Source organism: Cnephaeus nilssonii (assembly GCF_951640355.1).
Source record: "Cnephaeus nilssonii genome assembly, chromosome: 12".
NCBI classification, from domain to species: Eukaryota; Metazoa; Chordata; class Mammalia; order Chiroptera; family Vespertilionidae; genus Cnephaeus; species Cnephaeus nilssonii.
In genome coordinates this window covers 54,414,396-54,702,753 of record NC_137083.1, presented here as the reverse complement: position 1 = coordinate 54,702,753, position 288,358 = coordinate 54,414,396, and the positions used below count along the sequence as shown (strand labels likewise).

Genomic DNA, 288,358 nt, shown 5'->3' with positions numbered 1-288,358 from the left:
AGGAATTTGCAGCTATTAAAGTCAAAAGCACACTTTCTTTTTTAAATTATACATTGATCTTATGGAATGTATTTAATAGTAATCAAATGTCTTTAAGTAATCATTCCCCGTAATTAAAGTATACTGTTCTAAATCTTAACTGTCCTTGGTAAAACCCACCACATATGAAAAAAATTAACTTTCAGCCTGTCTTCACACTCTGATGATTTGGTGAGATGAAGGGTACACGTGTGGTAATCCTACACCCTCTACCACTAGGCTGAATAGAAAGACTAACTTTTACAGGTTTCCTATAAACTATAATATCCAGCTACGGTGGAATGTTTTTGATCAGCCCTTTTCTCAGTTTCCTCCTTACTTTCCTTTTTGCCCGCCCCTCCCCCACCCCCACTTATCTGCCTACATCCATTTCTTCTTTCAAACTATTAGGAGATCAAGAGTTAACCATACAACTTCCCCGTATAAAGGTTTTTAATGGATTATTAATGCTGTTGTAATAACCTGGTGTGGGAACCATACCAGAGTCGCCAGACAGCCAAGGCCACTTAGAGTGTGAAGGCCTCGTTGTTAGTATGTCGGAATGGCCAAGGCCGCTCTGAACATGGGAATCATAATCAGAATGTCTGAGAACTACACAGCTGCCAGGCCGCAGCGAGCTCATGGTACGCTGTGCCCTTCTATAGACAAATGACTGGTGTCATTGTTGGCCACTAGCCTTCTTTGTCTAAGGAGTATAATACATGGCACTGACCAGCTAGAATGTGCTGGAGAAGCGAGAGACAGAAGAGACAGAGCCGAGAACTGGTACTGCTATGATGTAAGGCTAAGCGCATATATAGCTACCATGTTAACCAGCCAGTGTGCTGAGAGGGAAGCTCAGAAGTAGTTACTACGTGAGGTTACAGAGCCCAGCCAGTGTGCCGGGCAGGGGAGACAGGAGAAGCTGCTGAGCCAGAGAGGCAGGAGAGGCTACTGAGGCTGTCGCTCTAAGGGAAAGCTCAGGTACTGTTGCTATGTAAAGCTATAGGTCTAGGGGCAGCGTGCGGCTGCTCTGAGAATAACTGTGGGCACAGAGACTGCTACTACTGTGTGGGAACGATACGTATTTACCAGCCAGTGTGCGGCTGCCTATATGGGATTGCTGTGAAGGACTGTTTTGTCTGATGGCTATATGGCCACTGGCTTCTGCAATACTCATTCTTACATACCCACAACTTCTCATGGCTTCTCTGCCTAAGACCTGGCATCCAAGAAGGTCCAATCCCTAGGCAGAGGGGCTCAGACCCAGCAGTTAGTGCAATGAGTAGGGTTTGAGAAGGAACCTACTCTGGCATAGTCAAGAAGAATTTAGAAGAATATAGGGACTCAGAGCAACACAGAGCAGCAGTGCTGAGCAGTGCTCTTGCTGTCTCTGACACCTGATTATCATTTAACTGCAAAAGAGAAAAGGAAAAACAAGATAGATGCATGCCCAGTAAGATCTGAGTGGCGTGGGAAAATGCTTGCCCATCAATCACACCTGGAAACAAGTAATTGGCCAAGATGGATAGGGTCACTGTAAGCTTGCAAAATTGAAACATATAAACTTCTAGACAAAAGAGCCATTCTTCCTGTGACTCCAGTTGCAGGGGCACGCTCTCTTGTGCCCACATGGCGCACGGCTTTAGACTAATAAACTTTAACCTGGTCTGAAAGCTGAACTACACCCAGCTACGACATGGAATAGAAACTCTGGACACTGGCCTTGTTTCTGGCTTTGCTAAACTTCCAGCAGCAACTTTTTCAGGACTGGCTTAAGGGGCAGGGTACTTTGGAACCCAAGAAATGTAAGGCCATGCCAATAAAATCTTCCATACCCAATCCTCTAATGCGAATCTTGGAAAATTCATTTTCTGAAAATATCGCAAGAACCTCTTTCCCACTTGTGTCTAGGAAGTTTGGCTCATTAATTCCTCTAACATCATTATCACTGCCTAGATAAAGCCTGATGTGAAAACTAAACGAAGCCATGTAATGAAGAAGAGGATATTGACTAATGGCTGATTTGTGACATTGCCTTGTTGAAGACATCATTTTTAAAATACATTTTTATTCATTTCAGAGAGGAGGGAAGAGGGAGAAATAGAAACATCCCTGATAAGAGAGAATCATTAATTGGCTGCCTCCTGCACGCTCCCCACTGGGGATCGAGCCCACAACCCAGGTATGTGTCCTTGACCAGAATTGAACCTGGGACCCTTTAGTCCGCAGGTCAACGCTCTAGCCACTGAGCCAAACCAGCTAAGGTGAAGATATCATTTTTTAAACTTTATTTTTATGGTTGACCCTATTACAGATGTCCCCATTTACCCCTCCTTTGTCCACCTTCACCTACCCCTCATCCCTGAAGTCATCATTTTTGTGGTGGGTCTTTATTTGAATTTTATCAATTTGCCCAGAGCATGGGCTCACTAAAGTAACAAAAGATTAATATGTAAACAACAATGCTGTTGGAATTAACTGCAATGAGAAATTTAACTGGCAAAAGGACTGGCTATTCTGACCAGCTCATTGTTGAATTCTTACAGAGAAATGTGTAAGAAACGATAAGTAAAATTATGGTACTTAGACTCAGGGCCAGATGTGATGCATTTTAGATACCTGTTGACATTGGGTTTGATATTTCAGCAACAGATTCTCACTGCACATTAAATCCTTAACCACAGTTCTTAACTGTAGTCCATAATACTGCTAATGGATCATTAAGTAGCCATTCCTCAGACAGACTCATCCTTTCTTTATACATGCCAATATTATTGATAAGATAAAAGCCAGGTTCTTCTTTTTTTACTTCTAGATCAGAAAACATTTTATCTCTAAGGTACTCCTGTCTCTTATCTGATCTCTTACATCTAACCTTATTTCATAGTTTTATCCTCTGAATCTCAGATTGATTTGGTTTGTTTATGCCTGCCGCAATATAATAGCAAAAAGATTACATATAACCTGGACTGGCTCCATAGTAATGTGGGGCCCAGGGCAAAAGGAAAATGTGGAGACTCTTGTTTAAAATTAAGAACTTGAAGACCTTGACAGTAGAGCATCAAACCAAGTAGAGGGCTCGTCTGAGTTCAGGGCCTTAAGTGATTGCTCAGGTCACACACTAATGAAGTCACCCTAATATAACAACATTTTAGTGCAAGATTCAACAAACTTCCACCCATCGTTCAAATCTAGCTGCTCCCTATTTCAGTAAATAAAATTGTATGGGAATGTAGCCATGCCCATTTGTATTGTCAATGCCTGCTTTGCTCCATAATAGCAGAGTTTTATACATGCTACAGAGATCATATGGCCCACAAGACTGAAATATTTAACATCTGATCTTTTCAGAAAAAGTTTTCAGACTTCTGCTCTAGTATCTGACCTGTGTGGCTGCTTGCCTCATCCTTGCTATTCAAAAAGGGAACCCAGCAATCTACAGCTTAGTCCACTCTCTACCCAAGAAACCAAGGAGGGCTCAGAGCATGCAGCTATAAACAGAAGAATCTGGAGATTATTGACCCACTCCGAGGCCACAAACTGAAATGCCAAGAATTTCTATGACACTGTAGGACAGCAACACCCATGAATTCTCCACGCAGAAGCCTACAAAGCTATCTGATCTCTTCTACATATATTTATTGGGTACCTGGGATTTCTAACCACCACTACCACAAGGCCACATACCCTGCCAACTCCAGTCAGAGGACTGGCATTGCCTGGAGTCTTGTGTGTCCATTTCATGAGAGATTGAGCTCCAAGAACAGTTCTTCTTAGACTGCATTGAAATAAAAACTTTGAAATCCTTTAGCTCTGCATTTGGCAGTTCCACACACAACCACAATTCCCCTGAATCAGGGGCCCACATAATCTTAATATCTGGGCTTGAGCCCCTATCAAGAACTTTAGAGGATTCTGAGATTTTCTTCTACATGTTGTAACCATAATTTAATATCTCAATTATTTTACACTAGGGGCCTGGTGCACAAAGATTCGTGCATGGGGGTGGGGGGTGGGGGGGTCCCTTAGCCCGACCTGCACCCCCTCCAATCTGGGAGCCCTCTCCAATCCGGGAGTTTCTGTCTGTCTTTGCAATCATATGAGCGAATTGTCTGAGACCCCAACCCACTTTGGTTTGTTGTTCACAGAATAATAGAGGCTTTTTTTTTTTTCTTTGCTTCATTGGTAGAGATTTCCTGGAAGTTTTAGGATATCTTCCCTTTAATTTTTCCTAGACACTCTGATTTTACTTATGTCTCTCACCTTTGCTTTCACTCCATCTCCCAATGCAACAGTAACTTGCTCCAGGCTCACTTTGCTCTAGTGTCTAGGAGATCCATCTGCCACCAGAACTACGATTCCCAGCATTCCTGGTGCTCCCCGCACTCTGGGCTTCTGCTTCCAGTCCTGGGGCTGCCACCAGAACTACTACTCCCAGAATTCTTGGTGCTCCCTGTGCTCTTGGTTTTCCCTTCCTGCTCTGTCTCCATCCCACGGCCTCCCGCTCTGCCAAGTTCTCCAAGCCACCAACTCTCCCTCTTTGCTCTCTGTCTGGCGGCTTGGGGAGCCAAGTCCCCCAAGCTGCTCCACTCTCCACCGGCTCTCCCGCTCTGTTCTCTGCCCGGCGCCTGTGTATGCAAATTAACCCGACAATTTTGTCAGATTAATTTGCATACACACGCCTGATTGGCTGGTGAGCATAGCGGAGGTACGGTCAATTTTACATGTTTCTCTTTTATTATATAGGACTAGAGGCCCGGTGCATGAAATTCGTGCACGGGGTGTGTGTGTCCCTCAGCCCAGCCTGCACCCTCTCCAATCTGGGACCCCTCGAGGGATGTCCGACTGCCCGATCCCTGTAGGATGTCCTACAGGGATCGGGCCTAAACGGGCAGTCGGACATCCCTCTCACAATCAAGGACTGCTGGCTCCCAACTGCTCACCTGCCTGCCTGCCTGATTGCCCCTAACCGCTTCTGCCTGCCAGCCTAATCACCCCCTAACCACTCCCCTGCCAGCCTGATTGATGCCTAAATGCTCCCCTGCCAGCCTGTTTGCCCCCAACTTCCCTCCTCTGCCAGTCTGGTCCCTCCCAACTGCCCTCCCCTGCTGGCCTGATCTCCCACTACAGCCCTCCCTTGCAGGCCTGGTCCCTCCCAACTTCCCTCCCCTGTTGGCCATCTTGTAGTGGCCATCTTGTGTCTACATGGGGGCACCCATCTTTGACCACATGGGGGCAGCCATCTTGTGTGTTGGAGTGATGGTCAATTTGCATACTACTCTTTTACTAGATAGGATTCTATCAAGGCTATAGCCAACTCTCTTAGAGTGTGTAAATAAAAATCCTATGTTTTCACTTCTAATCTAGCTTTTTTTTTCTTCAATAGATTAGAACAGTGGTCGGCAAACTGCGGGTGGCTCGTGAGCCATGGTTTGCCGCTCTGTTGACTAATGAGTTTGCCAACCACTGTCATATACTACCCTTTACCTCTTTGCACACAATATGCCACAATTGCCTAATCCTCACAGCTTCCAACTACATGGTAACATTTAGTCTAGCAGTGGTTGGCAAACTCATTAGTCAACAGAGCGGCAAACCGTGGCTTGCAAGCCACATGTGGTTCGCGAGCCGCAGTTTGCCGACCACTGGATTAGAACAACCTGCTCTCGGGGAGAGGGCTACTGGCATCAGCCATGAAAACCCTCAAGTATCAGCCATAAATTTACAAATTCCTGTTTGAAGAGAGATAGCACCAGTCCCTTCCCTTCCATATATTCCCCCTTCTCTTTCTCGGGAGAAGCAGCATGTTCAAATTCCTCTTCATTTCCCCCTCCCTTTACCTCTGGGAAAGACAACGCATCCACAGCCCTCTCCCTGATCCCTTTGTTCTGCTTTCCCTCTCCATCCTTATAAAAATATTTGCCTGCACTGAGATATTAAAATGAGTTTTTGAGGACAAGAGTTCTCCCATCTTTCCGAGATGCCAGCACACAAATAAACCTCTTTCCTTTCCACCAGCACTCGTCTCACAAGTATGGCTTTTGTTGCAGCATGCAGCTGAACCTGAGTTTGGTTACAATGCTAGTTTCATGGATTCTATAGAAGACATGACACTGGTAAAAGATAGCGAATGGTTTGTAAGAAATGAAGGATAGTTTATTACTCACAGCAAGAGCAGTAGCTAGAGTAACGGCATTTTTGCACCATTTTCCCAAAGGTGATACAAGGGCCAATTTACACCTGTACTTGTAGTAGGTTGATTTATAAGAAAGGCATTTTTAGCTTAGGGGATGGACAAGGATTTTTTAATTAATGCATGACAATACTACAGTATCCTCTCCTTATTCACTGGGAATACATTCCAAGACCCCTAGTGGATGCCTGAAACCATGGATAGTTCCAAAACCTATATGTACTATGTATTTACTTATATATACCTACCTATGATAAAGATTAATGCCTTTTCCAGCTTAATACATACTTATCACACACTGTAGCCTTAACTTTTGCAATTTGATATGTGACAACAAAACTAGCATGAATTCCTTTTTCCTTCACAATTTCATGGGCAGAAGATTTGTTTTTACCATATACCTTAGCAAATTCAGCATATGATTTTTCTCTCTCTCCTTTTTAAATCAAGAACTTTCACCTTTTCACTTAGAGGAAGCATTTTTGGGCTTCTCTTTGGCATATCCGAATTGCCAGTATCACTAGGGCTTGTGTTCAGACCATGTGATAATCAAGATGGCTGCTAAGTGACTAATGGGTGGGGAGCATATACAGCATGACTGTGTTGAACAAAGGGATGATTCATATCCCAAGTGAGATGAAGCAGAAAGGCATGATTTCATCAGGCTACTCAGAATGTTGTGCAACTTAACACTTACGAATTGGCCCTAGCTGGTTTGCTCAGTGGTTAGAGCATTGGCCTGCAGACTGAAGGGCCACAGGTTCAATTATGGTCAAGGGCACTTACCTCAGTTGCAGGATCAATCCCCAGTTGGGGCGTGTGCCAAAGGCAACCAGGCAATGTGTCTCTCTCACATTGATGTTTCTCTCTCTGTCTCGCCCCCTCCCTCCCATTCTCTCTAAGAAAAAAAAAAAAATCAATGGAAAAAGTATTCTTGGGTGAGAATTAACAAATTTATGAATTGTGAATTTGGCTAATTTTCCATTTAATATTTTCAGACCAACGCAGACTGCATGTAGTTGAAATCATGATAAATGAAAATGGATAAGGGAACACAACTGCATAAGCACATGTGGCCTGTGCTCTAGAAGGAAACGTTATTTTTACTACACCCAACAGTAAGCAAATTTGTCCTTTGCTCTGAAGGAAGACACTATCTCTGTCTTCCAAGGCAGATTGCTACACAAACATCCTTGAAAGCACAGTTCAGAACAGAAGACAATCAATGCCTTGGCTGCAATTTGTTTGAAAGCACTTGACATCCTAAATCCTCATCGAAACATGAATTTTTAAGCTTTAAACTCCTTGGTATATGCTAAGTAAGATTTCCCAAACTAGACTGACTGATTTAGTACCAAAGTAGTTTATTTTTTTAAGTATCTTTTAAAATATATTTTTATTGATTTCCAAGAGGAAGGAAGAGGGAGTGAGAGATAGAAACATCTATGATGAGAGAGAATCATTGATCAGCTGCCTCCTGCATACCCCACACTGGGAATTGAGCCAACCCTGGGTATGTGTCCTGACCAGGAATCGAACTGTTACCTCTTGGTTAATAGGTCCATGCTCAACCACTGAACCATGCCAGCTAGGTGTAGTTTCTTTTTAAAAAAAGATTTATTGATGTTTTTTTAGAGAAAGAGGAAGGGAGAGGGAAAGAAACATCTATATGAGAGGGAAACATTGATCAGCTGCTTCCTGCATACCCCCTACCAGGGACTGAGCTGCACCCCAGGGATGGATCCTAACCCGAAAATGAACCGGCAACCTTTCGGTGCACAGGATGACGCTCAGCCAACTGAGCCACACCAGCTAGGGCAGGCAACTTGTCTTTCAATGGCCCCTATATGGACTTGGTCTTTTACCGAGACTCCTCCCTTCCATCCCCAGAGCTATAGACGAGTCACCTTTTTCCTGAGAGTGAGTTGAAATTTTGCTAATTTCTTTCCTGTTTTGTGACTTTTCAGGTAAAATTGTATCAATTGTTATTGCTGTAGATAGGTAAACAACTTGGGTCCCATGATATATTTAAAGCACTTAGTCAGTCACTCCCCTATCCACTGAGTTCTCAATTTCCTGAAATTGTGTGTGTGTGTGTGTGTGTGTGTGTGTGTGTGTGTGATAATACAAAAATTATGTAGTGCAAATGAGAAGCCAAATAAGAGTAAATGAAAGGGAACAGGAAGAGGAATCAGGAACTGACTCCAAACAAAACACCATCCGGAGGAAACAGGATAAGCCTGTCCAGATACTGGCAATTATGAGGAAGGAAAAGCAATTACCAGAACAGATGGACGGAAACAGAGTAACTAACAGAGGTAGAACCATGCCTATTTGAGAAAGTGTGTCCGGATATTTGGGGAGGCTGAATAGAATTTGTGCTCATTTTCTGTAGCTCCTAGATCTATAACAGTATTATATGTGGGCACTTAATAGGCAGGCATGAGTTCCTGTAAACTATCAAGTTGTTTCCTAAACCTGTAACTGTCACTTCTGACTTCTTGTCTTTTTATGTATATGTATGCTTTTATTTTAATGGATACTAACTTGGTTTGTTCATTTCCCACTTGTCAGGATATTGGTTCTACCTCTGTTAGTTACTCTGTTTCCTAAAGAATTATACAAGTTTATGGAGATGACTGGTAAGTATATTAAAACCAGGTCTGTCCTAGAAAATATGGGACAGATGGTTGTGGGGCATTAAAAAAGAGAACTGTTAATCCTGCAGTAAAGTGTCTTATTGTCTGCTGTATTTTTCAAAAGCTTGTAGAGCAAGGCATATGTTATTGTTTCATCTTTTATGATATAACTAAATTCCTTCAAACACATACAATTTAAAAATAATCCACTCTTGAGTAAATTACATGTACAAGAATAAAAATGCAATCTCTTTTAGATTTCCCAGCTGTCCAAAAGATTATGTATATTAAATTATATACTCTGTATTCTGCATTCCATCAGAGCTACAAAGGAAGAGATTTATCAATTTTTAAATTTCTTACTGAAGTAAAGCCCTCACTTACTATTCATCAGCTATAAAAACTTTATAATTGTTCAATGTTTTGAGGCATTTGGGTGCATGAACAAACTCCAATTTTAGTAGTTTATCTGCTTTGATAAAGATAGAGCACCTCTTTCTTGCATACTCTAAATTAAGCATCAAATGCAATATTTTTAAAATGACTAGAATCATTGACATTTAGAGTTGGAAAATATTTTGGTTTCTCAAGGTAAATAAGAAAACGGAAACTCAGTGATTCTCCAGGAATCATATTCCCAAAAGATATTGATACCGAATTTTTGGACTGGAACCTGGATTCTTTGTCCGCCGGAATCGAAGAATGAATCCACGGACAGAAAGTGGTATAGCAAAGGTGGAGATTTATTGAAAAACAAGTACAGACTCCCACGTGCTGAGAGGGAAGAGTCCCACAGAATGACTCCCAAGTAGGGAGCGGGAAAAGGTCCCACTGAGTTCCTTTTCCCTACGACTTATAAAGGCTGCAGATCCTGGTGCCTTGATATCCCTTCTGATTGGTCACTATTCCCTTAGCCTGGTTACTATAGTAACTCCTGGACTCAAAGGTCGAACCTCACATGGGACAGGTGAAGTTCTACCGCCCCCCCCCCCCCCTTCCTTATGGTTTTCCTATTCCCTTTGGGCTTTCTTCTTCTCCTTCTGAGTGAAGGGCTTCCTTCTCTTTATTTTGTAAATAGAGACCTTTCTTGGCTACTTCCAGTTCCCTTGTCTTATGGAAATATACCTGTTGCTGCCTCCTTGTCTTATGGAGATGTAACTGCACCTGGCTTCCTTGTGTTATGGAAATGTACTTTCTCCCAGTCTGTGGCCCTGTGTTTTTTCCATGGACCCCAATTCTAAAAATCCCTAAGCCTGCCTATATTACCCTAAAATTCCTGCTTCAATATGCCCAGCTAGAAGTGCATTAAAACCATTTTTTCAGACTCTTAAGGTGCATACTCTTTCCATAACACGAAAACGTTTCTATTTGTGATTCTCACAGAGAGTTGATTCTAAATTTATTGAATTAAGTAGTGCCTGGACAGATTTATGTATATCTCTTGTCACCTGACCAATGGACATTTCTTTTTTAATCCATTTTTATTTGATACTAGAAGCCCGGTGCATGAAATTCGTGCACAGCGGGGAGTTGTCCCTCAGCCCAGCCTGTACCCTCTCCAATCTGGGACTCCTGGAGGGATGTCCGACTGCCCGTTTAGGCCCGATCCTGGTGGGATCAGGCCTAAACGGGCAGTCGGACATCCCTCTCACAATCCAGGACTGCTGGCTCCCAACTGCTTGCCTGCCTGCCTTCCTGATTGCCCCTAACCGCTTCTGCCTGCCAGCCTGATCACCCCCTAACCACTCCGCTGCCAGCCTGGTTGATGCTTAACTGCTCCCCTGCCAGCCTGTTTGCCCCCAACTTCCCTCCTCTGCCAGCCTGGTCACCCCTAACTGCCCTCTCCTTCAGGGTTGATCACCTCCAACTGCCCTCCCTTGCAGGCCTGGTCCCTCACAACTGCCCTCCCTTGCAGGCTGGGTGCCTCCCAACTGCCCTCTCCTGATGGCCATCTTGTGGTGGCCATCTTGTGTCCACATGGGGGCAGGATTTTTGACCACATGGGGGCAGACATATTTTGTGTTGCAGTGATGATCAATCTGTATATTACTCTTTTATTAGATAGGATAGAGGCCTGGTGCACGGGTGGGGACCAGCTGGTTTGCCCTGAAGGGTGTCCCAGATCAGGGTGGGGTTCCCTTGGGGCGTGGGGTGGCCTGAGCGAGGGGCCTGTGGTGGTTTGCAGGCCTGCCAAGCCCCCTGGCAACCCAAGCAGAGGACCTGGTATCTGGAATTTATTTTCCTTCTACAATTGAAACTTTGTAGCCTGGAGCGGAGCCAAGCCTGCTGCTCCCTCCGGGGCGGCAGCCATTTCTGTGTCAGTTAATTCACCTTCTACAATTGAAACTTTGTAGCCTTAAGCGGGTGAGCCCGGCCAGGGTGTGCGGAAAGCTTTGCTTCCCCTGTTGCCGCCGGCAACCCTGGCCTGCTCTCTCAAGCTCCATTCTGCCACCATTTGTTTGAATTTGTTTACCTTCTATAATTGAAACTTTGTAGATTGAGTGGAGGCTTAGGCCTGCAACAGCTATGGAAAGCTTGGCTTGCTCTGTTACCTGGGAAACCTTGCTCTCTGTAGCCATCTTGGATGGGGTTAATTTGCATACTCACCCTAATTGGCTGGCAGGCGTGGCTTATGTAGCACAGTGATGGTTAATTTGCATATTACCATTTTATTAGAGAGGATTTGTATATATTTCAAAATGAAAACAATAAGTCTAGTTAACATCACCACCATAGATAGTTACACATTTTTTTCTTGTAATGAGAACTTTTAAGATCTACTCTCTTAGCATTTTTCAAATATGCAATGCAATATTAACTATAGTCCTATGCTGTACATTACATGCCCGTGACTTATTTATTTTATAACTGGAAATTCATACCTTTTGCTCATTTTGCCCACGCTGCATTCCGCCATCCAATCTCTGGCAACCTCCATCCAATCTGTTCTCTGAATCTATTGCCTTGGTTTCCGTTGTTTTTTTGGTGTGTTTTTTTTTTTTTGGGGGGGGGGGGGCGGGGTGTCGGGAGAGTAGATCCCACATAAAAGTGAGATCGTATGGTTGAAAAGGCTAAAAGGGGCTAATTCCAATGTAATCCTGATATTTGGAGGCTAGTGATCTGAACCCATGCCAGATAACCTATAATTAAGTCACTGCCTCCTTCCCAGATACTGGTCTTGCAGAACCAGTTTCAGAGGCCATGGGGCTGTGGATCATGCACTGCCCCAGAGGGAGGGTTATTAACGGCTGGCACCAGGCCAGACCATCAGATATGGCCTGGAGACCCCCAACACCTGGGGGCTTTCTTGCAAGGCCCTCGAAAAGGACCAGAAGCATAATCCATATTTGCAGGACAAAGACCACAGGGAGGGAGATATAAAGGAAAGCCCCATGCATGTTCCTTCACTCAGATTTGGACGGCTCTTCCCTGAGTCCGCCAGTGTATTAAACAGTGTCCCTCCTCTTCTTTGAAGCATCCTTGGTTTTCTTTGGTCTTCTACAACATGGTATGTGGACGAAAGGGGCTACATGCTAACCTGACAAATCAGGAAGGCCTGCATAGCAGTTTTGCAGACTCAAACCTAAAGTAACCACAAAGGATGGTCTGAAATTAAACTTTAACTAAAAGTAGTTATGGTGAGCAGTTACGTCCTAGGCCTGTATCTTCCCTGACAAGGTCAACTTTTACCTTAACTGAGCCTGTCTTTTTGCATCTATAATAACATACCCTTGAAATGTCTGGGTAACTTGTAACTTCCCTTTTTCTGGACCCCCTGGGCACAACCAAAAGTGGTGGGCACCAGTACAGATACCACAAATTCCTTCATTATCATGTTAATTGTTCCTGCATCCACCTAAGTATGTGTCCATCATTTTACTTTTTATCCAATCCCAGGGGTTCTCTCCCTGCGCTGCCCCCCCTCCCCCCTCCAACTTTGCTTCATCCCACCTCTCTAGTCTGTCACCAATGGATTTCATGTAACCCACCTACGTCCCTTTCCTTTGATGGCAATGTATAAATACAGATGTAACCCGCCATTCTCTGGAGCATTATTTCAATTCGTTGAAGTTCTGCTTCCCGGCATATGTTGACAGTTTGGCTCAAATAAACTCACAAAAACTCTTTACAGGTTTCAATGGTTTTTACGTTAACAGATATTTGTCTTTCTCTGCCTTACTTGTTTTAGTTAGGAGAATGCTCTCAAGGTCCATCCATGCTTTCACAAATAGCAAGATTTTTTTTTTTATGGTTGTTATTGTAGGATTTTCTGTTGTATTACTATTTCAGATGAATATTTCAATTCCTTCAATCCTTCTTATAATAAAAGATAGGCTTTTTCTTTGGGGGCAAATATATATTAATACTCACTGGAGGATATGTTTCTATTTTTATTGATTTTTAGAAAGAGAGGAAAGAAGAGAGAGAAAAACATTGATCAGAGAGAGAAACATCAATTGGTTATCTTCCATAGGCACCGGACAAGGGATTGAAACGGCAACCTAGTTATATGCCCTGACCAGGAATCGAACCTGCAACCTGTTTTTGGTGTATGGGATGATGCTCCAACCAACTGAGCCACCCATCCAGGGCAAGTTTATATTTTTAAGTAAAAATATAGGAAGCTGAACTCCAAACGGAACATAAGTTAAAACAAATTTTACTATGTTCTAGGGCCAATGAATCCCTGATGGCTTTTCAAAGTCTTCATAGAGTTTGGTGAAAAAAACATCACTGTGAATAGATTTCATTATTTATGATTATACTTTCTTTACTTAGGGTGTTTCTGGAAAGTGCATGAGCCTGGAATACTTAGAAATATCCATTAAGATACCTGTGATCATATTTTCCTTTTTTCATTATTCTTATTAAAGTAAGTGCCCTAGATACTGTAATCTTTCTTGTGATCACAAATCCTTTGAAATCTTTTGCAAATAAAACTTTTCCTTAAAGTAGAAGGAACTCTTTTGGTGGAAAGTCTCTGCTCTCAGTGTTGGTGGCTCCCAGGCTTTACTGCCACTTTCAATGTGCAGGCTTACCCTACAGATTCTGCTATATGTACCTGCAAATGCTACCATGTGCTCTTATTGCCATTATAAGGTGCAACGGTGTGTCTGTCTTCCATTAGTACTTTTTTTTTTTTTTTTTGTCAGGAATCACCATAGTTTTCCATAGTGGCTGCACCAAGTCCTACCAATAGTGTGCAAGGGTTCCCTGTGCATCACATCCTCCACAATATTTTGATTTCAGAGAGAAGGGAGAGGGGAGGGAGAGAGAGAGAGAAACATCAATGATGAGAGAAAATCATTGTTTGGCTGCCTCCTGCACGCCCCACACTGGGGATTGAGCCCACAACCTGGGCTTGTGCCCTGACCGGGAATTGAACCGCAACCTTCTGATTCATAGGTAAATGATCAACCACTGAGCTATGCTGGCCGGGCAGTTTTGTTTTGTTTTTGATAACAGCCGTTCCAACATGTGTGAGGTGATATCTCACTGTGGTTTTGATTTGCATTTCCCTGACGTTTAGTAAAGTTGATCACCTTTCATATTTGTATGTTGGACATTTGTATGTCTCCTTTGGAAAAATGTCTGTTCAGTTCCTGTGTCCTTTTTTTTAATCAAATAATTTGTGTGGGTTTTTTTCTATTGAATTGTAGGGATCCCTTATAAATTTTTGATGTTAATACTTTATCAGATATATGGTTTGCAAATATTTTTCTCCCAGTCTGTAGGTTACCTTATCCTTGCGACTATTTGTTTCCTTGGTACGCAGAATCTGTCTAGTTTGGTGCAATCCCACTTTCCTATTTTCACTTTTGTTACCTGTGTTTTTTCTGTCACATCCAGAAATTATTGCAAAAGCCAATGTCAAAGAGTTTTTCTCCTATGTTTTCTTTGTTTTTATTATTATTGCTATTATTTTTCTTCTTTATTGTTGAGAGTATGATGTCATTTCCTCCCCCACCCCCCCCCCCACCCCACCATTGCCCTCATCCACCCAGATCCCACCCACCCAAGGCCTTCACCACCTATTGTTGGTGTCCATGCATATAAATTCTTTGGTTAATCTATACCTATAAATTCTTTGGTTAATCTCTTCCCACCCTTCTCCCCCTTCCCTTTGAGATTTGTCAGCCTGTTCCATGTTCCCATGCCTTTGGTTCTATTTTATTCATCAATTTATTTTTAAAATATATTTTTATTATTTTCAATCCCTGAGCCATGATGGCTGGGCTCATCAGTTTATTTTGTTCATTGGATTTCTTATTTATTTATTTTGATTTTTAGATTCTATTATTGATAGATATGCATTTATTGCCACTTTATTGTTCATATTTTTATCAGTTTTTTTTCTTCCTCTTCTTAAAGAAGACCCTTCAACATTTCATATGATACTGGCTTGGTGGTGATGAACTCCTTTAGCTTTTTCTTGTTTTACCTTCAATTCTAAATTATAGCTTTGCTGGGTAGACTAATCTTGGTTGTATGTCTTTGTTTTTCATCACTTTGAATATTTCTTGTCACTTCCTTCTGATCTACAAAGTTTCTGTTAAGAAATCAGCTTCATCACTTTGAATATTTCTTGTCACTCCCTTCTGATCTGCAAAGTTTCTGTTGAGAAAACAGCTGACAGTCATATGGGTGCTCCCTTGTAGGTAACTGTTTTCTTTTGCTGCTTTTAAGATTCTTTCTTTGTCTTTAACCTTTGGCATTTTAAGTATGATGTGTCTTGGAATCAAACTGTGACCTCCTCGTTCATAGGTCAACGCTCAACCACTGAACCACGACAGCCAGGCTATCCTTCATTTCTGACTTGCCCTTTTTCATGTCTTTGGTGGCCTCACTAAGTTCCCTGAAATTCTTAGTAAGATCCTTGACATTCTAAGTTCCTTGAAGCTCTCATTAAGTTCCTTGAGTGTGACTGGTGTGGTTCCGCAGTTGCGCCTAGATCTATGAACCAGGAGGTCAGGAGGTCAGGAGATCAGGAGGTGACTGTTGATTTCTGGGTGGGGCACATTCCTGGGTTGAGGGCTCTATCCTCAGTGTGGGGCATGCAGGAGGTAGCCTATCAGTGGTTCTCTCTCATCTTTGATGTTTTTATCTCTCTCTCCCTCTCTCTTCCTCTCTGAGATCAATAAAAAAATATATTTTTAAAAAGTTCCTTGACCATCCTTATAATCATTGTTTTGAACTCTGTATCTATTAGTTTGCTTGCTTCCATTTAATTTAGTTTATTTTCATGGAGATTTGTTCTGTTCTTTCATTTGTGACATGTTTCTTTGTCTTTGCATTTGGGCTGCTTCCCTGAGTTTGTTTATATGTATGATAGTGTTCTCTGTGTGTTTCTACATATGACATACTAATTTTTTATGGGTTGAATTACAACCCCCTCATAAAATATGTTGAAGCCCTAGTCCCCAGTACCTCAAATGTGACCTTATTTAGAAATGGGGTGCAACTTAATCTAATATGACTGGTGTCCTTATAAAGAGGGAAATTTGGGCCCTGCCAGTGTGGTTCAGTGTCAGCCCATGAACCAGGAGGTCACGGTTGGATTTCTGGTCAGGGCACATGCCTGGATTGCAGGCTCCATTTCTAGTAGTGGGATTAATAAAAAAAATTTTTTTAAAAAGAGGGAAATGTGGAAACAGAGACATACACATACATACAGGGAAGATGGTGTGAAGAAACAGGGAGACTGCCATGTGAAGATAGAGGATTGGAGTTAGGCTGCCATAAGCCAAATAATACCAGGAGACACAAAAAAACTAGGAAGAGTATTCTCCTAGAAAGAGGAAGGATTTAACCTAGTGGTTGGCAAACTGCGGCTCGCGAGCCACATGCAGCTCTTTGGCCCCTTGAGTGTGGCTCTTCCACAAAATACCATGGCCTGGGCGAGTCTATTTTGAAGAAGTGGCGTTAGAAGAAGTTTTTAAAATTTGGCTCTCAAAAGAAATTTCAATCGTTGTACTGTTGATATTTGGCTCTGTTGACTAATGAGTTTGCCGACCACTGATTTAACCTATAGTTTTGAGAAAGAACAGAAATGATGACCTTCTTGAATCCACTCTTCAAGTGAGCCACAGCCATCTCCATGGTTGTGAAAACACCAGTGGACTCCACAACATACTCAGCACCAGCAGCATTCCATTTGATGTTGGAGGGATCTCACTCCTGGAAGATGGAGATGGACTTTCCAGTGAGACAAGCTTCCTGTTCTCAGTCTTGACTGTTGCAGACCATGTAGATGAGGTCAATGAAGGGGTCATTGATAGCAACAATATCCACTTTGCCAGTGTTAAAAGCAGCTCTGATGACCAGGTGCCCAATATGGTCAAATTTGACCACCATTGTGTCTCAAGGTGGCAGGTGGTACTGAAGCATCCATCTTATATAAAAACTGCTGTTTGAAATTTTAACCCTGCTATTTGGCTTCTGTAAATTCTTGCTTGCTAAGACTACTCCTACTTCAGAGAGGCTATTAAACCTTCCCCAGACAAGGTTATCAGTGCTGGCGCCAGGCCAGGCCTCTGGTTGAGGTCTCAAGGCCCAGCACATACGGGCTCTTTAAGAACTTGCAAAAGGGGCTGGAAACATACCATATTTGGGAGACAAAGAAGGTAAAAACATATAAGTAGGGAAAATTCCTTCGTGTTGGGGCCCAGAATTTGAGAGACATTTTCCTCTGGACCCACATGTAATAAATGTAACTCCATCTCTCTAAGTATTGCTTTGTTCTTCTTCAGTTTTCTGTAACAGTACTGTGCAGGAAGACACAGCTATCTGATGAACATGGGGAGCAGGGAGCAAAAAAAAATTTTTTAATGCATTTGAGAGAGAGAGAGAAACATCAATTTCTTGTTCCACTCATTTATGCATTCATTGGTTGATTCTTGTATGTGCCCTGACCAGGATCAAACCACAACCTTGGCATATTGGGAAGATGCTCTAACCAACTGAGGTACTCATTCAGAGCTGCAATGTTCATATATATATATGAAGTAATTTTTAAAAATCAAATAGTATAACCCAGTCAGTGTGGCTCAGTGATTGAGTGTCAAACTATGAACCGGGTTGCTGGCTCAGTCCCAGTAGGGAGCATGCAGGAGGCAGCCGATCAATGATTCTCTCTCATCATTAATGTTTATATATCTCTCTCCCTCTCCTTTCCTCTCTGAAATCAATAAAAATATTTTTTTTAAAAAATCAAATACTACAGAAAAGTTTGAATGAGAAACAATGGAACCCTTCCCCATTCTTCTCTACATTTTAGTTCCATTTCCAGAGGAAATGACTTTTCAACTCTTAGCTCTTTGTGTTAGTAGTTACCTTTATTGATTTAAATAGTGTGCTTAAAGACATATAATAATATCTACCTCATAGGATAATTGACAAGAGTAAATGAATTATTACATGTCAAGAACTTAGAACTATACTTGGCACATTAATACTTAATTTAATATAGGTTGGCTATTTTCATAATACCATGTTTTGATCATTTATCCATTTTAGATGTTACTTAGTGACTTCAGTAATGATAAATGAGGATTTAGAGCTATTAACTTACTCTTCTCCCTCTCTAATCATCTCCACTGCTTAATCTTTTCAATCACTGATTAACTCAGTTTGAAGTTCTTCCAAGTACTAATTCTCCCATTGCTTCAGCTTCAAACTCAACAGTCGCTTGTCAGAATTATTGCACTAAAATTTGGAAGATAATCTGTTTGCCTTGGTTGTGGAGAAGTGGCTTTTACATTTTTGCTGAAGCTCTCCCTTTCTTGGCCTCATCTTTTGTAAATTGAACAAGGTTTTTACTGTACTTTTATTCTAATATGTTTCCTTCCAGCTTCTAGAGATCTAATTTGAGAATATTGACCTGATACTGTCAACAAAAAATATTTGTTGATGGATTGAAAGTCCCATTATTGTTCTTTCTACAGAAATGGCATGTTTTAGTCTTCTTAAGTTAAAAAGAGCTCACTGAGAAAGCCTATTAACAATCCAGGTCATCTCATTCTCCATGTCCTACCTAATGAATTTGGTGTTGCCAAATTAAGTGGTGTGTTAGCCTCCCTTTGGGTTATGACTTTCCTTATGGTTCCAGTTATAGTTACCATCATCCTGACCCACAGGGTTACACTGCTTCCACATTAACTATCTGTGGGATCACAGGTTCTTCTCTGCTAGGGGCTATACCCCCATGGACGCTGGGTATTAGACGGAGAAGACATGAGAAGTCATACTGGTAGGTATGTAGGAGAAACTTTATTGCTGACCAAGTAGCCATTGCTAACAAGGAGCCATCAGACAAAGCAATTTTTCAAAGTATCTTACAAAGGCAGCTGTACAAAGTAGCCTCACAAAGTATCTGCAGCAAATACAGGAGCCATTGTACACACAGCAGCCCTCTACCAGCTGGTTAGTAACACTTATTTACACCAACTTAGACAAAAGAGGCTTCTTGCCAAATAATGACATCAATATTTGGGTTATAGAAATGTACACCTATACAGTAAGATTACTGTGTCCTTGCTGTTATACCTGCATATGACAACTTGGCCTTGACCATCCGGTGTACTCTGATTAGGGTTCCCACACTCTCTGTTGCAAAAATGGACAAAAACCTTTCCTGATATTCCTGAGATAGAGTTAAAAAAGACTAAAATTTATAAAATGACTTACAGGATGGGAACAAGCAAAGTTCATGGAATATCAGTGATCTGGCTGACAAAGAAGAGATGTCATATTTTACAAGCCGGAACTTCATGTTCCTTTTACATCCAGTCTGAGAGATTTATTTTCATCTAAATGAATAGCATTAAGTGGCCTTAAAATAAATACTAGTAGTCTCTCATACATGAAGTGATCTTTCCCATAATAAAGCTCTAGTAGTGTGATATTATAATACAATAATCATATATCAGAATTATCTACAAAGAGTAGGAGGAAGATTGTGCTTTCACTGTGTACACCTCAAATCAAATGAATAGAATCAAGGTAAGAAAGAAAATGCCTAATACACACAGCATAGAGACCTTGTTTTCCATGGGCTTGAAATCTTGGACATCTCCATCCACCTTTCAGAAGGTAATAGAAAAGCAATTGGTGCAAAAGAACTAGCACTCAGCTACCCATTGCATTACCTGGATTCTGTTAATCATTCTTCTAATTATTCAAGTAGAGTTCTCTTTCCTTGGGAAAGTCAACTTTTCTGAATCTCAGTTTCCTCATCTAAAAAATACTAATACTTATACTACTGACCTCTCAGGGTTATTCTAATAATTGTCAAGGCAACAATTTATTGTAAGCATTGTCAAAGTTTCCTTCCATCCTGCTCAAAGGAATCTAAAGCAAGTCAGTTCATAGACTTCTTTCACAGGCATGTTTTTTAAAAACAAGACTAGGTAGCTAGATAACATTTGTAGACTAAGTATAAGGAAAAATATCTGAATACAGGTTATCAGGTCCCTAATGTACAAGTTAGTCTTCACAAAAGTATGTGGAGAACTTTTAAAAATTATTATTATTTTTTATTTATGAGAGAGAGATATTTGTTGTTTCACTTATTTATGCATTCATTGATATGTGCCCTGACTGGGGATTGAACCCACAACCTGTGGCTATAGAGACAGTGCTCTAACCAACTCAGCAACCCAGGCAGGACTATGTGGGGAAATCTAATACCTATAAAGGCTCTTTATTTTAAAACATTTAAAAAATATATTTTTTTATTGATTTCAGAGAGGAAGGGAGAGGGAGAGAGATAGAAACATCAGTGATTGGCTGCCTCCTGCACGCCCCCTACTGGGGATCAAGCCCACAACCCAGGCATGTGCCCTTGACCAGAATCGAACCCAAATCCCTTCAGTCCGCAGGCCGACGCTCTATCCACTGAGCCAAACCAGCTAGGGCTTAAACATTTTTTAATTTATAAAAAATAGAAAAGTATTTCTCGCCAAAACCGGTTTGGCTCAGTGGATAGAGCGTCGGTCTGCGGACTGAAGGGTCCCAGGTTCGATTCCGGTCAAGGGCATGTACCTTGGTTGCGGGCACATCCCCGGTGGGGGGTGTGCAGGAGGCAGCTGATCGATGTTTCTCTCTCATCAATGTTTCTAGCTCTCTATCCCTCTCTCTTCCTCTCTGTAAAAATCAATAAAATATATTTTTTTTAAAAAAGAAAAGTATTTCTCACGGTCTGAAGGGTGTAAATCCTAAATCATTACTCTGGCATGGTTTGGGAGAGGCTCTCTTCCAAATTGCAAACTTCTAGTTGCACCCTCACATGGCAGAAAAGCTAAAAGATTTTTATTGTGGTTCAAATACATACAATTTAAAGAGAATAGTATAATGGCCCAGTACCTTGCTTCAACACATAATCACTCTTACTTGTGTGTACTTCTATCTACTCCCCCTACAAAACTGGATTATTTTAAAGCGAATTCCAGATTTCACCTATAGATATGTAGATCAGACTATGCCACCTCCAAATATGCCACTGGGGCATAAAGATTATTTTGAACTGAAGGCAACTGAGAAAAAGCAGAGACAGGGTGAGCTGCTATCCCCCTATCTTCCAGAAAATACCATAAATTCCCCCTTTGAAGCAAGAGAATAACAACCTTATCACCCAAAACAAGATGCCACTGAAAGAGTCTGCACAAACAAACCTTACTAACTAGCTCTAACCTACCACTAGTTTCCCACATATTTGCCTTCCCTTAATAGGCCACCTCTTGAAGCTCAAAGTCCCTTTTCTTTGTCTTGTTGCTTCTCTTTAAATGTATCCACTTTGTACAGAATGGTATAAATGCCTCCAAGCCTTGCCATTTTGGGGCAGGGGTGGGGTGGGCGGGGGAGGTTCCTTCTCTCTATGAAGTCTCCTTATTCTACTTAAAACTTTTAAACATCAAATGAATTTATATGCCTTTTCTCCTTTTAATCTGTCAGTTCATTTTGCAAACCAGATGGAGAATTTATGAGAATAAAGGAAATTTTTCATCCCTTATAGAAACTTCATATCCCTTCTAAGATATCCCTTAAGATGAACTTCTAACACATCTTCTCGCTCAAAGTATTCTTCCTTAATATTATTAACTCATATAATATCTAATCAGTGTCCAAACTTCCTCAATCACCTCATAAATTTTTGTTTTTTACAATTGTTTTGTTCTATAGGATACAAACAAGGTCTTTTCATTATATTTGTTTGGTATATTTCTTAAGTCTGCTTTAACCTATAGTTTCTCTCTCGCTCCTTTTCTCTCTCCCTCTCTCTTTCCCTTATTTTGTTGTTGATATTGGAACACCCCATTTATTTGTATTTGTATAGAATTTCCCATTTTCTGGATTTTGCCAATTACATTTTCATGTTCTCTCCCTGCCTCCATGTTCTTCACTTTTCTGAATTTCAAATAAACTGGTAGTGAGATCTAGGGGCTTAATCAGATTCAAGTCTGATCCCCCCGCCCAAAATACTTTATTGGTGGTATTGTATATGTCTCTAAGCAACAAGACAAAGGAAAGGGACTTTGAGCATCAAGAGGCTTATAATAACTAATGCTCTTTTTTTGATGGTAAGATTGATCTTTGGTTTCTGTGCCATTGGCTTCATCCATTCATTATAAAGTTTCCTGCCAACTTTTCACCTAATGGTTTTAGCAGCCATTGCTGATCATTTTTCTTCTTTCCTTTTTTAAAAATATATTTTTATTTATTTCAGAGAGGAAGGGAGAGGGAATAAGATAGAAATATCAAAGATGAGAGAGAATCATTGATCGGCTGCCTCCTGCGCGCCCCACACTGGGGATTGAGCATGAAACCCAGGCATGTGCCTTGACCAGGAATTGAACCATGACCTCCTGGTTCATAGGTCGATGCTCAACCACTGAGCCATGCCAACCAGGCATTTCTTAAATTTTATTATTTTAGTAAGGGATGTGTGGTGATGTTGCAATTTTATCAATTCTTTTATATTTATAACCTAGAATTCTTTTGTAAAGAAGAATTTTCCCACCTGATTTTCCCGAGGTACAGTTCTTATGTGAGAGGCAGAATAACTTTTTGTTAGTGGGCAAATAAGTTGGTTCTCTGGCATCCTTCAGTGACAATCAATGTAGTTTTGTGTTGACTATATATGGACACTTGAATTTTCACACATGTGATATGTTTAATTCATTATGGTTATCATTCTTCTTCTTGATGTCCAAATTATCACTTTGGTCAATGAAAGTCCCTTCAAGTTGGTTACTGATGTTGCAGAAGACTGGAGAAAAACCAAGCAATGCTTTAGAGAAATGGAGTTACACAGTTTATTACACCAGTGGATTCAGCAGAATAACTTCCCAAGTCTGAGCCAAGTAACATGAAGGGAGCTTCTCCTTTATATCTTTCTGGTGTCTTTGTCCCTCAAATATGGATTATGCTTTTGGTCCTTTCGCGGGCTTTGCAAAAAAGGCCCCAGGTGTTGGGGATCTTGAGACCATATCTTATGATCTGGCCTGGTGCCAGCACTAATAACCCCCTCCCGTCTCCCAACTCCCCCCCACCCCACCCCCGGTCCAGGGCTGTGCACTTGTCCATAGATTATAACCTCTTTATTTAGGTAACAGATCTTGCAAGACCAGTTTCTGGGAAAGAGGCAGTGACTTAATTATAAGTTATCAAGAATGTACACTGGGGCCGAAACTGGTTTGGCTCAGTGGATAGAGCGTCGGTCTGCGGACTGGAAGGTCCCAGGTTCGATTCCGGTCAAGGGCATGTACATTGGTTGCAGGCACATCCCCCGGTTGGGGGTGTGCAGGAGGCAGCTGATCGATGTCTCTCTCTCATCGATGTTTCTAGCTCTCTATCCCTCTCCCTTCCTCTCTGTAAAAAATCAATAAAATATATTTAAAAAGAAAAGAAAAGAATGTACACTGGGCTTGCTAGCACAGATTCAGATTGCTAGCCCCCCAAATATCAGGGTTACATTGGGAATTAGCCTTTTAAGCCTTCTCACTGAATCCTTTCAATGTGACCACAGTCGTCTTTCATAATATTGTTTCTTTCTAAGACAAGATATTTCAGAATCATTTTATATATTTCCTGCCTCAAATATGAGATAGTCATTTCTTCAAGGAGTCATGGCCTAAAGAGGCTCTTAGTCTCATCCAAGTCTACCAGAAAATTGCTCAAAACATTTTCTCAGAAATGCTAGATCCTTCACAGAAAGTGATTTAATTATTAAAACAAAAGAAACTTCTAGATGGAACCGAGATGGCAGTGTAAGTAAATACAGGTACTCACAAGCCCATTAAAATTACAACTAAAACATAGAATAACCAACATTCAAAACTGCCTGCAATCCAGCTGAATGGAAACCCTGTAACTAGAGAATTAAAGAAGAAACCACATTGAGATTGGTGGGAGGGGAGGAGGCACGGAATGGGCTCATCCAATACCCATGTGTGGCGTATTTTTTATCATGAGAGATATCTTGACTGAGTAGGCCTCCCATGAGGAGCAAGGGCTCCCAGACCCACACCAGACCCCAATCCCAGGGTTTTAGTGCTTGGAAGAAAAGTCCCCATAACTTTGGGCTGTAAAAACCAGTGAGGATTGTGGCTGAGTGGCACATAGTCTGCTGGAGTCCCAGGCAGTTCCTCTTAAAGGGCCCACACATGAACTTACTTGAACTCACTCCTTCTGAGCTCCAGCTCTAGGGCAGCAGCCTGAAAGATCCAGGGATATACAGGAAGGAACGAAATTGTCTGGCATTTGGACAAGAACTCGGGGGCAGCTTTCTCCCAGACAAAAGTGCTGGGACCTTCCCCCCCACAGAGCTTACTGGCAGGCACTATATCTGAGTCTCCATCAACCTGGCCCACATTGTTCACCCCACCCTGGTGATTCCCAGAGGTCCTGCCCCATCCAATTTCCAGCCCCACCAAAGCTATTTGCTATAGCTTTTCCATATGAATGGCCTGTTCTGGCTCAGGCTTCAGATTTTCATAATATCTCTCAAACAAGCAGAAGCTGAACTCAATGTGTCCCATACTTCTCAATAAGTGGTCCCAGGACTGGAAGTAGCAGCAGCTTGCTAAGGTTTAGAGCTTGGCCTCTCTTGGGCACCTCCAAGCCCAACAAAAGTAGCAACCATCTGCAGATTGTTATGTAGCTCATGCCATGTGGCTCTAGGCAGGGCACAGGCATTGGCTGACTTTGCCCCTCCCAGGAGGCCCCAGAGCACCCAGTGGACAGCTTCAAACCACACTAGATTACAACTCTACCACATCCACAAGTGACACACTCAAGGGGCAGATTCGGTGAACACCAAAGCCCCACTGAAGCAAGTCCTGCTCCATAGGGTTAGCTTCTGCATAGCAGCTCTTCCACTGTAGTCACAGCTGATCCTCACAGCTAATTGGCCTGGGAGTTAATTCCTCCCAGTGAGGCTCCACTACAACAGGACAATGCACACAGCCCACACAGGGGTGCACCTAGAGTGCCCAGCTTAAGTGAATAGGAATGCTGAGCTATTAGGCCCTACAGCACACCTACTACACAAAGCCACTCTACCAATTCTGGGAGACTTAGCAGCTCTACCTAATAAATAGAAACAGACACAGGGAAGCAGCCTTAATGCAGAGACAAAGAAACATGTCACACATTAAAGAACAGAAGAAATCTCCAGAAAAAGAACTAAATGAAATGAAAGCAAGCAAACTAATAGATGCAGAGTTCAAAACAATGATAATAAGGATGCTCAAGGAACTTAATGAAAGCTTTAAGAAACTTAGTGAGAATGTCAAGAAAGTTAGTGAGAATTTCATGGAACTTAGTGAGACCATTAAAGACATTAAAAAGGACCAGTTAGAAATGAAGGATACACTAACTGCAACGAAGAATAATTTACAGGGAATCAACAGTAGAGTAGAGGACACTGAGAATCAAATCAGCGATTTGGAATATGAGGAAGCAAAACACTCCCAATCAGAAGATCAAAAAGAAAAAAGAATCCAAAATTATGCAGATAGTTTAAGGAGCCTTTGGAACAACTTCAAATGTACCAACATTCGCATCATGGGAGTGCCAGAAGGAGAAGAGAAGGAGCAAGAAATTGAAAACCTATTTGAAGAAATAATGACAGAAAACTTCCTCTCCCTGGTGATAGAAATAGACATACAAGTCCAGGAAGCACAGAGAGTCCCAAACAAGATGAACCCAAAGAAGTCCACACCAAGACACATCTTAACTAAAATGCCAAAGGTTAAAGACAAAGAAAGAATCTTAAAAGCAGTTAGTTACCTACAAGGGAATGCCCATACAACTGTCAGCTGATTCCTCGACAGCAACTTTCAGGCCAGAAGGGAGTGGCAAGAAATATTCAAAGTGATGAAAAGCAAGGACCTACAACCAAGATTACTCTACCCAGCAAAGCTATCATTTAGAAATAAAGATCAGGTAAAGAGCCTCCCAGAAAAAGCTAAAGGAGTTCATTGTCAGGAGCCAAGAGTTGGTCAAAGGATTAACTCTGACCTTACTTCAGTAAGTTACTGAAACAGAAACTCACGGAAACTAGATCCCAACCGTAGGCCCACTTCCTCTTGCCTGAGGACAAAGCATTCCTTCTGTAGCCGCCCTTCAACCGCCACATACCCTATCTATAGTCACCACCTTTACCTGATATACCTTAGCCTATCACATAAGCCCACATAGCCCGTCCAGCCCCCACCCCTACTAGGAACCACATATAAGGAACGCTGTAAAAAATAAAATTGGAGGCTTGATCAGAAACCCTTTTGTCTTGCCTCCATTCTTCTGTGTCCCTTGTCTGTCTCTCATTCTCTTAGATGCGCCGCCTTGGTACCCTCATTAGAAGACCCCGCTGGCCGGGGCAGTTCATCATCACCACGCCAGTATTATATGAAATGTTGAAGGGTCTTCTTTAAGAAGAAGAAGAAAAAAAAGAAAAAAGAAGCCCTGTTTAAAAATATGAACAAGGCATGTGCATAAGGCAACCAAGTGATGTGTTTCTCTCACATCGATGTTTCTCTCTGTCTCTCCCCCTCCCTCCACTCTCTAAAAATCAGTGGGGAAAAAATACCCTCAGGTGAGGACTAACAAAAAGAAAAAAATATGAACAACAAAAGCATTTATCAACAATTGAGTATAAACGTCAAAATAAAGAAACCAGGAATCTAATGCACAAAATAAGCTGATGAGTAAAATGGAACTTGAGGCATGGAAACATGGAACAGACTGATGAATCTCAGGGTCAGGAAGAGATTAACCAAAGAACTTATATACATATATGCATTACCCATGGACACAGACAATAAGGTGGTGAAAGCCTGAGAGGTGGGGTGGGATCCAGGTGGATGAGGGTAATGGGGAGAGGGAAGAGAGAGGGGAATTTCTGTAATACTCTCAACAACAAAAAAGATTTTAAAAATTTCTACTCTAAACCACTTTTTCTTTCTTAAATTTGAGAGAATTGTATTGCTCTTAAATAGTAAAATGTTTTATAAATTAATGAGCTATATAAATGTGAACTACTTATATAGTTCTAATATTATAATGAAGATTTAGAGAGTGAAAGAGTAAGAAGAAAGAAGCAGGATAAAGTTGATTAACAAAATCTGGAGATTAGTTACTGAACCTATTACTTTGCCCAACACCAGTACTAATGCTTTGAATTCCATCTCCCTCCTTTCTTTCTTATCTATCTATCTATCTATCTATCTGTCTGTCTATCTATGTTTATTTTAATAGAGTTTGTTTTTTTTTGAGCAGTTTTAGGTTAATGGCAAAATTGAACAGAAAGAACAGAGATTTCCTTTACACCCCCTACTCCCACATGCATAGCTTCCCTTATTATCAACATCCCCACCAGAGGGATGCATTTGTTACAAATGATGAACCTACATTGACACATCATTATTACCTAAAGTCCATAGTTTATATTAGGATTGACTCTGAGTTGCTTTGACTTTTTATTAAAATCTGTTGCCTGATTTAATAAAACAAAAACTTGTTAAATCCTGGAAAAGCAGAAAGACACATGAAAAATAAAAATCACCTGCACTACCACTCAGGAAAGGACCACTGAAACCTTTTGGTATATAGACTTCCAGGTCCTTCCTTCTGTTAGAGTAGATAGCTAGACAGACATGAGTCAGATTGATGGCTAAGTTCAAGGGGGAAGATGTGGGAGACATGACAAATAAGAGTTAACCAAAAGTTAGCAGACCCGAGTGAAAACAGGGGAGACTTGAAACCTCCTCCAGGATGTGGTCTAACATAGCTTAACATCTGAGTGGGGCAGCCTTGAAACCTGAGAAGGTATTTTTGCACCACCCAACTCCAGGGAATAAAATTTCAAATGCCAAAACAAGCAGGGCACTTGGTTCACCTTCGGCCAGCTAGGCTACTTGCTCACTCGATCTATATCTGAGTGTATTTCCTTTCTTTTTTTTTCTTTTTTTTAATATATATTTTATTGATTTTTTACAGAGAGGAAGAGAGAGGGATAAAGAGTTAGAAACATCGATGAGAGAGAAACATCGATCAGCTGCCTCCTGCACACTCCCTACTGGGTATGTGCCTGCAACCAAGGTACATGCCCTTGACTGGAATCAAACCTGGGACCTTTCAGTCCGCAGGCAGATGCTCTATCCACTGAGCAAACGGTTAGGGCTGTATTTCCTTTCTTGCAACTAAACTCTTGCATGCTTTGCTGCTACTTGGTACTGTCTCTTGTTTGAATTCATTCCTATAAGCGAGACAAAAACCCAGGAAGCATAGACCATCTCTAACACTTCCTCTTCCATTCTTTCATTCTTTTGTAATTTGGTTTTTTACCTACTTATATGAAACATTTTCCTTTTTTTTTTTTTCCTGACAAGAGAATTTTTAATGGCTACATAGCATTTCAATGCATAGTTATAACACTATTTAAGCAAATTCATTACTGGCTTATGGGTTGTTTCTACATTTTTGGCTATTATAACTATTGCTATGATTTTAAAAAACTGTACATATGCAATTATTTAAATTCATGCATGCTAGTTTTCATTAAATAAAATCCTAGAAGTAGAATTTTTGGGTCAAATGCACAAATGTAATTAAGGTTTTGCTACATATTTCAAATTGAACTGATTTATACTCCTGCCAATCAGTGTACTAATAATTTTATAATATTATGCTTCTATAAAAATAAATAGGAGCAGACTCTTTCTCTCTCTTGAGTGTGCCAGTGCCTCTTCCTACTCCATTCTTTCCCAGTTCTCTCTCTCTCTCTCTCTCTCTCTCTCTCTCTCAGGCCAGCACCTTTTCCATCTCTTTTCCCGCAGGTGTATTTTCTTTGCCTTTCTTTTTCCTAAGCTCCAAGGCCCTTCTTTTATCTCTGTAACTTGTTTCCTGAGCCCACACAGCCCAGCTGGCTCACTTCTTCCAAAGCTCACTTCTATCTCTGTGACTTTCTAAATAAACTTTGCTTGTATTTGAGGGAGTGGGGGGAGGGGGAGTGGAAGAAAGAAATAGGAGGCAGCAACTACGGGTTTTTAGAGGAGCTAAATGTATATTGCTTTCCATTTCCAAGGAATGGATATTCACCAGTGTAAGGGAAAAACTGAATTCATTCATTGTACAATTTGGGCGGAGGTGGGGTTGGGGAGAAGTACCATACTTGATGTTTTAAAATATTCTGAATTCAACTGTTTCAATAGGAAGCAAAACTTCAAATTTCATATTTTGTTACCAAATCTCATCTGAAGTGATTCAATTCAAATATTTATGAGCAATGAATAATGAATTCAGTGTAATAAACAGTTATTTATCTTAATGATTGATACTTAAATGAAAAAGGGAATATTCTTGGGATTGAAGTGTAATTGGACCTCATGATTTCAACATGAAATTTTTTTCCTATGCAACAAATTATAGAAAATCATGGTTTTGAAACAACTTTTCCTCCTTTCGCTTTGAATTAGGAGTGGTGTTGGGGAGGCAATCTGAAATAATGGAAAAGTTTTTAGAAAGATTTTCAAAGATGTAAGATTACTCAAGATGTAGCGACATTGAACATATAGCTATTGAGCACCTACCATGTTCAAGGTCCTGTGCGGGCAAGCGGGTGTAATAAGATGTTTAAACTGAGCTTCTGATCCTCAGAAGCTAATGAGGAGACAACCCATAATACAAAGTAAGTGACACTGGAGTTATGCAAGGAAGAATAAATTATTCTTGGGGAGCAGGTATGAGAGGGACAGGGCTAGTCAAGAAAGGCCTCAACTTTCTAAGCATCAAGGCATTAAAGTATGTACACTTTGCTATGATTATAACATTAAAAATAAGGAAGAAACAGTGTTCCTAAGAGATTACTTTTTAGACTGGAGAGGAGTCAAGAATACTTATAATCATAAAGCCATAAACCAATGTTATATTTTCCTTTAATTCTATAGCAGCTTTAAACTTTAAAAAAAATGTTCAATTACAGTTTATATTCAATATTATTTTGTATTAGTATCAGGTGTGCAGCATAATGGGAATGTTATCTTTTAAAAATTCAAATGAATAATAAAGAAACATTTTGACTATTGGTAATAATTTTTCCCCGTAATTCTGAAGGCTTTTCCCCATTGTAGCTTTGGAGAAATTTGATTCTGTTCTGACACTTAGTCCATTATATATGACTGTTCGTTGGTTTTCTCTTTAGAAGTTTTTAGGATGTCTCATTACCTTCTAATCTAAGAGGTTATAAGTAATCTCCCCTTCTGTCCTGTTGCTTGATTCCCAAGCATGGGCATGCACACTTCATTCCATTCCCAATGGTGCTAGCTAAGATTTGGTTGGAACATTTAACAGACTTTATTACCAGTAAATTGTTGGAGATTTTATAATGAACTTTCAACACATCAGGCTAAATCTTTTTGTATTTATCATTCTTAACCCATAGTTAAAATTTACAACTTTTTAACACAATACCATTTTTCTGACAACTCAAATCAATATGATTTTATTGATTTCAGAGAGGAAGGGAGAGAAAGAGAGAGATAGAAACATCAATGATTAGACAGAATCATTGATTGGCTGCCTCCTGCACGCCTCACACTGGGGATCCAGCAGCAACCTGGGTAGATGCCCTGACCAAGAATCAAACCATCACCTCTTGGTTTATAGGTCGATGCTCAACCACTGAGCTATGCTGGCCAGGCCTGAAACTTATTTTTTAGTATAATGTGTGTGTTTTTTCACTTGAAAGCATACTTGAATAAATATTCTATAAGTGGCAATATTTTGACATGATGGTTTTAGAAAAAGACCCACTCACCAATTCACTTGAATTCTCTTTTAGGAAAAATATCATGTAGAACAAATCTGAATTGTGTGCTATGTTTGACATTTGTATTGTGTGTGTTTTCATGTTTTGAAGTACTTTTCTGTTTAGCTTTCATTTAGTGATAAAGGTTGATTGTGTGTGTGTGTAACTTTATTTTTAAGAGGATATTGAGTACAAAGTAATACTGTATGAGCATACACAATCTATGAAACAAACATTTCACTCAGTGAGAGTATTAAGGAAACACAAAATTCAGATACACAATACTTCTCAGCATCAAAACAAATGTTTTAGAATTACCAAGAGCACTTTAGCTTGTGGACCTCAACTCCATTCTAAAAAGTTCTTACCTTTGCATTTGCATGACTAAAGCAAAATTGCATTAGATTTCCTGGAATGCAGGGATGACTGGCCTCAGTATAAATTAAGTCTCTCCTAGGAGGCTGACGATTGTTTATATAATTTAAGTGACAAAAATATACAAAATAAATACTTCTTCTGGCGTCCAGTCATTTTTTTTAACAGTACAGAGGTCTTTGATTTTTGTCAAATTTTTATTTATTGATTTTAGTGAGAGAGGCAGGGAGAGAGTGAGAAAAACATCAATTTTTGTTCCACTTATTTATGCATTCATTGGTTGATTTTTATATGTGCCCTGACTATCAAACTCACAACCTTGGTGTATCAGGACAATCCAACTGAGCTACCCTGCCAGGGCTAGAGGGCTTTCGTGTTTTTTGTTTTTGTTTTTACACTTAGCATGCCATGAATTCTAGGGAATTGGTTCCAGCAGCTCAGGCTCCTTTCCATTGGTTCTCACAAAGTGTGTTTCTCTGAGTGGAGGAGGCAGTTGCTTCAGTTGAACCCAGGTGATTTCTCTTTGGTTTCCTTCTTTTTGTGATCATTTTCCTTCACAGGTTTCAGGAAACTATCTGGGCTCTTAGAGTGCTTAATATGCTCAGTCTGTACATCAATTCTCTTGGGAAGAAGCTTGCCCGTAACTTGTTTGTTTACCACAATGCCTACCCCATACTGGGTGACACTGTAGACTCCTCCAGTTTTGCCCTGGTAACATTGTGGAGCATTCCTTTTTGAACAGGGCCCATTCCCTTGATGTCCACAATATCACCTTTCTTGTAGATTCGCATGTGTGTGGCCAAAGGAACAACTCCATGTTTTCTAAAAGGCCTAGAAAACATATGGCGGGTGCCTCTCCTCTTTCCCTTTTGTTGGTTATTTTGATGAATTATTGGCAGATAGTGCTTCCAGCTAAAAAGTGGAGCCCTGTCTTAATCTAGCTCACCTTCTCTCTCATCAAAATCAACTCTTTCTCTCCCCTTCATGTCGTCCCAAGGCTCTGGGCTGTATTCTTGGCACCAGATGACAAGGAGAAGTGAACACAAACACTGTCCCTGGCAAACCCACACTTCACTGGGGAAAGAAATACAATTATTATACAATTAACTCTGATAAGAATAAGACAGAAAAATAGAGGTATAAACAAAAAATAGAATTAATGGTCATGACACAGACTAAGGACATAAGGGTCATAAATTAATTTTCTGCTAGTGATTGGCATCTACATGCCATCTGCCAGTACTGCTTTCTAGAATGCACATATACCATTTAAAAACTATTTTTTATATTGATTTTAGAGAGGAAGAAAGATGGAAACATCAATGATGAGCGAGAATCATTGATTGGCTGCCTCCTGCATACCCCACACAAGGGATGGAGCCCCCAACCGGGGCATGTACTCTGACTGGGAATCGAACCATGACCTCCTGGTTCATGGGTTGACGCTTAACCACTGAGTCACTCTGGCAGGGCTGCACATATACACTTTTGAGATTTGCATCAGGCCTATGTGTTTCCTGTCCAAAAATACATAATTTCATTTTTTAAATAATAGAATTTGATAAACTGATTATAAAATATAGATGCATAATGGTGTGACACCTTTTTAAAGTTGCTTTCTGATTATTTAAAGTTTAAATTATATGTTTAACTTTGGTGTATGGGATGATGTTCTAACCAACTGAGCCACACCGGCCAGAGCTCTTTTTATTTTTAAACAACATGAATGTGTTACTTATTAAAAAGTATACCTTCAAAGATAATATGGGTGAATACTTCTATCATCTTTGGATGGAAGCCATTTCTGAATATGCCACAAAATCAAAAGCCATAAGAAAAAATGATAAAATTTGACTACATAATAAATGAATACTTTTGTCTAGCAGAAAAAATAAATCCCCAGTATTAAAAGACAAATGACACGTAGGAAAAAATCTTTGCAACATATGCTGTGTGATAAACAATGGTCCTTTTCAAATCAGTAAGAAAAAAGATGAATACCCAACAGAAAAGTAGGCCAAGACTATGATCAGGCCATCACAAATGAAAAAGATGCAAATGCTTCTAAATATATGAAGATATGTACTTTCGAAGCATTAATCAAGGAAATAAAAATAAAGTAAATAATGAGTTACCGTTTTTAGAACATTCAGATTAGCAAAGATTAACCAGAATAATGGCAAAGATGTAGGGAAATTGCCATTCACATACAACATTGGTGGGAGTGTAATAGAATTTATTTCTAAAGGGCAGTCTAGCAATAAATATGAAGATATTAATTGTGCAATCCTTGCTCTAAGAAGTCCAATTCTAGGAATTTAATCTAGGGTTTCAAAGAAAAATGCTAAAAACAATCATATGTCAGATTACTAATTTCCACCCCCACTGCCCATCCAATCTCCCCTTATCCTTTTTCTAATAGAATCTCCAGTCCTGAGGAGTTTTAGAAGGTTACATCACTGCTTCACTAAAGAGAACATTTCCCGGCTTCCCTGAAAACTAGGTATGGCCCTGTAACAACATATTGCCAATGGAAATGAGTGTTCAACTTTTGCATTACTTGATGAAAATTTCCAGTTTCTCTTTTTTCCTAAGTGAAAACATGGTGTTTGTGGGCCAGATCTGGCCATGTAGAAAAAAACCAACATTAAAAAAATAATAATTTTAAATCCTTACTGGAGGAGTTGAGGCTATTTTTTCCATGTGGAAGGGGGTGGGTGGGAGGAACGGAGGAAGAGAGGGAAGAGAGAGAAAGAGAGAGAGAGAAACATTGATGTCCCAAGTAGATCCTGGGAAAGGGTGTATGTATAGAGTGTGTTTACACAGATAGAATATAAGGCGTCCCTTGAGACAAACTTTAACCGTGCAGGTGTGGGACATTCAAGTAGTTGCTAGCGAAGAGACTACTCTAGGAAAGCAAGACCAAGTGGCAGGCTTAGGACCAGAGGGACCAGAAGCTTTAATTTAAATTTTAAGCATACACAAAATAATTCAATTAACTGCCGGAGGAATTACACTACATGAAACATATGCAGTTGCAAATCACACAGCTTTTTTATTATTCGCACAAATTCCTGAGCTGCGGGTACAAGCTTAGTTAGGGATCCCCGTGGTGCTGTCTTCTGGGGTCCGGTAGCTGGGCTGGTCTGGTCCGGGTGCAGGGGCCCGGTGTTCCTCTCCCGAGAGCTCGGTCGCGTCTCAATCAGGGTTAATGGCCGTTCTTCTATCATCTGGCAGGAAGAGGAGCGTGGAGCGGCGTTGCTTGTCAGACCGACAAAGGGACGGGCCTTTGTGATGTCTTGACAGGTGAGCATCGTTAGCTGGCCGGGGTCCACATTTAAAGCTTGTTGGTAGCAGTAGCAGCTCAGGTGGCTATCAATGATTTACGTCAATGCACATATGTTAATCTCAAACAAGGTGAAGAGGCCAGGGAGTGTACGTCACTCACACAAGTGTTTATCTTGACAAGTCACTCTGCGTCAGTTCAAATCCTTATCTCTGGGGTACACACGCTTCAGGGCAGTGGGGAATGTGTCCTTAATATTACACTTTAAGTTTTAAGGAAAGCTAACTCAAACATTTTAAAACTTCTCTAACGTTCTTTAAGCATTTTAAAACATTTCTATATTTTACTGCAACGATTGACTTGGGCCTGGGGATGGGATCTGCAACCCAGGTATGAGGCCTTGACCAGGAATGGAACCGAGACCCTCTGGTGCTCAGGCCAATGCTGTAACCGCTGAGTCACACCAGCCAGTGTGAAAAAAAACGCAACATTTCTAAGGTATGGCAGAGTAATATGCTAGAAGGAGCCTGTTACCTTGAATGACTGAGAAGCAGAGCTGCAGACCACACTCATTTCTAGAAAAGAGAAATAAATTTGATCTTGTTTGAGTCATGGGAATTGTCATAGCAGGTTAGCTCATAGCTTGACTAATATAAATTTAAATGTCTGTCAATATACTCCCCCCCCCCCCAATAAATTTTGTTATAATGGAATCATAGGCAATCATTAAAAGTGATTTTATAAATCTGTAAATGTCTACATATATTGTTGGGTTTCATAGTGTGCCTGAGTTGCTATAATGAAATTATACAGCATGGCTTAACAGAAATTTATTTCTCACAGTTCAAAAAGAGGCTGGGAAGTCCAAGGTCAAGATTCCAGCCAATTCAGTTTCTGGTGAGAGCTCTCTATTCCTGGCTTGCAGATGGCCACTTTGATAGCTGTTCACATGGCCTTTCCTTGATGTATAAATTTGGGGAGGTGGAGTGGTGAGGTGGTGGAGAAAAAGGGATTGAGAATGTGCTCGGGTCTCTCTTTCTATTTTTATAAGGTCACCCATCCTGTCCAACTAGGGCTCCATCCTTATGACCTTATTTAACCTTAATTAACTCCTGAAGACCCTATCTCCAAATACAGTCGCATGTTCATTTGAAGGGGGACACAATTCAGTCCATAGCATTGTTAAAAGAACTACTAAAATCATGTATGTGATTCCAATTATTTTAAACTAGTAGCCCGTTTGCACGAAGATTCGTGCAATAGACCTTCATTCACCTGGCTGCCTGCACCAGTTTTCTGCCGGCACCAGGGACCCAGGCCTTGGCTGTGGCCACCGCCTTCTGCCTTTTTCAGGGTCGGGGCTTGGCCCCGGGCGGTGGCCTTGGGCTCGGCGGCACCCAACATCCCTGCTAAGCATAGCAGGAGCCGACCCCCAGTGGTTTCCTGTGATCCGTGCAGGCTGCCCGCTGGTGCCCAAGGCCGGGAAAGCCTCGGGCGGCTTTCCCGGCCTTGGGCTAGGCCGCACCCAGCGTCCCTGCTATGGATCGTAGGAGCCGACCCCCTGGTCGTTGCCTGCGATCCATGCAGGCTCCCTGCTGGTGCCCAAGGCCGGGAAAGCCTCCGCCCCAGGCTTTCCTGGCCTTGGGCTCGCCGCACCCAGCGTCCCTGCTACTGATCGCAGGAGCCGACCCCCAGTGTTTTCCTGCGATCGGTGCAGGCTCCCCTCTGGTGCCTTGGGCTCCGCCACACCCCAATGTCCCTGCAACGGTTTCCTGGTGGGCGTGGTTGGTGGGCGTGGCTTGGTTGGTGGGCGTGGCTTGGGCGTAGCGAAGGTGCGGTCAATTTGCATATTTGTCTATTATAAGGTAAGATGTGATACGTATGTGGGTGCGTATGTATAGAGTGTGTTTACACAGATAGAATCTGAAAAGATGCTCTCTGCAGCAATGAACTCTGTGTAGGTGGGACTTAAGTAGGTAATGACAGGCATCCTTGGCTACATTCAGAACAAAATATAGCACAGAAAAGCAGGTATCACTAAAAATAGCAGTTGACCTAAGAGTAGCCAAAAGCTATATAACAAATTAAGATGTTTCATATAAACCAAATTAAGTGTAAAAAAAGATAATAACCCCAAAGAATGACACTTTTCAAAAGCACAAATGTGTACAATGAATTCTACCATAAAGTGAAACATTTCTTGAAAAGCACAAATTTCTTCTTGCTGTTTCTGTGCTTTATGTTGGATTGGGTTAGCATACATATTTTAGAGGCTATTTCTCAGGAATAAATCATGCCTTCATTTCCTGAGTCCTTTCAAATTTCTACTTTGGTTCACTCTGTCATCTCTCACTTATTTGCCCCTTTCTCAGAGTGTTATGTATGGATCTCCTTATTCGCCTTCTAGCTCTCAATTGCTACACTTTTCTTCTTCTTCTCTTGTTAGTTACGTGTTACATATCTGTGTGACTGTTGCTTTTTTCCTTTTATTCTGTTTTCCTTCCTTTGTTCCCTCACTATCTTCCTTGTTCTCATGCTTTTTACTTTTTCTCAGTCCTCTTATTGACTCAATCTTGATTTATTGAGTTTTTCATTGCTTTTTCCCCCTTCGGAAATCTTAATCTCATAAGAAAATGAAACAAAAGTGCCCCCACAGAACAAGCAGAAAATCAAAATGTGGGGCTTTTCTCTGCCCCTAGATATTCCTAGAACAGTCTGCAAAGGTATTACAGTCCTTAAATTGATTCTGTCCATAAAGGTGGTAAGTTGAACTGAGCCTCATGGTCAATATTTAGTTTACAGCCCACTTCATTATTCCTGTCCTTTAAACAGGAAAAAAATATGTCTTTTCTCTTGTCACTCCCCAGCCGTTATTTGACTTATTTGCCTCTGCATGTATTGTTCAGAAAACATTATTTACCTAAAAGAAAAAAAAAAATGATTGGGGAGGAGAGGTGGTGAGGGAAAAGAAAAGTCACCTGCAAATATCTGTCTTGGACCTTCCTCTTTTGAAGATGGCTCATAAGAACCAAATATTTGAGGGGGGAAAAACTATAATTGAGGCAAATACTTGGAATGGAGCAGAGGGTGAGAAGACTAAAGCATCAGGAAACAAGCTCTAGATTTATGGCTTCCATAAAATTTGGGAGATATTAAGGTAATACAGAGTAGAAGAGTCCTTTATTCCCCTAAGGAATTACAACCTAGTAGGAGAAATGATATGCCCTCTGTGTTGAGTGTCCCCAAGACCACCCTTAGTTTCAATGATTTGCTAGAAGGATGCACAAGATTCAGAAATTTTCTCCACTCGCAGTTATCATTTACTAGCGGCCCAGTGCATGATTTAATCATGCACCTGGTGCACCAGTGGGCTGGCTGTCCGCCGGTGCACCAGGCCTTCCGAAAGCCTCCGGCGCGGCGAAGGCTTTCGAAAGGCCTTGTGCCGGAGCAGACAGCCGGCCAGCTCCCCGGCTTTGGCTTTTGATCGCGGGGGAGCTGGCCAGCTGTCCACCAGTGCACCAGGCCTTCCGAAAGCCTCCGGCGCGGCGGAGGCTTTCGAAAGGCCTTGTGCCGGAGCAGACAGCCGGCCAGCTCCCCCACTTTGGCTTTTGATCGCGGGGGAGCTGGCCGGCTGTCCCCCGGTGCACCAGGCCTTCCGAAAGCCTCTGGTGCAGCCATGGCACAGACGCTGAGCTCAGCGTCCTGCTGGCCCAATCAGCTACCCCGGCCACCCTGAGTCCCGCCCCCTGCGCCTCCTGCTGGCCCAATCGTGGGCGTAGCGGAGTGATGGTAATTTACATATTACCATTTTATTATGTAGGATTATAGCAAAAGGATCAGCAGTGGGGAAAGGTGCACAGAGAAACCAGGAGCAAAGCTCCTCTCCCAGTGGAGTCCCACAAACAACACTTAATTCACCCAGCCACAATGTGTAACAACAGTGCAAAGTGCTCCCAGTGAAGGAAATTCACCTAAGCCTTAGTATCCAGCATTTTAAATGATGGTCAGTTACATAGGCATGCAGCACCCATGTGACTGACCTTAGCTAATCAGTCCCCAGCCCCCGAAAGGTAAAGCTGACACAGCATGGCCCAGGGCCTCAAGTACACAAAAAACTCCTATTAGTCCTAATTCATGCTGTTGTTAACATAAACTATCTGGTCAAACTGATGGAGTGTGGCCCAAAGCCCCAAGCATACAAAAACATTCTTGTCAGGTAGGATAAAGGTTCAGAGGTCATCTCCCATGAGTTAGTCAAGGGCCAGTTCTTTCTTTGGAATGTGCAGGGTTTGAGAATTCTAAGCTCACTAAGTTAACCCTTTAGTGCACCCCCAAGTAGTATGTACAGTAGACTATAAACATTTGTTGTTGTTAATAAGGATTTTTTCCAATATATATATATTAGAGAGAGAGAGTGGAAGGGAGGGAGGGAGGAGGAAAGAGAGAGAAACATCGATTGGTTGCCACCTACACTCATCTGAATGGGGCCAGGTATCTAACCCGAAACCCAGGTACATGCCTTGACTAGGAATCAAACCCATGACCCTTTGGTGCTGCCCTGGCCAGGGCTAGGCTATAAACATTTTTTTAGAATAACTATGTATGGTGCCAGTTGGGTACTGGATATATCAGGGGAACACTTAGTAAACTATATGATTGTCTAACCACTATGCTATACACCTAAAACTAATACTAAATAATATTAAATGTAAATTGTAATTGAAAAAAATTAATGTAAAAATTGTAAATAAAAAGTATCATAAAAGTAAAAAGAAATGAATTTTATAAAAAAATAAAAAATAAATAACTGAACTTTTTATGTTCCTGATGGCAGAAAACTTAATCTAGTCATATTCTTAACTAGAGGCCCGGTGCACGAAATTCATGCATGGGGGTGTGTGTGTCCCTCAGCCCAGCCTGCACCCTCTCCAATCTGGGACCCCTCGAGGGATGTCCGACTGCCCATTAACCCTTTGCACTCACTTGCTTTTTTCGATTCCTTTATTCTACTGCTAACCATGTCGAGTCACTCTCAACATCTGAGTTCAAAGGGTTAAGCAGGCAGTCAGACATCCCTCTCACAATCCAGGACAGCTGGCACCCAACAGCTTGCTTGCCTGCCTGATTGCCCCTAACTGCTTCTGCCTGCCAGCCTGATCACCCCCTAACAACTCCCCTGCCAGCCTGATAGACGCCTAACTGCTCCCCTGCCAGCCCAATTGCCCCTAACTGCCCTCCTCTGACGGCCTGGTCACCTTTAACTGCCCTCACCTGCCAGCCTGGTCTCCCCTAACTGTCCTCCCCTGACAGCCTGGTTGCCCCCAACTGCCTTCCCCTGCAGGCCTGGTCCCCCCCAACTGCCCTCCCCTGCAGGCCTGATCACCCACAACTGCCCTCCCCTGCTGGCCATCTTGTGGCAGCCATCTTGTGTCCACATGAGGGCAGCATCTTTGATCACATGGGGGAGGCCATCTTGTGTGTTGCAGTTTTGGTCAATTTGCATATTACCTCTTTATTATATAGTATTATTTTAGGTTTTCTTTCCATTTTGGTTTTCATCATCATTTCAGGTTTTTGTTTTTTTTTAAATATTTTATTGATTTTTCACAGAGAGGAAGGGAGAGGGATAGAGAGCTAGAAACATCAATGAGAGAGAAACATCGACCAGCTGCCTCCTGCACACCCCCTACCAGGGATGTGCCTGCAACCAATGTACATGTCCTTGACTGGAATCGAACCTGGGACCTTTCAGTCCACAGACCGACGCTCTATCCACTGAGCCAAACCGGTTTTGGCCATTTCAGGTTTTAAATCAGTCAATTCAATATTCATTCTCCCTTCTATTTAGGGCTGATTTGCAGATCCAAGGGATTAATAGTGCCATGGCATACGGGGGAGCCTTGGGCATCCTTGGTCATGGCAGCATACACAGATGTGCCTTGCCTTCATTGGTTCTTGACTGCTGGCATCTCTGTGGAAGCCCCTGAGATAACGTAAGACAAACTTTGGTTCCTGAACATGCATCCTTCTTGTCCTAACAATGAGGACTCTAGTCATCCAGGCCTCTCAGCTACTAGTGAAGGTACAAGGAACTTTTCCTTATTTCTCTAAAACTATAGGAGATTGGGTTGTTACCTGACCATTTCTGTGCCAGAGACTGGCCCTGCCCTTGCACATCTGGGGACCTTTCTTGTGTCAGGTGACCTCCAGGTTCTTGACTCACCCAAGAAAAATTTCAAGAATGGGTATGTAGGAGTGAGAACAAAGCAAGTTTTATTCAGTTAGAGAAAAAGAGAGTCCAGGGTGCAGGCACCACTGTGAAAGAACCAAAAAGTATGCAGATGAGTGAATTCAGGGCAACTCCCAAGTGAATTGGGTACCTGGTTAGTTAGTTCTTGGGATTTTATATGTTTCCAAGGTGGGGTTGTCTCCAAGTTTTGTGACACCCAATTCTGACTCTGCCTTTTGGTTGGGAGGGGGAGGGTTTTGTTTCTAATATGGTCAGCTGCCTAAGTGTCACCACATTAGTCCCCCTTGGGCCCCCTACCTTTCTACTTGTGGCGTCAATTTTCATTATAATGATGGTATAATGAGCTTTGGGGTCATTTTCTGGTCAGTTTTTCCTCCACCTTGGATTAGTCTGGAACTAACTGTTTTTTTTGTTTTGTTATCTACCTCCCTCACTACGGTCATTTAAACCATCTGCTCTTAGGCAACTTCAGTTAGGGAGGATAGGGTCTCTTGCTCAGCTGTCCTGGCTGTTTGTTCAAACATTTGTCTGGGTTTCCTCATTCCACTTGCCAGGGAATTTTCCTAGTTTTGTACTGTCCTGTGTCAGGGTAAAGGGGTTATCTCAAACCCTCCTTACCTAGTCATGTATCATAACGTCTGAGAGGTCTGCTCAAAGACGATTTTGTTAAACTTCCCTGGAAACTCTAGAATTTCTACCCATTACTACCTCTTGAGGGGTGGGCATGAGAAATTTTCAGTAGCATCTAATGCTCTTGCTATCCTTGCAGACTCCCTTCTCTTCCAGCACAAACAACTTTTGTTTAATGGTTAACAGTATTCCAGATTTTGCCTGTTTTCCCTTTTTTGTCTACCTCTCTCCCCCACCATCCAGCCTTCACCCTACCCAGGCCTTCACCACATTATTGTCTGTATCCATGGGCTATGCATATATGCATATATGTTCTTTGGTTAATCTCTTCCCAGCACAGACAACTCTTATCTCCACTCTCAGAGGTGATGGTAAATGTGATGGTGGTACAGTTTAGACAAAGGCAAGTCATCCAATTAGACTGAAACTTAAAATGGGTATGGAAAAGCAGTAATATTCAGGCAGAAAGATCAGATAGGAATGAAATTGTAGAAAGCCTTGCATGCAGTAGGGAGCCATAGAAATAAACAGAACAAGAGAGGGGGATAGAATAAGAGCTATAATTAAGGAAGAATACTCTATTAGTAGTGTGGATCTCTGAAATATTTTGTGGAGGACAAGAATATCTAGATTTTTTAAAATCACATGAGTAAAAGACCTATAACAGTAAATTCATTTTTTTAATTTTCAAGAAAAACAATTTTAAGTATAAAATGTTACATGCAATAAACATTAATATTTTAAGAAAAACTATTTTAGCCCTAGCCAGTTTGGCTCAGTGGATAAAGTGTCAGCCTGAAGACTGAAGGGTCCCAGGTTTAATTCCAGTCAAGGGCACATGCCTGGGTTGCAGGCATGATCCCCAGTGGGGGCGGGCAGGAGGCAGCTGATCAATGATTCTCTCTCATCATTGATGTTTCTATCTCTCTCTCTCTTTCTCTTCCTCTCTGAAATCAATAAAAAGAAAAAAAAAAAGAAAAACTATTTTAAATATAATAATATTACATGCAATAAAAATTAATATTTCAAGAAAAAAGATTTTAAATATAATAATATTACCAAAACTGTTCTATAGTATAATATCAAAAAAGTTGTAGGAAATATTAAAAATATGCAAATAACAGGATTACTTCTATTATATTCTACAATATATTTTTTCCTCTGGCTCTATTTTTGTTCATCAGTTTATGTTGTTCATTACATTCCACAAATGAGTGAGATCATGTGATATTTATCTTTCTCTGACTGACTTATTTTGCTTAGCATAATGCTCTCCATGTCCATCCATGCTGTTGCAAATGGTTCCTTTCTTTTTATAGCAGCATAGTATTCAATTATGTAGATGTATCACCATTTTTTAATCCACTCATCTGCTGATGGGCACTTAGGCTGTTTCCAAATCTTAGCTATTGTAAATTGTGCTGCTATGAACATAGGGGTGCATATATCCTTTCTGATTGGTGTTTCTGGTTTCTTGGGATATATTCCTAGAAGTGGGATTACTGGGTCAAATGGGAGCTCCATTTTTAATTTTTTGAGGAAACTCCATACTCTTTTCCACAGTGGCTGCACCAGTCTGCATTCCCACCAGCAGTGAAATAGGGTTCCTTTTTCTCCACATCATCACCAGCACTTGTCGTTTGTTGATTTGTTGATGATAACTATTCTGATAGATGTGAGATGATACCTCATTGTTGTTTTGATTTGCATCTCTCGGATGATTAGTGACTTTGAGCATGTTTTCATATGTCTCTTGGCCTTCTGTATGTCCTCTTTTAAAAAAAAATAATATATATATATATATATATATATATATATATATATATATATATATATATATATATAATTGATTTTAGAGAGGGAGATAGAAACATCAATGATGAGAGAGAATCATTGATTGGCTGCCTCCTGCACACCCCCTACTGGGGATCAAGCCCACAACCCAGGCATATGCCCTTGGCTGGAATCGAACCTGGGACCCTTCAGTCTGCAGGCCTACACTCTATCCATTGAACCAAACCAGCTAGGACTGTAGGTCCTCTTTTGAAAAGTGTCTATTGGGTCCTTTGCCCATTTTTTTTATTGGATTGTTTATGTTCTTTTTGTTAAGTTGTATGAGTTCTCTATAAATTTTGGAGATTAAACCCTTATTGGAGATAATATTGGCAAATATATTCTTCCATGCAGTGGGCTTTCTTGCTGTTTTGTTGATAGTTTCTTTTGCTGTACAAAAGCTTTTTATTTTGATGTAGTCCCATTTGTTTACTTTCTCTTTAGTTTCCATTGCCCTAGGAGCTGTATGAGTGAAGAAATTGCTTTGGCATATGTCTGAGATTTTGTTGACTGTGGATTCTTCTAAGATTTTTATGGTTTCCCATCTTACATTTAAGTCCTTTATCCATTTTGAGTTTATGTTTGTATATGGTGTAAGTTGGTGATCTAGTTTAATTTTTTTGCATGTATTAGGTGTTAATAATGCGGATTTTGTAATCAAATAAAACATGATAATTTCAAGAGAAACATCAAAAGTGCTTTATTCAAAGTAATGTCCATCGCTAGCTACACATTTTCCCCATCTTTAGGTAATGTGTGGATCTCGTCCCAATAGAGCTTTTCTTGTTTTGAGGCAAACCATTCAGAGACCCAATTTTCCACTTCTTCAGACGTTTTGAAGTACTGCTCAGAAAGTGCGTGTGCCATTCATCCGAACAAGTGGTAATCTGAAGGAGCAAGGTCTGGTGAATATGGCAGGTGGGTTAATACTTCCCAGGCAAGATCTTTTAACGTGTCTTTAACTGGTTTTGAAGTGTGTGATGGTACATCATCATGAAGCAAAATTACTTTGCCGTGTCTTCTGGAACATTCAGGTCGTTTCAAGATCAAAGCGTGGTTCAAATTGATTATTTGTTGTCGGTAGCAATCAGTATTAACAGTTTCACCTGGTTTTAGAAGCTCATACTACACCACACCTTCCTGATCCCACCAATCTCAGAGCATTGTCTTCTTTCTGAATCGATTTGGCCTTGCAGTTGATGTTGATGGTTGACCTGGATCAACCCATGATTTTGTGCATTTGGAATTCTCAGAATAAAGCCACTTTTCATCACCAGACACAATTTGATGCTAAAAAGACTTTCTTTCGTGCCGTTGAAGCAACATTTTACTGACAACTTTTTGGTTTTCCATTTGTCTTTGGTTCAGTTGATGTGGCACCCATTTTCCTTCCTTTAAAATCTTTCTGATTGCTTGTAAACAATAAGAAATTGTTTGCTGAGCAATGTTTAATCTTTCTGCAAGTTGTTTTTGAGTTTGACATGCATCTTCATCCAATAATGTTTGTAATTGTTGGTCTTCAAACTTTTTTGGTTGACCTGGACATTCTTTGTCTTTCACATTGAAATCATCACTTTTAAAGCGTTTAAACCAACGTTCGCAAGTATCTTGAGATGGAGCATGTTCACCATAAGCTTCCAGAAGTATACGATAACTTTTTCTTCAAAATAATGAATTAAAACTTCCCGCAAATGCTCTTTTTTGGCACGAAATTCGACATTTTTAAGCATAAAAATATCTATGAAGTTAACACCTTCAGAATTTGACATATGAAATTTTGAAGCTTGTTGTCAATACAGCAAAATAGCATACATATTAAGTCGCATATATATCAACATATGTGTAACTCCATCTATTGAAAAAGATCCACATTATTAACTGGTACACCTAGTATCTGTCCAATTTTCCCAACACCATTTATTGAAGAGAGTATCTTGACTCCATTGTATGTTCTTGCCTACTTTGTCAAATATTAATTGAGCATAATCTCTTGGGTCGATTCTGGGTTCTCTGTTCTGTTCCATTAATCTGTATGTCTGTTCTTGTGCCAGTACCAGGCAGTTTTGAGGACAGTGGCTTTGTAATACAGCCTGCTATCTGGTATTGTGATCCCTCCAACTTTCTTTTTCTCAGGATTGCTGTGGCTATTTGGGGTCTTTTTTTATTCCATATGAATTTTTGGAGTGTTTGTTCTAGGTTTGTGAAATATGCTGTTGGTATCTTAATGGGGATTGCATTGAACCTATAGATTTCTTTGGGTAGTATGGACATTTTAATGATGTTAATTCTACCAATCCATGAACATGGTATATTCTTCCATTTGTTTATGTCTTACTCTATCTCTTTTATCAATGTCCTGCAGTTTTCTGAGTACAGGTCTTTTACTTCCTTAGTTAAGTTTATTCCTAGGTATCTTAATGTTTTTGTTGCAATAGTAAATGGGATTGTTTTTTTAGTTTCTTTTTCTGTGAGTTCATTATTGGTGTATAAAAAAGCCATAGATTTCTGGGTATTAATTTAGTGCCAAATTCATTTATTAAGTCTAGCAGTTTTTTGATGGAGTCTTTGGGGGTTTCCATGTATACTATCATGTCATCTGTGAATAATGACAGTTTTACTTCTTCTTTTCCAATTTGGATACCTTTTATTTCTTCTTCTTGTCTGATCCCTGTCTAGCACTTTCAGTACTATGTCAAATAGGCATGGTGAAAGTGGGCATCCCTGTCTTGTTCCTGTTCTTGTAGGGGAAATGGTTTTAGTTTTTGCCCATTGAGTATAATGTTGACTGTAGGTTTGTCATATATGGCCTTTATCATGTTGAGATCCGTTCCCTCTATTCCCACTTTGCTGAAAGTTTTTATCAAAAATGGGTGTTGGATTTTGTTGAATGCTTTTTCTGCATCTATCGATATGATCATGTGATTTTTGTCTTTCAATTTGTTTATGTGATGTATCACGTTTATTGATTTGTGAATATTGTACCAACCTTTCATCCCTGAAATAAATCCCATTTGATTATGGTGTATGATCTTTTTAATATATTGCTGGATGCAATTTGTTAATATTTTGTTGTAAATTTTAGCATCTATGCTCATTAGGATATTGGCCTGTGATTCTCTTTCTTTGTCGTGTCTTTATCTGGTTTTGGAATTAGGATAATGCTGGCCTCATAAAAAGAGTTTGGAAGTGTTCCTTCCTCTTAGATTTTGTGAAATACTTTGAGGAGTATAGGTGTTAGTTCTTCCTTGAATGTTTGGTACAATTCCTCTGTGAAGCCCTCTGGGCCTGGGCTTTTGTTTGGTGGGAGTTTTTTTGACTACTGCTTCTATTTCATCAGTTGTTATTGGCCTATTCAGGTTTTTTTATTCTTCCTGATTCAGTTTTGTGAGTTTGTACTTTTCTAGGAATTTGTCTCTTTCATCCACATTGCCCAGCTTGTTGGCATATAGTTGTTCATAGGATTTTTATAATCTTTTGTATTTCTGTGGTGTCAGTGGTTACTCCTCCACTTTCATTTCTGATTATATTTATTTGGGTCCTTTCTCTTTGTTTCTTGATGAGTCTGGCTAATAGTTTATCAATTTTGTTTACCCTTTCACAAAACCAGTTCTTTTTTTTTAAATTTCTTTATTGATTAAGGTATCACATATTTGTCCTCATCCCCCCATTCCCATCCCACACCCCTCCCCACGCATGCCCCCACTCCTCTGTTGTCCTTAACCACTGGTTAGGCTCATATGCATGCACACAAGTCCTTTGGTTGATCTCTCCCGTTTACCCCCACCCTCCCCTACCCTCCCTCTGGGGCCCGACAGTCTGATGCATGCCTCCTTGTTTCTGGGTCTGTTCTTGTTCATCCGTCTATGTTATTCATTATTTCCCCTAAATGAGTGAGATCATGTGCTAATAGAAATACACTTTTAAGAACCGAAAATGAGACAAGCAATAATGGTTATGCTGACAGGCAAATGAGTACAGAACCAGCTCTTGATTTCATTGATTTTTTGGTACTTTTTTTTAGTCTCTATGTTATTTATTTCTGCTCTAATCTTTACTATTTCCTTCCTTCTACTTACTCTGGGCTTTTCTTGTTTTTCTTTTTCTAGTTCTTTAAGATGTAGAATTAAATACTTTATTGCTGATTTTTTTTTGTTTTTTGAGGTATGCCTGTAGTGCTATGAACTTCCTTCTCAGGACTACTTTTGCTGTGTCCCAGAGATTTGGGGTTGTTGTGTGTTCATTTTCATTTGTTTCCATGAAGTTTTTGATTTCTTTCTTGATCTCATTGGCAACCCATTCATCATTTAATATCATGCTATTTAGCCTCAAGGTGTTTGAATGTTTTTGGGTATTTTTACTGTAGTTGATTTCTAACTTCATTCCACTGTGATATGAAAAGATGCTTGATATGATTTCAATCTTCTTGAACTTGCAGAGACTTGTTTTGTGTCCTAACATGTGGTCTATCTTTGTAAATGATCCATTTGCACTTGAGAAGAATGTATATTCTGCTGCATTGGGGTGAAATGTTCTATAAATGTCAATTAAATCCATCTGATCCAGTGTGTCTTTTAGAGTCTCTTTTTCCTTCTTGAGTTTTTGTCTGGAAGATCTATCCAATGAAGTCAGAGGGGTCCCCTACTATTACTGTATTGTTGTCAATCTCTCCAATGAAGTCCTCTAGAAGTTTTTTTTTTCTATATTGAGGTGCTCCATTGTTGGGTGCATATATGTTTACTAGGGTATATTCTCTTATTGGATTGATCCCTTTAGTATCTATAGTGACCTTTGTTGTCTCTTGTGATGTCCTTCATTTTAAAGTTTATTTTGTTGGATATGAGTATTGCTACTCCAACTTTTTTTTCTTTTCCATTTGCATGGAAAAATTTTTTCCATCCCTTCACTTTCATCCTGTGTGTGTCTTTTGTATTGAGGTGGGTCTCTTGTGGACAGCATATAGTTGGGTTATGTTTTTGTATCCATTCTGCTACCCTATGCCTTTTGATTGAAGCATTTAATCCCTTTACATTTAGGGTTATTATTGACTAAAGGCCCAATGCATGAAATTTGTGCAAGGGGCTCCAAGAGCCGAGGTGGCAGCCCTGGCTGCTATGTTAACCCCCGCAGCAGCAGCCTCAGCTGCCGCCTCGGCCCTCGCAGCCCTGGTTCATCCAGAAGGTTGTCCGGAATGTCATGCAGAAGACTGTCCAGTCTAATTAGCATATTAACCTCTTATTATTATAGATAGGTACTTATTTATTGCTATTATATTTCTGTATGGCTGGGTTTCTCTCTGTTTCTTCTTCTCATTACAGCAATCCCTTTAGCATTTCTTTTTTTAAAATATATTTTTATTGATTTCAGAGAGGAAGGGAGAGGGAGAGATAGATAGAAACATCAATGATGAGAGAGAATCATTGATTGGCTGCCTCCTGCACGCCCCACACTGAGGATCAAGGCCACAACCTGGGCATATGCCCTGACCGGGAATTGAACTGGTGACCTCTTGGTTCCTGAGTTGACACTCAACTGCTGAGTCACACCCAGCTGGGCTCTTTAGCATTTCTTGTAATGCTGGCTTGGTGGTGATATACTCCTTTAACCTTTTTTTGTCTGGGAAGCTGTTTATTTGATCATCTATTTTGAATGATAGCCTTGCTGGATATAGTAATTTTGGTCTCAGATCCTTGCTTTCCATTACCTTGAGTACTTCATGCCATCCCCTTCTGGCCTGTAGGGTTTCTGATAAGAAATCAGCCTTATGGGAACTCCTTTGTAGGTAACACTTTTCTTTTCTCTTGCTGCCTTTAAGATTCTCTCTTTGTCTTTCATTTTTGGCATTTTAATTATGAAGTGTCTGGGCATGGGCCTATTTGGGTTCTCCTTGCTTGGGGTTCTCTGTGCTGCCTGAACTTGTGTGACTTTTTCCTTTACCAGGTTAGGGAAGTTTTCTGCCAATATTTCTTCAAACATGTTCTCTATTCCTCTCTCCCTTTCTATCTCCTCTGGCACACCTGCTATTCTAATATTGTTACATTTCAAGTTGTCCCACAGTTCCATTAATCTGTCCTCCTGTGTTTTAATTGTTTTTTTCTTCCTGGTTTTCTGATTGAGTGATATTTTCAACTCTGTCTTCTAATTCACTGATTTGTTCCTCAGCTTCCCCTAATCTGTTATGTATTCCTTCCAATGTATTCTTTATTTGTGTTATGTCATATTTTATTTCACTCTGTTCTTTTTTCATAGTTACTATATCTTTTTTCATGCTGTTGAGATGTTTACCATCATTACTCTGAACTCTATTTCAGATAAATTTCTTATTTCTGCCTCATTTATCCCTTCTTCTGGAGAATTCTCTAATCCTTTCATTTGGTGGTTGTTTCTTTATCTCCTCATTTTGGCTCTCTGTTTGGGTTTGTGACTATGTATTAGTAGATCCTCTACACCATGGTGTCAAACTCGTGGCCCACAGGCTGCATGCAGCCCTCAATTAATATATTTTTTTAAAATTTTCTTTACTGATTAAGGTATTACATATGTGTCCTTATTCCCCCCCCTCTTACCCCCATAATGAATATTTTTGCTGCTTAGCCAATATAACGGTATGTAAGAAACATTTTAATAAAAATTTCATACTTAATTTTTATAATATCCTGTTATAAATAACTAATAATAACTAAGTACAATGTTCACTAATGACTGATTACTGTAATTGTGTTGCATTCATTTCCCTTATGTGCCTTATGTGCAGGCGCACCATTTCTCTCCACTAATACTAGCAGCGAGTATTTTAGCTGCCGATTGCCACATCATTAGTCTTGGACTAACTTGTTTGGTGTGCACAATAGGAAATATTTTGTTTTTGGAAAACAAGAAAAATCGGTTCGTGTTACACCTATTAATTTGTGCAGTTATTCAGTGTCTGGTAAGTTAATTTTCAAGAAAAATACTAATTTTTATTAAAATGTTCTATTATTTTATGTTAACAATTACTAATTTATTTCAGCCCTTTTTATTCAGTATGTCTCTATCAAAATAACCTACGTTTCTATGAAAATTGAAGCTTTTATTTTTTGGGGGCCCACATAAATATAAACCTTGTTTATTTGGCCCATGTTAGCCTTTGTGTTTGACATGCTTGCTCTATACCAGTGGTTCTCAACCTTTCTAATGCCTCGACCCTTTAATACAGTTCCTCATGTTGTGGTGACCCCAACCATAAAATTATTTTCATTGCTACTTCATAACTGTAATTTTGCTACTGTTATGAATCGTAATGTAAATATCTGTGTTTTCCGATGGTCTTAGGCGACCTGCTAGCGGTTCTCAACCTGTGGGTCATGACCCACAGGTTGAGAACCGCTGCTGTAGAGCCTAAGACCATCGGAAAACACAGATATTTACATTACGATTCATAACAGTAGCAAAAATTACAGTTATGAAGTAGCAACGAAAGGTTAAGAACCACTGCTCTATACCTTTCAATCTTTCATGCAGGACAGTGTTAAACCCTGTTTCTGACTAATTAGATCAGGCAAAGACTCAAAGCCTCCAGAGGATGCCTCTGCTTACAGACTTATAGGATTCTGACTTGAATTGCTCCCCAGACAATAGTCCTCAGGTGTGGTGAGAGGTTTTTTTCCAATATGGTGGGGTAGTTGCTACTGCCTGGAAGCTAATTGTTAATTTTAGTCTCTTAAGTGGCCTCAGGGCAATGTGTTTTCCAATAGGGTGTGTCAGCTGTCTTCCCTCAAGGCAAGGCAGATGTGTATGTGGGAAAGATGTCCTTGGCTTTGTAAGGGAATGACTCAGCCTGGGAAACTTAGGGTGTTTGCCTTCTGAACTATATCCCCGAGAGTCTCCAGTCCTGGCTTCTGCTCTCACAGTTCCAGTCCACTTCATCCTCCCTCTACTGGAGCACATGGTGGATGGCTCCACATGGAATTTTGAACATTGGCCCTTTAAGACAGTGCTAAACTTCCAGCCATCTCTCCGTGGCAGACAGCACCCCTCTGCTTTTCACAGCCAGATGTTATTTGGGTACCCTCCTCAGTTTTGGTGCTCTCTGATGGGGGGGGGGCACTTTGGGGATTAGATCCCAGAGTTCTCGGTGGCAACCCCCCACAGCTGAGATATCTCTCCGGACTTCAGTTGCTGTCTGTGGGTGCTTCCACCACTCCTATCAGTCTCTATGAGGTCTCCACTTTTAGTCCTCAGGTGTCAGGGTTCTCTCCTGCCAGTTTTCTATTGATTATTCAGGAAGTTTTTCTGTATTTTAGTTGTAATACCAGTTTGTTCCTGGGAGCATCTACTTACTCTGCCCAGGATCTAGGATTTGAATAAATTCACTTTTTGGATTTTAAAAAATTCAGAGCCATCCCTATTTGAACTAAGTAAAACATGATTGTTTTATTACACGAGACTACAAAGTTTAGGAATATAGAAGATAATTAACACTGGTTATCCATTATGATTGAGAAACTAAACTATTGGGGTATAGCAAATTTCATGGAATTCTCTCAAAACAAGCCTTCCCAATTCATCTCTCATTCTTTTTTATGTGCCCTGACCAGGAAGAATCGGACCTGCAACCATTTGGTGGAATAAGAAGGACTTGTCTTTATGAATTATCATATTAAAATCATTAACTTGTAACAGATTTTTATTTTCTAGCATATAAAGATTTTCCAGGTACAGCTACAAAAAGATAGGGTATAGAATAAGTACTGGGGAAGAAGTGATGAGTTTTGAGGTGTTTTAGGAGGACAACAGGTAAGTCTGAATTTTGAAGTAAGGGCATTCCAAAACAAAGGGAAATGTACTAGTATGTGCTCAGCAGGAGGCATTAAAATTAAAGCATGGGAATAGTGGGAGCGTCAGCTTGAGAGGTGAATGGGAGTGAAATCATGGGCAGGACAGTAAAAAAAATTCAGACTGTTTCTTCATAGAGCACCCAGATAACATCATGAAATGCTGCTTGCTGCTACAAGTAAATATGGGGATGGACCCAAAGAACCAGCTTTATTTATTTATTTATTTATTTATTTGCAGTTTATTTATGTATTAATTATTTTAATGCTCACCCTAGGGTATGTTCTTACTGATTTTTAGAGAGAGAGGGAGAGAAAGAGGGAGAGAAACATTGACTTGAGAGAAACATCTATTGGTTGCCTCCTATAGGCGCCCTGATCTGTAATGGAACCGGAAACCTCGTTAGGTGTCCTGACCAGAAGGAATTGGACCTGCATCCATTTGCTGTGTGGGAGGATGCTCTAACAATTGTCCCACCTGGCCAGGCAAAGAACCAGCTTTTAAACTAGCTGCCAGTGATTCTTATGCAAACTAAGATTTAACAAACTACTAGCATACAAAATAAATAGCACTTGAGTTCATTAAAGAACTTGGCTCAACCGTGGGCACCAGGAAGGTATAAGAGGGGCATATGTAATACTTTCAACAATAAAGATTTGAAAGAAGAAAAGAAAAGAAAAAAGGAAAGGAAAGGCAAGGAAAGGCAAGGAAAGGCAAGGAAAGAAGACAAAAGAAAAAAGAAAAGAAATGACTTCACTCAAGAGGCTTATGGAAATTGGATTTAATGACCTGTTTGGAAAAGAGGCTGGTAGGAGAGGAATCTTTTGTGAAAGTAAGGTCTTGAGGGTATGCTAAGATGCCTAGAGTTTATCTGCCATTTCTTTTTCCAAAATCATTACAATTTTAACAAAACCTTTTCTGACCCCACCCCACTCATCTCAAAAGTTCCAGCACTACTTTATTTGTACTTAAACATGGCACCGCCATACAAACTTTTAAAGTCTTGTGTACTAGTATATAAGAAAGCTTTGTTTGGCCCACCTCGATTCTTCAAGCTCCTTAAAAGTTTGTCTATTTTTTTGAGTGAAAATGTGTGTGTAAAAGGAGGGGGAGGGAATGAAAAAGAATACTGAATTTATGACTTATTGGGATATCTCTATTAATATTTACTTTTATTTCTTGCAATAATGCATATATACAATAACGACATTTGCAAACAATCTTTATATGTTTTTTTTTTTAAAGAATGAATGCCTTTTGTTTTTTCATACTTTATTGAATTTTTTACAGAGAGGAAGGGAGAGGGACAGAGAGCTAGAAACATCCATGAGAGAGAAACATCGACCAGTTGCCTCCTGCACACCCCCTACCGGGGATGTGCCCGCAACCATTGTACATGCCCTTGACCAGAATCGAACCCGGGACCCCTCAGTCCGCAGACCGAAGCTCTATCCACTGAGCCAAACCGGTTTCGGCACAATCTTTATATCTTAATTCCTTGGAAAATGATCCATTTTTACTCACTTAAAAAGCAAATCATTGACTTGAAAAATTAATTTCTTTTTCAGTGGCGAAATTCTTCAAAAATTTCTTACTTGTAAGAGAAGCTTCCCCTTATTCATGTTCCATCACTCATCATATAGATTAGTGCATTCAGGTGGCAAAACCCATGCTGCTTCCACATGTTTTTCCCACATTTTCCATGTTTAAAATCCATTCCTTATTCGCTCTTCACTATCTCCACTTGGTCATCCTTGGACCTGACCCTCCCACCATACTCACTCTTCCTACAGGACCCCGTCTCCAGTAATAAAACCAGTTTTGAAAGCAGTCAATTAACTCCTAGACGCGGTTGAAGCTCCACCCTGTAGGAGGACCCAACACAGGCGGGTTGGATTAGGCGGCGGCCGCGAACAAATAAACCCTTAATCTTTTCAGAGGAGCTGCACGCACACGAAGGCCCAATCACAGGCCGCGGCTCCAGAGTCCTGAGGGGCGGGGCTGGACGGGCGCCCGCCCACCGCCCAGCCTCCCGCTGCGCCGTCGGAGCCTCGCGGGCTAAGGGAGGCCCCGCCCTCTGGCCAGGCGCGGCGGCTATTGGACGAGGCGCTGCCAGCCGTTGTTTCAGTTGCTGGGAGAGAGGGCGGGGGCGGGGGCGGGACCGAAGTGGGCTTGGGCCCCAGAGAAAAGCGGGGAGGCTCGGCCGGGCTGGGCGGGCTTGTTGAGCTCCCCGGCCATTGGCGAAGCGGATGGAGCGCAGCCTCCCTGGTGCGAGGAACCGTCCCCGCTGACAGAACCCCCTTTCCAGGCCGCGCTACCCGGGAGGCGGATCCCCGGTTCCCGAGAAGGCTTCCTCCGCCCTCCTTCCCTCCCTCCTTCTCCCGCGGGCCACCCGAGCGGCCTGTGAGGAGGAGGAGGAGGTCGTCGGCAGCCGCGGCGGCGGCGGCGGGCGGAGACCGCGCTCCCCCTTCCCCGGCGGCGGCGGCGGCGGCGGGGGGCAGGACAATGGAGGTGGCTGTGGAGAAGGCGGCGACGGCGGCCGCGGCGGCTTCGGCGGCCGCCGCCGGGGGACCCTCGGCGGCGCCGAGCGGAGAGAACGAGGCCGAGAGTCGGCAGGGCCCGGACTCGGAGCGCGGAGGCGAGGCGGCCCGGCTCAACCTGTTGGACACTTGCGCCGTGTGCCACCAGAACATCCAGAGCCGGGCGCCCAAGCTGCTGCCCTGCCTGCACTCCTTCTGCCAGCGCTGCCTGCCCGCGCCGCAGCGCTACCTCATGCTGCCGGCGCCCATGCTGGGCTCGGCCGAGACCCCGCCGCTGCTCCCGGGCCCCGGCTCGCCGGTCGGCGGCTCCTCGCCGTTCGCCACCCAAGGTGAGAGGCGGGCGCCCCTGCGCGGCGGGACCCGCTGTCATGTCGCCGAGCGGGGTGCGCGGCGGGGGAAGGGCGGGGAAGCGGGTCTGTGTTGGCGGCGGTGACACGGAGGGCCCGCACGCCCCGCGAGCAACTTCCACGGGCGGGCGCCGGGGACTTGGCGGCGCTCCTGCCGCTGCTCGGCCCCTCGGCAGCCTCCTCCGGGAGAGCCGCACTTTTGGAAAATCTCTGTCGGAGTCGGCTGTTGTCTGGGTCTCGGAGTCTTTGCCAACTGCATCTCGTTAACGGCTACCCTCTGCTCCCCAAAGCTTTGTCCAGGTGCATGTGATCCTAATCACCTCGCCTAGACCCACTCGTGTGTGTGTGTGTGTGTGTGTGTGTGTGTGTGTGTTGGAGGAGGGAAGGAGGGATGAGGATCAAGTGATGGTGACTTTCTTTGATGGTTGATTACAGATCAGATGTTGTCTGTTCTCTGTCTTGCATGTTTCGAGTTCTTTACCTTAATGAGAACCCAGTTCTCTCTCTGCGGTGGACAAAGGAACTATGAGACAGTGTTTTCTTGTCTTTTATCTTTCCAAGATTTTATTTTGAGTCGGTAAAGGGTAAAGAGAAATACAACAAAGTGATTCGGGGGTGCAGGATTTTCTTGTATTTTGTAGACAACAGCTGGAAATGTTGACGCTTCTGTTCTCTTTGTGGTGGTTGTTACTGTCTAGTTGAGAGTTTTGACAGGTGGCTCCCATTGCTAGCTTGAAAAGGTTGGAAACATTTAAAGTTAAAGTGAGTACAGTCATTATTTGTTTCTAGTAGGATACTTGAGATTTTTCAATTTTAATATTGCAAATACTTGAGCGCCTTATTTAAAAAAATACAAAGTAACTGAAAAGGGGGAATTCATTTTTAATTTGAGGTGAAATGCTAATTAAGTAATTGAGCTAGGTCAAGGAATATATAAAATTAATGTTTTAAATAGATCATAGTGTTAGACTCCTCATTTAATTATATGCTAGAAACAGTATCTGGTTGAGGGAGACAATTTTCTGTTTCTGCAGATCCTGCCCGCAGAGTGACTGCCCTTTGTTTCTATTTTAAAAGGATGTTTGTATAAGGAACAGCCTTAGAAGATGGTGTCTTCCATCAGAGCAAAGCGCAGGCATGCATATGGTCCAGTATAATAAAGATAAATGTGTCTCCCTTTGGAGTAAAAGGCTTGCTTACTGGTCCTCATAAAGATTAGGGTTCCCAGAGAGAAAAAAAGAAAAGAGAAAAAAAAAAAAGATTTGGGTTCCCACAGCATAGATTTTTCTCATGTAACACAACCCCATTGCCTGTGTCTACTGGTCCTCTTCATTTTGCTTGGTGGGAACTGGGATTCAGAACCAGTGCAAAATGTTGGTGCTTTGTCTTATATAATTATTGTAAGTAAAATACTGCCTTTTGCCTGTGACCTGAATCTCATGTCTTCTACCAGTATCCACGGTAAGCTACTTTGTTAGCTTGTAAGTAGAGTAAAATATCAGTCTTCACACTAGTTTGCTCAGATGTGGCCCACCTGTTGGAAAGTTAGTACAGGTGAAACTGAAATCTTAGTTATTAAATTTTTTCTTTTTTCTTTTTTTTAATATATATTATATTGATTTTTTTTTTACAGAGAGGAAGGGAGAGGGATAGAGAGTTAGAAACATTGATGAGAGGGAAACATCCCATCAGCTGCCTCCTGCACATCCCCCACTGGGGATGCGCCCGCAACCAAGGTACATGGCCCTGACCGGAACCGAACCCGGGACCCTTCAGTCCGCAGGCCCATGCTCAATCCACTGAGCCAAACCGGTCAGGGCAGTTCTTAAATTTTTTAAGACACATTTTAAGGTTTCTTTCATTTTTTAAATGGTTAAACAGGCCAGTAGTCAATTAAGACCTGAATTTTGCATAATTCTAGGATTAAGATGTATTACGTGCCTGGCCATGACATTCAGACCTGAATGAATGAGAACATGGGTAATAAAAGTACTGATTCTCAATTCTGAGACAAGTTTGAATTTCATTTCTCAGAATTCTCTATGTAATTCCAGTCTCCAAGTATTTTTTACCTTTGTGCTTGTATTATATGCAAGTGTTCAAGGAAGGCATTTAAATTTAAAGATAAATGTTTTTGGTTTTATACTAAGCAAAGGCTTTAACAAATGATACTTTTGAGGTGTATACCTCTAAAAAAAAGTTAGGGTTATCTTCAATAAATTAAAAATATTATCCTGAATCTTACTGACTTGAATGCTTTCCTTTTTACTTCCTTTAAAACTTATTTTAATACAATACATTTTAGAACTAAATAAATAGGGTTCATTTGATGAACTTTAAAAAAAATTTCTTGATTTCAGAGAGGAAGGGAGAGGGAGAGAGAGAAACATCAATGATGAGATAATTATTGATTGGCTGCCTCCTGCACATCCCCTCCTGGGGATTGAGCCCGCAACCCGGACATGTGCCCCCACCTGGAATCAAACTGACCTTCTGGTTCATGCTTTGACGCTCAACCGGCTGGACCATTTGATGAACTCTTAATGAACCTTCATATACACACACACACACACACACACACACACTAGAGGCCCGGTGCACAAAATTCGTGTAGGGGAGGGTCCCCCTCAACTGCCTTCCCCTGCAGGCCTGGTCCCTCCCAACTGCCCTCCCCTGCTGGTCTGATCACCCACAACTGCTCTCCCCTGCCAGCCATCTTGTGTCCACATGGGGGTGGTCGTCTTTGTGTGTTGGAGTGATGGTCAATTTGCATATTACTCTTATTAGATAGGAGACATATTGATTTCAAAGAGTAAGGGAGAGGGAGAGAAAGCTAGAAACATCAATGATGAGAGAGAATCACCGACAGGCTGCCTACTGCATGCCCCCCTCCCCACACTGGGGATCAAGCCTGCAACCTGGGCAAATGCCCTGACCGGCAATCAAACCGGTGACCTCCTGGTTCCTGGGTCGCCACTCAATCGCTGAGCCACACCCGGCCGGGATTAATGAACCTTCTTAATGAAGATTCTTTTAATTAAGTTGTGGGTACAGGCACCATGGATCAAACTACAATACATGGAGGAGCTAAGCAGGTAATTGAGATGGAGAATTGTGAGCCAGCAAATAGGGAATGGTGGGGGAGTGGGAGGTGGCAAATTCTACTTAGCTCCAGCAGATTGTCATGTGAGAATGCAGGGCCAGTGTTGAAGGATCTTTTTTTTTTTCTTTAACAAGAAGTCTGAGGTCTGAATTTTGTGTAAAGTTTCTCTAGTATTATATATTGGCAGGTAATTAAGAAAAAAATGGCATACCCACACAGGCCCTTTCTGTAGGCCGCATAACATGTTCCAGTTACACTCTTAGCTTTTAGATTTAGATAGGGGTTTTCAAATATTAGCTACTAGAATCACCTGGTACACTTGTTAAAATTTGGATTTCAAGGCCCCTCTCCCCAGGGAGTCCAATTTGGCATAGTTTTAGAATTCCAGAGTATAATATAAAACCCTAGAGTTTCCTTAGATCAAAATATAATTGATCATAAGGATTCTATAGAAAATTATGACCAAAATTTAGGTGTAGAGTAGTAATTCTCAATACTATCAGGCCTACTTTCCTTTTCTTTTTTAAAGTTCCTTTGTTTTTCCTCACCTGAGGATATTTTTCCATTGATTTTTAGGGAGAGTGGAAGAGAGAGGGAAAGACAGAAACATCGATGTACTAGTAAGTGAAACATTGTTTGGTTGCCTCCTGCAAGCACTCTGACCAGGGCAGGGACCAGGGAGGAGTCTGCAACTGAGGTACTTGCCCTTGACCGGAATCGAACCCGGGACGTTTTGATCCGCAGGCCAATGCTCTATCCATTGAGCCAAACCGGCTAGGGCTACTTTCCTTTTCTGTTAACTTTTTGGTGCTCCCAATGTTATCCTAAATGAAATTTATAGAAAATAAGTTCTTCCTAACACATTTTTCATAGTCAAAACATAATACTTTACCTTTTAAAAAAGAAATGTTATAATTTAAAAAGTATTGCAGCCCAGCCTGTGTTGCTCACTGGTTGAGCATTGACCTATGAACCAGGATATCACCATCTGATTCCCTTCAGTCAGGGTACATGCTGGTGCTGGATCCCCAGTAGGGTCCATGCAAGAAGCAGCCAATCAGTGATTCTCATTGATGTTTCTCTCTCCCTCTCTGAAATCAATAAAAACACTTTTTAAAGTATAATTTATAAGTGCTCAGAAGTGCTTGAAAGGGGTCACATTATTTGTCCAGGGAGTGTGAAATATAAGAATCCATCAGTTTCCTTAGACTACTTTACTAACTGGCTGTAAGATATATAACTCAATTCTGGGAGCTGATTTCTTTTGGTTCTTGGCAAAAAGTATAAATCATTTTTGAGTATAAAATATGAGGAAGGATTAAATAGTATTTAAGGTCGATTCATATTGTATCAGTTTTTATACACAGCAGTTCTATATACAGTATATACACTATTCACCTGTTGATGGAAATTACTACTTTTTTTCAGTTTGGGGCTTCTGTGAATATAACTTTTATAAATATTTGTGGACAGTTCTTTATGTGGATATGTTTTGTTTCCTTGGGCAAATACTTAGAGTTGGAATTTACCCTGGTTGTACCATTTTGCATTTCCTCCAGCAATGTATGAGAGTTCCAGTTGGTTCACATCCTTGGCAATTTGGATATTATTCTTTAATTTTCGCCTTCTAGTTTATGTGACGGAGTATATCAAGGTTTCAATTTTTATTTCCTTGACGAATAATGATGAGCATCTTTTCTGTGCTTATTGGCCATTCATATATCTCTTTTGGTAAAATTTAAGTCTTTTGCAGATTAAAAAAATTAGGTGGTTTGTCTTACTGAAAAGGAAAACTTGTTTACACTGCATCTTGGTCCTGTTAGATACCTTTATTGCAAGTATTTTTTCTCCCACTCCTTTTTACTTTTGAAATGGTATCTTTTGAGGAGCTGAAGTTAAATTTGGACTGGTTTATCAGGGTTTTTTTTTTTCTTTTATGTTTAGTGGTTTTCTAAAAATTCTGTGCCTACTCCAAGCTTACTAAGATTTTCTCCTATTTTTTCTTTCATTTTTATTATTTTAAAATATATTTTTATTGATTTCAGAAAGGAAGGGAGAGAGAAATAGAAACATCAGTGATGAGAGAGAATCACTGATCTGCTGCCTCCTTCACACCTCCTACTGGGGATGGAGCCTGCAACTCAGGCATGTGCCCTTGGCCAGAATCGAACCCTGGACCTTTCAGTCTGTAGGCCGATGCTTTACCCATTGAGCCATACTAGCTAGGGCTCTTTCATTATTTTTATAATTAAGCTTTTATACTTATATCTAAAATCCATTTTGAGTAACTTTTTTGTGAGGTTGTAGTGTTGAGGTTCATGTTTTTAACTGTATGTTAAAGCACCATTTACTGAAGAGTTCTTTCCCATTATATTACTTTGGCATTCTTTATGAAAAGTCATTTGAACAAATATGTATAGTTCTATTTCTGTACTCGATTCTTTTCTATTGATCTGTTCTTTCAGTACTATCTGTACATTTACGTTTTAAGTAAAATTTGAAACTGGACAGTTTTGTTCTCCTTCAAAATTGCTTTGGCTCATCAAAGTCATTTGCATTTCTTTGTAAGTTTTAGAATCAGCTTGTCAGTTTCTACACAAAAGACTGATTTTGATTGGAATTGCATTGAATTAGGGATAACAATTTGGGGAGGATGATCTTAATGTTGACTATTCTTATCCATGAACATGTTTTATCTCCCATTTATTTAGATCACTAATTTTTCTCAGCATGCTTTAGTTGTAGTAGTAGTATACAATTTTTCAGAAGTTTATTCTAAGGCATTTTATGATAATGTTTAATGTTATTGTAAATGGTGTTTTTAAATTTTCATTTCTAATTGTTGCTAGTATATTGAAATATAATCGACTTTTGTATATTGCTTGTATCCTTTATATTGCTGAATTTAATGATTAAATCTAGTAGTTTTTTGTGGATTATTTTCGTATAGTTATACTACTTTCTTGCCCTTTATAATTTTATTCCATTATTGCATTAGCTACAACCTCCCATACAATGTTGAATAGGAGTTTAATTTTAGTGCTAAATGAAAGATGATGTTATTGTCTTATTCCTGATTTTAGGAGAATATTCAGGTTGTTCACTATTAATATGTTGGCTCTGTTAGTTTTTTAATAGATGCCCAATACCAGAATTAAGAAGTTTCCTTCTAGTCCCAGTGTGCTGATGGTTTTTATCATGAATGGATAATGAATTTGGTTAAATGCATTTTCTATACAGTATCTGTTAAAATGATTGATTTTTTTTTTTTCTGTTAATGTGGAGAATTACATAGATTTCCAGATGTTAAACCATCTTGCATTCTTGGGATACACCCCTAGGCTATATAATATAGAGGTAATATGCAAATTGACTGTCATGCCCTCGCACAAGATGGCCGCCCCCATGTGGTCAAAGATGGCCACCACAAGATGGCTGGCAGGGGAGAGTAGTTGTGGGCGATCAGGCCAGCAGGGGAGGGCAGTTAGGGGTGACCAGGCAAGCAAGGGAGGGCAGATGAGGGGACCAGGCCGGCAGGGGAGGGCAGTAAAGGGCTACCAGTCCTGCAGGGGAGGGCAGTTGGGGGGGGGGGCAGGCCTGCAGGGGAGGGCAGTTGGGGGGAACCAGGCCTGCAGGGGAGGGCAGTTGGGGGCGACCATGCCTGCAGGGGAGGGCAGTTGAGGGCAATCTGGCCAGCAGGGGAAGGCAGTTGGGGGCAATCGGGCTGGCAGGGGAGCAGTTAGGTGTCGATCAGGCTGGCACGGGAGTGGTTAGGGGTGATCAGGCTGGCAGGCAGAAGCGCTTAGGGGCAGTTAGGCAGGCAGGTAGATGAGCGGTTGGGAGCCAGCAGTCTGGATTGTGAGAGGGATGTCCAACTACTGGTTTAGGGATCGGGCCTAAACTGGCAGTCAGACATCCCCCGAGGTGTCCCAGATTGGAGAGGGTGCAGGCTGGGCTGAAGGACAGCCCCGCACCTCCCCACCCCCCAGTGCACGAATTACGTGCACTGGGCCTCTAGTTTGGTCATAATGTATTATCCTTTTTGCATATGTCTGATTTGTTGATATTTTGAAAATTTTTAATGTTCATGAGGAATATTGGTGATAGAGTTTTCTTATATCTTTGTCTGATTTTGATACCCAGGTAATACTGGTCTCAAAATGTGTGAGGTGTTCTCTTTATCTCTATTTTCTGAAAGGATTTTTGTAAAATGAGTATTCTTCCTTAAATATTTGACAGGATTCAATAAGTCCATTTTAGGTTGGAGTTTTCTTTTTGGAAAGGTTTTTTATTAGGAATTCAATGTCTTTAATAGACACACAGCTATTCAGATTTTCTGTTTCTCCTTGAATTCTACTTTGGTAAATTTAAGAAATTTGTCAGATTTGTCTTAATTGTTATACTTTTTGGCATAAATTTGTTCACAATAGTTTCTTTTTTTAAATTTATTTTTATTTTTTAATTACTTTATTGATTAAGGTATCACATATTTGTCCTCAAACCCCCCTCCCCCCCATTCCCATCCCAAACCCCTCCACACACATGCCCCTACCCCCCTGTTGTCCGTGATCACTGGTTAGGCTCATATGCAAGCACACAAGTCCTTTGGTTGATCTATCTCCCTTATCCCCACCCTTCCCTCTGAGGTCTGACAGTCTGATCGATGCTGTTCTTGTTCAGTCTATGTTGTTCATCTTTTCCTCTAGATGAGTGAGCTCATGTGATACTAGGAGTACACTTATAGGAACCGAAACTGAGACAAGCAATAATGGTTATGCTGAGAGGCAAATGAATCAGTCTATAGTGAGTTTCTTTCTGGGCCAACAGTTCTTTTGGGTCCCAATTTCTATGTCCAACAGTTCTTTATGTGTACATGTCATCAATGATATTTCAGTTTTGGATGGTGGACAACACAATAGTTTCTTATCCTTTTAAGGTTTTCAGGAGCTGAATGATGCCCCCTTTATTGTTTCTATTAATTGTAATTCATGTTTACTCTTTCTTTTTGCTGCTATTATTAAGAGCTTATCAGCAGACTTTTGGCTTTTTGTTCTATTTATTGTTTGTCGCTGCTTTAAAGGTATAGTTTTTTCTTTAGCCACCTCAAATTTTGTGTTGCGTTTTTATTAATATTCCACTAAAATATTTAAAAATTTGTCATGATTTTTTTCTTTGAGCAATGGATTGCTTAGAAGTGTGTTAATTTATAGGTTAATACTAGAGGCCTGGTGCACGAAATTTGTGCACGGGGGCAGGGGGGTGTTGTGACCCTCAGCCCAGCCTGCGGCCTCTTGCAGTCCTGGACCCCTTGGGGGATGTCTGACTGCTGGCTTAAGCCTGCTCCCTGCATTGAGTGTCTGCCCCCTGGTGGTTAGTGTGCATCATAGAGACTGGTCATTCTGGTTGTTCTGCCATAACTGTTGCTTAGGCTTTTATTATATAGACTAGAGGCCCGTTGCAGGAAGATTTCCTGCAAGAATAGGGCTTCCTGCGGCCTGAGCGAAGCAGAGAAGGGAGCGAAGCCCACCGAGGCGGGCTTCCCTCCTGCTGCCGCCACCCCGCGCTTTCCCTCCCGCTGTCGCCGCCCCATGCTTTCCCTCCTACCGCCACCGCCTTGCTTTCCACTTTCCCTTCCTCTTCTACGCTGCCTTCAGTCTTCGCTCCGCACCTGCATATGCAAATTAACCAACATCTTTGTTGGGTTAATTTGCATACTTGCTCTGATTGGCTGGTGGGCTTAGCGGAGTGATGGTCAATTTGCATGTTTCTCTTTTATTAGTGTAGATTTTCTAAATAGCTTGTTCTATTACTATAAAAAATAGTGTAAGATTTAAATGGAGGGTATTTTTCCATTTTCAGATTTTTTTAGGCTAACATTGATACAGTGATTTTTATTTTTTCTTTATTGATTAAGGTATTACATATGTGTCCTGATCCCTCCATTGTCCCCCTTACCCCCGCTCATGCCCTCAACCCCCTGGTGTCTGTGTCCATTGGTTATGCTTATATGCCTGCATACAACTTCTTTGGTTGATCTCTTCCCTTTACCCCCACCCTCCCCTACCTTCCCTCTGAGGTTTGAGCATCTGATCCATGCTTCTCTGTCTCTGGATCTGTTTTTGTTCATCAGTTTATGTTGTTCATTATATTCCACAAATGAGTGAGATCATGTGATATTTATCTTTCTCTGACTGACTTATTTCGCTTAGCATAATGCTCTCCAGCTCCATCCATGCTGTTGCAAATGGTAGGAGTTCCTTTCTTTTTACAGCAGCGTAGTATTCCATTGTGTAGATGTACCACGATTTTCAGATTTTTTTTTTTAAAGAGAGTGGTAGGGAGGGGGGAGACAGAAACATCAATTGTTTGCCTCCTGCAAGTGCCCTGACCAGGGCCAAGCCTGCACACTGCAACTGTGGTTCATGCCCTTGACCAGAATTGAACCCTGGACCCTTAAGTCCACATCGTGATAATCTATCCACTGAGCCAAATCAGCTAGGGCTTTCCACCCCCCTATTAGTAATGGAGAAGAATGTTAAAATCTTCAGTCATGATTATTGATTTACCCCTATTTAACCTGGTTAGTTTTTGCTGCAGGTATTTTAAACGTTTGTCTTACTGCTTCATAACCTCCCCTTTTGAACCCTCAAATGCTCTTTATCTCATACTACTTTTTCATGAAATCTGACTACATTCTATTATTAATATAGCTACATCATTTTCTCTCTTTGTGTTTGAATAATATATTTTTCCATCCTTTTACTTTTAACCTTTATATTTGTGTCTGTTGTAAATAGTGTATAGTTGTCTAACTTTTTTGTCCAAACTGAATTTTTGCTTTTAATTGTTTAATTCATTTACATTTAAAGTAATTATTAGTATGGTTAAGTTTAATATGCATGAGTTTATTTCTTCCTGTAATCATGACCCCTTTCTCAAATTTTATTCCTTCATTTTCAAGAACATACTGTACCAGTAGTCTGCAAAACAGGTGTGTGCCACATTCTGAAGTAAAATATACTCCATTGATGTGTTGGAAAACATTAGAACTTATTTGCATAAATTAGGTTTTAAAGTACTTGGTATGTAGATTATCATGGTCATGGTCACATGAATAAGCATGTCAGATGGCTACTCTTGAGGGAGGAGTCCAAATATCTTTCTGTGAGTTAGAAATATACTCTTTTTGGCATATGCAGCACTAAGGGATACATTTGCCCTCTTAAATTAGACAATCCCTTTTGCTATACAACCTATCATCTACATTAATAAAAGAGTAAGATGCAAATTGACCATACCTTCACGATGCCTACCAGCCAATCAGGAGTGAGCATGCAAATTAACCCAACAAAGATGGTGGGTTAATTTGCATACACAGGCACCGAGCAGCCAGGGGTGGGGCGGGACGCAGGCATTCTGCACCGCCCCAGCCGTTCTGGGCCTCTGGGCAGCATGGGAAGGTGAAAAGGCAGCTCCGGCCGGAGCAAAGGCTTTGCCAGCAGCCAGGGGAAGGGAGGCCCATTCTTGCATGAATCTTCGTGCATTGGGCCTCTAGTAGTATGCATCACTGCCCTGGAGGTAATGGTATTTCTGTATTGCAGACCTCATTGTTTCACCCCCACCCCTTACCTCCAATATTGTACTAATTTCCATGTACTTATTTTTATGGATTTTAACATGTTTTTATCTAAAAGTGACAAAATATTGAAGATTATAGTATGCCATTACCAGGACCCTGGCATAAAACTCTAATCTCACTTCCTAGGGAAGTCCCATATAGAGGTCACTCAAAAAAGCCCCTCAATTTCAGTAGTATGGAAAGTCCCTAAGTTGTAGGACACATGTGCAATAAATATAGTGTTCCCAATACCAATTAATAGCATAGAGATAGTTCCATTTAAGTGTATAATCAAGGTTAGTTGCTGATGACTTGGCTTTTCCCCAGTTTAGGAATATACAGAAGGCTGAGTCAGAAAAATCAGGGCTGCTCAAATTTGATGACATCTTCATTGTTGTAGAGGAATAGATACTTGTCATTCCTGGCACCTGACGATGCAGCCAGTGGTAGATTAGCTGGCAAGGAGATCCATGTTCTGTAGAAAGCTGTAACCATTGTTGCCCATTTTGTGTTTTATTTGATCAGGTGTATGGAGTTGATATTTTCCACCAGTCTTAGTAAAAATGTGAATCTTTCAAGTCTCATTTTCTGCTAAGATAAAGATAATGCTACATAATTTTACAAGTATAACAACAGAGTGCAGAACTGATACTTTAGATTTATAGGCTTTGTCATTCTTATTGTGAGGTTAACAGCAATGATTATCTAACCATATCTAACAAGAACTGGCCCTAAAAGTTTTAAAATTAGCAAAACATTTTGTAATTGATTGACATTTATTAATGATGAACTATGCCTTAACTATATATTACATCTTGGACCATTAGCTGATAGTAGTATGAAGCTATCATCATTAGCAAGACATTTAAAAATTCTTATTATCTAAATTTCATTACTTAACAATGTCTTATTTTTAGATGGTTTATGTACAAGATACACACTAGTATTGTAGTATATATACATAAGTATGTATGGTACATGTTCAAATATTTGTGTTTAAAATAACACGCTAACATGTAACTATCAGCTGAGTTTCCTCAGTGTTTTTGCATGTTCATCTAGTTTTTCAAATCTTTCAGTCTGGTTGGGAGTCCGTGGATGCAAAGGGCCAACTGTATGCTTTGTTCTGTGCCATTTTATGTAGATAACTTGAGCATCTGCAGATTTTGGTATCTGCAGGGATCCTGGAACCAATTTTCCGCAGATATGTAGGGACAACTTAAGTTTTTTGGGAGTCAAGTTATATGAGGATTTCCAACTGTGCCGGGGGCAGGTGTTAGTGTTATTGTTCCAAACCCCCCCCATACTGTTCAGAGGTCAACTGTATAGTCCAAAGGTCCTCATCTCATTGTACATACAATACATTTAAAAGAAACATGTCTTAAATAGTTATTAGGAGTCATAACTACCAGAAGAACTTTATTTTACTTTGCTTATGAAGGAAGACTCTCCCTGGGATCACTTGATTGTCTATATTCAACATTAAGCATAATCAGGAAGGGAGCCCAAAGCACATGAGACTTAGTGTTTGTCTCTCTATATACTGCTACATGTTGATTTATGTTTCTTCCTGTCCTTATCAATCTTCTAGACTTGGCTTGTTTGTCATGTGCCTTGCTTTTACTAATCTTCTCAGCTCAGCTTTCCCAACCATCTTTTGGTATAAGATTCTCTTCCCACTTCTGTGACCTTTCTTTTTTGGTCTCCTTTTTTTACTTCTTTCCTTCTTTTACTCTGAAGAGTAAAGTGAGATCACCTAGGACAAACCTTCAGGAATTCTGATATGTAATGATCTACACTAATAAAAGAGAAACATGCAAATTAACCATCACTCTGCTACACCCACAAGCCATGCCCACCAGCCAATCAGGAGTGAGTATGCAAATTAACCCAACCAAGATGGCGGCCAGCCATGGAGCTGGATTAAGCAATGGAAGAAGCCAAGCTTCCCATCCGCCCTGGCCTCCGCTCAAGGCTACAAAGTTTCAATTATAGAAGATAAATAAATCCTAGATACTTGGCTTCCAGCCGGCCCTGGCCTCTGCTCAAGGAGGCGCTGAGAAAAAAAAAAAAAGAAAGGAGGGGCTGGGACCTTGGGTCACCAGGGGAAGGGGGGTGATCAGCCCAGGATGGGACGGCAGGGGCTGTTGGGGGTAAGCAAACCAGCCGGGGGGCCAGTTGGGGGTGAAAGGCCGTCAGTGGAGATCAGTTGGAGGTGATCAGGACAGTTGGGGGTGAGCAGGCTGGCAGGCAGAGTGGTTAGGGGCAATCAGGCAGGCAGGCAGGCAGGTGAGCAGCTGGAGCCAGCAGTCCTGGATTGTGAGAGGGATGTCCGACTGCCTGTTTAGGCTCAATCCCTGTAAACCGGCAGTAGGACATCCTTCGAGGGGTCCCAGATTGCCGGGCTGAGGACCCTTCCCCCCTCCCTCCCGTGCATGAATTTCGTGCACCGGGCCACTAGTTACTAGATAAGGATGAACCTTCAAAGGAGACTGAGAAAAGAGGTAGGAGAAAACCAGGAAAAAGAAGGAAGGTATTAACAAAGGCAGCAGTGCTGTTAAAACATTGAAATGTGAGCTATGGCTATGCCTTCTCCAACATGGACTGATAAAAGACCTGGCGGGAAAATTCTTCTTTGTGCATTCTGTCTCAGCCTTAGTGGTATTATAATCATACATTTTATCAGGTCTGCTATCTACCTGTGTTCTTTAGAATTCTTTCTATTTACTAGCCAGTCCTTGTTAACCCAATTGCTTGATGTAGTTAACCTTTTGCACTCAGATGTCTAGTGTGACTCAACACGGTTAGCATCGGTAGCAGCTCTTTTTATACTCTTTGAATGTATCAATAATTTGAAATATAAAAAAATCCAAATAAATAAGTTTGTATGAAAAGAAACTCCAGTTTTTTATTCTACTGCCGCGCTTTGTAAAATCTGGGGTATTTAAGAAATTAAATCCCGAGTAGAATAAAGGAATCGAGAAAAAAGCAAGCGAGTGCAAAGGGTTAATATTACTTGTGTTAGCCCTAACCAGTTTGACTCAGTGGATGGAGCATCGGCCTGCAGACTCAAGGGTCCCAGGTTCGATTCCGGTCAAGGGCATGTACCTTGGTTGCGGGCACATGCCCAGTAGGGAGTGTGCAGGAGGCAGCTGATCGATGTTTCTCTCTCATGATGTTTCTAACTCTCTATCCCTCTCCCTTCCTCTCTGTAAAAAATCAATAAAATATATATTTTTAAAATATTACTTGTGTTAAACTTTCTTTTTTCAAACTTAATGTGTGATTTCTTTCTCCTTATTGTATTCTGCTGTGCATCATTTTTGGCAAAAGTGATGTCCTTTTCAGTGCTTTACATTAAGAAACATGATCTCATTCTGTCCCATTATTGTTAGTTTTGGTTTGAATCACTTGTTTAAGGTGGTAAACTGCCAGGTTTCTCCATTCTAAAGATATTTTTTCCTCTTTGTAATTATTAGGTAACCTTCTGGGAGATTCTTTGGGGTCTGTATGAATATTCTGTTCCCAAAAACTTTAGATTGGCATCCACTGATGATTCTTGCCTTCATCAGTTATTATTGTAATGTTGCAAAATGGTGACTTTTAAAAAATTTATTCAGATTTATTCAGGAGAGCATACTGCAAAATGGTGACTTTTCTATGCTAATTATTAGTTGTTAGTCTACTGTATGGGTGACATTTTTCTTTTCCATTTGTCTATCATTACAGATTCATTAAATTTTTAAGTTTAATGTTGTAATCCATTTCTTGTATTATTTTGTTAATCAAATTCTTCCCATTTGGGCAGTATGAACCCTTTCAAGTTGATATCTTGTTCGTTGACACCCCCCTACTGTTTTTGAGCACTTCTTATTTTTTGAAAAAATGGAGTTTCTAGTTTCATCTTGTATTTGTTCTGCACAGCTTGATCATTTCTTCAAGGAACCCAATTCCTTATTTTAATGAAGTCCAGTTTACAAAATTTTATTTTGTGCTGTGTCTGAGAAATCTTTACACAATACAGATATTTTTCCCCTTATAGTTTCACAGTTTTAATTTTTATTTTTAGGTCTATGACCCATTTTGAGTTAATTTTTTATGTGGTATGAGGTATGGATTCAAGTTTATTTTACATACAGATATTTAATTTTCCCATCCTATTGTTAGATAGCCTATTGCATTGCCTTTGTGAAATGATCAGTTATCCATGTTCATTGGGAGGTTTGTTTCTGGGCTCTCTGGTTGTTTTTTTGTTTGTTTGTTTTTTAAATACCACTCTGAGTCTGTATATCAATGTCAAAAGGTCTTATGCCAGGAAAACAACAGGAAAGATGTTCTGCAGAGAATTCTTATGTTTAACTGTAGAACTGAATTTAATGATGGGGATAAGGGGTGACAGAGTAGTATGTACTTGTTATATGCTCTGACAATGTAGGTATAATACAATTATTCAGGAACTTAAGGAATATAGTTCAAATGAATCTTTCCTGAGGAAGCTATGAAAGAATAAATTTCAGACAACCAAGAAGAAATGTTTTAATAGAATTATTGATTGCCTTATAGAAATTTACCTGGGAATCAAAGAATATTTTACTTTATAAACGGATGCTGGGGGATGCAGTGCAGGGATGGTATGAGGAGGAAAAAGCTAATTTCTATATTGCTCATACTAGGAAGTTAAAGATAGCATCTAATGAAGAGAGGACTAAGGTTATATAAAGGTATTAGTATAAAGATAACCATTAAGACAAAAAACTAAGCCTTTCTAGATTCCAAAAGATATATGGAAGGGGCCGGAACCGGTTTGGCTCAATGGATAGAGCGTCAGCCTGCGGACTCAAGGGTCCCAGGTTCGATTCTGGTCAAGGGCATGTACCTTGGTTGCGGGCACATCCCCAGTAGGGGGTGTGCAAGAGGCAGCTGATCGATGTTTCTCTCTCATCGATGTTTCTAACTCTCTATTCCTCTCTCTTTCCTCTCTGTAAAAAATCAATAAAAAATATATTAAAAAAAAAAAGATATATGGAAGGGGGAAAAAGGGAACAAAGAAAATATGGTTAAATAATATATATATTTTCTTTATAACAGAATTGAGATCATATCAATAAATGGACTTTGGCCTATAAGAGAGAGAAAAATATTTTCGGGTAGGAGCAAAATCCAAATTTGTGCTCTATGAAGAAGATATTAGTACAAAACTGAAAGACTCAGAAAGGTGAAGAATAAGAGGTTATGCAAAGATAATACCAGAAAAATCAAATATAAAGAAAACAGGTTATTCCTTTGATGTTGCATAAAGTAGAACTCAGGCCAGAAATGATTAAAGAGGGAGACACAAATAAGACTACAAGCTGCAGTCTCAATGAAGATGTATGGATATTATTACCTCTTTGATTTTTAAAAACCATTTTAGGAGAGTCAATAAGACTTGGAAACATTAATAATATAAGACTTAAAATCTCTCTTAGTTGAAGATAGATCAAGTGGACAAAAATTTTATAAGGCTGTCGAAGACCTAAATAATACAATCAAAAGGTGGATCTCACAGTTGTGTATTACATATGAAAGAATACACCTTCTTTGCAAATGCACATGTAGCATTGAAGAAAAATGATCATTTGTTGAAATATAAAGAAAACTCCCTGAAATTTACCTCCAAAATAGATACAATGTGTTAGTTTGTTTTTACTAAAAATTAGTTTAAAAAATTCATAGCCCTGGCTGGTATGGCTGAGTTGGTTGAACATTGTCCCATGCACTGAAAGGTCACTGGTTTAATAATTCCCTGCCAGGTCACATACCCAGGTTGTGGGTTTGTTCCCCAGTTGGGATGTGTGCTGGAGGCAGCCGATCATATATATCTTTCTCTCTTTGTCTCTCTGTCTCTCTAGTCAATGAAACTTTTTTTTTTTTGAAAAGGCCCTTCCATCTGGAAACTAACAAACACATTGCCAAACAACTCTTGACTTGTGAAAATACAAACAAAATTGGTAGTTACTTGACATGAAACATCAGAATTAATAGGTTTTATCAGGGGTCAGAAAACTTTTTGAAGAAAAGGACAGATAGTAAATATTTTTTAAAAAAAAATGGTTTTATTGATTTTAGAGGAAGGGTGAGGGAGAGAGACAGAAACGTTGATGAGAGAGAGGGACTTCTATCCTGCACACCACCTACTGGGGGGATCGAGGAGCCCGTAACCCGGACATATGCCCTGACCAGGAATCAAACCAGCGACTCTCAGTGCAAGAGTTGATGCTCAACCACTGAGCTGCACAGGCAATAGTAAATATTTTTTACAGTTTGTGGACACTGTGGCCTCTGTTGCAACTTTTGAACTCTTTTCCTGTAGCATGAAAGCAGTTATAGACAATCTTATCTATATTCTATATCAGAGGTCCTCAAACTTTTTAAACAGGGGGCCAGTTCACTGTCCCTCAGACCGTTGGAGGGCCGGACTATAGTTTAAAAAAACTATGAACAAATTCCTATGCACACTGCACATATCTTATTTTGAAGTAAAAAATCAAAACGGCAAAAACACCCGCATGTGGCCCGCGGGCCGTAGTTTGAGGACACCTGTACAACCAGAACGACCAGTCGCTATGACGCGCACTGACGGACAGGGGGCAGATGCTCAACGCAGGAGCTTTCCCCTGGTGGTCAGTGCACTCCCACAGCCAACCTCCTGTGGCCGGCCAACACTCCCCCTCCCCCTTCCCCTTGTCCCTCCCCATGGCCAGCCAACCTCCCATGCTCCCTACCCTGCTAGTCCCTCCCGCAGGCCGGGAGGCCCTGATTGGCCCTGATCACTGGTCAGGCCTAGGGACCCCACCCATGTACAAATTAGTGCATCGGGCCTCTAGTACATAAATAAGTGGATATGGCTGTGTTCCAAAAAGACTTGCTTTACAAAAACAGGTGGTGTGTTGGATATGGTTCATGAACTATATATAGTTTGTCACCTCTGTGTTATAGCCAAAGCAATCATCATAAGAAAATCTGAACATCAAATGCTTATATCAGTGAAAATGAATATTAATGAATACTCAAAAAAAAAAAAGTAGAAAAACAACAAAGTAAACCAAAGAATGAAGAAGGAAAGGTAATGAATTTTAGATAACAGAAAAATAGTAAAATAAATACATCAAAATTTTGGTCCTTTGAAGTTTTTGTTTCTTTATCTCTCTTTTTGTTGTGCCACTTATTTATGCATTTATTGGTTGATTCCTGTATGTGCCCTGACTGGGAATCAAACCCGAAATCTTGGCATATTGGGAGGATGCTCTAACCACCTGGGCTATCCAGCCAGGGCCATTTGAAGTGTTTTTTTTTTTTTTTTTTAATCAAACAAACTATTAACTACCCTTTAAAAAGGAGAAGAAACCTTAAATACAGTGGGGAAGAAAAATTGATGACAAAAAGGATATTTTATAGGAAATCAGTTTGTCACAATTGACTCAAGTAAGATACTCAGCCATATTGCCAGTGGGATGCAGAGTGATAGGTCTCTGATGGAACAAAATTTGGCAACATCTGGCAAAATTGCAATTGCATTTTCTCATTGATCCAGCAATCTTCACTTTATTCCTAAAGATAGATTTGCAACAGTATAAAATTAGGTATGTGCAAAGTTGGTGAAGCATTGTTTGCAATAATGAAAAACTAGAGTGAAGAGCAATAGACAGCTAGTGGGATAAATCATAGTATAACACTGGGTGGATGTAAAAGAGAAATGAGGAAGATCTCTGTAGACTACTATAGAGAGCATTCCAAGATTTATTGAGTAAAAAAAATGGCAAGGTACAGAAGAATATGTATTACATGCCAACTTTTGTGGGAAATGGGGTGAAATTGTGTGTCTGTGTTTCTTAGATCTGTCCACTAAAAGGGCCTAAAAGCAAAAGCAACAATATCTCAGTAACAATAAAGAATAAGGAGGAGAGAGAGAAAGAAAAAAAATTATATTTTAAAAAGAAACAATAGAAAAAAATGAAAAATGGCTACCAATGGAGGTAAAAGGGAATAGAATGAATTAAGACTGTAAAATACACTTGGATAATGTAACTTGTGTATTATGGAATTGATTTTAGAACAATATAGATGTGCTATATAATAAACAAAAAAATAAAATATTAGCCCCTACTCTCCTCCACTCCCCAAGAAAAGAACAACCGTGAAATGAACATTATATATAGACAACCAGATGGTTTTTTAGCTGATTTTAAGTTACAATATTAATTGTGCATCTCTAGTATGATATATCCTAATCACAAAAAGAAATTTTATATTTCATTCAGTGGCCTATTTTTAGTGGTAATATTGGTATGGTTATTTTGAAATTAGATTTCATATGGCATAAATATGAAATAGATAGAATGACAGCTTGCCGGCAGGCTTATTAATGATTGGAGCTGAAGGAAAGAACAGATTTCAGAGTATACATGTGAGGAAACAAGTAAAATTCATAGGTTACTTGATGGTTTTGAACATAATAAAAGCTACTTTTGGAAAGTTTGGTGTTGATTCAGTGATGAATACCTAAAAACAAAGCAAATAAGTAACTTAATTACAGAGAATAAGATCATTTGAGAAAGGAAATATAATTGTAATATGCTCTGTGCCTCAGTTATGAATATTACTAAATGTTCAAATGGTTTGATTTAATGGAAAACGAATAGAAATAAATGTTAGGATGAAGAGGGACCTTATCCATCATCTTCCATTGTATGGTTGGATAGGGGACTCCATCTTAAAAATAATGTATTAGTAAAGTTAAAGAACTGTTAGAGCCCTGGCTGATGTAGCCCAATGGTTACAGCGGTGGCCCCAAGCACTGAAGGGTCGTGGGTTAGTCAAGGGCACGTACCTGAGTTGCAGGTTCAATCCCCAGCCCTAGTTGGGTGGGTGTGGGAGGCAACTCACATCGATGTCTCTGTCTCTCCCTCCATCTCCCTCCCTCCCTTCCCCTCTCTCTTTCCTCCTCTCCTCCCTTCCTCCCTATCTAAAAATCAATAGAAAAAATATCCACGGGGTAAGGATTAACAACAACAACAAAAAATGTTAGAAGTATTTTTATTAATAGGTCAAGGAAAATTATTTTGAGAGTAGAAAAAGTCTTTAAAATAATACCTATGGCAGTATTTCATTAATAAAGCTCAGCTTATTATTATAAAGTGATATTTAAACACTGAGGGGTTTTTTTTGTGGTTTTTTTTTTTAACTGAAAAGTAGAATTCTTGGTCAATAGGGTATGTGAATCTTTAACTTATTTTTACCAACCCTCATATACCCACTAGTAGGTAATGTGCATTCATATTGTTTGTTTTTTAAAAAAATATATTTTATTGATTTTTCACAGGGAGGAAGGGGAGAGGTAGAGAGAGCTAGAAACATCGATGAGAGAGAAACATCAATCAGCTGCCTCCTGCACACCCCCCACTGAGGATGTGCCCGCAACCAAGGTACATGCCCTTGACCGGAATCGAACCCGGGACCCTTGAGTCCACAGGCTGACGCTCTATCCACTGAGCCAAACCGGTCAGGGCGCATTCATATTGTTTAAGATGAGGACACTCATCAACATTTGGTGTTATCAAATCTCTAGTTTTTGGCAATCTGGTAGATGTTTCTAGTTACCTTCTTTGGATCTGATATGCTTTTTCCCAAGTACCAGTTAGGTTGAGCAATTTTCATATGCATATTGGCCACTTGGATTTCAGCTATAAGTACTTGTTCAAATCTCTTTTCCATCTTTCTGTTGGGTTATTAATTTTAATATGAGTTCTTTAATATTCTAGTTATCCTCTCCCATTCTGTTTGTCTTAACTTTTTAAAATAGGATCTTTGAACTAAACTTAGTTTTATGAATCTTCCCCTTGTGGTTAGTGCTTTAGCTTAAGAGTTTTTCCATGTCTCAAAGTAATAAAATTATTTTCCTCTATTTTCTTTTAAAAGCTGTAAGTTTTGCCCTGCACATTTAGGTTTTGGTTTCAATTGCAGTTGATTTATTTATGTGGCAATAGGTGGGAGTCTTGTTTCATTTTGTTGTTGTTATATTTTTGTTAATTCTCACCTGAGGATATTTTACCATTGATTTTTCAGAGAGTGGAAGAGACAAAGAAACACTGATGTGAGAAAGATACATTGATTGGTTGTCTCCCACACGTGCCTCAATGGAGCCTGCAACCTACGTACATACCCTTGACCAGAATGGGGACCCTTTAGTCTGCAGGGCTATGCTTTATCCACTGAGCCAAACTGGTTAGAAAGTTTCATTTTTTATCAGCTGTCCCAGCAGCATTACTGAAAATGGCCATTCTTTTTTCAATGCACGGCCATCCCTATCTGTTATTAGTTATTTATATACTAGAAGCCCGGTGCACGAAATTCGTGCACGGCGGGGGATTGTCCCTCACCCCAGCCTGTACCTTCTCCAATCTGGGACATCCCTCTCACAATCCAGGACTGCTGGCTCCCAACTGCTTGCCTGCCTGCCTTCCTGATTGCCCCTAACCGCTTCTGCCTGCCAGCCTGATCACCCCCTAACCACTCCGCTGCCAGCCTGGTTGATGCTTAACTGCTCCCCTGCCAGCCTGTTTGCCCCCAACTTCCCTCCTCTGCCGGCCTGGTCACCCCTAACTGCCCTCTCCTGCAGGGTTGATCACCTCCAACTGCCCTCCCTTGTAAGCCTGGTCCCTCTCAACTGCCCTCCCTTGCAGGCCGGCTGCCTCCCAACTGCCCTCTCCTGCTGGCCATCTTGTGGTGGCCATCTTGTGTCCACATGGGGGCAGGATCTTTAACCACATGGGGGCAGCTATATTGTGTGTTGCAGTGATGATCGATCTGTATATTACTCTTTTCTTAGATAGGATAGAGGCCTGGTGCATGGGTGGGGGCCAGCTGGTTTGCCCTGAAGGGTGTCCCGGATCAGGGTGGGGTTCCCTTGGGGCGTGGAGCGGCCTGAGCGAGGGGCCTGTGGTGGTTTGCAGGCCGGCCACGCCCCTTGGCAACCCAAGCAGAGGCCCTGGTATCTGGAATTTATTTTCCTTCTACAATTGAAACTTTGTAGCCTGGAACGGAGCCAAGCCTGCTGTTCCCTCTGGGGCGGCAGCCATCTCTGTGGCAGTTAATTCACCTTCTACAATTGAAACTTTGTAGCCTTAAGCGGGTGAGCCTGGCCAGGGTGTGCGGAAAGCTTTGCTTCCCCTGTTGCCGCCAGCAACCCTGGCCTGCTCTCTCAAGCTCCATTCTGCCGCCATTTGTTTGAATTTGTTTACCTTCTATATTTGAAACTTTGTAGCTTAAGTGGAGGCTTAGGCCTGCAACGGCTATGGAAAGCTTGGCTTGCTCTGTTACCTGGGAAACCTTGCTCACTGTGGCTGTAGCCATCTTGGATTGGGGTTAATTTGCATACTCGCCCTGATTGGCTGGTGGGCATGGTTTGGCTGGTGGGCGTGACTTATGTAGCGGAGTGATGGTTAATTTGCATATTACCATTTTATTAGAGAGGATGCAGGAGTCTATTTCTCAGCACTTAATCTCTGTTTCTCAGCCAGTTTTGATCTGTTGATCTATTTGTCACTTCTAGAATCAGTGCCACCCTCTCTCAATCACTATGTCTTTATATATTTTTTTAATCCTCACCTGAGAATATGTTTTTATTGATTTTTAAAGAGAGGAAGGGCATAGGGGGAGAGAGAAACATTGGTTGGTTGTCACGCCCCAACTATGGATCAAACAGGTAACCTAGGTATGTACCTTGACAGGGAATCGAATCAGCAAACTTTCGGTGCACAGGGCAACACCCAACCAACACATTGGCCAATCAAATGTGTTGAGCCACACTGGCCAACACAGGTTTTATTTCTGTGTTTATTAAAAATTTTTTTAAAATATAGTTTTATTGATTTTAGAGAAGGGAGAGGAAGAGAGAGAGAGAGAGTTAGAAACATCAATGATGAAAGAGAATCATTAATTAGCTGTCTCCTGCACACCCCCCATTGGGGATTGAGCCCGCAACCCGGGCATGTGCCCTGACCAGGAATCAAACCGTGACCTCCTGGTTCATAGGTTGACTCTCAACTGCTGAGCCACACCAGCTGGGTTATTTATTTTTTTAATGTTAAATATCCTATATAATAAAAGCCTAATATGCTAAGTGACCAGTCAGCTTGTTCAACCAATCTAAATGTAATATGCTAAGGCCACTCAACTGCTCGCTATGATGTGCACTGACCACCAGGGGGCAGATGCTCCAACCAGTAGGTTAGCTTGCTGCTGGGGTCCTGCTGATTGGGACTGAGCAAGATGGGCCGGACACGCCTTGGAGCCCTCCCACAGCCCCTCCCCAGCTGGCCAACCTCCCGTGTCCCTACACGGCCCCAGTTGTGCACCAGTGGGGTCCCTCAGCCTGGCCTGTGCCCTCTTGCAATCCGGGACCCTTCGGGGGATGTTGGAGAACCAGGTTTTGCCCGATCCTGCAGGCCAGGCCGAGGGACCCCACTTGTGCACGAATTCGTGCACCGGGCCTCTAGTATACTGTATTGTTTTGATAGCTTATTATTCATCCCATTGGTGAGGGAGAGATTCCTACCCTAGGAATGGCCTAACACAACACCCAACACTGGACAGATGAGATTGACAGCAGTTTATTAGTCACATATACTCAAAACCCTCTTGGGGAGATCACTGAGTACCATGCAAGGCCACACAGAGGTTGCACTTGTGGCAGAGTTAGCAACCAGGTTCTGTGGGAGGCAGTCTTTATATATACTTTTATGAAAGTGGTGTGCCCCCTAGAAGATGCAATTGGTTTTTTTGAATAATTCTATAAGCTGGCAGAAAATAAAACCCGCTAGTCGGGGATAAGCAGAAACTACCTGGTCCTGTTGATAAAGGAAGGATGTTTAGTTGGGGACCTTATCTGTGGGAGTAGAGGGGAGGAGAACCCGTGGTTATGCTCTTCTTGGCTCTCCAATTTTACCAGAATTGAGCAGCACGTTATATTGTCTTAATTTTTAGACCTTACCACAACCTATTTATTTCTATTAGCTACAAAAGGTTTTTGGTTTTCTAAAGTTATGAATATATTTTTTAAAAAATCAAACCTTTTCTGCATCTAATGAGAAGATAATGTGTTCCTTTAATATGTTATATAGTGAATTCTAAGGATGATTTTCTAATAAAATGATTTTGCATTCCTAGGCAGAAGTCTACTTAGTGATGGTATATTCCCCTTTTTACATGCTGCTGAATTTGGTTTGCTCCTTCTGGCAGAAGGAAGTGCCTACTACCAAGGGCTTCCTCCCTTCTCCAGGCAGATCCTGGTGCCAGTTGCAGGGCTGCATCTGCTGGTGGTCTGCACTTTCCTCCCTTCTCATCTCCCTGTTTATTCCCATTTGCCCACCTTTAGATGTTTCAGTGTGAAGGTCTCTCAGGCGTGCATCTGTGTTAAGCAGGGATTTCTTCGTTGAGTTCTAGTTGGTTAGCTTGTTGAAATTTCAGGGGGAAAAGACATGGTGCACCCTCATGCAGCATTCCTCTGACATCACTTTGTATACCTTTTTAATATAGTTTTTGATTTTTAAAGCATGTAAATGTTTCACATTCAAAAATAAGTTTATGCCAAAATTAAAACAAAAATCTAAAACTACATGAACTAGTGAACCCGAAAAATATTAAATGGTAACATAACAGCATATTGCGGAATTTTATTATCCATTGTGACAGTTTATCTTTCAACGAATGCATCTTATTTGATCTTGAGCGATTTTTCTGCTGGATTTAGAGTTCTGGCTGTATCAAGTATTGTCTTTTATCACTTGAAAGATGTCTTTCTATTGTCTTCTCTTTCCCATCATTGCTGATTAGAAGTAGGCTATAAGTCTTACTTTTGTATTTTTTGATGAGAACCCACCTTTTTTTCTGTAAGATTTTTCTTTTTATCCTCTCACCCGCTTTGGTTTTTGCAATTTTAGTGTGCTATATCTAGAAGTAGTTTCTTTTTATATGACTTGAGATTCATTCATTCTGGCAAATTTGTATGATTTCTCATTTCACTTCTACAAATTCGCACCCATTTTGTTTTATCTCAATTTATCCTTTTGAGACAATGATTAAATACTTTAGATATTTTCTATATATACTAGTATATGTCTATTTCTGGACTCTATTCTGTTCCATTGTTGTATTTCTGTTACTAATTTTTACCTACCCATTGCCTTGTAGAACTGGCTTTGGTTTCATTGATTTCTTTATTCTCATTTTCTTCCCTTCCCCCTACTTTCTGTTCCTTATTATTTCCTGTCTTCTATTTTCTTTAAGATTAATGTTTTCTCTCTCTCTCTCTCTCTCTCTCTCTCTCTCTCTCTCTCTCTCTTTTTCCTGCTTCTTGGAGTGGAGGCTTAGATTATTGATTTTTAGACCTTTCTTCATTAATATATCAGTTATTTGGAACCAAATACTGGGTATTTTCCAGTTTTACCTATTACTGATTTCTGAGTTTATCCCATTGTGGTCATGAAACATATTTTGTGTGTTTTTAGTTCTTTTAATTTATTCACACTATTTTATTGCACATCATAGGTTATTTTGGTGAACATTCCATTCACACTTAAAAGAGTAGGCATCTGGCCCTAACTGGTTTGGCTCAGTGGATAGAGTGTTGGCCCAAGGAATGAAGGGTCCCAGGTTCAATTCTAGTCAAGGGCGTATACCTTGTTTGTGGGCACATCCTCAGTAGGGGGTGTGCAGGAGGCAGCTGATCGATGTTTTTCTCTCATTGATGTTCTAACTCTCTATCCCTCTCCCTTCCTCTCTGTAAAAAAATCAATAAAATATATATATTTTTAAAAAGAATAGGCATCTGCTCACTGGGAGTTCTTTAAACATCAATTGGATCAAAGTATTTCATTCTTTTTTATATATCCTTACTGTTTTTCTCTTTATTGCTTTTGATTACTGTAAAGAGAGTTGAAATCTCCAACTATCATGAAGTATTGCTTCTCTTTTGAGTTCTACCAATTTTTACATTGAGTGTTCTGAAGCTCTGTTAATTTGGTGCATGTACATTTAGGATTAATATGTTTTCATGAAGAATTGACCCCTTTATCATTTACACTGTCCTCACTTTATATCTGGTAATAGTTCTTAGTCTGTAGTCTACTCTGTCAGATATTATATAAGTTCTCCAAGTTTCATATGTTTATTGTTTAAATGTGTATCCATTTTCATCCTTTTATTTTTAACCTGTGTGTGTATTTTATTTTTAGTTAAGTCTTTATTGTTGAACTATTACATATGTTCCTTCCCCCCCCCCCCCCACCATTGTCCCCTTCTGGCCCACCCCACCACTCTCTCCAGGCCTTCACCACCCTATTGTCTATATCTGTGGGTTATGCATATATGCATACAAGTTCTTTGATCTCTAACCAGCCACCCACCTCCCCCAACTTTCCTCTGAGGTTCTGCAGTCTGTTCCATGCTTTTATGTCTCTGGATCTATTCATCCATTTATTTTGTTCATTAGATTCCACTTATGATTGAGATAATTTGATACTTGTCTTTCTCTGACTAACTTATTTTGCTTAGCATAGTACTCTCTAGGTCCCTCCAGGCTGTTTCAAAGAGTAAAAGATCCTTCTTTTTACTGTTGTATAATATTCCATGGTACAAATGTAACACAGCTTTTTTATCCACTTGTCTACTGATGGGCACTTGGGCTATTTCCATATCTTAGCTATTGTAAATTGTACTGCTATGAACATAGGGGTGCATACACTCTTTCTGATTGGTGTTTCGGGTTTCTTAGGATAGATTCCTAGAAGTTAGATCACTGGGTCAAATGGCAGTTCTTTATTTAATTTTTTGAGGAAACTACATACTGTTTTCCATAGTGGCTGTACCAGTCTACATTCCCACCAGCAGTGTACTAGGGTTCCCCTTTCTCCATATCTTGTCATTTTTTTATTTCTTTTTTTTTTTTTTAATTTCTTTATTGATTAAGGTGTCACATATTTGTCCTCATCCCCCCATTCCCATCCCACACCCCTCCCCATGGATGCCACAACCCCCTGTTGAACTTAACCATTGGTTAGGCTCATATGCATGCACACAAGACCTTTGGTTGATCTCTCCCCCCTCCCCCCCCCCCTCCCCTATCCTCCCTCTGAGGCCCGATAGTCCGATCAATGCCTCCTTGTTTCTGGTTCTGTTCTTGTTCATCAGTCTATGTTGTTCATCATTTCCCCTAGATGAGCGAAATCATGTGTCACTAGAGATGTACTTATAAGAATTGAATGTGCGACGAGCAATAATAGTTATGCTGACAGGCAAATGAATCTGTCTGTAGTGAGTTTCTTTCTGGACCAACAGTTCTTTTGAGACCCAATATCAATGTCCACCAGTTCCTTATGAGTACATGTCGGCACTGACCCCTCAGCTCTGGATGGTGGACAAATGGTGGTAATGCAGGTCCGACTCCCTCTGGTTTGGTCTCGGCCGGACCCAGGGGCACGGCTTCACCCGGATCCAGGGGCCCACGGCCTCACCCGGGCCCGGGACCCAGCCTCACCCGGATCCAGGAGCACACGGCCTCGCCCAGACCCAGGATTCAGCTTCACCCGGACCCAGGGGCGCATGGCCTCACCCGGATCCAGGGGCACACGGCCTCGCCCGGACCCGGGATCTAGCTTCCCCCGGACCCAGGGGCACTTGGCCTCACCCAGACCCAGGGTCGCGTGGCCTCACCCGGACCCAGGGGCGCGTGGCCTCTCCCGGGACTGGGACCCAGCCTCACCCGGATCCAGGGGCACACGGCCTCGCCCAGACCCAGGATTCAGCTTCACCTGGACCCAGGGGCGCATGGCCTCACCCGGACCCAGGGGCGCGTGGCCTCTCCCGGGCCTGGGACCCAGCCTCACCCGGATCCAGGGGCACACGGCCTCGCCCAGACCCAGGATTCAGCTTCACCTGGACCCAGGGGCGCATGGCCTCACCCGGACCCAGGGGCGCGTGGCCTCTCCCGGGCCTGGGACCCAGCCTCACCCAGATCCAGGGGCACACGGCCTCGCCCGGACCCGGGATCTAGCTTCCCCCGGACCCAGGGGCATGTGGCCTCACCCGGACCCAGGGGCGCGTGGCCTCTCCCAGACCCAGGGTCGCGTGGCCTCACCCGGATCCAGGGGCCCACGGCCTCACCCAGACCCGGGACCCAGGCTCACCCGGATCCAGGGGCCCACGGCCTCACCTGGACCTGGGACCCAGGCTCACCCGGATCCAGGGGCCCATGGCCTCACCTGGACATGGGGCCAGGCTCACCCGGATCCAGGGGCCCACGGCCTCACCCGGACCCGGGACCCAGCTTCACCCGGATCCAGGGGCACACAGCCTCGCCCAGACCCAGGATTCAGCTTTACCTGGACCCAGGGGCGCATGGCCTCACCCGGACCCAGGGGCGCGTGGCCTCTCCCGGGCCTGGGACCCAGCCTCACCCGGATCCAGGGGCACATGGCCTCGCCCGGACCCGGGATCTAGCTTCCCCCGGACCCAGGGGCACGTGGCCTCTCCCAGACCCAGGGTCGCGTGGCCTCACCCGGATCCAGGGGCCCACGGCCTCACCCGGACCCGGGACCCAGCCTCACCCGGATCCAGGGGCACACGGCCTCGCCCAGACCCAGGATTCAGCTTCACCTGGACCCAGGGGCGCATGGCCTCGCCCGGACCCAGGGGCGCGTGGCCTCACCCGGACCCGGGACCCAGCCTCACCCTGACCCAGTTCCCAGCCTCACCCGGACCCAGGGGCACGCGGCTTCACCCGGATCCGGGACCCAGTGGGGTTTCGTCTTCTTGATCCCAATTCCTGTTGGTCAATTCCCTCTCAGCAATTCCTTCGGCCATTTTCTCAGAGCTCCAGGGCGGCCACCGCAGAACTCGTTGGGCGGCGGGCTCGGCGAAGCTCCGGTGTGCCCGGTGCGTGGCGGCGGGCTGGTCCGGGGTGGCTGCATCGGCCCTTGGGTCTGCAGCGGTGGTCGGTCGCCGAGCGTGCGCACCTGGCCGCTTCCGGGGCGTTGAGATTCTTGAAGGACTCGGAGGTCAGCAAGCGCGTAGTCTCCCACCCCATGTCTCCCAGGGGCTCGTCTGTCCGTGCTCGGCAGCGAGTGGAGCCTTCCCCTCAGCTGGAGACCGCTGGGGGAACTGCGCCGAGCACGTTCCAGGCCGCCATTGTGTCGCCTGAGCCGTAGTTTTTAAAGTGTGGTCTTTGGGTCACCGGCATCAGCTTCATCCCGCGTACCCCTCCTTTTATTCTAGTTGTAGAGCATCTGCTCAGTCAGCCCTCCAGTGGTTCTGGATGGTGTCTGCTCTGCTCTCCCGTCATAGTCTCAAAATTGTTGTGGTAGGCAGCAATCAGGCTTCTGCCCTATGCCTCCATCTTGGTCCTTGTTTGTATAGTTAAGTCTTGATTGTTGTTGGTGTCCCTGGGAGGAATTGTCCTCCAGGCCACTTGGCTGTGCGGACCCTCTGTGTCTATAAAGGAAGAGATGCTGTGCGGGAGACACGTTTATGTGTCGGGTCTTGGTGCAGCAAGGCTTTGGCGCTCACTGCGTCTGCCTCTTGAATGTGTCCCTTATGCGAGTGGTTGAAATCTGGTGTCATCTCACACCGACCACTAGATGCCCTCGTTTCTGGGTCTCCAATGGAGTGTAGGTCAGCTACTGCCTGAGGCCCCTCAGCAGGAATTACAGCATCCCTTATATTCGTGACCTGTTTCGGTGTCTTCCCCTTTTGGCTGCCTCCCTATCGCTCAGCTTCCCCAATCTCCCTAGGTGGTCGCTCTTGATACCCCTCTTTGTGGGCTGAGTGCAAAGTCTTGGTGTTGTTAAGCCTTGATTGCTGTTGGTACACTGGGAGGATGTAACCTCCAGTCCAATTGGCTGTGAGGATCAGCTGTGTCTATGCCGGGAGACAGCCCCATTCAACTAGACTTGCAAAATTGTAAAAGCCTCTGTGTTCAGCTTGGATGGGGCGGAGTTACAGGGCGGAGCCTACCGCCTTGGCTTCCCGTCAGCCCCACCCTATGAGGTTCCTGTGTCTCAGTGTCCCTCTGTACTCCCAGCAAACACCTCTGAGAGAAAAGCGCCCTGGAGTTTCGTGCACTGCCAAACAGTCTAGTCTCTCCCCCAGTGAATCTGGATTCCCAGATTCTCGCCCGGAACTGGGTTTCCGTGTAGTCAGAACTGGGGCTCACCGCAGTCTGGCGCTTTTGTCTCCTTCCCACCAGGGCGACTCAGCGGCACAGTCAACAGCCCATCCTCCGCGCACAATCCCGTGCGGGCCTCCGGTGCTCTGCTCTTCGCCGCCTCTCTGCACCTCTGCCCCACAGCCCAGCCTTCCCCAGCATGAGCCTGGCTTCCCGGGTCTCTCCCAGAACTGGGGTTCAGTGCAGTTGGAACTGGGGTTCAGCACGGTCAGGAGCTTTTGTCTCCCTCCCGCTAGGGCAATCCAGCGGCACAGGCAACAGTCCCTCCTCTGCGCACATTCCTGTGCGCGGCTCTGGCACAACTCCTCTGTGCCTCCGCCCCACAGCCCAGACTCCCCCAGCCTGAGCCCGGCTTCCCAGGGTTTCGCCCGGAACTGGGGTTCAGTGCAGTCGGAGCTGGGGTTCAGCACAATCTGGAGCTTTTATCTCCTTCCCGCCAGAGAACGCCAGACAGGCCGTCAGCCGCCCCTTCCTCTCCGGCTCCGTCCTCCCTGCACACGCGCGGGCTCGTGTCTCCGCCCGTGTCTCCATACCTCAAGCTTTTACGGCTTCTCTGATTTTCCTTGTGGATTTCTCTTTCCTTCTAGTTGTGGGCATTTCAGTCAGCCAGCTTTCCTGTGGTTCTGGATGCTGTCTGTTTTGACTTTTAGTTGTGTTTTTGAAATTGTTGTGCCAGGCTGTAGGTTAGGTGTTTAACCTATGCCGCCATCTTGGTTTCTCCATTTTTTGATTTCTTGATGATAGCCATTATGACAGGTATAAGTGTTACAGAAGACCGGAGAAAACCAAGCAACCCTTAGAGAGATTGGAGTTCCACTTTGTTACCATTTACGTGCCGTCCCAGAGAAAAATGTCTTTCAAATTCTGGGCAAAGCAACAAGCAGAAGTTTCCTTTTTATTAAAGAGCCAGCCCTATGTGTGCTTAGTTAGTAGTTATCTCGCTGGAAGCTTGTGGCCTTGAAAACAACACTGTTCTATTCAATTAAATAAATATATCTGGCATGAGAGCACGGGAGTGTCTAGTCTCTGGACTACAAGGTCAGACAACTAAGTTTATCTTCCTTATTATTCAAGCAGGCTAGAAAGCAAAGTTATTTTTGCAGAATAAGGGGTTGTCTAAAAATAGCAGAGTTGACTTTACAGAACAAGGGACTATCTAAATAGCAGAGAATTTCAAACAGTTTTACAAAATAGGGTTTAGCCTTCTCATAAGGTGATACCTCATTCTCATTTTAATTTGCATCTCTGATCAGTGACTTCGAGCATTTAAAAATATATGTCTGTATATTATTGATTTTAGAGAAGAAGGGAGAGGGAGAGAGAAAAACATCAATGATGAGAAACATCAATTGGCTGCCTCCTGCATACCACCAGTGGGGATGGAGGCCACAGCCTATGCATGTGTCCTGACCGGGAATCGAACCGTGACCTTCTGGTTCATAGGTAGATATTCAACCACTGAGCCATGCCAGCTGTGGGCTCTTTGAGGATTTTTTCATATGTCTTTTGGCCATCTGTATGTCCGCTCTGGAGAAGTGTCTATTTAGGTCATTTGCCCATTTTTAAATTGGATTATTTGTCTTCCTTTTGTTAAGTTGTATGAGTTCCTTTTTTTTTTTTTCCTTTTTTTTTAAATTTACTGCCTGGGTCCTTCAACTCCCTTGTAGGTTCCCTTGTCTTGACTCTGAATATGTTATATGCCACTTTGTAATCTTCAGTATTTCCTTTAGGAGAAACGATTGGAAACAATGGGGATTGAAAAGCTTTTACCAGTACAGCTGCTCTCTCAGTTCCTCCTCTCATATCTATGAGTTCCTTATATATTTTTGATATTAACCCTTTATCAGATGTATCATTGCCAAATCTCCCATACAGTGCACTCCCTTTGTTTTATTGATGGTTTCTTTTGCTGTGAAGAAGCTTTTAATTTTGATGTCCCATTTGTTTATTTTCTCCTTAGTTGCCTTTGCCCTAGGAGATGTATCTGTAAATAAATTGCTACAGAGATGTCTGAGATTTTGCTGCCTATGGTTTCTTCTAAGATTTTTATGGTTTCACAACTTACATTTAAGTCTTTTATCCATTTTGAGTTTATTCTTGTGTATGGTGTAATTTGGTGGTCTAGTTTCATTTTTTTGCATGTATCTATCCAATTTTCCCAACACCATTTATTGAAGAGATTCTTGACTCCATTGTATGTTCTTGCCTTCTTTGTCAAATATTGAGTGTAATGGCTTGGGTAAATATCTGGGGTCTCTGTTCTGTTCCATTGATCTATATGCCTGTTCTTGTGCCATTATCAGGCTGTTTTCATTACAGTGGCATTGTAATATAACTTGATACCTGGTATTGTGATCCCTCCAACTTTGTTCTTTCAAGATTGCTGAGGTATTCAGGGTCTTTTTTAGTGTCATAAATTTTTTCATTTGTTTCCAGAAAGTTTTTTTGTTTCTTTCTTGATCTTGTTGGTAACCCATTCATTGTTTAATAACATGCTATTTAGCCTCCATGTGTTTGAATGTTTTTGGGTATTTTTACTTTAGTTGATTTCTAATTTCATTCCATTGTGATATGAGAAGGTGCTTGATATGATTTTAATCTTCTTGTACTTGTAGAGACTTGTTTTGTGTCCTAACATGTGGTCTATCTTTGTGAATGATCCATGTGATGGCCTTCATTTTGAAGTCTGTTTTGTCAGATATGAGTATTCCTACTCCAGCCTTATGGGAACTCCTTTGTAGGTAACAGTTTTCTTTTTACTTGCTGCCTTTAACCAGTTAATGGCCACGTGTCCAAAACGGAAACCATCCGCTCATGCCACCATATTTTGAATTTAATTAAAAAGAAATCAATTTGCAATGAATATTATAAAAATAAATATATTACAATTCGGGTGTTCTTGAATATTTTCCTTTGAAAATTCTCATAGAAAATGATTTTTAAAGTGCCATTAGACACTTATGGCATACAAATGATTAAGATTCTCTCTTTGTCTTTAATTTTTGGCATTTTAATTATGATGTGTCTGGGTGTGGGCCTGTTCGGGTTCTTCTTGATTGGGATTTTCTGTGCCTCCTGAACTTGTGTGACTTTTTCCTTTACCAGGTTAGGGAAGTCTTCTGACTAATCAGATTAGGCAGAGACTCAAAGCCTCCAGAGACTGCCTCTGCTTACAGACTGATAGGTTTCTAACTTTAATTGCCCCTTAAGTGTGGGGAGAGGTTTTTTTCAACAGAGTGGGGCAGTTGCTACTGTCTGGTGGCTAATTGTGATTTTTAATCTCTTAAGTGGCCTTAGGGCAGTGGTCGGCAAACTCATTAGTCAACAGAGCCAAATATCAACAGTACAACGATTGAAATTTCTTTTGAGAGCCAAGTTTTTTAAACGTAAACTTCTTCTAATGCCACTTCTTCAAAATAGACTTGCCCAGGCCATGGTATTTTGTGGAAGAGCCACACTCAAGGGGCCAAAGAGCTGCATGTGGCTCTCCAGCCGCAGTTTGCCGACCACAGCCTTAGGGCAAGGTGTTCTCCAAGAGGGTGTGTCTATTGTTTTCCCCCCAGGCAAGGCAAATGTCTATGTGGGAAAGATGTCCTCTGCTGTGTGAAGGAATGACTTAGCCCAGGGGACTTGGGGTGTCTGCCTTCTAAGCTCTATCCCCACAGGCCAGGCTGAGGGACTCCACCAGCCGGAGGGACCTCACTCACTCTGCAGACACACCCTTTGAGCCCCAGTGTCACCCCAGGTGTGGCTGGCTAGAGAGGGACCACGGGAGGTTGGCTCCAGGGTGTGTCTGGCCCATCTCACCCAGTCCCACCTTCTAATTAATTTCCTTTCAATGTGCACAAATCCATGCACCGGGTCACTAGTATCTATATAAGTCTTAAAATTGATAGTGATTCTTTTCACCTTTTCTTTTTCAAGATTGCTTTAGTTATTCCAGTTCCTTTTCTTTTCCCCTACATCTTGAAATAATCTTGTCTATACCTACAATGAAATCTTATTTGGGGAGACTTAACATCTTTACTGCACTGAGTCTAACAACCCATGAACATAGTATATTATCAGCACTTTTTTGTTGTTGTTAATACTCACCTGAGGATATTTTTCCATTGATTTTTAGAGAGAGGAAGGGATGGGTAAGAGACAGAGAGAGAGAAACTTCAATGTGAGAGAAGTTTGCCCATATTGATTGGTTGCCCCTGCATGCATGCCGACCAGGGCTGGGGATTGAACCTGCAATCGAGGTACATGCTCTTGACTGGAATTGAACCCGGGACCCTTCAATCTTCGGGTCAACACTCTATCCACTGATACAAACTGGCTAGGGCAAGTATATTATCAGCATTTTATACTTGTCAGCATAAAGATACTTTTACATCTCTGTCAAAAATCAGGTGGCCCTGCTTGTGTGTGTGTCTCTAGTTCAGGTCTGTTTTGTTTCATTCGTCTGTGTCTATCCTTCCCTCTCCCTTGGTCAATATCAGACATTCTTGATTATTATAGCTATTCATAGCTATATAAGTTTTGAAATTGGATAGAGTGATTTCTCTATTCTTTTCAATATTTATTTAGTTATGCATTTGCCTTTCTATATAAGTCTTGAGGTAATGTCTAAATTTACAAAAAAAATGTTGCTGGGATTATATTAGGAATTGTGTTAAACTTGTAGATCGTATTAAGGAGAAATGACATTTTTGCTATATTTATTACCCCTATCCATGAACACTGTGTCTCTCCATTTATTTAGATCTTCTTTGATTTCTTTTATCAGTATTTTGTAGTTTTCAGCATATAAATCCTATACATGTTTGTTAGTTTTGCACTTAAGTTGTTTAGAACCAACTGCCATATACTTACAGGGGTATTCAAATTAATTTCATATTGGGTAAGTTGTGGTAGTTTGTGCTTCTTGAGGAATTGGTTCATTACATTGTTACATTTATATGAGTCATGTTCTTAGTGTTCCCCTATTCTTTTTATGTCCTTTGGTCTGTAGTGATATTCTCTCTTTCATTCCTTCTTGGTCATTTATATCTTCTTTATCTTGTCAATCTTGCTGGAAGCTTGTTACGTTTATTGACTTATTCAAATAACCAGTTTTTTGTTTCATTGACTTTCAGTTCCATTGATTTCTGCTCTTATATTTATTATTTTCTGCCTCTGTGACACCTGAAACAAGTGGGACAGCCTTCTCCATACTGTGGACGGCATGAAAGTTCAGGCTCCCCCTAGGCGTCTGTTGATACATCCCTGGCTGGTAGGGGTATGGGTGCCTATTGACTGCTTTCCATGTGTCTTTTTTCATTGACACCTTTAAGGAGTGGGCACATGGGCAGGGAAAGGAGGTTACTGGTAGGCAGTAATAAAAGTCCTGACTTTAGGCCTCCTCTGATGCCAGCACAGCATAGAGGTGTAAGAGTATCTCATTACCATGCTGGAGGTGCAAGTTCAGGCTCCTGTAACGAAACTGAATGAAGGTGTGTGCACAAAGATTCATGCAAGAATGGGCCTTCCTCCCCCTGGCTGCCGGCACCGCCTTCGATCCGGTCCGGAGCCACCTTTCCACCTTCCCACGCTGCCCAGAGGCCCAGAGCTGCTGGGGCTGTGCAGAACGCTTGAGTCGCCCTGCCCCCAGCCGCTCAGCGATTGTGTATGCAAATTAACCCGACATCTTTGTTGGGTTAATTTGCATACTCACTCCTGATTGGCTGGTGGGTGTCGCGAAGGTACGGTCAATTTGCATCTTTCTCTTTTATTAGTGTAGTGATTCCTTTTCTCCCCTAAAGGAACATTATTTGCACTTATTAAAGGGAAATAGAATAGTGTTTCCTAATCTCCCAAGGAGATTTTAACCTTTTGCACTCGGATGTCGAGTGTGACTCGACACGTTAGCATTAGAATAAAGGAATCGAGAAAAAAGCAAGCGAGTGCAAAGGGTTAAACAAAACAAGTATGTCTGTGCTCCACTTTCACAAATCCTGATGCTATAGCTCCAGAGCAAACCAGAGCTCTCTGTTCTTTTAGTAATCTCCCACGTACTTCTGCATATTCCTATCTGAAAAACACTGTTAGAGAAGTTGCTAAACAAGAAAAAGAGTAGTCCATAGGGATGTTTATTTGGAGGAGTAACTCATTTAAAATTATGGGGACTAGGTGTGGGATATGTATAGACACACACATATAAAATCCTTATATGTACATAAACTGAATTGCTTTGTGTTAAGTAGCAGCAGGTATGAATTTGAAGAGCATGAACATTATAAAAGAACCTATTCCCAGTTTGGATGAGATTGGTTGGTTTTAGTGCTTAGTAGATTTGTATTAAAACTTAAAAATGTGAGCTCATGGATGTAGAGAACAAATTGGTGTTTGCCTGAGGAAGGGTTGGGGGTGAATTAAATGGGTGAAGAGTCATAAGGTACAGATTTGTAGTTATAAAGTGAATGTCATGGGAACATAATATACAGTATGGTGACTGTAGTTAATAATATAATGTATTGCATATTTGAAAGCTAGGAGAGTGGATCTTGAAAGTTCTTACCACAAGAAAACAATTTTGTCACTGCATGGTGATGGATGCTAACTGAACTTATTTTGGTGATTATTTTACAGTACATACATATATCAAGTCATTATGTTGTACACCTGAAAGTAATATAATGTTATGTCAGTTATACCTCAATTTGTTGTCTTTTTCAGTGGGAGTCATTCGCTGTCCAGTTTGCAGCCAAGAATGTGCAGAGCGACACATCATAGATAATTTTTTTGTGAAGGATACTACTGAGGTTCCCAGTAGTACGGTAGAAAAATCTAATCAGGTGAGTGTATTAAGTGTTGAATCTTGTGCCTCCTCTTTTTTTTATTTTTAAATATATTTTTATTGATTCAGTGAGGGAGAGGGAGAGAGGGATAGAAACATCAGTGATGAAAGAGAATCATTCATTGGCTGCCTCCTGCATGCCCTCTACTGGGATCGTGCCCACAACTTGGGCATGTGCCCTGATGGGGAATTGAACCATGACCTCCTGGTTCATAGGTTGACACTCAACCACTGAGCTACACCAGCCGGGACCTTTTGCCTCCTCTTAATGAGACAGCCAGAAATGTTGGAGGACTTGAAAATAAAAGGTGTCAAACATTAGAGCATTATATCTATGAAATGATATGCTATTTTAAAGGAATATATGTATACGAAGAATAATGATTAATTCATCTGAAGGAATAAAATAGTGCCAATCTAGAAGCTCTTATGACACTTCTATCTTACCTATCCTGGCAGAGAAAACCTTTATTCTATACTTGACGTTATTTAATTTCATTTCTTTGTAATTTTACTCTGTATTGACAATTAGATCTTTTATTTTAAGCCCCCCTTTAAAAATTTTTTCTGTTTTAATTATAAGCTCTTTAATGATATATATGATCCAATACAGTTTCTACATTTTAAGAAAGTCTTCTTTCCTACATGGTATTTCTTTGAAAGCCTCATTTGGTGGCATTGTCCAAGGTATTACATTTAGAGGTCCAATGGTGTTTTTCTTTTTTCCTTACTTCCATAAACCCACATGTAGAACATTTCTGTTGGCCTCTTATATCTAAATGTCAGGTTCCTAGTGGATGTACTCTAGTGGAGGAGAGCTATAATTCTGCAGTATGTGCTAAATTTAAGTGTAGTGTATTAGTCTTATTTTTGGATCATGAATCATTGATAGTTTCTCTAGGCAGTTTCTTCAATTTGGAACAGAATATCTCTGAAGGAACTGAATCTGAGTATAAAAAAATGATTGTTAATCTAAAATGTAAAAATCTAAAAAGTAATATTTAGGACTTCAATAATCACACAGCTAAGTTTCTCTACTTTCATTTTCAGTGTTTTTTTTTTCCATTGGGAACTATAGGAACTTAGGGTTCACTTTAAATGAATATAACCACAACTAACTAAAATAACTCTTTGTTTAAAAAATATCTACAACTCTTCCTAATGTGAACTTTCATCAAGGTCAAAACAGGGTTTGGTGCAGAGAATAAACTTTCCTAATTGTTGTGAAATCAGCTTTAAGGAATGGAATAATAATTATGTGAGTTACAGTGTCAAATAGGCCCACTGGAAGTTCCCTTCTGAATACTACTGACTTTGTTTCTGTTGTCTAGAGTGCCCTATCACTTTGCTTTATATATGATAATATTTTCAGATGTATTTTGTTAGTAATATCACGCATCAATTACAGTTTAGGTGAACTCTAGTAGTACATGTGAATGATCAACCCAGAAAATTAAAAAACAAAGCAGCATAAATAATCAACAGGGTGGAGAAATGATAAGACATGAAATTATGATAAGAGGTGAGAATTGAAGGAATTCACATCTAAAGGACAATTTTAAGAGGCTGTTTTCTGTCTTTATAATCAGTTTTCAGTGTTTGTTTATTTACTCTGCTTCTATTACAGAAACATAAAATAAGTTACAATCAATTAAACTAGAGATAGAGTCCAATAGACATCTTCAGTGTTAAGTAAGTGGAGGTGGGAAGAGTATTAAGTTTGGTTCAAAGAATAAGATGCTTGTAGGGATATTTTGGGAATAAAGACTTAGGTGATAATGTAGGATGAGTTGGGGTTAGGAAGCAGTAGGTGAGAGGTAGAGCTGAACTAGCATGGTGGTGATAAGGAAAGGAAGGTATAAGTTCTAGTCCACTCAGGACTTGATAATACCTGATTGCATGTGGAAGATGAGAGAGGTCCCACTGCCAAGATGGTGGTTCCTTTCAACAAATAAAGAGAGCAGGGAAGTAGACAGAGGTGTAGAGAATGGGTTTTGAATGTGGTAAATTTATCTATAAGATAGAAATGTCTTCTGTGGTCACACTGGAGCTCTGAAGAGTTTATAGCTAGACATAAAGTTTGAAAAACTTTTGTGATGGATAATTTCAAGCATTCCCCAAAATTGACAGTTTAGCATAACAGACTCCCATGTACCCATTAGCTCAATTGTTCACAACTCTTGTTTTATGTAAAATAACCCTGACACCCCCTCCCCCGACACACACACACACACACACACACACACACACACACACACACGATTATGTTGAAGTTAATTCCAGGTTTAATATAATCCCATAAATATTTCAGTATTTATTACTATGGAAAAATAAATTTTTAAAAAATATAATCACCATATTAATTTATATGTAAAATATATAGTAATTCCTTAATATTATCAAACATTCAGACACTGATCAAATATCTCTATTTGTTTTTTTGTTTTGTTTTAAAATATATTTTATTGATTTTTTATAGAGAGGAAGAGAGAGGGATAGAGAGTTAGAAACATCGATGAGAGAGAAACATCGATCAGCTGCCTCTTGCACACCCTCTACTGGGGATGTGCCCGCAACCAAGGTACATGCCCTTGACCGGAATCGAACCTGGGACCCTTGAGTCCGCAGGCTGACGCTCTATCCACTGAGCCAAACCGGTTTCGGCAAATATCTCTATTTGTTGCAGTTTCTTTTTTTAAACAGTAGCTTGTTTATATAAGGATCCAATAAGGCTTACACAATATATAAGGATCCAATAAGGCTTACACAATGCATTTGATTGATTTATCTAAAATTATGTAAGGATCCAATAAGGCTTACACAATGCATTTGGTTGATTTATCTAAAAAATATCTTTAATGTAATCTCAAATCACCCCTTTGCCTCACTGGCTTTCTTTTTTCTCTCTTCTAACATATTTGTTGGATAAACTGGGTTGTTAGTTCAGTAGAGTTAGCCCTATTCTGAATTTTGCTGACCATTTCCATGAAGTCATTTAATGTGCTTTTCTCTCTTTTGTGTAAACTGGAAATAAAAATGTAGAGGCTAGGTTAGATTCTGGTCCCATTGGGTGCAGGGGTGGAGGGTTAATGGGGTGTGTAAAATAATTTCTCTCATATGTCCATTTGTATTTCAGTTGGCAAGCATATGATTATCGGTTGTCTTTCTCTTTTCTGATGTTTATGTCCATTAATGATCACTGCCAAATCCATATTTCATTAGGGCTTTGTGAAATGATTACATGGTCATTCTATCATTCCCCTTTATCTTAACCCTAGAATGGAAAGAGTTTTCTTTCTCTATTCTTTGGTTAAGCAGGGCAGGTAGGTTAAACATTGATTCTTTCCCTTCAGTTGCTAACTTTTTTAAAATATATTTTTATTGATTTTTTTACAGAGAGGAAGGGAAAGGGATAGAGGGTTAGAAACATCGATGAGAGAGAAACATCGATCAGCTGCCTCCTGCACACCCCCTACTGGGGACATGCCCGCAACCAAGGTCCATGCCCTTGACCGGAATCGAATCTGGGACCTCTCAGTCCTCAGGCAGATGCTCTATCCACTGAGCCAAACCAGTTAGAGCTAGTTGCTAATTTTTAAAAAAAAATATTTATTTTTATTGATTTTACAAAGGAAGGGAGAGGAGAGAGATAGAAACATCAATGATGAGAGAGAATCATTGATCAGCTGCCTCCTGTACACCCAGTATTGGGGATCCAGCCCACAATCCAGGCATGTGCCCTAACCTGGAATGGAACCCTGACCTCCGGGTTCATAGGTTAACACTCAACCGCTGAGCCACACTGGCTGGGCTCATTGCTAATTTTTAGAGTAGTAACTTAGTTTCTACTAAGGTGACTCATGAGTGGTAGGTAGGTGTTTGTGTTTATCATTATAAAATCATGGATTATTAACATAAAATGTGTTGTGGTTATTTTTATTGGTGCTCAAATTGTGCCATTTGGCAATAGGAGACTCACATTGATTCCTGAGTCCTCTTGACACAATTACCATAGTCATTGCTATTTCTCTTGCTTTCTCTTTTGACAAGGTACTGGTCATTTTCTGTTCTAGACCTGGAACCAGCCATTTCTCCTAGGATCCTTGGTTTCTTTTAATCTGGAAAGGTATTTGGAGGACCACAGTATGGGTGCTAGGATGCTTAACACCATTGAGTTAGTCATTTTACTATGTCTTTCAGGAGAATGATTTAATATACTTTTTACTTTAAAAAAAAGAGAAAGAAAAAATACCTCAGAAGTGTATATATATAGTGTAATTTATAATTATAGGGTTTTACTTTTTTTAAAAAAAATCCTCACCCGTGGATATGTTCTTATTGATCTTTCTGAAGAGAAGAAGGAAGAGTGGGAAACATCAATTAGTTGATTCCCATATGCACCCCAGTCTTGGATCAAACCCACAACTTAGATATGTGCCCTGACCAGGAATTGAACCTGAAACCTTTTGGTGTACAGAAAACTGTACCAACCAACTGAGCCACACAGCCAGGGTTTTACTTTTTTTTATTTTATACTATAGGCCCAGTGCATGAATTTCATGCATGGGTGGGGTCCCTAGGCCTGGCCGCAATCAGGGCCTATTGGGGCCGGGCCCATTGGGGCCCGAAGGCCCCAGCGGGGTCAGGAGAGGAGGTGACGGTCACCAGCCGCAGAAGGAACGGATGCAGGACACCAATGCCGCTATCGTCAGTGCCCTGCCACTGCATAGTTCCCGGTCTCTCCCTCTTCTTCCCTCGCTGCCATACCTCCAATGCGGCGGGCAGGCAGTGGGCTGATCAGGGCCTGCTATATGGGGGCAGGGAAGGGGCACCGGAGGTTGGCCGCCGGCCCGGAGGAGGGAGCCAGCCCTCGGCCCCCCAGGGAAAGGGGCCGTATCCGTCGCCACCCACCACTGGTTCCCCGTCACAGCCCGGGGCCCGGAGAGAAGGCAACGGTCGCTGGGCTGGGCACGGAAGTAACTGATGCCAACGCTGCCATCATTGGCACCCCACCACCATGCAGTTCCCCGCCTCCCTTCCTCATCCTTCCCTTGCTGCCGCACCACCACCACCATGGCGGGCGGGCTGATCAGGGCCTGCTGGCTGGGGGGAGGGACGGAGTATGGGAGGTTGGCTGCCAGCCCCAAGAGGGAGCTGGCCCTCGGCTCCCCTGGGAAAAGGGCCACGTCCGTAGCCACCCCCCCCCCCCCCCCCCCCCAGTTCCCTGTCCCAGTCAGGGGCCCAGCCCTGATCGGGTGATTGGGGCCTGCTGGCCTGGGGGCGCGGGAGGTTGGTTGGCCGGGGGAGGTTGGCTGTGGGAGCGCACTGACCACCAGGGGGCAGCTCCTGCGTTGAGTGTCAGTGCGTGTCATAGCTACTGGTTGTTTGGTCGTATAGGTCACTTAGGCTTTTATATATATAGATTTATCTAACTTCTGTAGTACCAGAAGTATTGGTCCTTAACTACATTGACATAATTATTTTCTCCAAATATATAAAAATATTAATATATTTAGTGATGTGTTCATATTTATTAAAATAAATATCAATGTAATACATAAAATATCTGTATAAATATATATTTACATTATGTATTATAGGTTATATAACAGTTTTGGTACAATCAGAAATTATTTTAATTCATTTTGTAATGTTAATTATTTATTTTTAATTCTTTTTAAATTAAAAAGTTTTTAAATTGTAGTTGACATATTAGCTTCAGGTGTGCACCATAGTGATTAGACATTTATGTAACTTACAAAGTGATTACCTTATTAAGTCTGTTACCCATCTGACACCATACATAGTTATTAAAATATTATTGACTATAGTCTGTATGCAGTACTTTACATCCTGATGCCTATTTTTATAAATGGCAATTTGTAATTCTTAATCCTTTCATCTTTTTCACCCAGTTGGCAACCATAACTTTGTTTTCTGTATCTATGGGTTTGTTTCTGTCTTATTTGTTGGTTTATTTTGTTTTTGGATATCACATATAATGGAAATCATATGGTATTTGTCTTTCTCTGTCTGACTTATTTCACTTAGCTTAGTACTCTCTAGGTCCATCATGTTGTCACAAATGGCAAGATTTCAGTCTTTTATGACATCCTCACCAATATTTGTTTATTGATTTATTGATAATATCTATTCTTACAGGTGTGAGGTGATAACTCATTGTGATTTTAATTTGCATTTCCCTGATGATTAGTAATGGTGAGCATCTTTTCATATGTCTGTTGGCTATCTGTATGTCCTCTTTAGAGAAGTGTCTATTCAGGCTCTCTGCCCATTTTTTAATTGGATTGTTTGTTTTGATGTTGAGTTATAGGAGTTCCTTATGTAGTTTGGATATTAATCCCTTATCAGATGTATCATTTGTGAATATCTTCTCCCATTCATTAAGTTGTCTTTTTGTTTTGTTGATGGTTTTCTTCAATGTGCAAAACCTTCTTAGTTTGACATAGTCCCATTTGTTTGTTTTGATTTTTAAAAATATATATATTTTTTTATTTCTAAAGAGAGGAATGGAGAGCATTATCCCAATCCTTTGAGGTACTGCTTCCCGGCAATTGTTGACAGTTTGGCTCAAATAAACTAACAAAAATTCTTAAAAATAAATGAATGAATGAATGAAATAGAGGAAGGGAGAGGGATAGAGGGTTAGAAACATTGCTGAGAGAGAAACATCTATCAGCTGCCTCCTACACGCCCCCTACTGGATATCGAGCCCACAACCAAGGTACATGCCCTTGACTGGAATTGAACCTGGAACCCTTCAGTCCGTGGGCCGATGCTCTCTCCACTGAGCCAAACCAGTTAGAGCTGGGTTTTTTTTGGGTTTCCCTTGCCCAAAAAAATATTACTAAGAGCAATGTCAAAGAGTTTACTGCCTGTGTTTTCATCTAGGAGTTTGATAGTTTGTTTTATATTTAAGTCTTTAATCCATCTTGAGTTTCTCCTTTTATATGGTGTAAGAAAGTGGTGTAGTTTCATTCTTTTGCACATTTCGGTCCAGTTTACCCAACATTTATTGAAGAGACTGCCTTTATTCCATTCTTGCCTCCTTTGTCATATATCAATTGACCATATAGATAAGGGTTTATATTTGGGTTCTCTATCCTGTTCCATTGGTCTGTGTGTCTGTTTTTATTCCATTACCATGCTGTTTGATTACTATAGCCTTGTTGTAATGTAGTTTGAAATCAGATCGTATGATACTTTGTTCCTTTTCAAGATTGCTTTGAGAACAAAGACAAAAGTTTGGAATATTGTAAGTTAGAGGATGGGCCTTATGGAATGTCAGTTTAAAACATCCGAAGAGGAGATGCTGTTTGTCTTGTGATGGTCTCTGAACCTTTGGCCTTGGAATCTCACCTCAGAGGAGCAAGAGTAGGCTGATGATATTGATATATCTAACGCTGGTTTTACAAGTATTGGAAAAACTACAAGCTTGCGCTAACTGTTGCTATGGAAGGAACTGCTGCTTTGTATGGTGTGCTCAGAAATCGATAGCAAATAGGAAGCCCACTAAGACGATTAAGTCCTTTCTTCCTCTGGTATTGCAGTACCACCTATTCTTGGAATGGAATGTGAAACCAGCTCATAAAACAAAAATACGGCTTGCAGAGTAAGAGTACTAAAGAATAGAATTGGTGCTGAAAGTAGAAATTATAGAGTTGTGCCTGTCAAAACAGAAAGCAAGGAAGACAATAAGAATATGTGTATGCACTGGAGATGCTTAATCAAATTATCATCTTTTAAAGTTACTTGAAGTAAATAATTATTCTCTATATGGCTAAGCCACCCACTTGATAAGACAGGTTCATTTGTTTCATTTTTGCTTTTGATGTTTAAGGATTTAAATTTGTATAACTACATATAAAACATTTATATAGTTCTAAATAAAATCTGTAGCTCAGGGTGTATTCAGATAACTCAGACATCTATCCCCATCTCATCTATCTGTCTACCTTGTTTATTCTCTGCCTTATAGAGAACTTCTTTAATGGTTTATCCTTGTATTTTTAATATAATTTATATATAATTTTGAGTAATTTTATGTTTTAACAATATAAGCAAATAAGTCATCCCACCCAAACCCCATCTTTTCTTAAACAAGCAGTGGCATGCTTGCTTTTTCGCTTTGCTTTTAAAATTTTTCTTTATATAGTACTAGAGATCCCTCCCTAGCAGTATACATAGAGATCCTTTATTCCTTTTTGAAGCATTGTGTGGAGACTGTTTTAGGGGGCATACTTATTGAAGTGACAGTTGAAGCTAAGGGAATGGATGAGACCAATCTCAACATCCAACAAAAATCTACGGAATCAAAGGAAAAAGAGTGGTGGTAGGATTCAGAGGGGCATTCAGACAAGAGGATCCGGAGGTTTCGAGGAATCCAAATGATTTCTAGGAAGTAGGAGTCAGTGGCATCAAATGATGTTAGAAAGATTGAAGATGATAAGACCTAAAAAAGGGAGGTTTTAATTAATAGAAATATTGTCCAGGTAACTTGGAATTCAGCTAATGTAAACCACTGACTGGCGGGGGAATTTTTCCATCCCTCAATCACTAATGATGTAATAACAACTTATATGTGGTGTAACTGGAATAACTATGTACATGGTGTAATTTAAGCTGGAAATATAGGAGCTATCTTCTTCTTTACCTCCCATATGCTGGGCATTCAACAAACCAGTCTGTTTTACTTTCATATATATAATTAATTTAAAGAGGAAGGGAGAGGGAAGAGAGCTAGAAACATCAACGATGAGAGAGAATCATTCATCAGCTGCCTTCTGCATGCCCAATACTGGGGATCGAGCCCGCAACCCAGGCATATGCCCTGACCATGTCAAACCATGACCTCCTGGTTCCTGGGTCAACGCTCAAACCACTGAACCACTCCAGCCAGGCTGTTTTACTTTCTAAGTCTCCTTATTTATCTCCACTTCCTCCCATTTTCACCTAAAACACTGAAAAAGCCCCCTATTTGTCTCTATGCTGAAACACTTGCCCCTTTTCTAATCTCTTATCTACATAGCAGTGGTGGTGATTTTAAAAATGCAAATTTGGCCATTTCACTTACTGCTTAAAAACCTTTTAGGAGACTTCTTTAGACAGAAACCAAATTGTCTTGTGATCCTGTTTGACCTGGCTGTTGCCTGCTATGCCACCAGCTTCTCTTGCCAGTCTTCCCCTTGATCTCTCCACTTCAGTCATACTACTTTTCTGTCAGCACTTTGAACTTGCTATGGTCTTCTTGCCTGAGGCTTTTGTATATACTGTTCTCTCTGCCTAAAAGGCTTTTCATCGGTAATTGATGACTCAACTTTCATATTTTGATGCTAATATGATCTCCTTAGAGAAAGCATTGTCAGGGTAATCTCTCCTTTTACTTTTCCCCATCTCTGCAACCCCACTAAAGTAAAATCAGTTTCCCCAACTGTACTTGTTAACAGTGTCTCATACCTTTTCTTTTATAGCACTTCTCAGTTTGTAATTACGTATTAGTGTGATTATTCCAGTAGCATTTGTCTCATATTTAATCTTCACAACTACTCAGTAAATTCTGTATTACTACCCTCATTTTAAACATAAGCATTCTAGGCCTGGCCTGTGTGGCTTGGTTGGGCGTAGTCCTGTGCACCAAAAAGTTGCAGGTTTGATTCTCAGGGCACATGCCTAGGTTTTGGGCTTCATTCCCCGGTGCGGGGCATGCAGGAGACAGCCAATCGATGTTTCCCTCTCACATCAATGTTTCTCCTTCTCTCCCCTTTTCCCTTCCTCTCTCCCTCAAAATCAATTTAAGAATCTTAAATAAATAAACATAAGCATTCTAAATAACCTGCCCAAGAGTACTCAGCTGGTAAGTGGGGGAACTGGGATTTGAACCCATATTCCATCTGTGAGACTCGGTATCATAAGGGCAGGTACTGTGCTTGCTTTTCCTGATTGTTGTAATCTCAACACTTGCATATTGCCTGCAATATATGCTGTATGGTACTAAGGACAATGTTGTTATATTTTCATTTCATATGTTTATAGTTTAAAACATAATGTCAGGCCCTAGCCAATTTTCTTAGTGGTTAGAGCAGTGATGGTGAACCTATGACACGCGTGTCAGCACTGACACGCGTAGCCATTTCTGATGACACGCAGCCGCTGAGGCGGCCGCATGCCGAGGATGAAACATTTGGTGCTCCGGAGGATGAAACGTTTGCGACTAGAGTCTTGGAGTCCAAGACTCTAGTCGCAAATGTTTCATCCTCCCCTATTAGACACTCTGTGCCGGAGGTCTATAGGCCAAAACAACAGAAGTCTGGCACAGAGCGTCTAGTTCTGGGACTTCCGGTTAAGCCGGGATCTTTGCCCTCACTTCCGCCGGCAGAGCAGGGAGCAGCGGAACGCAGCAGGGGACGCATCTCTGGGGGCCCTGCCATTACCAATAACCAAGTAACAGTTAACCACAGCAACCATTATCTACTGTTCTGGGGTGTCATGGATTTCTAATCCATCATTACTGAGATAAGTGAGGGGGAGGCTGGGAGAGGCGAGGGTTTGTGGCGTGCTATGGGTTCCGTTTCCCGCCATTAGAAACAGCGGCAGCCATTTTAATTCACATAAGGAACACCATCTTGCTCCATAGTGCAGACTCTATTTCACCACTATTACTGTTGTGCATCCTTATTAACCCCTATTTCTGCTTATTAACCCTGCCCTTTCCTAAAAGACAGTTATATGCACCATTTTGTGGTTAGTTAGGCTAGTTAACCCCTAATTGCCTGCAGGCCTAACAAGCTATCTATAATTCTGTCACTGCCCCCCTGATGGAGAACCCAAAAAATAAACTAAGGTTAAGTAAAGGAAGTGGTAGTAGCAGTGGCCGACCCTTTCAAGAGACATGGACCGAGATGTATGGCTTTATAGAAAAAAATGGCAGATCATTTTGCGTTCTATGTACTGAAACAGTAGTAAGCAGAACGTGGAATAGAAATAGACATTTTGAAACTAATCATTCCCAGCTCTTGGAAAAAAGTGAGGATGAAAGGAAGGAATACATTTCCAGGCAGCTACACCTTTATAAGAGCCAATCTAATTCCATTCTTAAATTTATGAAAGGCTCTACAAATTTAACATCTGCAAGTTTGAGCATTGCTCACTCTATAGCTCAGCATGGAAAAGCGCTCAGTGAGGGAGAATTTATTAAAGAAACTCTCCTAAGATGTGCACTAGTTCTATTTCACGATATGCAGAATAAAGATGCAATTATTAAGAGAATATCTGAGTTACCACTCAGTAGAAATATAATAAAAGACCGAATAATGAGACTGAACACAAACGTACAACATCAATTAAAGAGAGACATAAGGAAGTGTAAATATTTTTCGATCTCTCTTGATGAAACTACTGATGTCACATCACATGCTCAGTTGGCCATTATTGGTCGATGTTCTGATGGTCTCACAATGAGAGAAGAGTTGATAAAGTTAGTATCAGTGTCAACAAGTAAATCAGGAAGCGAAATATGTAAGGTTGTTACACAAACATTTCGTGACCTAAGCATTGATATCTCTAAAGTTGTATCAGTGACGACAGATGGGGCACCAAATATGGTGGGGAAAAACGGATTTGTCAAATTGTTTACAGAAGCTATTGGACATCCGATTGTGCCTTTTCATTGTATTATCCATCAGGAGGCTTTATGTGCCAAGGCAGGATTCACCAACTTAAAGGACTTAATGTTAGTTGTTACAAAAATAGTTAATTTAATAGCTGCTCGCCCCCTTCACAAGCGAGAATTTTCGGCACTTTTACTGGAGGTTGATTCCACCTACAGTGGACTGCTGATGTACAATAATGTAAGATGGCTGAGCCGAGGCAAAGTTCTTGAGCGCTTTGTGGAGTGCTTTGAAGAAATTAAGGTATTTCTTGATGATAAGGATCTGGGAAACTTTCCTCAGCTTAATGATGATAAGTGGGTCAACACCCTGATGTTTTTTACAGATCTCTCTGTTCATATTAATGAACTGAACTTAAAGTTACAAGGTTTTGGCAAAAGTATTGACGTTATGTTTGGATACATAAAAGCTTTTGAAAGTAAAGTTAAAATTTTCAAGCGAGATGTAGAAACTAAAACTTGTAAGTATTTTCCTCGAGTAACAAAGTATTTTGAGAAGACCAGTGCAGCTGTACAAAATGAAATGGAATTCTTGCATATGAAGTACCAGCATGTTTTAGACTCGTTACTTGACCAGTTTAGTGATAGATTTAGTCAATTTAGAAGTCTAGAGCAGACCATGAAAATAATTAAGTATCCTGATGTAGTAGTCTACAGTAGTTTGGAATTAAATGGTTTCCAATAGATGCAAATTGATGATTTGGAGATGCAACTTGCAGAATTTCAAGACAGTGTCTGGGCTCAGGTGTTTGTCGCCTTGAGGTCAAAGCTTGAGAACCTGGAAAGGTGCCGCTTGGAGAATCAAGAGGAGTGCCACTACGAACAGGAAATTTGCAGTGCCTGGAACCGACTACCAGACACTTTTAGCACCCTGAAAAATATAGCAATGGCTTTACTCACAATTTTTCCCTCTACATACTTTTGTGAGGCCTTATTCTCAGCATTAAATAATATCAAAACCCAACAAAAGAAACAGATTGACAGATGAAGTTAGTAGCGCTTGCTTGGGCCTGAAGTGTACAAAATACCAACCTTCAATTGAAGATTTAGCCAATGAAATTCAGCAACATACATTATAATCTTGAACAAAAAGATAGATACAGAGACAGTAAAGCATCAAACAGACTGTCAAATTACAAGGGGAAGGTTAGGGAGAGGTGGGGGAGATAAGAGATCAATCAAAGGACTTGTATGCATGCATATAAGCATAACCAATGGATGCAAAACTCTGGGGGGTGGGGGCATATATGGGAGGGGGGTGTGGGGAGGGCAATGGTAAGATATGTACACATATAATACCTTAATAAAAAAATTGAAAAAAAAAAAAACAAAAAACAAAAAAAAAAAAAAAAAAAAAATTCAGCAACAAAAAAGTCATTAATAGGCAGGTTAGTTAAAGAATTCCCCCTCCCCCTCACTTATCTTAGTTCACGGCACCCCACACAAGCTAAATAATATCAAGACCAACCAAAGAAAACAACTGACGGATGAACAAAGAAGTCACTAAGTAGGTAAGTTAAATATTTAGTTTTTAGTTTATTAAATACAATTATATATAACAATTATACATTTATATTATTTAAAGTATAAATATTGCGAAATAATGTTTTTTCCTCAAAGTGACACACTACCCGAGTTATGCTCAGTTTTTTGGCGAAGTTTGACACACCAAGCTCAAAAGGTTGCCCATCACTGGGTTAGAGTGTCGGCCCTCAAACTGAAGAGTGCTGGGTTCGATTCTGATCAAGGGCATACACCTTGGTTGCAGGCTCGATCCTGGCCCTAGGTCATGGCGTGGGTGGGAGGCAACCAATTGATATTTTTTCTCTGTCTCACCCCTTCCCTTCCACTCTGTCTAAAGTTCAGTGGAAAAAGTATCTGCAGGTAAGGATTAACAAAACAAAATAAATAAGCATGTCAGTTTAAATTTACAAATCCTGTTAAGAAGATAACTGATAGAGTCAGGTATGGTTGTATCATTTATATATGATTAGTGTTGTGACCACCTTTTCATTTTTCTCAAATTGATGTGATATGTTTCTTTTATTAGGTGTGTACAAGCTGTGAGGACAATGCAGAAGCTAATGGGTTTTGTGTAGAGTGTGTTGAATGGCTCTGTAAGACATGCATTAGAGCTCATCAAAGGGTGAAGTTCACAAAAGACCATACTGTGAGACAGAAAGAGGAAGTATCTCCAGGTAATGAATTAGTTCTTTTAATCTCTTTTTCTCTATTCCTCCCACCATTTTTTTTTCCTTTTACGCTGACATGTTTTGATACACTTATAAGCACTATCATGTGCTTGAAAAAAAATATTAAATGTGTTTACAAGTTGTGAAGAGAATTGGACAGAAAAGAGGTTATAAACAGATTCTTAAAAGAAATGCAAATGGTTGATGAATGTGTCAAGTTTTTATGTCCGTTATTAAAGAAATGCACCTAGCCCTAACCAGTTTGGCTCAGTGGATAGAGCGTTGGCCTGCGGACTGAAGGGTCCCAGGTTCGATTCCGGTCAAGGGCATGTACCTTGGTTGCAGGCACATCCCCAGTGTGGGGTGTGCAGGAGGCAGCTGATCAATGTTTCTCACTCATTGATGTTTCTAACTCTGTATCCCTCTCCCTTCCTCTCTGTAAAAAAATCAATAAAATATATTTTTAAAAAAAAGAAATGCACCTAAAGATTGTGAAATATTTCTTTTTTTAATAAAATTGGTGAAGATTAAAAATACTGAGAAAACCTTATTAGTAAGCTAATAGTCAGTCTACCCAAGTAGGAGTACAAATTGGTACAGTTTTTCGGAGTACCATTTAGTTATGTATATATAAATTATCATTTGGCCCAACAATTATGTTACTAGGAATTTGTCTTATGGAAACATTCAATGACTTATACATTGCATTTGTTTGTTTCAACACTAACACACAATATTGAAAAATGAGAAACATTTAAATGCCCACTACCAGGTAGTATATCCTTTTGATGGAATACTGTCTATATATACAAAAGCCTAAGCCACCATCCGACCGGTAGCTATGACGTGCACTGACCACTAGGGGCAGATGCTCAATGCAGGAGCTGCCGAGCAACAGCATCTTTGCAGAGTGCCCTCTCGAACTCCGGGACCCCTCAGGGGATGTCAGACTGCCAGTTTCGGCCCGATCCCCGCAGGCCAGGCTGAGGGACCCCGCCTGCTGGAGGGACCCTGCTCACTCCACACATGGCCTTTGAGCCCCGGCACTGCCCCAGGTGCAGCCGACTGGGGAAGGACAGCGGGAGGTTGGCTCCAGGGTGTGTCCGGCCCATCTCGCCCAGTCCTGCCCTGCTGGCCACCTTCCAATTAATTTCCTTTCAATGTGCACGAATCCGTGCACCAGGCCTCTAGTATAGTTAATAAATACATAGGTGTATTTACTAACACAAAGATAGCTAACATAGAGGTAAGTGGGGAAAAAAAAGTTTACAAGACAATAAGTGTATTTTTTAAATTTTATAGAAGAAAATACCCACTAATATATATAGTTATATAGAAAAACATCCAAAAGAACACATACCAGGTTATTAATATTGATTATCTCTGGAGGTGAGATTATTTCTGAAATGTTTCAATTTTACTTTTAATTATTAGATAACTGGTGGTGGTACTGTTTAATTAATCATATTTATTTTATTCTGAATTTTTCCATTTAACATTATAGTAAGTATTGCCCAATTTTATTCCTATTCTGGTTAACTATTGTAAAGTTACATGGATGACTGTATAATAATGAAAACTTTATAATTACTTGTGTTGATGGGTATCCTTTGTTAGTATTTTTACAAAAGTGAAATTTCTTTTTTTTTTTTACCACATTGCATTATATTTTTTGAATAGCATTTTTAAAAATGTCCCCCTGTACTTGGAATAGAAAACATCAAATTGGTTCACATTCACTTACCTGGGCCATTAAGACTTTTAATTTTATAAAGCATATTTTTAACCACATTTTTTTCTGAATTAATTGAAATTTACACATTGGAAAGTTGAATAGCTCATTTATATTTTCCTTCTGAAATGCTGAGAATACTTAACATTTTAACATATGTAAAACCTAGAAGTAGTGATGTTGTTGATGAAATTGTTTGTAGTTCTTTTATATCTCAGTAGATTTAGATTTAAATAATCTAATTATTTACTATCCGATTACGTTAATTTTCTATTTTTGCCTCTCATTGTTTCTCCAGAAGCAGTTGGTGTGACCAGTCAGCGACCAGTGTTTTGTCCTTTTCATAAGAAGGAGCAGCTAAAGCTTTACTGTGAAACATGTGACAAACTGACATGTCGGGATTGCCAGTTATTAGAACATAAAGAGCATAGGTACCAACATCTTTCATTCTATTCATAGATTTGTAATATAGCTTTATGAAAGTAGAGGACTGCTGGCACCCAGCCAAATGGCAGTCTGCAGATAATGTTTTGTTTGGGCTATTCAGGAACTAGAGGCCTGGTGCACGAAATTCGTGCACTGGGGGGTGAGAGTGGGGTGGGGGGGCCAATGGGGGGGTTCCTCAGCCCAGCCTGCACCCTCTCGCAGTCCGGGAGCCCTTGGGGGGGTGTCTGACTGCCGCAGAGGCAGGAGAGGCTCCCGCCACTGCCACTGAGTTTGCCAGCTGTGAGCCTGGCTTCTGGCTGAGCGGCGCTCCCCTTGTGGGAGTGCACTGACCACCAGGGGGCAGCTCCTGCATTGAGTGTCTACCCCCTGGTGGTCAGTGCACATCATAGCGAGTGGTTGAGCAGCCTTAGCATATCATTAGCATATTACACTTTGATTGGTTGAATGGACAACTGGACACTTGGCACATTAGGCTTTTATTATATAGGATATTTCAACTTTGGCACTATTGACATTTTGGGCCATAGATAATTCTTTGTTGTGGGGGCTGTCTGATGCTTTATGTGGTATTTAGCTGTATCTTTGATCTCTAATCACTAGATTCCAGTAGCATCCTTTTGTCACAACTAAAAGTGCATGGTCCTGGGAGCAAAATCACCACTAGCCCCACATACTGTTTTACTTATTTTATTTTTTAAATTTTTATTGATTTCAGAGAGGAAGGGAAAGGGAGTGAGAGATAGAAACATCAATGATGAGAGAGAATCATTGATTGGCTGCCTCCTGCACGCCCCCTACTGGGGATCGAGCCCAAAACCCTAGGTATGTGCTCTTGACAGGGAATTGAATTGTGACCTGCTGGTTCATAGGTCGATGCTCAACCACTGAGCCACGCTGGCTGGGCTGAAATACACTTTAGACAGAAGAAAAATGGGAGATGATGCATGGAGAAAGCAATTAAAATAAGTATTTGTATATCTGAATAAATAGCCTATATAATAAAGAGGCAATATGCAAATTAATCCTCACGCCCTCACAAGACAGCTGCCTATGACCAGGCTGGCAGGGGGGTTAGTGAGGGATGACCAAACGACTGAACAAGCAGGCTGCATGGTACGACCAGGCCAGCAGGGGGTTAGTGAGGGGCCACCAAATGACTGAACAAGCAGGCTGCGTGGGGCGACCAGGTCGGCGGGGGGCGCCGTGAGGGGTGACCAGGCCGGCAGGGGGAAGCAGTTGGGGGCGACCTAGGCTGGCTGGGGGGGCAATTAGGGACGATCAGGTCGGCAGGGGGGGCAATTAGGGGCGACCAGGCAGGCAGGTGAGTGATTAGGAGCCAGCAGTCCAGGATTGTTAGAGGGATCGGGCCTAAACTGGCAGTCGGACATCCCCCGAGGGGTCCCTGATTGGAGAGGGTGCAGGCTGGGCTGAGGGGACACTCCCCCCCCATGCACCAATTTCGTGCACTGGGCCTCTAGTTGACTTATAAAGCAATAAAACTATCTAGTTGGTTTGCATTGTGTGTGTTGTATCACACAGCAGGCATGTTAGGAGGATGTGGAGTTCATGGTCTGAGGCTTATGAATAATTTAGGATGGAGGGTAAAATACACAAATCAATATTAGATGATAAGTCAAGATCTGTGTTTTGTAATATCTGGAGTAGTTACTGAAAGAATAGTAAAAGTATTTAGTGGGGGAGAATGGAATATCCCTCTATAGATAAAAAGCCAGTGTCCCTAATGACTGTGATGACCAAATGACTGGTCACTATGAGGCATTTCTTGGTCCCTTCTCCCCCACCCCCCCGGCCTGCAGTTTCTGATTGCAGCATGGCAAATGGGGAACCACAGCTAATGAGGCAGCAGGGCAGAACTGGCAAGCAGGTGAAACGGGATCTCTTGTTCCCTCCCCCCGGCCTCAGGCTCCAGGGAACCGGAGCCATGCTGCGATCGGGGATCCATGGTGAACCAAGGGGTGGCGGCAGGGACTGGCGAGCAGGCAGAAGATGGCCTAGGGACCCTAACTGCGCACAATTTCGTGCACACTGGGCTTCTAGTAATTAATAATCAGTCTTAACACAGGTCAAAAAAAAAAAAAAGCAACAAAGAACAGATTAAGGACTTGATAGATCTATAAATATATTGTAATTATAATAAATGTAAAAAGATAAAATGTTCAAAATATTTTAGGCTGGATAAAAAGAAAATAGAAAGTCTGTTATTTGCTTTTTTTAAAAATATATTTTATTGATTTTAGAGGAAGGGAGAGGGGGAGAGAAATAGGAACATCAATGGTGAGAGAGAATCATTGATTTGCTGCCTCCTGCACGCCCCCTACTGGGGATTGAGCCCGCAACCCAGGCATGTGCCCTTGGCCAGAATCGAACCTGGGACCCTTCAGTCCGCAGGCCGATGCTCTATCCATTGAGCCAAACCAGCCAAGACCTGTTATTTGCTTTTTATAAGAGAAACATCTTAAACCTGAGTATATAAAAAGGACAGGTAAAGATGTGCCACACTAACCAAAGGCAAGCTGGCATAGCAAAATGCATTGAGATAAAGGGGGAAACTTTATAATGATAAATGGTTTTCTTCATCTAAAAGATACAACAGTTCTAAATTTGTGTCCTTTAAAATATATAGAGAAAAAGAAAATAAAAAAGAAAAAATATATAAAGAAAAATGACAACTTGGAACAAATATAAACAAATCTGCAATTAGAGTGGGAAATTTAACATCTCAATAATTGACAAAACAAGCACGCTGAAAATAAGGATATTTCCGTAAAATTGAAATAACAATTAGCAAATAACCTCATGGATGTTAAGAAATACTGCGCCCAATACACATTCTTTTCTAACATAAATAGAAAAATTTTAATCATGTCAGAGCAGTCTTAAATTTCAAAGGATTAAAAATCACATAAAGTCTGGTGTAAACTCTGCAGTTAATCTGGAAAATAACAATAGATGAGAAAAATCTCCAAATATTTGAAAATGAAGAAATACAGTTCATATGAAAACGAAATGTAATGATGTATTATCCTTGATTGTACCCTGGATTAGAGGGAGAAAAGATTATAGAGGACATTAGTGAGACAAATGACATAATTGGTATATGGTCTATAGATTAGTTGGAAGTATTATCTCAATGTCAATTTTCCTATATTTAATAATTATGGGTAGAAATAGAAAATTCTTTTTAGGAAATGCATACTAATTATGGAATTAAAGGGCTGTTGAGGAGGCAATATTTGAAAAACTAAGCAGTGTAAAGGTATATGTGAGAACTCTGTACTATGGCAAATTTATCTTTAAAATTATTTCCAAATCAGTTAATAAAGTGTGAAAAAAATCCTGATATAGTATACTAGATAATATTCTTATCTGAATGATAGTGGAAATATTTCTGAAATAATACTGCTAAAACCATGATTAGAAAGAAATATATAATTGCATATATTAAATAGGATAAAAAAATGAATGTGCTAAACATTTATCTCAAGTTAGAATGAGTAAATTAAACCTTAAGTAAGTGGGAAAAGGGACAAACACAAGTGCAGAAATTAATGAAATAGCCAAAGCCAAAAATTGGATCTTTGATGAAGGCTAGTAAAATTACCAAATCTTTTTATGAGTGATTAAGAAGGAGCAGGCCCAAATAATAGGAGTAAGGGGGTATTTTGTAAAGCAATTAAATATAAAAAGGGTATCTGTAAAAATGGGAGATATCTGTAATACTATCAATAGTAAAATATATTAAAAATTAAAAAGGATATCTGTCAATAGAAAATTTTTACATGAAATGGGATAATTCTTAGAAAGTACAGCTTACCAAAACTAGTACAAAATAAATAGAAAATTAGATTAGTCCTTCAATTTAATGTAAATCCATGATTTATAATTTTCCCATAAAGTAATCTACAAATCCAGGTAAACTTCACTGATTATGAGGAATAAAAATAGAAAATTACAGAGTAGTCTCACCCATGAGATAAACCTAAAAATTCTAGGCAATTGTAAAGTATATTATTGTCTACCCACTATGCTGTACAACTGAAACTAATACAAAATAATATTGAATGTAAACTGTAATGGAATAATAAAATTCTAAGAAATATATTGGGAAACCAAATTCAGTAGTATTATGATTTTTGGATAATGTAATCACAACTAAGTTGGCCTTATTAGTAATACAAAGTTTAACATCTAAAAATCATCATGTAATTCATATATTTAAAGAATAAAGGAAAAATTATGTAACCATCTCAGTAGAGGCAGAAGATACATTAAATTAAAAATATAACCCTTGATTACCCTGGTTGGTGGTGGCTTGGTTGAGCATCGTCCTGTGCACCAAAAGGTCATTGGTTCAATTCCCAGTCATGGCACATGCCCGGGTTGCGGGTTCTATCCCGTCAGGGTGCATACAAGGGCAATGTTTCTCTTTCTTCCTTCCTCTTTCTCTAAAATCAATATAAAAACATTTAAACATATATATGCATATATATAAAAATCTTAGCAAACTAGGAATAAAAGGAGGTTTCCCAAACATACTAAAGATTATGAAAAGAACTAGTAAACATCATAAATGGAATATTGTAAGTTTTTGCTTTGAGTTTAGGAAGAAGGTAAAGATGACCATTTTGACCATTTCATTCAATATTACACTGTATTAGGATTCCAAACAGTGTAGTAATGAAAAAAAGTTTAGAATAAAAATCTTGTTACCTAAGAAGGAATTTAAACAGTCATTTATAAATATGATTATGTACAAAGGAAATTGAATGAAATTATCTGTTTATCTTTCTTTCCTAACTTTGACAACCCACTTAATACTTATTTATACTTTCAAGTTACATTACGTAAAATACTGTATTTATACATTTTATGAAAAACTTTTAATGAAAATCTTTGTATCATTTACATCGTTGTCTTTCTCTCAAGATACTCTTGTCATCTTTTTGTCAGAGGCTATCATCTTCACTTCTAAGATAAATATTTTAAAAGGGCTTATTATTTAAAAATGATCTTCAAAATGATTATAGCATCAAACTTTCATAATTATGAAATTGTAAAATAGTTTAATCTGCCTAAATATCTGTTATTACTTTTTGGCCAAGTGAACTCTGTAATTCTCTAAAACTGTGATGATGAATGTGTGTCTCCCAAATTTTCAAAATAATTTAAAGAGTGTTCATGAATAATATCTGTAAAGATTCCCTTTTTTTTTTGTAATCCTCACTCTAGGATATTTTCTATTGATTTTTAGAGAGTGTGGGAGAGAGATAGGGAAAGACAGGGAGAGAAACACATTGATTGGTTGCCTCCTGCATGTGCCCTGACCATGGCCCAGGCCAGGGAGGAGCTGCAACCTAGGTATGTGCCCTTGACCCGAATCAAATTTGGGACCCTTCAGTCCACAGGCTCTATCCACTGAGCCAAACCAGCCAGGGCTAGACTCCCTCTTTCTTAACGGATAATTTCCACAGGAGAGGAAAACCTGCCTTATATACAGGGTGCGTGCCCCCCCCCTCCCCTCTCCCAATGTATACACACTTTAACAGCTGATAGCTCAATTTTGAAAATGAAATGTATTTTAATTAACACTGCCTTTGTAATTATTCAATGTGTGTGTATACATTTTTTTGGGCCACCTATATTTTGTATTTTAACTGATTGTTTATATCCTTTCTATTCTTATTATCTTAAATAGTTTTCTATTATTTCTTTGCTTTGGGGCTTTTCCTCATTTTACACAGATTAATTCATGTGATAATTGACTTATTTACTTATTTCTTCAGATATCAATTTATAGAAGAAGCTTTTCAGAATCAGAAAGTGATCATAGATACACTGATCACCAAATTGATGGAAAAAACAAAGTACATCAAATTCACAGGAAATCAGATCCAGAACAGGTAAATTTACATTTATGTATTATAATAAATCATCTTTATATAATGTGTTAAGTATTCTCACTTTTAGAACAGACATTTTATTTAACTCACGGTGAAATAGATCTAAGTAAGCTGCCAGATGACTCAAATAGCACAGAGTTGATAAGACTTCCACAAAATTTTGGGTTTCTGGAAAGTTTGGGTTTGAAAGCATCTTTTCAGCCAGCCATGAAATTTAAAACTATTTTGATGATAGACTGCATTTATAGCAGCTCACTTAAGTTATCGATAATTCATCATTATCAGTGTTTTTCAATTTTAAAAGAAATAACAGGATTTTAGAGATAAAATCAACTGTTTTTGCTAGTGTAAAATATTTTAACACTTGATTATATACATAAATGCTATTTTAAGTATTGCTAAACTTTGAGATGCCCCCTCTGGGCTGTCATCTTAACTGCAATGAATTGGAGACATTAGGACCAGGAGACAGGGATTGTTACACTTTTCACACACCTTTTATTCCTTGTCAGGTACAATACTTACACAGTTTCTACATATTATCTATTATGTTTTTGTCTTCCAACTGTCCAAGGCTCCTGTCTCACAATTTAGTGATTGGTGGAGGAAACCACTGGCCTCTGTGGGGAAGAGGGAGTTTGTCTAGCTCCCTTTTTTTTTATCCCATTTGGGGCACACACTGACATTTTGCAACCTTTACAACACCTATGAAATTCTATATCCCCTTTCTTTTAACATGTCTGCCTAAATAAATCAAGAAATGCTTATTAGAAAGAGCCTGGCTAAGAGAGGCCTCATAGGGGATTTGAGTGCTGTTCTCAGAGAAAATTTTGTAAGGCTTTGTGGTTCATCTTCTGTAAGAGCAATCATAAACTGTTATTCTTATAATTTTGGAACATGACTAGGGGGCATTTGGGAATTTTTTTCAAGGAATTCCTTGGTTTACTTGATTTAAAAAAAAAAATCTTAAATATAAGTTAACTTTTCTTTTTCTTTTTTTTTTAAATTTCTTTATTGATTAAGGTGTCACATATTTGTCCTTATCCCCCCATTCCCATCCCACACCCCTCCCCATGGATGCCCCCACACCCCCTGTTGTCCTTAACCATTGGTTAGGCTCATATGCATGCACTCAAGTCCTTTGGTTGATCTCTTCCCCCCTACCCCCACCCTCTCCTACCCTCCCTCTGAGGCCCGACAGTCGGATCGATGCCTCCTTGTTTCTGGGTCTGTTCTTGTTCATCAGTCTATGTTGTTCATCATTTCCCCTAGATGAGTGAGATCATGTGTTACTAGAAATATAAGAACCGAATGTGAGACGAGCAATAATAGTTATGCTGACATGCAAATGAATCAGTCTGTAGTGAGTTTCTTTCTGGACCAACAGATCTTTTGAGACCCATTATTAGTAGTATAGCTAGTCATTATATATTGTGGTAATAACAGTTTTAGTGTGTGTCTTTCAGTTTTATTATCATAATTAGCTTTCATTTCATTTTACCTTTCTCTTTCACATAACTATAGTTAACCACAAACTATTTCCCTTACCATATTTTAATCATAATACTGTACTTTTCCAAGTAGAGTAATTGGTGAATTGGTGCATTTAAAATATTTTGTAACTGAATAATTGAAAACTTGTAATTAATATTTATAGAATAAGGAGAGATAATGATAGTCAAATTTCTACCATCTAGTGGCAGATGGTAGCAATTGTTAGATTACTAATTTTATGTGAAAGATCCACCCTTGGTAAAATTTACCCTTTTGACTTTTTTCTTATTCTTTCACAATGTAATAATATTTCACTTTTTTTAAATTGACATATGGATGTCCATTTGCTCCAACTCCATTTGTTGACAAAACTATTCTGTTGCTACTGAATAGCCTTGGCACCTTTGTAGAATATCAGTTGACCGTATATATGTGTGGATTTCTGGACTCTGTTCTGTTCCATTGTGTTCGTTTGTTTGTTTGTTTTTTGCCAATACCCAACTTCTTCATGATTGTACCTTTTTAAACAGTAAGTCTTAAAATTAGTGTGAATTATCCAAATTTGGTGGGCTTTTATTTTTTTAGTATTTTGGTTTTTGAATTGTAAAAATTAAAGAATCTTTGGATTAGGTGTTAATTGTTTATATCTTTATTGCCTACCTGATTATAGAAGGTTAAATTTACTAGACTGACTTATTTGACCATTCATTTTCACACAAGTGCAATCATGGTACTGATTGTCCCTTTTTTATCCTGTCCTACAATCATGAGGATTTATATTAGTTTTTCTGAACCGCTAGCCAATATTGATGTCAAATAATTATCTTGAAGATTTTCCGACAGAGAATAAAATCTCTGCCTTTTTAGTCTTAAGAGATTTGGAGGGTAACTATGGGAGAAACAGAAGAAAAGAAGCTTTATTTCTCTTATAATATTTAGTGGGTGCCTCATTATCCTTTTCTGCTTTTGTAAGGTATTCTGGTGTAATGCTATGTATTTTCTTTATGTCCTCGATCTCTTTGAAAACAGCATTTCCATTTTTTCTAATCAAAGGAAAAAACTTATTTGGTGGTTGATTAAACATCAAGTAGTTATTTGGCTGCTTATTTAAAGACAAATGTGTTATTAAAAGTAACAAACTATTGTCTTTTTGCTTTTTGTATTCAGGTATAATGAGTACTGTAGTAGTTCACATGACTAAATAAAAGGGACACATTTACCCTTTCCTATTTCTTAGTTGCAGTGAATAAAATAGCACTCTTCCAGATTCATGGTTTTCTTTATCATCCTTTTAGGCTGAGTATTGATTTTCCTGGGTGTTATCATAATCTTTCCAGAACATATTTTCTTAAAATGTTTTTATGCATTTTGATTTTAAGGTTGAATTAAATGACTATGTCTTTCAGAAGAATAGTATTTCTGCTGTATTATTTTCAAGAAAGCCAATTTAAACTGAAGCATCCTAGAAATAGCTGAGCTTTTAAGTGCTGAAAACATTTTGGTCTAATTTAGACCTTAAAAATATCAATTTTAAATATTGTAAAACAATTTTCCTGCCTTATATTCCCCCCTTTTCATTTAATTTTCAGGATAATTGAAGTAAATCAAAATCAAAAGCAAGTGGAACAAGATATTAAAGTTGCTATATTTACATTGATGGTAGAAATAAATAAAAAAGGAAAAGCTCTACTGCATCAGCTTGAGGTAAGTTACTGTTAATGCAGCATACTAGTATGCTATAGTGATTTAATAGAATTTCATATGTATTTGCGAATTTGAAATTATAGACTTTTTTATATAATTGTTTTATGATTCAATAGTATTTCTTCTCTATTCCCATGTTTTCCTTTGCCAGGCTCTGCATTGTTAAGCTGATGATTTAGGCCTTTTTTTTTTTTTTTAGTATATTTTTTTATTGACTTTTTGCAGAGAGGAAGGGAGAGGGATAGAGAGCTAGAAACATCGACCAGCTGCCTTCTGCACACCCCATACCGGGGATGTGCCCGCAACCAATGTACATGCCCTTGACCGGAATTGAACCTGGGACCTTTCAGTCCTCAGACCCACGCTCTATCCACTGAGCCAAACCGGTTTTGGCTGATTTAGGCCGTTATAAAACAGTAGGAATGTCTTTTTTTTTTAAATGTCAATCTTTATAGTACTGTAGCCTGAAAAATTAGAGTGAATCTACATTAAGAAAGTTTAACTGAGGGCAAATATGAATGGGTGCTGTTATTTAATAGCATTTATGCGGTTGATGCCCATATATGGGATTTCCAGAACTTGGACTATTTATGGAAAAGATAGAAAATACATTTATTGGCATATCCAGTAATAATTTTTTAAACCAAATTATATCATGATGTTAGTTTTGTTTGCTTTTTGTTAATCCTCACCTGAGGATATTTTTTCCATTGATTTTTAGAGAGAGTAGAGGGGAGGGAAAGAGAGAGAGAGAGAGAGAGAGAAACATCGATGTGAGAGAGACACATCAATTGCTTGCTTCCTGCACAAGGCCCGACCTGGGCAGAGATCGAACCTGCAAGCCAGGTACGTGCCCTTGACCAGGACCCTTCGGTGTGCGGGCCAGTGCTCTAACCACTGCACACACAGGCCAGAGTTATCATGATTTTTTTTATAGATTATAATTATTTATTCCAGTTGATTTCCAAATAAAATAATTCTGAACAAAAGAATTTAAGCATTTTTGAACTTTCGACATGCCTTATAAGGCAAATGTAGATAACTGAATTATTAGAAACTTTTGTGTGAAGTATTAAAGAAAAAAACTCAAGGGAGTAAATTTGAAGATCTAATTGGCTATATTAAACAATTCATGAATCCGGCAGCGTCCCATCTAGCAAGTAGGTTGATACTCCCACTAGGAATGTCTTAATTCTTACTTATTTCACAGTGTCAAACATAATGCATTGCTTGCAGGAGAAACTCTATAAATGTTGAAGAGATGAATCATTTTAGAGATTCATTGAAGTGACAGTTTTGCATCACCAAAGGGGTGGAGTGCAATTGAACATAATTTTTGAAAAGATACACTAAGTTAACTATGTTTAGTTCTCAACTATATACATTTAACCTTACGAGATATTAGGTAAAAGGAGGTGCCTCCTGCCCTTAACATTTTATGGTATTAATTGCTAAAGCCAGTACTTCGAGAGAAATGCCCATGGCATTTTGGATAGTTGTTTCCCACTGCAGATAAGAAAAATATTACTATCTTCATCAGCTGTTTTATGTTTCTGAAGATCAAGATCCAAATTCACTGCTTGACTTCAAATAATATGGAGGTTACAACTTCTACATGGTATATTAACGTATTAATTGCATGATATTTTAGAATTCTTTTAGTATATTGATGCAGAAGGAATTCACAGTAAAGAAGCAATTTAGAATGGGAAAAGAGTAAAAGAATTGTCATGTTTGAAGATTAGAAAAAAACTCCTAGAAATAATTTAGTTCAACATCTTTTTGTTGTTGTTAATCCTCACCGGATTAACACGTACCCTGCACGTACCCTGATCAGAGCTGGGGGATCAAGCCTGCAACTGAGGTACATGCCCTTGACCCTTCAATCCTCAGGCCGATGGCCAAGGCCAACATCTTTATTTTATAGTTGACAAAATTATATGGTCTTTGTTAGAAAGTTTTGTCCCCTGCAAAGCAAGGCCACTACTATGGTTTAGCATCTATACTGGAAACAAAGACTAAAATAATTCTTTGTTCTTTTATAATCAAATACTTATTTAGTGAAGAATTATTCTGTCCAGGAAGAATCAGACCTTATTTACAGTAACTGTTTTTTCAAGGTTCTCTGTTTCTGTTTTAATAGCTGCATTTAAACAATTTAAAATGTTCTCAAAGTTCTGCTTAATATAAAAAGTGACTTCAAATTGCTTTCTCAGAGATCAGTAGTGGCTGTGGTTATTTCCAAACTTCATTGTAAATCAAAGTTACTTGCAGATTAAAAGAATAAGAAAAAATGTAGGAGCAAAATATGACCAAATTCCCAATCTCTAGGAATGAATTTAGTCATCAGTATTATTTTAATCAACGTTATTACCTTACAGTTTTTATAGAACTGTTTAAAAATGTTTTTATTGATTTTAGAGAGAGGAGAAGGGAAAGAGAGAAACATTGATGAGAGAGAAACATCTATCGGCTGCCTCCTGCCTGCCCTCTACTAGGGATCGAGCCCGCAACCTGGGCATGTGCCCTCACCAGGAATCAAACCAGTGTCCTATTGCTTCATGGGTCAATGCTCAACTGCTGAGCCACCCTGGCCAGGCTACAGCACCTTCTACATATGCCTCTAGTCCTCATACCCATTCTTCTGGCATGTTTTTATCTAAGAATCAAGAGAAATCAGCCCAAATAATTGTTACTAGGGAATACCAAGAAACTAGACCTTCTGATTCTCAATTTGCAACCTAATTAAAAATAAACAGAATTTCTATTCTTTCTAGAATGTCTCCAAAGAAACAGTTTTCACAGAGGTCAGAAATAATGTAATAAGTAAGTTATCTCTGATATGACAAAGCCATTAACAGTCACTGCAGTTTTTTTCTTAATTCAATTTAGCACATGTGTATTTTCAACATTTGAAACTGACTATGGCTGGGATCTAGGTTCTTTTTTATTGAGACTATAAATCCATATTGGAGCATAGCAATTTTACTTTAAACTTTTTTTTTTTTAAGCCAGTAGAAAGCCCTATTTTCTTTCTCTTTCCTTGCCAGGTAAAGGAGATTTTTGGATAGAGACCTTTAAAATAACCCAAGTTCAGTGCTCTTCACTTTTTATTAACCTGTGTTCTTCCTTGTGTACTTCCCTAAGAGAAAGGTAAATCCCTCAGAGAGAAATTCTATGTACTGCTTTTCTGTAGCTTTTCTGAGAGTGCATTGGCACATTAGTCACTAAATCAGTGGGTTCCCATGTAACTCTCACTAGACAAAAATAATGTTATAGCTTTTTTACCACATGCAAAGCATACATGTTGTCTGCCATATGGTTGCAGTGAGGACTAGAATGCCTAAAAGGTGAAATCATGTGATTGAATAAATTATGTGATCTGGTGACTTGACTAGATTGCTGGAAAGGTTACATTTATTTTATTTGTGGGTATTGAATTTAACAGTCATTTACTGTATGATAGCTGATCTACAGCTTTTTGTTCCTATTGGATATTGGAAGATAACATGAACAAAAACCTAAGTCCCAGAATATATAAAACCAGACTGAGGGTGGAGGTTAGGGGCCGTGGAGGCCATGGTGGTGGTGGTAGCGGTGGCTATAAGGAGCATTTGTTTTGCTGCATTAAGACTGACCCTTTGTACTAAGTGGGGAAAAGCAACACTAAGAGGATTTTCAGTTTCTTAAAGGTGATGGTTATTCTAATATGTTAATCTGAAAATGACCGTTAAAATATGTTACAGACAGAACTAATTTTGAAATTATTTTCTTCTTTTTAGACCCTAGCAAAGGACCATCGCATAAAACTTATGCAACAACAACAGGAAGTGGCTGGACTCTCTAAACAGTTGGAACATGTCATGCATTTTTCTAAATGGGCAGTTTCCAGTGGCAGCAGTACAGCACTACTTTATAGCAAGAGACTGGTAAGATAGACCAAGTGTGGCATTTAATATTCCATCAGAATATAAAGAAAGCCCTGGCTGGTGTGTCTCCGTTGGTTGGGCATTGTCCTGAGCACCAAAAGGTTGCAGGGTTGATTCCCAGTTAGGGCACATGCCTGGGTTGCGGGCTTGTATTAACCTACTTTTGCCCCCACCCCTGTATACAGTAAACCCTCAATTTAACAGACTTCGGATTTAACAGACAAAACTTTTAGTTCATATGTCATATGTGAAAATTAACACCCTGTTAATTTTAAAATGCTTTTTAACCAAGATTTGCTTATAATTAAATTAACAGGGTTTTTTTTTTTTAATTCACTGTTATTTTTAACAAATTCTACCGAACAGGGAAAAAAACAGTGTAGTAATTTTGCCGACATAAATATTACATAAAATATCTAGAACTGTGGTCTACATATTTAAATCCAAGAGTCACCGCTTGTAAACAGTGTTTGGCGAACATTAGCATATGATCACACCGCATCTCATGTGCATGGTAATTGGTTCTGTTGTTAACGTGGCATGACTTTCTGCAGCAGTTTTAACGTGTTCCGATGTGTGCTAAGCCATGCCTCAGTCCTGTGCATTTGTTTACTCTTGGTGACTGGTGAATGTGTGCATTTACTAGACCTATTCAGTATAAATTTAAAATTACAGTAATACATATAGAAAACTTTTCTGTGAAATTAAACTTTTCATACATGCTTAATTTTAATTACACAAACGTGTCTACATAAGTAGAAACAGGTAAACTAATTTGTCACATTTTTAATACATGCATTCATAAAATCTACTTTATTCTATAATGGACTTTCAGCTTTAATACTAGTAGATACCCCCTTGCCTGAATTAGTCTGTTACAGTGAGGTGTTACTATATTGGATTTTTTAAAATACTGTTTTAGCTGATAGAGAAGCACAAGTCCTTCATGCATTTCCTGATGGGCGTGTGCTCTATCATTGTGCTCATGTTCACAGATTAGAAGCTCCAGGTCATCTATTTGGGATTGGGGTGTGGGTAATGAATGTAAAGCCTTCTCTCCACCGCCCCCCCCCCCCCAAAGGTTTTGGTTGGTGGAAGAGGGGTACCTCAAGGGCCCCACTGGGGACAGTGCCAGCTATTGTCTCTCTCCCAAGTGGCTGGACTCATAAATTCACTCATCTACCACTAGGCTCAGACTATCCAGAAGAAAATCAATCTAGGGAAGACAACATAATTGTCCCCTTCCCCCATGTTGTTCTCTTTTCTCCTGTTTTTCTTTGGCCTTGTGGTCATTTTTCCAGCCTTTCCTTCCAGCCTCCATCTCCTATTTAGAGAGCTATTTGTAACCCCAAGTTGATAAATCTATTGATTGCAAGAGTAGGTAGGTAGGTAGGTAGATAGATTGATTTGTAAAACTACCATGTCACTCCTATATTGTTCTTTTCTAAGTTTTCTCTGTCTTAGTAGCAAATGAACTTAATATTAATAATAGTAAATTTTTCCTGATTACCTATCGTGTGCCAGGGGCTAATTTTAATATTAGTGTAAATATCCTTGTAATATTTCCTTAAACTTTTATGAAATAGGTATATCTTTCCATCCTCATTGTGTGGGTGATGAAACTTACGTACATAGCTGAGTTTAAACTGCCTAAGGTCACACACCTGAGCCCAGAGGCTGTGTTCCTCTTGTTCTACATTGTTTATTCTGTCAGCAGTATATTTCAACCCATTTACTAGAGAAAAGTGGCTTTATGATTTGATGAACTATTTTGACCAGGCGTCCTCAAACTACGGCCCGCGGGCCACATGCGGGTGTTTTTGCCATTTTGTTTTTTTTACTTCAAAATAAGATATGTGCAGTGTGCATAGGAATTTGTTCATAGTTTTTTTTAAACTATAGCCCGGCCCTCCAATGGTCTGAGGGACAGTGAACTGGCCCCCTGTTTAAAAAGTTTGAGGACCCCTGATTTTGACAGTACTCTTGAATCTTGGTACTGAAAATATGATTGCATAGTAACCACCTAAAGATTCTGGTTCAGTGGATCTGGAGTGGAGCCAGGTTTTGAATTTTTAACAAGCTCCCATGTGATGCAGATACTGTTTTCTGTGGACCAGGACTTTAGTATTAAGGATATAGGACACATTTAGTCATTGGAGGTAAAACCATATAAATGTTCTTAAAAATTCCTGCTTTCCTTTTCATTTTATTAAAGATTCCACATAAATGTATACTTTATAATCAGATTATGATATCCAAATCAGTGTTCTGTTCAGCTATTCCATTTTTTGGAATCAAGTGGCAGAAATTTCTAATGACCATTTTGAAATAATGAAATGCACTTCTGGATCAGCTTTTATAAACTAAATCCAAATGCTGAGTGATTTATTAGAAAGTTGATTTGCAACTATTTCTGATCATGAATTGTATTCAACTCTTATGATTTTTTCCTTTCATAATAATTAATGATGTAGTCTTAATCTTTTTAAAAAAATATATTTTATTGATTTTTTACAGAGAGGAAGGGAGAGGGATAGAGAGTTAGAAACATTGATGAGAGAGAAACATCAATCAGCTGCCTCCTGCACACCCCCCACTGGGGATGTACCCGCAACCAAGGTACATGCCCTTGACCGGAATCAAACCTGAGACCCTTGAGTCCGCAGGCCGGCGCTCTATCCACTGAGCCAAACCGGTCAGGGCTGTAGTCTTAATCTTTAGGTCTTTTTTGTAAAACTGCTTCATTGGTCTAATGAAAACAAACAAACAAACAAAAAAAAACTTCTACGTAGTACAGACCTTCTCTGTTACTGATGTTATTTATGTATGTAAGAAAGCATGTTATTCACACATAAATAATCAGATACTCATTCTTATCAGTATAAAATTTTGTTTCTCTAGTTTTATTCTATAATTTTGTTAGTAATTATAATAGGAGAAAACAGTAAAAATAGAAGATGGACCCTGGCCTGGTTGCTCAGTTGGTTGGAGCGTTGTCCTGTTGTGGGTTCCATTCTAAGTCAGGGCACATAGGTTGTGGGTTCGATCTTCAGTCGGGCATGTACAGGAGGCAACTGATCGATGTTTCTCACATCAATGTTTGTTTCTCTCCCTCCCTCCTTCCCATTTTCCCTCCCTCCGTCTCTCTGCCTCTCTCCCTCCCTACTTCCCTTTCTCTCCAATAAAACAAACAAACACATACAAACCAATAAATATATCCTCCGGTGAAGATCTTAATAAAAAAGAACTCCAAGATGGGTTTACTTAATCTGCCCAATCTTTTGAAATAGGAGAGAGGATGTTTGTCTTCTCTGTTACTTATAGGAGAAAATAGGCACAGAGAATCATAAAGAACTAAAATTACCAGATTTCCTGATCATGTTTTTTTCTAAATTTTAAAAGCCTATGTAATTCGAGTTGGCCTTAGTGCCTATTTAGAAAAGGATATAGTTAATAAAATAAATTGCCTGTAATGCATGCAGATTTAAAGCTTATGATTATTTTTAAACATTTGAAGGATTTTCAGTCTCAGAAAATTAGAAAATCACCATATTATGCCAACTGTGTTCTTTAGAGCTCTTATACTTTGTAAATATGATGTTCCACGTTATTCTTTAAATGTATTTTTACACACTTAGAAGGATTTCCAGTCTCAAAAATTTGAAAATTTGCTCTTATACTATCTGGTTTTTTTTAAGAGTTCTTATGCTTTATAAATATAGCCATGTCTACTCAGGTTATCCTTTGAATGATGGCTTTTACATACATAAAAATATAAAAAAAATGTCTTGCTGGTGTGAAATTTCAGTCTTGGATTGCAATTCTTAGTTCATCTTTTTGCTATAGGAATTGTAGTCAGTAAAAGACCAGACCTATTGGAATAGCAGAATCCTTTCAGAAATCCAGTTTTAAATATATTTTAAAGCATTTTCACAGTATTTCCTTAGGATTCTTCTGTTACCCTTACATTTATTTAGAAGGAAGGTAAGAAATATTGACAGAAGAGAGACCAGAAGAATGAAACACAGGCATTCTTTTTTTTTTTTTTAATATATTTTATTGATTTTTTTTTTTTTTTTCAGAGAGGAAGTGAGAGGGATAGAGAGTTGAGTTAGAAACATCAATGAGAGAGAAACATCGATTAGCTGCCTCCTGCACATCTCCTACTGGGGATGTGCCCGCAGCCAAGGTACATGCCCTTGACCAGAATTGAACCTGGGACCTTTCAGTCTGCAAGCCTACGCTCTAGCCACTGAGCCAAACCGGTTAGGGCCACAGGCATTCTTTTTACTAATAGTAGATATTTCTATGATACTATAGATAGATTAGGAAACTGTTAAGGGTATAAGTAGTAAAAAGGAATTCTACAATCCTATTCCCTTTTCCCCATCCCAACCCCCCCCCCCCCCCCCCCCCCCGCCATCTAATTGATCTTCAAAGACCTTTTTTATGTTTCCTGATGTCTCTTTGCCAATTCCTTATTTCTGATCCTCAGAACATACTTGGGTTCTGGTACCCTTTCTGAAAATGCCTCTTCTTTCTCCTGAGTAACTAATGTTCATCTTTTTAGAGACTGCCAGGTTCATTTAGGTTCGTCTTCCTTAACGTCTTCACAGCCTCCAGTGACCAAAACTGGGTTAGAATCCCCTTCTGTTTACAAAGCTCTTATGCATATGTCCATCATGCTATTATTTACTTTCATCTACTGTTATTACAGTTGTGTATTTTTCTATGAATTTCATTAGATCATACTTCTAAAAGTAGGAATTTAAGGAACTCAATGAAAAATTGGTAGTGAAAAATAATAATAATTAAGGTACCAGATAACATCTCCTATCAGAATCTGTAAGTATAGATGAAACTTTGTTAATTTATAGTGTTGGGAACTTAGAAACATGACATTTTTTTAATGAAATATTTTTTAAGTTTATGTAACTTTAATACAAGACAGTCACAGTACTGCAATCTCAAAAGCTGTTAGGACATCCTTCATATTTTTAAAAAAATTTTTGCGTTTTGAACAACAGCTAAATTTTCAGTGTGAAACCTGTGCTCATTTAAGTGTAGATACGCCTGAAGAGATGAATAAGTATATTTAATGACCATTGTTTATCGTCTATACTACTTAGGCTTTATGATTTCTCAGCATTATTTAAAATCTGCATCTGATGGAAGGAGACATGATTTGGGGTGATGAACACATAATACTGTCTACAGAATGTGTTGTGGAATTGTGTAGCTGAAACCTATATAATTTTTTTAAAAAATATATATTTTTTATTGATTTCAGAGAGGAAGGGAGAGGGAGAGAGAGCTAGAATCATTCATCTGCTGCCTCTTGCACAACCCCTACTGAAAATCGAGCCTGCAATCCAGCATGTGCCCTGACCAGGAATCAAACCACAACCTGCTGGTTCATAGGTCAATGCTCAACCACCAAGCCACGCCAGCTGGGCCTATATAATTTTTTAATCAATGTCAGCCCAACACATTCAACAAAAGTAATTTGACAATAAGAGAGTTCTCATTTTTAAATTGAATGGCAGTAAAATACAACCAAAAAAAATGTTGCTTAAGATAAGAAGCAGAGTTTGGCCAACTTTGACATTACTATTAGACCTTGCCACACTATAAATTGGCAAATAGATATTAGCTATCTGAATTGTAAGTAAATTCTGTGTCTTGTAGCTTTTCATCAGCAAAAGTTTACAGTTTAGTATCTCAAGGGGAAAAAAAGTATCGATGTCCTAGTAGTTTACCTCAAAGTTCCCTTTAATTAAAGCTGATTTTCTTTTAAGGAAGTACTCACATTTCTGATTTTTTTTTGGGGGGGGCGGGCAGGTAAAAGAGCTTTTACTGCTCAATTTCCATACTAAAAATTATAAGATACTCAAAATGCTAAGTCAGTATATTTACCTAAAGACAGAAAAAAAATGTTTTTAAAGAAAAATGATCATCTTTCCTTTCTGTCATGGACTCATCAGCATGGTGACTGAGGACTCAGGGTAGTGAAGATGGTTGGGGGATTACACTGCATGAGGCTAGCAGCCAGAGATAGGAAGTGGTGAGTGGAGAACACAGAGAGAGTGAGCAGAAGTATTTCAGATTTTGGTTACATTAAGCAAATAAGTGAGTGGATTGAGGAAATAAGTAAATATATTGAGGATAATGGCAGCTAATATTTTTGCTAAAGATAGAGTCATAAGGTGCAATAGATTGGAATTAAAAATATAAGTATGAACTCAAGACTTATACACATATACACAGAGATCTGGAAATAGTTATAGATGTTTATATATACATATATGCACACACACATAATATGTAAATGAGTGTGTGTGTTTGTGTTTGTGTGTTACACCACAAAAGCAGTGAGCCCAATGTTATTCCAGATCTTTGTTTCTAAATTCCAAGCAAAGTGAAGAAAAGCCCAAATTGTACTCCGAACATCTTTTACAAGAGACATGCTGGGGACATGTCAAAAGGACCAGGATCCAGCTTAAAAGGGCTCTCTCTGGGCAAATCAACCAATTTGAAACTCAAACTAAATAACTATAGTAATGAATCAGAACACATTGAATTAGGTAGGAATATGTGAGTCCATGATGATAAACAAGTAAATGATAAAGAAAAATTTGTCAGAACATAAATTAATAAATGTCATATGATAGCCAGTCAACCTTAGGGACTGATCTGAAGTAAGTTTTGTTTTATCTGTGGAAAAGGTTGAGGAGAGGAAAGGGATTTTGTGTAATTGGGATGAGAGAGAAAGAGGTGTTGAGGGTATATGCAAGGAAATGATTATAATGATTGACCCTGGGATTTAAGCTGGATAAGAAGGAATTGAGGGCTAAGAGGGTAGGGATAATGGTAAGGTAATATTGATAGGACAGGGAAAAATTGTAAGAGCAAATGCTTATAGGACCTTTAGGGTTTATGAGAGTGTTTGTATCTGTGCAAGAAGAAGCAAGCTATAAGGAAGATCACTTAGGTGGATGTTAAAATCACCAATAATTAATATAGGAGTAATGGTGACGATGGTTATAGTGAATCAGGAGCTAAACTCTTCAAAGGCTGAGGGAGAATGACGCAAGTACTCACTGAGGACTGCATATGGGTGGGGGGATGATGACAAGGAACTCAAAGCATAGGAACAAGGAGAACCATTCCACTAACTAGCAGGCCTAGTTGTTGGCTGTACTTATACTTCCTTAGCAGAGATTGGTTTGACTTTTCTGTAACTCAGTAGCCACCTAATCTAAGTTCTGAATCCTTCGATAAAAGAAGTAGTAAAATAAATAAAAGAGCAAAATGTGTTAAATTTTTTTATTTTACAAATACTTAGTTGGTGCTTCTGTGATGTTTTGTTAATTAAAAAACTGACCTTTAACCTATCACTTTAAGATACTCTTTAATTTTGTATTCAACATCATAACCAACTAAACTATACCTCAAAAAAAATTTTTATACCTCAAAATTTTTGATGTTTTGAAAAGAAAGCTGTTATAGGTCTACTTTTTTATTTTATTTTTTAAAATATATCTTTATTGCCAAAACCTGTTTGGCTCAGTGGATAGAGCGTCAGCCTGCGGACTGAAAGGTCCCGGGTTCGATTCCGGTCAAGGGCATGTACCTTGGTTGCGGGCACACCCCAGTAGGGGATGTGCAGGAGGCAGCTGATCGATGATTCTCTCTCATCGATGTTTCTAACTCTCTATCCCTCTCCTCTCTCTTCCTCTCTGTAAAAATCAATAAAATTAATATATATATATATATATATATATCTTTATTGATTTCAGAGTGGAAGGGAGAGGGAAAGAGAGATAGAAACATCAATGATGAGAGAGAATCATTGATTGACTGCCTCTTGCATGCCCCCTATTGGGGGTGAAGCCTGCAACCCAGGCATGTGCCCTTGACTGGAATCGAACCTGGGACCCTTCAGACTGCAGGCCGATGCTCTATCCACTGAGCCGAACCAGCTAGGGCAGGTCTACTTAAAAAAAAAAAAATGTTTTGCCCTGGCCAGTTTCGCTCAGTGGATAGTGCAAATGCACATAGCTAGTACAGACCAGCCCGGAGCTCCTGAGCTTCAAACTGCTGTGTCTAACTGCACACTGGCCATCTCCACAGGCTCTCTGTGTCCTACCCCTCAATGTCCATGTGCTTGTTACTAAAATTTGAAACTTGGGAGTCAGCCTTGATACCTCCCTCTCCTTCAGCATCTCTTTCACATTTAAATGATCAAAACACTCGCTCAGTGGATAGATAGAGCATCAACCTGTGGAATAAAGTGTCTCGAGTTCTATTCCAGTCAAGGGCACATGCCTGGGTTGCAGGCTTCATCCCCAATAGGGGTCATGCAGGAAGCAGTCAAATCAATGATTCTCTCATCATTGATGTTTCTCTTTCTCTCCCTCCCTCTCCCTTCCTCTCTGAAATCAATAAAAATATATTTTAAAAAATGTTTTTATTGCTTTTTGGAGAGAGGAAGGAAAAGTGAAAGAGAGAGAGAGAGAGAAACATCGAAGAAAGAGAAATGTCCATCAGCTGCCTCCTGACATCCCCTACTGGGGATCAAGCCCACAATCTGGGCATGTGCCCTGATCTCTTGATTGGTGCATTGGTCCAGTGCTCAACCACTGACCTGAGCTGTCTGCTTTTTTTTTTTTTTTTTTTTTTTAATTTCAGAGAGGAAGGGAGAGGGAGAGAGGGAAACATCAATGATGACAGAGAGAATCATTGATCATCTGCCTTCTGCACTGGAGATCAATCTGGCAACTCAGGCATGTGCCCTGATCAGGAATTGAACCATGACCTCCTGGTTTAAAGGTCAACGATCAACCACTGAGCCACACCGGCCAGGCTGGGCTGCCTACTTTTTATAGTTTATATTTTATTGTTTATTTTGTGTTGGTATACATACAAGAGACTTATTTTTTGTGTATTTACTGGGAGTGTAATAAATTATTGGCCTGATAAAGATACTGATGTTTAATTGTCTCCTTTCTTCTAGATTACATACCGGTTACGGCATCTCCTTCGAGCAAGGTGTGATGCTTTCCCAGTGACCAACAATACCATCCAGTTTCACTGTGATCCTAGTTTCTGGGCTCAGAATATTCTCAATTTAGGTAGGTCATTGTATATATTTTCTCAAGTGCCATTTGTTTCTGGAACTCTTAATGATTATTATGTTATTGAAAATGTATTCCTTACACCCTCAAAATGTTTTTGTTACCTTGGTTTAAAAACATGGAATTTTTGTTAGTATTTTATTCACATGCATGAATGTTAACATACATGTAAGTATATGGATGTTAAGAAACATCCTCTGTTGACTCGGGATTAAGGAATTCTATTTTTCATAGATTCTTGCTTGAACTTTTTATCAGAATGGGTTGATAAAACTTTTGACTTGTGACTGGCATTGTTATAGAATTTTTTGATATTTAGAATGTTTTCTGATAAAATAGTATTTCCAATACTATTATTGGCTTTCTCTTTAACCCTTTGCACTCGCTTGCTTTTTTCTCGATTCCTTTATTCTACTCGGGATTTAATTTTTTAAATACCCCAGATTTTACAAAGCGCGGCAGTAGAATAAAAAACTGGAGTTTCTTTTCATACAAACTTATTTATTTGGATTTTTTTATATTTCAAATTATTATACATTCAAAGAGTATAAAAAGAGCTGCTACCGATGCTAACTGTGTCGAGTCACACTCGACATCCGAGTGCAAAAGGTTAATCAAATGCCTAATGTCACTCATTTGCTTTATCTTGCTAGGGAAAACTTATTGCTTTTTCTTTTGCCTTTTTGCAATAATTATACATATAATTTTATGTAATAAATGTAACTACATATATATTTAATTTTCTAATTGAAGTGTTATGTGCATACAGAAAAGTGCCCACATTTTAAATAGTGGTGTCCACTGAATTATCACAAAGGAAGACTATCAGCTTGGTAACAATAAGAGCTTAAACATCCTTGCAGGCAGTTCAGTAGGAAGTTATTTTAACTTTCTTGTTATATTATTTGCTAGGAGAAAAAGTCCTCACGTTTTGCCTCCTCTCTTAATTTCTCACAGGGAAATTATAGAAACAAATTTAAGAATTCCCTACGCATTCTTCATCAACTACTAATATTCCCTTTGATGACAGCATTGGGCTCATTAACTTTGTTTCAAAATCATCAAAAATGATTGCACTCTCATTCTGTAGGTTAGATTCTGAGTAAGAAAGTAAAAAATGACAGGATAGAGAGCCAGTACTCTCAGAATACACCAGGAAAGGAAGAAATCAGCTTACACAAAGCTCATCCATACAAGGGAAGAACAAAAAGAATAATGATAGGGTGTCCCCTTAAAGAAAAAAATATGATGACCCCTGCAGTTCAGTTTAGAAGTACGTAAAGCTATATGTTTATTGATACATAGCAAGCAAGTGGAACCACACACAAACACCTATATGTGTTACTCTGTATCCTATATAACAAAAGCCTAATATGCTAAGTGTCCGGCCGGCTTTTCAACCAATAAAGAGTAATATGCTAATGATATGCTAAGGCTGCTCAACCACTCTCTATGACATGCACTGACACCAGTGGGCAGACAATCGACCCGTTGACCAGTCGCTATGATGTGCACTGACCACCAGAGAGCAGACACTCCGACTGGTAGATGAGCTTGCTGCTGGGATCCAGCCGATTGGGACTGAGCGAGATGGGCTGGACACACCCTGGAACCCTCCCGCGGTCCTTCCCTGGCTGGCCAACCTCCCATGTCCCTCCCCGGCCCCAATTGTGCACCGGTGGGGTCCCTTGGCCTGACCTGTGCCCTCTCGCAATCCAGGACCCCTTGGGGGATGTTGGAGAGCCTGTTTTGGCTCAATCCTGCTTGACACAGGAGATGCCCCCTGGTGGTCAGTGCGCTCCCACAGTGGGAGCACCGCCCAGCCAGAAGCCGGTCTCACAGCTGACAAGCATAGTGGCAGTGGCGGGAGCCTCTCCCGCCTCCGCGGCAGTGCTAAGGATGTTCAACTGATGGCTTAGGGAGCTTTCCTAAGCCATCAAGTCGGACATCCCCCAAGGGCTCCCAGACTGCGGGAGGGCGTAGGCCAGGCTGAGGGACTCCTCCCCTCCCCGTTTACTCCCCAGTGCATGAATTTCATGCACCTGGCCTCTAGTTAATTAATACAAAGCTTGTGTCTAAATAACTATCTCTTAACCCTATCCCTCTCTACCAACCCACATTCAACTGTACAGAAAACCTATCACAGTTATATATCCACACAAGTAGTCATATCTATAGAGATGTATGTACTTATGTATATCAGTTACAATACAAATATAGGCATAGGTAAAGAATAGATGTATAATTGCACACACAAAAATAGATATAGTTTTAGGTAAGTCTGCATCAGCAAAAATCAAATAAAGACAGCATCTCCTGTTTGTGAAGAGTTTGTGAAACTCTGATAATAAAGTTAAATAATATTCTTGACTGTAGAACTTCTAAGAGCTGTCATTTATATCTCTGTAAATTGTCATACAATGAAATTTACATTTTAATTCTTCCAAAGAGATAAATTTTCCCAACTTGTTTTCCATGGCTTCTGGGCAAGAGGAAAATATTGATCTAGATCAGTGATGGCGAACCTATGACACGCGTGTCAGCACTGACATGCGTAGCCATTTCTGATGACAATGCAGCCGCATGCCGAGGATGAAACATTTGCTGCTCCTGAGGATGAAACATTTGCGACTAGAGTCTTGGAGTTAGTTTTTTCCTCAAAGTGACACACTACCCGAGTTATGCTCAGTTTTTTGGCGAAGTTTGACACACCAAGCTCAAAAGGTTGCCCATCACTGATTTAGATAAATATTCAGTTAATGTTTTGGGGATTTGGGTAAGTTCTTCAATGTCTCTGAACCGTAAATCCCTTATCTGTGAAAAGGAATTTAACAGTATACATAGACCTACTGTCACAGTGCCTAATACCCAGTAAGTATTTAATGAATTATAGCCATATTTTTTTTAGGATGCATATACTTTGTAAATCTAAAACATTTAATTGAATCTCTACTGTTGAAAAAATTAATCTTTGCCTTGTGCTTGGTTCAGACCTATTAGATGCAGCCTTAAACTCTCTTTAGGGTAATTGTAAGCGACTCAAAATATTCTCTATCAGAAAACTGACATAGTATGTACTGTGAAAGTGTAAGGAACTCGAGAGATTACAAATTATTAATATTAAAGAATCCGAAATACTTTGTGGGAATATTTTTGGAACCAATGTCAGATTTGCTTGTTTTGTCTTAATATACAACAGCAGTTCTCAAAGTGTACAGTTTGAGTCTCCTTCAGGGAACCACAGAGGCCTCCCTTTTCCAGCTACATATCTGTGTGGCTGGATTTTCTTCCTATATTTCAACCTAAACAATATATTATGACAGATAATGCAGAAACAGATATGGGAGTTCAGCTATCAAGCTAGACATATAAAGATATTTTTAAAAATATAAAACAGTGCACTCTTCACTAAGATTTTAAAAAATATTATTTTTTATAAAGGTATGCTATTAAGGGTTTATTATTTTGAAATGAATTAGTAAGTAAATTTTTTTAATTCTTATTTTTAGTGTCAAAGATAGAGTAAATTTTGATAGATAGAATCTCCATTAATAAAAGCTCTTTGGGGCAATCTGTTTTTAAGAGTGTAAAGGTTTCCTGAGATTGAAAAGTTCCTTGACAGTTTGGAAATTCAGCAACAATAGCCTTACAAAATGTGGTATTTCACTATCAGAAAAACTTTAGAACTTAACCTTTTCTCTTTAATTAGGTTCTTTAGTAATTGAAGATAAAGAGAGTCAACCACAAATGCCTAAGCAGAATCCTGTCATGGAACAGAATTCACAGCCACAAGGTGGTTTATCTTCAAACCAGTTATCCAAGTTTCCAACACAGATCAGCCTAGCTCAGTTACGACTCCAGCATATGCAGCAACAGGTAATGGCTCAGAGGCAACAGGTGCAACGGAGGCCAGCACCTGTGGGTTTACCAAACCCTAGAATGCAGGGGCCCATCCAGCAACCTTCCATCTCTCATCAGGTAAATTTGGAAGCAGGCCTGTCCTAAATTAGATAATTATAGTACAATTTTATTTAGCAGCTCTGAAAATAACCAAGACATCCATCATCCATGATTTAAATATATGAATTTATAAAAATGTATTGCATTGAGGATTCCTGATTTAGCTCCTAGATTTTAGCCCTTCTCAAAAAAAAAAAAAAAGAATTAATGGTTTATTAAACCGGTACATCTATTTTTATTACATTGTCTTAATATTATAGAGAGTGTGGGGATGCAAGTGTTTAGAAAACCATATTGCATCTTAGAAACTAGGCCAAAATGAAATAGAAAGGGGCAGGGATGTGGTTCATTAGAAATATACCTTTTTCAGACTTTATTTCTGAGCAAATATTCCATGAACCATTGTTATTTTCACTAATTATGAAATATTATTTACTTTTAATCCAATTTTTAAATCAGCTTAGATGTGGGCATACTTTGTTTTAATAAAGATTTAGTAAGGAGTATAAGGTCAAATTCATACAAATTGTCTTTTATTTTCAGTTACATATATTTATGAATTTATATTCTTCCTATTTCTGAGAAGGATTTGAAGGACAGTAAATGACATGAATGAAATGGAATGGGGTTTAATAAGAGTCAAAGTGTGTAGAACTAGGCTAAGAATTCTCATGCTTGAGAGCAAGCCTTAGCTCAAAACTTATTGTTAACATTTAAGAAAATAAAATAGAAATATCTATATTGTGTGATAAAAAGGAAACATGTTAGTTATTTAGAGGAGAAACATTTTACTAGCACTAAGAGGCCAATATTATGTGAGCCTTTATAAAACATCAATTAAATGGCATAATTTTATTTTTGTTAATTTTACTAGTACAGAACATAAAAATGGTCTTCATATGACTCATTTTAATTCTGAATAAAAGTTATGGGCATATGTAGATCCTGATTTTGTTAAATTGCTTCTTTGAAGGCCTTAGGTGATGTATTTGAGGTTTATGGCTTTCTAGTGATGTGATTAGGAAGGCAAATCAAATCCAAGGGAATATTAGTATACCCAATTGATTATTCATTTCAAACTTTGTTTTAACTCAGGTTTTTACAGGAAGTAAATAACAAGCAATTTAAGGTTTTATGGTGAGTGTTCTATGAGGAAAGAAGTGTACGCTTTAGATACCAGAAGTGAAACTGGCAAAATTGAAATTTTGTTAAGAAAATTGAGGAGTAATTTTGTTACTACCTCTGTAGACTGCAGTGATGTATTGCAGCTAAACTGCAAAGAATGCCAAAACTTTTTCTGAAGATAAATGTGAGGAGGAGAAGAGAGAAAAAAATAATAATTTGTTGAGTGCCTAGTGCTAAGCATTTGCATAATTAATATTTATCTTAAGTGTCTGAGATATGGTAAAGTGATTTTTATTAAGTAGTCTGTTAACCTGAAGAAGAGTAAATTGGCTTTTCAGTAAGAAGTGAGGAACTGAGGCGTTAATAGATATTATGTAACTTGGTCGCATTCCCATAAATAGTTATTTATATAAGCAATGACAGACAGAAGTGAACACTGAACCTTTAGCTTGTGTATCTCATAAATTTGCTTTTGATCTTATTTTTCCTCTCTAGGACTTACTGCTACATAATCTATATAATGCACAATCTCTATTATACAACCCAGTTTTCTCACTTAGAAATAAAGTAATTTTTGCATCTTTTGGTCATTACCTCATACACTGTTCTTTTCTCTTGACTCTCAATGACTCCTGAACCTTCTTTCACACTCTCATGTTTCATTTTTAGCTGCTCTCTGCCAACATTCACTCATACATTTTCCACTTAACAATTTGCACTCTCTACAGATTTTTACATTGCCCTGCTTACCAACATTCTTCGTTTTCTACAAGTTTATATACATATATGTGTGGGAAAAATGACTGTCTATAAGTAGGTGTGTATATGTGTTCCTGGCTTTGTGGATATGTTCAGATTGTACCGTACATCTGTCCATAGGGTTCAGGCAAATTTAAAAGACTGCTTCTAAAAGTCACTTACATGATTGCTCTCTATTCTTCTTCCTCTGAAGATTAACCATGTACTCTGCATGGTTAAAGAGTTCGGTGATACAGAGGTTGAATACATAGTTACATGATTGAGTAATAAAACTTGATAGACATTGTGATTCTCTGTTTATTTAGCAGTATACAATATACTCTATTACACTCCAGTGTTCAGATCTAAGTTTGTTAGCACTGTCACATGTGTTATTTTTTAATATATATACTAGAGGCCCGGATTTGCACAGGATTTGTTCACTGGTGGGGGTCATGGCCTGCGGGGATCGCCCGCTGTGGGAGTGCCACTCATCCCGGTCAGCCAAGCGGCTGTGGACCTGCCCTCTGAGCAGCTGCTCCTGCTGCGGAAGCACCGCTCATCCTGGTCAGCCGAGTGGCACTTCCACTGTGGGAGCAAACTGACCACCAGGGGCAGCTCCTGCGTTGAGCGTCTGCCCCCTGGTGGTCAGTGCACGCCATAGCGACTAGTCGACCGGTCGTTCAGTCGGTGGGCTTTTATTATATAGTATAGGATTTTTATTGATTTCAGAGAGGAAGGGAGAGGGGGAGAGAGATAGAAACATCAATGATGAGAGAGAATCATTGATTGGCTGCCTCCTGCATGCCCCCCACCAGGGACCAAGCTCATAACCTGCGCATGTGCCCTGACCAGGAATCTTACTGTGACCTCCTGGTTCATAGATTGACGGATGCTGAACTATTGAGCCACTCCGGCTGGGCACATGTGTTATTTTATACATAATTCACATCAGTGTTTCTCAAACCTGAGCCAGATTAACTGTTGTGGAAATATTTTCATTTTATATGTACATGTTAATTTCCCTACACAGTGATGGATGTTAGAAAGACATCTGCTATCCTTCATTTTATACACAGTTGGGAACTACTGACCTAGAATAAAATAAAAAACCTGCCCTAGTCAGTTTGGCTCAGTGGTTGTAGTGTCGGCCCTCGGACTGAAGGGTCCTGGGTCTGATTCCAGTCAAGGGCATGTACCTCAGGTGCAGGCTCTATCCCGACCCGGGCGGGGCGTGAGCAGAAGGCAACCAATCAGTGTGTCTCTCTCACATTGATGTTTCTTTCTCTCTGTCCCCAAATATCCTCAGGTAAGGATTAATGAAACAAAACAACAACAAAAAAACCTGTAATACTGAAGGTACTTAAAATGAAGATGAGGATAATGATATGTCAGTTTCCTTAAGATCTCTATTCTTCTCTTCTCTCCCCCACCCTCCCCGATATCTTACAAATTAATTGACTCCATATAATTAAAATAACAGTTATTTTGCCCTGCCGGTATGGTTGAGTGTTGACTCATGAACCAGTTCAATTTCAGGTCAGGGCATATGCCTGAGTTGAGGGCTCAATCCCTGGGTGGGGGGGGTGGGCATGCAAGAGGCAGCTCATCGATGTTTCTATCTCTCCCTCTCCTTTCCTCTCTCTAAAAAAATTACAAAATACTTATTTTAAAATAAAAAGTATTTATTTTAAAATAAAATAACAGTGATTTTACTATTGTTTTTAATGCTCATAACTAGTTCCTAATGTTATTCTTTCAAGTTGCTTCCTCTGTCACAAGGTTTTTAAAAATAAATTCAGTCAAATATAACAGTTTAGGAGAGGCAAGAAAATTACCTCACATCTTACCAAACTTCAGGGTCAGTGTTCATTCCTACATTGATTGATTCCTCAGAGTACATTGCTGTGGCAAGTATCTCTTCTTGACTGAATCAGGGTGAGGGTGTGAAAGCATGGTAGCAGAAGCTTCTACAACTACCTTTATTCTCCCTTAAGGATTATTTTGGGTGCTTTTTCACTTTTTAAAAAAACTAAAGATAAATGTAGGAATTTTCCACTATGATTCTCCAACTATTTTCTCTTTGTGTTTCTATGATATAAAACCCTTCAAATCACAAAACTTTAGTAGAAGAATAAAAATTGTTATTGCTTCAGGCTTTTTACTTCTGTAAAATTTTGACACTTTCTCTATTTTTCACACACAAAATTTTCCTTGGTCTTCAGACAATATTTAAATCTATTTTTCATTGGTTTTATAATTACTCTTGAAAGTTACTGAGGGTGAACCCAGTGCTAATTAATTTGTAAGAGAGGGGAGAGAGAAGCAATGTTATCCAGGAAAGGAAAGTAAATTCCAAAAATGGGAGAGGAAAAAGAAGACAGGGCTATCCTCTTTATAGCTATCTGCCTTCACAGAGTCAAAGTTTAAGGTGTTGCTAATTCAACTTTATAAATTCCACATTCATTGTCCCCTGTGAATGTGAGAGTTAATAGTTCCCTCTCTGAGAAGTTCTAGTCGTAAAAATAAACTGTTAAGATAGCCTGCAAGTAAGTATTTGCAATAGTTGCCAACCATAAAGAGAACTGGATAGGCAAGAGAGACTGGCATATAAGGTTACCTTTTTCTAGAACACTGGTCTCAGTTTCGAGGGCTAGCATTTATAAGCAAAGTAAGCTTGCCTTCCCAGCCCTTGCCCTATCCTGTAATCAACCAATTTTGTCCTTGAAGTGTTTCCTTTCAAATCTATTTTCTTTTAGGGAAACACATCCTCTAAGCTGTAATTAGTATATTAACTCCTAGCTAAATAATAGAACATGGCCCTGATCGGTTTGGCTCAGTGGATAGGGCGTCGGCCTGCGGACCGAAGGGTCCTGGGTTCTGTTCCGGTCAGAGGCGTGTACCGTGGTTGCGGGCACATCCCCAGTGGGGGTTGTGCAGGAGGCAGCTGATCGAAGTTTCTCTCTCATTGATGTTTCTAGCTCTGTATCCCGCTCCCTTCCTCTCTGTGAAATTTCAATAAAATATATTTTTAAAAAATAATAGAACATGATTTGGTAATAATATGGCAGACTAGATTTGGAGAAAAGCCTTAGTGTTGCCTTTTTTACTAGCTATGTGGCGCTTTTTTTTTTTTTTTCAAGTTATTTAAGCTTTCTGATGTTTGTGTCCTAATTTGTAAAATGAGGGGAGGGTAAAATGCTGATCACAATGCCTGGCATATAGTTTTATTTCAATAAGATCTAAAATTCATTTACTTAAAAATGTTGTTTAATATCAGCTGTTTTCATTATTAATGATTTATTGGTTGAAAGTACAGACCTTAGAGCCAGAGTACTTGAATTCAAATCCCAGCTCTGTCCCTTACTATCTTTGTTAATTTTTGATAAGATACTTAAATTGTCTTTATCTCAGAGGATTGTTGTGAAGATTAAATGAGTTAACACATGTAAAGAACTAAAGCAGTACTTGGCTTGCAATAACTGATAAATAAATGTTAGCAATTATTATTTTACCACCACCTTATTTAAGAGGTTTGAAGAGGGCAATTCTTTGCAAAAGTTAATCATAAACAAGGACTGAGAACCAAAGATAAATTTTCCCTACTTCCCCACATGGTATAGGCCCAATCCTGGTATAACCTACTTACAATTGGAAACCCCTCCACCAATGCTCTTAATAAAACTCCTTTTCTTTAAATTGCTTTTATACATTCTGGAAGGCTGCCTTTCCCCCCTATTCCCTTGTTGTAGTGTTAATTGTTGATTCATCTGTGGCAGAGTTGCTGTTTTTCTGTAAAAGTAATAAAATAGAGTGCTTTATAATTTTATCTTTCAGATTATTGTCACTGAATTGGTTTTATTTCCTTTTTTCAGCAAACCCCTCCACGTTTGATAAATTTTCAGAATCACAGCTCTAAACCCAGTGGACCAGTTCTCCCTCCTCATTCTCAACAGCTGAGATATCCACCAACCCAGAATATGCCACGACAAGCAATAAAGCCCAACCCCCTACAGATGGCCTTCTTGGCTCAACAAGCGATAAAACAGGTATACATATTCACTTATTTTCCTGTTGCTACTTTGAAATTACGTTGAATTTATGGATAAAGTAACAGTTATGAAAAGTAAGAGCAAGCTTTTTAAAAGAAATGTAAATTACAAAATTTATTATAGACTGACTTATAGAGACAAAGCTAAGAGAAAGGTCTTGATGCTTTGTAATTAACAAGAAAAATCAAGCCACTTATATGAATGAAGGCCAGAATAATCAGTGTGTTATAGGTATTGATTTTTCTAATAGTGATATATGTAGCTTTTAGGTGAATACAGGCAGAAGTATTAAGGTGCTAAGACAGAAGTATTCTAATACAGGTTACATTCTGCATAGAGAATAATAAATTAATCTTTAAATGTTTCAAGGAAATTTCTTGAAACAAATTTAGTATGACAGTTTTAATATGGAATACATATATATCTGATAAAACTTAATAATTAAGATTGTATTTTAAATCTGATGAAGTTTAATATTTATATTCTTAATGTCTTCAGATAAAAATATATTCTAGGTATTACATTATTTTTAAAAAAGTAAATGTTCTCTCGGTGCCTGTCTTCTCCACGCACTGTGTCAATAGTTCTTCCAGCTTAAGACTTGTAGATTGATTTCAGCTTAATTATTATGCCAAGGCTAAAATCCATATGCTATTTCCATAATTCTGTGACATTCATTTCAATCATATGATTTGAAAATTTTATTTTAAAAGTATACACACTTCATGTGTGTAAAATTCATTCCTATCTTTATTTCATCATTAGAGGTGAAGAGCAAAGGGTCCAAACAACAGTTTGACCTTAGATTTTGGCCTTTGCAGGGTTATTATTTTAAATCTTATTCACCCCGAATATAAATGCTTTATAGAGTTGTGCTGAGACTTAATGCTAATGTGTATTAAAACACCTACCACATTCTGTGTACTCAAATTTTACTTTCCCTCTTCCCCATTTATTATTTGCAGTGGACAGACCTACACTCTTAAGAATGTTTCCTGATCAAAAATCTAAACATGAATGAATAAATGAACACGCTAGTAGAAAATGTAGTGAAGAATTGGTTTTAATTGATAGATTTTTTTAAAAAAATTATATTTGTACAATGGGAATACCAGTTAGCTATTAAGAACATGCAGTAATCTATATATAATCTAAGTATATTATATGGAGGGAAAACATGCTAAATTCTTGTGAGGTATCTTATTTTTGTGTTTTTTTGGTTTTTTTTTGTTTTAATATTATATATAGAGAGAGAGAAAATCTGGAGGGTCATACATCAGCTGTAGCTGATTATTCTAGGGAGCAAAGGAGGACATGAGTCCAGAAAAAGGAGGGTGGGCAGAGATGGGAGAGGTGGGTGGGTATGAGGTGAGGGGTGGGTAGGTAGTAAAGATAACTCACATTCACAGGTTTCCTTACATAGTTTTTTCAGTGGGTCATATAAATTAGAATGTTTCAGACACCATCACTCCATATAATGTAGGCCATATGTTAATGGTATTGTATTTGGGAATGTTTTTCTCTGCATAGTCTTGAAATAGCTCTTAGTTGCTTTCCTTTTTTCCAGTATTTTATTAAGAAACAAGAGGCCCAGTGTACAAAATTCATGCATTGGGGGGAGGGGGGTTCCTCAGCCTGGCCTACACCCTCTCGCAATCCGGGACCCCTTGGGGGATGTCCGACTGCCTGATCGCCCCTAACCACTCTGCCTGCCTACCTGATCACCCCTAACTGCTCGCCTGCCTTCCCGATCACCCCTAACCACCTCTGCCTCAGCCCCTGCCGCCTTGGCTACGTACGTCCGGAATGTCCGGAAGGTCTTTTGGCTGTCTGGTCTAATTAGTATATTACGCTTTTATTATTATAGATGTTTCAAACATAACAATTTGGAAGAGTGGTATAGAGGACAAATTGCTTTATATGCCTTCTCAGTTATTATGTATATACCCCTTGATCCAGTCAATCAAGTCTTATTTTTTTTCTAGATTTCAATGTAGATTTAAGACACCAGCATGGTTCATCTCTGTACACTTAAGCATTCCTAGTGTTAGCTTAGTTAATATATTTATCTTGGCCTCTTAACATAAATGATGCTTGATTACCTGTTCAGATACAAGAAATGAGTAAAAAAGAAATCTGAAATCTTGGGTCTGGGGCTAGTGTTTGATGATTGAGTTTTCACTCTAATATTAAGGCTACTAGCAATGTTTATTGGGAGCATTCCTAGTGTCACCATCTTTAGGTCTTAACTCTTAGGCTGATCCATTCCCCAAAGGATCTTTGTCTTCTGCCTAAAATGCAGGGTCTGGCTGCTTGTTGAAGCCAGCTGAGAGAAGAAGATAGGGAGTGAGCCATCAGCAGAGTGGGTGAGAAGCTCAGCATTCAATGTGTGTTTGGTTTCTGAATCTTCATTTTCCATGCAGTACTTCTGCCTGCACCTGAATATGGTGCTCTTCAATCTAAAGACACTGTTTTGGAGAATAAACTTCTAGCCTTTTTCAGTGTAGGTGGAGGAAGTCTTTATTACCTTGGGGTAACTATAGGTAGTGTAGGAAAGAAACACGAGATTTAACACTGGTTAAACACTCAGATTATTAGCCCCAGCTTCACCTCTCATGCTTCCAATTTCCTAGATTTTAGGGGTTCTGCGGTGTAAGTTGATTTGCTTCTCTATCTTCCCCACTGCCACCTTAGATTTCAGCTTTATTAAATTGATTAAGTAATTTTCTATTTGTCCATTTGCTTTCCGTTTCTGTCTTTTCCTGTTTTGTCTTTATGACTCAGTGCCTTTTTAAAATTCCTTTTAACTATTATTTTAGTTTCATATATATCAGGTAGGGACAGAAGAAAATGTTGGTTTTTTTGCCCTCCATCTTTATCTTGAGGTTGCTGCACATGTGTTTATATTTCTTTTCCAGTACGTACAAGCTTTCCAAGATTGGTACTGTGGTTTTCTGGTATATACTAACTGTTGTCTTGTAAAAATCAGCGCTTTTTATTTTTCAACAGGATTCATGAAAGTTATGTATACCTGTGCCCTCTCCCTCTTCCAATTACAATTGAATTCAAATTGCAGAATGTGCCTTCCATTTTGTTTTGTGTCTGGAATAGGGATTAGGTGGACATTTTATGTTATAGGCCTGCTGATGACAACTTTTCTCTTTTCTTCCTACTGTAGTGGCAGATTAGCAGTGGGCAGGCCCCCCCATCAACTGCCAATAGCACATCCTCTACTCCTTCTAGTCCCACCATTACTAGTGCAGCAGGATATGATGGGAAGGCTTTTGGTTCACCTATGATTGATTTGAGCTCACCAGTGGGAGGTTCCTATAATCTTCCTTCTCTGCCAGATGTAAGTATACAGAGAATTTTTAAGAATCTATTTCGAAAATTTTACGTGGACTTGGATTTGGTAAAAGACATGGATGGGTTTGTTGCATTATAGGTTGTGTGTGTTTGTTTTAGAAGTTATGTACATCCTTTAGAAATATAACAGCCAGGAAAATAAAAAGTTTATAGACACTTGACCATACTACATAATATTTTTCAAGGTGCTGGAGCTTAAGGTGTTTGTAATGAATAATTTACAAAATGGTGATGGATTATGGAAATTAATGATTGTGGTGATGGATATGGAATCTAAGCTGGGAATGCAGGGAAGTAAGGACATGGGAAAGAGGTACTGAAGAAGTGAATTGCTGGAACGTGATATAAAAATTTAATCAGATTAGAAAGGAAGGCTAGAATTCAAGACATTAGCAGAGATGGAGGCAAGTTAGAAATGAAAACATTTTCTGTTACATCATACCAGTGCAAAACCTCTGATTTCTACTTAAGTTAAATATATTAACTCTCTCCCTGGCTGATTTGGCTCAGTGGATAGAGCATCAGCCTGTGGACTGAAGGGTCCTGGGTTCTATTCCAGATAAAGGCACATGCCCGGGTTGCAGGCTCGATTCCCATTGGGGGCATGCAGGAGGCATCCGATCAGTGATTCTCATCATTGATGTTTCTATCTCTATCCCTCTCCCTTCCTCTCTGAAATCAATAAAAATCTATTAAAAAATATATATATATATATACACACACACACACACACACTCTCTAATTTTGTTAGTATGACGTTTTAAAAAGATCTTTCAAAAGGCAGAAAATATTCTGTGAATTGATCTCCATACATAAGTTGATATTTGTTTTATATTTTGTTATCTTACAAGGTTAGTTAATCATGCACACAAATATTAAAAACTTAAAATCTTGTAAGATTGTGAAAGAATTTTAAAATTTTTATTAGTTTAAGTTACTGAGATCAGCTAACATTTCCCAATTGTGACATCATTAACCTTACCAAAGTTATTTCATTTTTTAAATAATTGTATATACTTTAAATGGTAGAGTACATGTATTTTTCAAACATAGGTAATACATAAGACAACTTTTTGTCTTGTTCTGATAATGTTATTTTAGCTTTTAGGATTACTCCACAGTTGTAAATAACTTTTCTTACATTAAGATCTTTCAAATCCAATCTTTTCAATACTCTTTGCATTCTCTGAAAAGTACTGACCAAGCTATTGCCAAAAAAGTATTAAACATAAATGACCCTGGTACTTCCCTGCTCCCCCAACTGAAAGATGACCCACAAATATTAATATTATCCTTCTGCTCTTTTCTCTGCAGTCCTCAGATACAGGTGACTCTGTGTTCACCAGCCTTTCTCAACTGAGATTCTTCATCTAAACCACAGAACAAGAAACTGCTTTGAGAGTCTGTTTTCTCAGTCCTCCTAACGGATGGTTCATAACTAGCACCATTCTAGATGCAGAGGCAAGAAGTAAATTTGTTATATATAGTCTGTGCCCTAGGACTATAGGACTTAATTCTTTTATAGAATCCTGGTTGAGAAAGGTTGCAACTGTATTAGAAAATTGAACTGGATTTTAATCACAAAGACATTCTTGGAAATAAATGGTATATAGAAGCATGAAAAATATTTGCATTTAAAGCATTAAAGTCTTATTTGATAGAAATTTATCACTATTTTGTAGCATGGTAATCAATTATAAAACATGTGTTATTTGTAAACCTATTTTATTAAAGCAAGAATCCAGGAGGGATCATTTTTTTCCTACCAAACGGTAATAGTGTGCTTAGGTGACATTAGTGTTCTGGAAATGTTGTTTCAGCTTTCTGGTGCATACCAAAGCCTCGGTTCTCAAAGTATGGGCCAGGGACACAGGTGTCTCTACAACCCTTTCAGAGGTTCCATAAGGTTTCCCTGTGTAAGGCCAGATTTTTCTTCATATTCTTCAATCAAAAGAGATTTAGTACATAAGCAGATATAAGAATCCTGTTAGTTGTTATTAAGCAAGATGCTAAAGAAATCTGCAAAAATGTGAAATTTTGCTACTTTTCTCACCAAGCTTTTTTTTAATTGGCTACATTTTGTTATTGTTAAATAAATTAAGTATTAAAAACTGTTTTTGCTTTTATTTTTAAGGGTGTGAATGACATGCAATACTTCTTCCTCTTGGCTCATGATTTCTGAAATAGCATGTATTTTTCCTACCAAATGGTAATAGTGTGCTTAGCTGATGTTAGTGTTCTGGAAATGTTGCTCAGTGTATTTACTAACATGTAACATTTAAGAAGAGTGAAAACCCTGGCCTGTTGCTCAATGGTTAGAGCATCGGCCCTTGGACCAAAAGGTTGAGGGTTCAATTTCTGGTCAAGGGCACGTACCTCAGTTGTAGGTTTCATCCCCGGCCCCAGTCTGGCTGCAAGCTGGAGGCATCCAATCAATGGGTTTCTCTCACATCGATGTTTCTCTCTGTCTCTCCCACTCCCTTCCACTCTGTCTAAAAATCAGTGGGAAAATATCCTCAGTGAGGATTAACAAAAAAAGAGTGCCAAGTTTTTGTTGTTTTTTAAATGTTTTTTATTGTTTGTTTGTTTGTTTTTAGAGAGAGAGAGAGGAAGAGGGAGAAATATCAGTGATGAGAGAGAATCATTGATCAGCTGCCTCTTGCACACCCTTACTGGGATCGAGCCCCCAACCTGGGCATGTGCCCTGACCAGGAATCGAACCAGCAATAAGAGTGCAAGTTTTTTTAAGATTGTTATGCGGGAAATATGCATCAGAACTTCTCAAATACAATTTTTCATGTTTTAGCATTTGGTAATAATTAAACTATTAAAGTTTTCTTATTCATTTAAAGTGGTTTTTAACTTGCAAACCATGGATACCACAAAATAATTTTCTTTTTTATAAGATTGACTGTTCAAGTACTATTATGCTGGACAATATTGTGAGGAAGGATACTAGTATAGATCATGGCCAGCCAAGACCACCCTCAAACAGAACTGTCCAGTCACCAAATTCATCAGTCCCATCTCCAGGTCTTGCAGGTAAAGTGGGCTTCTTTTGATTTTGTTTTTCCAGTTTTTTCTCAATTTGTAATTAAAAAAAAAACAATCCTCCCCCCCCCCCCCCTTTTTGTTGGATGATTTAAAAGGGTTTGGCACCATTTAAAATTAGTATAGTATACGGTACTTTCAAAGTAGAAATCAAAGGTTAAGCCTCTGTACCTTTTCAATTTCAACTCCTGTGCAAGAAATTTAGCAAGTACTTAACCATTTTATATACTTTATGTGTTCCAGTTTCAGTGTAATACTAAGTGAAAACACATTCAATTGGGATTAAATACATAATTATTCATTTTATGAATGTGTATGATTTCCTCCTCTTCAGGACCTGTTACTATGACTAGTGTACACCCGCCAATACGTTCACCTAGTGCCTCAAGTGTTGGGAGTCGAGGAAGGTAAGCTGACTTAACCTTATTCTCCAGATAGAAAATCTCTTAATTAAATCTCTAATTACACTTTGGGTAGTCAATACATTTTGAACAACTTTTTTTATTTTTTACTTTTAAATTAAAATAATTTAATAATTATTATATATTACGTTAATTTAATAAACTAATGGATTAAGTAAATTATAATTTTAACTTTAAAGATACAGATATCTTTGTATATATGTTAAAAATAAAATGTTATGATTTTATCATAGTAACAAGGAAAAAAATAAAAACGTGGGATACAACAAACACACTGTACTATATGAGAACACACACAAATACAAACTTAGGGAAAAGAAAAAATAATTTTATATTAACTTCAATGTTTTCTGAATTTTCTAATGACCAAGTGTTGATTTTGCTTTAAAAAGAAGTTTACATTTGTTGGAATTGTATTTTAACTTACTGCTTTGCTCATCACATGGAAGAAGCATTCTCTGAAGAAAGTTTGGGTTCAATTCCATGAAAACGTAGTGGCTATCTGTAAAAGTTTTTTTTCCCCCACTACATTTTTTAAATAGCAGAACATTAATAAATTATGTCCCTCATTGTCTTCACACTTCATAATAATAAAGCATTAATATGAACCTAGTGTTCTCTTTTTCACTGATTAGAGAAAGAAATGGGAAAGCCTAAAAAAAGATGTTAGCTTTAAGAAGTAAATCTGGCTGCCCAATTTTAGAGCTTCAGAATATTGAAGGCAGTTTTCTTTTAATTGAGGTATTATTTAAATTTATTTAAATACCTTTTCAGATGTAACATAACTATTTAGATAGGTTGATATGTAGAACATTTTTTATTCATAAGTGAAATTTTTGTACATAGCAGTTGCATATAAGTTATGTATCATTTTTTGCTGATAATAGTAGTTACCATTGCTGTGAAGATAGGGCATTATTCTCAAAGCGGTTATACTTTATTTGGAGATACTTAAGGTAGCATTCTTAGATGGTTTTTTCTTTCTTTTTTTTCTTTCTTCTTTACACTTATAGCTCTGGCTCTTCTAGCAAACCAGCAGGAGCTGACTCGACACACAAAGTCCCAGTGGTCATGTTGGAGCCAATCCGAATAAAACAAGAAAATGGTGGACCACCTGAAAACTATGATTTTCCTGTTGTGATAGTGAAACAAGAATCAGATGAAGAATCTAGGCCTCAAAATGTAAATATATCTCCTGGCAGGAAGTTGGCTCAGTGATTGAGTGTCGACCTATGATCCAGGAGGTCACAGTTTGATTCCTGGTCAGAGCACATGCCCAGTTTGCAGACTTGATCCTCAGTGTGGGGCGTGTAGGAGGCAGCTGATCGATGATTGTCTCTCATCATGGATGTTTTTAACCCTCTCTCCCTCTCCCTTCCTCTGTGAAGTATATATATATATATATATATATATATATATATATATATATATATATATATATATATATATATATATATATAATTTTATTTTTTTTTGCCCTAACCGGTTTGTCTCAGTGGATAGAGTGTCGGCCAGCAGACTGAAGGGTCCCAGGTTCGATTCCGGTCAAGGGCATGTACCTTGGTTTGCGGGCACATCCCCAGTAAGGGGTGTGCAGGAGGCAGCTGATCCATGTTTCTCTCTCATCGGTGTTTCTAACTCTCCATCTCCCTTCCTCTCTGTAAAAAATCAATTAAATATATTAATATATATATATATATATATATATATATATATATATATATATACATACATACATATATATATATATATATATATATATATATATATATAAAATTATATTAATGAGTTCAAATAATATAACGAAACTTTGGGTAACTGAAAGGCATGAACATCTGAACTGAAAGGGCCTCATAAGTACCAGAACATTAGTGAAACAAAATGAGCAATCATGGGTAAAAATTAAACATTTTGTTGGTTTGTTTTTGTTAATCCTCACCTGAGGATATTTTTCCATTGATTTTTTTTTTTTTTTTTTTTTTGAGAAATTGGAAGGGAGGAGGAGAGACAGTGAGAAACATCGATGTGAGAGAGACACGTTGATTGGTTGCCTCCCGCACACACCTCGACCAGGGCCAGGGGTCAAGCCTGCAACCAAGGTATGTGCTCTGGGACCCTTCAGTCCATGGGCCAACACTCTATCCACTGAGCTAAACTAGCTAGGGCTAAATAAACATTTTTAGACATGCATGCAAGATTGAATAAAAATAATTTCCATGTACTCATTCTCAGGAAGCTATTTTACAATATGATTCATCAAATATGGAGTAGACCAAGAAAGGAAAACAATAGCCCAGGAATGGGATATAACACAGACCAGGGGCAAAGAAAATGGTAGTCCCCAGTACAGCAGCTCCTGAAGTATACTCTGTAGCAGGAGGACAGAGGACTCCATAGGAATGTATGTAAGGGTAGGAAAGTGTTTTGACAGAATTGAGGAGCATTTTATAACACTGATGGAGATTGTGAGCATGACTTAGTGATTTGACATTTTCACCATCCTAGGCTCCCAACATAAAATTTTGATTTATCTTAAAGTTATTAATAGCTCTATGAATGAGTTTTTTAAAAATCTATACTAGGCATGTTTTATGTCTAGGTATAATTTAAATGAACAGGTCCACTAAAATATACTTACATTTCCTATGGTTGCCTTCTACCTACCCATTCTCCCATTTCTGAAATCATCAGCTAATTCATATAATTTTCCTTTATTGTCCAAACTCTCTTACTACTGATACTTTAATTTGCTGATGTTTTCCAGTACAGGTTCATGTCTTCTTTACCATTAGAGATTTGAATACATTTAGCAGTAAAGATAATTTTTTTTCTTCATGCGTGTTCATAGTCTCCCTTGAAGTTAGTTACCAGGCGCCCTTGAGAGAGCAGTCTTTGGTCTAAAATTGCAGTAGTGCTAATTAAGAATGCCACTTTTAAGAATACATATGCTCTTACCTCCTTCCATTGCAGACCAACTATCCAAGAAGCATACTCACCTCCTTGCTCTTAAATAGTAGTCAGAACTCTGCTTCTGAGGAGTCTGTACTAAGGTCAGATGCCCCTGATAGTACAGGAGATCAACCTGGACTTCACCAGGAAAATACCTCAAATGGAAAGTCTGAGTGGCTGGATGCCTCCCAAAAGTCACCTCTTCATGTTGGAGAGACAAGGAAAGAAGATGACCCCAATGAGGACTGGTGTGCAGTTTGTCAGAATGGAGGGGAACTCCTGTGCTGTGATAAGTGTCCCAAAGTATTTCACCTTTCTTGTCATGTGCCCACATTGGCAAATTTTCCAAGGTAAGATAGTACTTGCTTTCTTTTTCCACATTTTTTCACTATCCTATATAATAAAAGCCCAGTAACTGAAACAGCGGAATGACCAGAATGACCGCAGCCCCTTGCCCCGGCTGGCCCTGCCCCCCAGCGGGAACCCCCACCACGATCGGGGTCCCCCATCAGGGCAGCCGGCCAGCCCCCACCCGTGCACCGGGCCTCTATCCTATATAATAAAAGGGTGGTATGTAAATTGACCCTAACGGCAGAAAGACTGGTCGCTGTGACGCAACTTGGCCACCAGGGGGCAGACGCTCAACACAGGAGCTGCCCCCTAGTAGTCATTGTGCTCCCACAGGGGGAGCTCTGCTCAGCCACAAGCTGCACTGACAGCTGCGAGTGCAGCGGTGGTGGCGGGAGCCTCTCCCGCCTCGGATGGCAGACTGCGGCTTAAGCCTGCTCAGAGGAGGCTTGAACGGTATAGACGTGCAAATGAAAGCTCAGAAAGTCACTCTTTTAGGGTCCTGTGGCGTATCCAGGCAGAGACAAACTGATTACCAAAAGCCAAGCACCAGATTCTGTCCCATCCTTATCCTGCAGCCTCAGCTCCAGACAGGCACTCCCTGTGGCAGGATACAAGGAGAGCCCCGTCTCGAATCTTTGCAGAGATAGGAATGCCCAGGAGGTCAAGATAATAGAAACCTAAGGACCCAAATGCTGAGGCCTATGCTGCCAGGACCTGCTCAGCACAAGGCCAAGGGGAGCTTGGACCAAGTTCTCCAATTCCTAACCCAGTCGCGACCTGCCATCCCAGGACTGCAGCATGCGCTGGCGTGTGTAATCGCGGGGGGCGCTCTGGAGGCGGAGGGCTCACCTGAACCCCTGGGCCCCAGGGGCTCTCCGCCTGCGCGCCCTTCCCCAGGCACTCAGCCCCAGCTGTGCTAGCAAAGCCCCTTTGCTGGGGCGGGATCGCAGGGGGCAAGTCAGGGGTGGGGTGGTTGGCCCGCAGCATCTGCTGCGGCTGTTTGCACACATGTAATTAGCTCTAATTATCGTGGGCTTTCAGTTCTCCGACTCCGGGCCTGGGAGCTGCGCCCGTGGTGAACTCGCCCATGGAGCCACTGCTCCGCCAAATGAGCGCTCTCACCGGGCCAGGGAGCTCTATCCCCGTCTACAGCACCCTGTGTCGTGTGTCTGTGCTTGCCCAACTGTCTACAGAGCCATCACATGCTGGATTAGGGATATCTTTTTGTGTCCTTGGTGGTGTGTCTACACTGACCACTGGGAAGGTTTGCGAGTACCAGGCACTGATGAGAGGAGGGATGGCGGGGGGAGGTGGAGGATGAACTGGTTCTCAGCTCCGAAGGAAGGAAGTGCTAGCGCCGGCTCTCCTGTTTGTGCAAGTTCTACATAAACGTGAGCCCATGGCAGCGGCCAAAGCCAAATATCCCTGGGATTTCGGATGTAACCGCCAAACCGAGGTGTCCTAAACTGTGCTCTTGTCTCCTCGCCCTCCAGGCCATTTCAAATCTCAGCCACCAGCATTCCTCTCCTGCAGGTGGCATAGCCAGGGCTCAGAGAGGTTAGGGAACTCACCCTAGGTGGCACAGCAGACCAGGGCCGCCACTCTCCAGAGCTGCGGCATGGGATTCGGGATTTGGGCTTCGCTCAAAAACATTGGTGTGCAGGGACCTGGGAGGGAACAGTTCCAGATCCTCCTCTCTGTCTGGTCTCAGATACCTAGCCCTCGGTGACCCTGGTCCTACATACTCAGTCTGTCACTCGCCACATCCTTCCAGCCCTTCCCTGAGGCCCGTTTAGCTGAACGGAACCAGAGCACAGAGGAGAGCAAGCTCAGCCCCAGGGGCCTTAGTTGGAGGTGGAGGAATCAGCCTCCCCGAAGCAGGATTTCTCAGCACACTCACTCTGCTCTTAGGGTTGAGTCCCTCCCTTAACGTTCCTGGGTTCTCGGTGTCTGTCTTTCTCGCCCTGTGCTTCTCTCTCCCTGTTGCTTCCTCTCTGATCCTGTTTACTCATTCCCCATGTCTTGCTGGGCCTCTTGTCTCTGTCTCTCATCGGATCTCTGCCTGTGGAGAACACCCCTGCTGCCCCCGCAAAGGAACACACAGCAGCAGAATCCACCTTTTCAATAAAAAATGACAAGTGGGAAACTGAATTAAAAAGCATTAACTTAACCCTTTGCACTCACTTGCTTTTTTTCTCGATTCTTTTATTCTACTCGGGATTTAATTTTTTAAATGCCCCAGATTTTACAAAGCGCAGCAGTAGAATAAAAAACTGGAGTTTCTTTTCATACAAACTTATTTATTTGGATTTCTTTATATTTCAAATTATTGATACATTCAAAGAGGATAAAAAGAGCTGCTACCGATGCTAACCGTCAAGTCACACTCGACATCCGAGTGCAAAAGGTTAAAAACTGTCCATGTGTCTGCAAATGCATTCCAAATGGCAGCACTTTGGCGGGGGTGGCAGGGGCGAGCGAGGCATGTTGGCCACATGTTCTGGAGCCTCAGACACAGAAGTGTAGGGGGCTCAGCGCCTCGCTATGGACCCCACCCACTAGCCACCTGGGATGGCAGGGTCTAGGAAAGGGACTTAGTCTATACTCACCCTCGCGGACCTCCACCTGATTCCATAGACCCTTTCCCCTGTTCTGGTATCTGCTGGTCCCTCTTACTCCCCCAGTACCTCCAATGGTACTACCTTCCTATGCTGACCCCAACTCTCCCTCTGCATCAGCCCTCCCCGCCACACCAACACAGATTTCACCCTCTCCTTCCCCCACCCCTCAGTCTTCTACCCCATATTTCTTCCTGCCCTGCCCCACCTCCATTCTGCCCTCCTACCCCAGACCACGCAGGAGCCCTGGCTCCAGGAGGAATGATTAGAACAAAGCTTTCCTTTGGCCATAAGAGACTCTCCAGGGAGCTGCATGCAGAAAGGCGCTCCCAGTACCAAAGCTGCAACTACTCTGTCTTGCCAAATGCCAATCACTAATTGTGTCTTTGGAGAGGGAGGGTAGCAGAAGTAGGCTGCTGTCCTTTGAAGCCCCTCATGAGGAGGAAATTCTCCCCATCCCCTCCCCAAAAAAAAGTTCACCTTGCTGCCTCCCTTGTCGCTTTCAGCAACCCTCCTTTGTCCTTTCCCTGGAAGTGATTGGAGCACATCTATCTATAATAATAAAAGCATAATATGCTAATTAGACTGGACATCCTTCCAGACGAAGCTGGGGCTGTGAGGGAAACCCAGGTCCCGCATGCCAGAGGGAGGCCGGTGCCAGCAGCCAGGGCAAGGAAGGCCTACTCTTGCACAAATTTCGTGCGTCGGGCCTCTAGTATATATATAAAAGAGTAATATGCAAATTGACTTAACTGGAACGACTGCTTGACCAGTTGCTATGAGGTGTACTGACCAACTCTTGGTCCCTCCCCCTGGTGGGGGGCGGGGCCAGCAGCCAGGAGATGGCCCTGATCACAGGTCAGGCCTAGGGACCATACCTGTGCAAGAATTGGCGTGTGCCGGGCCTCTAGTCTATAATAATGGGCCAGTACTCTATCCACTGAGCCAAACTAGCTAGGGCTAAAGAAACATTTTTAGACATGCATGCAAGATTGAAAAAATTTAATTTCCAGGTACTCATTCTCAGGAAGCTGTTTTACAATATGATTAATCAAATATGGAGTAAACCAAGAAAGAGAAAAATAAGAACCCAGAAATGGGATACAACACAGAGCAGGGGCAAAGAAAAGGGTGACAGTTATTATAACAAAACCATTGTAAAACCTTAAAACTAAAGTCCACTTGCCACAAATGCATACTTCAAAACGTACAACATAGGGTTTCCTTCCCATACCCTGCCTCTAATTCCCTGTGCTTCTCTCAAAAACCTAGTGTTACAAAAAGAAGAAAAACTTTAAATTATTACATGGGGTTGCCATAAAGAGCAATGATCCTTATGAATCACAATTGTTTGGCAGGCACTGACATTTATAAATATCTCAAGTAAATTTTCACAGTCCCTTTGAGATGATGATGAAGAAGAGCATTGAGTTAATCTCTCAGTTCCTCAAAGGATATACTATTTAAAATATAATTTCAAACAAAGTTGCAAGAATAGTACCAAGAATGTTTTTTGTCTTGAATTATTTGGGGTAAAAATATGAGTTATACATCACATCAGCCATAGATTAATGTGTTTGTTTATTTTATGTATATTTCTTACCTCCTTAGCTAGACTTCTATTTATACCACTTAGGCTCTTGCATTATATTATTACAACTGTTTAGCTCTCTCAGGATGGAGCTGAGTGCATAGTGTAGATATACAGTAATTCTTCAGTGATTGAAATTCATGCCAAATAAATAATTCTGTATCATAGATGGCATGGATGAGGTAGGAAAGAGATACGGAGATTAACAATACAATGCATTATAATTCAAATACTTTATCCCCCAACAGTGGAGAGTGGATTTGCACTTTCTGCCGAGACTTATCCAAACCAGAAGTTGAATATGATTGTGATGCTCCCAGTCACAACTCAGAAAAAAAGAAAACTGAAAGCCTTGGTAAATTAACACCAATAGATAAAAGGGTAAGTTTTTGAGCATTTCCAACCTAGACTGTTATACAGTTTTGTTTTGTTTTTTGGTTAGATGCATTATTGTAATGCAGGTGTGCTTTTCACATTAACTTCTTTTTTCTTTAGTATTTATTTCCACAAAAGTATAGGGATTTTAAATAATATACTTAGAGGCAGACTAACTTTTTTTAGTTAAAGAAAATCTTAGTACTACATATACATTTTCTAGAAACTTAAAATACTGTACTTGAACAACGTAGAATGTGTGTCCTTTATGTGGCCTGCACTATTAAATTTGGTCTATCTTTAGTAAATTTCTGTTTTGTTTTATTTCTATTATAGATAGGTTTTCTTCCTCAGAATTTGTTGAGAGATGAGTTTTTCTATTTCCATTCTTTCACCCAGTGGTACTAGGTTTATACCTTAAAGCCAGCTAAAATATTTAACTGTAATTAACATTTAAACCTACTAAATCAACACTCTGTATTATTAAAGAAGCTCCTTTGCTCAATTATTAAGTAGAACAAAGAGTATGAAAGTTGTCATGCAAGAGGGGGGCCAGACACGCACTATAGTGCTTCAGCGTTTGTATAAGCCCATAAGCAGAGAAGTAGCAGAGTGCATGATAGCACCATCTGCCTTAGGCCTTAGGATTGTACACACCAGGAAAGGACTCCACCTTTAGATCTCTTCTTTTATTCTCTACTAATAATTTAATACAAATTGGAGAAATAAGTGTAAATTTATTTTTAAGAGCTTCAAATGGGTTTCTAGTGATAATGTGTTTGTTTCTATAATTAAAAAGGACTGCTCTCATATATCACATAAACCCCAAGCTATCAAACAGTACAGTTCAGTAAATGGGAAGGAGATAAAAACTCTTAAGTATCAATACTTTCCTTGTATTCATCTGGTTTTAATTTTTATTCTGGTACTTTGATATATATGACATTGTTATAAAAAATAAGCTGTGACTTCATTTTATTTTTTATTTTTTGCTTAGAAGTGTGAACGCCTACTTTTATTTCTTTATTGCCATGAAATGAGCCTGGCTTTTCAAGACCCAGTTCCTCTAACTGTAAGTATTAATGTCATTTTGTCCATTTTTACACCATGAAATGATTTTTCTGCAACTTGATTTATGATCATCTAGTTTCTGTACCATTTTTCAGTAGTTAATTTCTTATGTCTAATCTAATCTTAAAGTTTATTGATACATACTGAAAGCTTTGATCTTAAATGTTTTTTAATGTTAATATAGTTGGCCCAAAACATCTACTCATTTCTCATACATTCTTACACCTCATCTCATGTATTTTACCTACTTTTCTTTGTAATGATTTCCATCACTTGCCTCTTAGGAGATTTAGGTATATATCTCCTTAACTGTTGAGGGGGAAACTTTCCATTTGAGATTAATACCCCCCAAATTCTCTGTTCATATTTTGATGTATATGTCCATACTTCAAAGATTAAGTAGACTTTAACAATAAAAGAAGGTGTGCATGCACATTGCATGTGTGTTAACAAATTGATTTCAGAAAGGTTCATATTGAAAGTTTGATGAGACTTCAATGCACAATCTCCACTAATACTAGCAGCGAATATTTTAGCAGCCGATTGCCACGTCATTAGTCTTGTACTGACTTGTTTGATGTGCGCAACAGGAAATATTTTGCTTTTGGAGAACAAGAAAAATAGTTTTATTTGCATTACGCTTATTAATTTGTGCAGTTATTCAGTGTCTGGTAAGTTAATGTTTAAGAAAAGAATATTAATTTTTATTAAAATGTTCTATTATTTTATGTTAATGATCACTCATTTATTTCAGCCCTTTGTATTCAGCATGTCTCTTATCGAAATAAACCTACGTTTCTATGAAAATTGAAGCTTTTGGTTGTTGTTTTTTTTTTGTAGCCCACATAAACTTAAACCTTGTTTATTTGGCCCATGTTAGCCTTCGAGTTTGACATGCTTGCTCTAGGGCCAGTAATTGCTTTTTGTTTAATAATGAAGAAGGAGAATAGAGAAGAAGGTCTAGGAGGGAAAGGTGATTTTTTTAATTAAAAAATAATTGGTGAAGCTCTAGCTGGTTTTCTCAGTGATTAGAGCATTGGTCCATGGACCAAAGGGTGCCAGATTCAATTCCAGTCAAAGGCACGTACCTTGGCTGCAGGCTCAATCCCTGGCCCTAGGTCAGGGCACGTGTGGATGCAATCAATAGATGTATCACTCTCACATAGATGTTTCTCTGTCTCTCCCTCTCCCTTCCACTATCTTGCGGGGAAAAATACCTTGGGGAGAGGATTAACAATAAATAAATAATTGTTGAAATTTTTTGAAAAAAGTGATACAAAACATTTTCCACTGTGTGGAAGGCTGTAGGCACATGCTGCACAGGATTTCTTAGCAATGACAAAATAGTACAATTTGAATTTTATGCTACTGCTTGTAGAATTTATTTAGGATGAGGTAGAATTTACATTATAGTATCTCTCTTATTTTGAAAGGTGCCTGATTATTACAAAATAATTAAAAATCCAATGGACTTGTCGACTATCAAGAAAAGACTACAAGAAGAGTATTACATGTATACAAAGCCTGAGGATTTTGTAGCTGACTTTAGATTAATCTTTCAGAACTGTGCTGAATTCAATGAGGTGAGGTGGAAGGGAGGGGAGACTAATAGTAATATTGAAAGCAAGGTTAAACCAAACATCTTATCAGCAAACAAGGATATTAAGATAATCTATTTATGTTAGCATAAATTTCCAAATGTTCCAGTCTCTCAGAGAATGATTTTACCCATATTTATATTCCAATGTTTATTATATGTTGAGTGGAAATGCAGATTATAGCTGACAACTGAAAACACTTTAGAAAATATTTTTAACCTAGAAGCATTCTTTGTCATTCTTACCTTTATTTCTTAGAATATAGCACTTCCATACTTAAGTGGTTTTTTTTAATATATTGATCTTGAAATAGTAAAGATGTAGTCTAAATAGCTCTAATTTTAATATTTTCTTATCTGTCAATTTATCCAAATAGCTGTTAGACTTAGAGTCTTGTTCTATGTATTGGTTACTCATTCCAGAGTTCCACATTTTATATGTTCTGAAAATACCTGTTATATAATACTGTAATTATGGCATCTTTATTTCTGTTTGGGAATCCAGTCCTGCAACTGCCATGCCCTTATAGAATAAGCCAGATGAGTCAAAGCCTTTTGTTTACCTTTAATGTGACCTTCTCTACACTTTGTTTAGCCCCAGACTATTATTTACTTTATATCAATGACATTGTATAAATATTTTTTCAAAATAATCCACTGGTATTCCTAATTTCAAGTTAAAAGGGAAGAAAAATGAGAGAAATTTACTACTTTTGGCTGTCTAAATGTTGGTGTCTGTATTTTAATTCATATTTTTATTTTTACCCAACAGCCTGATTCAGAAGTAGCCAGTGCTGGTATAAAGCTTGAAAGCTATTTTGAAGAACTTCTAAAGAACCTTTATCCAGAAAAACGGTTTCCTAAACTTGAATTCAGGAATGAATCAGAAGATAATAAATTTAGTGATGACTCAGACGATGACTTTGTACAGCCTCGGAAGAAACGCCTCAAAAACGTAGAAGATCGCCAGTTGCTTAAATAAGCAGCACCATTGGCGTGTGCTGGTTTTTAGATTTTTTTTGTTTGTTTTCAAAAATTATTTTGTAAATAATTTAACATCATTACAAAGAAGAGTTTGTGACAATGCTGATCTATAATTTTTTGATGTTTACTAGATTTTGCTTTTCTTAACCCATTTTTTTAACCTTCTGATTAATAACGTAAGAAAAAAAGAAAGGGAAGGAGAGAGAAAGAAGAAAGAAGCACCTCCAACAAAATAAAGACATTGTTCCTACTTTCTGGATTTCAAAACTGTAATCTGGAATGATAACTACTATAGAAAGGAAATAGACTTTGTATGAATTCTAAGTTGAAATTTTAATGTGGTTTGGATGTGTGCATTAATCCACTTTTAGAAAATACCACTACTAATTAATATGGCCCAACCGTGAGTTAGGTGTACTGTCCTTAAGAACAGCTGGGCCACAGTGAATTAACATGGATGGTAATAAGAGTTCTATCGTAGGATGCCTACTGGTGCAACAAAAACTAGATTAGACACTATTAAGAAGGCACCTAATAGTCAATGTAAGATGGCAATTGTATTAAAGAAAAAATGGGAAAACAAGTGTTTTTTATTTATTTTTTCTTGTCCTTAGAGATGTTTGCTATAGCAGATTTTCAAGGCCATTTTCATACATTTCTTAATTGAACTTCTTCCACTGAGAAAGTAAGTGAACACATTTCGTTTTACTGTATGTCTATCTGTGGTTTTGTTGCTTGTTTTAACTGTGCAGATGATCCTTATATGAAGACTCATTGTTTGCAGTATGGTTTTTAGTGGAACACCTGAAATATGAAATACAGTTGTGTGCAGTATTTGATGTGAGGATTTTAAAAAACACACCCTGAAAGGGACTAGTTTTTGTTGTTTTCATCTGTCTTTATAATTTGGAATGAAAATGTATTGTGGAATTTGGGAACAGGAAATTGGAGAGAATTATAGTGAAATTTTAATTTTTTTCTAAAGCATCCATTTCCTATTTTTAAGAGCCAGACCCTCAAATTGATTTTTGGATCTCACTTAATTCTGAATTTCATTTATGTTCTTCCAATAGAGATACAAAAGATGTCTTCTGAGGGCAAGCGTATTCCTTAATGGGCCAGACCTAGCTAGTTTAACTGACATTCATTTATTCTTTATTGGTCAGTGTCAAAGAAGGAAACTAGATTAAGATAGTGCCCCTTGCTAATTTAACATTTGATAAAATATTTACATATGAATTATTTTTAGTTTGCCAAAGTAAACCTTTATTTATAAAACACTAATTGGCTGAGGTCATTTTTCTCTGTAGGCTGATGGAATGAAAATATGGCTGTCTTGAAAGAATGTTACTTTTTGGAAGGTATCATCTTCCATGAATTAAACCTAGAGGACTTGATTTTATCCATGTAGCATTGCTTCTTAAAATGGACAATTTGAAAATATTCTGTGGCTAATTGATTGGGTTTTCAGACATTGATAAAGATAAAATATGAGAAAATAACTTACTAGCAATAGTGTCTCACTTTCTATATAGATTTAATGCTTGTCCAGAGTGTAAATTATGAATTAATGGTTAAAAAGTCTTAATATTGTTTTGAATATGCATTTGACATTTATTCTCCAAAGACTGAACAAATTTTTATAATCGCATATATACCATTTAATTGTCTTATTTTGTACCAGCACTTATTGCACACCAGCTGTTGAGCTTTTAGTAGTAAGTTTAATGTTGGTATCTTAAAATATTGTTCTTCTGACAGTTTGTTATTCCATATTTGTCTCCAGAGTTGAAACAGGACAATAAAGATAAATTTTGAGAAGGATCACAAAGGGAAGTAGTACTAAACAGAATATATATATATAATATTTTTTAAAGGCATCCGAGCCAGAATTTCTAACATTCTCAAAACTTTCACTGATATATTCAGTGCCATATTAATCTTTTAAAACAGTATTTAAAGTGTTTTTCTCTCCAAATAGCCTTCAGTGACAGTCTTTATGATGAAAGTCCTGTGACCTTATTAACAGGCATCTATATACTCAGGTGAATCCCAGCTAAGTAGTCCTTAAATTCTAATAGACAGCTGTAAGATATCCTAACTGTATACACCCCCTGCTCACTTATTGAACATCCTCCCAAAAGTTTAGTGCAATTCAAGCAACCTTGGCCTAATAGAAAAACACTCCAGTGTTTATCTGTGATTCAAAAACTCCAGGAGATATCCTTCCGGATTTGGAAACAAGAGCCCAGTATCATAGCTGCAAGACCCTCTCAATACATGATCACACCTTTAATGGGGGCTTATAAACAAGGAAAGCATATGGGAGCTAGGATTTACTCAATTCCAACTCATCGAAAGCTTTCCCAGATGCCAATCATTTGATCTTTCCAGCAATGAGGAAACCCAAGTGCACAGTCAGTGACTTATATGACCTTGGCAAAACGTATAAATGGACTGAGATATACCTACCATATTAAATTCAAAATGTATTTGTACATCAGCATCTGGCAATGCAATCATTTTGTCCTTTGAATTAACAGGTCCTGCCTACCTTTTCTGAATGGAGGGGTAGGAAATTGGAAAATGCTAAGAGGAAATGTCCTCTTGCCTGGGTAGTTTTAACTTTCTTTTCTAAACTAAATAAGAGGCTCCACATTTTACTACAACGTAATAGTGTAGTTGTAACATAACTTAAGAATGCTTTCAGAAAGTTTCACCCCAAAGTCCAAAAGGTGAGTAGTAGACAGACCTTTACCCTATTTATGAAATTGCATTTTAAAGTCCTATGATGCTGCATTGCTTAAACTTTTGAATTTGGGTTTCATGGAGAGACTAGACAATGAAAGAAGGAACTCCTCCTTTTGCTGAGCCCTGATCTACAAATGCATTGTCAAATGCATATTCAAATGTGAATCCCAAAAATAAGTTGCTTCATGTGATGAACAAAAAGTTTTTAGGTTTAAACTGAAGATATACTCATTTTCTGTTTATCTGTACTTGTTATGAATGAGAGAAATCAAGTGATCTGATTAGCCATTAAAATTATGGACATGACCATGAGTTCAACTATCTAATTGCTTATTGAAATAGAGCACCTCCTTTTAAATAATCATGTACATATTTTTTTTAAGTATTTTATAACCTCATGTAAATTAGTAGTTGAAGTCTTTTTATAAACATATCGCCCTGTCATTTGGGTGTGAATTTACTAAGTCATAATTCACATGCTGGTGGCTCATGTTTCTGAGTGAGAATAATGCTAGCCAATCAGATCACAATTTCTATCTCCATGGAGGTTTTGCTTATTGTGAAGGACATCTGAGATATAGTCTTTGTTTGTTTAATTTTAGAGAGCCAACTGGTGCTTTGATTTTAATAAAAATTAGCATCAATTGATTTTTACTATGAATATTTTACCACAATAAGGATTTTTTTATGAAAAACTCACTCTGTGTCATTCAGTAGAATTTAAACTAGTTTGAGTCTGCCTTCTGTACTATCTTTTTGTGTTCCTCTATAAAATTGATACATAGGGACAAGCTACTCATCCATAATAATAAACTTTAAAATTCTAACACAGGTATTTCACCACTTGAAGGGAGTGAAAAATGTCTTCAAACGTTGATTTCCACCCACCCACCCCCCCCCCCAAAAAAAAAAGGAGCTATTGGCTCAGTGGTTGAGCATCAACCTATGAACAGGAGGTCACGAGTAGTTTGATTCCCGGTCAGGGCACATGCCCAAGTTGTGGGTTCGATCCCCAGTGTGGGGCATACAGGAGGCAGCCAGCCAATTGATGATTCTTACTGATGTTTCTATCTCTCCCTCTCCTTTCCTTTCTGCAATAAATAAAAAATATATTTTAAAAGGCAGGGTTGGAGGTGTGAGGAACTGTTGGGGGAGGAGGATGTTATACAAAGTATGAGTGATATTTTTTACAAGTCACTTTGAAAATTTACCTATGTTAATTTTACCTGAAAGGTTAGAAAGTTTTGATTCACAGAAATAACTTTTTAAAACTTACTATTGGATATTTAATAGATCTTACTTTGATGGGGATGAGAACAGCCTTCTATTTGATTCGTAAATGAGTTTTTAAATAGAATAAGTAGGTCCTAATTTGAGTCCTAAAAATATCCTTTATTAGAAGTTATAAGTTAAACATTGAGCAAAATTTTATCTTTCTGACACTTTCAAATGTGTTATAGAAGAAAGGCTGTTTTAAAGTTGTTGATAGAAGAATGTCCAAATCTGCAGAAAGCTCTATAAGAATTTGAGCCAAGATTTGAGGACATTCCCTAAAGCAAGATCTCAACAGACAGAAAATGCTGCAGAGGATGGCAGTTTTGCAGCTTATTTTATACATTTAGAATCAGGAGAAAACGTAAGGGAGATTGTATGGAATCTGTTGGTGGTACATTAAAAAGGCAAGAGAAAGCAAACCGTGGAAATGCCCAGGATTGGAGAAAAAGGGAAATGGAGAGAAACATGCTTCCTTTTATATTGGTGGGTACAGGATAGTTAACATTTACAGCACATAGAGGTGGTATGCCAAAACAAGATAACAATGAAGTGTTACGTTGTCTCCAGAGTAGGTGGTTGTGCCTTAGAGGGGTCTGGAAAAGAAAATTAATTGAACATTTCAAAGATATGTTATCCCAGATGCATAAGAACAATGAATAGGGCTCACTTAAGGTAAGTGATTGACTTTTGCTAAGGAAGCTGTAGTCCTGGCTAAGCTTGTGGGGTCTACTGTGCAGTCCCTTTTTGTTCACAAAGTCGTCTGCCATGTATCAGGAGACTCGTGAGTATGAATCCTTTGCCTATGTTCTCTAATGCCTTTAATCCCAAGTGAGCCAGAAAATTCAGTCAGGAATCTTTCCATTGAAAATGACTGAATCCCAGGTTTGATTGTTTTAGGGGAGGGAATAAAATACATGGGTCAACCAGGTTAAGGACTTTTCACACTTGGAATGGCAATATACTGACCTGAGAAGTGGCACAACCCCAAGAAGATAAGTGTCCTTAAAAGGAGAGGAGGAATGGCAAGACAGACAGGAACAACAATTCAGTGGGCCACCAGATCCACTTTGACAGTGATTCTGGTTCTCTAATCTGATTGTACTAGGCATTAACTAATGATGGTATATGTTAAAAAAGATCAACATACAAAAAGTCCAAAATAAAGGTTTTGGCATTCATATTACAGGAGTTTTTGCCAGTATAGACTAGGCTTTTAAAGAGAGTTACAGAAATTCCCCCTCTATATGTCATTTGATTCAGACAAATTCAACCTCTATAATATTACATAAAACAAAATATGCTTGTACCGAGATTCCACTTATATTATTACTGTTTCCAGTACTTCAACGAGTATTGTCTTGGTTTTTTCACAGGCTGTGAAATCAATCCAAAAACATTTACAGGTGATAGGAAATTTATTGACTTTCATTTCTACTAATGACCAATAGTAGAAATGTAAACAAAATGAACACATTTATCAAGGATTTCTCAAATTTAGTGTTCAATTAAATTTATGTTATTAGATTTTTCTGGTCATTTAATGTCTTCTAGGAATTCTGGTTGATAGACAGTGCTGGACAACATCACAAAGTTCCTTAAGCCTGGATAACCCCACAACTATTGAAAGTTCCTGAATTTGAGAAGGTGCTTGAGCATCAGGTTTGTCATTGGTTGACTTTGGTTTTTTAATTATAAATGGCTGCTGTAAACTTTGAAATTAAAAAAAAGATTTTTTTTTTTTTCCAATTATCATTGACATACCAGAGAGGAAGGGAGAGGGAGAAAAAGATAGAAACATCAATGATGAGAGATAATCATTGGTCAGCTGCCTCCTGCATTAATCCCCTCCCCTGCTGGGGATTAAGCCCGCAACCCAGGCAAGTGCCCTTGACTGGAATCAAACTGGGACCCTTCGGTCCACAAGCTGGCGCTCTATCCACTGAGCCAAACCAGCTAAGGCGGTAATTTGTATTTCTTAATCCCTTTACCTTTTTTTCACCAATTCCACCAACCCTCTCTCTGTCTGACACCCATCAATTTGTTCTCTATGAGTTTGTTTTGTTTGTTCATTTATTTTTTTTTTTAGATTCTACATATAAGTGAAATCATATATTTGTCTTTTTCTGTATGACTCCTTTCACTTAGCCTAATACCTTCTAGGTCCATCCACGTTGTCGCAATTGCTAAGATTTTATTGTTTTTTTGTGACTGAGTGATGTTCAATTGTACATACGGACCACATCTTCTTTATCCAATTGTCAATAGACACTTAAGTTGCTAACATATCTTGACTATTGTAATAATGCTGCAATGAACATACCTTGTTTTTAGTAAAATCTTTTATTTTTCTATTTATCGTTGCCAGTATTACATATGTCTCCTCTTTCCCCCCATTGACCCCCTCCAGCCCATCCCCCACCCCAGGCCCTCACCGCCCCATATATGCATGACCTCATCTGTGTCCATGGGCCATGCATATATGCATACAAGGTCCTTGGTTGATTATCTCCCACTCACCCACCCTCCCCTGCCTTCCCTCCAAGATTTCCACACACTATTCCATGCTTCCATGTCTCTGGATCCACTCCGTTCATCAGTTTATTTTGTTAGTTAGATCCCATATCTGACTTGAGATCATTTGATACTTGTCTTTCTCTGACTGACTTATTTCACTTAGCATGATACCCTCCAGGTCCCCCCATGCTGTCTCAAAGGGTAAGAGATCCTTTTTTTATATATAATCTGTTGCATAGTATTTCATGGGGTAAATGTACCACAGCTTTTTTATCCACTCATCTACTGATCGGCACTTGGGCTGTTTCCAGATCTTAGCTATTATAAATAGGGCTGCTATGTACATAGGTGTACATACTAGTACATTCTTTCTGATTGGTGTTTCGGGTCTCTTATATGTTCCCAGAATGGATCACTGGGTCAAATGGCAGTTCTATATTTAATTTTTTTGAGGAAACTCCATACTGTTTTCCATAATGGCTTTATTGGTCTGCATCCCCACCAACAGAGTATGTACTAGGATTCCCTTTTCTCCACATCCTCGCCAGCAGTTATCGTTTGTTGATGGCAACCATTCTGACAGATGTGAGGTGATACATCATTGTTTTAATTTGCATCTCTCTGATGATCAGTGACTGGGAGCATTTTTTCATAGGTCTCTGGGCCATCTGTATGTCCAGTTTAGAGAAGTGTCTATGTCCTTTGCCCATTTATTTGTATTATTTGTCTTCCTTTTGTTAAGTTGTACGAGTTCCTTATATATTTTGGATATTAACCCTTTATCAGATGTATCATTGCCAAATGTTCTCCCAAACAGTGGGCTCTCTTTTCATTTTGTTGGTTTCTTTTGCTGTGCAGAAGCTTTTAATTTTTATGTAGTCCCATGTGTTTATTTTCTCCTTAGTTTACTTTGCCCTAGGAAATGTACCTGTAAACATATTGCTACAAGAGATGTCTGAGATTTTGCTGCCTATGATTCTAGGATTTTTGTTTCACAGCTTAAATTGAAGTCTTTTATCCACTGTGAGTTTATTCTTGTATGGTATAAGTTGGTGATCTAGTTTCTTTTCTTTTTTTTTTTTTTTTTTGCATGTATCTGTCCAAATTTAACACCATTTATTGAAGGACTGTCTTGACTCCATTGTCTGTTCCTGCCTCCTTTGTCAAATATTGAGTGTAATGGCTTGGGTCAATTTCTGGGGTCTCTGTTCCGTTCCCTTGATCTATATACCTGTTCTTGTGCCAGTACCAGACTGTTTTGATAACAGTGACTTTGTAGTAAACTTGGTATCCGGTATTATGATCCTGCCAACTTTGTTTTTCTTTCTCAAGATTGTTGAGGCTTTATTTAAACCAACTTTCAACAGTAAAGCAGTCAATCTACATTCCAAGGGTCCAGAGAACTGCAACATGGGGCAGAATGTAGGAAGCTTTTATAGAATGAAAAATAAACAACAAAGAAGAAATTGGAGGCCTAGATTGGCTTGGCAATTTGGAACTGGCTTGCTGGTTATAGTGAATTTCTGGTCAAGCGAAGACTTTCCAGGGACACAACCTTGGGCCTAGAAATTTTATTTCAACAGCCCCCACTCCCTTTGGCCATCCTCTCGACTATTCAAAAGGTTTCTGTTTATTTTTAATGTACTAGTGTGACTCTAAAACTTTTGAGAACACAGTAGCAACCATTATTAATACCCACAGTTTGGAGTGTGCTCCTGTGCCAAGGTTCCCATATACCAAACCAACTAGAATCAAGTCAAGAAATGATTCCAAAGAGGAGGATACTTTTTTTAAGCCAGTTGTCTTGTTTGTGTATTTCGTGTAACTCTGCTTCCCCAGAATTATTCTGCAAGCTTGTTTTAGAGAAACTGAGGCATTAGAAATCAGAGAAGTGTGTGTTGGAGGTTGGATTACCCTCCTTTGTAATGGCCTGATGTGTGTGAACAAAGGCATCTTCCTAGGTTAAGGGAAGTAAAAGGTTGACAGAATTATAAATACCTTTATGGTGTAAAAGTTAGGGAATGGATGGTCAAAGAAGGAATGGAGAAATCTTTCTTGATCCTCCTAGGAAGCAGCAGTCTACCTCGATGTTGGCTACTTCTCTTCCTAGTCAATTTGATTTTGAGGTCTATATATTGTTTACAAAGTACCAGAAGTCAGGTAGAGCCTTCTTCAGTTATGAAATATACACCTCAGATTTGACACCTTGAAATTTGGCAGTGATGTCAGTAGTCAAGAGTACGTAGTATCTTTTCCATGAATTTCACTTTTGCAAAAGGATCGGAGTAAAACAATAACTGTAAATGACAAAAGGCTATATAATTGACTTGACAAGGAAATGGTTATTTCTGTGATGTAACGAAATACCAGGATATACCTGGTTTTCAGGAATTTTATACAGTTTCTGAAACCATTTAACTTATACCCATACAAATATAACCTAAGGAGGTTAAATGAACAACATTTCTTATTTAACATATCAAATAAGCTTAATTGGTTTAACATTTCTCTTTTACAGTTGACCTTTGAACAACATGGGTTTGAACTGTGTGAGTCCATTTATACAGATTTTTTTCAATAAATACTGTAAATGTATTGTCCTTATGATTTTCTTAACATTTTCTTTTCTCTAGCTTACATTTTAAGAAAATACAGTATATAATTCATATACTTTTTATAACATACAAAATCTATGTTAACTGTTGTTATTAGTGAGGCTTCTGGTCAATAGTAGGCTAGTAAGTTTTGGGGGAGTCAAAAGTTATACATGGATCTTCAGCTGCACAGTGGAGGGGGGAAAAGGGATCAGCACCCCTAACCCTTCCTGGAACGTCTCAAGTTAATTCGAAGTCAAAAAGGCTTTAGAATTTGATTTGGGGGAGCTTTAAGTTAATTTTGATAAGATAAAAACCTTTGCTTTCCAGGCCGATTTTTTCAAAGCTAGAAAAAAAACTTTATCTGCAGTTTCTTAAGATCAGACCAATAGACTAAGAAAATTTTGTCCTTTTAACATAAAAAAATTCTAATTTTGCACCAGTATGCTTTTTTAAATTGTGTTTTTTTCAATCCTCAGTGGAGGATATTTTTTCCATTGATTTTTTTTGTTTTTTTGTTTTTTGTTTTTGTTTTTGTTTTTGTTTTGAGTGGAAAGGGGTGACAGGGGGAGAGATGTGAGAGAGACACATTGCTCGGTTGCCTCCTGACCAGGGCCTGGGATCGAACCTGCAAACGAGGTATGTGCCCTTGAGAGGGAATCAAACCCACGACCCTCCGGTGCTCGGGCTGACATTCCAACCCCTGAACTACGCTGGTCAGGGCTGTTTCTTTTCCTTTTTTTGCACCAGTGTACTTTTGATATTAAAAGTAATTTTTTAAAAGCTTGAATCCATTTTAGTCTTAGCCAGCTTGGTCACACAGAAAAATTTCTTTTCCACATTCTACAACTTTCTTTTTATATCCATTTGGGTTTTATCTTATTATGTTTCCTCTCTTGACCAGGAGAGCTGACTTTGGTAAGAATTCTCACTCTTCACCAGATTCTGCTAATTTCCCCAGCATCCCATTTGCAGGTTCCTTGGTGAGTAGAGTTTAAAATAGAGGGTATAGCTCTGATATCAACCAGAATTTGGCAAGGTTTTCCTTTTAGTTTTACCTGGCTGTTGAAGGGAGTCACATCAGTTTGGGGGAGAGCCCATATGGGGGTCCGCCTTTGAGAGTTGATATAAGAGTGTTGAAGTCGGTAGAGAAGGATTTGACAGAACCTTCAAGGACACACTTTCTTCCAGTGTCCCAGCTGATTGCAAATGAGACACTGATTTTAGGGCCAATATTTTGATGATGGTTTTGGGGGTGTTGCAGGGCCACTAATTTGGTAGGCTTTTGTTTATTACCTTGTGGTCCTCTTCAGAGTGAAGAGATGATTCAGTTAGAGCCGTGGTCGGCAAACTGCGGCTCTTGAGCCACATGCGGCTCTTTGGCCCCTTGAGTGTTGCTCTTCCACAAAATACCACGGCCTGGGCGAGTCTATTTTGAAGAAGTGGCATTAGAAGAAGTTTAAGTGTAAAAAATTTGGCTCTCAAAAGAAATTTCAATCGTTGTACTGTTGATATTTGGCTCTGTTGACTAATGAGTTTGCCGACCACTGTGTTAGAGTATTAGTGGAATGTAAGGATAGAGGGGAATAGGAGGAGTCACATAAGTCTTGTGAGGTTTTTTAAAATTTATTTTTTTATTACTGGTTTCAGAGAGGAAGGGAGAGAGAACCACCGACCAACTGCCTCTGGCACGTTCCCCCCTCACTGGGGACCGAGCTTGCAACCTGGGCAAGGTACCCTTGACCAGAAACAAGCCCGGGACCTTTCAGTCCACAGGCTGACACTCCATCCACTGAGCCATACCAGCCAGGGCACGTCTTGTGTCTTTAATTTTTCATTTAGTTTCTTGGAATTTTGAATCCTTTGTGGGGAAGGGGGCTCTTCTGCATACCAACTAAAATAGGCATTCCATTCTGGTTGTTGATCTGGAAACCCTTACTTTCATGTGCACTTCGTAAGGAAATGATCTTACCTAACTAAAACATTCGCCATAATGGTCATTGTAATGTTAGGTTATTGCAGTAAGGGTTTGCCATTTTTGTAGAAATCTACAGTTGATAATTTTGTATGGTCCTCAGATGATGTTATAAATATCCAGATGGCCCTTAGCTGAAAAATGGCTCTTCACCTCACCTCAAAGCCAAATGAGTATCTTGAATATCTAAGAGGGATGTGCCACTGGGTTGGGGATTGTGTGGTGTTTTACAGTGTACCACATTGCATGGAATTTTTCTTGAGGTTAGCAGGTGAACTAATTTCAATCTAATGTATTCCATGACCAACTTATCCTAGCACAGAAGGCTTAGATTTAGTGGCGAGTACTCTTAACATCTTACAAGTGTTTGACCTGTACCCACCATTTTTCAGCTTTGGCCTCTGAGATTCCTATTAGCAATAGATTTATTATTCCTTTCCTGAGAAACTTTCTTTATAGTGTCAGACACCCTAATGGCTTTTAATTGTCTGGTGTATGCCTACTTAGATTTTGTTGTGCCATTGGTTAAAACAATCTTAATTTAGTTCCCCAAGTCTCCTAGTAGTGTAGTTTATGCTGTGGACTCTCCTCAAGGCTTTGTGTTTCCTAACAGCCACCACTTACCGCAGATTCCCACTATTTCCCACTATAACTGTCCTGGAACCTTTCCGGGAACAATCGTTTTTTTAAATAAAGTGTTTAGATTGGAGAGCTACATACAAGGGAGTGGAGCTCAAATCCAAGAGTGACTTACCAACGGCCCTCGGCTTTGACGAGAGGAACAGTGAACTCAAAAGATTCAGTGGGCTCCTAGCCTGTGTGTCTTATTGTCCTGCAGGCCCTTAGCAGTCAACTTCCATCCTTGTCACCAAAAACTGTTTAAAGAAGACAATTTAGGTGTTTCAAACAAACTTTATTTTAAACACTTGATGAAGCAGGCAGTCTACAGTTCCAGGGGGTCCTAAAGACTGGGGCAGGAGTCTTTTAAAGGATAAAGAATAAGGAACAAGAAAGTATAGAGCCCAGAGTTGGGTTGCTAATTACAATATATTTCTGGTCAAGCAGAGCATTTATAGGAACACAAAATTTATTCAAGGTTTGGTTTGCTGATATGGTACCCCCCAGGCAAGAGTAGTCTTCATTTGGGCCTAGAAATTTATTTCAACAAAATTCAACCTATGGCCTACTTTTACACAGCCTCAGAGCTAACAGCATTTTTCACATTTTTAAAGGCTTGTGGAGGAGAAAAAAAGCAACATCATATGCAGTGCACCAAGCCTAAAATATTTACTGTCCTCCCCTTTACAGAAAATGCTTCCTTGCTTAAAGCCATCTGTGCCTGTGGTGAAATAGGAATGACTTGCACTCCTACTGAAGCAGGGGTATAAACCCTCTCATATGCAGTTTGCTAGGGCAGGGACACCAGTGTGGCTGCAGCAAGTCGTTCTAGTGCAGGATGGGGGTGAGTAGGTGAGCCAAGCCTTGGGAGCGTAATTCCCAAGGACTTCACAATAAGTCTGAACAGTAATAAAAGATGAAATATAAATGTGAATACCATAGGTGCTTCCTTTCCACAGCATATCTAACCTAGTAGAGTATGGCATGTATGGGATCATGCAGCAACTGTTCAACAAAGGGCAGATAGTTGGATGGTGTGGGTAAGCTTGCTGCACTCTTCATTTATCACATGGGAATGAGATTCCCCAATAAACTGAGAATAGAAAAAAAATGGGGAAAATTGTTTCTTCTCAGCTTCTTGGTGATTATATACAAGGCTTATATTAACTTAAACATATTGTTTATGAATAAGCAATTTAATAAACTGGAGGTCAAAATTTTAATAAATATGCTAATTTATATTGTAAATTTGACTATTTTGAAAGTTTTAATGATACCATACCAAGTTCTTATCTTAGTATATATGTTGTTTGTCTTAGGTGAATAATTCTCAAAGTTGGGACTTGATGTCAAGGAAGAAAAGCCACCTTTCCTCTATCAGACATACCTTTCAATTTTCAAGTATACTTCATATAAGTTCTAGGTGTTTTGGCTCTTTGGGAGAGATCAATATGCAGTTAACCTACCTTATTCTTGTGTGCCTTATTTTTAAAAAATAATCAGAATCCATTTCTTAATTACCAAGTAGATACAGAAATAAAATCAGGTTGTTTAAAATGTACCACAACTCTTTGTGAAGATAAAATGCATTTTTCTTCTTTGGCAGACATAGGTTTTCAGATCTTCATTTAATTTGCTAGAAAAATAAGTTATTTAATAGATCAATACATTTAAAGTCTTCTCCCATTCATACTCAGCTGTCTGGCACTAGAAATAGTAATAGAAGCCTTTTTTATTAAAATTAAAAGGAATTTACCTTTGTGTACCTGAAAATGGAATGGTTGCTGTACAGTTCAGTCACCATTCAGAAAAAAGTCACATTATATAATACCCACTTTCAAGAGTTTTTTCCAGCTTACCAGGCTCATCAAAATGAATAATTCTAAAGTAGAATTACTATTAACCAGGAGGATTCATCCAGTCAAACTGTTGGAAGTTAAATTTTGTTAGCATGTTTAAACATTTCTAATGTTAAGTGCTCACAAGATTGAGATACACTGTTGAAAATTTTTACAAACTGGAGAACCAAGATGGAGTTGTAGTTAAGCATGGAATTAACTGTCGCCCACAACCACATCAAAATTACAACTAAAATACAGAATAACTACCATTATCACCTAAAATCTGGCTGAATGGAAGTCCTACAACTAGAGAAGTCAAGAAGAAAGCACATTGAGACTGATAGGATGGGTGTGGGACAGGCTGGCGCTGCACCCACGTGTGGCGTTCTTTAATTGGGAGGATATCTTGGCTGCAGAGGCCTCCTGTGAAGAGAAGTACCCAGTTTTGGGGGCTAAAAAACCAGCAGGGATTGCAGGGATTGTGGCTGAGTGACGTGGAGGCTGCTGGAGACCAGGCACTTTCTCTTAAAGGGCTTGCACATGGACTTACTGGATTCACTCCCTCTGAGCTCCAGTGCTGGAGCAATGGCTTGTGGGGGATCCAGGGTCATATGAGGAGAAACTGGATTGTCTAACATTGGAGCAATAACTCAGGGGTAACTTTCTCCCAGGCAAGGTTGTTTGCAGGGGTCATTCATATGCTGAGATCTCCCCCATCACTGAGCTCACTGGCAGATGCCATCTCTGAGTCTTCATCATCATGGCTCACACTGTTCGGACCACCCTGGTCATTCCCTGAAACCCCGCCTAACCCAAGCTATTTTCAGCTGCTTTTTCGTAAGAATGGCCTGTCCTGGCTCAGGCTTCAGACTCTCCTAAAATCTCTTAAACAGTAGTAGCTGGACTCAGTGTACCACATACCTCTCAAGTGGCCACAGGCCTGGCACTAGCAGCAGCCTGTCTTGGTTCACAATTTGGCCTCCTGGGCACCTCCAAGCCCCATACAAGTAGCAGCATTGCAGATCACTCTGTAGCTTGTGCCAGGTGGCCATAGGCAGTGGCTGACTGCATCTCCGAGGAGGCCCCAGAGCCAGTGCACCGAGTGGACAGCTTCAGGCCATTCCAGATTACAATTCTACCACACCCATAAGTGACACACTCTAGGGGCAGAGTCCGTGAGCACCAAAGCCCACTAAAGCAAGTCCTGATCCACAGCTTTATCACGGCAGTCACAGGTGGGCCTAGGGGTCAATTCCTCCCAATGATGCCAACAATAAGCCTCAACTACAACAAGACAATGCACGCAGTCCACACAGGTGTACCTTGAATGCCCACCTTGGGTAACGGGAGGCTGAGCCACTGGTCCTTACAGGACACCTACTGCGCAAAGCCACTTTACCAATTCCAGGAGACATAGCAGCTCTACCTAATACCTAGAAACAAACAGGGAAGCAGCCAAATGTGGAGACAAACATGTCACAAATGAAAGAAGAGAAGAAGTCTCCAGAAAAAGAACTAAGTGAAAAGCAAGCAACTACTAGATACAGAGTTCAAAACTATAAGAATGCTCAAGGATCTTAATGAGAGCTTCAAGGGACTTAGAACATCAAAGACATGAAAAAGGACCAGTCAGAAATTAAGCATACACTAACTGAAATGAATAATTTACAGGTAATCAGTGGTAGAGGATACCAAGAATCAAATATGAGGAAGCAAAAATCACCCAATCACAAGAGCAAAAAAAGAAAATAAAAATCCTCTGGGATAACTTAAAGAGTACCAGCATTTGCATTATGGAAGTGCCAGAAAGAGAAGAGAGAGAGCAAGGTATCGAAAACCTATTTGAAGAAATGACAGAAAGAAATAAACTTACAAGTCCAGGAAACAGAGTCCCAAACAAGATGAACTCAAAGAGGCACACACCAATACATCATAATTAAAATGCCAAGGGTTAAAGACGAAGAATCTGAAAAGCAGTTACCTATAAGGAAGCACCCATCAGATGATTTCTCAACAGAAACTTTGCAGGCCAGAAGGGAGTGGCAAGAAATATTCTAAGTGATGAACAGCAAGGATCTACAACAAAGATTACCCAGCAAAGCTATCATTTAGAATTGAAAGTCAAATAAAGAGCTTCATAGATAAGAAAAAGCTAAACAGTTTCATCACCAAATCAGTATTACATGAAATGTTGAAGGGTATTCTTTAAGAAGAATAACAATAAAAAATATGAACAAAAGGGCAAAAAATAGATATCTACAACAATAGAATCTAAAAATCAAAATAAATGAATAGGGAATCTAATGAACAAAATAAACTGATGAATAAAATAGAACCAGAGGCATGGAACAGACTGATGAATTTCAGGGGGAAAGGGGAGGCTGGAAGAGATTAACATGAGAACTTATATGCATTACTTATAGACACAATAGGGTGGGGTGGTAACGGGTGGAGGGGGGAAAGGGGGACATCTGTAAAATTCTCAATAAAGATTAAAAGTTTTTTTTTTTCCATAGACAAATAGCCACGCAATGGCTTTATGTGCTCACACAATCGTAGTTATTGAACATACATGTTATAGTTGTAAGGAAGTTATATTAAAAAGTCTTCTAAACAGACATGTAAAATGATTCCACCACAATGGTAAAAGCCTGTCCCAGTCCACAGAAGAGGGACTAATCTTTTTTTTTTTTTTAATTCTTACCCAAGGACATTTTTTTCATTGATTTTTAGGGAGAGTGGAAGAGAGAAAGAGAAACATCAATGTGAGAGAGACACATGGATCAGTTGCCTCCTACACACAGACCAGGGCCTGGACCCGGTAGGAGTCTGCAACCGAGGTATGTGCCCTTGACCAGAATCGAACCCGGGACCTTTTGGTCCGCAGGACAACACTATCTACTGGCTAGGGTGGGAATAGACTTTTTTTAAGTGGGTATGATTTCAATTGGAAATCCATAGAGCACACTTGATGGTGAGCCTAGTTCCTCCTCCTCCCCTCCTTTTTTCCTTAATTCCTTACCCAAATATATTTTTTCCATTGATTTTTAGGAAGAGAGGGAAAGACAGAGAAATATCAATGTGAGAAAGACACATTGCCTCCTACACACAGACCAGGGCCTGGACCTGGGAGGATCCTGCAACCAAGGTACATGCCCTTGCCGGGAACCAAACTTGTGACCTTTTGGTCCACAAGCTGACTCTCTGTCCTCTGAGCCAAACCTGCTAGGGCCTGGTTTCCTTTTATATATACCGTACTTTCCGGCGTATAAGACGACTGGATATGTAAGATTTTCCTGGGTTAAAAAGTCGTTTTATACGCCAGAAAATAAGGTATATTGGATTATATTGATGGGATTAGATATAATGGATTAGATATATTGGACTACCATATTTTCTGGCGTATAAAACGACTTTTTAACCCAGGAAAATCTTATACGCCCAGTCGTCTTATACGCCGGAAAATACGGTAGTGTTACTACTTAATGAGCGTGGAAAACTAGATTAAAATTTAGCATCACTTGCCCTGGCCCGTGTTCCCAGCGGTTAGTGCGTCAGCCAGAGCACTGAAAGGTTGCGGGTTCAATTCCCAGTCCCTGTCAGGGCACTTGTGTGAGGCAATCTATCAATGTTACTCTCACATCGATGTTTCTTTCTCTCTCTCCCCCTCCCTCCTTTCCACCCTCTCTGAAAAGCAAAGGAAAAAATACCTTTGGGTGAGGATTAACAGCAACAAACAATAAAAACATTATCAAGATTTAGCATCTCTTAATTTTACAATCCGTTTTAAATTCTAGTCCTACTATATACTGGCGTGTTCCTTTATACAAGTTACTCAACTTACCTTTGCTTTAGTTTCCTCATTTGTGTGAAGGATATGATAATCCTTCATGTAAGATTAAAAGGAATCATGGATCATCGAATGGATTACCTTTCCTACTATGGAACCTAAACACAGCCCTAAATTTGGAATTATATGACAGGTTATCTAATCTGTGATTAAAATGTATATATTATCTTACAGATAATCCAAGGTATTTAAAATGGAGTAGCATATTTTGGACCTAGGGAAAAAAAAATCAAGAGTGGTGTTTTTTTTTACTTTAAAGTGCCTTCCTTATATCTACTCACAACAAAATGCATCAGTACCAATATTAACGTGTCTGTGGTGTACCATGAATAGGACATGGGAGAGAACAAGTCACATTCAGCCAGAGAAGCATCATGACTGAACAGCCTCATTTAGGGGCAGCAGTTCAAGATCAAACCCAACTGCCCACCCCCCTTCCCTCCATGCACATATGCACATGCACACCCTTGCATCCAGCAATAAGCATGTTTACAGCAGGAGAACAGTGCCACTACCTATACTTTGATAAGGGCACAGGGATAGGAGAGGCCCTGTCCTCTACAATTTGGCCCATGGAGCATACCTTACACTTGGGTGCATCGTGTTCTGTGTACTTTGTGAAATACAGTAAGCAGTCAGTGTCTACTGGCTGTTAAATGCAACTGGCGCAGCTGAAGCTTTCGACTTATCACTGGTGGCCAATAGTACTGGTGGGGAAAGGTAGCTGGACTAGTATGTCAACACAGTCATTCTAAGGGCAACACAAACAGCTATTTCTGCTCCTTGGGCCGCCTTCAGTTCTGCAGTGCTTACATCCAGGAGGAAAAGTGGGAAGGGTAGAATGCTGAGGCCTCAACAACTATCATTCACCATGGTCCCTGAATCAAGCTATAACCTTTACTGAAAGCAGGTTTGAGGTGGATAATCAGTTACTTTAACTTTATTGCTGCTCAAAGTTACATGTGGGGAAAATGGATACCCTTTTATTTTTTTTGGACACACTAAACAAATACCAGTGTTAGCTCATGAATAATCCTGTCTGCTTAAAAGGATTTCATACTCCAAGTTCATTTCTTTGTTCTAAAAGTGGGGATTGAGGGTTTTTTAGATCCCTGCATCACTCACCTGTAGGGCCCGACCTTTGGTCTCAATGGGGAGTGTAAATGCTGAAATGGCACACACAACACAGACGGATGAGAAAAGGCACAGGGCCCCCAGCAACGATGCGCTCATCAGAACCTGCAAGTCACAAAGAATGACTTCATTTATTGTGCCCCAGGCACTTCTAAACTGATCCTCCGCCAAAGGGGGAAGGATTCACCAAACATAAAGGAAGATCCTTTATAGCCATTCTGTGTTGTGCTTTTGTGGGATTCCTCCATGAACGGGGACGGGCAATATGCCTTGGCCAGCTTAGACTTGCCTCTGCACCCACCCTTCAGGCATTTCCAGAGCAAACCAGGATCCCACCTCCTCTCAAATACCAATGCAGCGTGCTTAACTTCTAACCCTCTCGTTCATTCGGTGACCCCCTCAGCCAAACATCCATTTCCCTCTTCAATTCTGACAGGATGAACCAGGAGAAAGTTTTGTGTTTTGGTCTTTTTTAGAAGAAAGATAATCTCAAGGTCTCTCTGAAAACATAACGTGTCTTGTCCATTATGCTTCACTGCGTGTGTGACAAAACGATATGGTGACCATTTTCCCACAGTAAGAATGGATTTCTGTCACTCTACATACATTCTTTGGCCTGGATCCTCTCACCCTGTTAATGGCGAGCAAGTTCATACACTCCATCTCACATGTCAGTTTCTGCAGGACTGTGCCCCCAAGTTAGCAAACAGCCAGCCACCTGGCAGTTGTCAACTACTCTCACAAAAATGACCTGAAGCCATTCAGGAGCAGCAAGGCTCTGGTGTCACAGAAAATTGCACTTTGGAGAGGCCTAGAAACTGTGGTCTAGTCCAAACTCCTTGCATTACCGATGAGTCAAGGGTCAGAGCTAAGTGACCACTTGTCCCAAGTCACATACAGACTCCTAACAGCACAGTGCTCTTACCGCCACTTAGGTCCTCCCGAGATAGGCAGTTTGAGAACCTGTCCTTTGCACAGGCCTGTGGCCTTCCAGAACGGTAAATAATCCCATTTGGCATGCGAGAGAACCCATGATATTAGCCTCATTATTTTGTAGTTGGCCTATGTATCATTTCTGGTTTTATTTCCCAAAATAAAGTACATACAACTTTTCTGAAATAGGAGTTGTATAAGTGAGTGTGTGTGTGTGTCCATCTATAAGGCAGGGAAACCGGGCTCAGAAAAAGGAAAAGATGCAGGAACCAAGAGACTGGGCAGCCTGAATCATGACCAAATCATATAATAGTTAGGCATGTGTCTAAATTCTGCCATTGCTGCCCCTTTTATTATTGGACATCAAAATTCTTACCACCCACAAAATGAACTTTAAACTCTCCCCACCTCATATCCTTTGCACCAGATTCAAAGTCCTAGGTGGTGTGGTACCCTGATGGGTCGGTCGAGTTTAGCTCATAAAATGCTCAACCAGCTGGGGTCAGGGAGAACAACTGCTTTGTCGTCTTGGTTTCCCTAGAGGGACAGGGCTCTGCTTCCTGGCAGGACTTGAGCAGTCCAGTGGATGCTACTGGATAGTCTCCCAATGAATTCCTTTTAAGTTAACCAGAGTAATTTCTATTGTTTGCAAGTGAGAATTCTGAGTAATACCTGCTTTAAAAAATCATCTGGGAAGTTTGTTAAAATGCAGGTTTCGGGCCCTACTCCAAATTCACTGTATCAAAAAGATATGGTAATCTCTACTTCTAAAAGCCCAGACCAGGGACAAAGAGGACATTACCTAATAAAAGTTTCAGTCCACCAAGACAGCAATCCTAAAGATTTATACACCAAACAAGAGGCAGCTGATCGATGTTTCTAACTCTCTGTCCCTCTCCCTTCCTCTCTGTAAAAAATCAATAAAATATATTAAAAAATATATATATATATATATATATACATATATATATATATGTATATATATATATATATATGTGTGTATATATACATATATATATATATATATATATATATATATATATATATATATATTAATGCATCCAGTAAACACTGAAAGGAGAAATAGATAAATCCACATGCAGTTGGAGACTTCAGTGCCCCTCTCTCAGCAATTGATAGAACTAGAGACAAAATAAGCAGGGAGGTAAAAAACAAAACCACAACATGGCACGTCAACGACCAGAATTTGATTGGAACAGAACACACCGCAACAGCAGAAGGTACATTCTTTTCTACCCGTGGAGCACTCACCAAGGCAGACCATGTGCTGGGCCATAAAGTAAACCTCAAAAGATTTTAAAGAATTAAAATTATAGAATGGGTTCTCTGACTAAAATGGTATTAAGATACAAATAAGGATAACAGCAAAACTTCCAAAAGCGTTTAAACTGTGGGTCAAGGAAGTCTCAAAAATAAAAACTAAAAACACTGAATGTGATGAAAATACAACAATATTAAGTTTGTGGGACATAGCTAATGGGAACAAAAAATACTTAGGAATAAATTTAAGAAATGTATAAGACATGAAAATTATAACTATTAAGAACATGAAAATTTGAATAAATCTAATTCTTGGAAAAACAGTATTTTTTAATATTATAACATAATTCTCACCAAAGTAATCTAATGCTGCCCGGCTGGTGTAGCTTAGCAGTTGAGCATCAAGCCAGGAACCAAGAGGCCACTGGTTCGATTCCTGGTCAGGGCACATGTCTGGGTTGCGGGCTCGATCCCCTGTTTGGGGGTAGGGGGTGGTGGTGCAGGAGGCAGCCAATCAATGATATTCCTCTCTCATCATGGATGTTTCTATCTCTATCCCTCTCCCTTCCACTGTCTCTAAATTATATATATATATATATATATATATATATATATATATATATATATATATATATATATAATTTAGAGACAGTGGAAGGATAGAGATAGAAACATCCAAAGGGAGAGGAATAGAGATAGAAACATCCATGATGAGAGAGGAATATATATATATATACAAAGTAAGTAACGCTAATGGATTTTCAATCAAAATCCCACTAGGATTTTAAAAAATCACTTTTAAATATGTCTGGGAGATAGGAGAGTCTGAGGGAGGTTTTTAGCCCAAGAGGCATTAAACAAGGTTTCAGTCATTAGCCGTGTGACTGGTGCCAGAATAGATACAAGAATCTATGGAAATGTGGTTTATTATAATAGGGGCATAGTAAGTCAATTGAGATGAGCCAAAACACAGGGATGATTAATGGCCTGGGAACAACCAGCGAGGCATTGTTTTGTTGCTTTTTAAAGCTGGATCCTAACTTCAGGCCTGAAGCATAAATTGACTTGCAGTGTTTTAGAAATATGGATAAACAAGTGATGAAGGCCATTAAGCATGACACAAAACATTAACACAAATGAAAATAGTTGGTAAAAAATATTTTAAATTTTGCATGCAAAAAAAAAAATACAGAGTAAGATAAAAAAGTAAACCACAAACAATAAATATCTGCATTATAGTAATAAATGGCTAATCGCCTGTGGAAAAATTGCAAATCACATTTAACAATTTACCAAAAAAAATACAAATGGATAATAAATAAAAGGTGCTCAGCCTTACTAAAAACGAACAAATTACAGATTAAGATGATATAATGTATTTTGTACCATATTAATAAGGCTTAAAAGTTTACTATCCCTTTTGGTGGTGATGGATGGAAATAGGGGTGCTTGTTTAAGAATGGTTAATATGTTATATCATGAAATGCATAAATTTTTAAAAAATGAAATTTGACAAGATCATCACAATTTAAAATATGTACATCCTTTGACCTAAAAATTACCCAGTAGAGCTTTTCTAAAAATTCTGCTTTTCCCTCAGACATATTCCATTCATTCTCACGTCTGTGTCCTATTGCAGAGGCCCTCCCCACCACCCTGTACTAGTATTAGCAGACCACCTCATCACTGTCTCCTTTCCCTATTTTATGTTTGCATAGCACATAGCATTATATCTGACATATTAATAAGCTGTCCCAGGTCCCTTCACCACTATAGTGTAATTTTAAAGAATCTGGGACCTTCACTTGTACAGTATCTGGAACATCAAGGAGCTCAATGACTATGTGTTGAATAACACAGTTGCACATGTACAAAAGTGTAGGGTGCATGATGTTCGTTGTCCCATTGTAAAACCATAGAGAAATAACACAGAAGCAACTTACTCATAAACAAGGTAATGACTGACTATGGCATATCCACACAGTGGAGATCTATGCACCTACTAGTACTTAAAAGAATGAGGTTGATCTACATGTACTGACATGAAACAATTGATGAGAAAAGGCAGTTGCAATACGTAGATATCCTATATAATAAAGAGCTAATATGCAAATGGTCATCGCACCCTCGCGCCGGCTCCGGGAGACCTGAGGCCACGCCCTCTGCCCCAGCACCGGGGCCAGGGGACCTGAGGGTGGGCCCCCCACCCAGCGGGGCTTGATGGGGGACCTGAGGCCACGTCCCCCACCTCGGTGCCAGGCTGGGGGACCTGAGGCAACATCCCCCGCTCTAGCGCCAGGGCCGGGGGACCTGAGGCTGCGCCAGGGGACCTGAGGCCATAACCCCCCACCCGGCGGAGCTTGACGGAGGGACCTGAGGCTGTGCCCCCCACACGGTGCCGGACCAGAGGACCTGAGGCTGCACCCCCCGCCCTCCGGGGCTTGACGGGGGTGGGGCCGGCCGGGTCTGGGTCTCGCGTGATTTTGAGGCACGCGCAGGTGGGCGGGGACTTGACTCTGGGTCCCATGGTGCACCCCAGACTCTGACAGGAGGGAGATTTTCATATACATTTTACAAATTTTCTTTCATCTTTGACACTTCTATTATAGAGAAAGGGCAAATAGCAATATTAAAATATTTCCTCTAATTACCGTATTTTCCGGCATATAAGACGACTGGGTGTATAAGATTTTCCTGGGTTAAAAGGTCATCTTATACACCGGAAAATACTGTACCTTTTCTGAAACAATTCCCACCCCGTTCCATCGTTCCTGTTACAATTACCATATTTTCCGGCTTATAAGACTACTTTTTAACCCAGGAAAATCTTATACGCCCAGTCGTCTTATATGCCAGAAAATACGGTAATTCCCTTTTAATGTGCACGAATTTTGTGCACCGGGCCACTAGTATATATATAAATATGTAGATGTATGGGTAGGTGTTATACACAGGCTTGTCTACATACACACTCACATACATGTAGAAACACAGCGTAAAGATGTAAACACATCTATTTGATGGCTACTGACAGCCTTTAAGCCTCATCCTCCTCTCTTTCCCTTGTTCTCCAGCTTGTGGACAAACTTATAAAAAAGCCTGAGTGCTCCTTCCTTTGGCGCTGGCAGGAGATTTGAATTACACAAGCCCCTGCCCGAGCATGGGAACTCTCAGTCTAACCAAAATAGAAACCCGGGCAATCTGCTTTCCTTGCCCTCAGGCCATTTCAGATCTGTGAGAGGCCTGTCCTCCCTCGGAGACCTGAAATACGTATGTGACTAAGTAAGAAGTATATCTACACTTATACATACATCTGTGCGTATATAACACATACATTATAAACATAAAAAATACATATGCACATTTACATGTATACAAATACTACTACTGGTTCACAGGCACACCAAAAGAGAGACAAATATATGCCTAGAAAAGCATTTGGAAGAACATACCCCAAACTATTAAGAGAGACAGTTGTTATCTCTGATGATCAAATTACAAGGAATTTTTCCTTTCTTGGTTCTACACTTCTGTATTTGAAGTTTCACAACAAACATTTTTATATTCAGAAAAAAATCCCCAAATGATTGTAAACCTTGTTAATATAAATAACCACTGAACTGTACTTCTGACTCAAGAAGGAAAATAAAAAGCTAATAAACCTATGAAATTAGTGTAAAAGAATTCATAAAAACAAAAGCTTAAATGAATAAATTAAAAACAGAAACAGGGGGACTTGATAAATTGATCCAAGAGCTATTTTAGAAAAAAATAAAGCTAGCTATGAAAGTGAAAAATCATAACCCACTGGTGTGGCTCAGGAGTTGAGCATTGACCTATACTGTACCACGAGGTCACAGTTTAATTCCCAGTCAGGACACATGCCTGGGTTGTGGGCTAGAATTCCCAGCAGTGGGTGTGCAGGAGGCAGCTAATCAATGATTCTTGTCATTAATATTTCTATCTCTCTCTCCCTTCCATTTCGAAATCAATAAAAACATTTTTTTAAAAAGTAACATAATTTTTTAAAGTGAAAAAATCCTAAAAACATGGAATTAAGAATGTGAAAGAAATAATCACTAATACAGAGGATGAAAATACTATCCCAAAATTTATATTTGCTTATAAATTTGAATAATTAGATATTCAGTAAAAATGTTTCCTGACATTTACTCCCAGATATAAAACCAACAGAAACAACCCCCAAAAAAGTGACTAACAAGTACAGCCTCAAAAGTGCCAATTCTTTCAAATTTCTAAGGAACAGAGTCCAGGGAAAGAAGAAACATTTATTTCTTTTTAATGAAACCTGGATGACAATGAGAACCTAGGAAAGATAAAACACACACAAACAAAAACCAGCCACCATGTCATCTCTGTGTGTTGATTCAACGTTTATAAATAAAATACAGGCACATAAAACTCAGTGCTTCTCTGAAAGAGGAAAACACTGGCTAAATGAGGTCTTGCTGCTGTCATACCTGCAGCATGACCTGAAGGCTCTCCTTGCCCACTCCTCCTTCCCATTCCCCCTTCCAGGTACTTCCCAGTAAATCTCTTGCATATGCAATTCCACGGTGGCATCTGCTTTCCTGAGGACCCAAACTGAACCCTGGTATTTCAATAAAATAGTTGGATACAAAATTAATAGGAAAAATAAATTCATTTTCTTTATTCAAAATAGCTAGTTAGAAACATCACTCACAAAAAGTTCTGAGTACCCACTATATATGCCAGGTCCTGGAGAACGAGCTAGGAGTAAAGAAATTAGCAAAATATGCACATATCCCTGTCCTCATGGGGCCTAAAGTCTATTGAGAGAGAGAGATTTTAGTCTGACAAATAGGCAACTACAATCTGATAAGCAACATGAAGGCAAATCTCAAAGTGCTAAAGAGCTCATAACAGGGAGACCAAACTTAGTTTAGGGCAAAAGGGAAGGCTTTCTTAAGCAGGGAATGAATCATAGCTAACCGGGGTGGAGATGGAGTAGGAAGGGATAAGGGTTTCCAGTACCAGCAATTGAGAAAACCCTGGGGTGGCGGGGGGGGTGGGTGTGAAATTTGTGGTGGTTTTAATAAACTACAAGAACCAGATTGTTTATAGCTAAGTAAACAGCAGGGGAGAGTACCAGATGGGGGCCTCAATGGTAGAGCCCTGTAAATCATGTTGAGAATTTTGGTCTTTATGTATGAGGAAGGGAAGGAGCAATACAATAAAGGGCTATAAGCACAAGAATAACACAACATCTACATGGATGCAGTAAAGAAAATGAGTTGAATGAGAAGAAGAGCACACAGAAGGAGACCAGTCAGGACTCTATGTTAGCAGTCCAATGACAGGTGATGGTAGTTTCAACCAGGGTGGTGCTGGTGGTGGAAAAGCAGATAAGATGCTCCAGCATCTATTGGGATGTTAAAGCCACATGGTTTGAGGATTGAATATGACGATAAAGGAGAAGGGAATAGAGGACAACTCCAGATTGGAAACTGGAAGAAGAGTGGGTTTGGGGAGAAATGTCATGACTTGAATTTTGGACATGCTGAATTTAAGATGATTTTGAGACGTTCAAATGGAAATGTTGAAGAGGTGATTGGATGTATCAAATTGCAGTTCAGAAGAAAGGCCTAGTCTAGAGATATAAATTTGGGACTCATGAGCACATAGATGATAATTAAAATAAAAATAGGTGAAATCATCTAAGTGGAGAGTAAAATATGAAAAGATGAGGGTCTAATATTGAGCAAAAATTAGAGGACAATGTACTACAAAGAGATAGAGAAGGAACAGCCGAAGTTGTAGGAGGAAAACCACAAGAGGGCGAGGTGATGGTTGGCATGGGAAGGGGATAGAGAACAAAGGCATGGCCATCAGTCCCTAAAGTGAGGGAGAGGTCACATGAGATGGGGGACTAAAACAACGTTTGTACTTAGAGATGTGGAGGTCCCTCAGAGACCTTGCCAAGATTCATTGTGGTAGAGTAGGGAGGGCTGCAGCCAGGCTGGAGAGGGTGACAGTGTGAGTGGGGAGAAGGAAATGAGGACAGTGAAGAGAAGGAGCCCTCTTAAGTAATTTGGCTGGAAAGACATAGTCAATAGGGTTGAGTTTACATTTTGTAAGCTGTGAAATCTTAAGCACGTTAAAATGCTAAATAGAAGGATTTGACAAGGAGAAATAAAATCACAGGATACAATTGTAAACCTGAAAAACTCAACTCAAATGAAAAACCGTCCAGAATGAGCTGGCTTTTTAAAAATCAATAGACAAAAAGACTCAATAGCCTCTCTAAAAACAAATTACTTGTTAGAATGTTAGACTAGAAATTATAATGAAAAAAAAATCTATTCACAATAACAATGAAAAGCCATAAAATGCATAAGAATAAACAAGACATGCGGGATCTATTTTAAGGAAACAATAAAATCTCAGCAAGGCTTGTAGAAGGAACACCAAACAAATGGAAACACAAACCATAATCTTAGAAAGACAACACTAAAAAGAAGTCCATTTTTACTACATAAACTGATACATTTAACAAGTTAACAATTAAAATTTTAATAGGGCCCGGCTGGTGTGGCTCAGTGGTTGAGCATCAACCTATAAACCAGAAGGTCGCAATCCAATTCCCAGTCAGTGCACATGCCCAGGTTGTGGGTTCGATCCCCAATGTGGGGCATGCAGGAGGCAGCTGACCAATGATTCTCTTTCATCTGTTTCTGTCTCTGCTGTTTCTATCTCTCCCTCTCCCTTCCTCTCTGAAATCAATAAAAATATATTTTAAAAAATATAGACCTACATAAAATCTTAATAGGTTTTGGGCAGACAAGGGAGGCAGAATGTAACAATTACTCTAAAGTATATCTGAGAAGAGCAACGAGGTGGTGCTTTAAGCAGCCAGTTTTGTTATTGTACTATAAATTTCATTCAACAATGTCATATGACAGTGACAATACCAGACAGATCAATGGACTAATATAGTGAGACTAAATATAGACCAAGGAATTGTGGGAATACGAGCAAACAAACATTTCTATTGAGTAAAAACTAGGTTATTCAATAAATAGTGTAGGGATAACTGGCCTGCCATTTGGGAAATCAGAAAGCTGTTTCCTGAACGAGACTTCACCCTTTGATGAATAAATACTTCAATGGCCTGGGAGAGGGCATGTCAAGGATTTCTGGGTCAGAGTCTGGGATTCATTCACTTTGTGAAAATTGATTAAGTTGTCCACTTATGATTTGGATACTTTTATATGGATGTTATGCTTCAATTTTTTATACACCCTCTCCCCCCAAAAGATGGACTAGAAGAAGAGACAAATGTGGATTTTCATAATCCTCATCATAGAAGCCAGAAATTGTGGAGAAAAATATTGATTAGTCTAAATGTATAAAAACCTAAAGTACAGAGAAAGGAGAACATAGACAGGAATGAAAGAAATTGGAAAGTTGGGAGGGGTTAATATTTGCAACATGACAGAAAAATAATTAAAATCCTTTATGTATATGAAGGACTCTTACAGGTTAGTATTTTAAAAACTGAACTGAAAAACAGGCAAGGACCTGAATGGGCAAGCTAAAAAACATGAAACACCCAATTAAAATATGAAAAGAACAATTCAGGTCCATTCCCTATCAAAGAAATACTAATTATAATAACAAAATTACCATTTATGGACAGTGAGATTGGCAAAGATGACAAGACAACAAAACCAGTTGGCAAATATGTGAAATAGTGGGGCTCTTAGGCATTGATTGGTACAACCTTCCCAAAGGGAATCTTAGCACAATATATCAAAATGGAGAATGGACAGACTCTTTGACCTACCAATCCAATTTCTAGGAATTTACCCAAAGGAGATAACTGCATAGCTAGATAAAAATGTAAGGCCCAAGGCCCAGCCGACGTAGCTCAGTGTTTGAGTGTCAACACATGAACCAGGAGGTCACCAGTTCAATTCCTGGTCAGGACACATGCCTGGATTTCGTGCTTGATCTCCAGGAGGAGATGTTTCTATCCCTCTCTTCTTCTCTGAAATCAATAAAATTTATATATATATATATATATATATATATATATATATATATACACACACACACATATATATATATATATATATATATATATATATATATATATAAAGAAATGAAATCATAAAAAATGTAAGCACAAGGATGTTCATTACTGTTGTTTATAATAGAAAATTATCTGAAATAGTCTAGATATTCAACAATATGGAACTGATAAAGGAATTGAAAAGTAACTTTTGAAAGGCATTTTTAAATATTTATTGACATGAAAAAATGTCTACGATGTATTTTTCAGTGCAAAAAGCAAACTATAGAAAGTATATGAAAGTTCTGAACTCGCCTCCTGCCCTGACACACTGAATCTACAGCCACACATGCAACAGTTTCCTCTGAAAGAAACCCCAAAGCTAGCTGAACACCTCCTATAAATCAGGCACAAGAGAAAAACCCACATCAAATTGTATAGGAGAGGAATAGAAACAGACTCAAATACAGAGAACAAACTAAGGGTTAAAGAGGTGTTGGAGGTGGGGAGTTTGGGGAAGGGGGCAAAGTGGGTAAGAGGGGGGTGAAAAGATACAAACTTCCAGTTATAAAATAAATAAGTCCTGGGGATATAACATACAGCATGATGAGTATAGTCAACAATATCGTATTCTATATTTGAACGTTTCTAAGATAATCTTAAAATTCTCATCACAAGAAAAGAAAAATGAGTGGTGATGGATGTTAACTAGACTTACTGAGGTAATTATTCTGTAATACATACATATATCAAATCATTATGTTGTATACCTGAAACTAATATGTTATATAATGTCAATTATATCTCAATTAAAAAAGTATATGAACTAATGAGCTATGATCAAATTTGGATAAATGTATATGCATATACATACTATCTATAGATATAAAAGGCTAAGTGACTGTCCGACCGTTCAACCAGTAGCTATGATGTGCACTGACCACCAGGGGGAGGATGCTCAACGCAGGAGCTGCTGAGCTGCGGTGACTTGGCAGCGATGGTTCTCGGGTGACGCATCCCAGAACCAGAGAGGAGGGAGCCCGATTCTGGGGTGTGTCACCTCAGAACTACCCTCTCGCAATCTAAGACCCCTCAGGGGATGTCGGAGAGCCAGTTTCAGCCTGATCCCTGCAGGCCAGGCCGAGGGACCCCACCGGCCAGAGGGACCCTGCTCACTCTGCAGATGCCCTTTGAGCCCCGGCACCACATTAGGTGTGCCTGGCTGGGAAGGGACCGTGGGAGGTTGGCTCCAGGGAGTGTCCAGCTTGTCTCACCCCGTCCTGCCCCGCCGGCCACCTTTTAATTAATTTCCTTTCAATGTGCATGAATCCATGCACCGGGGCACTAGTACTTAAATATATTGAAAGAGCTTCATTAAAAAATTTGTATTTATCTCTAGTAAAATATTAGGTAGTGAAATTTTCATTTTAGTTTTAATTATTTGTTTTCAGCATGGAAGAAAAAAATGCCTTTGGAAATCTCTTAAGTCACGGAAAATACAATAAACACAATCATATTTATGAACCACACTTGACATTGACAAAGACTCCTAGCTGTTAGGTTTGATTGAGCAATTGAATCTATACCCCTCCCCTCAGGAACTGACTTTTCAAGGCATTTCACTATGGACATTCCCTTTTGCTGAGACCACACTTTACTTGCCGAGACCACATTCCATTATCTCTCCCCTCAAGACCTGCACAGAGAATTCCCCGCCCAGAAAAAGCCCGCCAAAAGTCTTTTAAAAACCGCTGACTCCCGTCACTGTGTGCTGGAGCCATCCAGGCTCAGCCACCTGGTGCGGGGATGATCAAATAAATCCGTGATCCCTCACCATTCTGGCTCGTGCGTTCCTCCTTCGGCGACCTAACACTAGCCAGGCCTCTCTGAGCCTCTTCTCACCTAGACCTCAACCTTGGTCTATAAAGACGTGAATAAACACTAACATAGTTTCTATCAGTTCAAAGCTGCATCCCTAGGATAACTCTGGCCCCCCTTAAAGTGCCTACTGGCGATGACTCGGGCTGCCAAAAGAATTTGCTGTCTGTTCCAGGGACACCTGAACATATGGCTCCTGGCTGGGTCTCGCATGGACCAAGCTCCCGTCCTGCTTTCTGCATTTTTCACCTCCCTGACTCTACAGATCCTGCCATCCTAGCTCCTCAGCCTCTCTTTCCAACACCAGTCACCTCTGTACACATCGAAGTTGAATTCAGTTCACACTGGTCTCTTTTCCCTATGACAGCACTTTCTACGGACCAAAAGTTGTCCGAACCGCTTTAACGAGTTCCGGAGTTTATCACTGTACAGTTCCTCAATAAGTTTATGTCTATTTATGGAAATAGAAACTGGATATTATCTTTCCTTCCCGTTAACTTGGGAAGCTCTGTGAACCATCTTCTGCAGTGACCGACTGGGTTTTCATGCTTTCGGAGAAAAGGTATTTGGTAAGACAAGAAAAGCATAGCTCGGCTGTGACAGTTCAATTAGAGTTTTTATGAGACCCTTGAAAGATCAAGGTTTGTCTTTCAGCCTTTTCTATGGTAAACTGTTTTCTGTGCAGAAATTTAAAATTTTTATATAGTCTTTTCCTATATCTTTACCCTATAAGAGAAAGGGTTTTTCTAGAATTCTGAAATCTCCCTTTTCATGTGAATAGTACATGGCGATGTGAAATTAGAGTCTTATTATAAGCTAGTTCCACCCTTGTCTATTTGCCTCCCATCCCCCAAATCACCAACTATATAAGCAACCAAAGCATTCTTTTTAAATGCAAAACTGATTGTGTCCATCACCCGCTTAAAACCTTAAATTATTTCCCACTACTCCTGAGGGGGAAAAAAAAATCCAAAGTCCTCAATACATCTGTAAGGGACATTCTCCCCTGCACGTCTCTCCACTTTGCTCACCAAAGCTAGTTCCTATTCTTGGAACAATCAATATCTGTCCCATCTCTGGGCCTTTGTAGCAGCTGCCATCCTACTTGAAATGCTATTTCCCTTTACAAGTTGCCAACTCTTCATACTTCGGTCTCAACTACCACCATGCTAATTTCAAGCTACCGTGTGACAGCAACCAGATTACCATGTGATATTAATAAATAGAACTAGAATGATGCCAGGCATAGGATAAGCGTGCAGTAAGTGCTGATTGAATGTGGAACTGAGATAAAAGAAATTCAATTCTATCCTATCAACTATAGATTGTAGCTAGAGTTCTTTGTGGTGGTCTAACTGGCAAACTGTATGAGGGCATCTAGAATTTGTAGAGGATTCCTCCAAAAACAGCTTGTCGAATGAGTCATCACCATAGTTTCTTAAATGAAGAAACCCTGACTCCTAACAAAGAGCCTCTGTCTGTGTATCCAGCTTTCTTTGAATCCCGAGAGGCTATATGATTTCAGTCAAGAGACAGCTGAGAGCTCTGGAAGGCTGTAGGGGGGCCAGAGAAGGGCTAGTTCAGGCGGCATTTGGTAGAGTTTGAACTGTGAGGGGTGATGAGGTTGAGGGGATGAGACTGGAGATGGTGCAACTGCCACACCACTGGTGACAACGGGAGTGAGGCAGGCAAAGAGGATTTTTAAAGGTTTTGCAGGGACTTACGAATGCACTTCCCCATTGACACCCCTTTAAGAGGCTTTTGTAAAGATTTAAAATGTTTTCAGTGCTTTGATAGGATGCTGGACTGAGTTTCTTTTGATGTGGCACCATGTTAAGCCTGGCCACAAAAAACAGTCTTGTGTTACCCAAACCCTATAGTCCCCACAGCTACGTGGCCATGCCTAGATGGGCCTAGATGGGGTGAAGTCCAAGGATACATACATGCAGGAAGGACCTTAACCATCTATAGTAGGACCTGCAGTCCTGACATTGCTGAACCTAGGCATGCCCGGCAAGGCACCTGACTTCTTGCCATTTCCCAGAATAAGTGGGAAGGCCGTCCCTGATCTGCTGGTAAGGGGCCTGTACTGGTCCCATCTACATTTGTTGAGGCTTTAATACTTGTAACCAAATCTCCCCTTTTCTATTTTCTTGGACTATATAACCCACAACTCTTATTACTCTATACCATTAAAGTTTTTAACTACTAAACATCTTAAAACATTCATAATTGGTTTAGTAGTCTGTTTTAGGGCAAAAGAAGGAGGAGGAAAAAGATAGAGGAGGAGAAAGAGAAGGCAAAGAGAAGGAGAGGGAGGAAAGGGATGAAGAGAAGGAGGCAAAGAATTAAGTGAAATTAGAAGCTAATCTCCCAGTTGGTATCTTCCCTATAGATAGTGGTGCTTCGTGCCTCTCAAGGCTGGGGGGGGGGGGGGGGGGGGACTACAGACCAGTTGTCTCAGATTCACTCAGGATACCTATTAAAAAACACAAAATTCTGTATATGGTGCCATATACAGAATGAATCTTTGGGTAGAGTCATGGATGTTCATGTTACCAAGTTAGTTATCCTGGCGATTCTGACACACTGAAGCTGGAGGACCACGTCCAAGGGAAGGCTGACCCGTTAGTTCAGGAGTGACACCACGCCCTGCTGTCTGAAGAGCTCACCCCACCCCAAACCCAGACAACACCTTTTGTCTAAAAGCTGCACCCCTATTTTTGGTTCTGCACCCCATGACCATGTGCGGTGGGGGGTTTTCTTCCACACCACCAAGCAACTCAATTCTGACACTATCTCCCTGGAGGTGGCATCAGGTCCCACAGCGGAGGGCTCAGTCCCGCAAGGCTGCCCCCACTTCAGGTGCCAGTCACAGTCCTGGTTCCTCCCTGAACTTCTGACCAACTAACTGGCTGTGAGTCAGAGGTTTGATTAATGTGCTAGAGCAAGTCACATGACTCAGGAAACCTGTTCACTCACTAGGTTATCAGTTTATAACAAAGGATATTAGAGTATGAATCAAAAGCCAGATGAAGAGACACAGAGGGCGAGGTCTCGAACAAAGGCACTTCTGTCCTCGTGGGAATGTGGGGCCCTGCCCAGAGGCCCAACTGCATTCTGGCCCCCCACCTGGAAGCTGCCCACACCCTCCCTTTGGGGTTTTTATGGAGGCTCCAGCACACAGGAATGACGGACTAAATCCCTGGCCACTGGTGACAGAGTCAACCTCCAGCCCCTCTTCCCTCCGCGGAGGTCAGGGTGGTGGGACTGAAAATCTCAACCCTCTAATCACATGGTCGGTTCTCCTGACAACCAGTCCCCACCCTGAGGTACAGTCCCAAGGTTACCTCGTTACCATCGCAAGATGGTCATTTAGGAAATCGCATGGGTCTTAGGAGCTCTGTGCCAGAAATCAGAATGAAGACCAAATACAGCTTTCTTGTTACAAAATCACGGTATCACAAACCGCCTTCAGTGGCATTTGTACATAGCCCCGACTCTTGGCCATAACCGATTTAGCTTAAGTAGGAACAGTTAACCAGACCCGGCCAATGAGAGGCCCTTTCTAGGGATGCAGAGAGGCATCATGGTCTTCTGGAGGCTGGAGGGAAGGACATGTGCTTTGGATTTGTGGGGCGGCCACACACACAGGCTAGCCCAGGGCCCTGGTCTTCAGGGGGACGGGTGTAAGGCCTGAGGAGCGACCACGGGCCCCAGGCAGGCCTGAGGAGGCAGGGCCTGGGTTCCTGTCAGCCCCCCTGCCTGGAGCAGGCCCTCCAGGGCCCAGCCTCACTCCGGCTTTTTCTGTGGCAGCAGCTCAGGTGGATTCCCATTTCTTGTGGCCAAAAGAGAATGAGCAGAGGGGGACCAGCCATCTAGCCCTCTGAGGCACCTGGCCCACGCAGGTCGCCAGATCTGCCTATTTTCCTCCTGAAACAATGCCCCATCCACGGGTCCAAGTCAGCCCTGAATTTCCCCCCAGCCTGTGTCTGATTTGCCTGAGCCCGAGGCCACCTCCCAGCACTCGGCTCTGTTGTGCAATTGCACCCCTGATGGAGACCATTGTCATCCAACTGCACAAGCCCCTAGTGTCACCCATTTCTTCGCATCCTCCCCCAACAGCACCAACAAAACCCAAACCCTGCTCGCAATGCAGCACCTGCTGGGGACTGATGGGAGCTTGGGCAGTCATTTAGCTTCCTTCCCTATCCAAATTCACCACACAGTGAACAACGGCACCTCAAGAAAACTCCTTGAGTAAGCAGAAATCCTGGTTACACCCTTACCCCGAAGGGACCCGGGTCCCTCTTTACCCACCTCCCTTAGGCCCACCCTCCTGCAGAGACTCCTGGGTGTACCTGGGATATAAATGGTGCCACCATTGCTCCAATGCGACACAGCGAGCCGCTGGTCCCCATCCCCAAAGCGCGCATGGTGGTGGGGTAGACCTGGAGGGAGGGCACAGAGCACCAGTTAGTCCAGGCCTCTTCTTTCTCGCCTGCCCTTCCCTCCCCAGGTCAGGCTTTGGTGTATGCAGGGGTGGGCAAAAGCAGGGAAATTACCAGCCTAAAAGATAAATCATAAGTAAGGATACTACTACTAATAATACAATAATTAATAAGTGATAATACAAGAATAAACTGTGTTTAGCATACTCACAACTGAAAACCTACTTTCGTCCACACCTGTACATTAAATACCAAATATTCTATATAGGATATAGAAGACATTCATTTTCTCAGGTACACTACTTTGAATTTTTAAACTTTATAACTATCACAAAAAGAATAAGCACTTAGAAATTATCCTTTAAGTAAGCAAATTTCAAACTATGTATTTTTATTGATTTCAGAGAGGAAGGGAGAGGGAAAGAGAGATAGAAGCTCAATGATGAGAGAGAATCATTGATCAGCTGCCTCCTGCACACCCCATACTGGGATCAAGCACACAACCCAGGCATGTTCTCTTGACCAGAATCAAACCCGGAACCCTTCAGTCCGCAGGCCAACGCTCTAGCCACTGAGCCAAACCAGCTAGGGCCAAACTATGTGTTTAATTGAATATTCAAAATATAATTTTAGAAAAGCAAGCTCTGGAATCAGACAGATTTCCACTTTAGAGCTAAAAATGCATAAGGACAGTTCTACTGAAGGAAAATACTTCCCAAGTAGTGATTCAATGAAACCTTAAAGAAGTGCCATCAGAAAGGTCACTGGTTTGATTCCTAGTCAGGGCACATGCCCAGGTTGTGGGTTTGATCCCTGGTTGGGGTGCATGCAGGAGGAGGTCTATCAATGTTTCTCTCTCATCATTGTTTCTCTCTCAACATTGTTTCTCTATCTATCTCCCTCTCCCCTCCTCTCTTTAAAATCAATAAAAACATATTTTAAAAAAGAGACAGGGCTAGATACATGCTACACCCTCACCATGTTCTCACTGCAAAATCTTATGACATAATCTCACTTTGTTTCTGCAACTTTCTTACATTTATAGTAAAACCTCATTAATCTGTACTTCATTAATTCAGAATTCTTATAGGAATGGGCAAAAGTTGAATAAGAAAGCAAATGTTATGTAACAAATGAGATTATAGGGAGAATATATAAAAGGGTGGTTTTTAAAAACTCTGGAGAATTTTCTCTCAATACTATACAATACTCAAAAAACAGTTTTTACCATTTCATTAAAACAAAGCACGAAAGCTCTTTTACTAGGCTGTGTCTTGTTAGCCACCATCTGTCAAGTGCAAAAGCAAAATGCGTTCCTGCCTCAGCGGCCACTGCTAGGTTTATAGGAGAGGGGGTGGGGGGGTGGTCTCAGGGGAGCTTGCTTGCTTTTTCTAGAAAATGAGGCTGCTGACTGGACCTGAAAATAGCGGATTTGGATCATGGTGATGTTTTTTTCTATATATAATATTAATACAGTCTTTTGTTCAGATTTTGACAATTCTGGGAGATAGAATAATAGATGATTTTTAAAATAAGTATCAGGGGAAAAAAATACTTAGAAAGGACCTTTAAATGAAAACATTCCAAATGTTAAGCTGAACGTTGCAAGGATAGCTTTAGAAGCAGAGCGTATTCACACTGATTGTAAATTCACAAAATCATTTTAGAAGAGGTTGTTAATGGACTTAAATGAAGTGTTCTGTATATGCCAAATATCTCATCATTCCCTATCTTCATCTGGGCGGGGAGAATATTTCCCTGTGGCTTTCATGTCTTTGACACGTCACGTCTGTAATCTGAACAGCCTTCACATTTCCAGGAATGGCAACAAAGGCAGTTCATCAGTCCCCACAGCACTTCTTTCTCCAGCTCACTGAAGGACAAAACCAGTAAAATACTACGTTTCCTCCCCAGAAACTGCTCATTTCTAGGGATATTAGCTCTTTAAAGTGAGGGCTAATGAGAGGAGCCTCTAGCTCCCTCAGGCAGGGCCTTGCATATAGTAGATGCATCAGTTCAGTAAATTCAGAAAGACTATATTACTGTGAAATTTCAATGTAAGCTACGTGCAGCCAGTAACAGATGAAGGGGGTGTGATCTTTCAAAGGAATAAAGGTGAAAAACACATCCCAATTTCAAAAAGAGGGAAATCAGGAGTTCTGCATTTTAACATCAACATGCAGCTTGGGCCCTATTTCTCTGAAAGCATGGCGCTAGGGCAGGGGGTTGTTTTTATAGGAATGCCGTCTAGGAGAAGGGAGGAGGCCCTAAGTTTCTTCTCAGACACTGGCTTGCACTAGACTCAAGGGGGGCAGGGGAAACTCCCTATCAAATCAACCTTCTGGCATCATTTTAATGGGATGTTTTTAGAAAACCATCAGAAGTCCACAGAAGCCAGGGATGCGTTATCTATGGATGGACATCCTCTCTAAGTAGCTCAGCTTACACCCCCTGAAGGAACCAACCGTTCCCCAAACTAACCTCCGCGGTGTAAATGTAGATGGTGTTGAAGTTGGCAGCCACCAAAGCCCTCAGCATAAAGAGGAAGCCGATGAGGCCGGCACTAGGGAACAGAGAGCCAGAGAAAAGTTACCAAAGGCAACGTGCAGGGTGTTCCATGGCCCCGGCCAAGTGCATTACAGATGCCATCGCCCGCCCACCGATGACCAGCTGCTTCTCAGCTGGCCCGATGAGGGGGTCCTAAAGCAGATGCCTGACTTGAACCTTCAATCCTACTCCCTGACCCCTCCACTCCCCAAAGTGTGCCATTCTAGCCTGGCCCCCACTCCCCCAAAATGGCGAAGATAGTTTGCAGAATAAGTGGTTTATACCATAACTGAGGCCACTCTAGGGTGGCAAATTAAGAGTTAAATGAATTTTCACACCACAGGTATGTGTTGTTTTATGTTATGTTATATATCACTAAACTATCTTGACTTATATAGTCAGCGTAATTTGTTAACAGCGGGAGTCCCATTTCTCCAGGAAGCTTGGTATGAAGATCCTAAATATGTGGGTGAGTGAAGTGAGTAGTCCCATGGTGGGATCCATAGCCTGTGATAGCTGAAGAGGGCTGGGTCGGTGGGAAGAGGGAGGCACCAGCGTAGGTGCCAGGAAAGAGCATTCTAGACAAACAAGCAGCCCATTCTCTGCTCTCCGGGTGAAGGAGACTTGACCCTGACCCCCAAGGAACACTGCGGGTCAGAAGACCCCATCTTAAAACCACTGCACAAAACTCGACTCTTTTGAAGCAACCAGAGAGGAAATACCTTGAAGTGCAAATATTGAGGAGAAGGAAGAATAACGCTGTGCAGCCCATGGTGATAGACAGGCTCAGCCGTCTGCCCAGGAAATTAATGCCCAGGATATTCAGAGGATTCACTAGGAAGCAAATGACAAAGACAATTTCTGGAACCTCGGGAGGGTGGCACGGGTTCCTCCTCGTTTCAGGAAGCAGCAGCTTCACAAACCGTGGGTCCGAGAATGACAAGCACTGGCGTGTATCAAGGATTTCTCATGCCCAGGTGCTTACCATGTAGGTCTGTTGTAAATTGCCCACTTGCTAGGCCTATATTTTAAATGTTGTATACGGTTTTTCATCAAATTCAAGGTGTCATTGAAATTTAAGTACCATTATTTTATGTCTACTAAGACAGCAACAGTACTGCAAATTAAAATCTAACATGCCATTGCAAGATGCATCCCAATTTCAGAGATGTTACAATGTGAAGAAAGCCTGGCCGGTGTGGCTTAGTGGTTGAGCATTGACATATGAACCAGGAGGTCATAGTTTGATTCCCCAACAGGGCACATGGCCAGGTTTGGGCTCATTCCCCCTTGTGTGGTGTGCAAGAGGCAGCCGATCAATGATTCTCTCTCATCACTGATGTTTCTCTCTCTCCCTTCCTCTCGGAAATCAATAAAAAAAAAATTTTTTTTAAATGTGAAGAAAAAATACATCTTAAAATGGACAGGATTTCATAATTCAAAGCTCTGCTCCTCCAGACTTCTCCCCGCCCGAACCACACGGGCGGCGGTCAGCATGATCTGGAGAGTTGCTCAGTTCTGCCAGGCGGGAGCCAGGTCTATGGAGGGTCACACTTCTCCCCTCCGGGGCCGAGTTGCCTGTCCCCCACCCACACAACAGAGAGAGGCCCCATACGTAGAGACACTTACAGGCAATTTCACCAATGGTGCTGATAATCATGGTCCGGTAGTCAGAGGGGGCAAACATGTGGCAGTAACAGGGGCTCCGGCTCTCCTCTGAGACCCCCACGCTCACCACGGCCTCGGACTCGGACCTCGAACCACAGACCAGGTCCCGCTCCAGAAGCTCGGTGCTGGCCAGGATGACCCCGTAGTAGGCGAAAGAGATGCCCAGCCTGGGAGTGAGAAAAGACGGACATGAGACAAGCGGGTGCCACCAAGAGCTGCAGGGAGATGTGAGAGGGCTTCAGGTGGAAGGTGGGTGGGGAGGTGGGGTGGGGAGGGCGGGGCGGGGAAGAAACCCCAGCTCACAAATCTGGGGGACTGGGGGACCGGAAGCCACACAGTGGAAAACAGATTTGCAAGAGCAGGAGCAGCTGGGTTAGGAGGACCCCACAGGCCCGGTGAAGGAGTTTGAAGTCTAGATTCGTTTTCTGTCGCTGCTGTAACGAGTTAGCACAAACTTTGTGGCTTAAAACAAAACACTTCCAGGATCTCACAGTTCTGGAGGTCAGAAGTGCTCTGGGTCTGGCTGACTCCTCCGCTCCAAGTCTCAGAGGCAAACACGAAAGTGTAGGCAGGGTCCTAGGCCTTTCTTGTTGGGGGCGAGAATCCATTTTCCAAGCTCACCCAGATGGTTGGCAGAATTCAGCCCCGAGGGGCCGGAGAACTCATACCTGTTTCCTCGCTGGCTCTTGGCCAGTTGTTCTCAGCTTCTACCTGCTCCCCTCACTCCCTGTCTTCAAAGCCAGCAGCACGGGGTCGAGACCTTCTCAGGCTTTGAATCTCTCTGTCCTCTCCTGCCTCTTCTGTTTTCTCTTCTCCAGCTCTCTGCCCAGCTGGAGACATTTCTCTACTTTTAAGGACGCAAGTGATTCGATGGGGCCCACCTGCCGAATCCGAATCCTCTCCCTATTTTAAGGCCCGTGATCTCAATTACATCTTCACAGCCCCTTCACATCAGCGCCTGAATTAGTGCTTGACTGCATCAGCAGGAGTTGGGGTCGTCTTGGGGTCACTTTAGAATTCTGCCTATCACAAAGGGTCTTTAGCAGGCTATGATGAGCCCCAGACGGTTTTTGTGTTTGCTTTATATTTCCTCCCCATTCTTTAGTAGATGTCTTTAATGAGATATAAAAATAAGGAAAGTTCATCTATCAAAGTCAAGGAAAAAAAGGTCAGCCTCCCGGTTTTTCAGAAATGGTTGCGAAAGCCCGCTGAAAAAGACACGTGGGAACAATCGGAGGAAATCATGTATGTCCTGGGTATTGGATGAGAGTAACCTGAAGGTCATTACTCCTGTCAGTGTGATTATAGGATTGTAGTCGTCTAAGAAAACGCCCTCAAGTAGCTGAGCCTTAGTGAGATATCTGGGGATGAAATGTCACAAGCCTGGGGCTTGAGAATACTTCAGCACAGGAAACTGTAGCTGAGGCTAAGGGTGCATATGCATGACCGTCAGATCTGGGTGATGAGCGAATCCAAGTTCATCCTGGTAGCCTCTCTACTTACACACATGTTTGAAATTTTTCATATTTAAAAAATTTTTAAGTGTCAAGGGGAGACATATCAACCTATTAATAATGATTATATCAGAAGAAGGCAGATAGACAACCATTGTCCTGAATTCAAATCCCAAAGACTCGTTTTGCCTATTTCCTATCTTTATGTAAGTGGGATCACATCATATGCATTGTGTTTCTGGCTTCCTTTGCTTGTTATTACCTTTGTGAGATTCAGCTATGTCGAGTGTTGACCCCTAGTTTTCTCATCTTCATTAGTGTATAGTATTCCACTTTATGAATATAACACAATTTATCCATTATGTTGTTGATGGACATGGGGTTGTTTATAGTTTGGGCCTGTGACAAATAAAATAATGTGCTGGACATTCATGTAAATGTCTTTTGGTAAATGTATGTATGCATTTCTGTTGGGTGTAAGCCCAGGAGGGGAATCGCTGAGCCATAGGATATGCATATTTTCAACTGTGATAGATTTTTCCAAACAGTTTTCCAAAGTGGTTGTACTAACTTGAACTCTAATCAGCAGTGAATGCAACAGTTCCTGTTACCTTACATCCACCCGACACTTGGTACAGTCCGTCTTTAATTTTGGCCATGTAGGTGGATTTGAAGTGGTGAACCAGACTTCAAAGGGTTAGAAAGTGAGGTCTTATGTTGAGATGAAAAATAAAAACACTGTGGACAATTAGGATTCTTCTCTTTCTCTCCTTCTTTTAAATGGCTATTTTACTTATTTCTTCGGTTGGTGGCATTAGTAAAAAGATGAGATTGCTGGGGTCTTCCTTGTGTTTTTCTCCCCAGTAGCATTCAGAGTGGATTTACTTTAGTAGGCTTTCTATAAAACTCATTTTGATATAATTACATTTTTTAAATCCTTAACCTAGGATAGGTTTTTTAATTGATTTTTTTTTTGAGAGAGAGAGAGAGAGAGGAAGGGGAAAAGAGAAAAAGAGAAACATTGGTTGTCTTCTATACGTGCCCTGTCCATGAATTGAACCCGAAACCTATTGGTGCACAAGAAGATACTCCAACCAATGAGTCACCAGCCAGGGCTGAACTAACTACATTCCTACCATATGACCCAGATCTGTAACGTGGTCCGCAAATATTTAGCATCCAACAGGTCTGCAAACCTTCCTCTTTTATCCTAGGGTAGTGAAAAGAGCGAAACAGAATAGATTTAGTGGGTTAAGGACAAGCAAAGATGTCTCTAATATTTTAGATATTAAATATGAACAACATATTTTAAAACAAGGACAACATGGGATGTGGGGAGGTGAAATAACCACTGAATTCCTATGAGTACAACTGACCCAACCCCATAATCATTTTTAACACATGCATCCCAGCCAATCAGTCTTTGCACACTTATTTTCATTGGCAGGTACCCCAACTCGTGGAATTTATAATTCTAACACTTTCATTCATCCTCTTCTCACTGGTGTTAGTGAGGGGTGTGGTAGAACATAGGAGGATACATGAAAACAACCATAAAATGGATGGGATATTCTTTATTATTAACATTAAAATGAAAAACCTAACATTTACAAAGTGTGTGAGGCTTTTATAAGAAAAAATTGTCATAAATTTTAAAAGAGGATAGAACACCCGATTTCTTTTTGTGTCTTTAGGGTAATTAGCAAACGTTCTTATCCACAGTCAGTACCTATTAAATACTTTTGCATAAAAATAAATGAGGATGAGTTCCACATTATTGACAGTAATGGGTTTTATGCAAAGTTAGGGAAGCTTTGGGGGTTCTCAGCAGAAACCAATTACTCCTTTCTCACAAATAGACCTGGGATCAAAGGGCTCTTGAGAGACCAGGAGTGTGGTTTGGGAGTCCAGGATTTCTCTCTCTCTCTTCTCTTCTCTCTCTCTCTCTCTCTCTCTCTCTCTCTCTCTCTCTCTCTCTCTCTCTCTCTTCTCTCTCTCTCTCTTGTTTTTGTTAATCCTCTCCTCACCAGAGGATGTTTTTCCATTGATTTTTAGAGAGAGTGGAAGGGAGAGGGAGAGACAGGGAGAAACATCGATATGAGAGAGACACATCGATTGGTTGCCTCCTACATGTACCCCGACCAGGGACCTGCAACCAAGGCACATGCCCTTTACCGGAATCGAACCCAGGACCCTTCAGTCCGTGGGCCAACACTCTATCCACTGAGTCAAACTGGCTAGGTCTCTCTCTCTCTCTCTCTCTCTCTCTCTCTCTCTCTCTCTCTCTCTCAATTGATCTCAGAAGAAGGGAGAGGGAAAGAGAGATAGAAACATCAACAATGAGGTGGCGGGACAGGTGAAGAAGGCGGAGAGGTGAGGGAGAGGTCGGGTGAACTCCTCCAGGCGCCTGGGACTGAGCCGCCTGCAGGTGGGTGAAGAGGGTGTCTGGGCTGGTGTGTGGAATGAATGCAGATTTCCCTGAGAGGCCTGAACCAGTAGAATTTAAATGCCACATTTTGGTGTGTCTTTTAAAAGCATTTAATGAAGTTTATAACTGATATCAAAAGAAGATGAGGCCAGTACAAGAAAATTAAATGTTAAATCAATCTCTCACCTACAAACAATGATGCCAATCCTGTGACCACCTCGGCAAGGTAGGTGTGATTATGCCCATTTTATTGATGAGGAAAGTGGAGGTAGGTAATTGACCAGGGCTCCCTGGTGGATCCAGTCCCATCTACTCTGCTCTTGTCGCTGTTTCCCTCCAGGGGCAGGACTGGGGAGCTATGGCCCCCTTCCCGCTAGCCTTCCACGACGAAGGGGATTTCTGGGTGGTCCCCATGGGGGTGGGGGGGGAGAAGACCTCCCTTCTGGGCACTCACCAGGATGGGCTCCCCCAGCCGCCCCTCAGGCATGGCCGAGCGGTTCATCTTGGCGATGTGCTGCAGCGTAGCCAGGGCAGCCTGCGTGTTCCCGGTGGAGACGTTGAACCGAGCAGATTCAGGGATAAACTGGGCACAGGTGACGAAGAACATGAGCGCTGCAGCTGCTCTGAACCCAGGGGCACGACTATCATCCCCATGTGCTGACGACACCGTCCCCTTTCCAGGGATGGAAAAGGGTGTGGGCGCGTAAGGGCCCACAACATAGCAGGCACGCTCTTGCATCCCCGGTTGACTTGGAACAGAAAAGGTTGCATTCTCCTTCTCATAGTGTCATCTTAGACAACAGCGGCTGACACAGAACTCAATTCCAACTTGGCTCAGCATACTTGTTAATACAATGAAATTCTTGTCTGATTGGTAAATACCCCCTCCCCGAGGCCCCCTGTGCGCCTTCACTGCTCTGCCACGCCAGTCCTCTGCAGGAATCCCCAAATCTCCCCACAATGCAACAGATCACGGCAGAAGGCGCCTCCAGCACCCACAAGGGCCTCCTGAATGGCAGGGCCCTTGCCCCCCTGATTGTTGAATACTTTGAACAACAGCACAGGTCTCCACGGAAGCTGGGACCTGGAGAATCAACTCGGCCTGCTCCCTCCCCCTCGTGCCTCACACCCAGTCCAGGCTGGTTGGTGCTTCCTCAGGAAAACATCTCCCCAGGCAGCACCTCGCTCCCCGTTCCCACAGCCAATGGGCAGCTCTGGTCCCCCCCATCTCCCCCTGGGGGGTGTCCTGACACTTCTAACTGCCTTTCTGCCCTCTGCTGCTCAGGCTCCACCCAGCCCCGAGCCAGCTTCCCAGCACAGAACCCCTCTCCCCCCCCCCCCCCCCAGAGCCCCTGGCCTGTGAGGCTCTTCCTAATCTGGACACAGGCCTGTCTCCCCAGCCTCCCCCAGCACCCCTCACCCCAGCCCCCCAGCCTACCTGCTCTCCCCCAGACACATGCTGTGCGTGCACACCTTCGGACAGGCCTTGCACATTAGCCCTGCACAGTGCTTACTGAGATGGGGACTTAAATAAAGGAAAGAGGTGGGGAAGGCACCAAAAGGCCACTGGACCCCTGGAGGGAAGGAGGGAGGGAGCCCAGTGAGCTTCCTCACCTTGAAGGCCAAGATGAGGATGATGCCAGGAATTGAGGCGATGCGGATGAGCCAGCGCCACCCGATGGTGGGGATGACCACAGAGGCCAGGCCGATGATGAGCAGGGAGCCAGCAAGCCAGAAAACCTGGGACAAGAATAAGGACACATGTAATACCTTAACTAATAAAGAAATTAAAAAAAAAGAAAAGAATGGAAGATGAAATTCCTCCTCTCAAACCTGCTCCAGACTTCCTCTCCCAGGAGCTGCCCCGCCCAGCATTTTACCAATGGAAGAGGGTGAGATGGAGAGAGGGTCTCTGACTGAGGAGCCCACGTTCTGGTTCCACTCAGGGCCTGGCTGGCTGGGGGCAGGGACTTCACTGCCCGTGGCTTTGTTTGCTAGCCTGAGTGGGGGACTCATAGAGAGAGGGTCAATAATGTCACCAAAGTTTTAAAGATCTGGGACCCCAGACCTTGGCTTTTATTTTCTCAAATAAGCAATTCACTGGTTCAGAACTCAAGGTACAAAGGAGAACACTATAAAAAGGTTTTCTTCTCCTACTTCCCTGACACCAATTTCTCTCCTCAGAAAGGACCTGTGTTCAGTTTGTTACATATTTCTAAAGCTGTTCTAAATATATACAAGCTAATAAGAATATAGTATTATGCTCTTCTCTTTTTTCACAAATGGTCATGTAGTATAACTAATGCTTACACTTTGCTTTTCACACTAAATATATAACTTGGAGATCATTTTATATCAATGAGTAACATGGCAGCCAATTACGACCAGGCCCCATTGATTGGGAATTAGGACATTCTGAATGTTCAGCCTGAACATTATTTCCACTCTGGAAAATGGAGAATAAATGATCATTCCATTCCACCTCACAGAGATGGAGAGGATAATATCCTAAAAGATTCCTTGAGGGACTACTTAGGGGTGACTATTTCATCACCAAGGGATTCTACTACAAAAACGCAAACAAGATGATCTCAGGAAGTGGTAAGGGCTACACAAAAAAGAGTAACGTGATGGAGACTTGAGTGATCAGGGACAACCTTTATGAAGAGACAATGGATACAAAGGGCAGTAACAAACCATTGCATAGACCAGGGGACAGGTGACGTGGCATTGAAGAGGATTTTAATAATGAAATGGCAAAAAAAAAAAAAAAGTTTAACTCATGAACATGACACACATTTTGGAGGTCCAGGGGACAGGACTGATGGACACGGTGGTTGAGGGCCCATTATAGGGGACACATCGGTAGGGCTTGGCAATTCATTGAATGGAAGTGAGGGAAAGGGAGGGGCCAGGGATGGTTCTGGAGTTTGTGGCTCAGATGACTGAAGGGACAGGATTTGCTTTTAACTGAAAGTAAGTGAGAGTCTTCAGAGGAAGAAGAAGAAGAGATTAGTTCTATGAATGTTGTATTTGAGGAACATGTAGGATATTCAAGTTGTTATCAGGTAACTGGTCACCTGGGTCAGAAATTCAAGGAGGTGCTCCTGGTGGTAAAGATTTTGGGGGGTCGTACGCACATAGTCAGTTAAACACATTGGAGTAAATTAGATGACCCAAGGAAACCTGGAAAATAAGACAAGGAGAATGCATAACCAGGAAGCATGCTAAGGGCTGAGTGGCAGGTGCAAGAAGCAACGCCCACAGATGACCTTGAGCAGGACCATACCAAGGAAATCATGTTAAATGTAAAACCCACCCCCTAAGTATTGAAAGTGTGTGTGTCCACCTCAACAAAGATCAGAGGAAGAAATCTGGGGGGGAATGTAAAGAACTATTTACTCTTTGTTAGGTTTCTAATTTGTTGTTGTTGTTGCCTAAATTTAGTATCAGAAAAAATAAAAATAAATGTACAAGCAGTATCCTACTACTTTATTGTTGTCTTTTTCCTGGGACCTCTGAAAGGCCAGCGCTTTTGGACAAGGATGGCATCAACGGCGGGACCAGGGCACCTAGGTAGCCGTGGCCTCTCATCCGTGGCCAGCAGGGCCTGAGGGGCTGGAGAGCATCCCCATCCTCTCCCCAGGACAAATGGCTCGTCACCGGGGTTGCAGCATGGCGTGGTCCCCCAGGCAGGGGTCAGTGACAGACACTAGTGTCCTGGGGAGGGAGGTGAGACGCCTGAGAGGGGTGGTGGCTATGTCCCTCCATAGAGAACGTTCACTGCAGATGCGTTCCTGGGCTCCTGTCATTCCAGTGAGATCAGCCATTGCCGTTTCTGGGCTGTTGAGGAAGGGGGTGCTGTGCTCTAAACGCTGCTGCGGTGACAGAGTCCTGGCTCAGGCAACTGGGAACTGGGCCTGTGCTGCCCAGCATTCCAAGCAACCGACAGGGGACCTACCCTGAGAGCAGCCGACCAGCCAGAAGGAACCCCGGGAACCCCACATTCTCTAGGTGCAGAAGACTGGGTAGAGTTCCTATTTACCTTACCTGGGACAAGGGGAGCATGTAGCCTCGATACTTCGTGGGCAAAAATTCAGTCTTTATGATCAGCCTACACAGGAAGGGGACAAAACATAATTCTGTTTTTAGAAAACCAAATAACTCATTTGAACAGTTATCATTTTTCTTGCCACAGAGATAAAGACTGAGAAAACATGGACATTCATCCTTGTGAAATGGCAAGACGTGTGTCTGTTGTCCCCAAATAGCGGGTCTTTGGTCTCCTAACACCAAGGGCGCCCCTAAAACCCTTGAAACGTCCTGGGTGACAGCGATGCCGGGCAGCACCCGGGGAGGCCAAACGGGGGCCTCAACCGGATCCAGGTCCTTGTCACCGAACACGAAGGAATTCAAGAGCGTGCCAGGAAGATTTAGCAAAGCACAGTACATTTATTAAAGTGATAGTACTCGCTTGAGAAGTGAGAGTGGGTGACCTTGGAGAATGAGACACCCCGGTGGTGTCGGGGTGGGAGGTTTTTGTTAAACGTGGGCATAGGGTGGTCCTCTGCTTCTGACGCTGGTGGGGTGACTGCCTACCCGGCCCATCCTTGTCTCTCCTCCCTGAATAGTGATTTCCTTTTGGTTCTCCCAACCAGGCGGTCAGTGAAGGTCATGTCCGTGATGTTCCAGCCAAAATGGAGAGGGGGAGGGTAGAGCCTCAGGCCTTTGTTCCCTAGTCTACTTTCCTGCCTCAGTAGGACCATCGTTTGTTCTACTGAGGAACTCTCAGGCTCTGCCATGAGGGCTGGCCCCTGGAAAGGCTAAGCCACGATTAGAAAGTTGGAAGGCTCGGTCCTGCCCCATCTTCCAGAGGGGAGAGGGACTGGAAAGTGGGTTCATCCTCAGTCATGCCCACACAGTGATGCCTCCATAAAAGTCTCCGCAGTGTGGCCTTCAAAGACCGTCAGGTTGCTGAGCACAGCCGTGTGCAGGAGGGTGGCGCACCCCAGCTCCACAGGGGTGGAGGCTCCCGGACTCGGGGCCCTCCAGGACCTTGTCCTGGGTATGTCTTCATCTGGCTGCTCATTTGTATCCTTTGAAATAGCCGTTGTAATAAACAATCCTCTTGCCATAGTAAGTAAACTGCTTTCCTGGGTTCTGCCAGCCACTTGAGCAAATTCTCAAACCTGAGAAGGGGTTTGCGGGAACTTCCTATTCGTAGCCAAGTCAGCCAGCAGCTGTGGGTAAGCTGAGGACCTGCTGCCTGCACATGGTGTGCGAAGTGGGGCTTTAATCTGTGGCAACCGCGCGCACTCTGGTTAGCGTCAGAAAGAATTGTGGGGCATCCAGCTGGCGCCAGAGACTTGTTGGTGTGGGAAAATCCACACAGCTGGTGTCAGAAGTGAAGTATTGTCAGAAATAGTGAGTGCAGCATTGAAGGAAGACAGAAGAGAGTTTCCTAGATGATCATACATCAAAATATGATTGTTACAGCTATAAAAAATAATATAAACAAAGCCACTTCCAAATAGAGTTGGAGTCCTGGCTTCTGTGGTTCAGTGGTTAGAGCATTGGCCCATACACCCAAGGGCTGAGAGTTCAATTCCTGGTCAAGGGCACACACCTGATTGTTGGTTGGGGTGCGTGCGGGAGTCAAACAATCGATGTGTCTCTCTCACATCGATGTTTCTCTCTCTCTCTCTCTCTCTCTCTCTCTCTCTCTCTCTCTCTCTCCCTCCCTCCCTCCCTCCCTCCCCCCCTTTCTCCCTCCTTTCCTCCCACTCTCTCTAAAAATCAATGGAAAAAATATCATCTCTGATAGCAAACAAACAAACAAACAAACAAAATGGAGTCCGAGCTGCCATCCCAGACAACCACCTTGCATGTCTTACTTCTCAAACCTCTGGAATGTTAAAAAATGGCCAAAATGACCTTTGGACTGTGCCTGAAGCAGTACTGTATTCCAAATAACTGCTTGCAAAGATAACAGGAAAGCAGAAAATTAAAGTCATTCTTCAGAATTAGTCACTATGTCAACGTATCTGCACCTGTAGAAATTCCTTCCTTAGCTTATCTGCAGCCATAGAAATTCCTTCCTTCTAGTCACGTAATAATTCCCCTTCCCCTTCTTATAAATACCCCCTTGCCTTCAGCTCCCAATTGGAACCCTGGGTTTTTGCTGGGATTGGTGCTTCCTGAATACCTATTTTCTTGGCTCAAATGAGCATTTGTTGCCTGTCACTGTGGCTTTTTATTTTTAGATTAATACAGCTAAGATCCACATAAGAAAACAAGAAGTAAACGTAAAGACTGCTCTTCTGTTTATACTTTTATTCCTGATGTTATATGAACACTTGTATGTCCAGCATTATTGGAAGTCGAAGTTATTGAATTTTCAGTTATCTCTTACTATTTAAGAGGTATTAGCCTATCTCTTTTGCCAAGAGAAATGTTGGAAATATGTTTTCCCAAGTCTGATTTGCTTTTCTAAAATACATTTTGGAAATTAAAATACCACCAAGAGCAGATAGTTCCCTCGACTAATAATGACAGTCAAAGCACAGTTTCTAATTAAGTATGTATTAATTCTGTGAATAGAAGAATATATGACCTCATATCCCATCATCTTTCTAGTTGTTCTTCTCTATTGCAGTTATTAGCAAGGGTTTAGTTCAGGGGTCCTCAAACTTTTTAAACAGGGGGCCAGTTCACTGTCCCTCAGACCGTTGGAGGGCTGGATTATAGTTAAAAAAAACCCACTATGAACAAATTCCTATGCACACTGCTAACTCGGCTGCTAAGCAGGACAGGCAGCGGCGGCAAAAACACCCGGCGGGCCGGATAAATGTCCTCGGCGGGCCGCATGTGGCCCGTGGGCCATAGTTTGAGGACTCTTGGTTAGTTTTTAGCGTGTGCATTTATTGGGTGTCCTATGAGGGATGCTTTAAAAGTTTACTAACTTTACTCCTCCAGGGCTCTGAAGCACAAGTGATATTTAACTCATGCCCCAGGAAAGAACAATTTCTTCCCTAACACATTAAGGTAACAATTGGGTGCTTTGAAGTCTCCCAATATATTCTAAGGGCACTTGTTCCCAGGCACCCAGGAGAGAATAGCCTGAGAGGCCCTGTTAATTTAAGGGAGGCTCCCAAATTGCTGAAAATTTAGCATCACCCCTTTCACACACACACACACACACACACACACACACACACACGCACGCACACACGCACACACACACACGCACACACGCACGCACACACACACACACACACACACACAATACTGCACACTCATCCAAGGGTATCTTTCAGTGCCGCGCGCCCTGCTCTGCAAATTCATTTGACAAAGTCTTAAATTATAGGGCAATGGCACTTTTAAACAGTCATTCCTAAATGTTCCAGGTGCTTATGGTCAAACTGAACTCTTCCAACAAATTCAAGAAATGAATAGGTTGTGTTTGGGTGGACATTTTTGTTTCTGCCATCATATGCCACTCTTTATTTAGCATTTAGTCTAACAAAATAGTATTTATCTAAAAAATGAGCAACCTTAGGAACAAAAAAGTTAACACACGTTCAATCCAGCAGTCTGCTGGCCTGACCATCAAACATCGTTTGGTCGGGCCAATAGCAACTAATAAAATAAGATGCCATCATTTAAAAACAAAAAGTTCAAAAATAATTAGCACAAGTGAAGTCGATAAATTTGCAACTTATTGATGGTATTACCAGCCCTCATTACCTAAAAGATAAATCATAAGTAAGGATACTACTACTACTACTACTACTAATAATAATACAATAATAGGTGAAGTCTTTACCCTTGTGAATGGCCAGACACGCCACAGCCCACCATCATCCGCAGGAAGACAAACCAGATGTACGAGGGAGAGAACGAGGTCAGCAAGGAGAAGTAGGCTCCCCACAGGAATGAGACGAGCAAAATCTGAAGCAACAAAAATAAAGTTATTAATGGGACCTGCCTCTATAGAAGATGGGGGGACCCTCACTTCCGAAGGTAATTTTTAATTTCCATCCAGGTGTTTCCTCCTCTGAGGGGCTGGCCTACAGCGAGCTCACTGATCTCCCCCAATCATCAAATACCAACCGTGATACTCTATATTGTCCAAAAGCCCAGACATTCCGTGGACGTAAGAACCTCCAACCCTGCAGAGAATTTTTATGAGTTTATTTGAGGCAAACCGATGACATCTGCTGGGGAGCAAGATCGCAAATGTTCTGGGGAATGACAGCAGTGCGGTTCCTTTTGTACATTTGGAATTAAGGAGGGAACCTAAGGAAGATTCCACAGAGGTCGGGGAAAGCAAGGCGGGAAATCTCTATGGTTGGATTGCAGGATAGTTCTGTGCTCATTGAGAGTGCCTGTGACTTGCCCCTGTCGCCAAGGATCTGGAAAAGAGGATTACTCCGGTATTTCAAAGGGGTGTACCTAGATGCCCAGGAACAATGGACAGGGCTTGCTTAAGGAAGTGACAGGCTGAGAGCATGACTGCCCACCATGACCTACCCAGTTAGGGATTTATGATCACATCACCCTGTGAGGTTACTTTTGCTCATTGGACTTGTCACATTTATGAGAGCCCCTATTTCACTCATAATTCTTTTTGTTTTAATAATTATTTTCCAAATTTATTTTTTTATTTTAGGGAGGAGAGAGAGAGAAAGAGAGAAAGAGAGAGAGAGAGAGAGAGAGAGAGAGAGAGAGAGAGAGATTTGTTGTTCCATTTATTGATGCATTTATTGGTTGACTCTTGTATGTACCCTGACTGGAGATCGAACCCACAACCTTGATGAATAGGGACAATGCTCTAACCAACTGAGCTACCCAGCCAGAGCCCACTCACGGTCTAATTCTGAGTTTAGACCATTCTTTGAAATTCCCCAACTGCATTGCGAATGCAGAAATGTGCCCTCCCTGCTCACAAGATGTCAGGAGCTCAGGAAGCATCGTGTGGGAGTTGGGTATCAGGAGAAATTTTAAGGGATTTCTTTTTTCTCTAATTGTAAGAATAACACAAGTTCATAGTAGAAAATATGGAAGAAAAAGAGCCTGGCCGGCCTGGCTCAGTGGTTGAGCATCGACCTATTAACCAGTCGGTCACGGTTCGATTCCTGGTCAGGGCACATGCCCAGATTATGGGCTCAATCCCCAGTGCAGGGCATGCAGGTGGCAGCCTATCGGTGATTCTCTCTCATCATCGGTGTTTCTATCTCTCCCTCCTTCTCCCTTCCTCCCTGAAATCAATAAAAAATATATTTTTTAAAAAACTATTTGCTAGTAAAATAAATCACCCTTAATTCTCCAACCCGGAGAAAATACTCTTAACATGATTTTATCCAATTTTCCCTGTTTCTTAAAAAAAAAAAAAAGTTTAATTGATTTTGAGAGACAGAGAGAGAGGAACATTGACTTGTTATTCCAGTTATTTATGTGTTCCTTAGTTGATTCTTATATGTGTCCTGACCAGGGATTGAACCCACAACCTTGGTTCCTTGAGATGACACTCTAACCAACTGAGCTGCCCAGCCAGAGCCAGAAAACCTATTTTTAATGGCTATAAAATATTCCATTGGAAAGATGCACTATAATACATATAATGCATAAACCTTTCCCCTGTTATTGAATATTGAAGTGATTTCACATTTTCTATAAAAATGAGCTGTGATGATGAATGAGCATAAATCTTTGCAGTTCTCTGATGATCTCAACAGACTAGATTTCTGGAATGACAATTGTCAGATGAGGAGGATGGATATTCTCAAGGTGCTTGATCTGCCAAACTGATGGTCAGAAAAACTATACCAATAGTATGCGAGGGCATCCATACACGTGTAGGTTTCTTAGAGAAAAATTCCTTTTGAATTTGATGTTTGAAATAGACTAGATAAGAAAAAATTATAGCCCTAACTGGTTTGGCTCAGTGGATAGAGCGTCGGCCTGTGAACTGAAAGGTCCCAGGTTCGATTCCGGTCAAGGGCATGTACCTTGGTTGCGGGCACATCCCCAGTAGGGGGTGTGCAGGAGGCAGCTGATCGATGTTTCTCTCTCATCGATGTTTCTAACTCTCTATCCTTCTCCCTTCCTCTCTGTAAAAAATCAATAAAATATATTTTTAAAAAGAAAAAAATTATATCTGGCTTTTGAGGATATAGTTGGGTGCTTCAGGTGTACTGTCTAAATCAGTAACCAGGAGAGAACCATGGGCCTCCTTAAACTCCTCACGAAGGCACACACCATGGGGGCTAGCCTCCACACCTTCTGCAGAATTTCAAAATTAAAGGTCAATGATTACAGAAAATTGCCTGTTCTCTCCATATCCACATAAAACTGCATCGCAAACAGTTCCAAGGCAGTTTAATTGTTTCCAGACCCAACCTTATCTTTCCTATACATTCTTTCCAGGGGCACCACGATGACCCAACCTTATCTTTCTGATGCATTCCTTCCATTTGATGTAAAACTCTCAAATACTGAAGTGTATGCACCCTAATTGGAACTCCTGAGGTGCCAAATGTGCTTTTGCCTACTTTTCTGCCTCTACGAGCGCCACTCACTTCTCCAAATTTGGAGCAGTTTCAGGCTTCTTGAAGCTTTGCTCTTGGCTATAGCCCTCCATAAGGCCCCAAGAATATTCTTTCTCAAATTTATAGAGATCCACTTTTCTTTTCATTGACACTACATAATTTGCTTTTGATAACTCCTGTGACTGAATGCTTTTCAAGGTTTCTTAACCATTTGTACTTCTTTTGTAAATGCCTTTCTGTGCTCTTTACACTTTTTTGAGATCCTGGTGGGGGCTTTTTGGTGTGTGTGTGTGTGTGTGTGTGTTTCAAGAACAAAGAAAAGTTTATTTAGAAAGTCACAGAGGTAGAAGAAGTGAGCCAGCTGGGCTGCAAGGGCTCAGGGAACAAGTTACAGAGACAAAAGAAGGGCCTTTGGAGCTTGGGAAAAAGAGGCAAGAGAAATGCGCCTGGGGCAGGGGGTGCAGAAAGGCGCGGGTGTGCTCCTTAGAGAGAGCCCCAAGACACTTGTGTTTTCATGTAAATTATAAGAGCCTGCGATATTTATTTTGTGTACTTCAAAACATACAGCCAATTCTGTTAATGCTTTGCTTTGGGGCCTCTCCCTTTGAGTTGATGCTTTGAGAGGCATTCCCATGAGAAAACCGTCAAGAAAAGAAGAGAGACCTGGGTTTGTAATCAGAAGACATAGATTTGTCTTAATGTTTAATCTCAGTATGTGTGTGAACATAAGTAAGTGGCTCGGTTTCAAAGTTAACTAACGTGAAGCTGCTGTGTTTCTCTGTGCAGATTCCACATTCTAACGTGTTCTCCCTATGCACATCCACCAACGCCCTACTAGGTGCCTAGTACAGGGCCAGATACCTCAGGAAAGATGAGAAAGCGAGAAGACAGGCCTGGAATTCAGGCAAGTGATGTCAGAGGAGGGCATTTCTGCACTTTCTATCTTGGGTGTTGATAGAGAAATGTCCGCTAAAGAGAAGCAGTGGTGACATGGCCACAAAACAACACACAGAAGAAAATTGCAAATCACCTTTCCAGGCCAACCTACCTTCCAGCGGCCATATCTGTCAGCCAGGAGGCCAAAGATGATGCTGAAGACCATGTAGCCAAAAAACACCATCTGGGAGGGGGTTGTGGGGAGGTGAGAAAAAATTATCCTCGAAGCAGAGTTGTGATGACCTGCTAATTCAATGCATTAAGCATGCATCCACCTCAATCCCAGGTAGACTAGAACTATGCACGGGGTGGAGTGAAAACGGGTTTTCACGAAGATCTCCCCTGACTCCTGTTGAACCTGTTCAGGGCTTCTGAGGCTGATGCTTCTCCTTGGCAGATCTCACACCGGGGAACACTGCCACCAGGTGGAAACGGGTGGGAAGAACAGGCAACTGCCTTCCCTCTGATCCAAGATGATGGCATTGGCCCTACTCAACTCAGATGGATAATTGTGAATTTCCATATTAATAACTTAAAAAAAAACTCCATTCATGCCCCAGTTCTACACACAGTTGAGACTTCTAGAAGCAGTCTCCTTTATGTATTACAGATAAACATAAACTTCTAACACACACCAAACCAACCATTCATGTAGAAACACTCTTCAGATCAAATACAAACCTACCTCTTTTCCTTACTTGTTCTCACAATGTCTTTCCCTAAAGAAAACTCAAGAACCTGGATAGAATACCAGCATGCTAGCTCAGCCTGAGCTGTAAACGAATGCGTATGCCTTTGGCAGCTCCGCACTTCACTGCTTTGCCTTCTGTAAGATGGCTGGCGGCTGCTTCCAGGGCAATCAGAGGAAAGGTGGGAGCGTTAACACTTCTCCGGGGAAGACCTCCTTCTCTCTGCTGCCTGCGTTGCTCTCTCTTTACCTCTCTCCCTCACTCTTCCTAAGGAAGACTCCGATGCTTTTCTTCCACAGGGAACTATTGAAAACAACAGCATCGTGTCTATTCTTGGGTGACAAAAGCCATGCGTTCTTCCGTGCACTGTCCTTTCTAGGAAGAGATGGGGGGGGGGGGGGGGGGGTGGCGCGGGCAGTGTTTTCTAAGTGCCAGGCCTGGGACACGGCTTCGCCACAGTGCAATCTAACCAGTCCCCTGCAAAGTGGTAAAAACAGGACGCTGGGATACACTTTGCATGGATCTAAATTCATTCAATATAAAGGGCTCTTCTTATCCCGGAATAATGTTATTTCTGATTGTTGGTAATAAACAACGTGCCCTTCTGTTTTTGAAAGGTGGTGGTTGTCGATGGCAAGCTTTTCTGCCTCTTTTCTTCTTCTAATGACCTTACTTGCCAAATACATACATGTTCTAATGTCAGCCACTCCGTTTAAGAAATAAATTCTATCAGCTGGTGAATCCCACATTTTGGGTTCCCCTGAAATTAAGTTCCTACAGCCATGCACCGCTTAGCGATGAGGATACCCTGAGAAATGCATTGTCTGGTGATTTCGTCACCATGCTAACATTATAGAGTGCACTCACACAAACCCAGGTGGTATGCCTACAACACAGCTGGGCTCTGTGGTATAGCCTATTGTTCCTAGGCTGCAAGCCTCTACAGCCTATTACTATACAAACAACACAAGGTTAAGTTGAGCTTATGGGAACGTGATGCGATCAAGAGACATGGTCAACACGAGATGGATGAGGCTGCTGCCGGCGTAATACGTGTACTGTTTTACAGCAAACTGAATTCTACTTTGCAGCAGTATTTGGTGTGAAACTCATAAAGCTATTCACATGGTCTTTGAGAAAAGTTGAGTGTATAACACAAACAATTCGATTTGGTGATTGGTTAAGCCACTATGGCCACACTAAGTAGCCCCTTAGTGTTCTGAACTAATGGTTAAAGCATATCTAACCCATGGCTTGAGAGTTCCTTTCTCTGATTTGCATTAATCTCTTTGGGGCTTTTGCTAGGAGCTGGAAAATAAGCAATTCAAAGTTATGCTCTCTAGGGGGGGGGGGGGGGGAAAGGGGGGAGAAAGGCCTCAAATGCTAGTTGGAGCTGCAAACCCATCAGCTTTGAAAGCCAACAGGCTAAGGGTGGGGTATCCTTTGAGTCTCGCCCTGTGGGATGGGGAAGGGGCGTGAAAGCCCTGGTCTCCAGTTGGCTCATTTGCAGCTCAGGAGGCAGGCACTCACCGTGGTCACTAACGCCACCTGCCAGTTCTCCAGCTGCCATTCACAGCGGATGACGGGAGACACAACCGCTATGAGCATGATCTCCATGGCCTCGGCAATCTTAAGAAAAAGGAGGGAAAATGCCGTGTCTGAGTGCCAGCCTGTCACCACCTCTCCACACACCTGCCTTCCACCACCCTTTAGTCCTACCTCTTCCCTCCCCTCCCCCATTTAGGGAGCACCTATTGCGTACCCACTTAGCACTACTTGGACATTTTGAAATGTCCCCAGATTTATCGCTCATATTTACTTGTGATGTTGGGGATGCATGCATTTGCGTTGTATCTGAGGGTGTTGTGCGGAGGCCAGTCACTCAGCTAGTGGCTCATTACACCATCCACTTCAACCTAGCTTTGTTGTTTTATACTCATCATCGTGAAGATCTCAGGGCATGCCCTTAGCAAATGGATTTTTAAAATAGTCCCTTTCTCAAGAAGTTGGGATTGGGGAGACAAGAGTCATGAAAGCTAGACAACAATAAAGTAACAAGTACAAACAATGAGTTCATCATCAGGAAAGAATGTCTACTTAGCAAACAGTATAAGATGTGCTACTAAATATCCCTTTCTTTCTTTCTTTCTTTCTTTCTTTTCTTTTCTTTCTTTTTTTTTTTTTTTTGTTAACCCTCACCTGAGGATTCTTTTTCCAATTGATTTTTAGAGACAGTGGAAGGGAGAGAGGAAGAGAGAGAGAGAGAGAGAGAGAGAGCGAAACATCAATGTGGGAGAGAAACATTGATGGATTGCCTTCCACACACACCCTGACTGGGGCCAGGGATGAACTTGCAACCCAGGTACATGCCCTTGATCAGGAATCAACCCCAAGATCCTTCCATGCGTGGGTCGACACTCTAACCACTGAGCACACCGGCCAGGGCCTAAATACTCCTTTCAACAGAAAGGTTAATTATCATCCTCTGTCCATATCTTGCTATCCATTACAGGGTGAGTGTATCTCCCAGGGAAATGAAGTGGATGCTAGAAACGAATTGATAGAATAAATAGAAATAGAGGATAGAAATCCAGCTCAGAATAATGAAGAAGAAAGTCAAAGATCATTCTGAGGTTTTGTAGCTGGAGGAAGGGATGAAAATGACATCATTAAAAGGGAAGAGGGTATCAAGGGGGACCAGGGGGAAATGAATTGTCGGGGACACGTTTGCCTCACAAACTCCCTGCCCCCTTCACACCTGCCCGAGTGGACACCCCTGAGCTGAGGTCAGTGCACGACTCTGTGTCCCACAAGGAAATGGCCTGGGAGACTCACGCGATCTCCCAGCAGCACTCACCCCCGTGCTGCCCATGATGAGGAACAGGGCGATGTGGAAGCGCCCGAACCCGATGGTCTCCACGGCCTCTTCCACGGTGAAAGTCCTGGGCTCTAAGGCGGAAAAGCACAGTGAAAGGAGCAGCCTCTGTGGGTAGGAAATGTGTGTGGACTATTGCTCACCCCAGAGGATGCTGGGAAACCAATGCCTGTTATAAAAACTAGTAAATACGCGGGGAGGGGGTGGAATTAAGCAGCAGCTTGAGCTCAGAGACTTCCAGATCATCTGACCTTTGGGCTGTGGCTCTGGGGTTCCCAGGCTCAATTTCCGGAGGCTGAGGATGGTGACCGGCTCCGCCCGCTTGGTGGCCATCTCTGATGGTTCAAATGTCCCACACGGCTTCCCTGATGGACACAGGAGAGGGAACACGGAAGGAGCTGTAGCTGAGTACATATTTTCCTTCAGTCTGCACAGAAAATCTGTGAAGTGGGTTTTACATATTAATGAATCAGAAACACAGAGAGGCTAAATGGCCAAATGAGATCATTGGGCCCCAGTGGCTAGCAATCAACCCTGCGTGGGGCCAGGTGAGCTTGGACAAGCCGACCAGCAGCCTCTGAGGGGGAGTGGAGGTGGGCTTTGCTCCAGAGAAGTAATCTCCATGCCAGGTCTTTCCATTCCCGTCGGTCCTGTATATACAGTGTAACCACATGGCACAGTGCGCTTTCTTGTGTATTATTTTTATTTATTACTGACAGAAACCCATGCAGCCCTTCTTTTCATTCCCCCTTTCTGTATTTAATCCTAAAAAAAAGGATTCTTAATTCCCCCAAACCAAAAGAAAAACAAACCAAAGAAAGCTGAGGATCAAGTTAGTAAAATATGTTCCAAATGCCGTTAAGATACAGTTGTTTAACTCTACACCCCTAGTGGGATAAACAGAACTCCTAATCTGGCCTCAGTAATTATACTGTGAGTAATAATATTGGTATCATTATTTTGATACCAGCACATATAGGAGGTTCATTTTACCATCCTCTGCTTTCGAAGAAGTGTAGCATTTTTCAAAATAAATGGTTCGCAAAAGGAGGTTCTGAGGTTCTTCAATCACTCGTCAGACGCCTGGTGCGAAGCAGCGTGACGCAGGCAGCCCATCAAGTCCTTAACGTTGGCCAGCACCAGCCTGCACTGTGTGGCGTGGGCTCCTGTGGGGACTTGGGAGCGTCTGACATGTTCCTCGCCCTGAGGAGTTTTTCATCTAGCTGGGGACCCCGCAGACACACATAAAAGCAACTATACCGCAATGTAGACATTCTTTGTTTTCTTCAAACGCTGTCACAGTGACAGATGGATCAATAATGCTCAGAAATAATCCTGGAAATCCCCTTCCCAAGAGACACCATGAAAAGCATGGAAAGTTATTATTTCACAGAGCAGGGAAAGTAAAAATAATTGGTCTCTCAGCCCATCTGGAAGCCCGAAAGACACGAAGACAGACTGTTCTAGAAACTACCCTTGTTTCCTTCCAGACATTGTCCAAACACCCTTTGGAGGGGTGTGCTTTTTTTTGGGGGGGGGGGGTGTTCATTTATTAAAGCGGGGAGCAGTGCAATAAGGAAGGGCTTAGGACAGAGGAAGCGACGGGAGAGCACAGGAGGGGCTGGCTGCTTTGGCTCACTGGGGAGTCAGAGAAAAGGGGCCTAGGGGCGGGTTCAGGGGTGAGCCTGGGACAAGCTGCTGTTGCTCATGGCTCCCCTGATTGCAAGTCTCCTGGGGTCCCTTAGAGTTTACAGTTATGTGCCTGCGGGGGACGGAGGGGAAGAAGAAGGCGTGGGCATGTGCTTCAGGGAGGGAGGGTGTTCTGTATCTGGTAACTTTTTTTTTAAAATATATTTTTTACAGAGAGGAAGGGAGAGGGATAGAGAGCTAGAAACATCGATGAGAGAGAAACATCGACCAGCTGCCTCCTGCACACCCCCCACTGGGGATGTGCCTGCAACCAAGGTACATGCCCTTGACCGGAATCGAACCTGGGACCCTTTAGTCCACAGACCGATGCTCTATCCACTGAGCCAAACCGGCTTCGGCTGTATCTGGTAACTTTTAATCCTGTGTACAGAGATCCTCTCTGGTTATAAAGAGGCCCTCAGTGCACCTTAAACACCGACTGACTGCATATCATGTTCCTATAGATGGGAAGATGAGCCACAGAGTACCGCAATCAAAATATGAAAACAAGACAATTCGGTGAGGATTAAATAGTGGTGATGTTTGTACAACCTTGTGGCTGTACTAAAAATCATTAAGTGATACACTATAAATGGTGAATATTATTGTATGCAAATTATATAAATTTTTTTCTCTCTAAAAATAGTCATTTACATCATGGCAGCAGGCTTAAAAACCAAAAGGGACTCTTGCCATTTAAAGTGTTAAAGATGTAGTTGGGTGGGAAAATATTTTTTTTAATCCCAGTAAGTTCATCTTAAGTTCAGTTACAACTAACTGCTCAACAGCACGTTCAGTCTTCACTCAACATATAACTCTTCTACCAGCCAAGTTTTATGACTTCTCACAGCGATGTAAACATGTTTTACAATTTTAACGTTCATAAAGGCTTACGTTTGAGTAATAAGACAATGTGCAGTAAGCCTCCTTGCTCTTTTATTAAGCGGAAAGAAAAGAAACCCAGGAAATCCTCCACTTACTATTGAGCAGAACAAGCTTTAATCTGAGGTGTGTTTTAACCTGATTAGGTAGCCCCAGGGGTCCCAAATATCCTACTTACTTCTCTTATCAGCAAAGAGAGGTGATTCCTCTCAGATGGCCTGGCAAAAGGTGTTACATCCAAGATAATGGCATTAAGGTTCTCTTAATTAAAGCTGATCTCATAAAAAAAATACAAATAAAAATAAAGCTGATCCCTTAAAGGGAGATTTACTGTTGTGATTTCAGATATATATATACATTCAGAGGCCAAATCATGAAGAGTCATTTATTTTATACTGAGAAGTTTCCAAAAGTAACCAGGTTTACTACAAATATAAGGAGATGATGTTAGGTAATACACAAACAAACTTTTAAAAGTTTTAATAGTTGTCTATGTAAGAAATGTCCAAACCTGGAAAGCATTTTTATGAGTTTATTTGAGCCCAAACTGGCAATTGCCAGGAAGCAAGACCTCAAATGCTCCCGAGAATGACGGGATTTTGTTGTTTGTTTGTTCTCTATTTCAGTTTTATTTTTATTGAATTTATTGGGGTGACACTGGTTAACAACATTATACAGCTTCAAGTGCATAATTCTACCACACATCATCTGTACACTCATGTTTTTCTTTGTTTTTTAATATTTTTCATTTTTTTGTTCTTATTTGTTTTCTCTTTTATTCTTTTCTCCAGTAAATGTTTGTAGTAGCCAGCCAGTGTGGCTCAGTGGTTGAACTAGGAGGCCACAGTTGGATTGCCGGTCAGGGCACATGCCCAGGTTGTGAGCTCGATCACCAGCAGGGGGCGTGCAGGAGGCAGCCGATCAATGATTCTCATCATTGATGTTTCTCTTTTTCCCTCTCACTTCCTCTTTGAAATAAGTATATATATATATATATATATATATATATATATATATATATATATATATATATTTATATATATATTTTTTAAAATATATATTTTATTGATTTTTTTACAGAGAGGAAGGGAGAGGGACAGAGAGTTAGAAACATCGATGAGAGAGAAACATCGATCAGCTGCCTCCTGCACACCCCCCACTGGGGATGTGCCTGCAACCAAGGTACATGCCCTTGACCAGAATTGAACCTGGGACCTTTCAGTCCGCAGACCGATGCTCTATCCACTGAGCCAAACCGGTTAGGGCAGTAAATATAATTTTTTAAAATGTTTGTGGTAGATATAAACCACAAATTACAATAAAAAAATAAGACCCTAATAAATTAATGGCCAAATTATATGAACAGGCAATTCACAAGAGGATATATAAATTATAAACAAAACTGGAAAACTGTTCACTTTCTGTAGTAACTGACAATTACAGTAACAAAAACCTTTAGTTATTGCTAAATTAACAAACACAGAAAAGACAGAGGGAGGGCGGGGGAAGAGGAAGGGAAGAAAGGAAGGAGGGAGGGAGGGATGGAGAGAGGGAGAGGATTAGAGGAGGGAGGGAGAGAGGCAGGAAAGCAGCAGCCATGGTGAGACAGATTAAACTGGTTCCATTTCTATTTCCATTTCTTCGCCTGAAAATAAAAATAGTACCAGCTACGGGTGGGAGAAATAGCCTGCTGCCTTCCGATAATAAGTCTTCCCGTAGACCTGGTTGATGCGGGGGCACTGAGTTGTAGGTGGTTGTTGGAGGGGTGGCACTTCTGAGAAAGCCCTATTCACCCCTCCCCCTCCCCCTCCTGCCTTTCTCCAGCCCGCGGACACCTGTTGGCTGGTGCTTCAGCAGGCGTCTTGGGTCCTGATAAAAGCGTGAGGATGGAAAGGTGGAAACCGCGGGCTAAGTCGGGCAGAGCAGAGGTGAGAAAGAGCCTGACCTGACGAGACGGGGCTCTCCCACACCTTGGTCTCCGTACCTCCTGACGTCTTCTATTGGGAAAGAAACGAAGGCTCTCTCCTGTCTCAGACACCGTTGTTTCTGGTCTCTACTACTTACTTGCAGTTGTGTGCATTTTTTTGTTTTTTTAGGCTGGTCAAGTGAGGCAGTGGGAGGAACAAGGAAACCTGTGACCAACTGGCTGTGATGAATTAGAAGCACTGCACTCCGACCAGCCAGCTGGGTGCCCTTCTTAACTGATCAACTGCCTCCAGCCCGAAATGGGGATGAAATGAGACGATGTTTGTATAACACGGCACAGTGCCCATTGCAACATAAGCTCTCACGGCCGTTCGTACTGTTTCTCATCTCTGAATGGAGGTATCCACGAAGTGTCTGAAACTTCACTGTAACCATAAATCAAATACACTCATCATGAGTTCTTATCTGCGTAGTTAGCAAACGTATATGGCTCCAAAGGCATTCACTGCTAATATTCTGCTAACATGAGAACACCTTGGGCTCAAATGAAAAACCACCTAAAAGGGAAAACGCTACCAGTTACTTGTTTTCTGAAATAGGTTGCTCTTATTTCAAGGGTCAACGTAAGTGTATTAAGAAACCCTCCCAGGTGCTACGTGCCTATTGGAAAACACGACCTCAAAACCACTCCAACCACAAATGTAACAGAAATGCACCCAAACCAGTCACCACAGCTTCCTTATGGAAGGCAAACACCATGGATGATTTCACACTAAAAATACCTCTATTGGTCCACATTGCTTTCCATGTATAATTAGCGTCTTTTAGAGAAAGAAAAACCTTCCACACCTCAGTTTGGAATGGCCTCGTTGATGTGGGGGTGAGGTGGGGTGGAGAAAAGGGGTGGCAGGGAGGTGTGACTCACTCAAACTCTAGTCAGAGGAGCAAACCTGGCCCTTGTCCAGCCACCGACACAGTGTTCTGTGTCAGCAGTTGTAACATCCATCTTTCTAGCCCTTGAAGATGGTCAAGGTCGATGGGTTCCCAATGTCAGGTGAGGCTGCCAAGGGATGGAAGAAACAAGTTACCAGCCACAGAGAAAGCTCTGTTCCTGCCTATGAGGCTATGCAGGGTCTTCAACAACAGGATTCCCTCGGGGTGGGGGTGGGGCATGGTGTGGGGGGGCCGTGGTGCAGAGGTGTGGATGGATTGTCAGGATTTGGGCATTTGTATCTGTGCATTGTAAAGGGGCTTACATTCCAGATCATTCAGAAGACACTCAAACACGAACTTAACGTCAACAGGCATGGAAAGTATTCCCTTAGTATTTTCTAAAGATTCAACCAGAAGTTTCATGAAGAGATGTTTTCACAAAGAGGAGGATGAAATGTTTCAGAGAGATGGAGATAAGGAATGTTCCTGAGAGACAGAGTTTATCATCTCAATTTTGAAATAAAATGTTGGGAAAACTGAGTTGGTATCTTCTATTGTTTGGCTCCCTAAGTCATTCTAAATCCCTTCTAACCTAGGAAGAGCATGGATGGATGGATGGATGGATGGATGGATGGATGGATGGATGATCAGACCAATTCAGGAAAATAGGGAATAACATGGGGAAGAATGCTTCACAGCCCTATCAGTTCCTTAAAAACGACAATGGGAAAATTACCCATGGCCTTCCTTCAAAAAAATCTAATAAAGAACTGACACCCAGCTGGCAGGGCTCAGTGGTTGAGCGTCGACCTATGAACCAGTAGGTCATGGTCCAATTCCTTGTCAGGGCACATGCCCAGGTTGCAGGCTCAATCCTCAGTGGGGGTCGGGGGTGCAGGAGGCAGCCAACCAGTGATTCTCTCTCATCATTGATGTTTTTTATCCCTCTCTCCCTTCCTCTCTGAAATCAATTAAAATATATATTTTTAAAAGAACTTACATATTGGGGGCTTACTCTGAAACTCAAAGGCTTAAATGGTGCTCAAACTTCATTAAAACAAATTCTAGGTGACCGGCAGGCATTTTATTCTACTCCATTTTAGCCAGAAATAATTGGGCCACTGTAGAGTTTTTTAAACTGAACTTGTGTGTGTCTGTGTGTGTGATGTAATTTGTTTTGCAATGTCAATAAGAAGAAAGTCTCAAACTCCATTTGCCTTCAGCCAGGCACTCGTGGTCCAACCCTCCCACCTCCCCAAAGCAGGAGAAATCAATCCAGATCCATGCTGCCCGTTGGGGTTTCTTACCTGTGTATATTTCCTGGAAATCTTTCCAGTCTGGGGCTTTTTTGCTTCTCCTTCACAACAGCCAAATCCCACCTAGAAGTTGCACCACTGATGGCTTCTGGACTTACTTTCCCAAGAAACCTGGCGCCCAGGTCTTCTCCTTCCCGTTCAGCTCAGTTCTGTGAACGGGATTATTTAAGAAACAACCTTGCATCCTGGACAAGTGAGTGACATCCAGGTCACACCCCCTTCTCAGTCAGCCCTTCACCTGATCCCTTTGCTAGTATAAAGGGGAAATTACATCTCTTATGGAAACAGAAAGAGGCTGCCACACTTTGGAGGAAACTAATATGTTGTTCTCAGGAAGGCTGGGGGCATTTCTGAAAGAACAGGGGTCTAGGCCAGGTGCAGAGGGAAGTTCTGCATTTTCAAACCTTCCCTTGCAGCCATCACTGTTTAGAATTAAAGGGCAAAAGGCTGGTTGGTAATCCATCTAAGCAGAGCATAGTTTTAGACGGCTGTTGAGAAGGGCAATAAGGAGCTGAGAACCTTGAAACTGTCCAGTGACCTTGGCAGCATGGGATCAACGTTATTGGCTGCATGCCTTGTCCGTGCCCAGTGCTTTACCACCCCCTTCCACAGCCCAGAGGTGGAGATCACTGTCCCCACTTTGGCCATAAGGGGAACAACTCCACATCCTGCCTGAGAGCACACACAATAAACTATCAGAGATGGAGCTCAAGGATACACATCTTTTGATTCCAAGTGTCATTCTTGGGCTCAGCCTGTTTTAATCATTAAATGAATATTTGTTGAGCATCTAATTGTGCCCTACGTGGTGTTGGACGGGTCATGCATGACCTTGATGTGGAAGGTGACAGAGAAGCCCCCTTGGGTATGAGTAATGACACTTCCATAAGCACCAGGCAACCCAATACAGGGAGGGGCAGGTGGGGTTGAAGAGACCTGTCCAAAGGCCTCTTAGTCTTCTGGGATCTTACTTAGACCTAGATACTAAGTGGAAGTGCGTCGTAAATTGTAAAGCACTATGTATTAAGTAGACTTCATTCTACCAGGATAGTTACCATAGACATAATAATTAACCTGGATAAAGGTCATTCAGACTAAAGAGTCAATGGAACAATCTTTTAAAAAAAAATTAAATTTATTAGGGTAACATTGGTTAATAACATTTTTAGATGTAAGATTCCATAATATATCATCTGTATATTGCATGTAGGCTCACCCTGCCCCAAAGTATATTTACATTCCATTACATATATTTCCCCCCTTTACCCTTTTCATCCTTCCCCACTTCTACCCCCTACCCCCCTGGTAACCACCATACTGTTGTCTGTTTCCATAAGTTTGTTCGTTTGTTGCTGTTTTATATCCCACATGAGTGAAATCATGTGGTTCTTGTCCTTTTCCATCTGACTTATTTCACTTAGCATGATACTCTCAAGATTCACCCATGCTGCCACAATGGCAGTATCTCATCATTTTTCACGGCTGAGTAGTATTTCATTGTACGTATGTGCCACATCTTTATCCAATCATCCATTGGAGGGCACTTTAGTTATTTCCATGTCTTGGCCACCGTGACTAATGCTGCAATGAACACAGGGGCGCATACATCTTTGGGAATAAATGTTTTCAAATTTTGGGGGTAGATACCCAGATGAGGGATTACTGGGTCATATGGTAGCTCGCTTCTTAATTTTTTGAGGAACCTCAATAGTGTTTTCCATAGAGGCTGCATCAGTTTACATTCCCATTAGACAGTGGACAAGGATTCCTTTTTCTCCACATTCTCTCCAATATATTTCTCGTCTTATTGATGATAGCCATTCTAACAGGTGTGAGCTCGTTGTGGTTTTGATTTGCATTTCCCTTGTAACTAGTGAAGGTGAGCATCTTTTCATATATCTGTTGGCCATCTATATGTCTTCTTGGGGAAAGTGTCTATTCAGGTCCCCTGCCCATTTTTTAATTCGATTGTTTGTTTTTGTTGTTGAGTTGTATGCGTGCGTTTTTTCTCATTAAACTTTGTTATTTTAATGGGTCTCAAAATTCTGTGACGGATTTTTGGTCATGTTGTTTCCATTAAAAAGTACTGATTTTAAAAACGAATAACTTAAAAACTGCCACACACACAAAAGAGCCAAATGCTCCACAAAACACTCTCCTTTCCTTCTGAAGGTCTTACAATGCATTGTGATCATTAACCAGTCTTTTACTATTAAACTTAACTGGCCAATTGAGACACCGTTCTGAGACCGTTCCTCCACCACTAAGACTGGGGTGGCAGGTGTTGGGAATAATATTCATTTAGCCTTCTGAGCTTTCTGGGCAGACCTGGTGACTTTGCCAGCTCCAGCTGCCTTCTTGTCCACTGCTTTGACGACACCCCCAGCAACGGTCTGTCTGACGTCACGAACAGCGAAACAGCCCAGAGAAGGGTAGTCAGAGAAGCTCTCAACATGCATGGGCTTCCCAGGAATCATATCAACAATGGCAGCATCACCAGATTTCAAAAACTTCCAGTTTTGTAGACATCCTGGAGGGGCAGACGCAGGGGCTTGTCAGTTGGACAAGTTGGTGGCAGGATGCAATCCAGAGCTTCAAGCAGGGTGGTTCCTCGGCATTGCCATCATGACGGGTGACCTTCCATCTCTCGAACCGAGGCATGTTAGCACTTGGCTCCAGCATGTGGTCACCATTCCAACCAGAAATTGGCACAAACGCTACTGTGTCAGGGTTGTAGCCAATTTTCTTAATGTAGGTGCTGACTTCTTTAACAATTTCCTGGTATCTATTCTGGCTGCAGGGCGGCTCGGTGGAATCCATTTTGTTAACACCAACACTCAGCTGTTTCACACCCAGCATGTAAGCCAGAAGGTCATGCTCATGGGTCTGTCCATTCTTGGAGATGCTTGCTTCACATTCACCAACACCAGCAGCAACAATCAGGACAGCACAGTCAGCCCGAGATGTGCTGATACTCATGTTTTTGATGACGTCTCTGTGCCCTGGGGCATCAGTGATGGTCACATAATACTTGCTGGTCTCAAATTTCCACAGGGAGATATCAATGGTGATACCTCGCTCCTGTTCAGCTTCCAGTTTATCCAAGACCCAGGCATACTTGAAGGAGCCCTTCCCCATCTCAGCAGCATCCTTCTCAAATTTCTCGATGGTTCTTTTGTCGATCCCACCACATTTGTAGATCAGATGGCCAGTAGTGGCAGACTTGCCGGAATCTACGTGTCCAATGACAACAATGTTTATGTCTTTTCCTTCCCCATCTTGGGTTTGAGTTAACAGTGGTTTTCATGACATCTGTGTTCTGGCGGCAAACCCATTGCGAAAAAACTGGATGTTTTGTGTGTGTTTTTTGTTTTGTTTTGTTTTTTATACATTTTAGTCCCTTATTGGCGATATCATTACAAATATCTTTTCCTATTTGGTTGGTTGCCTTTTTGTTTTGTTGATGGTTTCTTTTGCTGTGCAGAAGCTTTTTAGTTTGATGTAACCCCAATCATATATTTTTGCTTTTACTTCTCTGGCCTTTGGGGTCAAGTTCACAAAAAACCCTCTGAGACCAAGGTCCATACATTTAGTACCTATATGTTCTATGCATCCATTGTTTCAATTCTTATATTTAAGCCTTTAACTCATGTTGTTAATTTTGTATGTGGTGTCAGCAGTCTAGGTTCATTCTTTTGCATGTGGCTTTCCAGTTTTCCCAGATGCTTTCCTTTTCTCCATTGTATGTTTTTGGCTCCGTGTCACTTCTGTTCTGTTAGTCTGTTTGTCTATTTGGAGCAATCTTATTCTACACCTGGTCCTTGAACTTGTCCAAGCCTACAAATCACTTTCTCCAGTTACTCCCACATAATGTGCTCTCAGAGCAAACAAAGTTGCTGATGATGTCAGGTGGGGATTAACAATGCAGAGAGCCACACGGGGGCCAGCCCTCCATCAAACACAGACCATTAGCTATTCTTCCTCACCCAGAGAGAAAAATCTATGAGGAAGTTCCTGATCTTGTACAGCTTAGCCTCAGACGAAGATAAAAGGTGTTTGAGGAAGCAGGAAATGAAGGAATCAAATAACAATCCTTCTTTGGGAGTAGTTTGTGTAGCTCTATTGTTTAACTTTGCCCTGAAATTATCAACACTAAATTTTATGAAGTAATTTTGAATAAAGACATCTTACGGAAAAAGTGAATGGCCCAAGAAGTTTATTTTCTTAAATATAATACTTACAATATGACAATAAAACATCAATTTAGCAACCCCTCCCCAATTTTTCTATCACTTTAGTATTTGACAATTAAGACCCCACAGGAGGTTGAAATGACTTGCTACGTAGTTCCTCTATAACATGGTGAAGTCGAATCAAATCCCAGGGCTTGTAGCTAAATAATACATGGCTTCCCGCCTCTGGTTGGCTGAGAACAATCATTCCATTGACAGCCTTGCACGGCGGATGTCAAAGACAAGACTGATACAGAAGGTGGTGTCGGCCATCGGCCACGGGACCTGCAGCTACTCCTCGGCTGTCCCATCCAGGATGTTTTTAAAGGAGAATGGAGAAAACTTGTACCCAGCCCCGACGTAGAACTTGTTCTGGAACTCCACCCTGTTGTTGGGGCAAGAAAAGGGGGGTTAAACACCCACCTCTAGGGGGTACCCAGAGGCAGGCAGCTGGAGCTAGGAAGCATTTGTCAAACCAAGTGCAGAGTCAGGAAGGCGTGGGGGGAGGAACCCAGGCTGATGCTGCCACAGGGAACCTCTGAGGCTTTTATAACCTTCTCTCTTACACCTTTCCTACCCTCCCCCCCACCAGGCCTCTGCTGGTGGCCTCACAGACCAGCATAGCCACCCCACCCCCAGCACCCTCGCTTTGAACCACTGTCTGATGAGCTAGTGAGCAGAGCACTTAGCAGGTTACACGTGCTTTTTCGTTTTCATCCTGATGCTCAACTGCATAACAATCAGAATCTTAGTTTATATTTCTATAACTTACAGAACAGATATCACGTAAGATCATTTATGTTTATAATGTTGCAGAGTTCACTTCCTAAGGACACGGGCAAAAATGATGCTATAACCTTAGGCAGGGGACGCTGTGATTCTCAACTCAGTAGTGAAGTATAAAAACATTTTTTACGAACAGCAGGTACAGAGGGAGGCGAAAGCTGAAGACGGGCTACATTCCGGAAAAATCTGTGAATGTCAAGGGGGCCTTCTCCCTGGCAGGCACCCTCCTTCAATTTCCACTTTCTGAGAATTTGGAAGCCTGGACTATGGGTGTTAACTCCTGCACTCGGCAACAAAGGCCAAAGGTCCCAGACTCAGCCGGCCTTCCGTGCGCCCAATTCAGATCTGTCACCTTACCAACATTTGCAGGTATCCCTTATTCTAAAGCCAATTGTAATAGAACAAGTGGAAATGTAAAGGAGAAGGAGTAAATGAGAACTAGCATTTCTCACAGGGTAGCCATGATATATGCATACACATATGATATCATTGAATAGTTCACCTACAGGTGCCTAAACTAAGGTTCCGGAAAGGCATGTCAGTGGCTAATGCTACACAACAGGTCAGGACTTGGACCCAGTCGGCTGGCCTGACAGCCCCACTTCCACCCTAGAGCCCTCGGAGGTCCTGCAGCCCGGCCGTCCTCACCAGTGCAGCCGCAGGGCATGCAGGAAAGCAGAGAGCCCCTCCATGATCAGCAGGATGGCTACTGTCAGAACAGCAAACACAGCAAAAATGATAAAGACCCCGATGAGTCCTCCCCAGCCTCGCAGGCGGAGGCCGATGTTCATCACCATGGTCCAGAGCACTTCGGACAGTTCTGCAAGAGGCAAGAGCAACATCACGGTATTATGTGGCAAATGCAGGCTATTCCTAAGAAAGAAGAGCTGGAAAGAACCCAGAGAAGGCACTGCTACAAGCACATGCTCCGAGCTCGGCACCACGGCTGGAGGCTCACTCACCTGCATGGGCCAGGCTGAGGGCCCAGAGCCGGAGGTAAGAGGCTGTGTTCGAAATGCAGCCCAGGCAATACTCGATCGTGTGGATGGCCTGATGCACGAATATGTCTCCAAAGTTGAACTGAAAGAGGAAACTTTTTGTTCTATTTCATTAAGTACTTTCTACATACAAAGTAGTATAAATAATATGTAGATGAGTAAGACATGGGCTTTGCTGTTAAGATATTTCCAGGTGAACTAGAGGAAAATAAATATTACTGTACGTGTAGAAAGAGAATTAGCAGCACCAAGTAGGATGTGGTGTGTGTGCAGTAACATGTCCCAGAAGTTGTTGAAAAAGGCTCATGAGATTTGTGCTGGGCCATGAAGGATGGGGAGGCATCCGGAAGTCAAAGAAAAACAAGACCATTCCTGGTAAAGAGAAGGACTCTAGTAAGGCGGGTAGGTGGGAATATCACAGAGGAAAGTTTTGGGGAAAAACAATTTGGCTGGAACTGGGAGGCTGTGTAGGTGACCAGTAAGAGAGTGCAGGTGTTGAAGTTTCAGGAAAGACCAACGCAGGACAGAGCCGAGAAAATGACCCGGAATCACTGAGCAGCCATAAAAAGGGTCTGAATAGAACGTGGCAGGGAAAGATAAGGAAATATTTGGGGGAAGATTAATATGGAAGCAAAATGGACCATTAAAGGACAGCCTATAAGCAAAAAGTCGGGTTGTGGATTAGCTTAGGGATCCTGGGTATGAGAGGAGGAGAAATGGAGCGAAGACAGGGATGATGCCCACTGTTTCCTCCATGCACTCTGATGCTGTGGGGGACACAGAATGACTGGCGCCTTCTCTGCCCTCAAGTAGCTCACTGTCTACCAGGGAGAATATGCAGACAGACAGACACCACACAACAGTATGGGAAGTGCCCTCAGTGAGAATGCAGCGGCATTGTGGGAACACAGAGAAGGACCCTTTACCCAGAAGGGGCCAGGGTCACACAGGGCTCTGAGATTCCTGAGTCTGAGTAGTGAAAAGAGTTGCATTGACAAAAATGGATAAATTGGGAAAGGAGATGAGCAGTTAATTGTCAGATGTGTCACGTTCCAGGTGACAGCTGCCCATACAAGCAGGATCTCTCAGCACACAATAGTAGAGGCAGAACAAGCCCAGAAGAAAAGTCTAGGCTGGAAATGGACACCTGGGACCTCCCCTGTGGGAGGAGGGACAGTGGGAGCGAGGAGGACTGAGAAGATCAATAAGGAAAAGATCGTTGGAAGAAGAGCTCTCACTCAGCCTTGGGGAACATCTTCATTCAGAGATAGGAGGAACCACCTGGCTGCAGTCAAGGATGGAGAGGTATCTAGGGAGGAATGGGGGTATGGTCAACCATGTCAGTTGCTATAGAAAAGACAAAAATCAATGCCTCTCAATTTGGCAATGAAAACCACTAGGAGGAATGGAAGGCTGGGGATGCGCAGAGATGGACAGGGTGGGTAGAGAGAGTCAAGGAAAAGGAAGAATGTGTAGTGAAGAATTAACCCTACCCAAAGAGAGGTTCAGCTTTGTCCTGGCCCCGAGGGCCACCTCCAAGTCCGTATACTTTCACAAGTGAAAGAAATGCTTTTGTTATTTTTGGTGAGTTCTTGGGATCACTTCTGGCCGTTTATTTGGGGGTAGGTCACACCAGAAAGACCAACCAAGTGGTTAGAATTGGACTTGGAGACACATGCTCTCAGCCCCATCTCCAGGAAAGAAAGGGCGACGGAGACCACCTGGGTGGCACTAGATCAACCATGCCTGCGTAATGAGGCCCCAATAAAACATCGGGCAGTGAGCTTCCGGGCTGGCCACCTGCGCACGCATTACCACACGTCAGTGCTGGGAGAAGAACGCACCCCTGAGAACACAGAAGCTTCGCTTTGGAGTCCTCCCAGTGGATTCCCCGTGTGCCTCTTCCTCTGGCTGGTTCTGATGTGTGTGCTTTTGCTACAACAAAACTAAGCATTGCCCTTTCCTGAGTTCCATGAGTGGGTTTATAAATGATTGAACCCAAGGCAGTCTGAGGGGACCCTGAACTTGTAACTGGCTGGTCTGAAGGGAGGGTGGTCCTGGGGAGCCCCAAACTTGTGGCTAGTGTCAGAAGTCTTGGGTAGACTTGGCAGTCTGGGCACTGTCCTTACCCTTGAGTTCGGTTAACTCTTGGTGAGGAGAGAAGTGGGAGAGGACTTCTAGGGGGAGGTAGAGTCAAGCCTGTATTCACCTTGCAATGGGAGACCCATGCATGACCATGGTGGGGGGGGGGGGGGGGGGTTGGGGGGGGCGGGGGAAGGAGCCTACAAATGGAACCTGACATTACCCAAACAGGGGCAGCCGGGTTATGGTGGTGTTGGCCGGTGAACAGGGACTGGATACATGTCGAGGGCATGAGAAGATTATAGAAGCTGTACTGGACAGGCTGGGCCTGGTGAGTCTGAAGATGTGTGGGTTGGAGTCTAAAACATTCCAGCAAGTCTAACAAACTTAGTAATATCAATAGCCACCAATATGGGTTATTCTCCTTACCTGGAATCTTGTAGGAACAGTTGTTCAAAATCCAGATTGTTTTTCTCATTAGGTCTAATGACCATCCATTCATTCAAATGATTATTTTTTTTAGTAATTAACATCACAAATGGAGCTACTCTTAGCATCCCTCAGGCCTCACAGAACCCTGTCCCCACTGCAGAATAAGAATAGAGCTCCAGTGATAACCCCCAGCCAGTTCAGGACTGTGAGCAGCCAGCTGCCTTCGGGCTGGGAAAATGTGGCACATTCCTGAGTGGGGAGTGGCAGGGAGGGAGGAGGAAACAAAACAATTCCTGAATCCACAGAGAGCAGATAGTCTTACAAAGGTTAACTAATGAAGAAAGTTGTGACAGAGCACGGTGGAGGCAAGAGGCGAAGGAGGCTGTGCACACTTGGGTCCGGAAGGGGACTGGGAAAAAAATGATCCACTTTTTGCTTCAATATCTAGGGTGACATTTGGACTCTGCTCTCACGGTTTGAGGGTCCCTGATGGGAAAGCTGACTTTTGGGGCCCAGTGCTGAGCCAAGGAGGTCTCAGTACCATCGGTGGCCTCTGATGTCACTAGATCTGAAGGCTGACGTTCACCTCACGCTCACAGATGTAGCAGCACCTGGGCTAAAATATTACAACACTCCTAGATTGGTTGGTAAGTAGCTGTTGTTCTGATCCTGTAGGCATCCGCTGCCCTAGGAACTCCCCAGTTTCCTGTGACTCAGCAATTACAGGGCTGCCACCAGCAGGGTCCTCTTGACCCAACCAGCGCTACTGCCCAAGTTCATTCTGATCGGCTGGTGCCCACGCCCAAATGGCTCTTCAATACTTGACCACCGCCCCTGACCAGGTCCGCTTCTAGAATCTGTACAAACTGGGAAGTCTTTGTAGGGTGTCGAGTCCCAAATACCTCTTCTTCGTAGTCCTCTTGGGCCCTGCGGGCATCTGCTCTCCTGGGAGGGCTCGAGTTGTCACCTTCAATGTCTTCAGCAGCGTGTTCTTGAATTATGGATGCCTGCAGCTGTCAGCAAGCAAGGAAATGAAGTGCTCGATTCATCCTTAGAATCAGAATCACAACAATTCTATACAAAACACAGGCTCTCGTGAAATATTAGCTACGTCCCAGCCACTGTTCTAAACCCTCTCTACGTTATCTCATTTAGCCTTCATAACAATCTTTTTACACGAGCAGAGTCACCACCCCATTTTACAGAGAGGTAAACTACAGCACAGAAAGGTTAATAAATGTGCCCAGGATCCCAGCCGGTAAGGCTGGTTAGCAGCAGAGCCAGGATTCAAACCCAGGCAGGGATTCCAGAGCATGTGCTTTTCTCCATGGCGCCAGAAGATGCCAAATGGGTCAGTCTTTAGAGTAAACCAACGCACACACCAGAGTGCCTTTTTTATTTATACTTATATGCACACAGTCATAAAACCATCAGTGACATACTTAGCCTTGTGATCGAAACATGCAGATTTCTATGGGAAAAATTAGGTATTAATGACTGCTATGATCTGAATGTTGGTGTTTCCCTCCAAAATTCCTATGTTGAAATCCTAACCTCCAAAGATGATAGTTTTAGAAGGTGGGGCCTTTGGAAGGTGATTAGGACATGAGGGTGGAGCCCTCAGGAATGGGATTCGTGCCCTTATAAAAGACACCCCAGAGAGCATCCTCACCCCTTCCTCTATGTGAGGACACAAAGAGAAGGTGCCTTCTCACCATGAACCAGGAAGGGGCCTTACCCAGAAGGTGAATGTGCTGGAGCCTTGACCTTGGGCTTCCCAGCCTCCAGGACTGTAAGCAGTGAATTTCTGTTGTTTATACGCCACCCAGTCTGTGGTACTTGTTATAGCAGCCCAAACAGACTAAGACAATCACTTTTCCAACACAAATATACTTTTCTAAATAAAAACATCACTTTATAAAAATAGCTAAGAAAAAAATCCAAGGAGGGGGGAGCGGGGGGACAAAAATCAAGGTGTAGTGACCATTCAGTTTGGCCTGGTTTTATCCCTGAGTTTCAATCAACTATTTCTTCCCAGTCGCTGTGAAACTTAGTGTCCCATGCTGAAAATTGTTCCTAGAATGATTTCACGGGAGGAGTGTTGCAAATTAGGCATGAAAGTATCAGTGCTTTTTTCTCTTCCATGAGTCTGCACCTAGTATTTGCAGGCCCCTGGGCAAAGGTCACAATGGAAGTCCATGTGTCATATGTTTAAATACTGAAAAGTTATAAATTAAGCCAACATATTCCTAAGTAAAATATGTTCTAGCCTCATAAGAACTTGAAAGGCCAGGTTCAAATTCAGAGTCCCAGGAGAGCTGGCCTGCGCGATGACACGCCACTTTCCTTCTCAACTCTGGTGCCCTCCCACAGCTGGAGGGCCGGTGTGCACATGTGTGGATACTACCCCCACACTGTCCATGCTCACCTACACTCTCCACAAACTGCTGCCCAGTGGCCACACCAGGATCTAGCTGTGCCAGTGCTGTGGTTGGACCTTTGTAGAGCCCAGAAGTGGGCTTGAGTCCATATGAACAGGAATTCCGGGGTACCAGGTACCGACGGGGCTCTGGGTTCATGGTTCCCTGCCCCCTGGTGAGGAATGTGACTTAAGCTAACATTACTTTAACATTCCGTCAACTGAAGGGAGAAAATATCACAGAAAAAAGAAAAGATAGTTTCTCCACTTCCATCTCTAACTCTATCTAGCCTTTTCTAGTCCTATGCTGGAATTGGTTAAAATAAACATGAATAGTTTGGTAAAAGCATGATACTGGACTTTGTGAATGTTAGTGACTCTTCACCTCAGTCAAAATACACTTTGTAGTCAGCCCCTTTAGCTAACATCTCATGCTGTTTGACCTGGGTGCTGTCTGAAATAAAATAATCAATTTTAAATTAGTTACTTGCAACTCTCTAAAGACACAGGTGCCAAAGGACGTGCACAGGAAGTTTACAGAAGCACTATTTGTAATTACCAAAATTGGAAACAAGCCAAATAACTATCAGTATCTGAATGGTAACTAAATTGTGGTACATTCATGCAAGGGAGTATTATATAGCAATCACACACACACACACACACACACACACACACACACACACACACACACACACAAGCAAAGTTTGCAAGACGTAAGATTTAAACCTGCTTGGCCTTAATAGAACATTATTCTGGAAAAGTCAAACTCTATAGAAGAGAACATATCTGGGGAAGTCCAGTTACCTACCTTGCCACTGTCTTTCAGGCTTGGTCCACGCAGCATGCTCTCTCAACCCCAGACTTCTATTTCCAAGGAACCCACATGCCTACCCACAGTGAGTGAGCTGAAAGGAATGACTCTTACCTGAGATTTCCGATGATTGGCTCTAAGAATAAATGGCTTAATCAGAAGCATCCACGGTACAGAAATCAAAGCCATAACAACAAAGAAACTTTGGACTTCTTGCTGCAAGACCAGAATGGTAAGATCCTATCACTTTAAGGTGATCACACAGCATACTTTATATGATAAAAACGCTAAGTGTGAGTCATTTCAGTTGCATTTTGTTTTATTTTTTAATATTTTTTATTGATTTCAGAGAGGAAAGGAGAGGGAGAGATAGAAACATATATGATAAGAGAGAATAATCAATCAGCTGCCTCCTGCATGCCTTCTACTGGTGATGGAGTCCATGACCTGGGCATGTGCCCTGACTGGAAATTGAACCCTGACCTTCTGGTTCATAGGTCAAAACTCAACCACTGAGCCATACCAGCCAGGCCCATTTGTCTATTCTAAACCAGGCTTTCCCCCTCGTGTTGTACAAGCAACTGGAGATTTATATTATCTGTTGCTCTTCTTCGATAGTCAAGAACGACAGTAAGACAGCCAGGACAGTGCTGAGAAGGGGCTGTATTTATCAACCTACAATGTCTCTCCCAGCTGCTTGAACCCAAAATGAGGTTATGGAAATGTCAAACTGTGTCAAGATAATTCATCTTCATACTAGGGCTTGGGAAAACCAGTCAACCCCAACGATGTTTTTAATGAGAAAAAGCTGGAAAAGCCATGCTCACTGCATATTCCAGACTAAGTGAGGGCTTCAGTCTTCATGAAAAGGGCTATTAGCACGTGATCTGTTTGGTGAATTTCAGTCCTTTGCCTGAAAGTGAAGACTTGCTTGGAAAATCCAAGTAAATTTTCATTTAGACTCAGGCAATGAGTAAATTAACCTTCCAAATACATTCATTTAATGCTAACAGCTAGGGGTGGTTCAAGGTTACCATTGACGTATAACAAAAAGATAGGATACCACCAGAGAGCTTTCAGAGGTATACGTCTTCTCTGGTTATTATCGAAAACAGTCTCTTATTTTTTCATTTAAAAAAAAAAAAAGCCCCATCACAAGGCATTTTTTCCTTCTTATTTGCTGCTTCTGAAGGGAAGGAGAAAACAAGTAGGAATCAAACTCGTGAGGACGCGCAGGGCCATGGGAGGAGCCTGACTTTCACCAGGGCTCCAGGATGAGACTCACTGTTGGGACAGGTGCACCCCAGGGTCCCCTGGCTTTGGGAAACTCGCCCTAGAACTTGACCTATATCCGTGGGCCTTCCTTTAGTGAAAACTCGACCTTCAAGCAATATTATCAGGTTAATCGCTGGGAGAAGCCAGAGGAAGAGATCTATTTGTGTTACCAAAGAATGACTCACGGAGTGCTATTTATATCCAGCTCCCATGGAACATTTATAGTGTTTAAAAATAAAATATCAAGTTGAGAGTGAAGCTGAAATAAATGGAAGGAATCAGAGTGGCAAAGAAGTCCGACCGTTGGGCAGTGCTGTCCACAGAGGAAGAGCACAGAGGAAAACAAGAGATAAAACCCAAACGAGCCAGCGGAAGCCCCCCGGAGAGCCTGACATGCGAACAGAGGGACTCCTCTTCCTGATCCTATTTCCATTTTCTTTCTTGTAAATCTTAGCTGGAGTTTATTTTTATTTTATTTTTTAAAGTATATTCTTGTTGATTTCATAGAGGAAGGGAGAAGGAGAGAGACATAGAAACATTAATGATGAGAGAGAATCATTGATCAGCTTCCCCTGCATGCCCTCTACTGAGGATCGAGCCCGCAACCCGGGCATGTGCCCTTGACCGGAATCGAACCCGGGATCCTTCAGTCTGCAGGCCAATGCTCTAGCCACTGAGCAAAACTGGTTAGGGCAAGATAGCTCAGTCTTGCAAATAACTAGTCTCTGTGGTACTCAAGAGTATGAGAGAGATCTACCATAATTAGGTGCATAAAAGAAGAAAAAGCCCATAATACCTGATGTTTGTACAGGGGTGCATTCGAGGGGTCGTTATAGTTAAACATAAACATGTTGATGAAGTGGATGAGGATGCTGGGGGCCTTCTGGGACATGTGGACATCGTAGTAGCACCATTTGAAAATGATCATGAAAACCAGGTATCCAAACAGGCACAGCATAAAAATCATCTCCGGAATAAATTGCAGAAGGATGTTGAGCGTTTTTCTGAAGTATCTAGGGGGACACACACACAGAACATTGAGAAAAAATATCAGTAATTATTTTTCCCAAAGCATAAAATGTTAACTGCATTAACTCCCCTGGGAAGCAGCAATCATGCACGGATGGAAAGGAAAGTGCGTTTGCACAAAAGATTTGGAAAGAAGCAAAGTCTAGAGGTCAACTCTGAAGCAAAGATTGAGCCCCCACAGTCAGTTGGTGATTTGGCCAAAGCTTCAAATGCAGGCCCAACTCATGTCAAAACATTGAAAACACACGGGTATATGGGGGTGACTTGAGAGCTTTCCTCCTAAGAATGCCTTAAGATAGGGGGGCAAAGTAGGGCCCTCAGGTTTTGTTTTGTTTTTTAAAATGTATTTCTTTATTGATTTCAGAGAGGAAGGGAGGAAAGAGATAGAAACATCAATGATGAGAGAGATGAGAGAGAATCATTGATCGGCTGCCTCCTGCATGGCCCCCACTGGGGATTGAGCCCGCAACCCAGGCATGTGCCCTTGGCCGGAATCGAACCTGGGACCCTTCAGTCTGGAGGCTGACACTCTATCCACTGAGCCAAGTCGGCCAGGGCCCCCTCAGGTTTTTATAGCCTGCAAGTTAAAAATGGTTTTCATATTTTAAAATGGCGGGGGGGGGGGGGGGAGACTAAGTTGGGGGCACCCAAGTGAAAAATATCAGAAAGAGCCCCATGCCCTTTGTTAATTGCAAGAGCTAGAAAAGGAGATTTAAAAAATGGGATTATCAGAGCTACGTGAGGCCAGCCTGACACTTAATGAAGCTAAATAAGGTCTAGGCAGAAAGTGCCGTCTGGGATTCTTTCTCACTGAATCCGCATGGAACTGCCAGGCAGGCAGGAGCACCAGGGTGCTTGTCATTAGTTTGCACACTACGTACTTCCTACTTTTCAGTAGAATTGTACTTCTTCGGCCTTTCAGATCAGGGGTCACTGTGTGACTGGCTCTGGCCAATGAAATGGGAACGGAAGTGGCAGGTGTCACTTTGGGGTGGAAACTTAAGCGTCAACGGTAATTAATCAGTCTCCTCCCACCGTGGCACTGGCAGCGCTCCACTGGTGGCTGCCCATCAGCCCAGGTCCCAGTGTGAAGATGACAGGCACAGAGCCCCCGGGGGTCCAGCAGTGGACATGTCATGGTCTTTAGCTTAGCAACTGAGATTTGGGGGTTATTTGTTACCTCACAATAACCTAACTCATTCTGACTACTATATTCCCACTCTATAAAAGAAAACAATCTCAGAGACGTTAAGCAACATGTCCATGGTCACACGGATATGAAAAATTGGAAGCAGTACTTAAACTTCTGATTCCAAACCCTATATCACGTGTGTGGCCTCATGCTGCCCTCACTTACTCTCAAACTACTCGGCAGCAACTCCTACCAGCTGCCAGATCCCCACACGGCGCCTCTGAACAGGCACCGTGGACACTGGCTTCAAAGACGTATACCTGCTGCGGAAGTAAGTTGGAGAAGCTTTCCAGAGATGGTTCTTGATTGAAGGAAAGGAATAGGCAGGAGAACATTAAGAGCCAAAGAAGGGAGAGGGTGCTGCCGACAGGAAGAAATGACACCAAAGGGAATTTAGAATCGAAGGGCACTTTGGCAAAAGGCACTATGTCCCCACTGGTGGGAGCTAAGCCTTGATATACACGAACAAGCCTTTCAGGTTGGGGGACACAAGGTGCTGTGGGCTTGCCAGCCTCACTCTGAACCCTCATGGAAATATTACTCACCTCTGAGGAATTCAGCTGAGGGACAGAGGGCCATTCCCAGGCACCAGCTTGTCCTGGCTCACGCCAAGAGACATGGGGAAGGAACCTCACACAGAGGGACACGGGGCACAGTCCGTGGCTCTGTCACTGCTCATCGCCAATGGGGTCAGGCCAACAGGCGGAAAGAGAATCCTAAAACTCACATGTGATTGAAAAGGCTGAGAATGACGCCAAAAGTCATCTGGACGATCCCCAGGATCACCGACATCTTCATTTTATAGGAGTTCAAGAATGTCAGCTTGTTTGAAGCCAAGTTCCAAATCTGGGTGGGAAACGTGAAGAAACACTTGAGGCCAGAATCTGGACGTCCTACCAGGGTTGGGGACAATCGCACAATTTCCCCTGAGAAGTTGCTCTGGGATCCACAGTCTCTAATTTCAGTCCCGTTCCACTCGTGCATTTTAGGTTCAGAGAAGGACCAGCCCCTTATATAAATGCAACTCTGATGACAAAAGTGTCCGAACCATTAGTGCCAGTAAAATAGCAAGTGGCTGGAAGGAAACTGGGGAGGAAAATCCTACATGATTTTTCCCTGACCTAAATGAAAATAAATCATGAAATATTTTGGAGACCCCAAACTTGCCTCAGTTCCCTTAATAAAAGTGTAGATCTCTGACCCATGAATTTATCCAATCCCTTCTTTTTTAAATATAAAAAAAATGATTTCAGAGAGGAAGGGAGAGGGAGAAAGAGATAGAAACATCAATGATGAGAATCATTAGTAAGCCGTCTCCTGCACACCCCACACTGGGGATGTAGCCCGAAATCCAGGCATGTGCCCTGACCGGGAATCAAGTCATGACCTCCTGGTTCATAAATCAATGCTCAACCACTGAGCCACACCAGCTGGGCTATCCAATCCCTTCTTAATAATAAATAGCATGTTTGACTTTGAAATTCTCTAGTCCTTTACATTACAAAGCACCTTCCAGGCCATTCTCAAGAAGCCACTGCGGTAGCCTATATTTATTAGCACCATGGGTAAGGCATGGTCCCTGCCTTCTCTGAAGTTCCTGTTTGTCAACTTGCAGAGTGATGGGCATGTGTGTCTGCCTGCCCCCAGGAGAACAACACAGACAGCAAGCACCCGCAGTGGTCGGGGGCTGATTAGTGACCCCATTCACCAACGTTCTTCTCCCGCACAGAAATCTTAAACTCCCTGTAGTTCCCAATCCCCACCCTCAGGCAAATGATTCAAGTCCTCTCCACTACCTCTGACACCTCTCCAACTTCAGGCACATCCCCAACTGCCTGCTAGGCACATCTTGAGGGCTTGTCGTACTGCATCTCAAAGGTAGCAAAGCCACAAACTTCTCTTCCCTCCTACAGTGACTCGGGGTCAGCATCCACCTAGGCACAGGCTCAATGCATAGTCACCTGCCCTCTCTCCTGTACACACAGGGGCAGGCACCACATCTCACTGCTTCTTTACAATGTCCTGAGTGGCTCCCAGCTGGGCGATCACTAAGGAGGTCGCTGGGCAGGTAAGAGAAGGGACACCAGTGATGATGCCCACACACCAGAGGAGCCTCCCTCCCCTCCCCTCCCCGTGTGCCTCGACCTCTGAGCTGCACCAGGCTTGCCCTCCACAGTCTGCTCCTCCTTTGCCCACCTGGTTAGCCAAACCCACGGGATCTCTCAGCTTGGTGAGGGCAGGGTAACTAGCATGCTGCAGAGCCAGCCAAGCCTGATAAACTAACCATGCTCGTCGGTAAGTACCAGGCACACACTAAGCTCCTTACATGTGTTTATCCTGTTTAATTCTAACAAAAACCCCATGAGATAGAGACATTTGTCTCCCACTTAGCTATGGTTTCATTTTTTGTGGTTTCAGTTGTCCATGGTCAACTGTGGTCTGAAAATATGAAATGGAAAATTCCAGAAGTAAACAATTCATACGTTTGAAATCGTGTGCCATTCTGAGAAGTCTGATGAAATCTCGCACTGTCCCTTTCCATGCCACCTGAGTCACGAGCCATTACGTTGTCCAGCGTCCCCACACTGTACACGCTTCCCGCCCGTTAGTTACCGAGTAGCCTTGGTTATCAGATCAATACTAACATAGTATTGATACTAACGTAGTGCTTGTGTTCAAGTCACCCTTATTTTACTTCATAAGGACCCCAAGGTGATGCTGGCAATTCAGATATGCCAAAGAGGATCTATAAAGTGCTTAAGTAAAAAAGTAAGCACAGTACAATAAGGTATTTTGAGATAGAGACCATATTCATATAACTTTTGTTACAGTATATTGTTATAATTGTTCTATTTTATTATTGTTAATCTCTTATTGTGTCTCATTCATAAATTAACTTTATCATAGGTGTGTATGACAGGAAAAAACATAGTGTACATGGAGTCAGTACTATCCACGGATTCAGGCATCCCCTGGGGGTCTTGGGACGTGTCCCCATGAATAAGGGAGGACAACTCTATATGGATTCCCATTTTACATTCGAGGGAATTTATCTTAATTTTGGGGAAACTGAGTTACTTAAACACCTCGGGAAAAATAATACAAATAGCAAATGGAGCATTTACCCCATTTATGCATTAAACTCTTTCTAGGTGTTTTACATGTGAAAATCATTTAATCTTCTTGTTACGGGAGAAAAACAGGTCTTGTCTTCCCCCATTGCTAGTGGGATGGACTTCTTGGGGTACCACTGAAATAAACACTTCCAGAGGCCCCCATGAGAAGATGCGATATAGTAGAAAGCTTTATTTCCATGGGATTACGCTCCTGGGTTTCCAAAGTCCCATTTCCCTTAGTCCAGCTATAGAAGAAGTGTAGCTGGGGTGTCAGTAGAGCTCAAATCAGAGCCAATGCCCAGAGTTTCAGGCCAGGATTTAAACACGGGCTGCCTGATTCCATAATCATTGTTATGTTCATTTCTTATAAAATATTTACAGACACCTTTTGAAAGACCGCACAGCTCTGATAGCCAAGTATTTCGTGATTTGATTCAAAATAGATGATGCATTCAGTCAATAAATGCAGCTGTAGAAGTTTGCATTATGCAAAAACCAAACCCGTCATTAATTTATGTAAGAGCTAACATAGGCACAAAGATGTTCTGTTTAACAGGTTATCTCTGGGGACTAGGACTGCAGGAACGGAGAGGTGGGAAACACAAGTCTTTCTTTTCATTGTTACAGTATTTTGTATTATATGGATTCTTAATCGTACATATTATTATTTTATGATAAAAAGACCATAAATTTTTAAAAATCTAAGTGCTACCTGGAAGATTATTTTCAACACCCCGCCTCCTCTTTCACTCTCACGTTTTCCTTTCTTTTTTGCCTGGTGGACAGATGACAAAAACTGCACAAAGAGCAGGAACTCTGGAGGGCTCAGTTCTGAGATGTGAATTAACCACCCTCCCTTTGTGGGGAGCAGACCTGGGCACTCAGGATTTGCTGCTGCATTAGATGTGGGCTGTGAGGGCAAGAGAGAGGACAGTGGGAGCAAAACGATTCAAAGCAAGGCCAACCAGACCCTAAAACCACCCCCTCTGTACTCCCCAACCTGTTGCTAATCAGAAAACTCCCAGGACCAAAGAGAAAGCCTTCCAGTCTACAAAAATAACAACTTGCATATCTTTTTTAGCACTTTGCAGCTTGCAAACTAGCTTTCAAGGACTTTACCTCTTTTGATAAAACTTGGAATGCAAGTGTCCCTGGGAAGCAAGCATAAACACATCCTGGGTAATGCTTTCTTTTAAAAAATATATATTTTTATTGATTTCATAGAGGAGGGGAGGAGTGATAATAACATCAATGATGAGAGAGAACCATTGACTGGCTGTTTCCTCCACACCCTCTACTGGGGATCGAGCCCACAACCTGGGTATATGCCCTTGACCGGAATCAAACCCAGGACCCTTCAGTCCGCAGGCTGATGCTCTATCCATTGAGCCAACAGAAAAGCTAGGGCACTTTCTGTTTTTATAAGGGAGGGGAGGAGGGCAGGCAGTGGGAGGACCCAGGAAAACTGAAGAGGAGAGAGATGACCCACAAGATAGGAGAGACCACACAACCAATGTTACTGCCAGTGCTGTTCCCTCTTAACAGTCAGCAACTAAAGCTGAGTTTTTGGGTTCTCTGTCACAAAAAGAGCTTAGAAGATACACTTCTGGACTGCGTCTCCCAAGTTCAGGGCTAGACCACTCATGCTCATTTGGAGCACAAGGCTGCCACCTGGTGGCGATCTGCGCTGGGCTACTACGTGTGCGTATCTTCTGGAAAACTCCTTCAAATCCAGTGTGAGGAATCACCTTGGTTTTGCTCAGCTCAAATCCAATTGAGATAGATATAACAAACAAAAGCTGACCATCTCTTTTTCCACTCGTATCAATTCTAGGCAGTAAAATTAAACAAAAATAAAAGCAAATCCATATTTTTCTAGGAAAAAAAAGTTACCCCACTGCAAGAAAATGCCAAAGGAGGAAACTTGATTAGGATGCTAAATTGGTGATCTAATATGCATACTTTCCAGGCAACCAGGGCCTTTTATTTTTTATTTATTTATTATTTTTTAAAATATATTTTATTGATTTTCCACAGAGAGGAAGGGAGAGGGATAGAGAGTTAGAAACATCAATCAGCTGCCTCCTGCACACCCCCCACTGGGAATGTGCCCACAACCAAGGTACGTGCCCTTGACCGGAATCGAACCTGCAACCCTTGAGTCCGTAGGCCGACACTCTATCCACTGAGCCAAACCGGTTTCAGCAACCAGGGCCTTTTAAAAGAAGCAGTCATTGCCCAGCCGGCGTGGCTCAGTGGTTGAGTGTCAACCTATGAACCAGGAGGTGAGGGTCAATTCCCAGTCAGGGCACATGCCCAGGTTGTGGGCTTGATCCCTTGCAGGGAGTGTGCAGAAGGCAACTGATCAGTGATTCTCTCTCATCACTGATATTTCTATCTCTCTCCCTCTCCTTTCCTCTCTGAAATCAATAAAAAAAAAAATTTTTTTTTAAAGAAGCAGTCATTAACCGCCAAGGCATAAGTGATGGAGAACGAGGCAGAGGTCTGGGGAATTGTATGGAAAACGATCCAGGGGCTGGGTCCGGGATGCAGGCAAAACACTTACTTGAAGTCAGCGCGGTGTCACAAAAACCTCCATGTAATTCTATCTCCACACAAGCTGGTTGGTTTGTCAGGTTCTGGCACTCCCCCCCCCCACCACCACCCCACCCCCGCCCCGATTTCTCCTCAGTCAGTCATGTAACTATTTAATAACTATGTAAGCCCAGAGGCCATCGTTACCGGATCAATCCCAAATGGGTATGGGTTCCCAGAGTACACGCCTGGAATGGCGGGGTTCAGCTGTAAAAGTGGGTTTGTTTCCATCGTTTCCATGCTGCAGAGGGAGAAAGGAAAAACAAAGCCAGTGAGTGACCGAAGGCAGGAAAAGGACCAGGGTGCCCTCTGTCAAGCCAATCACAGCTCACTGCTGGTGCAGCGCAGCCATTCGGCTCATTCGGTTATTCCATGAATGGTACTGAATCCCCACTGTGTGCCAAGTACCGTCCTGTGGCCTGAGCAACAGAAATGACCCACCACCCCCCAAGGAGTATATAGTCTGAGCTTTCAAAGTGCTCCCAGCCTGGTGGGGTACATATAGTATAAAAAATTTTTTTTAAAATTATACTACATCAGAGAAAAGGTAGGGGCAGGGATGAAGGAGCCCACAGAAATAGATTCCAGCCCAGGGACCGGCCAGGCACTCTCTCCCGGGAGCACGTGGTGACCTTGGAGGAGGGAGCTGGCTTTCACACAGGGGCCCTGATCTCTGTGAAACTCAGCCCTCAACAGTTGGGGTCCATGGATGTCTTTAAGTCTATGTGTCATTTTCACCCAGAAGCATAAAACAGCACACATCTATAGAGGGTCCCCAAAATGAGTATGTGAAATGGTGAGAGACAGAGTGCTGGCAACTTTGATAGACTGTCTGCAAATACACCCGCTTCCTCCTGCGGCTGAGGTGCTCGGTAACAGAGAGGAGAATTAGGGAATCTGATCATGCCCCCAGGCCCTCGATGGACAGTGAAGGCAGCTGGCACTAACTGGCCACCCTAGACACACACAGATCCCTGTCTTAACAACACACCTAGATCCCTGTCTTAACAACACACCTCAGGGCAAGTGGTTGGATTTCACTAGCAGAGGCGTGTTGGTGTGTCCACAAACCAGAAAGCCACCCTGACGAGAGCGAACTGGCCGGGTACCCACAGCTAAGCCTGCTGTTGAGCATAAACAGTTTCACAGAACACCAACATCAGACAAGGCCATCCTGTGACCGCGATGGATCGAGACAAAAGCAAGACCAGTCCACCACCATATCTGATATAGAATATGGACACATCAACAGAAGGACATTGTCCAAGTCACAAAAATGACCAGAGATAACCTTTATCCTCTGAGAGGCCAAATCCTCTAAGTCAGTCTTTTTAAAAAAACATATATATTTTTTTATTGATTTCAGATTGGAAGGGAGAGAGAGATAGAAATAACAATGATGAGAGAGAATCATTGATTGGCTGCCTCCTGCATGCCTCATGCTGTGGATCGAGCCATCAACCCAGACATGTGCCCTGACCAGGAATCGAACCATGACCTCCTGGTTCATAGGTCGACACTCAACTCCTGAGCCACGCCAGCCAGGCAGTTGAGCTAAAGTTTTAACAGCTATTTCCATGTGTTACAGTTACCAGCACAGTTACTGAGGAAGTGGCACAAGGTCTCACGCTCAGTTGAGAAAATGGCATCATTTGTTGAATTTGTGGGCACACCTCTGGGCCGAGCCAGGCGTGGATGTGCTCCGCCACAGATGGCCAGGGAACAACCCTCCCCTGTGTGTGAACTTACTTCCACGTGCCATTTCTGAACATGGGCCGGACGCTCCAAGAAGAGCCGAAGATGTTGAAAGCCTTGGAGAAGCAGTCGTTGTAAATGAAGCCCGTGTAAATGGAGAAGATGCCCATGAGGAGGATGAGATAGCGCCCGTGGAAGAAGGTGTTCCAGATCTGGCCTCGGGGAGACAGAGAGGACTGTCAGTGAGCTCTGAGCCGGCCCCGAGGCGTGTGTGATCAGGTCTCTCCATAGCAAGGCACGCAGGCCCCATGCAGAGGGGCCACGCGTGGAGGCAGGCACCAAAGTGACCCAAATAGCAAGAGCACACACATCATGACGACTTAGAAAAGTCCTGGACTGGTCGTTGCTCTTGTGGAAACAAGCATAGAAGCCTCATATTCTTGAATTCAGCCTTGGTTAGAAAATGTGATTAAAGCAGAAACTGAGGCCTCACCTGTGAAAGAAGGGACTTGAAAGTGGGTGGCTGTGTCTCGAGCACTTCCAGGAGGTAAGCACTGAGCTGGCTGCTAAATTTTATGGCAAGTCAAATCTATACTCATTTGGGGCGGGGGTGGGGGGGAGGGTCCCATTAAAAGTTGAGTTTCTAAGTACATCCACTAAGAAGAGAAAGTGCTTTCTCCCAATACTGCAGGATGTGCAACAACCATCAGAACCACTGAGTGGGACTTGGAGACTTCAAATATTTATTACAGGAAACTACATCTATTAAAATGCTTGTCATGAGCCTGGCCGGGTTGCTCAGTTGGTTAGAGCGTCATCCCGATACAACAAGGTTGTGGGTTCAATCCCAGGTCAGGGCACGTACAAGGATCAACCAAAGAATGCATAAATGAGTGGAACAACAAATCAATGTTTCTTTCCCTCTTTCTCTCTCTCCCTTCCTCTCTCTCTAAATAAAATGCTTGTCATGAAAACTGTATTAGTCATAGGTCAATTTATCACTAACCTTGCTTATGATGAACTCACTCTGACATCACTGAACTAGCTCTAGTTAAATCAACCTGTAAAAAATAGATTGCAGATAGTCTTAAAATTCAGAACATAGCTAAAGGCATGTTTGCACTTTGTAAAGTGCAATACCGCTGGCCACAAAGTGACGTCAGCTGATTAACTTTGAAACAATGCAACTCTTGAGTTGTCTCAACCTTCACATCGCTCTGTGAGGGAACTTCATGAAAGGACTCTATGGTGTGAAAGCGAAGACATGGTATTCTGGATGTCTGTGTTTCACAAGAACACTGAGCATGGGCTTGTGGGGAAAGGGCTCTGCCATGAAAAATTATTTGTGCTATTTTAAGTGAAAAAGAGGAGGCTACCAATTAATATGCACTATTTGACCCCAATTTCTAAAATTACATATTTTTGTATAAGCACAGAAAGGAAACTAGAAAAACAATACAGAAACACTCATTGTAATTTTTTTCTAAGCAGATGGCTGTATTTTCCCAATGAACATATATTGCTTTTATAATCAAAGAAAAACATCAATATCAGCAAAAAGAAAAAAAAAGGAAAGATCAATGCCTTGCCAAACAATGTACAAAAAATAACGAAAATGCTAAAAGGAACTGCACCCAACCATCCAAAGGCCTGTGGGCGAAAAGGGACCACGTGCTAACCTGACAAGCTCAGGGAAGGCCTAGTGTTTATGCTGAGTTTGGGCCCTTACTTTTCATAAGAACGTGCTATTCCTACGGCAAAAACAACACACACACTTTAATGTTCTTGAGGAAGTGAGACATTTGATGGGGGCCCACCTCATTATCCGTCTTCTGGGCGAGCAAGCGTCTCTCATTATGGACCATCCAAAGGGCTGCCAGGAGCATCACGGTTCCGTGACCACAGTCTCCAAACATCACGGCAAACAGGAAGGGGAAAGTGATGATGGTATAGGGAGCTGCGGAGGTGAGAACCACCACAGCCTGAGTCTTCCCAACAGTCCTTTGGGCTCCCGACTAAAGGTCTGTCTATCACGCTCCTTGGGAGAGGCTGGCTCCCTTGGGTCTTTCTGATTCTGTCATCTCTCAGTATTCACACCCCTGACACCTGCTTGGCTCCCACCTACATGAGCTCATCGGTGGGTAAACACTATTATTCCCTATGTTATAGATGAGCTGAGTTTGGGAGCGGTTAAGTGACTTGCCCAAGATCACAGAGTTTCATGGGATTTAAAATCCGTTTTCTACGTGCTTTTTATTCTCTTTCCACCACCATCTTCTGCTTGTTTCTCCACCATTCACATGTACCACAGACCTCCAGCAGTTACTCACCTATGGGGCCCTGCATTATGGTTCACAAATTAGATTGGGACACAGGCTAGACAAGGACAGCATCATGCACTGCTTGGCTAACAGGCATCTGGTCTACCCCTTTATTTTACAAACCAGGCCACCAACATCACAGTTTATGTCACTAGGAACCCAGTCTTCTGACTCCAAGTTCTGTGTGTTCCATCTCTCCCATACAACTATGAGAGTGTGAAGATGCCTAGAGAGGACCCTCGTTGAATTGTTAAACAAACAAGAACCGAATTTGGCTGCCTGATAAGGCTACAGTTTAAGGGAGAACAGGTGAAATCTTGACAAGGAACAAATCTTTTACTAATCACCTTTACAGAAGACAATGCAGAGCATTAAAAAAACAAATACGATTTTAGGAAAGTCACAGTTTTAAGTAATTCACCTCCTAGGTTGCCACCTTGGGGGTAAATCTTACCCAGTTTTCATTTTCAAGCTGCTCAGGCATGCAACATATCAGACACCTTACCTGGGTTTATCTCCCGGTAATTGCCTACACCATATGCATCTACAATATTCTGGAAGCCAGCAGTGAATTTATTGGTCCTGTTAAACGTGGGAGGAGCTGTTTTAGATTGCACTGCTGTCAAGATAGGGGCCATGGAGGAGCCACTTAGTTCCTGCAAGAAAGAACATGTGACAAAAATGTAAGGAGAGCCTTGGGCTGGGTACCAGCACATGGATCACAGGGCAACTCTTGCCATCACTTACTGGGTGAACCTGGGATAATCTCTTGACCTCTTTGAGACTCATGATCTCTCCCATAAAAGTGAAAACCTTCCTAATACTTATCTAACTTATCTGACAGAAGGGTTGTCAAGAGTGTAGAATTCCTCCTGCTTCTCTGGCAATTTGCAGTCTCCTGCTCCTGAAATGCATATTTACGCCTCGGTTCTGGCTCTCCTCTTCCTTTCTCTCCACTTACTCCCCCAAGAGCTCATCCACTTTTTGAATTTTGTTCCAATCTTTCAAATGGCCTTGACCTGCTTGAAAATTTCGATTATTTTTTCATTACCTGCAAACTCTCATGTCTCAGCAACCCCACATAATCCAGGAGCCTAGAACTGGAATCATCAGCTTGCCCTAAAGCCAGGCTATTCCTTTGACAGTCTCCATCCTCCAAATTCTTGAAACTTTGGAATCCACAGACTTCTCCCTTCTCCTGATGTAGTCAGCCAGTCTCCAGATCTTGCTAATTGTCCCTTTCCAATCCCTCTCCCTCCCATTCCCACAGCCACCAGCCAAGCCCCAGCCTCCCCATCTTCCTTCATCTCTTTCCCTCCCATTTATCTTACACTCCAGACTGCATAATCCTTCTTTTAATAAAACAAAACAAACAAAAAGCACTACTTTAGTCATGTTACCTTCCTGCTCAAAAATCCTCAAAGGCTTCCTCTTACAGAAAGAATAAAGCCAGAACTCTTTAGCCTTGTAATCAAGACTTCTTTACATTGATGACTTAATCCTCCATTCACACCTCCACCCCCCACTGCTTCTCCGTGGAAATCACCCAACTCCACAGTAGCCACCTCCCTTGTTCACTTACCCAAGTAGGAACCACTCTCCAAGCCCATCCCCCAGGAGCCTTCTGGTCACTCCAAATTCCAACAGCACTTACCGCCTGCACACCCAGTGCGGCTGAGCACCAGCTAAGTGAGTGCTCGTCAGTCCTCCTAACAACGCCCCATTTTAGAGATGAGGAAACTAAGGTATAAAGAGGTTAAGTAACTTTCCCAAGCTTACATGCAAGCAGAGGAGTTCCTTACTCTATGATTATATACAAGAGGCCCAGTGCACAAAATTCATGTAGGGTCCCCAGGCCTGGCTGGCGATCACGGCCAATTGGGGCCTTCTGGCTGCCAGCCAGGGCCTCCCTTCATTCCATATCGCCCCCTGGTGGTTAGCTCACGTCATAGCAAGCGATTGAACTCCCAGTCTCCTGATTGAACTCCCGAGGGGACAATTTGCATGTTAGGCTTTTAGATAGATAGATAGATAGATAGATAGATAGATAGATAGATAGATAGATAGATAGATAGATAGATAGATGTTTTCATGTATGCGATTATGACCTCCTTGAGGTCACGGACTGTGGCTTCCTCCTTTTTTTCTAACATGTCCTCCAGCAGCAGGCGTAACATTAGCGTAACCTAAGTATTTTTTGCTCATTGGTGAGAATAGCTATCCTCCTACACTTGTCTCCTCATCTCCTACCAGCATAGCGCCTTCTACTCCTATCTGGGGAAATACTTTGATTATTTCAGAGGATGAAGAAACTGTAGAAATAGCCATAAGCAGCAGCCTTGTAGAAGTTTGATCCCTTTGTGATTACAGAGCACACTGTTCAGTGAAATCCTTGCACTAGGACAACTCCTCCCTGAAGGCTTGATGGTCTTCTCCACACTACAGCCACGTGTTTCTAAAATGCAAACCGGATCATGTCACCCAGCACGGGAATAAAATCAGCTCACTTACACCGCCATGTGGTCCTTCAGGAACGGCCCTGCAGCCTCTCCCTGACCTTCTTCCCATTCCTTAAGCTGCTGCACCCTCTCTCCAGCCACTGGTCTGCAGGTGGGCCTGCACCACACACTCCTCCCACCTCTCTTCTGACCACACTTCCACAGTCCAGCTCATGCATCACTTCCTCCAGGGAGCCCCCTGCCCTTCCCAGTCTGAGTGAAACACTCTTTGCAAGTGCCCCATTTGGGGAGTTACTGGACCATCATGTGAGGACATTCAAATCCTGCCTCCTGGCTACAGGATCACAGCCAAGTTACTTCCACTCTATCTGCCTCAGTTTCCTCATCTGTATAAAGGGGATAAAGACAGCTCCTATCTGTTAGTCCCACCCCACCTCAAGGCCTTGACCTTCGGATCCCTCAGCCTGAAAGCTCTTTCTCGCACCCACTCCAGTCTTCCCAGGGCATTTAGGGAATTCTGCTCCAGTGCCAGCCTTCAGAGGGGCCCCTGCCCAGAGTAGCCCTATCACAGCTGTAAGACCTCAAAGTTCAAGCGCTGCCTTGACATCGCTGCGTCTCACAGGGCCCCAAAGGTCAAGCCATGAGTTTCTCTGGTCTCACCAGATATGCCACCCACTTAGCAGGCAAGGCCCACCACTGTCCTCTCAGCCAGCCCAGCCCAGTGCCTAGTAGTCAACCTAATGGGTTCCACTTCCCAGAAAATTATTCAAATGAGATAATCACACCCTCCCATGGAAACCAGGGGTCACCCGACCCTGTTGTCACTACAAAGCCTGCCTCCCACAGCCCCTGCTGGCTCACTCTGCTCCCAAGTACCGGTCCCAAGTGCAGCCTCCATGTGGCCCTGTGTGGCACGTGGTGTCCTCCCCGAGCACATGTGACTAGTAAACTGCTGCCAATCTCAGCTGTCCAGTGCCAGGTGTCCTGTGTTTGGCCACCTGGCACTCTTTAGGGCAGAGGGTCCCTTCTTCACCAATAGGGGGACTAGGTGGTAAGAACAAGCCTCCACTCCTCACCCCACCCCTCACCACCCCCTGCCTCACTTCCGCCCACCATGGATCACAGCCTGAAATCACACTAATGATGGACATGCTGACTGCCTGTCTCCCTTTCTCGGAAGTCTATCAGAGTAGGGCCTTGTGACAGCACAGACCTACATCTGCTCCTGTGCACCGTGAACATGAGAGAGATGAATGGCGAGCGCTGTGAGAACCAGCATGTAGGGAGCCTTCTACGCCCGCCGGCTGTTCTTACAGGAGCCTGGTTATTGTCTGTGCAGGGAGACTGTGACCGTTATGAGGTAGAGGATGATATCCACAGTCACACTGAACTGTGAGATCCACAGTCATAATGAGCATGGTGACTGGCACAGTAATGCTCGCTATGCACTTGCTGAAGGTGAAAGACAAGGTCAAACGCTGAGAGGAAAGGCGTTTCTGCTATGTGCCCTGCCACCAGTTACAACTGAAGATACAAAGACGAAAGTGACAATCCTACCAGCAAGTCACTTGTGAGGTTCACGTGACTCAGGAGGCTGACAACCCCTCAGTGCCCGGAGGGGCTGCCGAGGCTGGACGTGACTCACCTTTCCCCTTCCCTGCTCCGCCTGCCACTCACCATGCCTTGCTCCAACGCCTTCTTGATGCGCCCGGTGTCTGCCACCGGGAACCAGATCTCAGCGATGATGCACTGCTGGGTGACATCGATGTTGCACATGTTCAGGATGTGATAGATGGCCTTCATCTTCTGCACCTTGACCACCCAGGAGTGCCAGTTGGCAGCCGCTTCCTGCAGGAGGCTCTGACGGTGAGACTCGGTTTGTGTTATAACCTGGGCAAAAAACAACACAGAAAAACAAGGGACACTCATGAAATGTCTGGCAATGTGGCAGAAATGGGGGTTCATCAGCCACAGTGGCTTCCTTTGCTCTGGACTCCCTCCTCTGGCCGGTGGCTCTCCCCTGGCCTTGAACTCTCATGAGCAGTGTATCTCCCCTACTAGAGGTTAAAACCCTTAGGCAGAATTCTTCCTTTTTGTATAAATTCCGTCCAGTACTATTGTTATTGTTGAATCCTGTCTCCCAAAAAAATATGTTCAAGTCCTAATTCCTGGTAACTGTAAAGGCAATCTTATTTGGAAATAGGTTCTTTGCAGATGCAATCCAGTTAAGATGAGGTCATACCTGAGTAGGGTGGGCCTACTGCCTATGACTGGTGTCCTTGTAAGAAATTTGGACAATGGGGTACACAGAGAAGAGCACCTGTATGATGGAGGCAGAGACTGGGGTGACGCATCGACACACCAAGGAATGTCAAGAGATTTTTCTAGGAGGGCGAAGATGTCTGTTAGCCTGAGAGTTTGGAAATACACAGACACCCAGTGTCTAAGGACAGCACTGATGATCTACAACTGTGCTGGCCAATGCATCAGCCACATGGAGCTACAAGAATTTAAATCACTCGCCATGTTCCAAGAGCTTCAAGGTCCCATTGGTGCTTGGCTCCTGCGGGTTCTATACCGTATATAACATTTCCCCCACCACAGAAGTCCCGTTGGGGCAGCACCGATGCAGAATTTACAATACGCTGTGGGATCAGCTGCTCTTAGTGATAACTTTCAAAGCGTATTAAAGAAAGTATTCTCATCATGTAAGCGCTGAGCGCCACCCTGGGTGACGACAGACTTTACAACAACTGGGCAATTCAGCAGAAGAAGAATTGGTCAGGCTGGCTGTTGGACTTCATTGGCTAGTTGGTTGTATCTTAGATGAGGCTGGGCTGTGGTCAGTTCTAGCTCCAGGCAAAATATTACTGACATGAAGAGTCATCACCTCGAGCCTGTGAAACAGCCTCTTAATGATGAACTCTTCTGCACCAGGAGCTACAAGAGCATAGCACGCACCCCAGCCAGCTTTCCAGCGAGGGCCCCAGAGGACAGGACTCATTCGGCAATGGCAGGGGCAGCCCAGCCGCAGTGCCCCTCAGACCACGTGCCTGAAGCCCTCACTCACGGTGACTAAATCTTCAAGCCTCGTGTTGATGCCAGCCAGCATCTCCTTGCGCTCCGCCGCAGGCTCTGGGCAGGGGTAAATGGTGGCCCGAAACCTGTGTTTAATGCATTCCAAAGGGACACGTGGTTATCGCTCCAAAGCATTCTGCACACCCTCTTCTGCTAAGTCACTGTTTGCTGGCTTTGGTGAAGCAACACCTTTCCCTAGACTAACCCTCTCCGTGGCCGTCTATCAATGAACCCCATTATAAGGGGGTTCCCAACACGTGGCTCATACTATAGGAATGAGCTTCTTTCAAACCATAAAGCCTGTGAGCTGTTACATAAACAAAACTACAAGCTTAACTTGCTCCTTTTCTCCCCCCACCCCCAAATCTATTAATGCATTAATGTCCTTCTTTACTGAATAACTTCTGCTTCTAAGGGGCTGGATATGAGATGATTCTGCAGCGTTAGAAACAGCTTAGCCTGTGGTTTGCCTGTGAGCAGGGGTAAACTGCAGTGGTTAAAAGGTCCACTTTTAGTTACCTTTAAATTTTGCCCCTTTAAGGCCTCTCTGTTCCTATTTCCACAGCTATTAAGGGTCAGTTACATTCTTCACACTCTCTTGTCAAATGTGGGAAAGTTATTCTACATCCCTAAACGGACCTCAGAGGCCCCGATGGTGCATTTCGCACTGCACACCTCTGGCCTCACCCTGCCCCACGTCGCTGGTGAAGGAGCCACTGCCCGTCCCCCTTACCCCTCGCAGATCTTCCTGATCTTCTGCCTGAGCTGCTCTCCTTGATAAAATATGATGAACATGTTCTTTTTCACTTCTTCTCTCTGGAAAATCAGAACGAGGAGAAAAAATTAGCTTTTCTTTCTGGTTACATTATCATAAAAATGTCAAGTTCTGTTTTTAGGTTTTAAAATATATATAAATTAAAAATCGAAAAACTTCCATTTCTCCCAGTTGGTCCAAGTTTATAATTCATTACGGTTGAGGGCAAGGCCACCGAGGCAGGCTGAACGGGGCCAGGAGGGAGGCCAGTGCAGTCTTAAGGGGACAGAGAGTTCCACTATCGGCTACACTAGTTGGATCACAGCTGGGCCTTGTACTCCGCTCTCAGCCATCTCCTTAAAGAGATGTCTGAATAAACAAGGAAACATCCAGAAGAGGGTCGCCAGGATGTTGCAAGGCTTAAAATGAGAAGAGCTGGCCTAGCTCCCCAGGATTAACTCACACACAGACATTTCAGGGGCGAGTGAGGGCTTGACATTTAACAAAGGAAAAGCCGTGTCTCATGTGGGACTCACAGTTACTCACTGTACATCCATAAGAACATTGATTAAAATGCATCTTCTCTTTTGCCTGCCTGCTTGTTTTTATGTGCAGATCAAAGTCTGGGACTGCAACACAGGAAAGTGCATCGAAACCCTGCGGGTAAGGCCCGTGGCGTTAGCATCCAAGGACACAGTGGAAGGCGTACCAGGAAGCCGGGCTTCGGCAGATCTTGCATCCCCAGAGCCCAACGACGTGTTTTTGGCAGGGAGCCCGGATGTGGCCCACGCTTGCACCTTCACCCCAGATGGGCAACGTCAGTGGTGTCTGGAGCTGCTGATTAGGCAAGACGCCAAATCCACTGCATGATCCAACCACCCAGGGCCTCTCCAATATAACATGGCCACACATGGCTCTCAGAACTCAAGTCCCTGCCTCTCCCTGCCCAGGGCGCATGGCGCGGGCAGAAAGGATAGTCAGGGCAGTTCCACGCTGCAGGCCCAAAGTCACCATACCAGAGCACCCCACAGATCCTTGCAGCCAGGACTGCCAGGGACCCACACCAGGCCTGCCCAAATCCATCAGACACCTGCGCCTCACCAGCCCGTCTCTCCAGCAAGGTTAGCTGAAACAACTGCAAACACAGAGCAACCTCAGCCAGTTTGTGCTTTACTGACGCCGCGATGCTCAGGCCTGGACCGCGGGCTTGTGCAGAGGGTACAGCCGCTCCTTCCGCGGCTGCTTCTTGGTCGTCAGGTTCCCTTCATGCTGCTGAGCCGCGGCACATGGTCTATGCTTTCTTGGGCCACAGACACAGGGGCTTGCGCTTCTTGCGCTTGTAGAATTCCCTCAGGTTGTCTTCCTGAGTCTGGTTAATGACGGTAAGAACGCGGGCGACAGATCTGCCAACAACTCGGATCTTAGGAAGCTTGGAAGCAGCGCCGCCTGTCCCTTTGGCTCCGCGCAGCTGGGACAGCTCCGCCTTCAGGCCGTCCAGCTGTTTGAGCAACTTGTCCTTCTTGCCATGAAGGTCTGGAGCCCTAATTTTGGCCATGGCTAAACAAGCCGCAACCGCCTGCCTAAGATGCATCTTAAAAGTCCCAGTTTGACAATTCACAAGAAAGGGAGCATATATATTTCATAAGCTTATAGAAAATGTTACTTTAAGCAAAGAAAGGTGCTCTTTTGCTCTTATTTCATTCGGGGTGGAGGGTAGTCAAGGTAAAATTATGGAGCCCAACTTTTTTGGAAAAGTTGCAATAAATCCAACGAACTTGTCACATACCACTTGGGGCACTGGAATCAGGTACGACCCATCCCCCCCCCCCCCCCCCCCCCGGGGAGAAACCATCTGTCAGGTCCCAGCCAATGTCACAAAAATGCCCACAACCCTTTAAGCCAGCAACCCGTTAAGCCAGCAACCCTATTTCCTTGAATTCCTATCCTGGAAGCAATTCAAAAGAAAATAAAAATCCACATGCATGACGATGTTGGGGGATTAGACCTGCACCCCAGGTACCCACCCTTGACCAGGAATCGAACCTATAACACTTTCATCTGTGAGCTGTCACTCTGACCACTTAGCAACACCAGCCAGGCCTCCAAGTTATTCATTCTTATGCTCATGTGCACACTGATCTAAATCAGTTTAGTTCTTTGTGATTAAGAGACAGCCTGGCTGGGTAGCTCAGTTGGTTAGAGCATCATCCCGATACACCAAGGTTGCAGGTTCTATCTCTGGTCAGGGCACATACAGGAAGCAACCAATGAATGCATAAATAAGTGGACCAACAAATTGATGTTTCTCTCTCTCTCTCTCTCTCTCTCTCTCTCGCTCGCTCGCTCTCCCTTCAGCTCTCTCTAAAACCAATTTTTTAAAATCATGACAACAAAAAAAGACACAGCTGCCTAGTGTGGAAGGAGTAAAGCTAAGTTTCTAGAAACTAGTATAGCTAAGTTTCTTGAAGGAATGCGGTGTTAGTAAGAATCAGTTCTTGACCTTTCAAAGGTAGAAAAAAAGAAAAGAGAAAGCAAGGGAATATTGGCTTCACAGAACCAAAGACTCAGTGTTTGCAGGAACACAAGCCCTCTGGCGAGCGCTACGGGGAATTTGGGAGGAAGTTATCTGCAGCCTGAGATACCCACTGTGACGGGATCCTCCAGAACGGTGTCCATCTCACTGAACTTCAAGTAGATGTTTCCTCGGCAAACTCGCCACAGCAGCCTCTCAAAGGAAGCCATCCTCTCCCTGTTTATCACACCGGCCGTGAACCTGGTGTCAACAGTCAGAAGGGGACACGTTACTGAGGAGCAGGGAGTGGGGTGCAGGGAGAAGACTCCTGGAGACGTGAAGATGTGAAGCCATTGAAGGACCACCTCCCTCCAAGCAGGATGTGATGACACAGCCCTGCCTGGCACTCCGCATCCCTGCCCTAATTTACCTCAAGTCCCTTGTGACCGCCTGTTTTCTTGGACATGGTAAGGCTTCCTTAACCATCCCAATAGTTTGTATTTAATTATTTACAATTAAAAATATGATCGACCACTCATGATAGCATTGTAGATGTTCAAAATGCTCAACAATGGTCTCTGTAATCTTACAAATAATGTACTAAGAGGGAAACATACACATGGATTTGTATACATCTTTATTTTTACCATCATCCAGGCATCTAGATCATTTCTGACCCAAACTTTACACTTTAACCTTAAGATGGTTACGTCTTACACGTCAATTATTTTTAATGTACATTGGTCTGTATTACTTTCAGCTCAAACATTTTCAGTAAATATCTTCTCTTTCTATTTCTAATTCAATGCTTACTACCCAAATAGCAGGCCCTCAGGTATCTATTGAACAAAAAACTAGAATTGTAAAACCCAGCACTTTGATCAATTCATCAATTTTACTTTCCACTGTGTGAAATCCCACCATTTTGATGGCCATAACCACATTGTATCACCACTACTTGTGAATGACTTGATTGTGTAACTATCCCATTTCTAATTATACTTCAAACTTCCAAGTTCAAATCTATTTTATATCAAATCAGTATTTCAAAGTTAAAGGAAAAAACATATATCCTACAAGCCTTGTCCCAAAGCCAGGGAACAGTTAAGAAAACCCATCAAAATTATTATTCCCTAGCCGGGTAGCTCAGTTGGTTAGAGCATCATCCCGATATGCCAAGGTTTCAGGTTCAATCCCTAGTCAGGGCATATACAAGAATCAACCAATGAGACACTGGAGCGGTGGGGGCTTACCCTCGGGGGTGAGAGTGGCGGGGGGGGGGGGTCAATCAGGGGAAAAAGGAGACATATGTAAAACGTTAAACAACAATAAATAAATAAATAAATAAATAAATAAATAAATAAATAAATATGTTCTCTAGGGAAAAAAAGAATCAACCAATGAATGCATAGATATGTGGAACAAAACAGATGTTTCTTTTTCTTTCTCTTTCTCTCAAAATCGATTAAAAAATAAATAAAATAAAAATTTAAAAATGATTATCCCCACATCTTTTCTGTGGGGATAATACAAACATTGTACTCTTTGGACTCATTCCAGTGGCTCTTTGTTTGTTCATTCATTCTTCTATTCATTCATTCAAACACTCGGGGAAACTCATCACACGCTGGGCATTGAGCTACCAACGGAGGACCCATTTCCACATAACTCTCAGAGCAGAGTTACACTAACCCCAGCTTTCCGGCCATGTATGCAGGCATAGCTCTTAACTCCAGGAGACCCGAAGTGTCTTCAGTAAAGAAATCATCAGGTAAGTTGGTTTCCGTCTGAAAGTTAAATGATCAATATATTCATTGAAATGTATTTAAATAACCTTAAAAGCACCCCACGCCTCAAAGTTGATTCTATTTCTAAGGAAGCTTTAATTTTCTACAAATAGTTAACAGAATTCAAAAAGTAGAGTGCTCCATGCCACATCGAAAAGCTTCCCCAATCTCTTCCTACCAAATCCCAAATCTGCTCAAACGAACTGTTCTGCTTTGTTCTGACTTACACTTCTGTCCTGGCCATTTGGGGCACATACTTTGTAATGAGCATCATAGTATGTTGCCATTTAATTCAACCAGCACCACAGTTATTGCACCCAGAACACTCCCTGCTCACCAATGGCCTAGCCTTGGGACAGAAACAGTGCTTTGTTCATGTTCCAAACCAGCCAGCTTTCAAATAGAAATTTGAGGCTGGGGGGAGGGGTGGGAAGGAGGGCTTTAAATAGTCCCCAAATAATGACCTCAAAAAAGTCCTGGGTTTTCTTCAGGAGATACTTGAGTTCAGTCAGTTCTAGGAAGCTTTTCTTCAATGCCTGATGGTTCTGGTTGGCTTCCTGTAACTCTCCTTCGAGTTTTTCTAGAACAGTCTATAAATAATGAGAAAAACTATAGTCCAGGCAGAAAGTACTATGACACTTACTGTACATTAACCACACAGATAAGTAAATAGAAAAGAAATATTCAGGGCACCATAGTGAGCTTGAAGGGGCCTGTGCAGTCGTTAACTCGGTGTGATGGTAGAGCTATAAGCCAGAGCCACAGTCACACTCTCTTGCACTCCATCATCGTGGGGAGGGTTAAAAAACACTCCGGGGGAGTGAAAAGGCAGCTTCATGGAGAAGTCAAGGCATTTTGGCAAATTACATGTCTCTTCCCCATTTAAAACACTAAAGAGGGGCCCTAGCCAGTTTGGCTCAGTGGATAGAGCGTTGGTAGGCGGACTGAAGGGTACTGGGTTCGATTCCAGTCAAGGGCACATACCTCAGTTGTAGGCTCAATTCCCCACCCTGGTCGGGGCAAATGTGGGAGGCAACCAATTGATGAGTCTCTCTCACATAGATGTTTCTCTCTCTTTCTGTCTCTCCCTCTCCCTTCCATTCTCTCCAAAAATCATTGGAAAAGTATCCTCAGAATAATAATAATAAAACACTAAAGAGGGAAGCTGAGGTGAATTTACATGTTGAGAATTCCTTCTGCCCAAACACAATGTAATAATAACAAAATATAAAAAGAGAAACCTAGTGTCATCCCCCCACCACCAACAACAACCAACAAATACCAGTTATGGGCTGGAGTCTAGAAAGCCAGGGATAAGCAAGTGTAATAAGGGGACAGAGAAGCATAGGCATGGAAGGTGAAAAGACAAAAAAACAAAGAAAAGAACAATCTCCCTTCCAAAATGAGCATCCAAAGGACAAACTTCTGCCAAAACTCAGACACAAGATCGGGGCAAAAGCATCAGCCATGATGACATCTCACAGTTCCCCAGATCAGGTGTAGGTGAAAGAGAAGGTGAAGGGGAGGGTGGTGGCGGGGGAGCTGTTAATGAACAGGGCTGGTCTGAGGAGACTAGTGATAACACTGAACTTGGAGATGATTTTACGGAGACCCTATTCATAGCTTTTTGATTAAAAGCTATTTCCCCAGAATATCCAGATTTTAATATGACAACACCTAAAATATTTTCTAGGGGAGTTGCCAGTCTCATATTTCTGTTAGAGTATATAGATGTATACTACCGAGGATTACAAAAATGTCAAGACTTTTAAGTTATCTTCAAAGAAAATAAAGACAAATCGAGCCAGAGATAAAGCTAAGCTCAGTGAAACCTCACCTACCTGCCCGCCTCCCTTAGTGAGTCCTTCTTCCTCTGAGGATTCAAAACTGCACTTTTTTTTATTTTTTATTTTCTCAACAGGGTCTTCCATGATCTGGCTCTGCCATCCTTTGACATCTTCTCCCACCGCCTTCCCCCTGCTTCCCCCTCCATCTGCGCTAGAAGCTCCTAGAGGGCTTATTTTTTTAAATATATATCTTTATTAATTTGAGAGAGGAAAGGAGAGGGAGAGAGAGAAACATCAATGATGAGAGAGAATACAGCATATGCCCTGACCGGGAATTGAACCATGACCTCCTGGTTCATAGGTCAACGCTCAATCACTGAGCCACCGAGGCCAGTTGGGACTCAGTGTTTTATAAAGGAAGCAGAGAGGGGGGAGAAAGAGGGAGGGCCCCCCAGCCATAACGTCCCTGACTAAAGAAAACTGCCATCCTCTCACACAATCTCAGAAACCAGTCTGAGAGGCCTCAGCCCAGACTGAACTCAATGCATCAGCTGCTTCCCACCACATGATGAGGAAATATCCCCCTGCATCCAGGAATTCCACTTCTGGGTTATTTGTTGACAGTAAATGAAGTCATTATTGAAATATGGTAGCAACTATACTTAGGTAAAAACTGCTGTTTAAATTTTAACCCTGCTATTCTGGCTTCTGCACTCACTTACTTGCTTAAACAATAGGGCAGTTACCTCAGCTCCAGACTGAGACCTGGAAACTCACAAAGGTCACTTTCCTGTGCCTGTGGACCACAACCACAGGAGATTGATGCCCACTGACTCAGTGGCTCCAGGAGTTGACTACCTTTAGAGATTATTAACCCTGCTCAGTCCAGCTTTTGTACAATCTGCTTTTGCAAGATAGATCCACATTCCAATGTATTTAGAATTTAGAACAAAGGGAAATTCTTGTGGTTTAGACCTTTAAAAGGACTGCCTACACCTGGGATGGCACGGTCGTGAGGATGGCCACCTGCGTGTGGTGCCCTCGCGGCCGTCCTGGCCAGTTTTCAATAAATCCTTGCCTGCTTTTTTTAATCAATTAGCAGCCTCCGGTGGTCTTATTTTTGACTCCAGGGTTCGACCCCACAACAATTATCTCAAAAAAAAATCTGCATCCCCATGTTAACTGCAGAATTGCTTTCAATAGCCAAGACATGGAAACAGCATAAGGCCTGTTTAGTGGCACCCTATAGATAAGACTTTGCTGCCTACAAGAATCGTTTGCCCACAAAGGAAACCATTCTCCAAAGTGGGGTGAGCTTCCGTAGGGCTTCTCTGGAAGAGGAAAAAAGCTCTTTCCTGGATGGGGAACAGGGACTCTAAAAATGGCACAATGGAATTTTCCTGGGGAAGTAACACTGATAAGTGGGAAACCACATACATATATCCACCCCACGCCTTCAGCAACTGGGTAATGGATCCACGAGTGGCTCTCCGAGCTCCCGGCTGTCCTCGGCAAAGTCGGGGAGAACCTACCTCCAGAGTAATCATATCCCGAGGGAGCGGGGTCAGTGGGGACTTCTCCAGCAACTGAACCTCAATCTCATTTTTTATCTCATCTTCCAGAAAACCTGAATGAAGAAACCCCAAGAGAAAGTCCAAGGTGATGATATATTCTCATATCTAAGAAATGGGATCAAGCAGGACAATGGCTTTAGGCTAGCTCAGTCACCTGAATTGCCCCGGCAGCATCTCTCACCTCCCCCACCCTGCCTCCAGATCACCTTGGAAAGTACTACAAATAGGACACGTTTGTTAATCAAGGCCTGCACGCCTTTTACCTCCCCGCCACTTCAGCTAGATAGTAGGCAGAAAATTGGCTTACGGAGGATCCTCTCCATTGACTCACACCTTCTGACTTCATTCACAAATTTCCTTTGGAAGCTGTTCACATCCACATTTAACTAGAAAAGGGAAAACACCACACGGCACGCATTAGTAGCAACAGATGCCATCATACTCCCTTTGGCTATTTTATTATATTTTTTTAAATGCTGGAGGATGTCACTAAAATTGTCTTAGAAATATATATTTCCATACACAGGACAGATATTACAGGCAAGCCCTAACCGGTTTGGCTCAGTGGATAGAGCGTCAGCCTGTGGACTGAAGGGTCCCAGGTTCGATTCTGGTCAAGGGCATGTATCTTGGTTGTGGGCTCTCATTGATGTTTCTAACTCTCTATCCTTCTCCCTTCCTCTCTGTAAAAAATAAATAAAATATTTTTTAAAAAAAGATATTATAGGCAAAACACACCCTCTGTTCCTACACTCAATCCCCAAATGCCTCAGCTCTGGCCTTCTTACTCTTCTAAGAGAAGCAAAGTCCTCCCACAGTTAAGGTTTCCTTATTTTAGATACAATTATCCAAACGAGCCTTCAAATCCTCAGTGGAGTCGTGAATATGATTGGACCTTGAAAACTGCATAGCCCCAGGCTATGTATCTTGGGCATCCAAGGCCTTGGGCTGGTGACCCTCAGCTCAGCCAAAAAAAAAATGTTAGTGAGGAAGTGGCTCATGTGCTAGAGACTAGGGACGCAAACAAGCCAATCCTTTCATGCAGGAGCTTAGCATTGATCTTGACCTTGGTGAGGAAGTAAAGAAGAATAGAGACCAGTATTCTAAATTGGATTCAAAATGGCATGAGGAGGATCTAAACTGCCTCTTGGAAATAATACCCAACATCACACTCCAGGCAGTAGTCCTAGAATGTCACTCTAGGAGACGGTAGACTCCAGGATACTTTGTCCTGGGACAGACAAGTCAGGAAGAATTCTCCTTGGAACAAGGCTTGGCAATCCACCTGCAATTGGATATATCCAATGCTCTGAAGTTGCTACACATAAAATAGAATATGATGCATCTAACATGTAGTGATTGCATTAGAGCTCCAACACATTCCTGTAGCGGAAATACACGTGGAAGAAGAGAGGTCATGTTAGCAAGTCACCTGCCCAATGTTATCGCAAATCCTGGACGGAGGACTAAAACCACGGAATCCCATCTATTCCAGCTCGGGGCGCTGCTTCCTGAACTTTGTTCACTACCAAGAAGTGGCATGAAAGAGTTGTCAACACCCACTCCACCTTCCTCTGGCCTCCAAAGAATGCAGTGCTTACATCTTCGTTTGTTTGTTTATGTTGTTGTTGTTGTTTTAATTTTTATTTATTTCAGAGAGGGAGCAGGAGAAAGAGATAGAAACATCAATGTTGAGAGAAAAATCATTGATCGGCTGCCTGTTGCACACCCAGCACTGGGGATTGAGCCCACAACCTGGGCATGTGCCCTTGACCAGAATCAAACCCGGGACCCTTCAGTCTGCAGGCTGATGCTCTATCCACTGAGCCAAACCAGCGAGGGCAGTACTTACATCTTTAAACTGAACCAATCCAAGCTCTCCAAGCTCCGCAACACAGCAATATGCAGCCTCTACCTGGAGAAATAGTTGTGACAAACACATCTCCTCACTTCGAAACACAGACGCCATCTTGACCCAGCCTGGTCTGCAGGAGACAAAGATACCGGAGGTAGCAAATGCGTGGAAACCTCACGATGAGAACTTTTCTGTTGAGCTAATGAAACCCAACAGGGGGAAAAAATCCAACGGGAACTACTCCTGATTTAAAAACTAGAAATCGGGGTGGTGCACACACAGTACCATGTATAGATGAGGTATTATGAAATTGTACACCTGAAACCAATACAATTTTATTAACCAATGTCACCCCAATACATTCAATTAAAAATTTTATATTCCTCACATTCATGACCCAAGATTTCCACAAGGAAGTTTCAATAACATTGTATATAATAATTATAACCAGTGGATCTAACCTAGATATCCATCAACAGGGGGATGATCACACTGATACAGCAGAACCCTGTACAGTCAGTAGAAACGAAATAAATCTGTATGATCTCTATATGGAATAAGGATATTTATCTAGCATCCATTTCCATCAAAGACCTTCTAGACTGCCCTACTGCTGCCAAACCACATTGTTTTCCCCAAAGTCCAACCTTCTGGAAGAACTGTCTCACTTCCCGAGTCAGCCCCTTTCCTCACGTCATTTTGTGACATGTGGAGTATCTACTGTTTGGAGACACTGGGCCCATCCCTCCTGTTCGAATCCTCCCATTGTTCCATTTTCTCACGGGAGAAAGTCTAAATCCCTTGACCTGGCCAACAAAGGGAGCATAATCTGGCCTCTGCCTCCCCTCTGGCTTCATCGCTCCTCACACTGCTCTGCTGACACGTGGACTTTCTCCCGCTTCCCCCCCCCCCCCCCGAGCCCCCTCCTACCTCAGGACCTTTGTCCATGCTTCCCCCTGGATTTAGAAACTCAACCCTTTCTCCCCATCTCATATCCCCTGCATCCCAGCTCATCCTGTAACTCCTCTCGACTCAGTGTATGGAACCGATTCTTCCATACACCTTTCCTGACCGCCACCAACACCCCCTGTGGGCTAAGCCCCCTCCTATATGCCCCCACAAAACCAATCCTCTACAGTGACTTGTACTGTCTGCATTGTCCAATAGCCAGAAAGATCCATGAGGTTAGAAATTTGTATGTTTTTCACTCTCACCAGTCTGGTTCAACCATAAAGCTGGTGCTCAAAATATGTTTCCCGATTTATTGACTAAAAGCTAAATATGCTTCCCTCCCTCCAGAATGCATAGTCTGGTCCCCTATTTTTGCCTTTGGACACCAAAATGAATCAACATTTCACACTGCTCTTTCTGATAAATAAAGCAGTGTTTTTATAGAAAGAGAAGACACTGGCTTCGTGCAGACCCAAAAAGCACAGCTCTTACCCCAGCTTCTCCCGAGCAGGTCCTGGACGGGGGGCTGGAGCTGGCAGGGGTATAGCTCTCCGGTACTTCCTTCCTTTACCGACCCCTGAGCTGGGAGCTTCGGCTGCAGTGGCCGCTGGGCCTCGCCTGGCTGAGGAATCCACAGGTGGCCTCCCTGCAGAGGCACAGGGAGTGACTCAGTGCTTCTCCTTCCCAGACTCCCGCAGTGCCCTGAGGCAGCTCTTGTTATATCAACACCGCCCTGGGTGAGGACAAACCTGCCCCGCAGGCCTGCTCAAACCCCTCCCGGACGCCCTCCCCCCACCTGTGTCCTCTGTTGACCAGGAAGCAGTAACTGTCTTCACCATGGAAAGGGATGTACCCTTTCCCCCACTGTGAGGACAGGGTTTGGGAAGAGGGTTCTTGAGGCCTCAGGAGGGCCCTGAGACAGCCCAATGTATGGACTAAGCACACCAAGCACTCCTTTTCCTGGCAACAATAAAATAACAAAAAATCGTTTGGGGAAAAGGGGGACATAGGTAATACTTTCAACAATAAAAGTTTATTTAAAAAATAATTTGGAAAGGAAAAAAAATCACACTCATCATCCTATCAACAATTATTTTCCAAAACACGTTACTTTGAAGGGAGAATAGACAGACAATTCTTCATAAATTCCCAGGGCCCAAAATCCTGTTTCCGTGTGAGCCAGGTGAAAAGAGACAGGGTCCCACGGGAGGTTTACGCTGACCTTACTGGAGAGCCTGTCTTTCTCACTTGTCTGGTGGAGGGGTAAAGAGCGGACGAGTGAGCCAATTTGATGCATTTCTCCTGGTCCAGGGACTGCTCTGTGGGACCACCTGAGTTCACAGGAACCAGCTTTGCAGAGCAGTTTCTCCAGGTGGAGCGGACAGACCCCCACACGCACCCACCTGGGGCACCTGCACAGCGTAGCCCAGACTGAGGGGTGCTTCCTAGTTTGGGGGCTTTTTTTTTTCTTTTTACTTTTTATTACGGAGAAATTAAAGCCTCTGCAAAAGTACAGGGAACAGTATGAGGAACCCCATGTGCAGACCAATTAGCACCAATAGTTGTTCAATTTTATATCATCTATATGCTTCTACCCGTCCCAGATTATTTTAAGGCAAATCCCATACATCATAGTATTTCTTTCAAAATATTTTAGTATGTATCTCTAAAAGATAAGGATTAATTCACTTATGTATGTGCTTAGACACCCACAACTCAGGGGTTAGGGTGCTAACCCCTCTTTTCTTCCCCTCCCCCTACTCTCCTCTTTTCTTCTCCTCCCCGTCCCCTGCAATTGAAATTTGTATACAATTTTAGACTGCCCCAGAACTGTTGATCTGAAGCTTTATCAATAACACAAACAGTTGATTAACACATATTTTGTGTTATATGTATCATACATTATAATCTTACAATAAAGTAAGTTAGAGAAAAGAAAATGTTTTATCTAACTGTTTTGCTGTACACCTGAAACTAATACAAAATAATACTGAATGTAAAAAGAAAATAAATATACTTTCATTATGTAAAAAAAATAAAATGTTATTTCCTCTCTCTAAAATCAATAAATAATTTTTGTTGTTGTTGCTAATCCTCACCTGAGGATATTTTTCCATAGATTTTGAGGGAGAGTGGGAGAGAGAGGGAAAGACAGAGAGAAACATTGATGTGAGAGAAATATATCGATTGGTTGCCTCCTTCATGAGCCCTGACCAGGGCCCGGGCTGGGGAGGAGCCTGTAATCAAGATATGTGCCCTTGACTGGAATCGAACCCAGGACCCTTTGATCTGCAGGCCAACTGAGCCAAACCGACTAGGGCTAAAATCAATAGTTTTGAAAAAAGAAAAAGAAAATCAGCCCTGGCCTCTTTTGCTCAGTGGTTAGAGTGTCGGCCCACAGACTGAAGGGTCGAGTGTTCGATTCCAGTCAAGGACAGATATCTTGGTTGCAGGTTCCCCAGTTCCAATAGGGATGCATGCAGGAAGCAACCAATTGATGTGTCTCTCTCACATTGATTTTTTTTTTTCTCTCTCTCCCCCTCCTACCTCCCTTCCACTCTTTCTGGAAATCAATGGAAAAAATATCCTCAGGAAAAAATCATAAGGAAGGGAAAATACATTTACAGTACTGTACATATTTACTGAAAAAGTCTATGTATAAATGGACCCATGTAGTTCAAACCCATGTTGCTCAAGGGACAACTATATATATAATACCAGGGTCATGTCTTATTCTACAATAAGTCCTTAATATCAAATATCCCATAGGTGTTCAAATTTCCCAGCTTCTCTGAGATTTGCCTTTTCAGTAAGCCCCTGAGTGATCCTTATGTGTGAACAAATTAGAATCATTGCTTTGGAAACACAGGGTAAGAAATCAAACTTGAGCCTCGAGACAGCAGGGAAGAGCAGGGTGTAGGCATTTGGGAACCATTAGCTCAAATGCAGGATTTTGAACCTGGGGCAGGGGAGGCCGGGACCTCTGAGGGAGCAGGTGGCCTATAACCATGCCTTGCAAGAAAAGTCCTGCTTGGGTTTCTTAAGAAGCAGATCTTGCCCTGGCTGGATAGTTCAATTGGTTAGAGCATCGTCCCCTTATGTCAAGATTGCAGTTCCGTCCCCAGTCAGGGCACATACAAGAATCAACCAATGAATGCATAACAAATAGAACAACAAATCGATGTTCGTCTCTCTCTCTCTCTCTCTCTCTCTCTCTCTCTCTCTCTCTCAAAGAAAAAAATCAATTAAAAAAAAGAAAAAGCAGCAGCAGCAGAGCTTGTTGGCACCCACCCATCCCCGCAGAGCAGATCCACTCAAAAGTTCACACTCACCTGGGCAAAGTTCCAGAGACTGAACCAGGATGGCAGAGCAGAGCAGGGCGGTTAGAACTGGAAATGCAGAAGGAAACACAATGGCAGCTGAGCTCTGGGGCAGGAGCCCCGGCCCCAGCCAGTGCCGCCCTCTTCTTGACCCCCCCCCCTGCCCACCTCTCTTGCAGCTCTTCACCCAGGGGGGTTTGCTGTGTCTTCCTTCAGCCTGGGTGCATTCGTTCTCAAATGCCCCGTGCCCAGGAATCACTGAGGAACATACAAGAGAAAAAAGTACATCTTGACAGGCAAGAGCAGAGTCCAGGGCCAAACTGCCTGAGTCAGGATCCCAACTCTGCTGTTGACCACAGGCGACCTTGGCGAAGCTACTTAACCACCAAGCCTCAGTGTCCTTATCGCAAAATATATAAGATCTTAGATGTTTGTTTAGGAGGTGGAAGCATAAAGGAGAGGTTATTTTATTTTTTATAAAATCAAGGGTCTTAAAAAAAATGCTTTTATTGATTTCAGAAAGAGGAAGGGAAAGGGAGGGAGAGATAGAAACATCAATGATGAGAATCATCCATTGACTGCCTCCTGCATGCCCCCTCCTGGGGATCGAGCCCACAAACTGGGCATGTGCCCTGACCAAGAATTGAACCCATGGCCTCCTGGTTCATGGGTCGACGCCCAACCACTGAGCTACACAGCTGGGCGGGAGAGGTTAAAGTTTGCTTTTTTCTCTCCTAAAGCCCCAAGTTGAAGGTGCAAACGGCCAGCACACTCCAGGGACCCTGGCAGGACTATAAATGAGCACACCTCTCTGAAAGGCAACTTGCATTTCCATTTGAGAAAGTTCATCCTAAAAAAATAAAAGCATGTAGCCCTAACTGGTTTGGCTCAGTGGATAGAGCGTTGGCCTGTGGACTGAAAGGTCCCAGGTTCGATTCCGGTCAAGGGCATGTACCTTGGTTGCGGGCACATCCCCAGTAGGGGGCGTGCAGGAGGCAGCTGATGGATGTTTCTTTCTCATCGATGTTTCTAACTCTCTCTCCCTCTCCCTTCCTCTCTGTAAAAAAAAAAAAAAAAAAAAAAAAAAAATTTGTTTGGAAAACTTTTTTCTGCCACCATGAACATGGCACCAAAATTTTTTCTGATGAAGATATTTCTGTAGGAATATTTATCAATGTGATTTTTAAAATGTGTTGTATAATGAAATGTGACAACATTGGGAAGGTCTGCATAACTCAATGAACTAATATTTTCCAAATGACCTATGCATGACGGGCAAGTGATTCATCAAAAGAGCACATGACTAGCCAAAGGATTTAAATGAAAAGGTCACTGATTTGGTTTCAGATTCCACATTGCAACTATGCTTTTAAAAATTACTACTTGTTACCCCATTGGAGATACAGAAGCCAGTGAACCTAGTGGTTAGTGTGAGACACAGACTTCAACTCCTCACATCCACAAGTGACACATTCGGGAGGCGGACTCAGAGAACACCAAAGCCCCACTGAAACAAATCCTGCACCAGAAGCGTGTCTCCAGCGCAGCAGTTATAAACACAGCAGGTCCCTGCAGCCAATTGGCCTGGAGGACAATTCCTCCCAGTGTACCAACAGCAATCAAGACTTAACTACACTAAGACTTTGCACTCAGCCCACAAAGGGGTGTACTAAGAGTGACCACCTTGGGTGATTGGGGAAGCTGAGCTACTGGCCCCTATAAGTCACCTACCACACCAAGCCACTCCATCAACACAGGGAGGCAGCCAAAATGCAAAGACACAGAAGCATGTCACGAATGGGAGACATGGAGGAAAGTAAACTACTGGATGACACAGTGTTCAGAACCACATTTATAAAGTTACTCAAGAATCTTCTAAAAACCTTTGAGAAACTTGAAGAGACCTCTGAGGAACTTAGTGAGACCTTCAAGGACCTTAATGAGAATGCCAAAAAAAAAAAAAAAATGGAAAAGGACCAGTCAGAAATTATGCATACACTGTCTGAAATAAAGAATATACAGAAACTCAACTGTAGATCAACGTACCCCAAGAGTCAAACCAAAGATCTGAAATATGAGGAATCAAAAAACATCCAACCAGAGAGACAGAAAGAAAGAAGAATCCAAAAGTGTGAGGATAGTGTAAGGAGCCTCTGGGACGGCTTTAAGGGTAGCAACATCCGAATTTTGGGGGTGCCAGAAGAAGAGAGAGAGCAGGATATTGAAGGCCTATTGGAAGAAATAATGTCAGAAAACTTTCCCTACCTGGTGAAAGAAATAGACTTACAAGTTCAGGAAGCGCACAGAACCCCAAACAAGAGGAATCCAAAGAGGACCACACCAAAACACATCATTATTAAAATGCCAAGGGCAAAAGACAAAGAGAGAATCTTGAAAGCAGCAGGAGAAAAACAGTTAATTACCTACTAGGGAGTACCCAGATGACTGTCAGCTGATTTCTCAACAGAAACTATGCAGGCCAGACGGGAGTGGCAAGAAGTATTCAAAGTGATGAACAGCAAGAACCTACAACCAAGATTACTCTACCCAGCAAAGCTATCATTCAGAATTGAAGGTCAGACAAAGAGCTTCACAGACAAGAAAAAGCTAAAGGAGTTCATCACCACCAAACCAGGATTACATGAAATGCTGAAGGGTATTCTTTAAGAAAAGGAAGAAGAAGAAAAAAGTAAAGGTAAAAATTATGAACAACAAAAAGACATCAAATACATACCTACCAACGAGTAAATCTAAAAATCAAGTGAATAAAAAATCTGAAGAACAGAATGGACTGGTGAATATAATAGAATCAGGGACATAGAAAGTGAGTGGGACTGACAATTCTCAGGGGGAAGGGGCTCTGAGGGGTGTGGGAAGAGATTGGACAAAAATCTTACACCTATGGATGAAGACAGTGGCAGGGGGTAAGGGCATGGAGTAGGGTGGGGAATCAGGTGGAGGGGAGCTATGGGGAGGGGGAAAAAAGAGGAACACCTGTAATAATCTGAACAATAAAGATTTATTTAAAAAAATTACTACTTGTTAAGTTCTGGTGTGGTAGCAAAGAAAAATATATACAACCATCTGAAAAAGCTAGTAGAACATTTTCCCCTTGTTAAAACTACATACCTACATGAGGCCTGATTTTCTTCTTATACTCAACAAAAACATCATATAGCAACAGATAGAAAGCAAAAGTAGGTATGCAAAGACAATCAGCAGGAAATCCAAGTCAGACATTAAAGAGATCTGCAGAATAAAACAATGCCGCTCTTCTTACTAAATTGTTGTTTGTTTTATTTTATTTTTGGAAAAATATATTTTATTGATTTTTTTACAGAGAGGAAGAGAGAGGAATAGAGAGTTAGAAACATCGATGAGAGAGAAACATCGATCAGCTGCTTCCTGCACACCTCCTATTGGGGATGTGCCCACAACCAAGGTACATGCCCTTGACCAGAATCGAACCTGGGACCTTTCACTCCGCAGGCCGACACTCTATCCACTGAGCCAAACCGGTTAGGGCAAAATTGTTGTTTGTTTTAGAAAATAAAGTTATTTTCATAAAAATATGTATTTATATCAATATATAATTGGTTTAGTTATATTTTAAATGAGCTAATATATAAGTATTTTTAAATTTTCTGAATTTTAATTTCTAGTGTGGTAAATATTGGTAGGTAGACTCCACATAAAACCAAAGCTCTTTGGAGGGGGGGGGTCTCAATAATTTTTAAGAGTATAAAGGGGTCCCTAGGCCAAAACATTGGCACAGCACTGGCCGGGGGAGAGCAGAGAGGAGTGTATTAGCTTGCTAGGGCTGCCTTAACAAAGGACCACAAGCTGGGTAGTTGAAACAACAGAATTTATCGTCTAATGATTCTGGAGGCTGAAAGTCTGAGATCAAGGCGTGGGCAGGGTTGGTTCTTTCTGGGGGCTCTGAGAGGAATCTATTCCAGGCCTCCCCCTGAGCTGCTGCTGTCTGCTGGCCATCTTTGGGGTTCCTTGGCTTGTAGAAGTACCACCCGATCTCTGCCTTCATGTTTGCACATGTGTGTCTGTGCCCAAATCTTCCCTTTTTATAAGACGCCACTCATACTGGATTAGGGATCCAGCCTACTCCAGTATGCAGGTGCCCTCACTTACACTACTTCCTGCTGCAAAAACCCGATTTCCAAATAAGATCTATTTTCTGAGGTCTTGGGATTCGAACAAAATCTGAATGTAGGGGGAGGGAAGATACATAGTTCAGTGCATAACCAAGGGAAGCCATAAAGTGGGGTCTGAGCATGGGAGGACGCACTGGTTTTAGGACAGGACAGAGGAGTGAACAGGAAAGGAAAGGGAGGGTAATCAGAAGGAGAATTCAGGAGAAGAAAGTGCCTCAAGAATCGTGGCGTGGTCACGTGAGAGGAGGACCTAGAAGTGGCTGGAGGGGATTGGTGACTCCAAGGACCGACTCCAGAGAAATGAAAGGGGCAGCATTCCAAGCAAGGGCTGGAACTGGGATGTCAGTGGCTGGTGGAGAGGAGATTGGGAAGGAGGGAGCAGGGCAGCAGCCGGTGAGAAAATGAAGCATCACAGGAGGGTGTTATTTATTTTTTCAAAGGAAGAGACAGTGCACAGCACATCTAGAAAATGATGGCCATTTCCTTCCCGTGAGGGACATTTAAGACAATCCCCTTGAACAATACAAAGATATCTTTCCAATTTCTCTGGAAGTTTCCTGAGAATTTTATATGCAACATTTTATAGCAATGACTTACCAAAGCGAGATAGTACACTCACATTTCTTTAATTATTGTGTCCCTGGCTTTTTTTTTAAAGCAAGTAATTCTCCTATTAATCATTAAATACATATATTTGTAGACTCTCAAAAATCCACAGCTCACTGCTTTGTAGGGAATAACACAAATCTGGCATTAGGTCTTGAGAGAAACTACCTACTTAGAGCAGAATCAATCCCCTATATTACCCAAGAGAACACTGTTTTTGACATTTAGTGTTTAACACCACTCTTCCCATTCTTTAGGTAAGTCTGGGGCACAGTGCCAGTGGCAGCCACCACACAGGCCCGTGCACATCTCCGGGGAGGCACTTGTGTGGCTCGAGGACTTACTATAATACGGCTCCTGTGGACTGAAGAGATAAGCACTCCACTTACACCCCTTCAAACTGGGCATTCCTGTGAACAAAAGGCCTCCTTTGTCCTCCTACCCCTGTACCTGAGATTAAGACAATACTGTGCATAACAGGTCCAGCTGTACAAGATCAATTTACAGGAGATCAGCATAACTTAAAAAATTAAAGGGGCTAAGTGGAGAGCAAGCCAAAATGCCTGCAAGGAATGTAATCCAAAAGTAATAATCTAACCGCAGAAGTAACAACCAGATATTCTAAAAAGAGAGTCTAGTTTTTCTGAACTGAATTCCAACCAGATCGCCTTCATTCAAATAACTGATTTTACTACCCACTTACCCAGCCACTCCCCACCACTGGCCAGGCACGGAGCCCCTCATCCACGATCCTTCCCCTTGTTCGCTAATAGAGAAAGTGCTGCAGGCAGAAAGAATGGTTTGAGATTGCTAAAAATGAGGCGGAACTGTCTAATCAACTTCACACACACACACACACACACACACACACACACAATTAGATGCAATTCGTCAGCAGTAACGGCCAAGAGTTCACGTTATCAGCACACTGAGAGTTCACGTTATCAGCACACTGAGGTCAATAATCAATATCACCACGCTGGAACCAGCATCATCCCCTGCCGTGTCCATCCCCACTCCCTCCTGGCCGCTGGCCTTCTCCAGTGAGGACTCTCAGTGCATTCTGGTGCCATTGGACATCAGCTTGGTCCTCACTGTGGCTCTACAACTTCCTGTCCTCTAGATGGTGCGCCGAGAGAAACCTTCCCGTGGCTCTCCCTGACAGCCGCATCCTCCTCTAGTCTCCATCCGTCCCACCATCTCCTGCCCAGCACATGGCCACCTCATTCCTTAGGAGAAGACCCCCCAAGGCGGAGCCCTGCAGCTTCCCTCTTCCCCACCTCCGCATGTCTTGGTCTTGTCTCTCCGTTTCTCTTCTCTCCAGAGCAGAGACACTTTATGTCCCTTTCATTCCTGTCGTCATTGGCCAAGTCACAGACCGACCGGGAGCGAGATTGAGGAAAATAAAGTTTCCCTGTGAAGACAACAGGATGTCTCCCAGTTTCTCACCGTTGTTCACTTGGGAGCATCTCCCAGTTCGTTGCCTTTTCTATAAGAATATTTATTCCAGACTCTACTAGGGAATTCCTTTTTAGCACAATTTCTGCTCCTACTTCCTATATGTAAGGAAATACTTTATTTGTATGTATCTCTTCTTTCTCATTTTAACATAATGTACTGAGCACAGAGGCATAGAATTCTACCATTAGAAGAAAACTTTGAGATCATCTAATCCAACCCCTTTATTGATTTATTTTTAATTTTATTGATTGATTTTAAAGTGAGAGAGGAAGGGAGAGAGAGAAACATTGATTTGTTGTTCCAGTTCTTTATGCACTCACTGGTTGCTTCTTGTATGTGCCCTGACCAGGCATCAAACCCACATTCTTGGTATATCGGACAATGCTCTAACCAACTGAGCTACCCGGCCAGGGCCCAATCCCTTTACTGTAGAGATGCAGAAACAACTCCAGGGAGGTGAAGGGATTTATCTTTGGTGATACAGCCAATTAGTTCAGAGCTGGAAACAGAACAAAGGGTTCCTGGCTCTGAGGGTCTTTTCATGGTTTCTCGGAGGACTTAACATCCCTTTCTGTGGGAGTCCCGAGGTCCCCAGACAAAGGTCTTCCCCAAAGAATTGAAGGTAGATTTCTGTGTCTGTGTCAGCTTGTGTAATGGCTCCTGGGAGCTTGGCCTCCAGTGACACCTTGATCTCCTCGGCTTCACTAACCTCCATGAACCTCCACCTCTGGATGGTCTGGGTCTCTAAAGCCAGGCCCGCACCATCATGCTGTCCCACCACCACGCCACAACCCACCCATGCGGAGCATGGTGCTGGAGGCACTGCAGGCAGGGGAGCAGCGCCAGGGCACCTTGGTGATGGCCATCAAGGTGTTCATCCTGCAAAAGTACCCTATGGTGGACGCCATCTGGCTCAAGTACCTGCTGAAGTGGGCCCTGGATACTGGCATGCAGTGCCGTCTCCTCATCAGGCCCATCAACTCCAGGGCTAGGGAGGCCACTGGCAGCTTCAAATTAGTTCCCCCCACCCCCCCAAAAAAAAATCCAGCCCAGGAAGACAGCCACTGGGTCGGCCCCCTGGATACCGGGTGAGGTCAAGGAGGAAGCCCCCAAGAATGATGGCCAGACCAAGGGCAAAGAGGCAAGAGTGGGCAAGGCCAGGAAGGCCCCCCAACAGCCAGACAAGGCCACATGGGAAGTCAAAGGTTAAAGGCAAAAAGGACAGCCCAGATGCCAATGCCCACAGGAAAACCAAAGCTGGGACTCAGAGTTCAAAACCCACAGTCACCAAGGGTGAAAATGGTGTGACTTCCCCAGCCAAAAAGAAGGCAGGGAACAAGGTCCTGAAAGAGGCCACTGCCCAGGGTGCCAGGAAAGGGTCGAAAGCCAAAGCTGCTGCTGCTCCTAAGGACAGTGAGTCCAAGATGGTACCTGGACCACTGCCCAGGAAGACAGAGGTCCCCAAGGGCCCAAGGGCTGGCATGTCCACCAAGGCCTCATTATCCAAAGACACTAGTATGAAGGCAGAAGCCAAGAGCCAGAGGCAGGGTGGACAGACACTAACACTCAGAGTTTTTATTCCCCCCAAAACCATCACTTTATTTATTTTACTGTAGCCTATCTATACTAATAAAAGAGTAATATGCTAATTAGACTGGGTCAACTGGCCATCTTCTGGATGTCTGACTTCCTTACGGACAAAGCCATGGTGGTGGGGGCAGGGGCAGAGGCAGTTAGGGGAAATCAGGCCTGCATGGGAGGGCTGTTGGGGGCGAGATCAGGCTGGCAGAGGAGGGCAGTTAGGAGTGATCAGGCTGGCAGGGGAGAGCAGTTAAGGGTGATCAGGCAGGCAGGCAGGTGAGTGGTTAGGAGCCAGTGGTCCCAGATTGTGAGAGGGATGTCCCCCAAGGGCTCCCTGATTGGAGAGGGTGCAGGCTGGGCTGAGGGAAACCCCCCATCACCCTGTGCACAAATTTTGTGCACTGGGGCACTAGTTTATCAATAAGGAATTTTCCCCCTCAAAAAAAGAGAAGAATTGAAGGCAGCATCTCCCTAGATTTTGCCCCTTGTGTCCCCCTCCCAGAGAGCCCCTGCCATCTCTCTCAGCTGGCATCATCACCAAGGTTATGTGACTTCCCCCAAGGTCACACAGGAAGTGACAACAGAAAACTAGAATCCAGAACTCCTGACTCAGGGTGAGTGTGTTGACCCCCACTGGGCTACGGGCAGCCTGGACATGAGAGATGAGGGAAAGAGAGACAGAGGGTGAAGGAAAGTTAAAGAAGTGACCAGAAAGGCACCGTGAGAAAGAAGCTGGTGTTGGGAAGAGAGGACCAACCATCTCTGACTTGGCTCCCCGGTCCTTTTTCGTTTCATGTGGACAAAACTGGAAAAATAATTGGCTGAGTGTTGACCACAAGCATGCAGCTCATTTCCCAAAAACCTTAGCTTAAAATTACTCTTTTGAGAATACACATCTCTGTTTATCAAACAAAAAATAAATCTGACCACAAGCACTGTTGTGCCAACAGAAATATTTTGCACAAATAGTAAGAGTGGACATTGAAAGGAGCCAGAAATTGCCAATCACAGAGTCGTGGAGCTGAACAGATCCTCCCCTCCCATTGTTTATTAACTTCACCTTAAAATGCCCTTACCTGTTTGATGCTAGTAACTAACTTCTCTAACAGCTAGAGCTACCCCACAGTGGATCTGGCTGCCTTAAGGCAGGAAGACTTGAGGTCTTTTAGCAGAATCCAAGCAACAACCTTGAGAGGCGGAGAGGTCAAATGCAGCCATACCAAACTCTTTAACATATTACTTTCTGTGCAGAAGAGCATTCTTACTAGCTTAAGGATTGGGGCAGATGGCCTCTAGGTCACATTCCAACACTGCGATGCTATGTGTTTTTTCTGTGTCATATTTCTAGTCTTCTCTATGTCTTGAACATTCCTGGGTGTGTCTGTACATTCTATTGTACATCTTGGACACCCCAAAGCAAAGCTTCTCAATAGTAGTTCTCTGTACGATATACAACTTACACTTAATTAAGATTTCTTTTTAATAGAAAAGAAGATTCCCTGACATTGAAATGTTTCTCCAACCAGACAGATTCTGTAAAATGTAATTTATCTACTCTATTGTGGCTATATTGTTTTCCTGTGAAATATTCTTTTTAAAAAATGTGTTAACTTCATTTTATTTCCTGATTTTAAGAGTAATATAGATTCATTATAGATAATTTAAAAGGCATAAAAAAGTATAAAGAAGAAAATGAAAATCATCTCAGATTGTATATTCTAGATATGACTACTACTAACATTGGGTAGGATGCTTTTCAAACTTTTCTCTTTGTATATGTGTGTGTATCATAAAACTGGAACCATACTGAGTACATAGTTTTATATACTGCTATTTATGTTTGTATTATGTGGCAAATGTTTTTCTAAATAATTAAATGTTATTCTAAAATTAGAGGCCTGGTGCATGAAATTCGTCCCCTGAGGGTTCCCGGGCTGTGCCTGCCCCCTCTCACAGTCCAGGAACCCTCAGGGGATGTCCTACTGATGGCTTAGGCCCGCTCCCCGTCTGGCCTCCCTCTTTGGGAGGCAACCAGGCTGATCAGGGGAAGGTGTCATCCCCATCACCCCGCTGCTGCTGCCACTGCTGGCCACCGCAGCTGCCAAGGTGTTTTCATCAACATGGACTTCAGTCCCTTCTCCACGAAAAAAATGATAACTTTCTTTAGGCATTTTCAAGATGTCTCTTTCATAGGATATGACCTTTCTTTCTTTCTTTCTTTCTTTCTTTCTTTCTTTCTTTCTTTCTTTCTTTCATCCTCACCTGAGGATATTTTTCCATTGATTTTTAGAGAGCGTGGAAGAGAGAGGGAAAGACAGAGAGAAACAGCAATGTGAGAGGCACACTTCGATTGGTTGCCTCCTGCATGAGCCCTGACCTGGGTCCTGGCCAGGGATGAGCCTGCAACCTAGGTACACGCCCTTGATCAGAATCAAACCCGGACCCTGCAGTTCGCAGGCCGAGGCTCTATCCACTGAGCCAAACCAGCTAGAGCAGGATATGACATTTCTTAGTCCCTCCAACAGCAGACCTTCATTTTTTCCTCCAGGAGTAAGGTGGAAAAATCCTAGATCACCTTCTTGGATTCTTATTACCCAAGCAAGTGGCGTACTGCAAGCTTAGCCAATGAGTGGTCAGAAAAGGTGTTTCCTCTGCAGCTCCCCCGCAGAGGCAGGACTGGTGGCACGCCGTGGCCGCGGGGCAGCTGGGGGCCGGGCCCCCCTGCGTGTTGTTCTCTCCGGCTCCGGGGTCCCACCTGGCCCCTCCTCCTGAGCTGGTTGTGACCATTACAGCATCCTGGCCTAATTTGCATATTAACTATATATATATATATATATATATATATATATATATATATATGTGTGTGTGTGTATACATATACATATATATATGTATATATATATATATATATATATATATATATATATACACACACACATATACATATATATATAGACACTATTTTATTAACTATCTTTTATTCCATTACAAAACTTTCGTTTTTACAAATACTGTAATGTTGAAATAGAGAATCTTGGATATACATTTTTGTACTCATCTCTGATTATTTCCTTGAGAAAATTTTTAAAAATATTTTAATTTTTTTTTTAGAGAGAGTGGAAGGGAGAGAGGGAGAGAGAAACATAAATGAAAGAGTGAAACATTGATCAGCTGCCTCCTACACACCCCTACTTGGGATCAAGCCCACAACCCAGGCATATCCCCTGACCAAGAATCGAACTGGTAACCTTTCAGTGCCCAAGACTATGCCCAACCAACTGTGCCACACCAGCCAGTGCAGGAAAACATTTTTTAAAGGGCTACACTGTATAAGGGAAGGTGACCAAAATAAACTTACCTTTAATAAATCTACAACTTAGCTATACATCATCTCAATTCCTAAAACTGGTCTGATATGATGGAAGATTATTGTTGCCCTCAAGCACTTGATTAAAACAACTAAAAAAATATCATGTCTAGAGGAAGATAATATCCTAGGTCTCAAGTAATTTCTATATACAATTGTGTGTAATTATAAATTTGCACACAATAAAAAATAGCCCAGTACACAAGGAAACACAATGACATGAATGAAAACCAGCAGAAATGGTAGACAATAGAAAGAGACTGATGCAGATGGACAAATACTGACATTATCAGACACAGATTTTAAAATAATTATGTTCACTCTGTTCATGAAGTCATCCAATCCCCAAACCAACACTGGGCCTTTTCATCTCAAACAAGGTTGACTGTCACCCCAGCCAATCAGGTATTTGTCTCTTCCTTATTCTTTATCCTGTAACAGCTTCTTTCCACTATTTTTTACCGTTCTTCAAAAGGAGACTGTTGACCTCATGAAGTGTTAAAGTTTGTTCATATCACCTAAATTGTCTTCTTGAATCATTTTTTCTTAGGCACGGATGTCAAGAGATTTAATAAAGATAAGGCAGAAGAAAGTATACAGAACAAAGCACATTAAAACAAAAAGATGGATAATAAAGAAGAGGGCAGGGAATCAGAAGATACAGTGGAAAAGTCTTAACTTATGTGTAATTGGAGTCCCAGGAGAGAAAAGAATGGGACAGAAGTAGTATTTGATGGCTGAGATCTTTTCAAAACTGATGGAAGACATTAAACTCCACATTCAATTGCCTACAAACCCCAAGCAAGACAAATCAAAAGAAATCCATACCTGAGCACATCAGAATAAAAGTGCTGAAAACTAAAGACAAAGCAGAACTCTTAGAAACAACCAAACAAAAAAAGAGGCAAGTTACCTACAAAGCAGTACCAGTTAGATGGACAGAAACAATAGAAATAAAAAGATATTGAATTAGCCTGTTGCTCAGTGGTTAGAACATCAGCCTACAGACTGAAGGCTCGGGGGTTTGATTCCTGGTAACGGCATGTACCTCGGTTGCAGGCTTGATCCCCAGCTCCAGTCAAAGTACGTGCAGGAGGCAACCAATCGATGTGTCTCTCTCACATCAATGTTTTTCTCTCTCTCCTCCTTACTTCCACTTTCTCTAAAAATCAATGAAAAAAATATCCTCGGGTGAGGATTAACAAACAAACAGAAAGAAATAGAATGATATTTTTAGCACTGAAAGAAACTGTCAACCTAGAATTCTACACCCAATGAAAATGTCTTTCAAGAATAAAGAATAAAAACATGTCCAGACAAAACCTGAAAGCATTCATCATTTCATTTACTGAGGGAATACTAAAAAGGAGAAAGAAATTATTTCAAATGGAAAAACATACATGCAGAAAAAAAATAAAGAACAATAAATTTGTATATATGTGGTTAAATTTAAACAGTCACTGTGTAAAATAATAATAATGACTTATTGAGTTAAAAAGTATGTAGATAGTTTGAATATATGACTATAATAGTATAAAAATCAGGAGTGGATAAGTAGAGTTAAAGTTCCAAACCCTTCACATTATCTATGAAGACAATAAGAGCATCAATTATTAGCCTTTGATACGATAGGAATGCATGCTGAAATCCCTTAAAAAAAAAAAAGGAATAAAAAACTCAATCCAAATGCAATGAGAAAAAAATAAAAGGAACAACAGAGAGATTGGAAAACCAGAGAGTACTTGGTTAGATGGAGATTCAAACATAAATCCATCAGTAAATATATTCCATGTAAAAAGATTCAGTGGCCAAATCAAAGACAAAGATAGTCAGACTGAGTTTTTTTTAAATATCCTCCACTATATTTTTACATGGTACACATCTAAAACATAATAAGGATTTAGAAAAGTTAAAAGAAATGATGGGACAAGATATAGCATGCAAAACTAAGCAAAAGAAAGGTTGTATCACTACGGTAATAATATCAAGCAAAGTAAATGTTGTGGCAAAAAGCATTAATAGAGATAGAGGGTGAAAAGAGTTCCTGGATCCAATTCCAACATGTGTGTGGAGGAGGCGAAGCTTTCTCTTACCAACATGTAATCCCAGATGCCAGGAGGGTGTCTGAGAACTCAGCTCAATTCTGACACTATCTTCCTGGAGATAGAATCAGATTCCACAGGTAAAGGGCTCAGTTCCACAGGACTGTCCTCCACTTCAGATGCCAGTAACAAGCCAAGTTATCTGTGCTTCTGACCAACTGGCTACAAATTAGAGGTTCCAACAATCCCCTCCAACTCAGGATGCCAATCACAAGTTCAGGCTGTTACCTCTACTTCTGACCAGCTGGCTATAAATCAGACATTCCCACAACCGCTTCCTTGGTTTTGCTTAATCTGCTAGAAAGATTCATAAAAGTCAGGAAACCCGATTACTAACTAGATTACCAATCCTATCTAATAAAGGGGGAATATGCTAATTGACCCTCACTCCATTGCAAAGATGGTGGCGCCCACAGCCAATAAGGAGGGCATATGCTAATTGACTGCCCCGCCCTCAAGATGGCAGCACCCACAGCCACAAGATGGTGGCACCCAGTCCTCTCAGCCCCACTGGGGCAGCAGGCATGGCAAGGTACTCCGTGCACCTGCCTCCGGAGTCCCCATTCCCCTCAGCCCCCCAGCCACCCAGGGCCAGCCCAAGGCACAGGTAAGCCTCAGATGGCAGCTGCCCAGCCACCCAGGGCTGCCCAAGGCTCAAGGTAACCAGGGCCAGCCAAGGCTTGCGCTGCCAGCAGTGGCAGCAGCAGAGGTGTGATGGGGCGTCACCTTGCCCTGATCGCCAGGTCGCCTCCCACCCCTGAGGACTCCTGGACTGTGAGATGGGGCAGGCTGGGCTGAGGAACCCCCCCCCCCCTCCAGTGCATGAATTTTCATGCACCGGGCCTCTAGTTTATTATAAAAGTAAATAACTCAGGAACAGCCAGGTGCAAGTGCTGCATAGGGCAAGGTATGGGGAGGGGCCACACAGGTGCCATGCCTTCTCCAGGCTTGCTGCTCTCCCACCACCTTCCTGTGCTCACCAACTCAGATGCTCTCTGAACCCCACCCATCCTTTTAGGTTTTTATGGAGATTTCATTACACAGGCATGATTGATTAAATCATTGGCCATTGGTGATTGATTCCACCTCCAGCCCCACTCCTCTTCTCTCCTCTCCACAGAGGTCAGGGGATGGGACTGAAAGTTCCAATGATGTGGTTGGTTTCCCTGGCAACCAGTCCCCATCCTTAGGTGCAGTCTAAAAGTCACCTCATTAACATAACAAAAGACACCTTTGTCAGCTCTCAACACTTTGGAAATTCTAAGGGTTTTAGGAGCTCTGTGCCAGAAACAGGGCAAAGACCAAATACATAGTTCTTATCTGTATATCTATATATATAAAAGCCCAGTGACCAGAACGGCGAACTATCAGAAAACCAGAACAACTGGTGGCTATGTAGCACACTGCAACAGCCAACCAACCTGATCCGGCTCCTGATCAGCCCCCAACACCCTGATTGGGAGCGGGGCTGGCCAGCCAACCGCCGTGGTCCCCCCTCCCCACCGGTCCAGCCCAATGGGCCCCCATGGGGGTGCGCTGGCCGGACCCCACCCCTGTGTGAATTCATGCACCGGGCCTCTGCTTATTAATAAGTCAACAGCACAATGACTTTTAAAAGAAGGTTCAATGCACCGGGAAGGCATTGAATCTTCTATATATTCCTGTTTGCTTGTCCTTAAATTTGGTTCACTTATTCTATTGACTACTAACTAGAAAACATCCATATATTTGGAAATTAAGAAATACACCTCTGAGAAGATGGGAGGGGATGAGATCCAGGGCCCAAGTAGAAGATGGCCTCAGCCATGAGGAAGTCCCATTCTTCTTGTTAACCCACCTCAATCCAGGCAGTGGTCCCAGCACCCCCTAGTGCAATTGTGGGTTAAGTGCAAGCTGAACGAATCACTCTAGAACCTGTTCAGAAATGGTTCCAAATGGCGGGCTCCAAGCCTTGTTCACTTCATTACCTTCATCAACCCTATGATATGGTCCCAAAGTTGGACTGTGTAGCTTTCCATTTGTCTTACAGGGGTGATCCTCATCCTCTCCAAATTATAGACCCATAACTGCGTGGCAACGAGTGAGGTTAACCTCCGCCACCAACTAACTGAGGCTCAGGTGAAGGTCTAGATGTTTCAGTCCCATAGTAACTAGAGACTGACATTATTTTGTGAAGTAAAAGCCGCGTGCAGGAAGAGCCAGGGACCCCCATCTCTGCGTGAAAGTTAGGAAATAGCAGGCACAGTGTGGTGAGGGCCATGATTCTCCTCAGAGTGGCTTAACTGGAAATGCAAGCTCCAAGTTCAAGGCCAGTGGTCTCTTCCCAAAGATGGAGAGGCAGGAGAAGGGCCTATCAGAATCACAAGGGAGGTGTCCTCAACATAAAATATCCTTCCCATTGACAGAGGCCATTCCAGGCCACAGGTTGCTGGCTTTCAATCTTTTAGCCCAGCAAACACTCGGGCCCCTCCTCTTCCTTCTCACATGAAACCATAGCAGGCAAAAATGGATAAAATTGGAACCAGTGAAGGTCCTGAATCCCCATGCTCTTGGCCAACCCCAACCATCACCATGGAGCCTGGCCACAGACATGTTAGCCTGAACTTTTTAAAAGTATGTGTAACCAAACACCTATCTCAACCATTAAAAAAAAAAAAATGTCTTAAGAAAGTTCCTGCAGAATGTCTGGCTCAGAGCAAGGCAACTTCCTGGTACACCTTCCAAAGCAAACCTGATATACAATGTATCGAGAGTTCCTGGGTGGGGTAACCTGCTGCATGGAGCTATTAACTATAGATATTTTAAAATAGGGAATAATGGTGACACTTTAAAATAGTTACCATTGCTTTGGGAATTCATGAGTTGCCAGAGACCAGGCAAGTCCATACTGTTGTAGGATAATAAAATCCTTTGATCTGTAAAGAAAATGCTTAGCTTTTTTTAAAATCCTCACTCAAGGGTATGTTTTTATTGATTTTAGAGGGAGAGGAAGAGAGAGAGAGAGAAAGAAAGGAGAGAAAAGACAGACTATTATCTTTGCCCTCTACATGAACCATATCCAGAATTTTTCCCACTGGTATGATTTAACATGATGCTGTCAACTTAGATAGGTGAATGCTATTCAAACCATCATCATAACAACCCTGGGCAGGACCATTTTAAATCTTTTTTTTTAAAATATGTTTTTATTGATTTCAGAGAGGAAGGGAGAGGGAGAGAGAGAGAGAGAAACACCAATGATGAGAGAGAATAATTGATCGGCTGCCTCCTGCACGCCCCACACTGGGGATTGAGCCCACAACCTGGAAATGTGCCCTGACCTGTGATTGAACCGTGACCTCCTGGTTCATAGGTCAATACTCAACCACTGAGCCACGTCGGCCGGGCCTTGTTAAATCTTTGTGTGTCCCAGGCTCTTATCACTTCAGAGGGACACTCTCTGCTCACATCAAACATATTCAAATGCACCCAACAGCCTACATGAAAACTGTTTCTGTTTAAATGACTTATGTAGCTTTGATTGCACAGTTTTGTTCATATTTTGGATCTGAGAACATTTTTTCAGGGCTCAAACATTTTTGACTCTTGAAAATCTCAGAGAACCCACACACTGCTGTGATCTCCAGAGCCTACTGGATAAATCAGCCCCAGTCTACGGAGCTTCCTGCGGGGGTTGCTGGGAGGAAAATGTCAAGAAGCATGTTCATCCTATTAAGTAATGCCATCTCTGGGGGTTCTGGGGGGAACTGCCCCTCTGACTTTGGTATCAAGGGCACTGTGCTTCTCCTGTTGTTTCTGTCTTGTGAGCCCATGAATCACAGACGTGATTGTGTGATCCTCTTCCCCCCCGGCCACCAGAAAGCTCAGAAAACAAGCCTGCCATTTTGTGCCCTAAACGTGCTCATGGATCCTCCTCATAGCTCCTGTCCTAACTTTCTCTTTGCCTCATTTCTTCTCGTTTATTTTAAATTTATTTCACCTAGCTTCATTAATGATATGCAGGCGCCCTTAAACCCTTTTTGGACCAAGACAGGATATAAACAACTCAACACATAAATAGCATTATTTCCCCCCTAAAAGTGGCTTTCTTGCACAGTTTCTATTTGTGATGACCCTTCTATTAAAGTGGGCGTGAACATTGACTGCGCGCTTACCGTCGGCTAGCACTACGGGAAGCACTTGACATGGACAACAGCTCCTGAGATGGGTGCTTCTTCCTACTGAGACAGGATAGTAAGAAGCTAGGAAAACTCCGTGGCAAGCGGAAAGGGAACACTGAGATAGATCGCTGAGCAAACTGGCCGAGCAACTTACAGCCAGGCACAGCAAGTCACCAGGGCAGAAAGTCCCGGATGCCTAGCAACAGGCACAGCTAGTGCTGGACCTTCCTCCCCTGGCAGATCGCTGGTCATGCAGTTCAGACCCCCTGCCCTTTCCTCCGTAGAGATAACATCTAGGCCTCAGTTGTAGTTCAGCTCCAGGCCAAGAAAAGCAGCAACACCAGGCAGGAGGCACCAGGACCACCTGCAATGACTAATGACCCCCTGACCTGGCACTGCCCGGTCAGTAGAGACCATGACCCTGAAAGGACACACCTGGAAGAGCTGATGACGATTCTGTTGAGATCCCCCCTTAAGCCCGCCTCTAAACTCCCAGCCTTTAAACACCCTCAAACCGAAGGTCCCAGCGCCCTTTCTCCCTCCCTGGAGCACACCCCCACCTTCCCCTCCCCCCTTGGTTCCCCCACAGGCGTGCATCTCCTAAACTCTAAGGGACCCCAGGAGGCTTGCCCCCAGGGGAGCAATGGGCAGCGGCAGCTTGTCCCAGGCGAACCCCCTGAACCCGTCCCCAAGGCCCCTTTTCTCTGACTCCCCAGTGAGCTGACAGCAGCCCCACCTTGGCTCGCTTCTTCCCCACCTTTTTAGAGTCAAAGCAGCTCCGCCCAGTCTCTCTCCTGTTGCTTCTTCTATCCCAGGCCCTTCCTTGTTTCACTGTCCCCGGTTTTAACAAACGTGCTCTCAAAATCACCTGCACTCCTACCGTGAAATCTGTCCTGCACCAAGTCAAGAAGCCACACTCTACCCGCGGGCCTTAGGCAGACCTGCTCTGGGCCTGGTCCCCTTTCCCGTAACACTGTTACTTTTCAGATAAAGAACCCAAGGCTTGGATGTATGATGTCACTTCCCAGGGCCACTCGGACAGTCAGAGGCAGGGCTGGAATTCCACCGCCGCGGGCCTCAGGGCCACCGCCTCACCCCAGCCAGAAACCTTGCTTGCATCCTGACGGCCTTATCCTGGATTCCCTTCTGTTGATGTAGCCTCCAAAGTGCCTCCTGATTCTGTTCCCCGCTGCTCTATCCTCAGTCCAGCCTCTTATTTCAGGGCCCTTTTTTGTTGTTGTTAATCCTCACCCCAGGATATTTTTCCCATTGATATTTAGAGAGAATGGGAGGAAGGGAGGGAGGGAGAGAGAAACATTGATGCGAGAGAGACACATTTATCAGTTGCTCCCACATGTGCCCCAACCAGGGCTGGGGATGAAACCTGCAACCCAGGTACACGTTCTTGACTGGGAATCGAGCCCGAGACCCTTCAGTGCCCGGGATGACACTCTAACCACTGAGCAACACTGGCCAGGGCAGGGCCCTTTATGATCTGCTGGGATTTTTGCAATAGCTTCTTAGAATATCTCTCTGGATCCAGGCCTGGCCTCTGTGAATCTATTATCTGTGCATCAATACAAAGGTGTCCACAAGATCCTGATAAGGTGTCCGAGGTGTAAGGCAGAGTCCAGTTTCCTTTGTCTACCATGCAGGACCATTACAATCTGTCCCTGGTCTAACCAGACACACCACGACAAACCCCATGCTCCCAGGACAGTCATTACTTCCCAGCAAGGGTCTCATGTGCACTCCTCGGAGACCTGGTACAAAGTTCCCTCCTTCCTGGCCTGGTAAACTACACATCTCTCCCATTTCAAGTCAAAATCTCATCTCCATTGTGACACATTCTCTGAGTCCCCTGGTCTCCAGCCCTCCTCCATAAATTCCCCATCTGCAGAGACCGCCTCGCCATTTATTATTTATGTCCTTGTTTATTTGTCCATGTCCCTTACTGGGCCCTGAGCTCCTGGAGGACAGAGATTGTGTTGCCTTACCCACTTTGGAGCCCCCCTCCCCCATCCCAAGGGCCCAGCACGCAACAGTTACTCAATAATTGTTGAATGTTCAACCAAGCAGTAGGTCTAAACTGGATTTCTGTGCACTGCCAGGAAATTAGCCTCCCTACAGCATTTCTGCCCCCAACCCCTAAAGCCAAAAATATAGAGCCACCACTAATCTGCAGCTTTAGGCAAATTTTTAAAAAGTGCCTCCTCTAGGATACCCAGCCCAAATGTCACTTCCCTGTGCCTCTCACGCATTTAGCGCCTTGCTGCTTCC

At 41.8% G+C, this 288,358-nt stretch overlaps 3 protein-coding genes and 2 pseudogenes across 10 annotated transcripts; 1 reads left to right on the top strand and 4 right to left on the bottom strand.

Annotated features, from left to right (window-relative positions):
- The first annotated feature begins 54,533 nt into the window (after window positions 1-54,533).
- TRIM24 (tripartite motif containing 24) lies at window positions 54,534-159,959 on the top strand. Of its 3 annotated transcripts, none has more exons than XM_079786203.1 (19): window positions 54,534-55,213; window positions 91,913-92,031; window positions 105,770-105,917; window positions 107,942-108,074; window positions 113,895-114,011; window positions 117,095-117,209; window positions 120,992-121,138; window positions 130,155-130,272; window positions 133,985-134,151; window positions 139,974-140,147; window positions 143,329-143,502; window positions 146,423-146,558; window positions 146,902-146,974; window positions 148,003-148,171; window positions 149,960-150,288; window positions 154,747-154,879; window positions 155,871-155,945; window positions 157,378-157,527; window positions 158,314-159,959. In XM_079786203.1, the coding sequence occupies exons 1-19, from the start codon at window positions 54,850-54,852 to the stop codon at window positions 158,521-158,523; spliced, it is 3,051 nt and encodes a 1,016-aa protein (XP_079642329.1). In that variant the 5' UTR covers window positions 54,534-54,849; the 3' UTR covers window positions 158,524-159,959. The 3 variants fall into 3 exon arrangements, with proteins under 3 accessions (XP_079642329.1, XP_079642328.1, XP_079642327.1); XM_079786202.1 differs by having other exon boundaries at window positions 54,535-55,213; window positions 107,945-108,074; window positions 133,985-134,253; window positions 158,314-159,871; XM_079786201.1 differs by having other exon boundaries at window positions 54,536-55,213; window positions 133,985-134,253; window positions 158,314-159,762.
- A 324-nt stretch (window positions 159,960-160,283) lies between these two features.
- Window positions 160,284-217,190, bottom strand: SVOPL (SVOP like; the record flags this gene model as incomplete). 3 transcript variants are annotated; one of them, XM_079786207.1, is made up of 15 exons in its annotated part: window positions 160,284-160,367; window positions 177,065-177,182; window positions 193,587-193,676; window positions 196,158-196,239; window positions 196,946-197,057; window positions 197,853-198,058; window positions 200,482-200,555; window positions 202,228-202,356; window positions 203,388-203,513; window positions 205,824-205,887; window positions 209,599-209,723; window positions 213,372-213,443; window positions 215,479-215,577; window positions 216,806-216,897; window positions 217,075-217,156. In XM_079786207.1, 15 exons carry the CDS (start codon window positions 217,154-217,156, stop codon window positions 160,291-160,293), a joined length of 1,548 nt encoding a protein of 515 aa, XP_079642333.1. In that variant the 3' UTR covers window positions 160,284-160,290. The 3 variants fall into 3 exon arrangements, with proteins under 3 accessions (XP_079642333.1, XP_079642334.1, XP_079642335.1); XM_079786208.1 differs by lacking the exon at window positions 160,284-160,367 and adding an exon at window positions 168,240-171,888 and having other exon boundaries at window positions 177,069-177,182; XM_079786209.1 differs by lacking the exon at window positions 160,284-160,367 and having other exon boundaries at window positions 175,503-177,182; window positions 217,075-217,190.
- Window positions 217,191-224,880: 7,690 nt separating this feature from the next.
- On the bottom strand, window positions 224,881-227,645 carry LOC307108252 (putative elongation factor 1-alpha-like 3; annotated as a pseudogene). Its single transcript has one exon. The product of its transcript is annotated as a putative elongation factor 1-alpha-like 3 (transcript).
- A 123-nt stretch (window positions 227,646-227,768) lies between these two features.
- Window positions 227,769-266,029, bottom strand: ATP6V0A4 (ATPase H+ transporting V0 subunit a4). Of its 2 annotated transcripts, none has more exons than XM_079786070.1 (21): window positions 265,805-266,029; window positions 264,359-264,491; window positions 262,814-262,892; window positions 262,465-262,559; window positions 259,610-259,735; window positions 259,051-259,145; window positions 257,493-257,619; window positions 254,826-254,908; window positions 254,085-254,178; window positions 252,692-252,904; window positions 249,061-249,211; window positions 248,052-248,191; window positions 246,289-246,446; window positions 244,687-244,780; window positions 239,556-239,674; window positions 237,404-237,620; window positions 235,447-235,548; window positions 233,002-233,112; window positions 229,550-229,667; window positions 229,236-229,407; window positions 227,769-228,186 (listed from the first exon to the last, which is right to left on the bottom strand). In XM_079786070.1, exons 2-21 carry the CDS (start codon window positions 264,473-264,475, stop codon window positions 228,093-228,095), a joined length of 2,505 nt encoding a protein of 834 aa, XP_079642196.1. In that variant the 5' UTR covers window positions 264,476-264,491; window positions 265,805-266,029; the 3' UTR covers window positions 227,769-228,092. The 2 variants fall into 2 exon arrangements, with proteins under 2 accessions (XP_079642196.1, XP_079642197.1); XM_079786071.1 differs by having other exon boundaries at window positions 264,359-264,421; window positions 265,805-266,028.
- On the bottom strand, window positions 254,943-256,640 carry LOC307108253 (large ribosomal subunit protein uL29-like; annotated as a pseudogene). Its single transcript has one exon. The product of its transcript is annotated as a large ribosomal subunit protein uL29-like (transcript).
- Window positions 266,030-288,358: the final 22,329 nt, after the last annotated feature.

What these genes read in the sequence shown, in the direction of transcription:
- TRIM24 (XM_079786201.1), top strand. Translation starts at nt 54,850, where the DNA reads ATGGAGGTGGCTGTGGAGAAGGCGGCGACGGCGGCCGCGGCGGCTTCG. An exon ending in CGGTAGAAAAATCTAATCAG is followed by an intron (nt 92,032 to 105,769) that starts GTGAGTGTATTA and finishes TTCTTTTATTAG; the next exon opens with GTGTGTACAAGCTGTGAGGA. An exon ending in AACCTTCCATCTCTCATCAG is followed by an intron (nt 134,254 to 139,973) that starts GTAAATTTGGAA and finishes TCCTTTTTTCAG; the next exon opens with CAAACCCCTCCACGTTTGAT.
- ATP6V0A4 (XM_079786070.1), bottom strand. Translation starts at nt 264,475, where the DNA reads ATGGCGTCTGTGTTTCGAAGTGAGGAGATGTGTTTGTCACAACTATTT. An exon ending in ACCCATTTGGGATTGATCCG is followed by an intron (nt 239,675 to 244,686) that starts GTAACGATGGCC and finishes TTTCCCACCCAG; the next exon opens with ATTTGGAACTTGGCTTCAAA. An exon ending in CTCAGCCTTTTCAATCACAT is followed by an intron (nt 237,621 to 239,555) that starts GTGAGTTTTAGG and finishes GTGTCCCCCTAG; the next exon opens with ATACTTCAGAAAAACGCTCA.